This window comes from Panthera onca, chromosome A3 (assembly GCF_046562875.1).
Source record: "Panthera onca isolate mPanOnc1 chromosome A3, mPanOnc1 haplotype 2, whole genome shotgun sequence".
Classification (NCBI taxonomy): Eukaryota; Metazoa; Chordata; class Mammalia; order Carnivora; family Felidae; genus Panthera; species Panthera onca.
Window position 1 is genome coordinate 101656654 of NC_138341.1, and position 231405 is coordinate 101888058.

General features: G+C 39.7%; 1 protein-coding gene and 1 long non-coding RNA gene across 3 annotated transcripts; one reads left to right on the forward strand and one right to left on the reverse strand.

Annotated features, from left to right (window-relative positions):
- Positions 1 to 22090: 22090 nt before the first annotated feature.
- On the forward strand, positions 22091 to 40186 carry LOC132687922 (uncharacterized). 2 transcript variants are annotated; one of them, XR_009614343.3, is made up of 4 exons: positions 22091 to 22304; positions 36945 to 37066; positions 37373 to 37550; positions 39899 to 40186. It is a non-coding gene; the product is annotated as an uncharacterized LOC132687922 (long non-coding RNA). The 2 variants fall into 2 exon arrangements; XR_009614340.3 differs by lacking the exon at positions 39899 to 40186 and adding an exon at positions 38047 to 38235.
- Positions 40187 to 46054: 5868 nt separating this feature from the next.
- Positions 46055 to 176569, reverse strand: SPTLC3 (serine palmitoyltransferase long chain base subunit 3). Its single transcript, XM_060611913.2, has 12 exons — positions 176117 to 176569; positions 146619 to 146804; positions 133899 to 134053; positions 133113 to 133261; positions 115302 to 115426; positions 113020 to 113113; positions 98473 to 98578; positions 89038 to 89257; positions 80333 to 80459; positions 57276 to 57411; positions 51749 to 51878; positions 46055 to 47123 (listed from the first exon to the last, which is right to left on the reverse strand). The coding sequence occupies exons 1-12, from the start codon at positions 176231 to 176233 to the stop codon at positions 47010 to 47012; spliced, it is 1659 nt and encodes a 552-aa protein (XP_060467896.1). The 5' UTR covers positions 176234 to 176569; the 3' UTR covers positions 46055 to 47009.
- Between the last annotated feature and the right edge of the window lie 54836 nt (positions 176570 to 231405).

The window sequence follows — 231405 nt, forward strand, 5'->3', positions numbered from 1 at the left end:
TCCTACCGGGTTTCCTCCCTCCCTCCTTTCTTGTGCCCGCCCAGCCAGTCCCTCCCCGCGTGCGGCGCCCTCAGCCTAGGCGTTCGCACAATTCATTTCGCAAATTTCCAAGCCTACCTAGCCTTTAGGATTCCAGTGCTCCGGGGATGAACCTTCCGTCGTTCCCTTGGTGGTTGAAATTAAATAAATAAGCAAAACTTTTTCGCCTGCCCGTCCCCCCGCCCACCCCCCCCCCCCACCCCGATTCTGCCCTCCTCCTCCCGGTCCTACAAACTGAAGATTCTTAAGTCAACTACCTTCGGAGTTCACATCTTTACGCAAGGCATCTCAGCTGAGTCTAACCCAAATTAAGACAAGAAACACTTCACCATTCCGAAAGTTTCTCAGGTCACCGTGGCATTTTGCAGAATTTAAATAGCAATAGTAGGGTAGGGTGTGATAGTTGCGTTTTAATTTGTGTCAGGGGAAGGAAAGGCTAGGCTAGTTGCTGCTTTAGAGACGCCTTGAGCATCTTTAAAATTCTAACCAGGCTTATCATTTTATTAATGGATTGGCAGCTGTTTATAAAGCACTCGATATCTTTCCCTTTTCAGTAATTTTTTTGGGGGGGTGGGGTAAGGGGGAGGAGTGCAGGGTCTGGGGAAGGGCGATATTTGGAGGGAGTGCTTGCTTTGGATTTTCAGGCGGTCGGTCCTGTCCAGCATCCATTGCAATCTCCAGGCTCTGAAATGCCAAATAATTGTCAACCCGAGGGCTGGGGGAGAATTTGAAACAATAGACCGTCCGCAGTTCAGATTGGAGATCAAAGGAGATCCCAGCAGTTCAGATCCCACAAGGATCCTCCAGTGTGCTTTCTAATTAGAGTCACTTCCAAAGGGGAGCAGGGTGGGACAGTCGGCACGATGATGAAATACATAAATTAAGATGGCAAACTAGAATCTGAAGGCAGAGAGAGTTTAAGACTGGCTCTAAGCCCCAGTTGTGCCAGATTATGATGTGGGCGCACAGGGACAAATGACTTTTCCTATTGCCTGAGGCAGGCTGGTCTAAATTAGAATCCAGGCGCTGCTGTGTCCCGTATTTCCATCACACACAGTCCCCACATGTGAGCCTCAATTGCCTCTCCTCTCATCTAAAATTAACATTTTTGGATCCTAAGGAAAAATAACTTAAAAAAAAAAAAAAACTCTGGAAAGAAATCCTTGCAGTGAGTGTAAATTCTTGTAAATTTGTAAAGGGGGAGTTAGAGATCAAAGTCTTTGTAAAATGTTGTAAAAATTGTAAATTGAATTTTGGGGACAGAAGTCTTTATAAAATGTTGAACAAATGTATGAATGAATCCTATTAAAATCCTTTCACGCTGCGAGATCCAAATTCCAGGTGAGTTTATGTTCTAGTGAGTATACATAGCCGGTATCGATAAACACCCGTAATCTGTGACTGAACTTGCCAAACCAGGCTGCTTTTTAGGGGGTAGGGAAAACCGGACTATAATTTTTGTGGAAAGAGAATTACAAATTTAATAGCCCAAACAAATTAAGTTGCAAGCACATTTATGGAATTGTGAATTGCTGATCAGTTAAAAAAAAAATTCCTACCTCCTCTTTTAGAGTTTTATACAACTTATTCATATCTTTATTATTGCTCTTATTTTGCCCTAATAGAATGTGCCTTCTCACCAGATCCAGATCACCATTTACGTAGAACATTCTAGAATACGTGTCCCCTCCCCTCCTCCAGCATATAGTTTTCTTCTTCCTGGGTTTATAGAGAATATTTTCCAGCAACACTAGATCTAGGTGAGGTGTGAAGAGCTCTGTTACATTCAGGTCTGGTTATGAAATATCACGAGTGAGTGGGGCACCCGGATGGCTCAGTCGGTTTAGTGTCCAATTTTGGCTCATTGGGCTCTGTGCTGACAGCTCAGAGCCTGGAGCCTGCTTCAGATTCTGTGTCTCCCTCTCTCTCTCTGTCCCCCACCCCAGCTCGTATTCTATGTCTCTCAAAAGTAAATAAACAAAAATAAATAAATAAAACTCATGAGTGATCACCTATACACACACTATCTTTCCTTTCTACATAAAGAAGGACTCTGAGGTAAAAGGAGCCCAAATCTCTGAGTTACTGCTCAAAATAGAGCTATTGGACCACGGATATCTGCATTTAACCTTGCGCAGTGAGAAATAAAGCTTGATTGTTCAAAGCCACTGTGATTTAGGGATGTTTGCTATAGCAGCTTATTATTACCTGTCCTGACAAGTACATTCTTCAAGAGAGGAACACCTGTCTCATCATCATTGTATTTCTAGACCTGAGCACAGTGCCTTACATGGAGTAGTTGCTCAATCAGTGGTTGCCCAATGAATGTGGTCTTTATATAGACCTTACTTAATAAATTAAGTGTCCTTAAAGTGTTCCTACTATAGGTGGCTGACCTATAAATATTAACTCTTCTATGTCTGGAATGTACTATCCTCTCATAGATTTTTGTCTTGTGTTATTGGTCTGTTTCTTTTGCAGACAAGCTTGTGTAACTGGAATATTAGGAGAAAGCAAGCAAAATTAATAAATCAGAAAACCTTCTTGGAAAAATTACTAAAGAGAAACTTGCAAGTCTATTATGTCAGGATTTTACTGTTGTTCCTTTTTTAAAAAAACTAAAAATTGTTGCAAGACAGTAAAGAGTAGTTTTAGTACCTTTAAAACACACTTTTTTTTTTATCATGGAAAAATTTAAATATGTACAAAATTCAAGAGACTAATATAAGAAGTCCTTAGACACCCATCACCTAGCTTCAACAAAACTCATGTTTCATCTGTATTCTCATGTACTTTCTCCCTCTCGGATTGTTTTGAAGCAAAATCCATGACATCATATCATTTGATTTATTTATACGTATTTCAGTTTGTAGCTCAAGAAGGCAAGGGGTCAATTAAAAAAATTTTAAACATGCACACTGTATGTGAGGTATAAAACAGATTTGAAAAGCCAAAACCAGAGACTTACAGGGTGCACGAAAAATTAGCATTTAGGGATTGCAGTGGAGGCTGTTATGTGTTACCGTTTCTTTTTATCCCTAGACTACATTTCCCATTATCCTCTGAAATTCTGGCCAATAGAATGTGGGTGGAGGTAATGTGTGTCACTTCCATATCTAACCCATGAAAATCTCCTGTGCATGATCCTTCTCTTTTTCCTTCCTTGCTGGCTAAATGTGTCTGCCCAGACCTTAGAACAATGATCAGCCTGGATCCCTGGAGCAGAGCCCTTACCCCACCTCTAACTGTGCCCAGAACACCCTGGCTGGGCTTTTGTTTCATCTATAAACTTAAAAGAAAAACAAACTTAAAAAAATGTGTTAAACCACTAAAATTTGAGGGTTTGTTATAGGAGTTTCACCACCTTCTCTAATAAAGGGAGTACTATTCTGAGAAGGACGGGTGGCAAATCTTCCTTTTCGAGGGACAGATAGCAATTTTTTTTTTTTTTTTTTTTTTTTTGTCTGTGGGCTACAAGGTTTCTCTTGCAAATACTCAACCCTCCTGTTGCAGTGGTGCAGTGGGAGAGCAGTCAAAGATAATACATGAACAAATGGGTGTGGCTGTGTTTTCATAAAACTGTACATACACAACAGGCAGCTGGACCACATGACTTAGTTTGCGAATCCCTGTTTGGAGAGACTGGCACACCTCCCCACCTCCTCCCAGGTGCCAATATGAAGTGAAGTTAGATGGATTCCACTTGCTAGCCATGCACCTCTTGGGCCAGTTATTGTACCTCTCTGAATCTGTTTCCTCCTCTGTAAATTGGATCTAAGAATGGCTGTTCTAGGGCTGTTGTGAAGTTCAACTATCACTTCCACATCAAGACAAGGTGAGTAGTCCCAGGTCTTTGGCTCTACTAGATGAAGGACACCATGTTGTGTCCATGAGGGCAGAGAGCTTCTTTGTGTCACTCACTTCCAAATTTGCATAGTAGATGCTCCATAAATATTTGTTCGATGGATGCAACTTTTAGAAAACTGCTGGAAATTGTTGCTGAAAGAATCTGAGATAAACTCTAAGCCCTCAAGGAAACAAACAAACAAAAAGCCCAAAGTGTTGTTTCATTAGAGTCCTTTGAACTATGAAGGGGTCACAGCACTCAAAAGTGAGAAAATCACCACCCTCAGAGGCTCAGAGGCTCAGAGGCACTCCCAGGGGCTCCAACCCCTGGAGTAACAGCCAGGCTTATGGGACACCTGGACCTCTGACATTCTGCTTCCTGGGGCTCCAACACACGCAGGCAAAACAAAATGTGTGAAGATTGCAGGGATGCCTGTAGCTCTTTCCACTCCACCCTAAGGGCCTCTAAATGTACAAAGAACCTGAATCCACTGAGTGCATGACCTTTTGAGGAGGCCCAGAAATGGCATTCCAGAGTGAGGGCTGTCCTTCCCAGACATGAGCTGGAGCAGTGGGGAGATTGGATTGGCTTTTTGAAAAGGTTTATGAAGGTTCTTCCTTATGCGGCAGGGTCCTTTACTGCATTTCTAGTGTGATATTAAAATATGAGATCCTGCCTGTCCACTGACATCTTCGGCAAATAGCTGGCCCTTATAGCTCTCCTCTGTATTTTATTTACTTATTTTTTGACATTTTATTTATTTTTGAGAGACAGAAAGAGAGCACGCGTGCAAATGGGGCAGGGGCAGAGAGAGAGGGAGACACAGAATCCAAAGAAGGCTCCAGGCTTTGAGCTGTCAGTACAGACCCCAACATGGGGCTCAAACTCATGAACTGTGAGATCATGAGCTGAGCTGAAGTCAGACGCTTAACCAACTGAGCCACCCAGGTGCCCTTCTAATCTGTATTTTTAAAAAGACCCCTTTATTGCTTTTGCTTTGCTATAATTACTTCTGTGCAAATCCTGGGAAGCAAAATAAAATCTCAGGGGCATGTTATAGCTGGAAGAGAAAAGCAGTTCATAGTTATAAGGTTATATATTATACATGGTATAATTTTTCTTTTAACTTCTGACAATTTCTAGGCAGGAAGTGAGTGAACTATTCACTCAGAGTTGAATCTCAGAGTCTAGATGTTGGAAGGGGCCCACAGAATTCACTATCCAGCTACCTTCTATAGATGAGGAAACTGAGGTCCAGAGAATTAAAGAGACATTTGCAATATTGCAAAGGCACCTGATGGCAGTATTAGGTTTCCCAGCTCCAAGACCAATATTCTGTTATTCAAAGTAAACTTTTAAAAAATGAAAATATGATCTACACATGGAAAAGAATACATATCCTAAGTGTACAGATCAGTGGAATTTTTACTACCCAGATCAAGAAACAATATATTACCAGCACCCCAGAGGCCAATTACCCAAATGTTACCAATGTCCTGACTTCTATCACCATACATTTGAGTTGCCTTTAAAAAATTAATATAAATTGAATTTTACAGTAGATTTTCTTTGGTATCTGGCTTCTTGTGCTATCATCTATCCCTTTACTCAACTTTTTATTCTGAAAAATTTCAAAGCTCGAGAAAAGTTACATGTATAATTGAATGAACACCCGTTCATCCTTGTGGTAGATTGCACAAATGACCAGTTTTTCCTTCATTGTACCCAAGCCCTTCACAACATGACTTTGTGGCTTCTCCCATCACAATGTGGAAGCATCTCCCCTTTGACTATACTGGCCTTGTGATTAACTTTGACTAACAAAATGCAGCACAAGTGGGTTTGTGCCAGTTCTGTGGTTAGGCCTCAAGAAGCCTCACATGCTTCCTCTCTCTTTGTGTCTGACTTGGAGCTTTGTCACTGCCATGTGAATAAGCCAGGACTAGACTACTGGAAGAGAAGAGACAGGGTTCCAGTCACTCTAACCAACACCCACCCTGTCCCCAGAAGTAGAGCCACCTACAGATAGCACACACACATAAGGGGACCCAACGGAGATGACAAGAAGCACCCAGGTGTTGTGTGGGGGTTTGTCATACTGAAAAAGCTTCTCAGTATAACCCTTCACCCCAAATATGTCAGCATATACCTCCTGAAGAGGTTCTGCTATATCATCACAGTCTAATTTTGCTCAGGACACTTACTATGGATACAATAATCTTATCTAATTTAAATCCCTATTCAACATTTTCTTACTGTCCCTACAATATCATTTACAGTTATTTTTTTTCTATCCAGGATGCAGATGAGAATTACTCATTGCATTTAATTCCCATTGTCATGTCTCTTTATGTCTGTCTTGAACAGTCCCTATCTCCTCCCACCACCCTTTTCTTTTGGTCTTTCATGTCATTAACATGTTTAAAGAGCCCAGGCCAACTGATTTTGCAGTATGACCTTCAGTTTATTCTTGTATGATTGATTCTCCAATATTAGTTTTAGATTATGCACTTTGGGCAGGAATGCTACCTGCATGATGTTGTGTTCTTCTTAGTGCATTGCATCACAGGCGCCATGAAGCCCAATTGTCCAGTTGTTTGGGAATCTCTTTCAAGATGCAAAGATCTTGAATCATTTTGTAAGGTTAGGTGAGAATTCTTGACTGAGGATATGTTGGTACTTTTTTTATGTGGAAAGAGAAAAACACAAGTTCATCTAATTTCCCAGCAAACTACGCCACTTTGTTCTAAGTTGTCAACCTTGTCCAGTCCCCAGAGGGCAATGGGCTATGACCATATTAGAGGGTGACTTTTCTATGTGAGTCAGTTATTTTTTCATTTGGTCTAATCAGAAGTCATTATCAATTCATTATTTTTTTAATAATTATTATTTTTAAAGTTTATCTATTTTGAGAGAGAGTGAGAGCACACACAAGTAGGGGAGGGACAGAGAGAGGGAGAGAGAGAATCTTAAGCAGGCTCTGCACTGTCTGCATAGAGCCTGATGTGGGACTCAAACTCACATACCATGAGATCATGACCTGAGTCAAATTCAAGATTTGGGCATATAGCCAACTGAGCCACCCAGGCTCCCTTATCAATTAATTCTTAATCATCTAGCCTCAAACTTCTTCTTCTCCTTCTTCTTCTTCTTCTTTTTCTTCTTCTTCTTCTTCTTCTTCTTCTTCTTCTTCTTCTTCTTCTTCTTCGGAAATAGCAAGCCAGACTTGGTGTAAGACAAAAGAGAAATACATTTGTTATTAATCACAATTGGCTTCAGTGATTTAAAAATAATAAATACACTAACTCTATGTTGCATTAAAAAAAATACAAGGAAGCTAAATATACCTAGAGAAATTACAAAGAGCTCAGTCAGATGAGAAAACGAACAGACAAGAAATGGTCGCTCTTTTTTAACAACTAAGGAGTAGTGGAAATAATCTTTTCAAAAGCTCCTGGTGAGGTTATGTCTGAAAGAAAGCTAAAAGCAGTAACTTTGCATTTAGAAATGGACTTAATGACAGCAGTTCCTCAGCAGAGAAAGAGCAAATGGACACCTCTAAGATGCCACATCAGAGATACATCCACTCACAACAGTTTGCAACTGACTGTTTCTCACATCTTTACTAATAAACACAAGATCTCATCACCAATGCTTGTGGCAAGGATTTCACAATGACTGGGGGTGTTGGGCCTCATTTGTGAGCCAGATGTGTCTAAACTGAAATCTGAAGATTCTCATTTGGTAAACTCTAAACAGGATGATGAAAGTTAAATGAGAAATAGCCCTTTGGAGGAACAAGCATGAAAGAGCTGTTTACACATTTTTGGAGCTCAAATTTGGTATGGTTATTTCACAAAGGTCGAGATTTTCCTTTATTTACCTGGTGTCTTAGTTCTGAAATTGTAGTTGTTTTATCCCCATGTGATGAGTAGGAAGTAGTGTTTTGGAATAAAGATTTTCTTTGTTGGGGATATGAAAGCCAAATAATGCTTTTAAGGGATGTTCTGGTTACTCACACAGACTGAAGGCTAAACTGTTCTCACACTCTTTGTGTATGTGTATATGAGTAAACAATATGCGATGGTGATATCAGGCACAACAATATTGAAAGGCTTTTTATACATGTATTAGTCAGGGCAAGTAGCATCAGCTGCTATAACAAACAACCCCCCCCCCCCCCCCCAAAGCTCAATGACTTAACGAAATAAAAGTTTACTGCTTGCGTATACCATAATACTTTGAACACTTTGGTATTAGAGAGCAGACTTCCTTTGAGTAATGGGGCCAGGCTCTTTTCATTTAGTGGCTATGCATTTTTTAGAACCTTTATCTGGCAGACAAGGGAAGAGAGGAAAAGATAGATGGAGGATTGCTCAGGAAGCCATTGGCCAGAACTCAGTCACATGGCCCTGCACAACAGCAAAACAGCTAAGAAATATAGATTTCCTCTGTGTTTAAAAGGAAAATAAAATGGATGTGTTGAATGTTTAGTGTTTTTTCCACATGGCACTATCTCTGCCAAAATACCACTTGTTTTCACCAGTATGTAAACAAAAGCTTTTAGTGTTGTGGACGGGCTAGGTAGAGCAGGGGTCAACAAATTTTTCTACAAAGGGCTAGATAGTAAATATTTTCAGCCTCGTGGGACAAGAAGAAAAATTAAAGACATTACATATGTACTTTTATAATCATTTAAAGTATACCTGTTAAAGCTCTGGGACCATACAAAAAGAGACAGTGGACTGGCTGTGGCCTATGGGCCATAATTTGCTGACCCCCGGACTAGAGAAGAAATTCTAAACAGAAATACAAGGTGCTGAAGGATTTTATGTTTCTCAGATTCCTTTCTAAGCTGACTTTGACTTTGGTTGAGATTTTTCAGATGACTTCTTATGCCAAATTACATGAGAATGTAGACTAATTGAGGTCATGAAGATTTTGCTCAATAAAATATTTACATTCTTAGGAGACAGCATATAAAATAAAAATATCTACTATAAATTCAATAATAAATAGGAAATATTAGGTTATATTTCAAAACATAGTAAACATATATGTCATTATAGAAGGGTTCATTTCTTCAACATAATGCACAATTACCACATGCTAGTATTTTCTAGGTACTTTGTAAAGATGTATTTATTGAGATTAATCTGGTACACTCATTATCTCAATATAGCAATGAAATGTTGCATTTCTCCTTATTTTTCCTTTTCTTGGTTATTGTACGACTGGATAATAGTATTAATGAGAAACCGGATTTATGGAATAGTCCAGGCAGACACACGAAGGAGGATGCCTGCTTGTCCTCACAATATCAATCCTGACTCATTAGCTGGTGTGTTAAGGGGTAAGATTTTATATATCATTTAGGTTAAGTAAATTTAACAAACTTTTAAAAAGCGAGGTACCTGGGCAGTTAAGTGTCCAACTCTTGATTTTGGCTTAGGTCATGATCCCAGGGTCGTGGGATTGAGCTCTGTGTCAAGCTCCATCCTGAGTGTAGGGCCTGCTTGGGGTTCTCTCTCTCTCTCTCTGCCCCTCTCCCCTGCCCATGCTCTCTCTCTCAAATAAAAAAAATATATAAAATAAAATAAAAAGCATTGCAAAAATGTGGTTTGTAACATAAGATTTTACTAATGAATAGAAGATTTGTTATTTTTTTTTAAGTTTATTTATTTATTTTGAGAGAGAGAAAGAGGTAGAGAGAGAGAGTAAGTGGGGGAGGGGTCAGAGAGGGAGAGAGAGAAAATCTCAAGCAGGCTCCACTCTGTCAATTCAGAGCCCCATGCGGGGCTTAAACTCACAAACGGAGAGATCTTGACCTCAGCCAAAACCAAGAGTCAGATCCTTAACTGACTGAGCCATCCAGGCACCCCTCTTTTAATTTTTTATTAACCATTTTTGTAATTATAAAAGCAATATGTTTTCACTGTTGAAAATATGGAAAATTATAAAAAAGGAAAATCGATTATACATATTTCTATCACCTTCAGATTATCACTATTTGCCTTCTGGTATAGTTCTTTCCTGTTGATATACATACATACACACACCAAACACATACATACATATGCACATGCAAATATACATAGTTTATATACCTATTTAGACATTTTACATAGTTTGGGGACATAACTGAAACAATAGTTCATATGACCATTAAAAATCTTCTAAAAGAAAACTTTTAATGATGGCAGCATAGTATCTTGTATGAATATATCATAATTTACTTAGCTAACCTCTGTTTTTGGATACTTCTGTTACAAAAATATCTTTAAATAAAATACCACTAAGAGAGATACATGCAACAAAATAGTTACATCAATAGAAAAACGTGTGAGAATATTCATAGCAGCTTTATTTCTAATAGTCCACAGCTGGAAAAAATCTGAATGTGCATCAATTTTAGAATGGACAAGTAATTTTTGCTATATCTATACAATGGAACACCAATCATCAGTGGAAATGAACTGATGACTGGCTACTGCATGTAACAATAATGATGATTCTCACAGCCATAATATTTAATGGAAAAAATAGATACCAAAGAACACATTCCCCATAATTCCATTTATATGAAATTCAAGAATAGGGGCAAAGAATCTAAGATGCTGGGAGATCAGAATAGTCCCTTGGGAGGGATGCAGACAGGAATAGGGCATGAGGAAAAGTCCAGAGTGCTAAAGGTGCTGTATATTTTGGTCTGGTAATTACATGCTACATTAATAGATTAAAATTAATTGAGCTGTACACATCAGATTTGCGCAGTTTGTAAATTGTACCTCGATAAACAAAAATAAGAATAAAAATATTCTGTGATGCATATCTGAAGACAAGTTTTGACTACATTTCTTATAATAGTATAATCTCATATGTTCTAAAAAGTGCTGTTTTGAACTAAATAGCATACTATTTTGTAAAAATCTAGGATCTCCTTTTCTGTTACCCTTATAAACTAGATAAAGGACAGCATTTTTCAGATAATGCTAATAGTGTTTAGTTTTGTCAAAGAATAATAAATCAGTTGTCAGAATCAGGACTAGAACCCTTCTTTAGAATTCATAGAAATTTCCATTTAATCCAGTATTGAATATAAGATATCTGAATTCAAGAGCGTCTGGCTGGCTCAGTTGGCAGAGCATATGACTCTTGATCTCAAGGTGGTGAGTTCAAGCCCCATGTTGGGTTTAGAGATTAGAAATAAATAAATAAATAAATAAATAAATAAATAAACAAACAAACTAACTAACCAAAAAAAAAAAAAAGAAATCTGGGCACCTGGGTGGCTCAGTCGGTTTAAGCATCCAACTCTTGATTTCAGCTCAGGTCATGATCTCACAGTTCATGGGTTTGAGCCTCGCATCAGGCTCCATGCTGCAAGTGTGGAGCCTGCTTGAGATTCTCTCTCTTTCCCCCTCTCTTTTTGCCCCTCCCCTGCTCATGCTCTCTCTCTCTCTCAATAAATAAATACATTAATTAAAAAAAATCAGAAATCTAAATTCAAAAGTCAATATAATTAAAGATGTTATTCCACGAACTACACTTTACAAAAAGGATTCATAATAGGATTCTTCGTCTTGTAAGATTTCCTAGTACAATTCAATTATGCTATAATTAATAACAATTGTTTTATATTTTCAAGATACTGCTAGTTTATAGAGTAAAATAATATGCGTCCTAGAGTATACTAGCTTTATATATCAATACTCTGCTATGAGTATTAGTATTAGTATTAGTCTAGTTTCTGCTGTGATAATGCTGCTTAACAAAAACACCAACATTTCAGTGGATGCAGTAACAAATATTTTCGTTTACACTTGCAAATCTGCAGGTCAGCTATGGCTTCACTGATCTTGGCTGGTCCAGGATGGAGTATGGGTTTTAAGTTAGTTTCAAGTCTGCTCCCCATGTCTGCATTTCAGAACTCAAGCCAAAGGAACAACAGAGAGTCCTGGCCCAGCCACATGAGCACATTTAAAGCCTCAGCTTTACGTCACATCCACTTAACATTCCATTAGTCGAAGAACCACAGCCAAGCTCAATATCAAGCATTAGGGAGGTGAAAGCATAGGGTTAGTACACTCTGTCTGTACCAGTAAATACTACCGCATTACAAACAGCACCCAAACTCAGTGTCTTGAAAGAAAAATTTACTATATCTCACAAGTCTGTGAATTAGTTGGGGTGGTTTTGCTAATCTGGGCTGGTCTCATACATCTGTGGTCAGATGCCAGGTGGGCTGGGGACTTGTCCATCCGAGGTCACCTTAGCAGGGGCAACACAGCTCTCTTCCATGTGCTATCTCATTCGCCAGCAGGCTAGCTTGGACTTGTCCTCATAATGACAGCAGGGTCCAAGAAAGAATGGAAGATCGCAAGGCTCTTGAGCTAGGCTTTGGAACTTGTACAGCATCATCACTTCTGCTGCATTCTGCTATCTAAGGCAAGTCACAAGACTGGTCCAAATTCAGAGTATGAGCAAATAGACTCTAATGCCTGATGGGAAGACCTGCAAAGGCACATTGCAGAGTGTGCCTTTCTTACTAATAGAAATGCCACATAAGGAATAAAAACCTGTACTGGGTTGCTAATCTTAAGATCCTACTGTATACTGTCCAAAACCATTAAGACATTGCCAGGTGAAGGATTTTGTTCCCACTTAAGGCTTTAGTCAGGCTCATACTGAGACCCTGAGGAAGTTCTCTACTTGTACCTTATGAGAGGAGAGAAAGGGACACATTATACTATTCTAATTTGACTCTCCATGTTTTCAGTGTTCATCATTCAATTAACTGTAAAGAAACTACATGATCACAGAAACCAATGCCAGAATAAATTTAGGCAATGAATAAAATTGTGTAGATAGGGTGTGAATTTTATTCTCATTCCCTCATACTTTTCTCCCAAAGATCTTTCATTCTTCCTTTGAATGTCTGTACCGGGACCTGTGGTGGATTAGACTATTTTCCCTGTTTCTCCAGTGGAATGTATTTTCATACTCCATTGATACTAGGCTTAGCCCTGTGACTTGCTTTGGCTTATGTCCTGTGGATAGAAGCAATGGTGTGTTAGTTTCAAAACTAGGTCTTACGAGACCTTGTTTCTTCTCATGCTCTGAGTTTCTGTCCAGGGGCAGCTACGGTTCTAAGGAGGATGAGAGACATGTGGAGCAGACCTGCACCCAGCCCCCAGTTTGTGGTCAAGGCCAACTGGGCCAAACTTAGGTCATGCAACCTCACCTTCTCTGCAGACAGGCAAATAAACGATTATTGTTTTAAGCTACTAGTTTTAGGGTAATTGTTGTGCAGCATTATTTTGCAATTAGTTAACTGATTCCTAAAATTCCCAGGGAAATGAGCTGAATTATCTATGACTCAGGTTCACATTTAACCACACAAAACTTGAACAAATTCCCTGTAAAATTGTATAGTTGGGAGACATTCATATCCTACATTTGTAATTTGCCACATGTATATAACTCTTCTACTATTATTAACCTAATTTTGTGGACTTAATTTCAAACCAATCATCTATTTTTTTGTTTTTGTTTTTTAATGTTTGTTTATTTTTGAGAGAGAGAAAGAGAGAGAATGGAGGAGGGACAGAGAGAGAGGGGACAGAGGATCTGAAGCAGGCTTTGTGGTGACAGCAGAGAGCCTGATGCCAGGCTTGAATCCATGAACTGTGAGATCATGACCTGAGCTGATGTTGGAGCTTAACCGACTGAACCACCCAGGCGCCCCTCAAACCAATCATTTAGATCAACATTTCCACCTATCCATATACAGGCAATAATACCCATGAAATCAAATGTTTGGTGCGTTGTTATATTTTTCATATCTGTAACTTTATCTCTATATATCTGTATGTACATATATACAGTAGTAGTGATAATTCTATGTATGCATCATCAAACCCCATTTGCTACTTTCCTGGGCACATAGAAGATAACATTTCCAAGCTAGGTGGGACCATGTGACTGCATTCTGGCCAAGAATGGTTAGATTAAGAATGGTCAGAATCAGTGGTAATGATTTACTCATTTCTAGACCTGGTTCCTAAAGTCTCCTACACTATCTATCCCCCTCTCTTTCTTTCCTTGTCTACTGGCTAGATGAAAATAATATAATTTAGGACTCTAGGTTCCTTGAAAATAGCAGAGTCAGCTAAGGGAAGGAAGCTTAATTTTTAAACTATGTTATAGATCAGAGACTTACTCCACTCACCCCTTCACCCTCTCTTGCCATTCCACCAACCTGCACTACACTGTCCATGAGTGAGAAATTAATGCTTACTGTGTTAGGCTACTGAGAATTCGGAGTATATTTTTTTTTAGTAATTAGAGTTACCTGTCTAATAAAAAATGCACAACCCTTAAAATTAGAACATATCCATCCATTTATTACTGAAGCTTAACCTCTGCACCGCCTACAATCCATATGCCATAGTTTGAAAACACTGCTGTGATTCAAATCCCCATTTTACAGTCAAAGAAATAGTCCCCCAGAGGGAAGGTGCCACCCAAGTGTGCATGGTGAGTTAGAGCAGGAGCTGGGGCTTGAATCCAAGATGCCCCAGTCCCAGACTGGCCATATTCCAGGAATGTCGTCTATATATTTAGTCCCCTCAGAATTATGAAATAGCTTGTAATCCACACTGCCAACATCCCATATTGCCTCGGCACCACGGCAGATGCCAAGGACTTTCCTCTTTGATCACCTGTGACTCTGCTTGAGGGTCTTCTCTGGCCACAGGGGTGCATCCTGCCTGCATGCGGTGATGTCCCAGGGCTGCCCTCCACCAGTATACACACACAAGAATTGGTGGGCCAGTACTCCTGTTCCCTTCCTTCAAAGCCTGTTCTACACAGTCTCTCAGCAGAGCTTCAGAGGGACCAAATCCTCCCTTACCCACCTACACTCCCCTCTCTTGGCTCCTTCCCTTTTCCTCTCACTTTCCCCACCCTACATGACATGGCAGATAGCTTGAGGGGAGTGGCCTCTGAACAGAGACCTGAATTTCAGGAAGGACATGCTAGTACAGAGTTTCGGGCAAAAGATTCACCACTTAAAACATCCCTGGAGGTGGGCATGGGCTAGATTCCTATGGAGAGGTTTGAATGTGTCCCAAGAAAGATGGATGGTCAGCAAATGGTCTTAAGCAGAGGAGCCATTTAACCAGATTTATTTTCGGAATTCAATAACAGACCTTCCCAGAAAATGCGAAGACCAAGGCATTGGTGCTTTTTGGTAAGAAGCAGCATAGGTGACCCAACAAGGTTCACCTGTGAGCTCCCTCTTGGAGGGGAGGCCAGGCCTGGGTCCAGTGTCCTGTGCATGGCGGCCAATGCCTGCCCTCTGCCTTCCATTTTCACCATGATCTGTCTGTTCCTCCCTCCAGTCGAAAAGAGCTGATGGAGGTGGCCCTGGAGGAGTGAAGGTACCCCCACTGCTTTCTAAACGGACACGTTAGTCTATCTTAAAACCCTTAAACTGCAGCTACCTCATGCTAAATCCAGAGTGGAGTTAATTCAACTGGGGAGAAAATATGAGCCATGATTAAACAGGCATTTCCCCCACACTTCGCCCTGCACGGAATAAACATCTTTTTGTACCACACCCCGTTAAAATTGTTAAAGGAGGCTCCAGGAATATTTCCATGCCCAGGGGAGGAATTCTATTACAAAGGTGGGCAACATTGGCCCTTGAAAACTCTAACAAGGGATCCTGGAAATGGCGGGGAAAATTGGGAGCTGTCTATGGAAAATAATTGACTAAAAGTGGCCCAGACAGGCAGAACAACTCAGCCTTCTGAGGGGAGTCTCTGTCACCCCGTTTCCTTCAGAGGTGGGGAATTCTGTTGTGAAAGCAATTAGGTTGTTCAAGACTTGGAACTAAGACGTCTCAAAATTAAAATAAATCTATGGAAATCCAAAACCAATCAGTACTCAAAAGACTGATTAAGTCTGTCTTTAAACATATAGATGCTTGAATAATATTATTTGAGTTATTATATTCATGAGGATTCTGAGAAGTCTTATGGCGTTATTAAGTTTTATGCGAAATGATTTTGCAAAGCTGTTTTTGGTGTGAGCCAATGTGACAGGCACTTGGATAAACAGGTTTTTTTTTTTTCCTCTGGGAGGCACATTTATTGTGGTTTCAAAATAGATTTAAAGAGTTGGGTCAGAAATTGTTTTAAAAGGTGAGCTTACATGCAGGTTTTGCATTTCTTAGTCTGAAGCCCTCACACCCCGGCCCCTAGCCCCACTCCGAAGTTTAAAAAGATGATTTGATAGTACAAATTATTTTCTTTGTTTTCCATTTAACTGAGCTCGTGTTTTTTTTATAGACATATCAACTATTTTTATAACTTAAATCTCTACAAGCTGTGGCATGAAGAGAAATAGCCAATGATTATAAAAAATGTATGCTAAATCACTGCTAATTAAAAATGCAAGTATTGACCATGTTAACAGAGTCAATTAATTGTTTTTTTTTTTACATTATCATTTAACTTTATTCTCTTTTTTATATCCATGAAGACTCATTTTATTAAAAGAGGCCATGATTTCAAGTGCACCGAGGCGGTTAAAAATGCAAAAGACTTCCAGTATTTGAACAACATACTATGGATATTCAGATGAGTATTTTCAGTTGAAAGAAACATATATTCAAATATGTGAAACTTCATGAATGTACTAAAGGAGAGATTTTACTTCATTTTTTTCTTATTTATCTTTAACTTTAGAGAAGGGATTCAAATCATTACATTATCAATCTGCCCAGTCTCTGTGCTCCGATGTTTTTCATAAAACAGGGATAATAGTATGTTAGCTGACTGGAATTTAAATAAAAATTTGAAAAGAGAAAAAAAAAAACAACTAGGGATAATAATAGTAGCTACTTGTAGGACTATCGAAGGTATTAATTCAGTTAATAAAGAATCTAGGACATTGACTGGCACATGGTAACTTTAAATACATGTTACTTGTATCCCCCAACCTCCAACCCCCAGTTATCGAGTGTGTAGCTAATACTTAACAACTGCTTACTAATGAATATTCTGGTCAGGTAGACCTTTTCTAGAATGTGAGTGATAAGACATGTATTTTCATTAGCTCAGGGAGGCCGTTAGCTCAATGACGCTCACATTCATTGGTGCTTATCCTGTGCTACAGCGAACCATTGGTGGCGGTGTGCTGCAGAAAGACCCATTTGTAAGACCGAATGTTAAATTTCCCGGAATTTTGTGCGCCGCTTTTAAAGCGTGACCATTATTAACAACTAAATTACATAAATGTGCAATTAAATAAATTCTATTAAAAGCAAGTTGATATTCAAAATTTAACATTTCCTCATTATTATACATTTTACGATGACCTCTGCTCTTGAATTTATTTATATCTGTTGTAGCTATGCGGTGGCAAAACTGTCTAATGGTGCGCTTTTACACATCTCCTCGAAACTTTGTGTTCAGTGATATTATTTAATGTTGGTAGGTTGAAATCAGCCGTGGAGTGAATATTTATACCATAGAACCCAGCAAAGGCTGCAAATCAGGGGTCACAAGCTACTAAATATTTGTCAGCATACCTGTGACTATGCTCAGCCTGGAGGTGGGGGTGGGGGTGAGGTTGGGGGTGGCAGAGATTAGGATCGATGAATATAGTCAAAAAGTGCATTAAGGGCACCTGGCTCAGTAGGTTGAGCGTCCAACTTCTGCTCCCAGCATGATCTCATAATCTCGGGGTTTCTTGAGAGTTCGAGCCCTACATCTGGCTGTCTGCTGTCAGTACAGAGCCTGCTTAGGATCCTCTGTTCCCCTCTCTCTGCCCCTACCCCACTTGTACTCTCTCAAAAATGAATAAACATTAAAAAAAGTTTATCATTTAACAAAACCTACAATTTTTACTGCTTCATCCCAAAGTTTTCTTCATGTTTAAGTTTTCACGGATCATTACACAGGGAACACTGAACCCCTATTTGTGATATTTCTGATCACTCAGTGTGAAAATCTATGTGTATTTCCTCTTCTCATTTTCTTTCTTTGCACACAAGCATTTAGATGGTTAACTTTCGGTAGCATAGGAGTAGCATTTTATGCTGCTCCTGGCTCTCTGCCCTCAAAATTTTTCTGAAATACACCAACTTCTTACCCCCAGAGCCAGCTGGCTCAGCAAGGCCTCCTTTAGGCCTCATCAAGGCCCTGCAACAGCCTTGACCTTCTCATTTTCATTCTTGTTCTTCGCAAATCGTTTTCTCCATATAACGGTAGGAATGGTGTTTTTTCAGAATACATCAACTTTACTTTTTTCCCACTTAAAATTTTTTTTTAATTTTTAATTATTTTTTTAAATGTTTATTTATTTTTGAGAGAGAGATAGACAGAGCTCAAGCAGGGGAGGAGCAGAGAGAGACGGAGACACAGAATCTGAAGCAGGCTCTAGGCTCCCAGCAGTCAGCACAGAGCCTGACGCAGGGCTCGAAATCACAAATGGTGAGATCATGACCTGAGCTGGAGTCAGAAGCTTAACTGACTGAGCCGCCCAGGGGCCTGGACCATTTTATTTTTTTTTAAATTGCATTACTGAGGTATGATTGACACACAAAAAGCTGTATATGTTTAATGTATACAACTTGATGAGTTTGGAGATAACTATACATTAGCACCATCTGTACGAGAAACACCCATCACCTCCAAAAGTTTCTTCCAGTTTTCTTTCTTTATTATCATTATTATTACTAATCATTTTTGTGGTAAGAACACTCTCGTGATCTACCCTTTTAGCAAATGTTTAACATCTATAATACAATATTAATAACTATAGGCACTATGCTATATAGTAGATCTCTAGGACTTAGTCATAGGAACAAATCTTTGAAACATGCAAATCAGGTCATGTCACTTCCATCTTAAAACCTTTCCAGGGGGGTATGCATTGCACTTAGAGTAAGATGTAAATTGTGTGTCACAACCCCTAAGAATCCACAAGATCTGGTCTTTGCCTATTTGCCTTACTTCATCTTCTCATTGTTCCTCTTATAGTCCCTGGAACACATCCATTTTTTTCTGTGTCAGAGTCTTTTGCACAACAGCTCTGTTGTCTGGACCATCTCCACGCTTCCCATTCCTCAAAGCCTCGCTGCTTTTTGTCCTTCAGATTCGAGCTGATATGTCACCTCCTCAGAGAAGTCTTCTTTGATCATCCTATATAAAATGGGTCTCTCCTCTTATATTCATCTTAATATAGGTCTGTATCTCTTTCATTTATTGCATTTTGCATCATTTTAAAATACGTATTATTGATTTGCTCGTCTTTTGTCTGGTTCCCCAGCTAGACAGTAGGCTTCATGAATTCAGGGACTGGGTCTATCATGTTTCATCAGAGTATGCCCAAAGTCTGGAACAATGACAGATACATAGCAGGCACTCAGTAACATTTCTTGAATGAAACATGCATGAAGATTTCTTTAAGCCCAGGGTTACATTTTGTTATAACTACCATTTTCAAATGAAAATAACATGAATTTTGCTTCTTTAGCTTTTGACAGAATAACAAAAATTTGTTTCCCTTTCATGTATTTCTTCCCACTTTTATGTCTTCACTGGTCTGTTTCTTTTTGCCTGGCCTACCTGCTGCCCCTCTACCACCTGCTGCCCATGAGGTCTCATCTCCAAGGTTACTCCCCCAGGAACTTTCCTCTGGTCTTCCCAGATCGATATGCCTTTATTCAACCTCCCTCTTCCTCTATTGTGCCTTCCTACAGGCTCTTACCTTGCTGAATGTGATTGTAAAGTAGACTATAAACTTTTCCAGAGCCCATACAATTCTATATCCCCAAGGAACCTAACAACATGCTTTATAGATAACCCTGCCCTCAGTAAAAGTTGCTCAATTAGTTTATGATGAAAAATTGAAAAGAAAAATGAGCTAATTACCCAAATGTTTCCAAATGTCCAGATGTTTATCTTCATGTAGGAAAAAAGAAAACTTTGAATGACTGATTAAATGTCTTCCTTTTCATCTTTGTGGTTTAGAGTTGTTTAAACACAATCCCATGGTTTGTTTCTTATCAGCTTAACCGTGTTCTCTCCCTTGCTCAAACAGTGCAAATTTGCCTTCGCCTTGTGCTTCCTCTTAAAAAAAAAAAAACTTAAGCAACTTAGTGTTTTCCTCTTTAAAGAAAGGCTGAGAAACACTAAAAGTACTAATATTGAAGAATAAATATCGTGAGGTGAAATTCTTTTTGTGGATTTTGTAGGAAGAGCCAAGGCAGACCTGCTCAAAGGACTGGCTGTCTCTCTAGGCTGGGATCAAAGGGCAGGTGACCTAGATTCCAGACTGATGTTTGCAGCATAATGTGTTTGCAACTCTGCCTCCAAATTCCAAAGAAGGTCACAGTAAAATGAGTGGGGTTGATGATGACTCCATTTTCTTAACTTAAAAGGCTTAGAAAAGTAATGTGCCACTCATTTTCAAAGTTAATGAAAATCTTGTTTTTATTTTGACTTTGTACAAATATATCTTATAACCCAGCTACACAAAATGGGGGCTATGAACTTTCTGGGATGATGGTGATGATCTCTATTTTGATAGGGTTGTGGATTACCCAGGCGCGTGCATTTCTTAGAATTCATAGAACCAAGCACTTAAGACCTGTGTGTTTCCCCTATAGATATTGGACCACAATTTTTTAAAAGAAAAAAATAAAAGATAACACATGGGTATTGGGAAAAAAAAAACAAGCAGTACTGAATCAGATAAGGGAAAAGATTCATAATTAAAAAATGACATAGACAATTATCAGGCAATGTGGTCCATGGCCAGCAGCATCCTTCGGCATGACCTGGGATCTTGTTTATAAGTGAAGACCCTCTGGCCTTACCAGAGAACTGCTGACTCAGGACCCATGGTTTAGCAAGGTGCCTTGTGTAATGTGTCTGCACGTTAAAGCTTGAGAAGCCTTGCCTTAGAAAAACTGGGTGGGGCACAGGTATCTTCTCCACTCTGAGGTCCCTTTTACCAGCTGTGCTGCCTTGTTTACCTGTTACTTTGGTTTAAAGTTAGCCATTTCCTCACCTTCCCACACTTTGCAGAATCTCCCTTTCCTTTTCTCCCTCACAGCCTTCGGTGCCTGTGCCTGGCATTGGAGGCTGTCACTTGGGCCCAATTTTGTTCACAGCCATACAGTGACTGGCTGAAATGAACCTGGTGGAAACCACTTAACTTCCGTGCACTTCTGTTTACGCTTCTTTCCAAAAGACATAATGGCACTGGACTACCCAGAGCTTAAATTAATTAATGTTTATAGAACACTTCAAGCCTTGGGGATTAAAGCCTCTTGGAAAGTGTGTGTAATTATTATTATGGCTAATGAAGCTGGCCGCTAACCCCTACCCCTCACTGGGGGGTGAGGAGCTGCCCTTAGTAACAAAATCCAGAGAAGGTAGAAATTTAACTCAAAGGTCATTTTCCTTCTTTGGTTACTCTATCGATATTTTCAGGATCTTTTTCTTTCTTTCTCTCTCTCTCTCTGTCTTTCAACTACCAACTGCATGGCACATAGATAAATTAAGTCAAGTGGGTTTATGGTAAAATAAGCAAACCATGTTCTAAATGCAGTGCTCTTCCTCAGTCTCCTACACTGCACCCCTATTGTTCCCTTGTCTGGGAAGGGAGATCTGAAAAGCCTCAGAGAGAGAGAGAAGCTTTTACTAGAAAGTGACTTAGAGTTTATAGCGATGGTTCTCATAATGCTGAAGTTTATTATTTAGTCTTGGGGTTGACCAACTTCCAGGAACGTAAAAGTTAGTGCTAACTGCAGTACGAAGATATTCTCAATAGGTCTCTGCTCTAAGAACATTACATTCTAAAGGAACAGACGCCTCTCCAAGTGGCAAATGCACAACTGACAGCGTTCCAAGGGAGACTCATCTGCTGCACAAATGACACTCAGCATTGACAATCTTAAATTACTCTCTATTCATTTCTATGGTTTCAGTCTCAGGTTGTCTCTGTTAGCTTGATTTCAGGGATCCTGAGGGAAGAAAATGCAAAAAGTCAAGGAAGGTATCCCAGTGCCTTTTGGGACCTTATATGAAAACAATCAATTATTTGAGTTCTGGGACATTAACTCACATTTATACGTACTAAGAGAAACTTGCTACTTTATCTGTTTGGAATCATTTTGAAGACAGAAACTTTAGATGGAAAAGATCTTTTGGGGACGAATTCACACTTTTGTTAACTGGATTTTATCATGCCTAGATAAATCTTCCCAAGGAAGAATTCCTGAATCAGGCCTCAGGACTGCTCTGTGCAGGAAGAGTGAAGTCAACACCTTTGGTTGAAGGAGTTCATCTACAGCACGGACCATGCTTGGAGGAGGAAGAATCAGTGAACTTGAAGTGTAAGCAATGTCTTTTGGCCACTATCTTGGCAGCTTCTTCAGGACAGACTCACACCTTCACTTCCTCTGTATTCCCTAGAAAGGTTGAAGGCCCTGATTGGGGTGAGGGGGCGGATAAGCGCCTGGGTGGTTCAGTCAGTTAAGTGCGGGACTCTAAGTTTCAGCGCAGGTCATGTTCTCATGGTTGGTGAGTTTAAGCCTCTCATCGGGCTCAGTGCTGACAGTGCGGAGCCTGCTTGGGATTCTCTTTCTCCCTGTCTCTCTGCCTCTCCCCTGCTCATGATCTCTCTCTCAAAATAAATAAATAAACTGAAAAAAAAAAAAAGACCCTGACTGGGGGATAGTGAACAACTGTTCACTGAAAACCTGAGTCAGAGTCCTACAGGCAAATACAGCAAGTTAGTTATGAACATAAATATCAAGTTCACCGAGAGGGCAAGGGTCAATTAAGAGGCATTCCTGAGAATCAACTTTGCCCTGCAACATGAAAAGTTGTTCCTGCCCTCAAGGGGCTTGTGAGATACCTACAGAGACAAGATAAACAGATGAATGTCTGTCTCTTCCCCTAGAAGAGTTTTATGAGGGCAGGAGCCAGGCCTGTTTTACTTACTCTTTGGGTCTTGGTGCTTAGCAGAAGCGCAGTATGTGTTCTTCAAATACGGGGAGGGAGAGGGGTGCCTGGGTGGCTCAGTTGGTTAAGCATCTGACTTTGGCTCAGGTCATGATCTCACAGTTCCTGAGTGTGCATCTGGTAGACGTGTGAGTTTGAATCTCATAGTTTGTGAGTTTGAGTCCCACATAGGGCTCTATGCTGAAAGCTCAGAGCCTGGAGCCTGCTTCAGATTCTGTGTCTCCCTCTCTCTCTGCCCCTCCCCTGCTCATGCTCTGTCTCTGTCTCTCTCTCTCTCTCTCTCTCTAAATAAATAAATAAATAAATAAACATTAAAAATATTTAAATGCAAGGAGGGAAAAGAAGGAAGGAAGGAAAGAAGGATGGAAGGAAGGAAAGAAGGATGAAAGGAAGGAAAGGAGTGAAATAAACTATGCATGTTGTTGTTATTCAAATAGAAGTCAATTACTATGCTCAGTCTTCAGGAAGTAGGGAGGCAGTGAACCAGGATCCAATGGCAATAAGGGTTTGGAGAAACAAGTGGGAAAAGGAAGACATTCCAGTGGAGGGGAATAACAAGAACAAGGATGAAAATGAGCAAGTATGTTTGTGGGATGAGCTGGGAATTAAAGGTTAAAAAAAAAAAAAAAGATGAACAGAGAGAATGAGATCAACTTACAGGCATTTAGGTATGAGGTAGGAAGGCAGTGTTGCCCTTTATCAGGTCTTGTCCTCAGAATAATGAAAATTTATTAAAACTGAAAAATTTACTTAATAACCCAGACATTTCCAAATAACTGAACATTTGTGATATCCAGAAAAGAATGTCGAAATATTAATGAAACTGAAATTTTCTAGGCTTTTGACAAAGACCAGTAGAGAGCCCAGAAAGGCTTTGCTATTTATATATTCATGCTGCATGATAAGTTTTTTAAAAAATTTTGTTTTAATGTTTCTTTACTTTTGAGAGACAGACAGAGCACGAGCAGGGTAGGGGCAGAGAGAGAGGAGACACAGAATCCAAAGCAGGCTCCAGGCTCCAAGCTGTCAGAGTCCCATGTGGGGCTCGAACCAGAACTGTGAAATCATGACCTGAGCCGCAATCAGATGGGACAGATGCTTAATCAACTGGGTCACCCAGGCGCCCCTACTGGATGATACGTTTTGAAATTTTTTGAAATAAGTTGTGTCTGAGGAAAGGCATAATTATAATAGTATATGCATAAAAATCAAAGTCTTTTTTTCATGGAAACTAAATTATTTTTGCAGTGGGCATATCTAAAATCAGGAAACAAGAACAGAAAGGGGTTAAAAATTTGTTTAAAACTTTTCTAAGTCATTGACCAGGATACACAACTTGAACCCTAGGTTCTCTGGAAGTGAGTTGAAATGTTCTTTGAACATAGAATTCTATATTATAAAATAATAAGGGGGGGGGTGGAGTACAACTTTTCACATAACTTAGAGAGCACTCTGATCGCTGAAGCCCAGTCTCCTGATGTTCTGTACAGGACTGAGCCAATTCAGTGAGCAAAGTGTAAGTAGGTTTTGACTTGGTCTGGACAAAGTTCTTTGAGTGTTCAGACAGGCAAATCTAAGAATAATAGTAGTGAGTGAAGTGTGATCTTTCCCATTCATCTTAATGGGGTTGTCAACTATGAAGTTTAATTATATCACTGTTAGCCATTTGACAGCAGTTATGAGACTCAGAGGCCAGCAATTAGTGGTGACTTCTAGCCCAACGAAGTACCTCCAGTTTCTTGATTGTTGTAATGATTGTTCGCTAAGCAGAAGGTCAGTTACAGTCTTTTTGATCCCAGTCAATCGCCTTAGTGACTGAGTCATTGGCTGCCTAGTAATTGGCAAATCCTCTGGTCAGTTAGATCTGTCTTAGGTGTGATGGTCATTCTTCCCAGATGAACCAAATAGTCTTTCATTTCTGACTGTGATTTCATAAAGAAAACCACAAAATAGGATTAAGAAATGGCCAGTGAGCAAGTTCTGTTTCTTTTGTGTGACTGCCCCTTTTCTCCCTCTGGGGGGATCTAGTCCAGCTCACTAACCTGGTAAATACTCAGTGAGGTTGAGTTGCAATTGACAGGCAGAGCCCTCAGGGAAACAAAGCTCATGGACCAGTTTTTCCTTTATTCTTCCACTTATTCATTTCATAAAGTGTGTTTTCAGCTCTGCTATGTGTCAGAAACTGGTTTCAAGTAAGTTTGGTTGACAAGTGAACTTACAGTATACAAGTGAGCAATTTAGAATTTACTTGTGTAATTCCAGTACTCTAGTAACTAGTTTAGAATTTACTTATGTAAGAGAGATAAAGTGCTATGATGACAAGAAAGCAGTTGCTGAGGGTGGTATGGGCATTGACTCAGATCATCACTGAACAGGAGAAATACCACGCAAGTCAAAATAGGAGCCACATACGTCATTATAAATTTTCCTGTAGTCACATTAAGAAAAGTCTTAAAAAAGGCATAATTAATTTTAGTAATATATATTTTAACTTGATATATCCAAAATAAAACTTCAACATGTAATGAGTACAAAAATTATTATTTTTAAATGTTTATTTATTTATTTTGAGAGAGAGAGTGTGCACAAGCAGGTGGGGAAGGGGCTGGAAGAGAGGGAGAGACAATCCCAAGCTCAGAGCCCCACTCGAGCTGGATCCCACCAAGCTATGAGATCATCACCTCAGCTGAAATCAAGAGTCAGATGCTTAACCAACTGAGCCCCGCAGGCACCTCATCAATATGAAAATTATTAACGAGATGTTTTACATTCTTTTTTCTTACTAAGTCTTTAAAATCTAGTGTATATTTTACATATATAGTACCTCTGAAGTATTCAACATCCACATATGGCCAGTGGCTACTATATTGGACAGCGCAGTACAGTTTTGAACAGTGGATGAAGAAGGACTTTCCATCACCCAAATAGTGAAAAAGAGCAGCCATGTAGAGATATGTATTCTAGGCAGAGGGATCATGAAGTACAAAGGCACTGAGGCAGGGTTAATTTTTTTTTAATGTTTATTTATTTTTGAAAGAGAGAGAGAGCATGAGCGGGGGAGGAGCAGAGAGAGAGAGGGAGACACAGAATCTGAAGCAGGCTCTAGATTCCGAGCTGTCAGCACAGAGCTTGATGTGGGGCTCGAACTCATGAACCATGAGATCATGACCTGAGCCGAGGTCAGACGCTCAACTGACTGAGCCACCCAGGTGCCCCAAGGCAGGGCTAAGTTTTTAACGAAGTTTGATTTCAATTATAAAATTAGAAAACAAATATAACTTGACATTCAATTTATAATACTTGTATGCAGCTCTGCTAAATGGCAAAACCAAATTATCCTCTCAAAATGCTCACGTAACACAACAGGCCATCATTCCCTAGGAGCTTAAATGAAATGACCTGTTCGGCTCAATTGAATAGCTTGATTATAATAGAAATGAACTCTGTGTAAAACAAAACTTTTTAAATAATGGCTAAGTGAATGCATCTTGAACATATTTTTTTTCTTTTGTCTTCAAACATGTAAATTCATCACAGTCTAGTGTGTATTTTACTGATAAATATACTAATTGTAGATTCTAGGTTCTAATAGTATTATCTGTCTTCAGGACAGGACTTTGTGAAAAATACATCTGTGGACCATTGCTTGTGTTTTATCTTTCTCTGGAGGCAGGCTGTGTTTGACCCCTCCGTTAGCCTAGCCACATAATGAATTAATTGGAAACAAAGGTATGCTATACATAGAAATGAGAGCTCACAGAGAAATCCCCTAAAAAGAATCATTGAATACATTTTAAAATAAAACGTCTGGAACATGCTCTTCATATCAAGTAAACATTCTTATATTTGTATATGAGTTTGATGTATGTCTGCATTTGGATTCTTCCAAAACTGACCTTAAGAGGAGAATGTGAGTATAAGAAGCTTATTCGAGAGGCAATTCCAAGACACAGGGGTAGGCAGGAGGAATGAGACAGGGAGGGAAGGAAGCCGGTACAAGGTGCATTAAGAAGCCAGTCATCCTGGAGGACAACTGGAGCCTATTCAAGCTATGCCACTCTGGGATTCGTATAGAACATGCTCCAGAATGATCTCACTTCAAGGGTAATAAATTTATTCCCCAACTCCATCTGTCACAGGCGACACTGCTCCAGGGCTGGGGGAAAAATGTTGAATCCCTGAACACTTGTGACCTGACTCCCACAGGGCAGAGCGGGCTCCAGTGCCCAGAGAAGAACTTCAGCAAAGAGATGTGGGTGTTGGCAATTGGAAGGTGGGAAAGGCCAAGTGAATCAGGTGGTCACTGAGAGTAGCTGCTCCATGTGTATAATGGAAATTCATCCAGTTTACCTTTAGCACTTAACAAGTGTATCTTGCATCATCAAGCACTTTACAGTTTTCTAAGGGCCTTCATTTATGTTATTTTACTCAGTCCTCCCAGGGACCCTGAAGGTTGGATTGAGCAGGGTTTATTAGTCATATGTGATAGAGGACAAATTCATGGGGACATATGCTCCCAAATGGTAAGGGAGGAATGCAGGGATTTGGTTTTTGTGGAAATTATGGTTGCCTCCCCTGTCCCCTCAATCATTGTCTGTCCCCACTGCACAACTATGCACCTCGCACTTTGCATGGGATTGACCCCACCCCCACCTATAGGGATGGGCCTTGATTGGTCAATCGGATCATTGTATTCTTATTAACATAATGTGATTGGTTCAGTTCATTCAGAGCAGAGCGAAGGACCGTAGCAAACTAAATGACCGGGATAAGAGAAAGATATATTTTTACCTCTTTTTTGATTTTACGCGTGGATGAGACATCTGTAGCCCTGTAGTTGTTGGCAGCCATCATGTGAGCGTGAGGCAATCCAGCCTTGCGAAGCCAATGTCACGGATGGCAGAAAAGAGATTGAAATGCACGCACACAAAGCAAAAAACAAAAACAGGACCCTTGGAGACATTATTGACCCACTGGATAAAACCCTGCTGAAGCTGAGAAACTCCTTATATGGTTTATGAAAACCATCTGGGGTAGGATTTTCAAACACTTGCAGTTGAGAACGTTTCACCTGATTCCAGACTTGGTGCTCTACACCAAATGCCTCATGTCCTCCTCAAATGAAATAACTTGAAGCTCCTATATTGAAAATCTAGAGGAATTTTACATATCATTTGCATGAGATGTTCACATAAATTCTCTCTTTTCATTTGAAGTCTGTGTCATAATCCGTGGAAGCATAAATACAGTCCCCGTTATAGCCTGAAGACCAGCTCTATGTTAGCAATGGAAGAGCAGAAGTGTTAAATAGATGATGAAGACGAAATTGTTTCAGTTTTAAGTGAATTTGTGGCTAACATAGAGAATATACTATAAATTCTTTTTTTTTTTTTTGAGAAATCATAAGTTCAGACAATAAAGGAAGAAAAAGTAAAACTAATGATACCTAGAAAACCAGATTTTCTCTTTTGGGGGGATATGTAACTGTAGCCACTATAAGGGGTTTGTCTACCTTTTTCTCCTTGACCCATCTCACTTATATAGATTAGAAAAGTGAAATACTCATGGTCTTAGCCTATCTTGTTGCAGCTACAGATGGTTACGTGATATAGTTCCAGCCAATAAGATGTAAGCAGGTTGTTTTCTGAGGGAATTTCAGGGAAAGCTTTTGTTTTTCTGATAAAGTGGGGCATGTAATACCTACCATGCCCCTTTCCACTTTTCCCTGTCCTAAATGATGCAAAGTCCAGAACTATTGTGGCCATTTGGAGATAACGAGGAGACAGACATAAAGCCGAGGGAGGTGGAGTGAAAAGATAGAAACAATCTAGCTACCTGGTGGCCCTACCAGTGGAACTCATGCCAAAAACAGTTGTCTCTGACTTTTCCTAACTGGTATATGCAACCACCTCAACAAGTTTTTGAATATCTAAGGTTATTTTAGACTTTTGCTTTATGTGTTTTTTTATGTTTCAATTGTTGTGACTTGACTCAGGAGATATTCGTATGTCAAACATGTCAGTGAGTGAGTCTTTTTTTAAACATGTATTTATTTACTTAATAAAAGAAATGCCCACCTGCTCTGGTAAAGCAGCAAGAGCCTCTATTGTGGATTCAGACAGTTTTAGGAGAATATCTGGGTTCTTCCCATTAACCACCTCTTTGATTTTTCATCCACTGGGCAATTTCTCTCCTAATTGGTATATTTAGACCATTCATATTTAAAGTGATTATTAATATAATTAGAATAATATCTCCCATGTTTGTAATTGATTTTTTTTTTCATTGCATTGTTCTTTGCCTCTCTTCCCCAGGCTTTCTTCTTTTTCTGGTTTTAATCAAGCATTATATACGGTTAATTCCATTTTACCTTTTCTCTTGACATATCAGGCATAATTAAGAAAAATTTTAGTGGTTTCCTTGCAGTGTAAAATATACCTTTTTTTAAAAGCTAATGTAAGTCCATCTTCAAATAACATTATAACATTTTACATGAAATCCAGGTTCCTTTTAGCAAAATATTCCTAATTTATCTGTCTTATTCTCTGTGACATCACTGTCTTTTTTCTTACTTATCCATATCTTATATTCACTGCAATATGTTACTCTATTACTTTTTAAGTTATTATTTAAACTAAGAATAATAAGAATATCTTATCTCTACTTATTCCTTCTCTGATACTTTTTTGTTCTTTATGTAGATGCGAGTTTCTGACCTAAATTATTTTTCTTTTGCCCGAAGAGCTTCTTTTAATATCTTTCTTGCAGAGCGGGTCTACTGGTGACGAATAGCCTTGGTTTTGTTTGTCAGAGAAAGTCTTCATTTCTCTTTCAGTTTTTTCTTTTTTTAAGATTTTACTTTTAAGTAATCTCTGCACCCAAAGTGGGGTTCAAACTCACAACCGTGAGATCAAGAGTCACATGGTCCACCTACTGAGCCAACCAGGCACCCCTTTCTTCCAATTTTGAAGGATTATTTCACTGGATATAGAATTCCAAGTTGATGGTTGTTTCTTCAACACTTCAAATATTTCACTTTGTTCTCCTTTTGCTTGTGGTTTCTAACGGCAAGTGCACTGTCATCCTTATCCTTATTCTTCTCTAAGGAAGGTATTATTTCCCTGTGGCTTCTTTCAAGATTTTCTTTTTGTCTTTTTCTGCAGTTTGACTATGATAGGGTTTTTGGTTTTTGTTTGTTTGTTTGTTTTTGTGTTTATCTTTCTAGGGTTCCCTGAGCTTCCGGATCTGTGATGTCTTAGTACCCATCATTAGTTTTGGAAAGGTCTCAACCATTATTACTTCTAATATTTCTTCTACTCTATCATTTCTTTCTTCTTCTGATATTCCCATTACTTGTATGTTACACCTTTCAAAATGGACCTGCAGTTCTTGAATCTTCTGCTCTGGGAAATTTCTGTAGCTTGAGGATAGTTTAAACCTATCTTTAAGGTCACTAATTCTTAACTCAGTCATGTCAAATCTATTGATGAGCCCACCAAAGGCATGCTTCATTTGAATTACAGTATTTTTTTTTAATTTTTAACATCCCCTTTGCATACTTTCTTAGAGTTTTTTTATCTCTCTGCTTATGTTAACCATCTGTTATTGCATGTTGTCTACTTTTTCCATTAGTGCCGTTAATGTATTACTATAGTTATCTTAAATTCCTTGTCTTATAATTCAAATATTAGTGTCATATCAGAATCTGTTCTGAGGATTGCTTTGGTTTTTTTCAAACTATGATTTTTTTTCTTTTGTATTTTGTATGTTGTATTAGGTAATAAGAACTAAGGTAAATAGACCTTGAGTCTGAGGATTTATGTTTGTCCAATTAGGAGTGTGACTTTGTTTAAGGCTTGCTGTAGCTATGCATGCGAGAACTTTAGAAATATTCTAGTGTCGCTGTTTTTGTCTTGACTTTGAACTTCCCTAAGCATTCCTTACCAGAGAAAGTCTGTCAGCATTTTTAGTGATGGTTCATTATTAATATACTGGAGTTCTATTAATATTATGATAAGATGTTGGGGAAAGGGCATACTTTATAGACTTTAAATTAAATCTCAACATTTTAGTCAGTCTTTGGGCTGTGACCTTCACAAGTATTTTGCAATTGATATAGCTATTTTCCCCTCTGCACCCTACTTCCTTCCCTGGCTGCACTATTCCCAATCTATTTCCTTGGAACCCTGTCGCATGTTGACTATGCTCCCCGATCCCTTCCTCATTAGATGAAACAAGAAAGCTAGAGGGGACTGGAGTGGGAGACATGACCCTTTCCCAGGTGAGAGAAGGCTCTGACAACGTTCGCCGCCCCCCCCCCCCCCCAACCTCCTTGGAGAGTATGAGTTTGTTATGGAAATGTTCTGGACATATTTTTATAAGGATTACTTCCATCCTGGCCAGTGACCTCTTCACTGTGAGAAACTGGTGGATTTCCTGGAGATAAACCGCATAAGTTTGATCCCCCCCTTTCCAAGACCAAGGCCCTATGGATTTTCTTACTCTCATGCTAGTCCACACAGCCTCCAGAAATTCATCAGAATTACCTTTGAGTGTCTCTACTACTTTATGGCTCCAACAACTTCTGTTCCAGGTCAGCAGATCATAATGGTCACTTCTGGATGACTCTGCCTCTCCAGATTTCAGAGCGGCTGTTTACACACCTCAGCTCTCTGATGGGCCCACAAAAAGTCATGGATTTTCAGTTTGTTTAGCCATCATGCTGTAAGAATGGGGGTGACACTTTCAAGCTCCTTACATGTCAGAGCTGAACCCGAAGTCCCCTTCCCTCTCCTTTGGATGTCTCTTTCTTTACCTATTAAAATGAGTACATTTATAGCTACCTTCTGATGCTATTGCCATTATTTTATGAGGCAATAATCGGTGAAAAAAGTAATGCAATACCTGTAACAGGTGGTCAATGCAATGTCATTCTATATTTAAATTTTAGATGGAATTCCACTATAAAAAAGCTAAGTAGATTTGAATTCGATACATTTACCTTGCATGAAATCAAGTGGATGTGCTAAAAACAAAAATTAATAGAGAGAAAATAATTTAAACAATGTGAAGAGTTCTGTCAATCCATAGTAAACTTATGTCAACTAACAGAAAGGAGCAGTAAAAAGCTGGGGAGTGAGGGTGAGGAGGAGAAGGAATGAAAACTTCCAGGCAAGAGAAACAATGGATGGGAGATGCTTGGGGTGGGAAGAAGCTAAGAACATTTAAGAAATATGGGAGTGGAACTGAAGGGGGAGAGAGGTGGCGATAAAGCTGGAGGGGAGGTCTAGTGATCATTGCAGAGTGCTTGGACTCTTTTTTAAGATTAGTGGACTAGTTTCTCCAAAACTCAGTTTGTATCATTCACATATTTCATTGTTTCAATTTTTTTAGAGGTTTTATTGTTTTAATGTTTATTTATTTTCAGAGAGACAGAGAGAAATCATGTGCAAGCTGGGGAGGGGTATAGAGGGGGGTGGAGAAAATTCCAAGCAGGCTCTTCATTGCCAACACAAAGGGCGACATGGGGCTCAAACTCTCGAACTGTGAGACCAAGACCTAAGGCAAAATCAAGAGTCAGAGGCTTAACCAACGGAGCCACCCAGGTGTTCCTCATTCACATATCCAATAAGTAGAAAATTGGCAATGGTGCCTTACTGTTGATTTATTTTGTATTTTTTTTTATTGCTATCTGAAGTCAATATTTTATGTATTTATGTGAAATTATTATCTCATGTCTTTTATTTATTTTTAAATTTATTTTTAATTTATTGGTTCTTATTGGTTATTATTACTGTTGAAAAAACTTATTATGTATTATTTTTTAAATCTTTCATATTTGGGGGGAAGTGATCTTCTCCAATCTTTTGTTTTTCTTTCATTTTAGTTCCTACCATCTTAAAATGTATGGCTCTTCCCATCTGTTGGTGTAATAATTTGGTGGCTTATAATGATAAGCATTCATTTCTCACTCATGTGTCTTTGAGTTAGTTGATATTCACCTGATCTAGACTGGGCACAGTTTACAGAGCTGGTGTTTGTTTTTGTTTTTGCAATATGGTCCTTTAAATACATCCTTGTTTGGTTTCTTGGACTAGGTTATAACAATGCCATAGTTGACTGGGCAAGTTTTTGTGACTCTAATGACCACAGAACTCAAGGTCAGACATTTGTAGGTTAAAGAGAAAGAGGTGTCTTTTTGTTTGGGTTCACCCAACAGAAGACCCAGAGATAAGGATCTGGGTGCCAATAACTAGTTTGGGAGATGATTCGAGAAACATAGTGATAGAGTGGGAAAGGGAGATAAGAAAAAAAAACAGCCAATAAAGTGTCCATTGATGAGCAGTTTACCTCTGTGGGCAGCTGGAGCTTTAACCTGTTGAGGACATTGGGGGAAACTGTACAAGACATACCTTTAAATTATCCCCCAAGATGGCAAAGAGGTTGAAGTGCTTACCTCCCAACTCCCATCATTTACTGGGGAGGGTTGCTCCTGGGATATCAACTTCTGCTTTATGTGGACACGTGGCTACTAAGATAGAAAAAACCCTTAGGAAGAGAGATGCCAGTGCTCTGGTAGGAAGTTGTCAGCAGGAAAATGTCCACCAAGCTGCAGGTAACCTCCAGGGTGGGCAGAGAGGACATAGGCAGAGCATCTGCCACAAGAAGGTACTACAATGCAGAGACTAAAATAAACCCAAGAATGTCATGACTCTTTTTATTAAATACTCTGTGAACTCAGCTGGTCTTCAGTAAACACTTGTTATATTTAATTAGACCTTTGGGTTCATTTAGCAGAACGTGAACACCTTGCAGGTAGGGACAGAATGGTTGTCTTCCTTTCCCAACACCTAGTTCAGAGCCTGACATACCATTACTCAATAAATGATGATGTAGGGAGGTAGTTTAGGAGAGTAGAGAGAGTTTGACTTTTGGGGCTGAACAGACTGCATAGACTCTTGTGGTTTGGTGACTTATGCCATTGTATTCCAATGGTCAAGTTACTTGCTTCTCTTATTCCATTTCCTCATCTTCAACACTGAAATAGTGATGCTGAACTCAAATATTATTGTAAGAAGAAAATGAATTAACAGATGTTTAGTGGCTGCTCTGGAATTTCTATATTGGGACAACTTAGAGGAGACAGCAATCTAGACAGAAGAGGAAACAGGGATAGGTATTTTGCAGAAGACTGAGAATATCATCAATCGGGGAAGAAATCCCTCCAAACACCCACTTGATGTTGCTACAATATTTGTTAGATTCTTAGACTAGGGCTTAGCAGGTTACAGACTTTTAACCAAATGTAGATGTTATTATCAGGCTATTCTGCAAGAGATTGTCCTGGTTTGGAAATGTTGTGTTTATATCTTGTGATACATAATTGGAAATGTTTGGAAATGTTGAGTGTTTATATCTTGTGATACATAATTGTTATTGCAGTATAGTGATGTGACTCCTGAAACAGAAGTTTATAGTCCAAGACAGAAGGTACTCTTGAAATCATTCCTTTCTCCTTTGCTTTTTCTTTCTTGTGAGTATCTGAGTCCTTGTGGGTGACTATCAATCCAGGAATCAAAATTCAGAATAGGGTGAGGAACCCAACCCAAAGCCTGGATGAGTGATGAGAAGGTCAGTGTCCCTACCCTCAACATTAAGAATGGCCAATCCTGTCCCCATAGGGTATGAACTCTGTAGCATAGGGAGACTTGATGGATGGTGGTATTGGGGAAATCAACAAATTCATCCTAGAAAACAGGATGGAGTCCAGCTCTGTCAGTATTCTCACCATGTTGGCTGCTAGGCAGGTTTGCAGGGTGTCTTGAAAAACTTGTAGCAGGCTCCTTAAAGTAGATGACCATGGGGAAAAGGTACTAGATGTTAACCCTCAGTGATGAACATTCCATGTCTGTGATCCGGGTTTCACTCTGAATGGAGCTTAAGGCCTCTCGAGAGGCATCTCCACTCTCCACTCTTTTGTCTCTGAATGCAGAGCCATAAACCTATAAACAGCCTTGACTAGTTATCTTTAGGGGCTGGCATCCAGCCAGCAGGGACTTCAAATCACGACAGGAAACAAAAAAGAATTGTTAACCCAAGAGAGTAATGTTCCGAGCTATTTACGTTGGTATTTTTCTTCCAAATTAAGTTTGTTTTATTTTCTAATTGTGGAAGATCACCCCCCCCCCCACCTCATAATCCTTACCCAGAGAAAATGGGGTGTAGTCTTCCAGATCTTTTCTTATGCACTATATAAATACATGTTTTAAATATGTAATTAGTCTTGTAAAAATATTTATACTTCCAATATCAATAGATACATTTTTTTCAGTATTGTTAAACTTTGAATTCATTAAACTTAAGTAAATCTTAAAATAAATAAAAAGTAGTTTAAAAATGAGGCATCAAAATTAAATAAATCTCCTATTTATGGACAGTTATGTTATTTCCAACATTTAGATTTTATAAACAATACTCTGATCCTTGTTGCTAAATCTTTGTGATACCTTTATTTGTTCTTAGCTTTCTTTCATATGTATATATTTTTAATCTCTTAATCTCCTTGGGCTGCATTCCAAAAAGTTTCTTTCTTTGTCTACTTAAACCTTCTTTTGTTTTTTAATGTTCATTTATTTTTGAGAGCAAGAAAGGCAGAATGCAAGGAAGGGAGGGGCAGAGAGAGAGAGAGAGAGAGGCACAGAATCTGAAGCAAGCTCCAGGCTCTGAGCTGTCAGCACAGAGCCCTACATGGGGCCAGAACTCACGCACCTGAACCATGAGATCATGATCTGAATGGAAGTTGGATGATTAACCGACTGAGCCACCCAGGCAACCCTTGTCTGTTCAACCCTTCTATTGAGATTTTATTTTTAATTATCATAATTTAATATTTCTAAAAATTCCATTTTTCAAGTCTGTCCTCTCTTTCTGATATTTTCTATTCATTTTTTTAAAAATTTCTTTAATCATTTAAACATGATTTTTTTGTGGTGTCTACTATCATGGTTTCTGATAACAACTGCTAGTGCTCTTGTTCACAGTGGATTCTTTCCTCATGAGTTTTGTAATTTTGGTTCATGAGCTCATCTTCTGTGGACCTCATTGGGAATCCTGGTGTAAAAATATGCCCCTTCAGAGACATTTTCTGATAGCTTCTGCCAGGCACACAATGGGTATTATCAGCTCAGAACATGTTTTATATTAACTGATAGACAGGAGAACTCTAGTGAAAATCGGAATGCCAAATCCATGTGGTCAGACCCATGATTATGAATTCTCAGACTAGACCAATTTTGTCTCCATCTAGATCCTAGACAGAAGAATGTCATTGTGATCTCTCTCTGCCTTTGGGTGGATTGTTCTAGTTCAACTTCTCATCTGTCAGTGGCCAGAGTCCTTATCTGTGTTCCCCTACATGGGCATTAAAACCCAAGCCTAAGTTGTGAGACCAGAAAAACATCCATAGAACATCCAGAGTTTCAGCTCAGTTGTTATAGCTTAAGATTCCAGGTTCCTCTTCATTTTTTATCCCAAGAGATTTCCCTAACTTTCTTGCAGGGCTCAGCTCTGCATCTAAAAGAGTCTTAACATTTTCTCTAGTGTTTCCACTTTGTAGTGAGACAGTTTTCAGTTATTTAGACTAAAATGTTGCCAAAACTTAAAAGGTCTTAAGTATATCTGCAGTGTAAATTCTCAAAGGAGGAATTTCACGTTTAAGAGACATGTATATTTTTAATGTATCTCATACATTAACATTTCATAGATAATACACAATGTGGAAAGCAGTTTGTCCTCAGAATATCTTATAACTCAAGAGCACAATGATAACCCAGGACAGCTTTGAAATAAATTCTTAGCTCTTTGGTTAATGAAACCTGCCTTCTTATTTCTCTCTCACTTTAAGCATCTTTTTGTTAAAACTCTATTTTTTCAAAAAGTGAAAAAAGCAAATTGCAGAGAGTGAAGCTCACTCTTAGATTTTTATTTCTGGTACGTTTCTTCTTTAACAGAACATCTGCCTCATCATGAACTTTGGAAGTTTAGATCAAAAGGGCCTAAACAGGAATGCTCATGGAATTCTGATGAACAAGAGTTTTCTAAAAATATGTTCCCAAGTTCTTCCCTCTACAAGGTGAGGACCTACTATATGTACATTCAATGTTCACATCACTCGCATATATACATGTCTAAGGCTGGGTGGTGAAAACAGAGGAAGACACTACCTGGGGATGAGGCAGGAATGAATTAGTGCACATGCTGTGATTTTTTAGTGGCTACCTCTCCTAGTCCTTAAACTGTCACTGAAGAGTAGCTTTGAACAAGTTGCAAAACCCTGAAAGGTCATAACCCAGGAAGGGAGAGACTCCAGGAACATGCACCAGCGAAGATGCATATGGATAAACAAGCCATAAAGTGCACCATATTTTCTCTTTTCCAGCATTCACTGAAGAGTTGACCTCATGCTATTACCCTGTGAAAGTGGAATTTTAAAACAGCCAACCCCAAACAAACCTGTACTAATCCCAGGGTGGCCAGCTTTACCCATCACTAATGAAACCCAGGAGGGTCCCGAAGTGAAGTGTGACAATTTGAGAGGCAGAGTGAAGATCACAGAGGTGAGAAGCCTATCACCTCTCTTTTCCCATCCCAAGGAACATACGGGCCAGACATAGCATGTCCGAAGTTCTTGTGGCCTGGACAGAGGTCCCCTGCCTGAGAGGTACAAGGAGATGAATGCCCACCTCTGTCACACCCTCTCCTCTAGCTGGCCCAGCTCAGCCCTTTCAAAGGTGCCTTAGCTGAGGGCATTCAGCTATGACAGCCATTTGCACATGTTATTTCTGAGGAACTAGGTGAATGCACTCACATGGAAGGAGGTGATGAGAATGAGAAATGGTATAAGTGACTGGTCTGATCTCCTGGCTGGCAGGCTGTAGGGTCATGACTCTGTGCTCCCTCACAGGGGTATGGTTAGAGCTTATAAGTTCTCTTCTGTCTGACTGGAGTAAATGGGGTGGTGTTGGAGCAGTGCTGGCAGAGGAGGGCTGGATCTCCAGGAACTAAGATATAAGGGTATTATCTGCCACAATGCTGCTTCTTATTGATCTCTAGATACTCCCTTGGATGGTAGAATCAGGCTCTGCCATACTCCTCAGAATGGATACAAAGAGTCAGAATTAAGTCAGTCATCAGACAGGGATCAGAGGTGGACCTCCTCCATGCCCACTTTTCCTTTCTGACTGGTTGAAATCAAGAGCCTCAACCACACATGAAATGATGATGTCTTGGAGCTTTGTGAAGCCACAGGTGGGAAAATAGCTTGGGTCCTTGAAACACTGTGTGGAGGAGTGTGCTTTACAACCCCAGATATTAATTTTGAATTCTATACAAGCAAAAAAAAAAAAAAGCCCATCACCTTATATTAGGAAAGTTTAATGTACTTTAACTAATAAATTATCATTCTGAGATTTCTTTTCATTGGATTCCTATATAAATTCTGCTTTTTTTCTTTCTGGATGGCATGTCTTCTTTTAGTTTGGATGTATTTATTTTTGAGGATTAATCAAATAATATTAAAAAAAAATTTTTTTTAACGTTTATTTATTTTTGAGACAGAGAGAGACAGAGCATGAATGGGGGAGGGTCAGAGAGAGGGAGACACAGAATCTGAAACAGGCTCCAGGCTCTGAGCTGTCAGCACAGAGCCCGACGCAGGGCTTGAACTCACGGACCGCGAGATCATGACCTGAGCCGAAGTCGGCGGCTTTAACTGACTGAGCCACCCAGGCGCCCCTAATCAAATAATATTTTAAAGAAAGGGTACTGAGGAAATACATTTCTGGACATTTTATGTCAAAACAAAAAGTCCCTATTTTGCCCTTTCTTGATTAGGTAGATTTTTATAGACAAAGGATTTTATATTTAAAACTATTTTTTCCCTCTGAATTCAAAGGCATTGCTTCACTGCCTTTATGCATCTATGCTAATGAGACATTTATGATAGAAAAAGTGTCAGGAGATAACAGCAACCATGCAAACAGCCAGTACATACACGAACAAGAATCATGTGTAAATGAGAATCAAACATTAATGAGAATCCATTTTCTTCTCTATCAGATTGACAAAGATTATAAAAATGGTAATACTCAGCATTGGTACATATTGGAAAATGAATATTTGTCTACACTGCTGATGAGTGTGAAATTGGAACAAAATTTCTGGAGGACACATTTATAATATCCAAAAATAAGATCTATTACTTTTACTTTGTAGGTGAGATTTTTTTTTCCTAACAGGAAACATTCTAGTTCTCTTTTATCTTTGGTGTAGCAAAGTTTCATTGAGCTACATTTGAGTGAAAAGCTATTTTTATTCATCAGCTCAGCACTTACTGGGCCATTTCTACCTTCTGTTTTGTTCTAGCCTCAAGGAAATAGTTCTATGATTTATTTTTTTCCTGCTTTTAATTGTCCTGATTTTTTTTTTTCTTTCTCAAGCTGTCATTAGATGGATATTGGTCCTTCTGTATGGATCTGTTATACCTTTCAAAGTTTCTCTCATGTTTTTTATCCTTTTTTTTTTTTTTTTTGTCTTTTGCTTTATATTACTTTTTTTTAAAGTAACCTCTAGGCCCAGCCTGGGGCTCGAACTCATGACCCTGAGATCAATAGTTGCATGCTCTGCCAACTGAGTCAGATAGGTGCCTCTAACCTTTGCTTTATATTTTTTAGAGATTTTAAAAACTTCTCTTCTTTGCTTTCTATTGGTTTAGTTTCATCAAATATTTAAATATTTTAAATTTTCATGAACTCTAGTTCCTTTTCATATCAACCTGTTCTTGTTTTGTCGATGTGATATCTTCATATAATTAGTTTGACCAACAAGGGTAATAATTAGAATATGTAAAAAGTTCTCTTTTTCATGTTATCTGTTCCTGTCACTGAATGTTTTTCTCTTTTTTCAGGTTGGCTACTCATTTTGGTGTTGTTGATTTTCCTCAAATATCTGGTAATCCCTGATCTTTCATCCTTCCTCACAATTGAGGTCTGTGCTGATTAATTTGAGTAGCTGGCATGTTTCTTCTTTACTTGGCTATTATAAATAACAAATGCACAATACAAAATGTAATTTTAAAGAGTGCTATCTTGTTAGAAATGGGCTCACTTTAATAAAATATTTTATTTTTCTATATAATATGCTGGTAATATTGACTATCGATAGGACTGCTAGATTTATCCATATAGGAAATCTATAACATTTGTTTGATCTCACCTAAAGCTATCTGATTAATAAAATATCTTACAAATATACAGTTTGAAATTTTGTCTAAGAATTTTTTGAGTTAAAAATCTCTTCATATTTAGTTGAAATGTTTTAGGGGAATCAAATTATATTTTTTTAATATCAACACATTATTTTATATGTAAAGGAAAATCCATTTTGTCATAGATGTCTATACTTTGTGTCCATGATGTATTGATGCCTTATGTGGGCATAGATGTATATGTAAAGTGTATGAAATTGGTATGAACACTATTAAAATAGTCACATGACTTAGCTACAATTATTTACAAAATAAACACATTATGGGGAAATCATGTATTGTTGGCAAAAGAGATTATTTTTCTTTTAAAAAAAAAAACCCTCATGGAATGATTGGCTGCATCAGCCTGGTGAAAAATTTTCATTCAGAAGATGCCAAGATCTTTTTCCATGATCTTACATTGCTACCCATTCATTTTTCACACATAAGGCCTTGTTCATACTGGGGCTCACAGTCAAGTTGTAGGCTAGATTGATCTCATCACAGTGAAGCCATTACACTTTTTTTGGTCTTCCTTACACATTTGTTCCATGCATGCTTAAAATCTGGAAAAAACATACTCATGGGCTGGAGAAACAAAGAAGCAGCAATTTCCTTGCCTTATTCCTTGGCCAGTGGTGACGTAGAGAGCATGATGTGGTGATTGGAGCCAGACCTAACTCTGGCCATGGGCATTGCTGCCGACCCCAACCTAATTAAGAAAGATCTTGAATAAACTTGGGTGAGAGCCAAAATCACTAGCCTCTTCAATCAGTATTTTTGATATAAAAATTAGCATCTGGGCTGAGTAAAAGGGAGCCCTGTTTCTTGCCAAAGCAAAAAACAAAACAAAACAAAACAAAACAAAAAACAAAAAAAACCTCTTTTGCTTCTACTCTGACTTCCTGATGTTGGGTATTTTATCAATTTGTATCTGTGATCATTTTCAGAGCAATTGACTTACAATTGTCAAGTTCTGTCTTAAACCCTGTCACAGGCATCAGCCTTTTCCAAATGGGTAAGCTGGACTGACTTGTTTTCTTATTCCTCCTTGAGTTACCCTTCTAATATATAAAGTTTAGCTGAAGTAACTGTAAGAAATTTGACTGGACAAGGAATACGACATTCAAAGGAAAATAACGCAATGCCCCGTTGGAGCTTTGGAAGTCCTCTTTACACATTGGTAACACCCTGAAAACTTCAACAAAATGGCCTTCCAAGATGAGTCCACTATTAATCTCTCCAAGAGTAGAGGATCATAGTAGAGAGTAGTGGTCTAGAGGATAATGTATGTTGAGGTCTTGGTACAGTATCTGGCACATAAGTGTCCAAAAAATGATTGATTTGCTATCTTTCAAGATATCACATGACTGCTTCAGAAATAATTCCTAGTCTTGAGGTGCCTGGGTGGTTTAGCTGGTTGAGCATCTGACTTTGGCTCTGGTCATGATCTCACAGTTCGTGAGTTTGAGACCCACATTGGGCTCTGTGCTGAGCTCAGTTCAGAGCCTGCAGCCTGTTTCAGACTCTGTGTCTCCCTCTCTCTCTGTTCCTCCCCCACTAGCACTCTGTTTCTCTTTTTCAAAAATAAGTAAACATTAACAAAAAAACTCTTTAAAAAGAAATAATTCCCAGTCTTGATCCAGGAAATGCACACGCAGGGTATGATATAGAGAAAGAAAAGATTAATATTTGATTCATGTTAATGCCTTTGTTATACTAAAGACTACTTTCAATGAAATTGAAACAAATTAAGGGACAAAGACATCGCTACCTTTTAGAGAAACTCAGTGAAATATTCTCTGATGAAATCATATGATTTTTGGGGCTTTCTTCAAAGTAATCTGTGAATGGGGGGAAATAGATGAAAGGCCATGAACTGATAATGTTTGAAGCTAGGTGATAGGTGCATGTGGGTTCTCTATACTATTCTCTATCTCTTATTGTATGTTGAAAATTTTGCATTTTAAAACCTTTTAAAGTAGATGGATTAGAAATAATTTTTAAAAAGTGGATGGACTTCTGCCAGTTCTAATCTGAGTCCCTCCCTAAGAATTCCCTTTGGCTGAGGTCACGATCTCGCGGTCCGTGAGTTCGAGCCCCGCGTCAGGCTCTGGGCTGATGGCTCGGAGCCTGGAGCCTGTTTCTGATTCTGTGTCTCCCTCTCTCTGCCCCTCCCCCGTTCATGCTCTGTCTCTCTCTGTCCCAAAAATAAAATAAAATAAAAAAAAAAAAAAAAAAAAAAAAAACGTTGAAGAATTCCCTTTGGCTGAATAGAATTGTCTTGCCCAAAGTAATGCCCTCTCCCACACCTGTACCTTGGTAACTTGTATCTCATGATTAGTTGATGGCAGAAAGAACATAGAGGCTTGTCTCCTTTGCTTCATTTTGAGATAACTCTAACAGACCATCTCTGTTGCATAGCCCTCCATGGGATTGACTGAGGCCTTTATTACGATGAAATCACAGGCTTCTCCTTTTTCCAATCCTGTTTCCTTGCTCCATCCTAGATATTGTCCCATTGTATGTGGTTTCAGTGGTGTGCTGGTAAAGGTTTAATAGATGGCTCTCCAGGTACCTGATTTGTAGTGTTTGCCAATTTCCATGGTGTAAATACTTTCAACATGGCCAAATTCAAGCTACCAAGGTGATGTCACAGAAGGAGGAGGTGGAAACAGATGGGCACAATTGGTTCTTTTGACACAGTTCAAGTCAGCACTACCACTCTTGCCAATTTTCCTTAATGGAATTCTTAAATGCAAATCTCTATCTGAGTCTTTATTTAGGGTAACCCAAACTAACACAAAACCATCAATTATTTTTTATATTGTCTATTTTGGTGATTTGTCTATTAAAGAAACTAACATTTCATAGGCAGAATGAAATGACATTGGTCACCTCAAGTGTTTCAGTGAAACACACATACACACACACACAGCCCACAATACTGTAAGACAGTGTCCCATAATAATTGCTTCAAAACATTTAAAATACAGACACCTTTTAATTAATTAAAATTACACAGCTACATAAGGTGTTCTGAGAAAACAGACTTCAAATAAGTTGATTATACTGAGACTAGGAAAAATGGCCAAGAGATCACCAGATAAGTTCAAAATATAATTGTTATTATTGCCATAAATCAAAGTACATATTTAAGGAGTTAAAGTTTCCTTATCAAATATTTTAAGTAAGAGTAGGCCATTTATAAAATTTGCTATCTCTGTAGAAAATACAGAGGAGCATTGCATGTTTGAAGAACTATTAAGACTTTTACCCTATTCAAGAGCTGTTGTTGGAATAAATAAATAATCAGAGGCAAATATCCAATTTTGTAGAAAAAGAAAGTACCTGGAAAATGGGAACAAAATGTCCCATTGAGGAGAAAAGGTTGGAATAATTCACTTTACTTTAGTAGTATAAGCACCCTTAATTATCAACAGACAGGACAAAGTTTCTGTTATGTTTAATTAGAGACAACTGATCAGTCAAAACAAGAGCTCCAACAATGGTTCTCAAACTATGACATGGATTAGAATCCCCTGAGGAGACTTGCTAAAATGTAAATTCCTGAGCACCAACAGCTATTCTAATTCAGTTAAGTCTGGCGTGGGGCCCAGGGATCTGCATTTTAACAAGCTTCCTAGTAAATTCTGAAGCCCATGGTGTCTGTCAAACCAAAGCATGCTGAAAGGCAATGTAGCCAAACATCCACAATACAGTTCCATAATAAGATTAGGAATGTGTCTATGCCATTTCCGTTACACAAATTTATTTCCCTTACAAAATCAGTCTGCATCCTTTATCTACTGTTTCACTAAAGGTCATTTTTAGAACATCTTCCATCTATCTATCAGCCAGCCAGATTCTCGTCTCTGTACCTCTATACTCTTGCTTGCTCTGTAAAGGAAGGGGAAAGTATGTGTGTGTGTGTGTGTGTATGCATTTGGGAAGGTTGGGGTGCATAACAGAGTTTTGTTAGAAAATTCTCTTTCTCAACAGAACCGGCCAAAGGGACATTTTGGCTGTGGTATAGTTACTGAGATTCAATAATTCCTATTGATTTGAAATTATGCTTTTATTAACCTAGCAGATATTTTCTTATAAAAATTAAAAATTCTCACAATCACCCTCTTAACCAACTTCACTCTATATGACATGTGCTCTTATATTACCAGCCCTATGGGATCTGGGCCCCTCCTAATGTGCATTGCATTTAGTTGTCCTCATAAGTGTATTCAGTGTAGACCCTCTGACAGAGAGTGTTTTTTTTAATCTTGCACTTGAGAATGTAATAAATTGCCCTAGGATCTTGATGAAACAGAAGTAGGAGTAATGTCAGCCTTGCTCCCCAGGCTGGGTGGGTAAGTAATTATTTTCCTATCATGACTTAGACTCCGGATCTTCCATAAAAGGCACACTGGTCACAAAGATATCCCTTTATAAGCTTAAAACTCAAAGCGTGGGTGTGAAGATGTGTATGAAGGTCATGGACATCCAGAATGGAAGGGGATGTTTACTGCTTACTGTACCTCAGGTGAAGCCCAGATGTTTCACTGGCCTCTTTGTCTATTGTTCCCTCTATAGGACTGAACACACTTATGCATTTTGGGTAATTAACTAGAATCAATTTTGTTTCAATGAACATTTTCTTTCTTTCTTTCTTTCTTTCTTTCTTTCTTTCTTTCTTTCTTTCTAGTTTTACTTATTTATTTTGAGAGAGAGAGAAGGCATGAGTAGGGGAGGAGAAGAGAGAGAGGAGAGAGTGAGAATACCAAGCAGGCTCCACACCGGCAGTGCAGAGCCTGACTCGGGACTCAAACTCATGAACCATAAGGTCATTACCTGAGTCGAAGTCGGCGCTTCACTGAGTGAGCCACCCAGGCACACTTAAGTGCACATTCTAGAGTGAGAAGACCTACATGTCTTCCTTTTTTGGGGACATTTATACTACATATATTTTCTTTGCATAAGTAATCCTATGCCAATTCATTGGGAAGAGTTGGAATTTAGTTATCAATATTAGTCCTGGGATGGGGCAACTGCATTTTCAGAACCACTCCCTCTCCTCTTTTGCTAAGAGTGATCCTAACAAATGTTTATGAGAAACTTTACCATTGTGATCCACTTTTAAACTGATGTACCTAGTAGGGGTTATACTTTCCCCATAAAAAGCTCTCTACACGGATCACCTTTATCCTTTAATAAGTTGTGAGCATCAGGGCATATTGCTGTATCCAACACTGGTGCTTCAGGCTGGGTTTCTTTCTCGGTGCACAGCATGAAAGCTTGGGTCCATCTGTGTCACAAGTCAAACCTCTCTTGAAGTGATTTGTTTATACTGTCATTTGATGGAGTGGAATGTTCTGTAACTCATTCAAACTATTACAGAAGCTTTGCTAAAAGGTCACCATTGCTCTTTGGAGTTTCCAAATCTGGGAGCCATCTGGGAGCTTGTTAAAGATAAGGTTTTCCACTGGCTTTTTCCATACCAACTAGATCCAATTAGCAAAAGGGTACTATTCCAGATAAGTTTGTGTTCACATTTAGAAAGAGAGAAAGACAGACATAACAGAGACAGAGAGAAAGAGACAGAGAGAGAACGGAGGTAAATTACAATTAGTCGCTCAATAGTGTATAAGCCTACTTTACACCAGAATTGGAGTTCGTGTGCCAGCAGACAGTAAGAACTCTTTAATAGGTCTGAATGGGGGTGTCAGTGTTAAAAAAGTTGAAAAGAAGTCGCTTTTAAATGTTGTTTTTGAATCAATACATTCAAGTATAGTCTTGAGAGTCAACTCTAAAGGAAATTGAATCTCACCATTTACTCAAAATTTAATAGGAAAATGACAACTCATTCCTTAAAGTAATAAGGGCTATGTTCGCAAGCTAAACATTCACTCCACATGGCACAGACAACCTTCCAGTTGCTATAACATTACAGTTTTAGTCTAGGCCTAAAATTGGCTTGTGTTTGCTTTCTGCCCCCTTCCTTACGAAACAAAAGTCTTGGATTTTCCAAACCTCAAAAGCTCAGCTGTAAAACTGTAGGAGACCAGCGAGAGGAAAAGAAAAGTTTCCTTCAAAGACGTCTTTAGTCACTGCTGGCCGATTCTGCTCTCTCCCTCCAAACGTTAACTATGGCTTTTGACACTTGTCCTTGGAAAAAGTCCAAATGTGGCAAATGGTAGAAGCAATATTTCTTTACCCTCCTGCCTGGAGCTCCCCATGATACAGATGAGTTCTAGCTGGGGCATTCATGGGTGAAACAAGGAGGTCAGCTACTGCCCACCACCTCTGCTCATGTCTGCAGATGAAATAAGTAAACACGGAGTGAGAATCTACTGAATTAAAAATCAAAACCCTCTCATTTGGTTGGAATGCCTGAAAGAGTCTGGACCAAAGAGGCTGCACAGTAGCAGCTAAAACACAGGCTCATTGCCATTAAAAATGTTCTAGGAAGTGTGTGTGTGTGTGTGTGTGTGTGTACGTGTGAGTGTGTGTATGTGCATGTGTGCGCATGCGTGCGTGTGCATGTGTTTGTAGCAGGATACTTGGATGAGGAGAAAAGTTAAAATCTGGAACCATATTTTTGTCTTTGCAGTTCCGGATTGGAGACATTAAAAACATGACATTTCCTTCAGTTCAATTCAGCTGGCTCAGAAACCAAAATTGTCCTTAGAAAGGGGGAGAAATCCATTTATGTTCCTTTTGAGTCAGGGAGGGAGGTCTTTCTGGCAAAGTCTTTAGGTGCAATTCAGGACCAGGAGACTTAATCGTCCAGTTCAAAGCTTGTCTCATCATAGAGTTCAGGGCGCGCTGACTTCTTGTGCCGGGAATACTTCAGTTGCAAGAGATCACCCATTTCATCCAGGTTTTCCAAAACCTGCAAAGAGATTGCCTTCCATCAGTTATTCTTTAAACTCCTAAATGGCTCTGCAATCCAGAGCCTCAGAGATACAATCTTCTTTTGCCATCTTCTTTGATTTTAAAGAAAAGGAGAAAGATCCAAATCATTAAGGTGTGGTTTACAAACCAGCTGTAGAGGAATCTTAGATGCTAATTCATTTTATTTCATATTCTTTAACAGCCTACCCCATATTATGAATATTTAACTTATTTTGGGGGTGTGAAGAGAGGAATAAAAGTATCTGATGCATGCTTACCCTTTCAGGCCTTATTTTAAAATTTAATGAATTATATATAAGCTTGTGGAAGAAAAAGGTAAGGTTGCAGGTTACAACTGGGTTATGTCTTCATGACATAAATGGCCAAGAGCAAAATGGAACACTGCGGGAGCTGATTAGTGTCTTCTTCTCTCTCCCAAATTTCCCTACCCCCAGCTATTAAACACTCATCTCTGTGTTCCATGGAATCATCAAACTTAAAACCTTAAGGGACCGAGAACTCATCCATTTCAGTTCTCTCCATTCAGGCAGGAAAATGTATCCCCAGTTTTCCTGAGAAACAACCAAGATCCAGGACAGACAAAATCTAATATATCACTAATCTTATGGTACTGGGGATATGCCCTTTTAACATTTTTAGGCCTATCTTTCTTACCCTGTCCGTTGAGACAGACAATATTAGGATCTAATGCTTTGAAAAAGGGAAGATGTTTGTTAACACTGGAACGAATGATTAGTGGAGCATAAGGATTTTCCTCTTTGGGAAGTCTTTCAAACTGGCATCAAGTTAGGTACCCACCAATATGTGAAGACTCATCTATTTCTGGGTGGTAGCATTACGGGTGGTTAAAATGTTCTTTTTACTTCAATGTACTTTCTAAATTTTTCCAGCAAATCTAAGCACTAAGACAAAGTAACAAAAGTTGGATTTAAAAGGACATCAACTAGGATAGTGTCTGTTGCTCTTTGCTGAAGGCGGGGATGGAGTAATACAGGGCATGCATCTGCATACCTGGCGGGGGGGGGGTAGGAAAGACAATTCCTGGAAGGTATGGGAGGAAAACATAGGCTTTTCTATTCAGGTTAATTTCAACCTTTTTAGCTTCCATTTTTGTGTCTGCTACAAAATGTACGTAATATATTGAAAATGCATATATAACTTATAAATGGATTTGTGTTGAAGCCCATTGATCAGACTACCCAGAGCACACCTGTACTCAAATGAAGGTAGGTTTATTCCACTTGCTGCAGCTGGGAGTGTGTATTTCAGAAGAACCATCTTAGGAAGAGGGAGTTGGGAAGGTCTCCTTATCACATTTGGACTTGTGCTCCAGATGACTCTAAGGAAGCAGGGACCAGTTCTGGGTTGGATGTTGTCTGGAGCGGGAGAAATTCAGTGATTGGCTATGTGCCAAATTCTTAGGTGGAGGGCAGGATGCCTAAGGTGGGGTGATTGGTAAAGGAGCAGCAATCATGTTAGAAGAAGGATATTCTGAGGCATTTTGTGTTTGTAAAGTGGCTTCGTCTCTGTCTTGTTCCAAACATGGTCATGGAGGAGACTTGTCTAATATGTTATTTTCTGTGAGTGTTAATGTTCAGTTGTTACCTTAATGCCCTGGCTGTTCATGGGTCATTTTTCACTTTCCCTTATGTGTATATTGAGGAATATGCTCACAATTTTTTATTGATGTAGGTGCCTGATTTCAAAAGTTTAGAGGCATCTGTCTAGATGATGTCTCAGTGCTCCTTCCAAACCAGGTAGTCCAAAGGAATTAAGAACTTGCAAAGAGAATCACAAGGTCTGATGTCTACAGAGTTGGACATTCATGAATGTTTCAATGCTGTTGAGATCACAAAAAATACAAATCCACCCCTGCTGCCCATCTCCTTCTGTCATCTCTGGGTGCTTCTCCCCAGCCATCTCCTTTGCTCTACCATGCCTAATGCCGCTCTCTTTACTCTTTTCCTCCCTTAATGTGTAAACATGCTCAAGTATTTCCCAATTTTCAAGCGCTTTTTCTAAACCTTTTTTTGGTTTTACTGTCAAACTCCTTGAAATATTTGACTACTTTTTGAAAAAAATAAATAATTTATTAAAGTTAATTACTAGAAATAACTCATTTTAGAGAACCTGGGCAATATGGAAAGATACAAAGAACAACAACAAAGTTCACCTATCATCTCAAAGACCTAGAATTTGCTCAGTTATTAGTGTGCCATGCAGAAAGTTGTTATTATGTATGTACTCTGGAGTATACATTGGTTTAAGTCCTAAGAATGTAATGGTGAAGCAGAGAGACATGGAGACTCTGTGTGTATGTGTGTGTGTAATTTATTATTGGAGCTCAAAGTATTCACTTTTTTATTTGTTGTATTCTTATTTCCGTTCCCTATATTCTCCTAAACCTGTCTGCTTGGAGGAACATCGAGCTCCTGCTAATTGCTAATCCAATAGCTTCTTCCCATCTCTTGGGGACACTTTGATCCTCCCCCTCCCTGAAACTTTTTCCTTCTTACTATGTTTAACACTACACTAGTTCGTGTCTTTTCAGACTGCTCTAGCCCCACTGAAGTCTTGTTCCTCACCTGTGGTTCCCGTGTCTACGCTGGGAGACGGGCACTCTGCCGGAGCCTGTCCTTGGCCTGTTCACTTGTGTTTGGACAATTATATCCTCTACCTTTGCTTTCATGATCCCTCAGCTGCCCAAACTACAGAAGCTCCAGCATTGCATATGCTCCTAAGCTTAGAATCTGATTTTCTTTTTCACAGGTGACCCATAGACATATAATCCCAACCTGTCTAAAACTGAACTTGTTTTGTTCCTCCAGTCTCATTGATGATTTGCTGTTCTTTTTTTTTTTAATTTTTTTTTTAACATTTATTTATTTTTAAGACAGAGAGAGACAGAGCATGAACAGGGGAGGGGCAGAGAGAGAGGGAGACACAGAATCTGAAACAGGCTCCAGGCTCTGAGCTGTCAGCACAGAGCCCGACGCGGGGCTAGAACTCACAGACCACGAGATCATGACCTGAGCCGAAGTTGGACGCTTAACCGACTGAGCCACCCAGGCGCCCCGATGATTTGCTGTTCTTTATTGCATACCTTATCTCATATAAATGGTTTAGCTTTACCATCCTTCCATTCACCAGGTCTGGAGACCTTGAATTATCTTTGATTCCCTCTTCCCAAATGTTCCCTGCATGTGATCATTTGCCAAGTCTTGGCAGCTCCGTGCACTTACGATGTCTGTTCATATATACATTTCTTTTGTTTCTACTGCCATTGATCTTGTCATCTCTCTCTTTCTTTTTTTTCTTCAAACAGCTCCATTTTAGGTCCCTTCTTCTTGCCTTTTCCCTCTCCAATCAATTTGTTACATTTATTTTGTAGTAACATGATTATGTCACTCCTTTGGTCAGAAACCTTGGATGATGTTCCATAACTTTTATTAAAAAAGCCTTAGCTCAGCGGTGCCTGGGTGGCTCAGTCAGTTAAGCGTCTGACTTTCACTCAGGTCATGATCTCACAGTTTATGAGTTCCAGCCCCACATCAGGTTCTGTGTTGACAGCGCAGAGCCTGGAGCCTGCTTTGGATTCTGTGTCTCCCTCTCACTCTGCCTCTCCCCTGCTCGTGCTCTGTCTCTCTCCCTCAAAAATAAATAAACATTAAAAAAAAAAAAAAGGCCTAGCTCAAAAGTCACCTCTCCTGTGAAATATATATATAATATCCATATCCATATATATCTTTATATATTATGAGTCATTATATGTGTATGTATATTACACATATACACATAATTAATTCACATCTTTGCACATAACTTATTCATATGTAATGAACGAATTCATATAATCTCATATATCATTTCTACCTTCATGCTTCCACAGTTGTCCATATTTCTTTTCCAAGATGAATTTATTTTGTCCAATATTATCACTAGTTGCTTATTTATTAGTACCACCTCTTAGAGTTTTTGCCCTAGGGTTTTGCACATACTAGACAGTCAGTGTGTTTGCTAAACTGCATTGACATTATGAGACAGTTCCATCAACCCCACACTGATTGAGATGGCTTAGTTTTCTGATATCACTCATTCACATAAAGATCAAAACCAAAGGACAATGAAATGTGGTTTTTAAATCGTTTACACCTCGTGTAGGTCTGGATGATATGATAGATCTGTCTTTGTTATTGTTTTTCCAACATGTTGCTTCATTGGATCATATTTTATTATGATGGGCTTGGTGGCTACGAAAAATGTCAGGTTGTGGGAAGTTAATGCTGAAATAACACGTCAGGTTAGCTTTTGCATTTAAGAACAAGTAAATAGCATAACATGTGGCTACTCAGTCTGTTTTATGAAGCCAAATACTGACTTGAGTTAAGTCTTCACAAACTCATTTTCTTTTCTATCCCCTGAGTTGATCACATTGTTGGACGTTGTTGGCATACCCTAGCTTTTTTAGCAGTGAGTTTATGAGTGTTGTTTTTCTACACCACCAAGAGAAACCCAGGGACACCGAAGCTAGCTCAGTAAATGAATGTGCTCAGAATGCAAGGCACCAGTGCTGGAGATTCTGTTGGCCTGTCATGTACTTACCGTGTCTAGCATCTCCCGGGTATGTGCTGCTGAAACACAAAACCGAGCCCGAGCTTCTGCGAGGGGAGTAGCTGGAAATCCAACGACCACCACCCCGATTTTTCTATTTAATAGATGCCTTGCAAAAGCCCTATGGGAAAGGTAAAAGAGGAGGTTAACTGAGAGATGACAAAGTTACATGGCAGGAGAAAGAATATGGCTAGTTGACATTTCTTATTTTATATCAATAAGTAAAAATGATTAAAGTTACTAAGCTTCTGTCACATATAATTGACAAGGAAATGGGGCAGTTCTTCCATGGCACCCATGGCTGAGTGTGTATATTATCGGGTCCAGCACATTCATTAGAGCATTGTGAGTACTGAGTCTCTGACATAGAGCAGAAAAAGCTGATGTATGTAACCCTGGTTTAACAAGTTGGCATCCTTTGTCTGAAGGGTTTCTAGGAATAAAAACCCCAAAGCTAACACAATGCAATTGCATAAAGAAAGAACATACATGAAGTGCAAAGTTGTATGTTTTAAAAATGTAATACCAATAGCAGAATATGGAAATTTCAAGAAGCCTGTACTTAGTGACAAGAATTTGAGAACCAGGATCTGAGGGTCTGCAGGAGCCAATCCTGAGCTGTATGTATTCTCACTCCAGAGCCAAAGATATATATTTTTTGCCCTCATTAAACCAGACATGGAAAACGCAAGGGTCTCTTCATTTTTTATTGTATGAATGAATACATCCAGGTATGGTCAGGGATAATAAACCCATTGACTGGGTTCAAGGGGAAATGGGGAGGGAGACAGGGAAAATGTGCATACACAGAGTGGCTGGTCCATAGATGCAACCTGTAGGATATAAGTCCTATAACTGCAATGCTTTTTGACACAGGGTAAAACCTTTCTAAGCTCTGATTCCTTTCTCTTATCTTCTTCTAGCCTCCTTCTTTCACAGAGCTAATCTCAGTGACAATTCTAGAATATCAAGCTCTCAAAGTCTACAATTTTTTTGTGCTAAGAGCCAACATCAGACAAAAAGGCATGTGCCCCCAAGTGAATCTTTGCCCACTTTGTGCTCTGTTGCTCTCTGTGGGAAACCTTAATTATGAAATGTCTCTGCCCACAATCAAGGTAAATGCCTCAGATCTGTTCTTAGCATTAAGAGGTTTCTGGTGTCCTATTTTAGGCTGGAAGCTGACAGCACCACACAAACCTTCCAGTCATAACTCAGGAAGGATTCTTGAACCAGACGTGGAGAATGAGCCTGTTCATTTATTCATTCCTCTTGCCATGGAGCTGTCTGCCTTTTTGGTTACCTGATGCAGAATGCATGTTATCAGACAAAGTGATGGAGATTGCATGACCTACTGAGAACACTGCCTCTCTGGCCCTGTGGCCTATGCAAGGCAAGATACGCCTTCTATTTGGACTGGGAAGATTAACAAGGAGACGAAGCTTTCTGAGAAAGCTTGAAAACAGAGGCTGTTCTTTCTCTTTCTTGTTCACCCTATGGAAGGCTGCCCATGGAACTACACAGGATGAGAGCTCATAATTATCTGAGAAACAAGGCAAGGGCTTTTATTGCTAGAATACAAACTACCTGACCCATGATCTCAGGCTACTTTTCGGGACTCCCAAAAGACCATTTTCACTGTCTGCATGTTTCTCTTTGTACCAGAGGAAGTGAGTTTTGCCAAAGAATGCAGAGCAAAATATATGACTGTTGATTCATTAGGCTAATCTGAGGCCTCCCTGGAGCACTTTTGGGCTTAAAATTTACACTACTAAACCTGGCCTTCTCCAGTTAATGTGTCTGATTGCCCTGAACATTTTATATAATGAGCCTCTGGATTTGTACTCCCCAAAGCAAATTAAAGCCAGTGTGGGCTGCAAGAAACCAAACTATGTGGATAATAATAATAAGAATAATAATAATACAAACATTAGCACTGTGTTATGTATAGCATCCCCGCCTCTTGTATCCTCTCATCCTCCAAGTGTATCACAAGGCCCACGTTTATTTGGTAAACTCTGTACCAAATAATAAATACATTCTTGATTATCTGAGTGAATGTTTCATAGGTGAAATCACATTGTACTGAACGTCATAGAAGATTCCAGTGGTAAGAGCTGCAACAAAACTTTGCCCAAAAGGATATGTGGCTAGAGACTTTATTTTCATTCTGCAGTCGGTGGAAATGTGGAGAAATCACAATTCTTTAGTAAAATCAAAGGGTTTAAAATGAGCAAATGAAAGATCAAGTGCTCATACACTGGCTTCTACAATTAACTCCTTGTCTCAAAAGCTTTTCTATGTATAAACTTTCCATTGAAGAAGTATTTGAGAAGGAAACAAGGCCAGGCAGCAGGGAGGCCCTTGCCAGCAACTCCCGCCAACAATACACGATATTACCTTTTGTAACTAACCTGTTCTAAGTTTCCATAGACAACCCAAGCAATTAGATTTTTCTTTCCATTGCAGTGATTGATGCCTTTTGATTCACCAAAGATGACATTAAAGAGAGTTAAACTTACAGTCTGTGTTGCTTTAATGAGACGTGCATGTTTTCCTCCGTGGACTGAAGCTTCAGAGGCTGTGCTATACACTGAAAAGAGCTCTGGTGTAGGAGGCCAATGGAACTGGCTTTAAATTCTGGGCTCGGGGCGCCTGGGTGGCTCAGTCGGTTAAGCGGCCGACTTCGGCTCAGGTCATGATCTAGCGGTCCGTGAGTTCGAGCCCTGTGTCGGGCTCTGTGCTGACAGCTCAGAGCCTGGAGCCTGTTTCAGATTCTGTGTCTCCCTCTCTCTGACCCTCCCCTGTTCATGCTCTGTCTCTCTCTGTCTCAAAAATAAATCAACGTTAACAAAAAAAATTTAAAAAAAATTCTGGGCTCTACTATCTACAATCCGAGTGACTCTTAGCAGTTTAACTTTTGTGGGTCTCTGTCCTCATTTGTAAACTAGGACTAAGCATCCCAGCCTTGGTGAGTGATTGTTGATGTAAGAGTCTTACTCAGCATATAATCAGTGTTCAGCCACATCATCTCCTCCATAATACCATGTGAAACTGGAAGGCATTAGATAGACACATCATCTGGTGTCTAACATAGCATATTTGACACGGACAATAGCAGGATATCTACCTACTATTTTCCTGGAAAGTCTATTTTTTATTAATGCAGCCAAAGATTGCAATAATTATTTTGGAGAGCCATGCAACCATGGTGATTCATTTTTGCACTCAGTTGAAACTAATAACAATAATAATAATAATTGTAGCAGTAGAAGTAGCAGTAATAATAATAACTACCATTGATTAAGTTATTATAGTATACCAAGTACTATATTAAATGCTTTATGTACATCGATAGTTAATACTACTACTAATAACAGTTCCCACCTAGACCATCGTGCACATGGCCAGCTCCTGTATAAGAAACAACATGTTCTGATAGGCCTCATCTTGCTTAATCTTCACAATGGCCTTATGAAATAGGCACAATTACATCCCATTTTAAAAATGAGAAAACTGGGGCTTCAGAAGTTTGCACAACTTGTCCAAGATCCCCCAGGTAGGAAGAGGTAGAGTCAAATCCTTTCTCATTCCAGACTCCTCAATACACCAAGGAGCATACTTTTACAAGTAACACCCTGTTTTTATTTTTCATATTAGCTGTTGTCCAGTTAGGATTCCTGACATATAAAAGAGCAGAGGTACTCCCTCTCTCTTTGTTATCGCAAAGTTGAATTATTGAATTTAAATGCATTTGTTTTTACTATTTGTGAACTCTTCTCATTAGATGGATTCATTTTTCCAGCATGTTGAGATTCTATTTCCAACCTCCACCATCAAAGTCAGAACTATCCGTTACACTCCCTACTGCCTCCCTCCGGTGTTGTGCACTTGAGGCTCTCAAAAATAAAACAAATTTATTTATGGTGTCTTCATTTGAGCTAGTGATAAAATATTAGATAGACATGGGCTAAGTGTGGAATCTTACTTCCAGAACACACCATTTTGCCAACCACTCTGATTAAACATAGGCTTTCTTTTGTGCCTTCTGAAATCAGATGGTAAAGGGTTTGGGATTATCTGCTATTTTGAATCACAGTTACACCTCCTCCCTGCCATAAATACAGAGCAGTATCCTGTGTGATGTTTCTGTAGCACACCGTCTTCTTGCCCACTACATGCATAGCCTGACCCAGATCTGTGAACAAAGGACCCACTGATGGTAATGGTGTGGCACACTAAAGAACTCATATGTGTGTTTTGTTATTTTGCTGTGGTGAAATAATACAAAAGCATACGCTGAAGAATCAATCTTTCAGAAACTAATAATTCATTCCTACCCATCATGAGTTCTCAACTGATAGCCCCAGAGCCCCTTATCTATACTTAAAATACTCTGCCAACCTATTCAGACTGTTAGAGAGTCAAAAATAAAAAATTCCAACAATAGGGTTATGTTGCAGGAGAGTCAGGACCAGTAGAATCTCATAAATATATGTTGACTATTACTTTCCATCGTGCACATGGCCAGACACCCAAATAAATATTTTAAATTTAGAAAGGATTTTAATTAAGTTCCTTTTAATAACAGAGGTAGTGTGTGGCAGGTTGGAGAATGGCTCATGTATAAAATTGTCTATGCCGTATTGAGAAATAGTCATTTTTTTCTCTTTATGCAGCTATTCTCATGCTCAATTTCAGAGCTGTAATCAATGGGAAACAACTCCGCACAGGTTTATAGGGGAGGCTTAAAGTTTGGTGTTCAGAGCATGAGCCCAAGTTTGGGTTTGTCTCTTGGTAGTCTCTTGATTTTATTACTGCTTAACTTGGAGTTTGGGCAAACTACTTAATTGTTATCAGCCTCAGTTTCTCCCACACTTGAAATAAGGGTGCCTTCTTCTGAGGATGGCCATGAAAAATCAGTGGAGAAAGCACAGAGCCTGGTAATGTTGTTTTCACATGTTGGGAGAGATGGTCTTCAGATGTTCTCCTTGAAAAAGATCATGGGGCAGAAGGAGGCACAGGTTCATCCTTAATTTACAGTTGAGACCCAGCGGGTGACACCCAAATTCACAGAGCTCAAATGTGGTGAGCCTTAGCACATGGTTCCTTTCTTTTCTTTTTTTAAATTTGTTTTTTACTTGAGAGAAAGAGAGAGTGAGAGGGAGAGAGACAGAGTCCTGAGCAGGCTCTATGCTCAGTGTGGAGCCTGATGTGGGGCTCAATTACATGACCCTGGGATCATGAGCTGAGCTGAAATCAAGAGAAGAGTTGGATGCTCAACCAGCTGAGCCACCCAAGTGCCCCTTGATTCCCTTCTTAGAAGACCTGTGAAAAGGCCCTGCTGATGGGTTGGCCGGGGGCTTCCGAGAAGCTATACAAATGAATTCTGAACTCAGCACCCCATTCAAAGTGCATAAGCAATGCCAATGCTGAAGGAGCCTCATAGAGTCAGAAGCACTGTCTTTGTCAGATCACCCTGAGGCTCCACTGTTATTCTGAGAGTCTACTGAATACTCACGCTACTTTAGCAGGCATGTAAAGGAGCAGGGGAACGACGGGAGATTCCTCATTGCCATAGATAATGAATCCCATTTCGTTCAGTCTCTGTCTGAAGTATCTTGTATTTTTTGCAAGTTGCCGTACTCTCTGAAGCCCTGAAAGGAGACAGGCATGAAATCCATCAATACCACCAGGAAGAGAGAAGCAAAGGTCAGATTGACTTGGCAAGCATTCCTAAGTCTTTCTGCAGACCTGCATCGTTAGCTGGGAGGGGCTCAAAATAGGGTGGGTAATATCTCTTGGTGAGCAAGTGTGGGCACTGATATCTGAGAACTGTCCTAAGTCTGGAAGACAGGATCCAATGGGCAGGGCGGGGGGGGGGGGGGGGGGGATGGTGTTATTAGGTACTGCTAGCAACTAAAAGTAGGCTAGTCTGTGGGGTGAAGTAGGCTAGTCTGTGGGGTGATGAGGGGACAAAAATGGTGTCTAGTAAGAAGGAAGGAAATGAACCATCATTTACTAGGTACCTACTATGTATGGATTCTGTTCTAAGTGCTTTAAAGACATTAACTCAGGGAAAGGGAATGTGACAAGAAATCACACACACACACACACACACACACACACACACACACACACCAGTTGTTTTAGCCAACTTGAGCTGACCCATTAAGTTGTTTCTCATCTAAGTCTCCAATCAAAGAGCATTTCACCTAACCTGAACTTGAAGGGGTAGCACATCCCTGAACAAAAATAGGTCCAGCTGAGACCACAACTGTTTTCTGAGGCATTTGATAGTAGTAGAGTAATAGAGGGAAGGGAATAGAGGGAAGGGAAGAAGGGGACCTCTGTTTTCCCCAACCACAAAAAATGATGGTGTGGGCTCCAAACAGAAGGTCAAGGAAGGTACCTGTGTCCATTTCCAGGTTATTGGTGCTTCAGCTCAAAAGCCTCTGGCCTCCATGTGTGTCCCAGTGAGGACATCACACATATGAGAGGACAAAGGGAATTAAAGAGTGGAAAGAGTTCTGAAGAAACATGTCTACTCTATGAAGTAAATGAGCAAAACAGCCAAAACCAGAGTGTGTGTGCTCAATACAGAAGATTGAACAGAACTGGATGTTTAAGTCCCCTGTAAATCACTCCAGTGTTTGCATCTGATGCAAGGTGGCTATTGAGCAGGAACAGCTGCTATAGCTGACCTCCATTATGATTGGTCAGGTGTCCATTAAAACTGATCAGAGCCCTTGTTCTACTAATTTTTCAATATTCTGGACATCGATCCTTGGTATCTTTAACTCTCCTGGTGGAAAATGGGTAAAAATGTCAATAAATATGTTAATCAGGTTTCTCCAGTTCCTTCTTGGAGAGTTGGCCCCAGACTGTGTCTTGACAAAAGGATTCACAGTGGGCATTTCCAGCTCAGCATCCTTCCTCCAAAGGTCCATGATGTTCAGTTAGAGTTGGCCCTGACTTTTCTCTTTGCTACAAGGGTAGCCCATGATCAAGACGTGGCCAATTGGGATATTCCATCCCCTTGAATATTGGCTATGGAATACAACCTGGGCTCATCAGTCTTTCAGATCTGCTGAAGAAGAAGTATAAGAATGAGGTCATCCTCAAGCTACATGTTTGTCATCATATGGAGGAACAGAGGAGAGCTTATAGTCTAGTGGGAAGACTGATATTACACCTAAAAATGGATGTAAAATTGCAAATCTAATAAGTGCTGTAGAGAATGCTATATGGTGTTATGAGAACCCATATTAGAAAGATTGGAGCAAATTTGAGAAAGTCAATAAATGATGAGTGAGCTGAGATCAGAAAGGTGGACAAATGTTAACAGGCAAAATATCAGAGGACAGCATTTCAGGTATAGGAAACAGGTGCAATGGTCTAGTGTTTTGTAGAAGAAAAGAGTAGTTGAGAACCAGGTAAGATGTGGTTAAATGTGGGGCAAGATAAGGCTGGAGTGATGGGTAGATTGAGAAAAAAAGGACGGGAATTGAAGAATCCAACATTTCATGGTTGGGAAGAGAATGAACTTAAAAGGATGACAAAAACAGCAATCATAGAGGAAGAAGACAACTCAGGAGATAAATTAGTGTTCACCGAATTTATTAACATGGCAATCATTGGTAACCTTCATTTTGGGGTCCCTGGTTTGGCCTTTGGTTTTAAAGGAACAGGTAGCTTCAAGTATGGTTTACTTTAACTCATATGTTAAATTTTTGCTGCATAGAAAAATCCTCCTTGGTGCTTAAAGATGAATTGCTTTGTAACATGCTGAAGGGTTTCTTGGAAACTTGTATGTTCACAGTTTATTTATTTAAATTTATTTAAATTTGTCTTTATTTTAAAAATTCATCTATACATCAAGACTGCATGTTTAGGGAGGTGATAGCATAACAAGTAGGGAGATATTGTAGAAGAAGAATGAAAAGAAAAAGAGGGGCTGGAGTAAGACTTGTTTTAATGAAGGTGATTCAAATGAAGGCAGAGATATACATCAGCCACCAAAATGTATTCCATATGGCCTGTCGCCTTGTACGTTTAGCTCTTTTGTTGATTGTTAGCTGCACAATGAATAGATGACTTCATCAGGCTGGGTCTGATGATTCCTAAATGATCCCCCTCAAAGACCAGAAGGATTTCCTGGCCTGGAAGTGCATGAATGACTTAAATTGCTTTTCCCAATGGCATTATCTTTGCGCTTGCCCGTAATGACTCATCTATCATTGGGCTGCCCAGCTACTTAATTGGCCCCGTCTGTCCCCTTTGCCTTGATTAACCCAAGTAACTGGATCATCAGCTAATGTCATCACTTTACTGCTTCTAGATTGTTTGGAGAGTTGACTGAATAGATCAGAATATTGATCCCAGGGGTAGCTGACTCTTAAGAATTCAATGTTTTCTTCTTGCCCTGTCTTTTCTATCTTTGAATCATTTAGCACAGCATGGCTGACAAGCCATTATGATACACTTCGTGGTCACCATGTTTTCTCATATAGATCACTTAATGCCTTTGAGGTCCTTTGCATCGGCCAAGATACAGCTCCTTTCAATTACTCTGTTGCTCACTCTTTAAAATTGGAAACATTCTACTCTTGTAGGGCCTGGGGGCAGAAAGGAATTTGTATATATAAAATGCTACTCATCTAGACAGGATGTGGGTGATTTTATTAATTATGCTGTGCTTTGAGATCCTTGCTTTAAGAGTTTGTAAGAGAAGGAGGAAATTTTAGCACTTGTCTTTTTGTACAGAGATGGCCATGCCAGGGTGGCACAGAGATTGGGCATTGCAGCCACATTCCTTTCCTAACACTCAAAGTCTCTAATTCTAGAATTTCTGGTTCTTCTTTCACATATCACACAGAAGACAGGGAAGGTCTCTGCTCAGATAAATAAGTAAATGAGCTGATCTCTTATGTAGGGTTCTGGAGAGTTTATACAAGTGTTTATTTTGCTATATTCTGGGTTCTGAAAAAGGAATAGGCTTTGGAGTGAAATGGACTAAAAAACTAAACTCCACCTGGATAATTTAAGGCCTTAAAACCTTGGTTTTACCTGTAAAATACAGATAAATAAGCTTATCACACAAAAAGATAGGTGGAAATAAAGGGGTTAATGTAGAAACATGCTTAGTACTGTGCCTGGCATGCAGCAGGTGTTTGAAAGGTTAATTACCTTTTTCCATAGGGAAGTAGTTCCAAGTAACCTCAATGGCACCTCAGAATCATCTGGACAGGTTGGCAAAAATCCCATGCCCGGACTGCACTCCAGACCAATTAAATAAGTATCTATGGAAATGCGACCCAGGCATGAATTTTGTTTTTTGACAAGGTATAGCCACGGAGACTCAGACATCTCAGAAATAGCCACCATTGCCAGTCCAAGCCCAAAGCCATGCATTCTGTGGTAAGAGCCGTGCCCTATGTCTTATTTCTCAGTTAGATGTGGAAAATAAAAATGGGTACATGTCGTGGCCTCTTGTTTGGCACGATTACATCTCAGCAGTTAATCAGTGCTTGGGTGCTTGGGTAGTGCATTTTGTGGCGGGTGACCTGCTCCCCTGACAGCTGTCTGCTCCAAAGTGCTCATTCAACTTGAGATCAACCCAAGTGTCCCCCTCACCCCTCTCATGAGGCTGGATAAAATATGGATGAACCCATCCAGGCAGCTGACCTGTACATTGCCGTTCTACCCATTCAGATTTCTAGCTCTGCCAACTTGAGAGATGGGCTAGGTTAACGGAGGCCACAAATACTTTAACCTTCTCTCCAGTGCTGTTAAAACAAAAACAGCTGGGGCAGGGGAAGGAAAACAAATAAAACACAAAGCATCCCACTACAAAGCTTTGCAGTCCCCTAATAAAAACAATCGTCTGTGGTGTTTCCAAAAATATGTTTGGGACAAGTCAATCTCCAGAGGGCCAGAAGGCATCACAGACGGTGGAGACTCCCCGAATGACCCGTCAAAAGCTAAAGAAGGAAAATTTGTTGTCTGCTGAACCACTGGCATGCAAAAAGAGAGAGAGAGAGAGAGAGAGAGAGACTGAGAGAGAGAGAGGCATTTCCCTCTGAAACACTAGGAGGAAGAGGTGGATTTTACAAGCTTGTGAGCCAGCTCCAGTGCCACTCTCGATTTTCTGCAGATTTTGCAAGCTCCCTGGCTATCAGACAAGACATGAATATGCCCAGATGCCACATAGTGACTTATTTTGTTATTTCTCAGGCTTTAAAAATGCACACAAAGAAATGAATGCTGCTCTGCCTCCTTAAATTATTTAGCACACCACCATGACAGTCGCAATAGTCAACGGACTGTCTATGGACAACCTCAAACATGCCCTTAGGCAGCATTGCTTGGAAAATGTTGTCCCTGTTTTTAGAGATGGGAGGAGTGTTTCCATAGAATATTTCTCACAATTTAAGAAGTTGACCTTTCTGAAAAATCAAACTGATGTTAAAGAATGCTTGAATGGCCTGAGAATGACTAATCTCCTTGTCTCTTGCCCCTTCTTTGTCTGTCCATTCACCCATGGCTTCTCCCCCCTGGCATGGGGGGTTGGTACTGGGGAGAGACCTTGGAGTCAAGTGTCAGTGTGACAGCAGGAACCCAGCAGTCTGTTATTTTAAGCTCTGGACACCAGACAGGACATTTTGTTTCCAACACACTTAGGGGCAGAGTGATCTCAGGAAAGATCAAGAGGCTACAGAGCAGCAAGAATCATAAGAATCACATTAGCAGTGACAAGCTTCCCAGTGGGATGGGGAAAACTGTTTGGAGTGGTTTGCTAAGAGGAACACACATTTTTATCAGGCACTGAAGCTCTCCCTTTTGATGTCCAGATTCCAAGGTTACAGCGTGTTTTATAGTCACATACTCATGTTCCAATGACTCTTCGGGCCCCTCAGTCATACCCCCGGGAATGCATGCAGGAGCAGGGAGGACGGACATTAAGGGTGGACAGCAGTCTGCACGGCCTGATTTCAAGGGCCCCAAGAGGACACCATTGCCTCCACTCCCTACCCGCTGCTCAAATATACCATCAGGCATTTAACTCATAAGGAGACGTGACAATGGACATGTCCTGCACACCTATTATGAGCCAGAAATTGTGTTTTGGGGCCCTCTTTGCAGATACAGAAACTGAGGCTGGCAGATCATTAACGCGTTACCCAGCTGACCCAGAAACTAGCCATACTTCCTGGTCTATCAAAGTCTGCTGTATGGGGAAAAGCTGGTAAATTCATGTCCGGTGAGGTGTGAATTCTATGGTTCATGGATTCACACATTTCAGAAATGAAAAGCACTCACTAGGTAAAGGAATCAGGCCAGCTGCTAAGGTGAAGCAGAAGATAAGAATATTGTGAGGCTGTTGGGAAAGAAGTGGTCTAATGGTAGGGCAAATATCAAGTAATAGATAATTGAGAGGAAGAGCCTTAAGACAGATCTAGGCAGAGTTAACAGAGTTTTCACACAACAATGCTTCAGAATAAATGATAAGATTTCATGCTAATTTGCATTTAAATAGAGAGCAGTATCTTAGCAAGTCACAAATTACGGAATTCTACACATTAAAGAGGGTAGTTTGGGAGACTGGGGCCTTCTGGAAACTTTGTAAATCAGTGATTCTTAAGCACAGGAACACACCAGAGTCTTCTGGGAATATTTCTTTCTCTAGAATATGTACAGTAAAGCCCCCCCTGTAGGTATTCTGTTCCAGAAACATTCCCAGGGTAACTGTGTTGTGCATCAGTTAAGAACCATTGTTGAAGTCATAACTTACAGTGTGGGTATTGATTCTGTTGATCTTGTGTGTCTGTTTGGAGGTGGGGGGCACCTGGGAAATGGGTAACTCACTTGCCATAATGCTTACACCACAGTCATGAGAAAGACCCGTGGAGTCAGACCACTGATAGTGGTGAATGCCACCCTAGGATTTGGAAGGTTTTGGTGGGAAATGGGGAGCCATGGCAGCATCATGAGCAGGGCGTGCCATGGTCTGAGGGGGTTGAGCAAGAGGAAGCTCATGGTGTGTGGCATGTGGATTAGGATGAGGGGGAAAACTGGAAGTGGCAGGACAAGTAGGAAGCCAGAGTGGCAGCAAACATCTGAAGTGGGTGAGGAGGTGTGTGTCAGCAACTGTTCTGATCTGTGGCGGGAAGGCAAAGGAGGTGGCAAAGGACAGGTCCTGAGCAACTGGGTTCATGGGATTTCCTGGAAGGGCTCTGAGAAACATTGCAAGTCAAAGTGGCCATCGGGGAGCCCCATCGAGGCAGCTGCCTACATAATCCAAGCCTCTGGCTTTCCAAGTATCTGCTGGGGAAGCCTCAGAGAGCGGGTGTGGGGATCAGGGACATTAACCAGTGTTTAAGACTTAATTAGGTTAGGGGCACCTGGGTGGCTCTGTGGGTTAAGCGACCGGCTTCAGCTCAGATCATTACCGATCACACCGTTTGTGAGTTTGAGCCCTGCATCAGGCTGGCTGCTGTCAGTGCAGAGCCTGCTTCAGATCTTCTGTCTCCCTCTCTCTCTGCACCCTGCCCCTCCCGTCCCCCAACTATTGCATGCTCTCTATCTCTCTCAAGAAAAAAATAAAACATTAAAAAAAAAAAAAAGACCGGGGCGCCTGGGTGGCGCAGTCGGTTAAGCGTCCGACTTCAGCCAGGTCACGATCTCGCGGTCCGCGAGTTCGAGCCCCACGTCAGGCTCTGGGCTGATGGCTCGGAGCCTGGAGCCTGTTTCCGATTCTGTGTCTCCCTCTCTCTGCCCCTCCCCCGTTCATGCTCTGTCTCTCTCTGTCCCAAAAATAAATAAAAAACGTTGAAAAAAAAAATTAAAAAAAAAAAAAAAGACCTAATTAAGTGAGCCCATAGGAGGGACTGGGCTCTCCCCGAAGAAAGAGATTCGAGGAGAAGGGCATCTGATGTGAAGGAGATTCTCCACTGGTGGTTTTGAGATGGAGAGGGCTGCATGGTAAGGAGTTCAAGCAGTCTCTAGGAGTGGAGAGGGTCTGGCTCACAGCTGGCAAGGAAATGGGGACCTCCCTCTCGCAACCCCCCAAACTAGAGTCTGCCACAAACATGTGAGCTTGGGAGAGGAACCTGAGCTCCAGAAAAGAGGCCAGCTGCAGACACCTTGATTTGGCCTTGTGAGAACCTTGAGCAGAGAACAAACTGTGCCCCGACTCCTGACCCAAGGAGACTGAGATAATAAATGATGTTGTTTTAAGCCGCTAAATTTGTGGTCATTTGTTATGCAGAAATAGAAAACTAATACATTCATTCTTTCTAGCCCCGAGCACACGCTGGGCTTCTCCAGGCACAAATCCACCTGCTTAATCCTCCCCAGCTGTGGCTGGTAGCATAGCTGGTTTTCTCTGCAACTTGTCCTGACAAGAGAGGGGCTGGGGCATGGCATTGGCTGCATTTGGGAGTTTTTGCTGCTTGGCTGAAAATGACCCAGTGGAAAAACAAAGATCAATGTGGAACAGCAGCTCCCCTTCACCCTCCAAGATGCTACAGCTGGAATCATGTTCTTTCCTTCTCCTGTTGTGCTGAGCTAACATGGAATTTCATGTGTGCTCCATCACAAACTCCCCCATCTCAGAGTCCAGCCACACAGAGGAGACAAAAGCGAAGAGGAAGCTTCTGTAGGGCTCACGGTGTAAAAGGATATCTTGTTTGTGGGGAGGGTGGAAGGAAGTGGCCACACTAACCTTTTGCCCCAGTGCCATCTAAAAGACACACAGATTCTCTTTACACTCTTGCTAGGGAAATGTTTTAAGGCCTCCAAGCAAGTGCAGAATTTACTGAGCTGCCCTAAGCCTCTACCCTTGCCTAATTCCTAAGGTGAAGTAACGAAGGGCGGGTTTTGCGAGCCACTCCTGCACAACCAGACCAGCTTCCTCTGCTCGCTCAAGTTCAGTTTGCTGGCTCATTCTGTGTTTATTGGATAAATGCACGTTGTCCTACGTACACATAAGCAGCACCAGGGCAGAGAGGCGATGCCTATCACTTCGCTCACTCACCCCAACCTGAGGTCCATGCATACAAAAAGGCCAGGTAGGACTTTTTACCCCCCAGCACAGGTGATTAATCACGATGGAGGCAGCCCCTCAGTTGAAAGCCAGCGGAGCGTAGCGCCTGGCCATCTGTTTTGTATTAGCTGTTGCTGAAATGCCAGTGGCCTGAAACCTTTAGAAAACACAGAAAGCCCCGAGTCTCTTTCTCTGCCCCTGTCTGGTCCCCAGCGGGTAACCAAGCACATATCTTCAGGAAGCAGCAGCTAATTCCTCCCTCAACAATGCCGGGGCCCTCTGATGGCCCCGTTCCAGGTGGGTTCTCTGTGCACTCCTCTGGCATTCACTGAGGGACTTCCAAGAGACAGAGCTAACAGCATGTTGCCAGGTTTGAGGGGGGAAAAGAAATTGTAGGAAAGCTGACTTTTCTGTCTGCTCTCTGCCCCCGGTAGGTGCTAAGAAGTGAGAGACCTTTTAAAACCCCATATCTAATTATTAGAATTTCTTTGCCCCAACCAGAGTTCTTTTTTGGTTTTCCCTGCCTCTTCCTCCTTTGAGGAAGAAACAGAATTCCTGCTGAAGAGTATATTAGTAAGAACAGCCCCAGATGAGCTTGATGATGTGGATGGATTAGGGTAGTTTTCAGCTCCCACACAGCACTGAAGAAAAGCAACAGCATATAAGGGGAGTTTGTGAATGGATCTCATGTCAAATACAAGCAGTAAGAAAGTGAGAAAGTTTGACTGGAGAGCAAACTGCTGTCACCCAGTATAGTCCTCCCGCTCCCCCTCCCCAACGCTAAATCTTCCCAGTTTAGTCACTCCCATTTTTAAACCTATCAAACTCAAGTGTAAAAATATGTGTGCCCTGTTCCAGGACCCAGAGCAAAGGTCCAAGGTCACAGCTGGAAGGCACGGGTACCACTTTCTCCAAGTCCATGTGGGGTTAGAAGCAAGGTCAACACCTCACCTGCCAATCTCATGATAGAAGTTCACAAATGACCAGGATGAAGGAATTAATCCATACAAAATGATTTAAAGATGAGGCATGCTTGTATTTTCCAGTTCAAATGCATGATGTGATAAGCCTCACTTTTTTTCCCTTTATCTTTAGATCCCTTTATCTCTTCAGAGGGTTAAAAAAAAAAAAAAAAGGAAATTAATGAATTTCCTTTTAAGACCTTGCCATTTTATTCCTCTTTTTCCTAATAGTTGAATAAAAAATAGAGTTTAAGCCTTCAGATTTTTTTTTTTTTTTTCAAATTTCAGATATGGGCCAGTATGAATGATCTGGTGTGAACTTACCCATGTAGAGATAATATACGTGAACTAGTGCTTCTCAAAGTAGATGAAATGCCTCAAGAGAAGTTGGGCAGGACCGTATATTCATATGAACTCAATGTTGATATGAATGCTCTAGTTTTATTTCTCTGCCTGCACAGAATTCAGTCACCTCTTGTGATGAGTCACATTGACCAGCCAACTGCTGGGTGCTGGTATGATGAGCATCAGAGGTTCAGTGCTTGTTCAGAACTACTTAGCCCCCTTTGAGTTCATGGTCCCCAAAGAACCCAAGGTGGCTGTGTGACAGGGTTGGGGTGACTCAAAATGAACACATCCATTTTAGATAACTAGCCTAAATCGGTTCATGTGTATAAACTTCATGTTTTAAATTGCAACTTACAATATTCTGTCTCATCACATTTCCCATTCCAAAAAAAAAAAAAAAAAAAAAAAAAAAAAGTCCTACTTGTCTGGGAATATGTTACTATTTCCAAAATATACATTCTTCTCTGTTCTGGCCTGACGTCCAGAGCTGTCCCAATTTCATGCCATTTTAATTTCTCCTGGAGAAGCATTATGCCCAGGGTCCATTTTCTGTCTCCAAAAAGTGCACAGTATTGAGGAATTTAGCAACATAATAATGATAATGATCTTGATAACTGCCATGGCCTGGGACTAGGTTCTGTGCAAAAGAAGCAGAAATGGTTGTACTAAAATCCAGACTCAGAGCTCTGAGAGTCCCTATAAAAGGGAAAGAGGTTCATCTTCGGTTCTTTGGACTTTGTTTTTCTTCTTTTCTTAGCTACTTTTATTCCATTCCTGGTCAAGAGTTTATTTACTAAGTCAATAGAGAAAGACTGGGAAACTGTCTAAAGTATACAGTGTCTTCCTACAGTATACATCCATCAAAAGTCTGGGGAAAGAATGTCCTGGACTGAGGTTAAGTACTGTGGCAAAGACTGGCTAGCTATTCACTGAACCCATTTCCTTCTAGGCAGACAGTTACTTCATTTCCGTGGCTCCTTTGTGGTCAGGCAAGGTCATGTGGCCAATAGAGTTATGGCCAATAGAATGTGGGCAGAAATGAAATGTGCCCATAAAAACGTTATATACACCATGCTCTATTCTCCTTCCTCTTCAGTGGCAAGCTTGGAAGCCATATGTTGAAGCTGGAGAAGCGACAAGATGGAAGGAGGCTGGATTCCTGGAAGAGAACTACCTGTCCAACAGGAACACCCATTTTGGACTTTATATGGCCAAAAAATAAATTTCTATTGTGTTAAGTCACTAATATATTGGGACTTGTCTGTTACAAGAAATGAATTACTTTAACTAACACTAGCCTTATAAGACTGTATATACCATGAAAACTTTCAAGGATTTAAAATCCTAATGCTCTTCTACTTTTCATTGACTCTATGGTGTAAAGGGAAACTGTAATTTTTCTGCGGGAATTTTAGTTTCTCAACCTCTCATTACTAGTCACCAAGTAATGTCATGAAAACATGAAGGTTCTTGATTGAAAAAGATCCTAAGTACAAATCATCATTAAGATGGAGGAGGGGAGAGATGGGGGTCCCTCCAGCATATTCAGTGGAAAATGCCATTTTGGATGCCTAAGAATCAACCTACTCTTCTCTATTTTAGATATGTACTTTGCCTTGGATGGAGAGGATTAGCTGGTGGCCAGGTCTTGCTGATTACTGTGTATAAAAAAGTCACATGCACTTTTGAGCTTTGGATGTCTCCATAGGAAATGTTAAGTAAGGGATTCAGCTAACTGCTTGTATAATTAAAGGAAAAACTCCATTTTTTATTTCTGCTTTTTGGGTATCATTGGCTTGAATTACCCAGCTTACTCACCTCTGTATTCAATGGTGTCTAGACAAAGTCTTAGTATATGTAATAATATAAAAACATTCATTTATCAAAAGAATAGAAAAGGAACTCTAGATTTGGTCCACACATGTACTTGTCAAGGAAGTGATTCTAACTCCAGTATTTGAACCAAAGTAATTCTATAGGTAACCTATAAAGAAACGATATCATAATTGTTGATAGGTGGTGATTAGATTCTAAGCCTTGTCCAGGAAATCTCCATGGCCCCAAATCTATTCATTCACTTACATATTTGATACTTAAGGCACAATTAATTAACCAATCACTAACTACTTGGAGGGCTGGGTTGGGAGTGTGTGACTAACATTGGAGGAGGGTAAAATTGCAGGAGATGGAGGAGGGAAGGAATATTTTCTGACTGCAGTCATTGAGATAGGGCTTAGAAGGCTGAATAGGGGTTAGGAGATAAAGAATGGGTATAAGTGGGTTGTGGGGAGAGATGAACACCTTCCAGAGAGAGGAAACATCATGAACACACATAAAGAAGCTACCAATTCCTGGTGAATAGTTGATGGGATATGGCCAAAGCTTACACTGAATGCAGTCATTCATTCAGTCAACATGTACTGCTTGGGGCCAGGGACAGTGTCCTTGCCCTCACAGCATTTGTGTTCTCCTTAGGGAGATAGATGATAACCAGGGAAGCAAGTATACAATTCCAGGTGGTGCAAGTGCTATGAAGAAACATGGTGCAGAACAGGTGAGTAACGAGAGTAACCCACAAAGAAGAGGGTGATATTTTAGAAAGGGTGGTTAGGGGAGATCCCTCTGGGATGGTGGCAGGAGTTAGAAAGGTCACTCCAGCATGAACCCCCATTTCAAGACCCTGAGTTTGGTTCTGAGACTGTTCTGAGAGATGAGCTGGAATGGCAGAAAGCATAAGGGCATTTGTGTCTGGGGTCCGGAGCAAGGAAGGTCTTATATGGTGGTCGAGGAATCAACATGAGGAAATGTGGCAAGCCTCCGGGGAATCAGAAAAAGTCCCAATTGTTTTCTTTCATTTTGAAGATAGATTTGTTTGCCAGGCTAAGAAAAATTTTATCAGTGACAATTTTTGACTTATCTGTGATTTTGAACATAATCTAAACTTGTTCAACTAACAGAATGTATGCTCCTTTTCCATTAGCTGTTGCTTTTTGCATAGAAACCAGTCATCTTTAGCCCCTCAGATATTCTCAGTGAATAGAACTGGGGGTTTTGCAATGAAGGGACAGACTACCCAATTTTAATTTTAGAATAAACAATGTTACCGTAAAATAGTGACACAATGGTATAATCAAATGTAGTGGTGTCTGGGTGGCTCAATCATTTAAGCATCCAAATTCAGCTCAGGTCATGATCTCACGGTTCATGAGTTTGAACCGTGCATTGGGCTGGGCTCTCTGATGTCAGCACAGAGACCACTTAGGATCCTCTGTCCCCTCCTCCCTCTGTTCCCCCCACCCCACTCTCTCTCTTTCAAAAATAAATAAACATTAAAAAAATATAACCAGGGGCGCCTGGGTGGCTCAGTCGGTTAAGCGTCTGACTTCAGCTCAGGTCACGATCTCACGGTCCGTGAGTTCGAGCCCCGAGTCGGGCTCTGGGCTGATGGCTCAGAGCCTGAAGCCTGCTTCTGATTCTGTGTCTCCCTCTCTCTCTGCCCCTCCCCCGTTCATGCTCTGTCTCTCTCTGTCTCAAAAATAAATAAACGTTAAAAAAAAATTAAAAAAAAATATAACCAAATGTAGATTTAAAAGACATCCCCTCCTCATTTCAGGCACGGAGAGCCTCTCCATCCCAGAGGCTGATACTCAGAGGGAAAAAGGAGAGGGACCCCATTAGCTGAGAGCCTTCATTCCCCAACCCTGCCAAAGGCAGCATGGGATGTGCAGAGTTCTGAGGCCCAGGTAAGGACTTCTTCACAGATGGAACGTTATTTGAATACTTCCCAAGTCATGCAGGAAATAAAAATCTCAGAAAGATTTAGTGTCAGGAGGCCCTCTGTTGGGGAGCGTGTCTATTTAATACTTCCTCCTCAGATCCTGGGCCCATCACTGTTTTGATTTGCCGACGGGCAAAGGAGGCCAGCTTGAGGAAGAATTTCCTGTATTGGCACAATGGCTGGAGGTACTTAGCTTCTATTTGCAGATTCAGTGTCCCCATACTTCCTTAGCCTTATTGCTCAAATTCACCAAAACCTAGGTTTCCATGCTCTGTTAGGCTTGTTAAGCTTTTTATTCATATTGAAAGTGGAGAATTGAGGTAATGATTTTGATAATATCTAAGTTTGATTGGTAGTATCTAATATGATCAAGGAAGGATATGAGTAATATTGTGGCTGTGTTATCTTTTGTAGTAATAATCTCTGTGTACTATATTCAGAAAATATATTAAATTAGGGGTGCTTGGGTGGCTCAGTTGGTTGAGCGTCTAAATCTTGATCTCAGCTCAGGTCACAAACTCATCGTTCATGAGTTTGAGCCCCACAGTGGGATCTGCCTGACAGCGTGGAGCCTACTTGGGATTCTGTCTCTTCCTCTCTCTGCCCCTCCCCCACACATGAGTGTGTGTGTGTGTGTGTGTGTGTGTGTGTGTGTGTTCACTCTCTCTCTCTCTCTCTCAAAATAAACTTTAAAAAATTTAGAAAACATATTAAATTAAAAAGGTAAAACACCCTATTGTTGAGGGGTGCTTTGGTGGCTCAGTTTGTTAAGCATCTGACTTCAGCTGAAGTCATGATCTAATAATGGTTCATGGGTTTGAGCCCCGTGTCAGACTCTGTGCTGACATCTCAGAGCCTGGAGCCTGCTTGGGATTCTGTGTCTCCCTTTATCTCTACCCCTCCCCTGCTCATGCTCTGTCTCTCTCTGTCTCTCAAAAATAAAAATGTTAAAAAAAATTAATAAAAAATAAGAAAAAACAACCAAACAAAAAAAACCCCATCCTGTGAAATTCCCATCTTTTTGAGGACTGGTATGATGAATTGCCTTATTTCCAAGAAGAACGTAAATCATTGTTTCATCTTTTTTTTTTTTTTTAATATTTATTTTTGAGAGAGAGAGAGACTGAGCATGAGCAGGGGAGGGGCAGAGAGAGGGAGACACACAGAATCTGAAGCAGGCTCCAGGCTCTAAGCTGTCAGCACAGAGCCCGACTTGGGGCTAAACTCACAAACCACGAGATCTTCACCTGAGTCAAAGTGGGACACTTAATTGACTGAGCCATCCAGGCACCCCTTATTATTTCATTTTAATTTTACTTTTAGTTTTTCCTCTACCTACACAGTATCCAGACACATCTCTGCTGTTACCCCGAGACTCCCTGTTTAAGGGTAAAAAGGGACAAGTATGACTTTGAAGAAAAAAAGAGAATTTCATTTTTCTTAACTTTATTGTATAAGCATAGGATATTTTATTAACAATAATAAAGGTGTAGTCTACTGAAATTGGGTATTATACATTAGGAATTGGTATTCTGTATTTATTTTTTCTTGTAAGTAAATTTTCACTATTGTTTTCATTTCTAGGGATACTACTGGCCACTCAATTATAAACATCAAATATTTCCACACATATGATAGCAAAAAGACATTTTGTGATTCAAAAAGTTGGTGACCATCTCAACAGCCTAGCCCTGAAGAACCAGAAAGGAGAAGGATGGTTACATCATGGATATTATGATTTTACCACAAGTCATTTTGGTGAAATAAGAACTGAGTTAGCCAATGGAATGATTCAAATTTAAGTACTGACTTGTTAATTATAGCTAGAATTGTTCCAAAACTATTCCTATCTCTGGTTCAGTTTTATATCAAAAAAATTGATTTCCATAAAAAGTAAAAATATTACATGTCTGGATTAAACTTAGATATTTGGATAAATTGGTCTATAGGCTGCGGGTTGGCAAGGAGGCAAGTAAGTGCTTGATAAGAATATAGTTGCTATTTCATCCTGACCTGAAATTGAAAGTATTCCAAAATCTTAGTCTGATATTCAATAGATATATCAGGTTGAGTAGATCATGTTTATTTAGAAGAGTGTCAATATCATTTCCACACCATGTCATTAAAATTGTAACAATCACAGCAGGGAAATGAGTAGCCAATAGGAGGCTGACAATTATAGTGCAAAGTCAAGCAGACCCCATGTATTTAGAGGAAAAGCCATTCTTCCCAAGTTATGAATATGAAATACTTTGTCATAATTTATTTTAACTTATTAAACTTCATTTGTCATAATTTAACTTAAACTTAGCAGTTGCCCATTGGGGATCTCCTTTCTCACCAAATGGATTCCACCTATTGAAGATGCACTAAGACTTGAAGTAATTATTGTACCTTGTCCAACCCAAGAGACACGAATTATTAGAGAAATGGCAGTCTCTCTGTCAGATGTCTACTATCAAATCAAACAACATAATCAGTATTGTGATCATGAACTCTTAATGACTTTATGTACTTCAAAAAGTTATATGGAAGCACAAGTTTAAGGGAGAGGCTATTGTGAGCACAAGTATCTCATGAGGGCACAAAGCCCTTGGCTATCAGGCACTAATGGGTTGTGGATTTCTTATGAATAGAAACCATCATCTTCATATCACTGGTGGTAAGCACAGTGCCTGATACATAGTAGGCTTCCAAAACATATTCTCCAAGTTGAATTAAAAAGAAATGTGCTAAGCCCTAATTGTGCATTGGCCATAATACAGATGATGATAAAATATCTGTTCTGGGCCATCTTTTCATCAAAAGAGTCAAGCAGAAATCTTTGAATATTTAATATCAGCCATCTCAGCATTGAACTTGCCCACCATGGTCAAGCCTCTTTCTTGGGATTCTTGCCCTATGTCTACATCTAGCTTTGCTCATTACGTTTATATTCTAATTATAATGTCACCAATGTCTGAAAAGGTTGTCTACGTGTCACCTGTCATCACTTCATGTTTCATGGAGTGATGGGAGAATCCGATGGGAGGGAGAAAATGACTACAGATCATCATACAGCTGTGATCCTCAAAGTGTGGTCCCTGGGGCCACAGTATCAGCATTGCTTGGAAGCTTGTGAGACGTGCAACAAGCATTTCTGAGTCAGAAACTGTTGGCAATCCATTTCCACTATCTCTCCGGGTGATTATGATACAGGCTCAGATCTGAGACCCATGTTTCTGCATAAGGGAAAGGATAGGGTGTGGTGGGGGTGTGCTTATGCAGAGAGAAATGTAAAGAAAACAGAGGATGAAATCCTGGCAAATGAAGACAGGGAACATGTCTAACAGAGAAGGGAAGTGGGGGGTGCCTGGGCGGCTCAGTCTGTTAAGCATCTGACTCTTGGTTTCGGCTCAGGTCATGATCTTGCAGTTCATGGGATCCAGCCCCGAATTGGGCTCTGGGCTGACACCTCAGAGCCTGCTTCAGATTCTCTCTCCCCCTCTCTTTCTGCACCTATCCTGCTTGTTCTCTCCCTCTCTCTTAAAAATAAATAAAAAAGTACTAAAAGAGAGAGAAAAGGGGGGGGGGGGAAACAGACAGAAAAATAAAAAAGGAACCAGAAAAGAAGAGTGTCTGCACAACTAAGGGTAGACTGCAAAGAGAAGAAGAGGTAGAGAGGTCAGACCAGTCTGGCTGGGGAAGGGCCAGTGGAGTAGGTGAGCAGGGGTGACCTTGGAGGGAGCAGAGTCCATGGAAATGGGCAGAGGATGAGATGAAGTTGCTGAAAACTGAGTGGGGAGGAGGAGGGGAAGCAGGCAGAACCAATCAGTGTTTCAGGAAGGTCTGTAGCAATGGAAGACAGGCAACTTGCTTGCTGTTGGAAGAGGAAGAAGGGATAAGGGAAAAGTTTTTAGGATGAAGGAAATGAACATGCCTGAGAAAAGAGGCAGTGCCTATAGAAGGTGGGGAGGGAGAGAATCAAGCACAGAGATGTGGAGACTAGTCATTTATTTGCTGGGCTAAAAGGGAAAGAGAGGATTCTGTATTTGAACAAGTATTTGTTGAGAAACTGTAACTGCCAGGCACTATTCTCAGTGTAATGAATAAAATGGACAAAATGCTTGTTCACCTGGAGTTTACATTCTAATGAGGGAAAACGAAAAATGAGGAGATGCATATGTAATTTTTCAGGTGCTCATAAATGCCATGGACACTAAAGCAAGGTAAGGAGAGAGTGTAGTTTAGGATAGGGTCGCTCCCCTCACAGCTGATGTTTGGCAAAGATGCCAGAAATGTGAGGGAGTGGGCCACACAGATATTGGTCAGAAATGCTGGTTTGGAGAGACCAACAAGGGCAAAGACCCGCTGCAGGAGCCGTTCCCTGAAGAATGAGGATGCCAGCTGCTTGGAGTGGACTGATGGTGGAAAGATGGTGGGAAAATGGAAGACCTTATCAGGAGAAGCCTTGAAGACCACATTCTGAACTCCACACTCCAGTAAGATGGGAAGCAATGAAAAGTTTTGCACTAGGGGTATTCTGAGTTACATTTCTTTAAAAGATTGCTTTCGTTTCTGTATGGAAAACAAGTCATCAAAAGGCAAGAGCAGAATGGAAAGAATATTCAGGAGGATACTCCAGTAATCCAGGTGGGAGCTGATAGGTAGAGTTGGGGCTGGCAAGAAGGGACCAGATTCTGGACATACATCAAAGGATGTGCTGTGGGATTTGCTGATGGAGTAGGTGGAGGTCTAAGAGAAAGGCAGAATCCTAGAATGAGTAAAAACTATTGAAAATTTGGAGGACAGAAAGCAGATGAGTTAAAATAATAGTAACTGTTAGCTTTAATTGAGTATTTACTATGTGTCAAGCATCGTGCTAAGTCCCTCACATTATTTATGCCTATGTATGACCCCAATTAAAGATAAGGGACCAAGGCTAAGCAAGACTAAGTAGCTTGCCAGTCACAGAACAAGGGTGGCAGGGAGACTGGGCTATATGCAGTCTGGCCGCAGATTGCACACACCCATTTTTTTTTTTTAACTTTTTTTGTTTTTGAGAGACAGCACAAGCAGGGGAGGGACAGAGAGAGAGAGGGAGCACACAATCCGAAGCAGGCTCCAGGCTCTGAGAGGTCAGCACAGAGCCTGACACAGGGCTTGAACTTGTGAACCTCGAGATCATAACCTGAGCTGAAGTCAGAAGCTTAACCGACTGAGCCACCAGCTGCTCCAGAGTGCACACCCTTAATCTTCCATGAGATACACCCTCTATATTCTCTGAGGAGGCAAAGATTACCCAGGGTGGGGAAAGGGAGAGCGCGGAAGGAGGCCAAGATTGGAAGTACAAAAAGAATATTACTGATTAATTAAAAAAATATGAATCAAAGATTTAAATAAATAATAAGACAGTTGTTGCCAGTGCTTTCTTAGGGGGGTTGCTATGGTTTGGGGCTTAGCCTCCCGTGGTGGCTTATGCCACAGCTAGGTGAAGAGAATGATCAAGCTGCAATCTTTCCGGACCCCTTCAAAAGTGGTGTCAGGTACAGAGGGTCCCAAATACTGAGTGATCCCTCCAGCTGCCGCATGGGCGTGGAATGGATTCCAGGCTTCCAGTCCTGTGAGATAAACATCCTCTAGATCTCGTTTAGCATAAACACTGACCTGAAATCGAGGAGCCCAGTGAGATGGAAGGTGAACCATGACGTATTTATTAAGCCGAGCACCGGGTCTGACACTCACAGGAACACCAGATTAATTCAAGACACATTTCTTGCCTTTAAGGGGCTTACAGCATCGACTTGGCTTATGGACCACCCAACCACCATTAGGATGGAGAAACCAAATCTCCACTTTGGGCTTATTGTGCAGCACGATGTGACAGGCCAGGAGATTAAAAGGGCCTTGGTGCATGTGGAATGCATGCATGGCCTGCAGCCCCTCGGCCTGTGTGCATTAACTCCAGGAGCAGCCTGGCTGCAGAGTGAAGGTGGCTGTGCATAAACATTGTCATTTCACTGAGACTGCTATTTCATCTTTGAACTTTGGCTTCAAAGGAACACTGACCTTATTCCTGTAGCTTGCCTCTCTTTGAAGCCTATGGCTTTGCATTGCAGATTAAAGTGAAGATATTCATCAAGGGACAGATCTGGCCAACTGCTCCCCAAACTCAACCTGAAACAAAGCCTTGAAAGGCTCCAATCACAGTTGCAGTGGAGTGGGCCAAAGATGAAGGCTCGGAGCCTGGCTCTCTTTCTCAGATCCTGTAAGGCAGCTCTGGCATGACATAGTGCATCCCTTTGAGCTCCGGGCAACTTTACCCCGAGTGTCCGTATATCTCAGCAGAAAGGGGTGAGTTAATGCGATATTCCCAACCTGTCCTATTCATTTCATTTAAAGCAGGCATTGTTGTAAATGAGGCCAGCATGAATATTCACTGGTGCCTTTGAATTCTTCAAAAGATGTGTCAGGCAGAACCATCTGAAACTTGGCTGATGATTCTGTCAATTTTCTTTTCTACTACTTTCCTTTGTTCATCCCTTTGAAAAGAAATTGTCCTGTCTTTCCCCTTGGGTCCTCCCATCTTGGCTCTTAGAAAACAGACACCACACATTGCCTTCTCTGTTTTTTTTCTTTCTTTTCCCTATTAAGATGGCAGAAGGAGTAAAGTGAGAAAGTTTAACTGGGAGGTAAAAAGAATAATAACCAACTAATTAATTAGAAGGCTAAGAGAGAGAACCAAGGGAAATATCTCCCACCTCAGAGGAAGAAAAATTGATGCTAGAAGACTATCAAAGAACAAATGATCAAATCTTTCAATGTGGTTTTTCTGCAGATCTTCATCTGTGATCAGATAAACAGAGTGAGTTCTGTCTGTGATGAAGAGGTAAATGAATCCAGAGGAGGCAAGGAAATGATTATCAGGTTGGGTACATGTAAATTAACTGACTCTGAGAGCATATACACTAAAAGGTTTAAGAAATTAGTGCTCCTAATTTTTGGATAACTTCCTTCCTTCCTTCCTTCTTTCCTTCCTTCCTTCCTTCCTTCCTTCCTTCCTTCCTTTCTTTTTCTTTCTTTCTTTCTTTCTTTCTTTCTTTCTTTCTTTCTTTCAAGTTTATTCATTACATGAGAGAGAGAACACAAGGAGGGGAGGGGCAGAGAGAGAGGGAGAGAGAGAGAGAATCCCAAGCAGGCTCTGCACTGTCAGTGTGGAGCCTGATGTGGGGCTTGAACTCATGAACCACCAGATCATGACCTGAGCCAAAACCAACACTCAGACACTTAACTGAGGTATCCCCAGGCACCCCTCCTAGTTATTCACCTTTAAAATAATACCATTTTGGTCACTGTAGGACAATTCATTTAACTCGTATTTTAGCTTAAATTTCAAACAACTCTTTTCCATTAAGAAATGCATGAAGTTCAGGAAGATCATCAATATAGCTTCCTGAGAAGCCAGAGGTTCCAGACCAGTTTTTTCATGCAACTAGGACAGCTCACATGGGAGCAACTCTATTTCTAGCTTTGGTTTTAAAAGGTTGAAAGATTATCTGCTTATCTATGCCATATCCTTTAATTTACTAACTCCCTATCCCACAAATTTGGGTGTGGTCATATGCCTAGTTTTGGCCAAAGGACTATAAACAAGGTGGTAAGTGTCTCTTCCAGGCGGATGCTCCTCTGTTCTCTGCCAGGAGACTGCCAAGCCTTAGGCTACAAGTAGCCTGAGTCACTGCCCCCATGGAGGACAGCTGTGCAGAGAGTTGTCTATTTGTATTAGACTTGACATGAGCAAGAACTAAACTTTGGTTCCAGGAAGCCATAGAGATTTTCAGGGTTTATTTGTTATGGTGGCATAACTTTTCTTATCCTGACTAATCCAGGGCCTTGGAGGACATCTAGTCTTACCTCTCTTCCATCATAAGAATCTTTCCTACAGCATCCCTGGATGTGGTCCAAATACTTATCACCTGAGATTTGAACACCTCAATAATAATAGCAAATAACAGTAGTGAGCAATTATAAGATGGTCACTAAATAATTGTTTTCAGACATAATTTTAAGAATTTTATATATCTTAATTTACCTAATTTTCACAGAAACATGAGCTCAATCAATATCATTTTCCTAATTTTACAGTGGGAGGAACGACACGTTGGGAGGTAAACTTGCTCAGAAGTGAACAGATAAGTTAAATCACTTGTTAAAGCATGAGTAAATAGCATCCCAGGAGTCACATCCAGATAGCAGCTTTCAGTTTATGCCTTTAACCATTGCACCACATGGACTCCCTAGATTGGATTTTTATTTCCTTTGCACGCAGACGATTCAACAAGAGACAGAATCATAAAACCCCAAAGACAAGGTTGGAAGAGACTTTGGAGAACAATAAATCACTGCATTTTACATGGAAGAAGAAAATCTTTCTGCAAGCCATTTTCCTGTTTTAGTGAAAAGGAAAGGTCTATCTCGGGGGTTTTCAAACCTGGTCCTAGGACCTCGGGGGCTGCCAGCATGAAGGTAGGTAGAGACACAACTTCAACCAGCTCAGCCCTGTTCTGATCTGTTGTATATAGGAGACTTCTGGGTAAAGTTTGTATGTGAATAAAGTACTCTGCTGTTTTAATAAAATTGGGAAATGGATCTCCCCACGCTTGTACTGAAGCAGGAGGCTTGGAAGGTTGCACTCAACAATGGAGGGCTTCCCACCAGCTGGGAGGTGGGGGGGTGGGAGCACATGGATTTTATGGCTCAGGGACCAGTCCTGGGGCCACGATAATCTGCTACTTCCATAAATGCACTCACTCGATTGCCTGGCAGCAAGACTGCCTTATTCATCATTGTATCCCCACTGTGATATGTAGTAGAAGCTCTGTAAGCTGTATCTAAGAGATAGAAGGAGAGTTCCAAAAGGCTTTGATGAAACAATTTTTCAAAGAGACGATTAAGCTCCTTTGGCTTGAGCAAAGAAACACACTTTGGCTGTGGTGACCCAAATGTCTGCAAAATGACTGGGAAGTTGTCGTGTGTGTTCTGTCCACATATCCTCAAATGGGCAGTGGTAACCAACCCCTGCCCAACCTCTGGCTTGTTTCCAGGGAAACACAAGTGACGGCCCCAAGCAGGCACAGGCAAACACATACCGCTGTTTGCTTCATTTTAATGGAACTGATCACACAAAATTATCCAACTTTGCAGATCATGTTAAGAGGTGAATTAGAAAGTTTTCTTTGCTTAAAAAAAAGCATTTGTTTCTTTTTGTGTGTGTGCTAGTGTATTTTTGTACTATGGGGTATTATATATCATGTACAAATTGGGTTTGTACAAATTGATTTTACAAATTGGGTGAAGACAAAGGTATATATCTGAGAAGGGGGCAGATTGATAAGGCAGAAGGGAGACAGAGAGAAGTTTAAGGAAGGATTTATGGGAGTTGTGCTCCCCTCATACCCTCTTACCTTGTGTGGTTCCATCCAGTCCCATGATAAATTTCATTGATCTGATGATTTGTTCTGCTATCGGTGGGCTCATGGATGTAGCATAAGCAGCACTATGTGAGTGAACTCGTAAATAATCCACAAGGTCCTTTAATAAAAGAGTAAGCCCCAAAAGAAGCCAAATAAGTCTCAGTGTTTGTGGTGAGAATTATATCTCATCCCCTCCCCACCTACCATAGGACAAGACATTTGATTCTCGAATGTGGTCTGATTTTCAAGGGGGAATCACCAAAGCGTTTATTTTGTGTTATCTCTTCTTCTTAGCCTCTCCCTCAAAAACCTACATGGCATACAAAAGTGGGATGCTGAGAATTCGGAGTTAAAGTCTGTAAGGCAAAACCACATGTGTAAAGGAAAAACGATTTCCCAAATGTTTGTTGAATACCTTGCACGTAGGAGCACTGGCTTTGTATGCAGGAATCTCCAAAGAATACAGGATGCGCTTCTTGCCCTTGAGCCTACAACATTAGATTATGCCCAGGGAAAAGTAATGGGAGGAAAAGTAACAGGACATGCAAACCTGTATATGCAATAGGGTGATAAGACTTCGGAAGACAGAGATGGGTATTGTTAGTGGGAGCAGAGTGGGAAGGAGGGCTTCAGTGAAGAGGAGGAATGGTCTTAAAGAATCAAGACAGATAAAGAAAAAGGAGTGGCAGAAGGGAGAGGTGGGAAATTAAACCAGATTATACATGAGGACCAGATAGACTCTGGTTATGCCTTGGTCAGCAGACAGCTATTGCAATTTTTGTGCAACGTTATTTGGAGTGCTGACTCACTGCAGATGCTGGTCTTTAGTGATAGGAATGACTCTTTGCTTGCATGCCTGACTCCTGAGGCCAAATAGAAGGTCGTAGGTAAGCTTGCTGAAAGCCTTAAGAAGCTCTTATGACACAATGCCACAGTGGGGAGGGCCACAAGCTTGCATCTGGCGGTGCTCAGTATTGACTGACCGGACCATCCACTGGTCCACCTGTGCTGGCTCATGGCTTAGGACCCTCAGGATGCTCTGTAGAAGAGCTAGTGGGCTGATGATAGTTCTCAAGTTAGCAATGAGTCAGAAAAGGATCAGCCACCTTCTCTTCAAAGATGAGGAGACAGTTTAGAATCCCACTGAGGGGTCTTTTCTGATCTATTCCCTCATAAGGTGAACTGGGTAAAGCCCTGCTTTGGGCAGACCCATCTTCTCCTAAACACCCATTTCCACCCCTAAGCCTGGGACTGTGCCCACCCTTCACTTTTCCATCTTGCTTGGAGAATGGGTACTATGGTTGTTCACAAGCATTTTAAACATTCTTTTTTTCTAAATTTTTTAATGTTTTATTTAGTTTTGAGAGGAAGAGTGCCAGTGGGGGAGGGACAGAGAGAGAGGGGGGGAACAGAAGATCGGAAGCTGGCTCCGCCCTGACAGCAGCAAGGCTAATGTGGGCTCGAACCCACAAGCTGTGAGATCATGACCCGAGCCAATGTCGAACGCCCAACCAACTGAGCCACTCAGGGGTCCCACCGTTTTAAGCATTCTTAGCTCATCTTCCTCAGTAAAGTGAATGGCCCATCTCACAGGTGGTTGATGATGTGATGCACCTACCTGACCCATGGGGGGGACTAGCAGCTCCATTCTGTCCCTTCCTGCCTCCTTCAATGTGTCCTTCATTCTAAATCTCCTCTTCCATCATCCTTCTTCCCCAACTTTCTTTCTATTGTCCTTCATTTCATACTCATTTCTTTCTTTTGTTTCTTCCTTCTACTCTGATTCCCTTTTTTGTTTCAAATTCTCCATTTAAATCTTTTTCTCCTCTCCATTCCTAAGTATTTCCTTCTTCCCTTCCCTTCCCTATCCTTTCTTATCCTTTCCTGTCCCTTTTCTTTCTTCTCCCTACCCCCGGGGCCTTCTTCTCTGCTTTCATTTTTCCTTCAGCAAATTTGCACAAGGACTTGCTCCAGGCTCTGTTCTAGATATGGGAGCCTAAGAAGAGAAGGAAGATATAAAGACTAGTCCCTGGTAGCCATTATCCACTTACATTAAAATTAAAATTAAGTTTCCATCTATGCTTTTGTTTAGTGAATCTCATACAGGCAGTTGGGTGGGTTTTCACCATAGTCAAAGAGTATGTGCATCATGATGGCCTGACTTAAAGCATTGGCCACACGGTATTTGGAAAGTTCACTCTGGAGGATTGGGGGGCAGGGGTGGGGATGGAGAGTGTGCAGCTCAGAGGGAGAGAGAGAGAGAGAGAGAGGTGGTCATTTTCCAGGGTAGCTGAAGCCAGGCTGTTCTTCACAGCATTATGCTCAGTGCTGCTCCATGAGCAACATCAAAGGTTTTCTTTCTCTGTTGAGAGTTGGTGCCTCCTGACAATGCTGGGGAAGCCAAGTAGGAGAGAGTGGGTAGGGCACAGGTGACAGGATGATGGGGGCTCATGTGGACTAAGGCTGGAAAGGGCTGCTTCAAGGAGGTGATCTGGCCTTGAAGGATGGATGGATTTGGACACATGCAGAGGAAGGGAAAGGCATGGGCATGTGCTAAAATTAGGAATGAGGCCGGCATCTTATCAGCAAAGCATAAAGAGTCAGTCGGGAGTAGAGGGAAAATTTCCCACGACAAAGTTATTCCCTTGAAGGGAAGCATGACCAAGGAGTTACAGGACAAGCTCTGGAACCTGACTGCTTGGGTTCAAATCCTGGCTCTGCCACTTACTGATGTGTGACCATCGGCAAGTTACTAAATCTCTCTGGGTTTTACTTTTCTTCTCTGAAAAATGAGATAATAGTAATGCTAACTTCAGGGTCATTATGAAAATTAAATGAGTTAATATATATGTAGTACCTAGGGGGCACCTGGGTAGCTCAGTCAGTTTAAGTGTCTAACTCTTGATTTCGGCTCAGGTCATGATCTCACGGTCTGTGAGACCGCATAGGGCTCTGGGCTGACAGCACAGAGCCTGTTGGGGTTCTCTCTCTCTCTCTTTCTGCACCCCCCCAAAAATAAATGAAAAAAATTTAAAAAATCCTTAAAGATGTGCTTGGGTGGCTCATTAACCAACCAAAACATGGTTGAATAACAAGGATTTGGACCCAAATGGCCTGGCTCTGGAATCCCCACCCTTAGCACCACACTACAATACTTCTCCAGACCAGAGGGGCTGGCCTGGCATGCAGTGAGGCGGGCAGGGGAGCACAGAGACTACCACCTTCACTTGTACTTCACTGTGGTACTTTCCCTGATCCACAGATTGCTCCTTTTTGGGGGGAGGTGGGAAGAATCCCTAATATACTCAAGTGTCAACAGCACTAAACTACAGACCGAATCACATCAGTCTCAAAATTCTTTGGGGCTATTGCTCTTGTTTCTCCAAGGGGAGTGAGACCCCCTTGAGAGCAGGGATGGATTAAACACTCTTCTAAAGTCCAGAATGGTGGGTACCTAGCAGGGGCCTGGTAAATACTGATGATCTAATGAAAAGAAGAGGGGTTTTAGGGACTGAGGAAGGATGAGGAGGGTCCCTGAAGTATATAGGGTATATAGAGGGTAACTAAGCTGTATGCTTAGGAATAAGAATAGAAACATTCTCTTCGTTTTGGGGCATCACTGACAAAGATCAGACAAAGAAACAAAACAAAGCTTTCTCGCGTCCCTAAAGGGCTCTTCTCAATGTCCTCAGCCCCTAATTTTCCTTTCCAAATTGGGAAATTTCATAAAGCCAAGGTCATGTGCATTCTTAGTTTGAATAAATGCCTCATCAAAGCAGTTATCATTCCCTTTTAACATTAAGACTGTCTTGCCCACCATCTTATTTCTTTTAGACTGGGTCCCCTTTCTCTGAAGGTCTTAGTTTGTGGACAGCGCTAGTTTTCTTGTGTGGTTCAGAAAGTGGGGCTCTTTAAGTAACTTCTGCTGAGCATCAAGGAAGGTCTTGATGCCTGGTTTCTGGTTCCCTCTTCTCATTCCCCCACTGGGCGCCAGGAGCCATGAATTAAGAGTTTGCTTTGGTCTTTTCAAGGAAAGTCTGGGTTATGTCTTCCTTCAGGGTGGGTTAGAGGTCTCCTCCTACCAAGGTTTCCAAGTCTTTTTTGTAAGTTCAAAACCCTGATTATTTTCTCTACCCATAGGCCTGGAGTTCAAGGGCAAGGGTAGTTTGCTGAGGAAGTCAGACAGGAGGCTCTTAGAATAAACATCTCGGTGTTCATACCATGACCCCCATTTACTTCAAAGGGCTGTTAAATATAGCCGGGGCTGAGCAGACAGGGCAGAGCTAGCTTCTGCAAGAGGCCTGCCTTTGTCTGGCACACAGGCTTCTGGGGCTAACGCTCACCCCAAACTTGGCTGCCCTGTCAGACTTCCCTCCTCCAGAATTCTAGTCCTGCCGTCGATCAATCATTAAGGCTACCTTTTCTTCACTTGCTTGCAATCTTCTCAGCCTATGGAGACTATGAAAGCCAGTGGTTAGCAGCAGGCATGCAAGGGGACTCGGGATCCATGCCTGAGACATATTTGGACCCCTCAAAATCAGGGTCTTCAGTGTTGACCACACCTCCTTAGCAACTGGATCGACACACACATTAAAAAACAAAAATAAGAAACCTAGCCCCATCAGCTCAGGCTCTAACAGGTGGAGAGAAGTCATTATCTGATACTTCACCTCAAAGGTCTTGAAAGGACAGAATGTTCCAAGTTGGGTTGCTCATAGATCATCTACAGCAGTTCTAAACTCAAAGTGAACAAAATAGCAAAATCTTGCTGGCTCTGGAGAGACCATTTGGGCGGTCTCCCTAAAGTGGGGAGAGAAGGTCGAGGCCAGGGCAGTAAATTACAACAAGCAGAGATGAATTTGTCGGACGTTCTGTGACAGCAAGCCTGAGGCCAAGACAGAATCTTTACTCTCAGTGATACTATCTTAGCACCAAATCATTTTTTTCTCCCCTTGTTTCCAAACACTTTTCTTTCTGTGACATGTCTGGTGGCTAACAAAGACTGTAGTCCTGACTTTGATCAACTCCACAAAGACTTCTAGAGCCTCCTAGAAACTGCTATTAGGAATGTAGTCTCTCTACTTTTAACCCTAACACTGACATTTAAAAAGAGAGCCAGACAGTTGTACCTTTTTCTAGATATTTTGACCCACGTAATTATTTTCAAATCTCAAGATTCACTAAGAACCCCATGAACATAGTGAAATTGAAATTATTAGGGTTTCAGAAAAATGTAAAGTTCTAGTGTGTGCATTTTAACATTTTTAGGGGTAAATTTTGTTGCTTTTGTACTCAAAGGTTAGAATCCTGGATATTTTGCAGTACACCCCCAAACTGAAGTATACACTGCAAAATATCTGGGAGAAAATATGATTAAACTCTGAAAACTCTTCTAATTATTTAAATAGGTAAGTGGAAAGATTTCTTTCAAATTAAAACTGTTAGCATTTGTCCAATCCTATGACCTATCAATTAAAAATCCTAATTCAAAACCAAAGTGAAAATTTTTTTTTGCAAAAATAATCCAAAATCCAGAGGATTGAAAACCATGAGTTAAATGGAAACCACACGTAATTTAAAATTAATATGACTTGGGGCACCTGGGTGGCTCAGTTGATTAAGCACCGGATTATTATTTTTTTTAAATTTTTTAACGTTTTATTTTATTTTTTTTGAAACACAGAGAGACAGAGCATGAACGGGGGAGGGTCAGAGAGAGGGAGACACAGAATCTGAAACAGGCTCCAGGCTCTGAGCTGTCAGTACAGAGCCCGACACGGGGCTCGAACTCACGGACGGTGAGATCATGACCTCACGGACTGTGAGATCATGACCCGAGCTAAGGTCGGCCACTTAACCAACTGAGCCACCCAGGCGCCCCAAGCATCGGATTATTGATTTCAGTATAGGTCGTGGTCTCACAGTTCCTGGGATCGGTTGGTGGGATCCAGCCCCACATCCTGTCTGAATCCCCTGGTTGAGATTCTCTCTGCCCCTCCCCTGCTCATGCATGTATGCTCTCTCTCAAAAATAAATAAATAAATAAACAAACATTAAAAAAAATAAAATTAACATAACTAAAAAAAAACAAAAACTAAAGGTACAGACAAGCAGATACCAAAATTCCATGAACTCTTAGGCATATCAGGTTGGAAGGAAACCAGTTTATCTGAGTTTATCACAGACTCACCAAAACCATTCCAGACAGGTGTGTATTTGACTGATTTTGAACTCATCAGGGAATGGCATATATAAACACTTTCTCAAGTGGCCTCCACGTCTTGGAAACTGCCCTATGTTTTCTAGGTTTTGCATCTTGCTCATTTAGGGCGGTAAGTCTCTGTAGGGACTAATGGACCTCTGCCAAACACGCTCTAATTCTTGCTGCCATCTAGTGGTAAATTCAGAGACTACAGTGTATAGTGTGGAGCGGGAGAAGACCTGGAGAAGACCTTTCCTCTGGAAAGGAAATGGGTGGGGGAAGGATGATGCCGTTCTCTGGATCCACGCGCGCAGAGAATGAGTATTTTAAAGAGCAAGGAAATGAACATTTTTCTGCATTGCAATTAATACAAATGATAATTTTCCACAATTGCCCAGTGTCTGTCCCAAATGAATACGAGTTACATAGATAAGAACAAATACACTTTTAAAACAGTCCTCCTGACTTTAGGATGGAGAGTAAGAGAGAACCGAGTGAGCTGGACCTGACTTCAGGCCAGTCAGGGGTCTTTGTTTAAAGCAGTTATCAGATGAAGGAACTCCAGGGGGAAAATGTGACATCTACCAAATTTGACAACATTTCAAGGATATGCTTGCTTCAGTTTATTCAGGTGCCCTTGGTTCAGGAAACATAGTTACGCTTGGTTAAAAATTTTGTAGCTCGGAACTGCTGCTAAAGTAATCACAAAACCACAAGCTCACAAAGCAATGTAACCCGGATAAGGGACCTCCTAAATTTGAGACCCTCTGATCCCCTTGCTTCGACAGTTGAGAAGGGAACGTTTAACCTTTCACCAGATTTAGCTAAATTTTGTAGATCCTAGGCATTCCCTATGTTTTTAGCATTACCAAACTAATTCCCAAAGGCCAGTGGAGGGAGGATGGAAAACGATGCTTTGAGCTTAGAAGAAAGTAATGCTTATTGAAGGGTCAAGACCACTGAATACTCTGAACATTTGAAGCATTTGTGCATCTCATGGCAAGGTAAGGGACCACAGTGAAATCTGTTGTTTTAAATCATGGGCTTTCAGTGAATAGACTGTATTCTGCTACAATCCCTAATTTGTCTAACTGGTTTACCAGGAGTCTGAACTCTTGTGTGTAAGTAATGAGTAAGGAATTGGGAATTTTGGAGAAACTGTTGATGCCACCTGCATGCACTGGTTTTGGGCCCAGTGTGCCTCCTCAGTGAAGCCAACATCACTGTCATAAGTCACTTTGGGACAGGTGTAGGCCTGAATGAGACAGCTATCAGGACTTGGATAAAGGGCAGGCAACAGGCTTCTTTATCAATCAAATCCTCTCTTTAATTTCTTTTATTTTTTATTATTTTTTAAAAGTTTATTTATTTTGAGAAAGAGAGAGCAAGTGAACATGAGTTGGGGAGAGGGGCAGATTGTGGGGGACAGGGAGAGAGAGGGAATCTTCAGTAGGCTCCATGCGCAGCACAGAGACTACATGGGGCTCCATCCTACAAACAATGAGATCATGACCTGAGCCCAAACCAAGAATCGGATGCTTAACCTACTGAGCCACCCTGGCACCCCTCTGTTTAATTTCTTTTAAACATTTATTGGTTTATATTGGCAATCCCCTTGATGATATTGGCCCTAAAACAACAGGGATAACACTCAATAGTCCGATTCCATCAGGTGAGAATTTTAAATCATGTAGATAAGATATTAGAGGGGCATCTGGCTGGCTCAGTAGGCATAGCATGTGACTCTTGATCTTAGGGTCATGATTTCGAGCCCAACATTGGGGATAGAGATTACTTAAAATAAATAAATAAATAAATAAATAAATAAATAAATAAATAAATAAAATCTTCACAAAGAAGATATTAGAGGGTGACACAATTTGATGTATGGCTTATCCAAAATGTGGGATAGAATTATTTTGCAGAGAAAATCTCTTGAAAAGGCATTTCTGATCTTACTATGGCTTTGGTTAAAACTCTTAAAACCCAGAACTTGTAGCACAGGGTCAACCTCATTAATAATCTGACCTTTGCCCACTGTTGCTATTACCTGTTTTATGTTTTTCATGCTACAAAAACCAAACTACTTCTTATTCTGTAACATTCCCTTATCAATTTCTGTGGTTTGCTATACATTATTCCCTCTTTTTGAAAGATACCTTCCCTATCATTTGTCTACAAGACTGGTATTTATTCTAAGACTCCTTAGATACTACCTTGCAGAGTGAACCATCCCTCTCCTTGTAGTAAGTCTCTGTCTGTGTATACTTCTGGTGTTGTCATTTTATTACAATGTGATTACTATTCACTATTAGACAGTGAATTCTTTGACATTCTGGGTCTACTTGGCTGTGAAGCCACTGTATCTGGGTTGCCATGATCTATTGAGGTGTGGTGAAGTGAACTGAAGTCCTCACAGAATCCAGAGAAGCCCTGCAGACTGTGTCCCCAGAGTGTTCAGGTTTTAAATAGACACAGGGAGTCCCTCTCTTACCTTCCTTCCAGCTATGTAACCTCCTGAGGCTCCAAAGCTTTTGGTGAATGTGCCCATAAACACATCAACATCTCGAGGGTCCAGTCCAAAGAATTCTACAACACCCCGGCCAGTTGGGCCCACGGACCCAATACTGTGAGCTTCGTCTATGTAGAGGTAAGCCTTGTATTTCTTCTTTAGAGCCACGATCTGGGGCAGATTCACGATGGAACCTTCCATGCTAGGGCATAAGGAGAAATGCTTGTCACTTGCGTACACTTTCTTGGGAAGCTCTGTGATGGTCTCCCTTCCAGTACTTCTCAGACAGCCTGCCCTGACACCAGTCAGCCATGACAGGGATATGCAATTCCTTTCTTCTTAAGGCATATTCTATTTTGCTAAGATAACTCTGTTAATCTTGTAAAGCTAACCTGGTATTATTTTATTGGTATAATTCACATTCTGTAGATTTAAGTGCTTTGAGTTGTTATAGCTAATTCCCAAGTAAACAACTAGCTCGCTGCATTGTTGATCAATTTATTTGTAAAGTCAACTAGTGTAACTAGACTGACCATTTTGGATTCTAGGTATTTTGCTAGTTTTAATTAAATTGCTCTATGGTAATCCATCTTTATCAGGTTGCTGCTCTCTGTTTGACCAGTTCTGTCTGACCTAAACTCAGTGCTTGAATTGCCAAAGATTAAAGGAAAGAATTAAAAACACACAGAAGAACTCTGCTTAAGACACATAGTATTAATAAAAGCACCATAGAAAGTTCTTAGGATCTCTTCTTCAGTGCTTATTGGAAATCAAGGGCTTATTTGAGGTATCTGGTAGTGTCCCATCTTTTTATTCCTTTAGGCCAATGGTTCTCATTCTTGAGTGAGCATCAGAATCCCCTGAATTATTTGTTAAAACACAGATTACTGCCTCCCTCCAACTCCCCACAGAGATCCTGATTTAGCAGATTTGGGGTGGGCTGAGAATTTGTATTTCTACCAAGCTCCCAGGAGATATCCTACCGCTGGTTGGGAACAACACTTTGAGAACCACTGCCATAGATGAACCCTTTTGTTTTAGTCCTAAGTGCTTAATTTTTCATGGTATCGTAAATTGCAAAATCACTTCAAGGTCCTCCAGCAAAGGGAAAAGTATGAAGTAAATAAATAAGTAAAATTCATATTTACATGGCACCTTTGGAACTCAGTGGATTGAAAAGAACTTTTGGCTTTAATCAGTTGTCAGAACACTTGGTGAGCTGTGTCTATACCACACACAGTTTTGACTGCACTGACAGGCGAGTTCTATGAAAACACACAGACTCTCACCCTCACCACACAAAGGAGCTTGTCAAACAACTCAAGCAACCCTTCAATTTAGTTCAAGAACTAATCGATTGATGCAAACAGAAAGTTGAGCTTCTCCCTTCTTCCTAATTAGTTTATTTATTAAATTTAATGCATTACAAAAATAAACTTAAGTGTCAGATCGATTCAGTCAAAACAGTCCAGCTGGTTGTGCAGTTGCCCAGGCCAAGTAGTGTTGGTCTGGAGGGAGTATAATGATCTTCAAGTGCAGGATTTGTACTTTTGGTTTCTTTAAAGGCCTTTCTTATTTAGAGCAGTTTTAAGGTCACATCAAAATCGAGCAGAAAGTACAGAGATTTCCCATGCACTCCCTGCCCCACATCTGCATAACTTTCCCCATTATCAACATCCCTCACCAGAGCAATGCCTTTGTTACAAATGAAACCTATGTTGACACATCATCACCACCCAAAGTCCAGAGTTAACATGAGGGTTGTCTCTTGGTGTTGTGCATTCTGTAAATTTGGACAAACGTATGAGGACATGTACCCATTCTTAGGATCTCTTACAGACTATCTTCACTGCCCCCCAAATCCACTGTGTTCTGCTTATTTGTTCCTCTCCCCACCCAACCCCTGGCAACTACTGATCTTTTCACTCTCTCCAGAGTTTTGCCTTATCCAGAATGCCATATAGTTGAAATCATGCACTGGGTAGACTTTTTAGATTGGCTTCTTTCACTTATTAATATGCATTTAGGTCTCTTCCATATCTTTTTATGGCTTGAGAGCTCATTTCATTTTTAGTGCCAAATAGCATTCCATTGTCTGGATGTAGCACAGTTAACTTATTCATCCTCTGACTTGAAGGACATTTTGGTTGCTTCCCAGTTTTGGCAATTATGAATAAAGATGCTATAAACATCCACTTCCAGGATTTTGTATGGACACATTTTCAACTCCTTTGGGTAAATACCAAGGAGCATGATTGCTGGATTGTATGGTAAGAATATGTTTCATTTTGTAAGAAACCACCAAACTGTCCTCCAAAGTGGCTGTACATATTGCATTCCCAGCACCAGTGTATAATAAGCCTTTCTGTTGTGGCACATACATCCTCGCCAGCATTTTACTGTTGTCATTTTTCCAGATTCTGGCCTCCTACCAGATGTGTAGCGGTATCTTGTTGCTTTAATTTACATTTCCCTGATGACATATGATGTGAAGCATCTTTTCATATGTGAATTTCCATGTATGTATCTTATTTGGTGAGGTGTCAGTTAAGGTCTTTTTAATCAGGTTGTTTGCTTTTTACTGGTGAGTGTTAAGAGTTCTTTGTGTATTTTAGATAACAGTCCTTTATCAGATCTATCTTTTGCAAATATTTTCTCCCAGTCTCTGGCTTGTCTTCCTGTTCTCGTGGCATGGTCTTCTGCAGAGCAGAAGTTGGTAATTTTAATGAAGCCAGTTTACTGCATTTGTATTTTTCACAAGGCCAGTCTGAATGGCTGTTTTCAGATTTTCATGAAATGGAAAACAAATACAGTCATTTTCTCTTATATAAGTTTGTAAGTTAATTCCAGTATTTTCTTAGATTAATTGCTTGTTCACATGGTTTGCATTGAGAGTAGAAGGTAAGGCCATCTGACTAAGCTTAGATTGTAGCCACACCACTTCCCAGCTGAGGACTTGGGCAACATACGTGATGTTCTTTGCTTCACGTAGAACAAGCATGATGATGGAACCCTGCTCATAAGGTCTTTTTAAGGAAGCCTAGAAATAATGCTTGTGAAGTGTCTGACACATAATGAGCGCTCGTTGAGTCATTCTTTTTCTTAGGAGGAGCTTAGGAGAAAATGGTTGCAGTGAGGCCCAACTCGAGAAATTGGGAGCCCTTGACAATACTCTGTGTCGAATCTTCTAGGAGAGAGGCATATGGGTGTCATACATAATAAATGGCTATATGCCCTCAAAATTCTAGAATCTACTTCTCATCTTTAACATGTTATAAGTTGGTAACACAACTATGCTAAAAACCTGCCATGTCACAAAGAGCCATTCTTTGTTCTGGAACCGAATTTGGCAGGAGCCAGAGTTAATGCTGAACAGTTTGCAGACACTCAAGGCAGCTAATTAGCTATCCTTCGCTGGGGCTGGTCTAGCTGATGTTAGGAGTCTGCCCACCTGGTTTATATTTCTTCCTCTAAGATTAATGACTCTACAATACTGCTGATTTCTGGAGTTAATGCAGGGCACACATGGGTCCTAGGGAGAACTCGGCTTTTATAAAGAGTTATATTCACCCGCACTAAGTTTTCATTTTCTCAGTGTGACCAAATTTGAATCGAACCTTTTCCTATAGTGGGATATTGAGATTGTGCATGCATAAAAAGGGCTATCTGTGTGATTCCTATAAATTGCCGTCAAAAAACACTGCCAAAAATGAAGTGTTTTATTTTTTCTTCCTGAATGGAAGGTTGTGTTTCAGAGACTTCAAAAAAAGAAAAACAACTAAAATACAACTGTAGGTAGAGATAATTCTACCCGTTCATTTGAAGCTCTGTGAAAGGACCTGAATTATTCTTAAACTAGCAAGCTAGTGAATAATTTCTTTATATCTTTTCTGTTACATAATGTATTAGCTAAGTGACAAGACTCTTTTTTGAAATCTCCCTCTCACCACCTTCTCCTCCACATATAAAGCATATTATCCATTGGCAGGATTGGGCATTAAACCACTGATTTGCCAACTTACATGGTGGAAAAATCTCCTTGGCGGGCCCAAAGCATAATCCAAGGAAGAAAAGAAGGTAAAGAGAGGAAAAGAAAGGAGCTAAGACTAATTAAAAATAAAGTACTTTCTTTTTCTTTTTTCTTTATTTGTTTAAACCATAGGTTAAAGTTCTTAATCCTTAAACTTACATTAATTTGGGCAGGAGAATGGCTTACGTCCTTAGAGGAAATGATATTCTGAGACTTAAACATTTGTTTACATATGTATTTTCTGGAAGGGCTAGTTATTATTTCTTAATACTTTTTATTTTGGAAGTTTGGGCTCTAGTTATACTAGATTATATCCCAGGTTATTTGGGACCCGCTGCCCTTCTCTAGTGTGTGTGTGTGTGTGTGTGTGTGTGTGTGTGTGTATACACACACACACATAAATATGTGTGTGTGTGTGTGTGTGTGTGTGTGTGTGTGTATATATATATATATATATATATATTCTTTATTTTCTCCTTTTTTTTTAATCTAAAGTAAGCCTCATGCCCAGCATGAAACCCAATGCGGGGCTTGAACTCATGACCCTGAGATCAAGACCTGAGCTAAGATCAAGAGTTGGACACTTAACTGACTGAGCCACTCAGGTGCCCCTTTAGTAGATTTTTTAATAGTTTTGAGATTTCTCAACCACAATGACTTTTCAGAGACACAAAACTAGAAGAGTCTGACTTTCGAACAATACTTAAAAGAAAGCAGATGAGAACACTAAAATACGATTGTACTTTTAAGCCCCAAATCATGAACTCATGGAACTTTATATTTCAAGTTTCAATCTCCCTATTTTACAGATGAAGAAACTGAACCCTAGGTAGGTAAATGGCGAAGGCCACATGGATGACTTCACATTTTCTGTGTTTACTTCGTTGGATGGGGACACGTGAATGGACTCCCTTGTTGATATGGGGACTCTGTCCCAGCAGGGCTGCCTGGTTTGAACCCTGGCTCTTTCTCATCTCAGCCATCTGCCTTGAGTCGAGTGTCTTCATCTTCACAGTGACATCAAAATACTGGGGGGACACCTGGGTGGCTCAGTCAGTTGAGTGTTTGACTTTGGCTCAGGTCATGTTCTCATGGTTCAGTTCATGAGTTCAAGCCCCACCTTGGGCTCTGTGCTGTCAGCACACAGCCCACTTCAGATCCTCTGTCCCCCTCTCTCTGACCCTTCCCCACTCGCGCTCTTTCAAAAATAAATAAACCTTTAAAAATAGATATAAAATGCTTTATAAAAAATGTACAGGGGAGGCTTACTCAAAATCACACATGGGGAGCAAGGAGTAAGCCCACGTGTTTAGTAAGTAGCAGACACATAATAAATGTGAGCTCCTTCCCCTGACATCCATTCTCCAGCTGGGTGAAGAGCAAACAGCTTCACTCTGTAGACACCTTACCGTTTTCCACGTTGCAACTTCCTCGACTGAAAATAAATTTAATGATGGAGACAGCTGCCCTTGTTGTGGGCTTACTGTGGGCTGGGCTTCTGCCAGGAACTGGTCCTATGATCTTATTTAATATTTACAAAAGAACCCTATGAAGGACACAGCGCTGTAGGTGACAACACTAGGATTTGAACCCAGGGCCTGTGCCTTCCTCCAAACCCTGGCTCCTCCATATTCTCTATATAGATAATGAGACTTAGATGGTTTATGGATGGTGGCATTATTATTGTCATTACTGTTAATTACTATAATTATCATTCTCATAACTGCTTTTGTGGAGTTTATGGACTTCTTAGACTTGGTATCTAGCTTTTCCTACCTTGATACCTGCCTGAAACTGTCTGATTTGGCTGAATGCTCTTTTTAGGAATTATGAAAAAAAATGGACTCATGGGAGGCTTTTGTGGTGGGGGGACTTTCCCCATGGTGGCAAACCATAGCAATAGATAAAAAAATATATATCTGGGAGTAAAACTTCAAAGGAAGCTTTGTGTTGATATCAACAAGGTATGTGTCTATAACACAACTCTAAAAAGTAGAAGTGTATTTGTGAACTGTTGATTCCTAACCCTGGCCCTTTGGAAAATCTTGTGGGAAATAATTTCATTTTTTGGTGATAGAAGCAAATGAGAATGCCCACTATGTGCCAGAACTCCAGTCTAGGCTAGCCTTGTTTTAAAAATGAGGAAACTGAGGCCCCAGGAGATATCGAGGCCTAAGAAGTGCCCTGCTTCCTAGCATTGAATGGGCCCTTTTAGCTCACAGCTTCATTTAAAGACAAGATTCTGTGCGGGTGAGATAAAAGAAAGCTCCTGTGAAGGGAGGTCCATGGAAAGTGGAGGTTTCATTGTATAAATAAATGTCAGGATGACTGAGCCACTATGGTAGATTGTCTCCAAAGACTGCCTGCAAGTCTCCCCATCCCTCCACACACAAGCCAATCCTCCCATTAAGAGGTGGGCTCTGGGGCATGTGGGTGGCTCAGTTGGTTAAGCGTCTGACTTCAGCTCAGGTCAGGACCTCGCAGTCTGTGAGTTTGAGCCCTGCGCTGAGCTCCGTGCTGACAGCTTAGAGCCTGGAGCCTGCTTCAGATTCTGTGTCTCCCTCTCTCTCTGCCCCTCCCCTATATACACTCTGTCTGTTTGTCTCTCTCTCTCTCTCAGAAATAAATAAACAAAAATAAATTAAAAAAAAAAAAAGAGGTGCTCTCTCTCTTCCCCTTGAATCTGAGCTGGCCTTTTGCCATACTTTGACCAACAGACCATGGAAGATTTGCTGTACTGGCTCTAGGCCTAGCCATTAAAAGGCAGCAGCTTCTGCTCTCATCCTCTTGGAAGACAGATGTTCCTTCCATGTTGTAAGGAAGTTCCACCTTGATTGCTCAGTGAGAAGAGCCTACATATGGAGAAGGCACTCCAGAGAAGAGAAGGGAACAAGGTACTTCAGTCAACCGCCAGTGCTGAGTGAGGTCATTTTCACATTCCAGATCCCAGTTGAACTCCCAGCTGAATGCAACCCCATGAATGACCCCAACCAGCACCACGTGGAGCAGAAAAACTGCCCAGTTGGTCCAGACAACCCACAGCGATGTGGGGAATACTAACTCATTGCTGTGTGTAAGCCGTTATGCTTCAAATGGCTTGTTACACAGTATGAGATAACAGAGCAGGCACCATTGCTAGTGAATCCCAGGTTGTGGTTTGGTGCCATGCCGGCGTGGAGCCAAAAGTCCACACCTGGCCCTCCTGCCCTCCTGAGACCATGGTGTGACATGGGCCCAGCCATTAACAAGCCTTGCTGCTGGAGTGGTTTCTCTATGTAACTGATGGGAATAGTTGACAGTGAAACGCTGGTGGTCCACTTAATTTCAGCCACGATCAAAGTACTTAAAACACAACTTTCCTTTAGTGGAGCTAAGCTTTGTTTATTTGCAGTTGGATTCGGTTAACTCTGGTTAAAGGAGACGCCTAATCTGCTCTCCCTCAGCTGGATCCATGCTCCTGCAAGCCCAGGCCTGAATGACAGGTGTTTAGATAAGGGCTCCCCTCCTAAGCTGGCAGCTGGCACAGATCACACAAGGGAGCAAGACCTGTGCCTGAGGTTATGACAGCCCAGAGTCCATAGGAGATGACTTCCCAAAAGTAGCAAGTTCAAGGCCAGTGAGTAAATTATTAATTAAATTGAATTTTTTTTAAATTTTTTTAAATGTTTATTTTGGTTTTTTTTGAGAGAGAGAGAGAGAGAGAGAGAGAGCAAGCAGGGGAGGGGCAGAGAGAGAAGGAGACACAGAATCTGAAGCAGGCTCCAGACTCTGAGCTCTCAGCACAGAGCCTGACATGGGGCTCAAACTCACAAACCGTGAGGTGATGACCTGAGCCAAAGTCGGATGCTTAACTGACTGAGCCACCCAGGAGCCCCTAAATTGAATTATTAATTGAATTAATCCATAGCAGGGTATCTCAGCCTCAGCACTGTTGATATTTTGAGCAGGGTAATCCTCTGTTGTAAGGGCCTACCTTGCGCACTGTAGGATGTCTAGCAACATCCCTCGCCTCTGCCCACTAGATGCCAGTAGTACTAAAGTTGCGACAACTGACAATTGCCAAGTGTGTCCAGAGTAGAGGTGGGTTGCGGGGAAGAAATCACCTTGGTTGAGAATGCTGCTCTAGGGTGATTGCAAAGACTTCACAAAGAAGACACAGTCTGGGGGCTGACCTGAGGAGGTACTGCATACATTGGGTTACTGAAAATGTGAAATACCAGCTTTGCAACCCCACAGATGCACTGGGAACACCCAGAACACCAACCCCTGGGGCAGTAAGGACTAGAGAAAAAACAAAATGATATCTGGCTTTTTATTGTTGCTGTTGCTGTTATTATTATTATTATTATTATTATTATTTTACATTTAGTAGAAAGTACTTCTTTTTTTCCAAAAGGGATGAAGACACATTTCTTCTGCTGCTGGTTTATCTATTCATGGAACAGAAATGATGTGCACTCTGGCTGAGTGAAAAGCTCTATCAGATCTCAAGTTTCCTTTGCAAACACACTTCTCCTTGCAGGGAAGTTAAGCTCTCATTCCCTTCTGTTTAATATTGTTCACTTTTCTGTAATTACAAGAAACGTCTCCCTTGATTCTTTCAACATTACGATTGTTTGAGAGCTGATTTAGGAGTGAGCACTCTGGGATAATGTTTCTTTGACTCAGGGACTTGGGCATTCAACAGAAGGGTTGGGAGGCACCCTTCATTTTAGTGTCAGTAACCAGTTCGGACAGAGAATGAAGCAAATCCCACCACCATGTTCCTCATAAAAGTGCAGCTCTCAGTGGCTTAGTGGGTGTTTTGTCCACTTAGCTTCAAAGTGGTGGGAAATGGAGCATACCTTCAGATGCTGAGTCCAGCCGCTCCCAGCTTTGGATCAGGAATTGCCCTTGAGGTTAGTCTTACCTTGTGGAAGATGTGCAGGGTTTTTGTATTCTAATGCCAACAACTGGCCAAGTTCAGCAAGCCACTGGAGTTTGTGTGTACTGTCTAGTTAGAAGCATCTGGGTACGTAGCAGCCATATCTACTATAGCCATAGAAGGCAAGAAGCATTCTGATGTTGAATAACCCAGCCAGCAAAAGCCTTTGAAGTTGTGGGCCAGTGAAAGGTAGTGGAAAGAATTATTGCAATACCCTCTAAGGGCATTTCTGAGGACACCTTCACAAGCATCCAGCCTCCAAGGTATTCTGCCATATGTACAGACATTGAAAAGATAGGTGACCCAAGGCTGACAGCTCACATTGGTAGCTCTGGCTCAGGTCTCTCCATAATACCTAATACCTAACTCATTTTTCCATTTAGCTAGGAGAGGTCAGCCTTTCCTCATTTGTTAGCTTGCTACAGGCCCCACTGTGTGCAAACATCTCAGGTGATTTACATACCTGTAGATGCCCTCAACTAGGATGAGAATCTTCTTCCAAGCTCTGCGGATTCGAGGCTGGCCATAGATTACAGCATCTCTCAGGAGCTTCTCTAGGCTTTGCATGTCTTTAAATAATACCAAAAAAGAAAGTGAGTCATGACAGGGTTTGATTTTTCCTCCCCCATTTTCTTTTTTGAGAAGGCATCAGGTTTCGTTCTTCTTTTTTTTGTTTATTATTTTTGAGATAGAGAGAGATATAGAGCATGCTGGGAAGGGGCAGAGAGAGAGGGAGTCACAGACTCGGAAGCAGGCTCCCGGCTCTGAGCTGTCAGCACAGAGCCTGATGCGGGGCTCGAACTCATAGACCACAAGTTGGACGCTCAACCGACTGAGCCACCCAGGCACCCCAAGAGAAGGCATCAGGCTTCTTAGGCTCAGGCTTAGACCTGAACTTTTTCAGAGAGCCAGATCAGAATCAGAGAACACCTGGGGTGGAGGGAGGGAGAGGCTTATACTTTAGTACAATTTAACTCTGACAAGATGAGTAGTCAGGTTTATATAGTAGGCAGAATCACCTCACCCCCACCCCCTGCTGGAGGCACATGGTTTTATAGGCTCTTTTTCTTTTGAGAGAGAGAGAGAGAGAGAGCACACGAGCAGGGGAGGGGCAGAGGGAGAAGGAGAGAGAAAGAATCCCAAGCAAGCTCTGCACTGCCAGTGCAGAACCCACTGTGGGTCTCGAACCCACGAACTGTGAGATCATGACCCGAGCCAAAGTCAAAAGCCAGACGCTTAACCAGCTAAGCCATCCAGGCACCCTGGTTTCATAAACTCTTAAAGGGCTCTCCTCTCCTGCTTCGGCAGAGATTGGAGATTCTCCATTAAGTGCATCCTGTGGGCTTCAGCTTTGATACCAGGTTAAAATGAACTTGGAGGTATATCATTAACTGATACTCACCAGTTGTGTAGCCATGAGCATATGAGAGTTTAGCTGAGTTAGTACAGAGTGGTGGCATTGCTGGCAGGTGTCTCACTTCCTACACTTTGAGACCTGACTTTCGACATCCCCCACTCCAAACTTTAAGGCATGGGAAAAATTAACCCTCCTTTGAAAATTATTTGGAAGCATCTGGATACATTAATAAGTGCTCACAATTATTAAGCCCTATCTGGATTCCAGCCTTCCTTCTAAGCATATTCTTTGTAATGACTTGTCTAATCCTAAACATGACCCTAAGGGGAGGTACCTTCATTTTATGTTTCAGGAAACCAGGGCACATATAGGTCTGGTAAATTGCCTGAAGTTTATGATCACAACCAGCATAGCCAGGATCTGAACCTATGCAGTCTGGTACCATGACATGCATTCGGAACCACTACCTTAGTTGAGAGCTCTTGTTCCTTCTTCTCAAACTACTCCATGGTCATGTTGAACAAAGAAGGATGGATGTCTGGTGGATTATTCTTGTTAACTTGTGATGTCAAATATAATTCACAGTGACTTTTCATTTATCTGCAACCAGATGTAGATGATTGGACTTAGGCTGAGTGATTATTGGGGAAGGTTGGTCTACCATTCCAGCTGTAGGGGTGTGTGTGTGTGTGTGTGTGTGTGTGTGTGTGTGTGTGTTTAACTTGCAAAGCCCAGAGAGAGAGAAAAGGCAGAGGCTTATGTGCAAGTTTTTTAGATTCATTATATTTTTACCACATTTCTTTGTACCTTCAGAACTCTCCCTTTTTGAGAATCTGAAACCAAAATACGTTAGGTCTATAATCTGATTTCAGTTTGAAAAGTTGGAGATGCTACTGAACAGCTGACCTGACTGTTATGTAATGTTCATCAGGCATTAGAGATTCCACTAAAAAATGCTCACAGGAGGGCTTCCTGGGTGGCTCAGTTGGTTAAGCAACTGATTTTGGCTCAGGTCATGACCTCAATGTTCATGAGTTCGGGCCCCGTGTCGGGCTCTATGCTGACGGCTCAGAGCCTGGAGCCTGCTTCAGATTCTGTGTCTCTGTCTGTCTCTGCCCCTCCCCTGCTCTCTGTCTGTCGCTCTTTCAAAAAATAAATAATAAACATTAATTTTTTAAAAAATGCTCACAGGAAAAACCTAGCAGATCTAAATCTAAGACGGTACAGTCAATATTGGTTTTAGCCACTGCATCAAGAAGCAATATACCAAAGAAGCGACATTCAGTGGATTGTCACTGGTCTAGGCTTAAGTTGGCTGAGGTTCTTCCTTTCAGTGGAGATCCCTGAAACTTTATTTTTAGTCCCAATCTGTGGTGGAATCTGTTTTAGGATTTCCTTACAGCTCTAGTACCAGCACACAATATTAGCACAAAATCAATGTTTGATTATGGAAAGGAATGTAGACCAGGAAAAAGGAAGGAGAATACCACTTTAAGATCTAAATAGAAATTATGAAAAAGGATAATTGCCTCATTTCTTCAATAACATTTCTTTAAAAAATTTTTTTAAATATTTATTTATTTTTGACAGAGTGCAAGCGGGGGAGGGGCAGAGAGAGAGGGAGACACAGAATCCAAAGCAGGCTCCCGGCTCTGAGCTGTCAGCACAGAGCCTGATGCGGGGCTTGAACCCATGAACCATGAGATCATGACCTGAGCTGAAGTCACTTAACCGACTGAGCCACCCAGGCGCCCCTCTGCAGTATTTCTTACATTAACTGTGTTTTGGTTTTGAAGACAGGCAGACATCTTGTGTCTTCACAGATGTAGTGTTTTACTGACACTACATCATTACCCACTAGATGGCAGCCAAGGAAACAGAAAGCAGCTTTCTTATTTTGAGAATTTCTGGGACAGTAAACCTTTGCCTGTATGGACATTTTGCTTTAGGCTGAGTTCCTAAGATGTTGAAGGAACCCGCGTGATTGAGATATACAGCTCCTTTTTCTATAATCTACTGCAGGCCTGTTAGTCTCTGAATGAAATAAAGAAATGACGAATGTAAGATTTCTGTAGAGTGTTTTCCTTCTGGGAAGTGGAATTTATAATTTTTTGGTACAGAAATGACACATGATGAGGGTGGTTCCAATGCCATAATAATAAAAACAAACCCAGTGAACCAAATTAGCAGTCACTTAAAAAGTGAATATTCTAAGATGTTGAAAAACCTGTATATGCAGACATTATTCTACTTTTTATGCAATCAACTAGGTCACATACATATTATAGGTTTAGTCTGGGATTAGGTTTAAAATGGACACCACTAAAGAACATAGAAGATTCTCTCCATTCTTGTATTAACAAGCTGGACAGAGAACAAGACTTTAAATGGCCACGATGTGTTTCATGCATTTTGCAGATGGAAACAAGAGGAATCCCAGTCCCTTCCATGGCAGGGAACTCATCCTGTTCCACTTGAACAGAGAGTTACCTGGGGATTGTCTTTGGTGAAGCTTCAGAAAACCCGTGGGGTCCACACACTGGGATTCTTGAGCAGAGGGGGAATCAATCAGTCTTATTTCCCCTTGTGAAGCAGAAACTCATTGACCTCTTAGAATCACAGAAGCTGCACAGAGAAAGGGATAACTTCACTCAGTGCGGGATTCTGGACTTACATTAGTGTCTGGTAGCTTCTCTTTGGTTCTTAGGGTCTGGCTGTATAATGCTACAGCATGTGGGGTACAGCTCTGTAGGATTCAGGGGTTTGTGGTTTATGTTCTGCAGGCCTTGTGAGAGTCTACTGTTTCAACAAGCCACATGCTAACATTTTTAAATAATGTTGCTTATTAAAGCACTTATATTTGCATGATGTTAATCCTCATGACACCTCTAAGAAGTAGGAAAGAATAGTTAGGTTTTTGTTTTTTGTTTCTTTTTTTTTTTTAAGTTTATTTATTTATTTTGAGAGAGAGAGCAGGGGAGGGACAGAGAGAGGGGGAGAGAGAGAATCCCAAGCAGGCTCTGGACTGTCAGCACGGAACCTGATGTGGGGCTTGAACTGTGAGATCATGACCTGAGCTGAAATTAAGAGTCAGATGCTTTACTGACTGAACCACCAGGTTTATAAAACCAACAACAACCAAAAACCAAATGCAAATAAATCAGTTTGATATATAAAGAAAATACTGAGATATAGATATTAAAATAAAAGAATAAATTTGATGCTATCAAGGGGCACATACATAGCACTACTGTATAATATCTTTCTAATCTTATGACACGCTTTCTAATCTTATCACACTATTTGTGATTGCCACAAATTTCGGTATCAGCAATGCCTTAGACATCATTCACTACCATCTGGCTCAATAAAGTGATTTTCTTTGGTTTGTGAAGGGCTGAGAGGAGCAAGTTGGCATGATGGGTGCTGAACATTTAGCCATTAAAAATGAAAACAGAGGCCTCATCTAGGTGAGTGACGCAAAGGAAGTCCTGGTCTGTCACAGGCATGACTAATCGGTTTACTGAATTACTGAATACCTGGAATAATCCAACAGTGTGCCAAAAACGAATCAGGCTTAGGTGACAAATATACTTTGAGGGCCTGTTCTTGAGCCTGTCCTTAAATTCAAAGCCCTGATAGGATCAACAAGCCTCTGGGGTCTGGGGAAGCTGCAGTTAATGTACTGTGAAAAGTGGGCACGGGGAAACAAGGAAGCCACATTCTTCTCAGAAGAGAGGTTGTGTATAGTTCAAAAAGTGTCTTCCTGATGATAAGAAGTCGATATTGGGCTTTGTTCTGACTTTTGCATACAGTGACAACACTGTTTCTTCTGCCACGGTTTCCTCGTTCCTCTTCTCTTGTGCCACTGACCTTTTGTTGAGACACAAGACCGTTCTTACTGCTCATCCGTCAGTGGCTTTCCCTTCCTCTGGATCCAGGGCCAGCTGTCATGGTCAGGCTGAATACGGCCTGTACCTTCCATATGCTGCTCAGTGTGGTTGATGGTTCACACCTTCTTCCTTCAAAAGTCCACAAAACCCACCTCCAGCTACAGCTACATTTAGATGCGTTCTCTGCTTCCCTGTTCCATGGGCTGCTCACCAAAGATATTTTCATGTCTGCACATGATAGACATCCATCAGATATCTCTTAAGTGAAAAGATGGTTGGATGATGAAGGAATGCTACCTGTTACTCTAAGCCCTTGCTTCCCATCTGTTCCCCCATTCTTCTTGTTCCTTTGGAGATGCCCAATTTCATCCTTCAAATGCTGAGCCCAAATGTGGAATATTAAGCAATGGGTACTTCAGTAACTGTGAATGATGACAAATAAATCATTCTTACTTTTAAGATGGTGATGGGGGAAATGCCTCCTTTTTTAGCCTATGGGGGAAATGCCTCCTTTTTTACCCTATGGGGAAAAGCATAATCATGATGGCTAACTTTGGTAAGCAAAGTAAATGTCTTTCTCAAGTCACATTTATAGTCTCTTCCTCATGAGATCAGTGAGGGAATTTCTGATGCATTGAAAATTTGGTATGTTAAGTTTTACAGTTTGGGTAAATACTTAGGCTCAGATTTTCTTGGTAGCTCTGTCAGTATGTGGGCAGGTGTTGCATGGCCTTTGGACAGGTTTGTAAGAAGCATGGTGATCTTGCAAGAGTGCGAAAGGCAACAGAGAGCAGGGGACCGAGCTGATTTGAGGGTGAGGAAGGTGCTAGGGGCAGGGCCTGGGTACCTGGGGAGGGAAACCAGTAATTCTGACCTCAGGGACATGAGACAAAGGACAGGGAGAGCCTAAAGCATGGGGACAGAGTGTCCTCAGAGTTCTGGGCCGATGCAGCACGTAGGGCTCTGATTCTCCGGGAGGAATTAAACATAGTACTCAACTGGGATCCCTAAGTGCTTGAGGTCAATGCAGGAAGGTAAGATGCGATCCAGGGAACTTGGGGGCTCAGAGGTCAGTTCTGGGATCCTGCATCTCAGATCAAGGGCAACCAGTGTGAACCCTGGCTGCATCTGCCTAACCCAACTGCCTTGCTCTGGGAGGGCTGCATGGAAGAGCAAGTCTCCTGCATTCCACTAGCCAGGGGGAGACAGCCTTGGAAAAGGCTGGGAAAGGAGGTAAAGGCGAATTGTGCTTAAAAGTAGGAACTGGAAGGGCATCAAGGTGGCTCAGTTAGTTGGGCGTCGACTTATGCTTGAGTCATAATCTCACAGTTAGTGGGTTGGAGCACCACATCGGGTTCTGTGCTGACAGCTCAGAGCCCTGAGCATGCTTCAGATTCTGTGTCTCCTTCTCTCTGCTCTTTCCCTGCCTGTTTTGTTCTCTCTCTCTCTCTCTCTCTCTCTCTCTCTCAAATAAATAAATAAACTTAAAAACAAGGGAACTAGAATCAGATCTCCTTGGTGTAAATGCCACCTCTGCCTCTGTGTCTAGCTAGCTCTGTGTCTCCTCACCACTCTGTCCCTCTGTTTCTTCCCCTGTAAAAAGGAGATGATCCTAGCAGGTGTCTCATTGTGTAGTTATGAGGCTCAAATGACTTAGTGCATGTAAAAGGCTCATTGTAGCAAGGGTTCAATACTATTAGTTGTTGTAAAACATATAGAAACAATCACTGTCTTTATTAAAGTGAACAGCTCAGTTCAGGAGTCCAAGGAGGACCTTAAGATCTAAAAAGTTGTGGCTTATAAAAAAAAAATAGTCTCAGTGCTGTTTATAGGTTTGATCTTCCACTCAAACAGCACTCCTGAGCCCTCAGAAGCAAAACTCAGAGTTTTCCCACAAACATTGCACTCATTGTTCTGTCTCCCCTTGCCCTTTAAATGCCTCTAGGTAGAACCTTGGTTCTTCCTCTCCACTTTTTTTCTTTTCCAACTGCTCTAAATTCTTGGTCTGCCCAGCCCTCTGACCTCATTGAAACTCTCCTTTCCAGAGAAAAAAATTGCTTCTCCTCTCCAAGACTAGTTCCAGAAGCCCTTTGTGACGCCCTTTAGGTCGGAGATTGCCTGCCTACCCTACAGCCTTGTAAGTGTGGTCCTGCACCAGCAGTACTGGTGACACTTGGGAGATGGGCAGAAATGCTGAGGCTCAGGCCCCGCCCCAGGTCTACTGAATCAGAGTCTGCATTTAAACAACCACCCCCTAGTGAATTCAGTGTATGTTAAAGTCTGAGAAACACTGTTCCAGAATCTAGATCCTAAGTAATTATCAGCAAAGTGAGCAGGTTCTGAGAAAAAAAAATAACTCAGTCCTGATTTTCCCATATCTCTGCAACAAGATGTCACCCTTTCCAGAGACTTAAAATTTACCCAGGGTTTGAGGTCCTGAAACACCAGGGTGTTAATACTCAGCCCAGAGAATGTGTCTACCAAAGGCATCCGCATGCCCCAAGGAGCTGCGGCCTACTTTCTCAAAATGCACCAGAATCGCAGTGGAGAACAGATTTACTGGTCACTGGTCAGAGCTGACTCCATAGCTTAGACTGTCAAATGTGCTGAAGAGTCTTTTTTGTGGCACTTAATGAGTCACAAAGGCAACCCAAGGACTGGCTATTTCACTGAAGCTGCCCAAAGGAGAAAATGCAGATATTCTTAGCATTTAGCCAGAGGAATTCAGAGGCTAAATTTTAGCATTCTGGGTTAAAATTTAGGCCACTAACAGGACAAGCAATCATATAGATTGATTTTTACACAATAATACACTGATATGGCCTGGAAGTAGCTGGACTTAGCTAGTGGGTAAGAGTGTTAGCTAGCACATGCTGTACAGGCCCTGCCTATATCCCTCAGCCTGGCTCCTTATTGAAAACACAGGCCATTCTTGGTCCAAGAGCTTTCTTCCTGGCTGTGGGGGCATACTGAGCCTAAGCAGGAACAGCCTCCAACCTCCCACACATGGGAATTGGTGTATAAATAATCCAATTCCCGCACCCCACTGAAGTATGTCTACACTGAGTTCCCAGGTAGGATTAAGCTCTGGCTGTCTATTGTGGTAACCTGCTTGACAACATGCCTTTTGTTGGCTGCCTTTCCTTCTCTGTCTCCATTCTCTGCTCATCTGCTGGTGCTTCCTTGGATCATGTCCTAAATAAATGAGTTACACTCAAACCCTTGTCTCTGGGTCGCTCCTGGGAGAAATGAACCATGATAAGAGCAACACACTTGGGTTTGAATTTGGACTCTGGCCGTTTATCATGTGTGATGTTGGACAGGCCATTTAATCATTTTGAGAATCAGTTTTCTCTTAATAAGTAGAGATAATGGATAGAACTATAAATATGGGGTTTTGTTAAAATTAAATAAACTGATTATGCAAAGGGCTTAACATAGTGCCTAGCGATAAATATGGTCTCAGTAATTGTCCGTATTCACTATCCAGGAAGAGTTAATCTATGGTGATAAAGAATTCTAGTACCTGACTTTGAATTTGGTATGGCTAAAAATGCACTCTGAGTCCTTGGAGATTTTCCCCTGGAGGGTAGCCTTTGTGTGTTCTGATTCTGTTCCCTTTCACAATTTTCCTTCTGTTTGGTCCCTTTGTTGCTTGTTCTGATCTTGTGGGAAATAGAGAAATGAGGAATAGCTTGAAGTTATTTAAGCTGTTCAAATAGGATTGAACATCAAGCTTGTCCAAATAGAATTCAAAGCTTACACTGGTCTGAATAGGTGTAACTGCACCTTAGGTATATTTTAGCCATACACAGTTAAAAAATTCAAGGATCCACAATTCTGACTGATATACAGTTGCTCTAAATAACAAAGAGTATCCTTTAGTACTGATTTACATAAAACAGGACCTCTTCTCCTCCAAAAGTCAGGGGAGTATCTCAAGGTGTAAGCAGAGGTCACAGGCAGAGGAAAGCCCAGGAGGGCAGAACAAGTAGACGGTTGTGTGAAATCCCATCATCCCGATGTTTAAGTACATTCTGGTTTAGGCGGCCATTCTTAAGAACCCATCTCACACGTTATTAGCTTCGGTCTCTGTTGTGTTGTATGCTTATCCCCACACAGGAAGGCAACTTAATATCCTCTACATCTTATTTACATTATTATTCCAATCTGCATGGATGCACGTTGAGGATTAAAGCATCATTGTCTATTGAGGAATTTAGTAGTATCCTAGGAACAGCAAAGTGGGAAAGACAGTCAGCAGCTACTGATGCCTTACATACCGTGATCCTACTTAATTCTTTCTCCTCTGTACACCGTCTCATCTCTCTCACGTCTCGAGAAAGAAGTCATTCAAAGGCCCCTGGAGGAACCCCTCTCAGACGTGACTGTTTTCGCGATGTAAACACAATAGCTGGGAAATTGTGCCCATTCCTAAAGGTAGTAAGCACGCTAGTGAGTGGGCACAAAGGCTTTGTGTGTGAGAATGAAAGTGTATTCATTTCCTACCAGGCTGTAAGAAATTAGCACAGACTGAATGGCTCAAAACAACATGTTCTCTTACAGTTCCGGAGACCAGAAATCTGAAATGGGTCTCACGTGATTTTAATCAACGTGTGGGCACGACTGCCTTCCTTTCTGGAAGCTGTACGTGGAGAATCTATTTCCTTGCCTTTTCTAGCTTTCAGAGGCTTCTGGCATTCCATGGTGTGTGACCTTCTTCCCTCTTCAAAGCCAGCAGTGACCATCAGAGTCTTGCTCACATGGCATCACTCTGACACTCCCTCCTCTGCTTCCCTTTTCTGCGTTTAAAGACTCTGTGAATACACTGGACCCATGCAGACAATCTCTTTAAGGTTAGCTGTTTAGCAACTTGAATTCCATCTGCAACTTTAATTCCTCTTTATCACATAATATATTTATAGGTTTTGGGATTAGGACATGGACATTTTTAAAGGCCATTATTCTACCAACCACAGAAAGTTGAAGAGCAACAGCAGTTTAATAATAGAATTTTCACTAGATGATGGAATCGGGACCCGCATTGCACACACTCTCAGCTAGTTGGAAGGGGCAGCATTTATACAGACAGCTCCGGGCTTCAACCACTGAGCAGTTGTATGATCTTGGACAAGTTGTTTAATACCTCAAAGCCTGGATCTCCTCATTTGTAAACTAGCACCTACCTCATGGGGTTGTCCATGAGATTAAATAAGTACATCAGAGAAGGCCACTAGCTCAGCATCTGGCACAAAGTAAATTTGCAGTAAGTGCTGTTTACCGGTATAAAATGACCACAGCTAACATTTATTAGAAAGATGTAAATGAGAAATGTTTTCTGTTTTCTGGGAGCACAAAGGGAAGGCGTGAAGAATAAGTTACTGAATGTTTTAAGAGCTTTGTAAAATTGGTCGATAAAATGAAATTCTTGAATTAAAGTTCCAGCAAAAAAAATTTTACAAGCAAAATTTTATTTGAAGATAATATCAAACTCAACAAAAAATTATAAGAATAAGAGTACTACAAAGAATGCCCACATACTCTTTTTTCCAGATTCATCTATTAACACTATTCCATTTACTTTATCATTCTATCTATCTATCTAATTTTATCTATCTAATTTTTTTTATCTATGTAACTAATTTTACCTAGTATTATCTAACCTACTGGCCATATTCCAATTTTGTGAATTAGTCAGGAATGTCCTTTATAGCATCTCCCTATCTCTTTCAGAATCCAGTCCAGGGTCTGGTACTGTACTTAGTTATCACAGCTCTTTGGTATCCTTTTATCTGGATCATCTCCTCAGCCTTTCTTTGTTTTTTATGATATTAGCATATTTACAGCATACATTCCCTTTTTTTTTGTTTTCTTTCCAACAAAGTGTTTCTACTTTGGGGTTGTCTAACAATAAAACTCAGTGTTCTGATCTGTATACTATGTTAGTTATGTTGAATCTTTCTCAGTGTATCACATCTGGAGACACACAATGTTCACCTGTCCCTCACCAATGATATCAGTTTTTACCAGTTATCCAGATGTTGTCGGATTTCTTCCTGATATAGTTACTGTGCTTTCTGTTGGATGTATTTTCACTGGAATTGCTATCCTGAGATTAGAATCTGAAGTAAGAGATATGGAATAACTGCATAGGGTGGCATGGGCAGGACCAGGAGAAGCTGGCTGAACTTCTCTCTGTCCCTGGAATAATTTCTGAGCAGTTGGAACTAATGGAAAGATTCAATCTGTGGGTGAACTGCATACTTTATTTGAGTATTTAAAATAAAGTTGTTTTGTAGGGGTCTGCTTAGAAGTTTTCCCACTGTATGGTTTCTGTTCAATCATCTGTATATATTTGTGTTTGAACAAAAATGTGGAAATAATCTTCATTGATGTGTTCATGTTGTTGGCATCTACTCTATATACCCATGAATAACAGCAGAATTTTTGATAACTGTGGGATTGGAATGCAGGGGATGATTATCTCTTCTATTCATATTTTAGCCTCAGCCAGCAGGAAAAGAATCAATTCAAGCCATCCCTTGCCCCACTCCCCTCAAAAGGAAGGGTTGCTAACATAGCGGGTCAGGGCCTGACGTTCCTTTGCCATATTGGCCATGGGAAATTGTCTCAAGAAGCATTAGCCGAAACCAGTTTCACTTCCTGGCTTATGTGCTACAAGCTCTCAAGTTTCTTGTCTCTATGTAGACCAAGAATGGCTTGTCCTGCAAGTCATTTTGGCTGCTTTTCCAGTGACCGGGTGTGTAAGTGGCATAAAAAGACTCCGAGTCTGCTGAGTCATTCATTTTAGATTCAAAGGAGGAAGAAGTAGGAAATGACACTTGGGTGTCCAGCTTCTGCCCCAGCAATGGCGGCTAGAGAAGCTGTATTAGTTATCTATTGCTACGTAACAAATTACCCCAACACAATTAACACTTATTATCCACAGATTCTGCAGGTTAGGAGTTTGGGAACCTTAGGTGGGTGTTCTGGCTCAAGAAAGTTGTGAGCTGCAGTCAGGATGTTGGAACTACAGTCATCTGAAAGCCTGAGTGAAGCCAGAAGATCAGTAAAGATATCCTGTTCACATGGTTGTTGGCAAGAGGCCTCAGTTCTTCTGTATAGGCTGCTTAAGTGCCCTCACTAGTGATGCCAGAGAGAAGAACAGGCAGAAGCCATAAGCCTTTAACACCTAGCCTTAAGAATGACATATCATCACTTCTACTGTATTCTTTCGATCACGTAAACCAATCCTGAGACAATCCAGGAAGGGACTATTCAAGGCATAAATACCGGGAGGTGGGTGGGGGGGAATCATTGGAGAATCACTACCATAAAGTCTTAAGCTGGAGAGTAGGAAATTCTTGGTTAGTGTTTAAGAAAACGTTTAGTCTCCCAGTTGAGTATATACACGTCTGTCTGCTTATCTATCTATCTATCTATCTATCCATCTATCATCTATCTTTCTATCATCATCTCTATAGACCGCCAAGGGAAATCTGGAGAATGGTAGAATTTGGGTTAAATTCCAAATAGTAACAAACGCAGGATAGTGAAGGTGTATGAGAACTGTTATGGGGACAGTTGATCTTTACAATCCATAAGCAGATGGGTCTTTTCCTTCTGAGGCTGTTCAAAGCCTATCTCAAATCAAAGCTTATACCTTTGTTTTCACTGCCACTAGACACGAGGGAGGGCTACTAAAGCCATTGAACAAAGCCAATTCATCCAGAGATCAGCATGGAATGAAGCAGAACTGTCCAAACACACCTTTTGTTGCTTCCTGAAGTACATATATCTTAGTTTGTGTATGTGTATATATATATATATATATATATATACACACACATACATATATACCTATACATATATATATATATACACACATATGTATGTATGTGTGTATATATATATGTGTGTGTGTATATATATACATATACATACATATGTATATATATACACACACACATATATATCATATAACATATTGGTTCTTCATTAACTGGCCAAGACCTTATTTTTCAGCTCTTCTCCAGTAGTTCAGCCTCACACTAGAGGTCTTGCTGCTTTTTACACACTCCAGGTTATTCTGTTTAGAAATTTCCTTTCCCATATCCCTGATCAGAATTCTCTTAATCCTTCAAAGTCTATGGCAAATACTATCCATTTCATGCAATCCCCAAAGTGAAATGATCTTTGCATTCCTCTGGGTCATCATAATGTTTTCTACTATCCTTTGGTGGCACTGGCAATGAAAATGATGAGGATAATAATAATCACAATAATACAGCAGGTACAAGTGACTCAGAAGTTTTCACTGCTAGGCATTGTGCTAAGCACTTTATATGCCTTCACTTACATATCAGTGAATCAGGCATTGTAATTATCATTTTTGGAATAAGTAAATTGAGATCCAAGAAGGTTAAATAATTTGACTAGCACCACATGCTAATAAGCTATAGGACAAGGACACAAATGCTTGGGGCAGGGGGGAAGCCTATACTTTTTTCTTTAACACCAAAGATATTGTATGATAACAATTATATTTTTAGGAAAATTTATTTATGAGGAAGTTGGCATATTTTAAATGTAAAATTCAATGATTTTAATAAGAATGTAAATATCACCCCAATCAAAATATCAAATATTTCTATGACCCCAGAAAGTTCCTTTATGCCTCTTCTCACCAATTCCCTCCCCTACAATCAGAGTCAAGCATCTTTGTGATTTCTATGACCATAGATTAGTTTTGTCTGTTTTTTATTTGCTATAAACAAACTCATACACTATATACTATTTTGTGTCTGGTTTATTTCATTAAAAATAATTTTTCTGAAGAGTCATCCATGGTGTGGGTGTCAGTAGTTTATTCCGTTGTTTTTGTTTTTTTTTTTTTAAATCAGAGAGTCATATTCCATTATATGAATGTAACAGATCTTTTCCATTCTCCTATTATAGATATTTGGGTTGTTTCCAGTCTTGGCTATTATGACTAAATCTGCTGTGGACATTCTTGTACAAGCCTTTTTGTGGACATGTGCTGGAAATTCCAAGGTGAAGAATTTATGGATCATGGTATAGGGATATGTTTATAAGACTGCCAAGCTGTTTTTCAAAGAAGTTGTATAATTGTACCCTCCAGCAATGGGTGAGAGTTGCTTCATATCTTTGCTAATATTTGGTGTTGTCATCTTTTTTATTTTAGCCATTTTGGTGAGCATGAAGAGGTCCACTGGCCAAAGCCTGTACTCTTAATCACTGCCTGATATTGCTGTGGCCCTTTTTCTACTTAACCCACAATACAGCTACTTTGATACATATCTGCCTCTCCTAGTAGATTGTAAGCATGCGCTGGGTGGGAATAGTGAAAGGAGTTCTTCTAAGGAAGAACACCACTTTTTACCTGACAATAACATAAAACTTAAGTCTTAAAACTTTCCTAAGGCAGCGTTATAGAAAAGGGAGAGTTATAACACTTCTGATGATTAAATGTCAGTCCTAAGAGATCAGTCATGTTTTCAGAGGCTGCACTGTAAGACCACAAATAACAGTGACACTAATGTGTTTGGGTTACAGTTAGCAATCTAGGTGTTTAAGACACTTCAACCATTTAAGGTCAGCAGAGGTTAACAAGCCAGTAGTGAAAATAAACATAATTGTGTTTCATGAGGCTAAGTTCCCCCATTCAAATGGGGCAAGGACAAAGCCGCATGTTCTAGAAGAAAGCAGTATATGTCAGGAGAGATGCATTGATACTCACTGTTGTGTTTGAAGATCCTTATGGTTGCACCTGAGAGTCGGGCCCCGAGTACGAGAGATGCATGGTTTAACTCATCACTTAAAATGAGGCATCCCTGTTCAGAAAGCAAACACACAAAGCACAGGCCAATAAATAAAATTAAAGAAAAATAGCATGTGGAAATAGAACAACACTTCAAGACCTTTAACAGACATCCCTCAAACCCATTTTCATTTTAAAAGGCCAAGAGTTTTACCTGGTGTCTATATGGGTAAAATCCTGTAGACAATTAGCTGATGAACATGGGGATTATTTTAAGGGATTATATCTTTAATCATTTGCATTTGATTTTCATCAGAGAAGATCATTCAAGATCTTGGTTAAATGCCAGCTAGCATTTTCTAAAGAATTGATGTTTGGCAGGAAAATGGATATACTTTGGGTGGGTTGTGGATTTGCTGGGGTTCCTCAATCATGCGTTGGATTATTTGGGATATGGTGTTCTTGTTCTGGAGGGGAGGGGTCTTTTCTGCAGGGTCTTTCAAGCTCTTGTTTTCCTATTCTCATTCTCCTCTGTATTGACATCATTGTAGACCAAAGTATCAATGCTTTCCAGTTAAAAACTTTGCATTTGGAAAAGTATGGATGGCAATTCAGTCTGAGGCAAGTGAAAAAGATCAATCAAATTTACTTCTTATAAATTACAGTTGTAAATTTATTTTCCTTTTTTAATTTAAAACTTTCAAAACTATAAAATTGTTCCAGCATACAAAAAATGAAGAGACAAACTATGGTGGCCATTTGTTTTTGTGGCCACCCAGAAGCTTTGAGTTCTTGCTCATACTTTAGAAAGTTCACACATGAAGTGTTGTAAGTTTTTTGGGGAAGAGCCAACAATGCTCTAGATGAGTATGTGTGTATTTATAATTTTTTGGTGGACATTTGAGAGTTACTTATAAACCTGATGATACCTCACCCCTAAATTCTTCAGCATGTACTTACTAAGAACAAGGATGTTCTCTGGCTAAATCACAATGCAATGATCACGCCCAAGAAAGCCAACATTTATGTAGTACTATCATCTAAGAGACAGCCCAAGTTCATGTTTCCCCAACTGTCCTAATGATGTCAATGTCTTTTACAGATGTTTTCTTTCCTTCTATTTTTTTCAGTGCAGAATCCAATCAAAGATAATATGTTGCATTCAGTTGTCATGAGTCAGATTTTTTAAGCCTAAATCTGATTATGGCACTTACTTAAACGCAGCCAATCAATGTCCCCATTTTCCTCAGAAAGAATTTCCAACACTCAAGGAGAACTACAAGGCTCTGTGCAATTTGGCACCTGCCTTCATCTCCAGTCTCCTTATCATCCACTACCCTATATTCTAGTTCTTCTAAAGCTCAGTGCTTTATGCATGCTGCTATCTTTTCCTTACCTTAAAGAAAAAAAACTTAACAGACAAGTAACAGATTCAGTTCTCACGTCACACACTTTGCACAAGCATCTCAGCCTTTCTTAAGAAGAGCTTGGAAGCAACTCTTTTGCTTTTCTCCATGTATGTGTATGCCTTTTCTGTGGCATTCATCCTATTTTATTTGGTGTATCGTTTCCCCCACCAGACTGTAAACTACATAAACTTACAAGGCACAGATCTTGTTCATCTTTGTCCTGTATCTTGCCTTATATGAGGGCAAACTAGTTTCTCAACAAGTGATTTGTTAATGAATAAATGAGTGGCATGAGCAAAATGTTTTGTTCAAATAAATGCCCAATAAGTGTTTTCTGCATTGCACCTGGGGACTTGGGAACCTAAAAATTTAACTGTTTTTGCTAAACTATCATCAAAGATGAGATGTGACCCACATCCAGGGCTTTAATTCTATAACTGAAATATCATTATGAACAGATTTGCTGGACTAAGCTGTTATATTTATTTAAAAAGCTGGACATCCAGGGGCAATTGGATGACTCAGTTAGTTAAATGTTTGACTCTTAATTTCAACTCAGGTCATGATCTTGCCGTTTGTGAGATCAAACCCCATATCTGTGCCATCAGCACAGAGAATGCTTGGGATTCTCTCTCTTTCTCTCTCTCTCTCTCTGCCCCTACTGCACTCATTCTCTCACTCTCTCTCTGTCTCAAAATAAACATTAAAAAAAATAAAAAAAATAGAAAGCTGGACATCCAATCAGCTTTTCCTAAAAAAAAGGACCTTCTCAGCCATACTTCTAATAGTACCTGCCCAGAGTTGTAATTCTTAGGCACACGGAAGAAGACAATTATGTTAACAAATTCTCACCTTTCCAACTAGTGCTGGGATATTCATTGAGTTAGTTGCAAATCCCATCCCAAAGACCATAGCTGCTTCTACATTCAGGAACTCAGCCACAAGGTTCTCCAACTCTTTGTGTTTATCCAAACTTCCTGCACAGGAAATGATAGGATGAGTCAGTTTTCCCTTCTCTCAACAAGATCGAAAACTCGAAACCCAGTGCATCACCAAAAGACATGTGTGAGAATGTATGTATATTTGTCACAGCCCCAATCAAGAAACAACCCAAATGTTCATATACTGCAGAATGAAGGAATTAAATGCCTTGTGGAGATATTTACAGAACAGAATTAAACTCAGGAAGGAACAATAGTGCCCCACACAACAAAATGAAAAGAATCTCACAAATACATTGTTGCGTGAAAGAAGTCTGACACTTACACATGCATACAAGCTGAATCCATTTACCTAAAGTTTACAAACTGGGGTGCCTGGGGCACTCAGTCGGTTAAGTGTTCGACTTCGGCCTAGGTCAAGATCTTGCCGTTGCCGAGTTCAAGCCCTGCGTCAGGCTCTGTGCTGACAGACTGTGTTCAGAGATTGGAGCCTGTTTCAGATTCTGGGTCTCCCTCTGTCTCTCTGCCCCTCCCCCACTCACCCTCTCTCATTAGAAGTCAGGATAGTGGTTAATTTTGTTGGGAGCACGAGGAGACCTTTGAGATTCTCTAAATGTTGTGTTTCTAGATTTCGATGCTGGTTACACGGGTATGTTTGCTTTGTGAAAATCTAATACTTAACAACTGGCATGCTTTTATATATAAATATTGATAATGCAATAAAACCTACAAAAAAAATACCACAATTTTTCTCTTCCCTCACCCTACATCCCTCAAGTGATTAATTAAATTGTAACGCTCCCAGAGGGTGCCCCACACTTAAATGCAAACAGATCCCATGACATCTATAGACAGTAGTAAATCTAGTTATAAATTATTGAACCTTTGGAGTGTGCTAGATTTCAAAGGTTACCATTCAAGTTATCTCATTTAATCTTAAAAGCCCAATAATGCAGTTATCATTACTTTATAGATTAGAAAACCAAGGTGTAAAGAGGTCACAGATAAAAACCAGCAGAGATAATCCAGTCTAACTCCAAAGTTCATGTTTTACCATCCTGCTATCTTTTATATGCTTATGCTCTGACTCCTTCTTATCCTGAATCGCTCATGCCTTGCTAAGAGTAAATGTTAATGATCCTCATATTTTTCTGTTTGCCGTTACTGTCCTAGATCTGCAGTGTCCAATATAGTAGTCACGAGCTACATGTGGTTAGTGCAATAGAGTTTTAAATTGTAGTTAATTTTAGTTAACTTTATTTAAACTTAAAAACTGAAGCATTGTAAAGTATTTTCCACTGAACACAACTTTATTATCTGGGTAGGATTATATTCTACTTATTTCACTTTAACCAATGAAAATTTAGTGTCTGAACTGAGATGTCCTGTAAGAGTAAAATACACACTATTTTTTGAATGTTTAGTACAACAAAACAAAAACAATAACAAAAATAATGTAAAATGGTTCATAAATATTTTTATATTGATTACATGTTCAAATGATAATATTTTGGATATATTGGGTCAAACAAAACCCATAATGAAATTAAATTTACTTGTTTTTTTTAACTTTTTTTTAATGTGGCCACTAGAAGTTTTATTTCATTTTATTTCATTTATTTTTTAATTTTTAAAAATTAAAAAAATTCAATGTTTATTTATGTTTCTGAGATAGAGAGACAGAGTGCAAGCAGAGTGAGGGAATGCAAGAGAGAGAGAGGGAGACACAGAATCCGAAGCAGGCTCCAGGCTCTGAGCTATTAGCACAGAGCCCAACACCGGGCTCGAACTCATGGACCATGAGATCATGACCTGAGCTGAAGTCGGACACTTAACTGATGGAGCCACCCAGGTGCTCCTGGAAATTTTAAATTACATATATGTCTTGCATTATATTTTTATTGGACACTGCTGCTGGAGATGATTCATTGGACAAAACACAAAAATGTACAAGTGGAGGTACGTAATTTGCAACCACAGAACACAGAAGCAGATTTAACTCAGCTTTAAGTTAGAGGAATATTGTTAGCACATTCAGGATTACTTATAAACATGCTTTTTTCAACCTAAAGGTCAACATGTTTTACTATACAGAGTGTGATATCAGAATTTTATTTAAATTGGTAAATTAGCTTGCTTCTTGTGCTAAAATGGTGAAGGGTTGAACTTGAGAAGGCATTGACTAGTGAGTTCAAAATTTTATTTTGCATTTAATATGAAAGAGCACATTTCATGTATCATCTTTGCCCTTCCTGAGAGGTCACACTGTCATACAACAGATGGCTGCTGGCCTTTCTTCTCAGTTCAGAATTCATTTATCCTCCCAAATGTCAGAAACCATAGTAAAACAAGTATTCTAGCAGAATTAATTTTACTCAAGCTTGGGGGGAGGGGAGTTAAAACTTAAATTGTTATTTAAAACTTTATTATCAAAGATACAGAGAAAAAAGAAATACTAAAATTTAAAGATGTGACATGGGCACATAATCACTCATTGTATTTGTTTTTACCTAACAGAGACTACATCCAAAGGGAATGACCCCATGATAGATAGTGACCAGGCCATTGGCCTGGGCATGACATCCTTGGGTTCTGGCCCAGCTCTTCTGCTAAATAACGGAACGGACTCTGGCTAACTCTTCTGGAAGTTTCCAGAGAGGTTGGGAGAAGTACTGTTTTAGGCTTCCCTGATGTTGGGACTGTTTTTTTCCTCCACATAGAATGGTCTTCTTGCAGCTCCCACTCACTTTTTGACGTCCACCTAACATGATGTCTTTCCTCAGGTGCTGTTTTCTTTTCTTTTTTTTTTTACATTTGTTTATTTATTTTTGAGACAGAGAGAGACAGAGCATGAGCAGGGGAGGAGCAGAGAGAGAGGGAGACACAGAATCCGAGGCAGGCTCCAGGCTCTGAGCTGTCAGCACAGAGATCAACGCGGGGCTCAAACTCACAGACTGTGAGATCATGATCTGAGCCCAAGTCAGACGCTCAACCGACTGAGCTACCCAGGCGCCCCCTCAGGCGCTGTTTTCAACTTCTCCAGGCACACTTGGTCATTTTCTTCTGAGATCACAAAAGCTTCATTATGTAATGATTATAACACTTATGAAGTTGAACTAAGAACATTCATGGGGCCATCTTCTCTACTACAGAAAGAGCCCTCAGCGTGCCAATACTATGTGCAGGATGTTCATCTTGGCAACCATAGAGACTAGTGCAGAACTAACACACACTAGGTGCTTGTTGAGTAGCATGCAGACTTTTGATGGAGTATAAGGACAGAACTGAGCCCAGAGTAGGGGACTGCACATGGAAGAAGGTCAAGAAGCCACGTGATGCCAGGGCAACAAGGTATCTAAGTAGTGAGCTCCACTTTGAAAGTACCCATACCTGAAGAAGTCCCTGGCAAGGGTGAAAGGTGCCCAAACATTGCCAACTTGGTAAATTTCCCCATGAGCCTTTCCTTCCCAGAGACTTGGGTGACAACTGTGTCCTGGCCCAGTCACCCAGAAGTGATGAGTAGAAGTTCATGGTGACTCTCTGTGATGTCTTTCTCCACCTTCATCTTACCCAAATCTGCCATCCCAGGGCTTTATCTGTAACAGTTGCATCACCAAAAGTCCTTAGGGTTATGTGGAATGTATTGTAAGCAATCAAACAGCCAACCAACTAATAAGAAGTGGGTGTGTCCAAGAACAACCTAAGAAATTGCCCTCTATGAGGTCTTTATCATTAGCCCTGGCTTAAGGAGAGGGAGAAGAGAGGAAATGCAGGTATCCATATTAGGTCTACAGATCCAGCCTTCTTCTGGATTTCCAGTGGTCAGGTGGATAGTAAACTAATTTTCAAATATACTAATTTCTATGACCAGACGTCTCACAGCTGAGGTATGAATTATGAGTGGTTTTGCACGTAGGAGCTTATCTTCATTTATAGAAAACAACAGTTCCCACCCCCAACCCACCTTATCATAGAATTTCTCTGTTTGGTGCTCCTGGCTCAAATTTCATAAACAGGTATGAGAGAGTCTCAGGATTGCTAGACATTTTCTACTTCAGGAAGCCATGCTTCTCAAAGTTAGCAAAGCTGTCTGGGTGGGATGTGGTTCATTAAGGAATATTGAGAATTATGGCTTATTTGTATTAATAGAGTGCTACTTTACTCCTCCTGCTCTTCACACTGAAGAACTAAAAATGTAGGAAGACTTGAGGAAACAAAGCAGTCACAAAAACGTAACAAGCTTGCTTTTTGTAAATATTCAGGCTATACCCCAATTTGGGTGGAGGTGCCTGAGTCATGTCAAGCTGCAGTTGGTGGTCTGAGTGCTTGAGTGGTTCTAGAAATTATAGTCAACATTTTGTCTTCATTATGTAAATATGGGCTTTTTTTTAAACCCCAAGAAAGCATAGCTGTAGTCCTAACCAAAGGTACAAATAAATCCACAGTAATTTTTACTTCTTTTTCTCTCTGACTTTGGTTTCGTTTCTGTTTTTCAGTCTCTGAAGGTCAACAACAGCCGCAAATTGGCTAGTGACAATGGATCTCCAAATTGCTACGTTGTGCATATATTGACATTTATTCTCATCCTGAAGGTTTATTTATTCAATGGGATACTGCAAACCTGCTTTGTGAATAAAAGAACAAATACAAGCAGGATGTATCCTCTTCCTAGCTCTCTCCATGGTATTTTCATGTGCCAAACACTGGGCTTAGCACCATCAGTCAAATCAATAAAAATTAGATGCAGGAGAAAGTATGGATATTATGTTTATAGACTGGATACTTCTGCTGGATTTTTATTGATACTGACTGGTTCATACTCTTTAGTCAGAACATAAAGACTGCTGGCCTTCAAACTGACACTGACTAATAGTAAAGGGTGTGGGTGTTATTAACAAGCCTGTTTCACCACCCCATGTCTTCTGTGTGGCACACGTGAAGACTAGTTTTCAAATTGTGACTGTAGTCACTTTTTGTCCAGAATATCCTGTTTGTAGATTGTTCTTTAGACTTGATCTAGGAGCAGACTGGCATTTGTCATGACAACCTGCCAGTGGGCTCATCTGGCTGTTCCAGTTGTGCCATGGCTATCAGCCCACATCTGAGCCACTTTGCTTGAACTGGGGACCTGAATGTGGGAAGTTAAGAGTAGACATTGACAAGGTCCTTGGTCTTCCTCAAGTTGATATCAGTGACTATAAAGGATACACATAGGTCCTGGTGTCAATGAAAGTTAATCTGTATCCTTAGTGTGTTTAGATGTAACAGGATTTTTTTTTGTGTGTCTAAATGAAATAAAAGAGACAAAACTTTGATATACATTGATGTGCACTAGATTTGGAAATCTGAACAATTGCTAATAAATCTAGAGGACTCCTCTTCCCTACTGCTATGACGGCGAGTGCTCATCTACACAGCAAACATTTTATAGAGGGCCAGAGAGAAAATATTTTGACTTTGTGGGCCAGACAGTCTCTGTTACAACTATTCAGCTCTGCCATTATAAAGTGAAAGTGGTCATAGACAGTACACAAAAGAATGGCTGTGGCTGTGTGCCAATAAAACTTTGATGGATACCGAAATTTGAATTCCATATAATTTCACATGTTGCAAAATATTATTCTTATTTTTATTTTTTTTGACCGCTTAAAATTGTACGAAGTGTTTGTGACCTGCAGGCAGTACGAAAACAGGGGGCAGCTGGAATAGTTGGGTGACCTTTGAGGTAGGTGGTCTCTGATGTCAGCTATGAATAGTATGGGGTAGTGCCAAGAGCTCTTCAGTGGAACCCAGGAGAACCGGTGTCCAGTCTTGACTCCTCAGCCCACTGACTGCAGACACATTGATTGGCAGGTTATTAAAAAGCTCTAGGCTTCATGCATCGCATCGTATCCTATTTGTGTGGGTGGAGAGAGGGTGGAGGAACACGCATATATTCTGAAATTCCGAGTTTCAACTTTGTTCACTCATCCCAGGCATCGCCTTGCTGGAAAGTATTATACTTACATAAAATTATTGGGATATCTTGTTGAATTGTTATGCTCACTTGGCTCTGTTGAACCTACAAGGCGAAATCTGCACTTGCAGAAATATCTCTGCTCGTTGCAATTTGGCTGTGCTGTAATTTCTGTCATTGTCAAGAGAGGGGCAATTACCTTGTCAGAACTATAACAGGTATCTGGAAATTACCAAAAGGCTTTCAGAAACTGAGATACCCTTTCATTTTCCTACTCCCAAACAATTCCCCTGAGAGTCTGTCTCCCGTTAAAAATACTCTTAAAGAAAAATAAAGAGGCTTAAGAGAAACACAATGAAATCTCATTAATCAGAATTTACAATAATTTGGTCGGAGAGGAGCTGGCACTGTTTATGAAGAAGGGTTTTGCTGTGTAAATTAAGAAGGTACAGCTAATTGATGTGGGGATGTTTATAGCTTATTTAATCAAATCCACTGCTTTAAAGCATGTTTATAGCATTGATTTGCATAAAATGATATTAATTAAAATTGCTTTTTTTAAAAAAGAAAACAAGATCTCTACTTAGTAGCAATTTCTTAGAAACTGCTCAATCTCATAGGAACTTTAAGGCCATAAGATGATATTTATTTGAAATTGCTTTAATTCAGACATTTTGCAGATTCAGGCTGGCCCCTATTTCAGTAGTTCAGGCTGGTGAGACTATATGTTTCCTGGATCTAGACACAAATATTTGAGAAAGAAACACAGAAAGAGCCATGATAATTTGAATGAAATGATAGCAAACAATTTTCCAGGAAGATAAAGAGGGAGAAAAATTATCGAATGATTTAGGATCATGTTCTCAAACTGAGAAATAGAAATTTCAGCAAATTGGTACATTACAACTAACATAAATATCACATCCGAAGCTTGAACATGGAAAATAATTTCCTGTTCTATCCAGTCGCATCGTTTCCTAACTTAATATGTCCCTTCTGATGTTTTTAAGATGAAGCTGTTTGAAGGCTACTTCTTAAAATTCCAATTATGACTTGAGTGAATAGTCTGCACTAGGCAGTTTTGAGGTATGTTTACTATTCAGGTTTCCCTGATGAGCTGAATCAAGCACAAGGCTTTCCTTTTCAAAGGAAGAGAAGTCTCTAAGTAGAGATGAGCTTTGCTTGAAGCAGAGTTAGTCTTGCCACAATTCCATGAGTGTGTTTTCTTAGAAGTGAACTTCTGACCAACAGTTGCCAGCAGCACAAAGGGCTTATAGAGGGTATGTATTCAAATCATATACTGTTACTACACATTTGCTCTTACCCAGGAAAAGAAAGAGAGAGAAACGAAATACCCTTATAGGATAAAAGTGGGGGAGGGGGGAAGAAAGGAAACAAAAGTTTCTCTTTCCTTTGCCTGAATTTAACGTTTCCTGGATTTGGACATTTAGACCAGCAATGTGTGGCAGGATGCACTCAGACATCAACTTGCTTCTCTGATTTTCTGGCTTGCCTCTTACCTACTTTACAGTTTTTATTTATACTCCTCCACTCCCAGGCATATGCGGTATTCACTCCACATAAAGTAAAACACCATTGCCTTTTTGGAAAATGTTTGACTAATTTGGTCAAGAAAGGTGGCCATGCAACATAGTTTCCAGTGGTTCCCAAAGTTTAGTCACTAGAGCAGTAGCATCAACATCACCTGGGAAGTCATTAGAAATGTGAGATCTTGGGTTCTATTCCAGCCCAGCTGAACCAGAAACTGTAGGTGGGGCCAACAACCTGTGTTTTTCCAAGCCCTGCAGGTAATTCTGATGTGAGCTGAAGTTTGAGAGCCAGCGGTTTAAGCTCAAGAATCCACATAGCCTGTGGCAGGGTCCTTTCAGTAGACCGGAAAATTTGGTCTGATTTAGTGGGCATGTCTTGGAAGTGTCAGAATTATTTTCATAAGTCTGTGCCTTCATTTTAGACTCTTGTTGACTTTTAAGGAAATAACTGACCTGAGAAATATGAGATCATTGTGGAAGAATCAGAAATTAAATACAAAATACAGTATAACCATCTGTATCATGCAAATATTCAAGTAAAATATATTTTTAAAAATGTACTCATGATATACATACTGTTATAAAACTTGTTTAATTCTCTTAACAATCTATTTTCCATTTTACAGAGGAGAAAACTGAAGGCCAGGAAGGCACAGAGTTTATCTCAAGCCCTAGCAAGTCAAAGGGGAAAACTAGAATTTGAACCGAAGCAAACTAAACCCAGAGCCTCTGCTCTCAATCATGGTGCTAAGAAATTACATTTATAATATTTACATGCTTAAATAACATTATGTTAACCAGACCTACCAAGTATATTTAATCAATTTTCTATTGTTGGAAATTCACTTATTTTTCCCAGTTTTTACTATTATTCAACATATTGCACTGATTATTCTTGATCATACATCTTTGAGCACTCATTCAAAAATTTTAAGGCAAAATTTCTCAAAATGAAATTGCTGAGTTACATGGCTTTCTATTGATACATTTTCAAATTGCCTTCCAATATACTCTGTCAACAGTTTATAAGAGTGCCCTTTACTCCTTTGAAACTATGGGATTTTTTTTTTAACTTTTGCCAATCAGGCAAAAAATGGGAACTCCATGTCTTAAACATTCTTTGATTATTGGGGCAGAGTATTTCCACAGGTTCATTGGCCATTTACCTTTCTTTCTTTCTCTTTCTTGCTTGCTTGCTTGCTTGCTTGCTTGCTTGCTTTTAATGGCCTATTTGTGTACTGGATCTACTTCTTAAAGTAAGATTTTCATTACACTGTACAAACACTAAACATATACATTATACATACACTATAACATACATATGGAAAAGGAAACAAATTGGGGCGCCTGGGTGGTGCAGCCTGTTAAGCAACCAACTCTAGATTTCAGCTCAGGTGATGATCTCATGGTTTGTGAGTTCGAGCCCCACATTGGGCTGGGTGCTGACAGCATGGAGCCTGCTTGGGATTCTCTTTCCCTCTCTCTCTGCCCCTCCCCTGTTCACGCATACACTGTCTCTCTCTCACTCTCAAAAGAAATAAACTTAAAAAAAAGAAAAGGAAACAAATTGTAATTATAGAACCCTATGAAGTTTCAAAAAGTGAACACACGTATTAACTGCATCAAGATAAAAAAAAAAAAAACAATACAGACAGCACCTAAGAAGTCCCTTTGTGCCCCCTTCTAGTCACCATCTATTTCTCTTGAAAGGTAATTACTACCCTATGCATTCTCAGCAGGGATGTTGTTACTCCCGACAGTGGCCACCTGTTCTTGGAGGGAGGGCAGATAACTTACTCTGTGTATAAGGTACAGATATCCATGACCTCATTAAACAGGTGGTTATTATATATGCAATGTTAAAATACCACGGGAAGCAGTGATAAAGAACAAAAGATGGAGAAACATCACGCTATCCTGACTGTAAAGTTTTGCTCTTTTGCACGTTGTCAAAATCTTGGCCCACTTCTTCTAATTTTGTTGTTTGACTTTTAACTTTGTGGACATGACTTTTACGTACAGGAGTTTAAATGCTTCATTTCGTTGGCTCTTCTCTCTTATGATTTCTGGGAGTGCCTTCTCCGGTTCTCCTGAGCATGAGAACACAGTAGACAACTATCTGAATCACGCTTGACAAATCTGAAGGGCAAGTAGTTGTGCCTAGAGGTTGGGCTGGGAACAAGCTTCCTTTCCTCTAACAGGGAAAAGTACCTGTTTTCCATGGACATGGGTGGCCTGTGTTGCATGGTGTCAGTCTGGGAGTCATTTAAAGTGGATCCCTCCCTCTAAGAGGACATTCTTCTGGGTAAGGTGAATTAGGTGAGATGAATTCTGCTGGAGGTTATTATGGGTAGAACTGAAATATGATCAAGTGACAAGCTACGGAAGAGGCTGCTATGGTCTGAATGTTTGTGTCTCCCCCAAATTTATATTGGAAACCTAATGCCCAAAGTGATGGTGATAATAGGTGAGGCCTTTGGGAAGTGATTAGGTCAGAAAGATGAAGCCCTCATAAATAGGATCGGTGTTCTTATAAAAGAGGTCCCAGAAAATTGGCTCATCCCTTCCACTACGTGAGGATATAACCAAAAGTTTGCAACATGGAAGAGTGCCCTCACTTGACCATGCTGGCAGTCTCTAGAATGGTGAGCAATGAACTTTATTGTTTATGAGTCACATAGTCTGTGATATTTTGTTATAGCAGCTTGATTGGACTAAGACAGAGGCATTGCACATATCAGAGGAGCTACAGCCTGATAGTCCTAGCAGGGCCCTTACCAAAGAAAGCAGAAAAGTACATTTTGTATTTGAATTGTTGGAGTCCTTTTCCTGTGTTCATTTGTTCATTTATTCATCACCTCACTTACTCATTCAGTTTTGATTTTATTTATGTAGTTATTTCTGGTGGTGGTGGTCATTCTTATTTTTTATATTTCAATCTCAAATGCATTTGCAATTTACACAAGTGTAATTTACTTAGATATAATACATGAAGTAGGAATCTAACTTATTTCCTTATATGATCAGCCATTTATCATGACACTAATTATGACATAATTGGTCCTTTTCCAACTGATATGAAAAATCATTCTTTTAAATTTTTTTTTTTTTTTGAGATAGAGTATGGGAGCAGGGGAGAGGGGCAAAGGGAGAGAAAAAGAGAGAATTTTTTTTTTTTTTAACGTTTATTTATTTTGGAGATAGAGAGACAGACTGGGGGAGGGGCAGAGAGAGATAGGGAGACACAGAATCCAAAGCAGACTCTAGGCTCTGAGCCTGTCAGCACAGAGCCCGACGTGGGACTCAAACCCACAAAGTGCAGGATCATGACCTGGGCTGAAGTCAGACATTCAACCGACTGAGCCACCCAGGTGCCCCAAAAAAGAGAGAATCTTAAGCAGGCTCCATGCTCAGCACGGAGCCCAATCGATACAGGGCTTGATCCATGACCCTAGGATCATGACCTGAGCCAAAATCAAGAGTTGGATGCTCAAAGGACTGAGCCACCCAGGTGTCCCAAAGTTGTTTTTATTGTCTACAAATAAGTGTGCCAAGTGTGCCTGTCTCTAGACTTCCACTTCCACTTCCCGACCTCCTCACCCTGTCCATTAATGTCATTAGGAATGTGTTCAGTTTACATACTCATTTGGTGAAGAACTGATATAGAAGTATAACACTGAGGGGTTCCTGGGTGGCTCAGTCGGTTGAGCGTCTGACTCTTGGTTTCAGCTCAGGCCATGATCTCACACTTTGTGAGATCAAGGCCCGGGTGGGTCTCTGCGCTGACCGCGTGGAGCATACTTGGGATTCTCTTCCTCTCTCTCTGCCCCTCCCCTGCTCATGTGCTCACACGGACATGCCCTCTCTCTTTCTAAACAAACAAACAAACAAACAAACATTTAAAAACAAATATAACACTGAGTCATTACCTTCTAGGATATGTTATCTCTAATTTTTTCAAGTCTTCTTTTAAGTTTTTTACAAAATTTTTACAGTTTTCTTCAAAGTTTCTAGACATTTTGAACATAAGTTCATTCCCTAGGTGTTTGCTAGTTTTGTTCATACTTATGAATAGTATAATTTCTCTAATATATCTTCTTACTGATTATTGATTATTGGCTTTATGAATTTTATTTTGTTATTAAAATTTTTTTAATTGTTTATTTATTTTTCAGAGAGAGACAGCATGAGCAGGGTAGGGACAGAGAGAGAGGGAGACACAGAATCTGAAGTAGGCTAAAGGCTCTGAGCTGTCAGCACAGAGCCCGACATGGGGCTCGAACTCACAAAGCGCATGATCATGACCTGAGACAAGTTGGATGCTTAACCAACTGTGTCACCCAGCCGTCCCAGATACTTATTATTTCTAATAAATTTTTTGCTATTTAAATACGTAAAATGGAAGAAAGTAGACCAAAACTCTGTCCCTCCTTCTCAGCTCCCTCTTATCTCTGTGGTGGCCCCAAGACAGAGCCCCTCCAGAGGTCCCCTTTGCTCCTCACAGATCACAGCTTGAAAACCAGAGAGGTGAACAATCAAATCATCTAGCAATAATGGTTAATTTACCTCTTATTATACCTATACTTCTTATTCTCTCACATGATGGTCATTCAATAAATATTTATTGACTTAAAGAATGAAAAGTGAATGAATATTATGTTGTCTAGTACTTCCAAATATTAAAGATGGTAAAACACATCTTCATCTTTTTTCTGACTTTAAAGTGAAAGCTTCTAGTGTCTCATCATGAAATGTAGTACAGTTTCTTTGTTTGAAGTATTTTTTTATTGCATTCTAGAATCTCCTATTTTTATTCTATTAAAATTTGTGTAAGGAATATTATAAATGCTTAGTGATATCTATCAAGATAATCGTGTTTTCTTCTTGGATCTTCCTTTTTTAAAACAAATGTTTATTTTATTTATCTTGAGAGAGAGAGAGCAGGAGATAGGAAAAGAGAGGGAGAGAGAGAATCCCAAGCGGGTTCCACGTTGTCAGTGCAGAGTCCAACACAGGGCTCAAACTCACAAACCATAAGATCATGACTTGAGCTGAAATCAAGAGGGACGCTTAACCAACTGAGCCATCCAGGGGCCCCTTTGGATCTTTCAATATCATGAATTGCTTTATTATTGGGCTAATGATCCTCATAGTCCCTGAAGGGGACTTGATCCTAGCATCTTGATCCTAGCATCTTGTTATTTGAATACACTGTTGGATTTGCAATGTCAGTTGCTTACATTTTTTTTTTTTTTTTACTAAGTAATACTGCCTTCAATTTTCCTTTTATTAAATGCTTGTTTGTCAGATTTTGTTCAGTGGTCATCAACTCTGGTTGCTGCTCATCAAAATCACTTCTAGTGACTTATTAAAATACAGATGCCTTAGTCCAATAGAAACTGTCCTTCTCTAATTTGTAAGTTTCTGTTTTTATTTTTAATAATTCAGTACTTCTGTTTTCCTTTTATTCCTTACTGCATGAATAGCTTATTTTACTAGCTTCAATCTTTCTTCTTAAAGAAAAAGCTGGACCCTATGGTGTTCTCATAGTTGTTAGTTGCATGTTTAAAGCAATGTAAATGTAAGTTCATTTCCCTTTTGATTCAAGAACCTTTTAGGAAAGGGCTTTAAAGTCTTCGAGAGGTTTTAAAACAAGGAATTGTTTCTAATTTTGTTATTTACTTTTAGCTTTATTTCACTGTGATCCAAGAATGTGACCCCTGTAGATTCTATGTTTTGGAATTTAAAGAGATTTTCTTTGTTGCATAAAATATAGTAAATTTTTTTGTGAAAATTCAGTAACTATTTAGAAAGATGAATTATGCTGGTAATATGTTTTAGGGCTCATAATTCAATATATAAATATTAAATGAAGCTCAATAGTTAAATTGTTAGTGCCCTTTATGTTTTATATCTTCCTTCCTTTCCCCCTGCCTTCCTTTCTTCTCCCTCCCTCCCTCCCTCCCTCCTTCTCTCTCTCCCTCACTCCCTTCCTTCCTCCTTTACTTTTCAAGGACTGGGAGGTACTTTGTGGTCTCCTATCACTATTTTATTTTTCTTTCTTTTGTTTCTAATAAGCCTGTGGAATGTTAAATTGACCCACATGACTTTCAAAGCCTCCCACAGTTCATTATTTTAATTTCCAGGTGTACAGAAAAATAGTGTTACTTGATTCATAGAGGACTTAGGAGTTGTATGTGTCTTCATTATGGGCTCTCCACATCATTTTTATAAGGTGAGTCTCTTATTGTGTTTAATGGCTAATAACTTTAAGCTAATCTTCTGCTTTCCTTTTTGTTTCCATTTGCGCCACACGTTACGTTGTTTGTCTATTTTTTAAAGTTTAGCTTCTTCTTTACTCTTCAGCTTAATTCATATGAAAGAAGAATGAGCAATTATATAATTACTTTCCCCCAGGGGCTGCTGCATTACATTTTCATTGTCGAACCAATACAGGCAGACAAACATCTTCCACATACAGAAAAATTAAATAGTTCTTTCAGATAAAGAAATTCAAAGATCAAATGCGGGGATACCTTGCATAAGGGAGATATTATTGATCATTGGTTGATGTTAATCCTCAGACATCATGAACAATTTGTACACAATTTTCAATCCCAGTACTGAAAATCTAAATGTAAACAGTTATTCAGGTGACTTTCCAGCTAAAAATCTGGAGGCAAACCACCTTAAAAAAAGGATATTGAGCAGCAGTATCTTCAACTTTTGAGAAGCGGTTCAGTTTAGAGTTTGCAATAACACACCAAAATCAAAAATTTCTAATCTTTCATGACATGTTAACAAAATTCTTGGGAATAACTAGGCTGTAATTACCAAAGATATGGTATCTGGCACACAGTTTGAAGTAGACTGCCCCGATCAAGGAGAATTCCAACCAAAACAAAAAACAAAAAATGAACAACAAACAAACAAAAAAACCCCACCCATGAATATAGAAGAGAAGATTTAAAAATGTGTCTGGCATTTTGAATACTTGATTGTGACTCCAACTTGCCATGTCACTCTGCTTCCTATTTAGGATATTTAAAAAATGCACCCTTCCCCTCATCAGCCTAGATGGAAGGTTAAATTGACCACAAGACAGTCAAAGACTCCCGTAATTCTGCATGCCACGATTGTTTCATTGTACATGACACTAAACAGCAGCACGTCATTTCACCTCTTAAAAACAGCATTTGCAATTGTGTACATATGAGTCTGGAAATGTTTCATTACTTATCGTTACTTGCAGCTCGGTGTATTTTGGGCTCAGTTCTAATATTTGCAGGTGCAGATCGGGCAAACAACCTTACTCCTGGGCTCTCTCTTTGTTGCCCTTTTTACTGACTGGACCTCCCTCTTGGGCTCTGAGTGCATTGGTGGTGGGTGCAGCAGGCAGGTGAGAGGCAAGTGTCTGGCTGAGATCTATCTACTTTTCATCCTTTGGAAGAACTTTTTTATTATTATTTTTTTAACATTTATTTATTATTGAGAACAGAGAGACAGAGCATGAGCATGGGAGGGGCAGAGAGAGGAGGAGACACAGAATCCAAAGCAGGCTCCAGGCTCTGAGCTATCAGCACAGAGCCCGACGTGGGGCCTGAACTCACAAGCCGCAAGATCATGACCTGAGCCGAAGTCAGATGCTTAACCAACTGAGCCACCCAGGTGACCCTGGAAGAACTTTAACTTACGTGTGTTTGTTTTTATTACAGCACATAGTTGAGTTTGGGTTTTTGGCCAAATCTCAGTCGTTTGCTTTCATTGGGCAAATACGGTCTTCTTAACATATTTTTGGCCAAAATACCATGTGTGGTCTTCTATCCTTCCACAATGCTTCAAATACTTCCTCTTGATTTCGTTTTTGTTTAGTTTTCTATTTTGTAATATGATTCTGTGTGCTTTCCCACTTGAACACTGGAAACTATTTTTAAAAGCTCTGGGGAAGTACTCTTAAGTGATTAAATGTTCCTAAACTTTTACTTTGGGTTCCTTAAGAAGTATTTTTGGTTACTAAATTGGTAAGCCTCTTTGGTCCCAAATTTTCATTGATAATCCACTGGTACTGTTGACCATTCTCTTAAGACTAGATAGCCTATGTTGTTCAAAAGTTATTTGCATTTCTTGAAATAAATGGTATTCAACATTACACTACTACATTCTTGTGTGTTATGCTAAGGTTACTGTTTATGTTGCAGAATACTTTCAAAGGTACCCTGTTTATTTATTTATTTTTTGACTGCTCATATCCACCCTCGTTATCAGTTCTTCCTTTTGCCTAAAATTAGTGTGGGTCGCTTCTATTTTGCTCTCTCACTGTTTCCTTGAAAATTGTTAAAATCTTCTTTCCAGAGCTCAAGCTGGAGACTAAGTGAAGCAAGTAAAAGCCCAGTGATTCCGAAGGCTGAGCAAAGAGAGAAAAAACTTAGGCTGCAGGCAGTCCAAACTGGGATCTTCATCTCTGACTGGCTTCTCTGGGCTCGGTGACTCTGCAGAAGCAGGGACTCCTATTCCGTATCTGGCCCCCTACAGGACACAAACCATTGCCCTTGTCAGGCTGCCTCCTGTTAGCTTCTGCTGGCTGTGATTAGAAAGTGTTCTGTCTCAAATGTGTTTTCTGTCTGGTTCTTTAACAGTCCCAGTGCTGGGTGTCACTAGCACCAGAGGAAACATCCCCAAAGCTTACTGACTCCATGCCTCTTAGGACTGGGGGTATTCTTCCAGTCTCTGCCTACCCCCGCCAGATGGGCAACCCAGTTCTGCTAAGTGATTGACGTAGAAACTTCCTCTATACTCTGCTTATGCCTCTTGCCTCAAATGAAGATAAATAAGATGCCTTTCTTAAAAAATCTGGGCAAACACTTATAAACTCTGGATCTTTAGCTAAATGTTTATTGAATGGATGGATTAAAAGGTTACTTTGTTCACTTGAATTGTTCTTTGTTGCATGGGTCTGAATAATTACATGTTTTTAATGCCCTTCTGTCAACTGGTTATCTAAGAGGGGCACATGGCTCATTTTCCATTAATGGTAAATCCCTTTTTAGTAGATTTACCTTGGATTCTTAGGCTGGCCTGAAACTGACCTGGGGAACCTTGCATACATTATTCTGGATGGGAAACTGCTGCTATAGAAGCTGAGCTGGACTGGGAGGTAGTATAGTCAATAAGCCACTAGGGGCACATTATTCAGTCACTATGATCCTGTTTCCTCCTCTAGAAGATGAAATAACATCACCCGTGCCACCTCCTAGAGCACTTTTGTGAAGAATAAATGAGATGATATAGAAGAAAACAATGTGTCAGAAATATGGCAAGACACTCTAGAGGGGCAAGCCTGCATCGCTTTTTCCCCCTGAGGTGGAAAGGGCCACAAGTTTCCTTCTCACAGATTTCACTCCTTTGAATAAGAGAAAAAATGTTTCAGCTAAGAGAGAAACAAATAGGCAGACAACTTGGCCAATTCAATCCCTCCCTTTATAAAGCTTATGTTTTAGCAGCAGCAATGGGCAATATCCAAATACAAAAGCAAGATCAGTGATGGACATCATTAAGAAAAGTGGAAGGAAGAGCAAAATCTAAATGAAAAGTTGTTCAACGGATATACAACTTTAGTCATGAAAGAAGAATAAGTTCTAGAGATCTGCTGTACAACATAGTGCCTGTAATTAACAATACTGCATAGTGCTCTGTAGAAATTTATTGAAAGTGTGGATCTCATGCTAAATGTTCTTACCATAAGAAGTGGGGACACAAAAAACTTTCTGAGGTGATGGATATGTTTATTACCTTGGTTGTGGTGATGGTTTCAGGGTATCTATGTATCCAAACCCATCAGATTGTATACATTAAATAAGTATAGTTTTAAAAAGTATCAATTATACTTCACTAAAGCTGTTTAAAAAAAAAATAAAAGTGGGAGAAAAGACCCAGAAAAGGACCAGATGGAAGGGGCACCATAGTGTTATTTTAGATAATGTGGTCAGGAAAGATCCATTTTTATTTATTCTGGAGAATTAAAACCTATAATTAATAAATTGTCTGGCAAGAGCATAATGCTTGAAATTTCCAAAAAGGCCTTCAGATACTTTTTTCTTTTTGCATTTTATAACAGCTTTTTGAGGTACACAATCTAGGTATGATTCAAGTTCAAGAAGTTACCACAAGGAATCTGAGACCCAACTGGACAAACTTTCAAAACAGTGAACATACATACCCATTTCATGTCTGGTGCTGGCCACACCTAAGCCATATTGCTCTAAAACATCCTTTACTGTCTTCATAGATTCATCATAACTGGCAGCCAGGCCAAGGAAGTTATATGAGCCCATGTTGATCACATCTTTAATGATTCTTCCAGTAAACCTGCAGAGAGAAGAGCACAAAGGGCATTCTCATTTAACATCATCTAGTGTTCCATAAAAGACTTTTACAAGGAGATCTTGGGTCTGGGCCAAATCATATATTTTCTTTTTCCTTTCTGACATGCACTGCTGTCGACACAAAGGGGTCCACCCTTCGAGGACAGTAACCCCATATTGAAGCTGGGCAAAGCATTGGAAAAAGGTATCCCAAGTCATGGAATATTACTCGGCCCTGATTTTCCTTGAGCACTTGCTTCTGTGACACCTGTGCTCTTGTTTACATTCCGGCAAGAACTTTCTAAGTGAGAAAGAGCCGTGGTCATCACTGTCTCCTTCAGCAAGAAGTAGGGGTGGGGTATAATCTGTCAATAAAGCTGAAGAGGCTCTTCCTGGCTGGTTCTGTGTGTCCTGCACCTTCTGACACAGGCTTTACTTTAATTGTAATATAAAACAGCAACCTTGGCAACTGAATTACCATGACTGCCCCAATGGCATTATGAGGGCTTGCAAAGGGCTCCATGATGGAAGACCAGTGGCTTCCATGATTTGGCTTTTATCAGATCTGTAATCTGGGGCCCCCGCCAGGATTTCCTGGAAAATAATTCCTTCAACTAAGCCCCTCCAGAAGGCTGTCTCACCGAAATGTCCAGTTGTAGTCATCTGACACCCTCTCCATCACGTCGAACAGAGCCGATGGGGCGCTGCAGATGGGCCGGTTCCAGTTGTCTCTGATTCTCATGTACAGGTTCCGTGTGTAAAAGTTCTCAAAGTTTTGATAAAGCGGCACAAAATCCTGTTGTAACAGAGGCAGAAGTTTACCTTTGGTCTTCTGCTTTTTGTACTTTATTTGCATTAGAAGGCTGGCAGAGCCATGCAAATCCTCCATCTGCAAATAGTTTTTGAGCAACGGCCTATCAGTAAGGGGACAGACAGGTGGGTCCACAAATAACTCTGTGAGGCCTCTATTCCCAAAGAGCTTACATTTGAGTGGGAAGAAGTAAAAAAAAATGGGACACATAAAGGTAGCAAGGGTGACAGTGCAATACAAGTCCCAAAATGAGTGGTGGAGACAACGAACCCTGCAGCATTCCATCTGAAAAGTAACAATAGATGTTTATGTCAAAGGAGTTTAGCTGGAAAAAAGCAGTCAGAGGATAATTCAGTCTTAACTTTTTTGAACATGAATATCCCACTCATGTTTTCAGAAATGTGGATGAACTTGATCTTGGACCTATCGGCACAACTCTTGGCAGTTGGCTGGCTGTCATATAGCCGAGGGCCTAGAAACCTAGTTGATGAGCGTGTGAGGGCACCTGGCTTCTCCCACAGTCGAAGTAATAGCACTGTTTTATTGTACAAAAGGTTATCCATGCATGAGGGGTTCGCAATCTGGCTGAGGCTTAAAGCAAGACATATCTAACTTTTGGTCATTTAACTCCTAATAGTACAAAGCAGAAAATACAAACTTTGGTCTAAGCCAAGTACTTCGGGCATTTGTAAGATTAGATCAAGACAGAGTCACATCTTGCTGGAGGAATGAAGGTAGCTTTATGTAGGAGAGGTCTTGGAGCTGGGCACTGAAGGTGGAGTGAGATTGCTTGGGCAGGGATGCTAGGAAAGGGCACTCAGGATGAATGGATCTGTGCTGGAAATGTAGTGTGTATTTGAGAAAAATGAGGAAAAATAAAACGAGACAGAACTTGTCATGCTGATTAGAACCTATAATGGCTCCCACCTCATTCAGAGTCAAAGCCAAGGTCCTGAGGGGTCTGCTCCCCGTTGCCTTCCCGATCCCATCTGCTTACTCTTCCCTGTGCTATGTTAAGGCTGCAATATCCCGTTGGGCACAGAAAGTGGGAACTCAAGTGTCTAGATGAAGAACTCACACATTATCCTGGAGGCAATGGGGAAGCGCTGAATAACTGGGAGGAGTTTTCTTATTCTCCCATTCTCTTTGAGTTCTTCGCTCTCCTTCCCTTAATGGAATAGAGCTGATATCCTGAGGGAACAAGAGGGACCAGGGGTAAGGCTTTGTGGAAGACCGTCTTGTGCTACTGGTTTGGTCTACTCATCTCCTGATCTGGTCCATTCCAGAGGAAAATATATAGAATCTGCAGGTTTTGATGGCTGATGGTTGCATCCAAGCCACAGTCTTTTTTGTGACATCATTAGGTTTTCAGTGGCAATGGCATCATTGCTGGGGGGAAATTGTGATTATCTGTAAGAAAGAATGTTTATAACCACATACTGGGGGACTATCTGTTGCATGTAAATTTGGAGGATGAAAAGGCAACTCTACTGGTTACATTTGTAAGTTGAAAATCTCATACCAAATGCATTTGTCCTCAAGTAGCTAAGTATCCTGATAGAGGTTATAATTATACCCTTTTATGGTCTAACAGGGAAATTAACATATTTTTGAGAGAAAAGGAGATTATGCAATTTCAGGAAAATCTTTTCCAAATGATTTCCTCTTTTTTTTTTTTCCAAACGGTTTACTGATTTATGGATATGGATTACTCCATATCCCTAAATGGATTACTCCATATCCCACAAATGTTATTTGTGTCCTCCTCTTTGTAGCTTTTATTTCTTATTTGAAATGACATCATATAAATTCATACTATCATGAGAAAAGAGAGATGTAGGTCTGTAAGTACTATTTTTAGACTCTGGATGGAATTATAGTTTTAGATTTTTTTTGAGAAATCTTAGTCAAAATAAAATAAACAGCTGGTTCAGGAAAACACTTGGTTTTAGGTAGGAAAAAACCCAAATATTATGTCTACAATATTTTTTTAATATATATATATATATATATATTTTTTTTTTTTTTTTTTGAGAGAGAAAGAGTGCAAGTGGGGGAGAGGGGCAGAAGGAGAGAGAGGAAAATCCAAGCAGGCTCCATGCTCAGTGCAGAGTCTGATATAGGGCTCAATTCCATGACCCTGGGGTCATGACCTGAGCTGAAATCTAGAGTCAGACTCTCAACCAACTGAGCCACCCACATACCCCTATGTCTACAATATTAAAACACAATTTCAATGTAGAACCACAAGATGATAGAACCACATGTAGAACCACATGATACCAGGGCAGAGGGGACACGGAAATCATAGAGTTCAAATACCCATTAGACATGGGAGGAAAACAGACCCAGCAAGGTGAGTGACTTGAATTCTGGCCAGCCTCTGGCTTCAGTCACTTTCTCAGGAGTCACTTCAGAGTGACTTCAGGCTGGCATCTGCCCCACTTGGCCAAGCTTCCCTCCAAAACATCAGTGGTAACAAAAACCATAACACACAAAATGGAAAGCTAGAGCCAACAGATTGCCAGACCATGGAGGAATGTCCACTCATCATAAGCAACTTGGCATTAACTTGAGGAAACAACCTAGGGCTTTTCATCATTGATGCCTCATAGATGTATGCCATCATAGCCCCTTGAGGGAAGGTGGGAAAACACTCCATGTTGTCCAAACTTTCTGACTCCTGGCTCGGAGATCCAGATTTTCCACCTATGAGGAAATAGGCAGGCAGCTTTCTATTGAGATAAATGCTCTGAGGGCAACATACAGGGATTCTAACTTATTCTGTGGGATCAGAGAAGACTTTTTATCTAGTAGGAATCATCTTCACATTCAGTAGGATTTTTTTTATAAATTAAGTACTTGAAACTTTTCTGCCAAAGGGATGGGCCAGTTTTTTAACCATGTAGAGCCATTTCGTTGTGAGTAGTGTGAGTGCTAACCCAGATCTGAAACACAAGCTCGGCAGTCTATGTATCCCTGAGAGGGAACTACTTAGAATTCAAGGTCTGGTTCAGGGAAGAATTGCCTTCTTTTGCAGCTTTGTCCTGTTCTTTCTCTGTACCTGTGAGGCTTCCTGCCTCTGCATGGGTGTATTTTCACCCCACCCCATTCCTTTGAGTACCAGTGAGGTTTCTTCAGGAGCAGTCAACACCTTCCTAAGGTCAATGTCCTCTAATCTCAGGTAAGCCTCCCACAGCATTTTCGCTCTACCAGAAAATGAAACTGGACTAGATATTGCAAAAACAGGAGCATTGCAAGATATCTTTATCCATCTGTAGATTCAACTTGTCACTTGGCCTACTCACTACCTTTATTTTTCCTCCTGACACAAATGGCTAGATGTGAGAGTGAAATTTGGGCCATAAGAACACAATTGTTTTGGGGGTGTGGAGTATAGGAGGGTTGAGCAAAATCCAAAAATGCAGGCACAAAAATGTCTTTTGTTTCTACTGCAATATGGCAATCTTTCTTTTTCCACCTTTAAGCTAGTAGGATACTTTATAATTTTCCAAGTGTTATACATATTTCTATCCAACTTTAATAGACGAATCAATGGAAAGTCAGAAAATATGCAAGGAGTCATGAGTTTAATTCCCCAAAACATTTTCTGTAATAATTGAGCATGTACCTCAACAAAACAAACAATGAAATAACTAAGAAGGAAGCCAAATGATGCCAGGAAAAGTAGTAAGAAAGTGATGGAATATAGTTTAGCCCAAGTAGTTTTGTATATGCAGTATAGAGAAACAGAACCTAAAAATTAACAAATAAATGATAACTTGGAAAATGGGTATGTGGGAGAAAGAAACATTATTAAATTCTTCACCTGGTAGGCGGAAGACTCTAGTTAGTGAATAACTATCTAAATTCTAAATATATGTGTTAAAAATTCAAAGAGAACCATTAAAAACTGGTAGGGAGAAATACTATATACAACTCCCTAACAGTGATGAGAAGAAAAAAATGTACAACAAAGAAAATTCAGTCAAATGTATCAAAAGTATGAAAGGAAAAGTATTTAAAATAAAAAAACCCCAGAAAATGTAAATGTTAAATATAGAGATGGCAGGAATAAGTTTAAACACATGAGTAATTAAAGTATTAGGTTTAACCACAAGGAGTTGCCAATGTCTTTTTCACCTACAAAAACAGCAATTTCCTATGGTTCAAGAAAGTAATTGCTCATAGCTTATATTATTATTTTTTTAAACACAGAAGTTTTCACATGTGTTTTAAAATAAAACTATATGCTGCTTATAAGAGACCTACATTTTCTGAAAACGATGAAGACTGAAATAATGAGATGGCTACTGAAGAAAAGGCAGATGTATAAATACTAATATTGGACAGAGCAGAGTACAAGGAAAAGCAAATCTAGGGAACAAATACACCAAGAACTGTGAGAGCCAGGATTATATATCTGACAGTTACACTGAAATACATAAGAAAAAGAAAAACTGACAAATCCATACGCACAGTGGAAAACATTAATACTCATTTCTCAGAAATTATAAGCTTGAGTATACAAAAAAAGAATAAGTCTAGAGGATTCAAATAACATAATTAGCCCATTTGTTCTAATAGACTTGAAAGACAGTATACAGTTTTTCATGGCGCATATGTAAAGTTACTAGAAATTCCAATACAACTAACTGAGAAGCTGTGGAGCTAAGGAGAGATATTCATTAAGGTGGTAGCAGTTGAAATTAAAATATTAAAATATCAACAGCTTTCCCATATGCCATCAATAACTAATTAGAATATGGGATTCAGAAGGGATCCTGGGTGGCTTCAGTCAGTTAAGCATCTGACTCTTGATATCAGCTCATGTCACGATCTCGCCATAATCTTGCAGGATCAAGCCCTAGGTCAGGCTCCACACTAAGTGTGGAAACTGCTTGGGATTCTCTCTCTCTCTCAATCTCTCTCTCTCTCTCTCTCTCTCTCTTTATCCCTTCCCTGCTCATGCTCTCTCCCAAAATAAATAAATCAACATTTAAAAAATATGGGATAGAGAAAAAAGATAGTATTCAAATAATACCACCATCGAAAACTTGTACCCAAATAATGATCATAAGAGGAAATCTAAGACCTTAGAATAAAGAACATTATAAAATTTTATTAAAGAACATAATAAATATCTAAATAAATAGAGAGTCGTATCATGTTTATTAATGGGAAGACTACTATTCAGGTGTCAAATTTTCCAAAGTTCACCTATACCTATAGATTTAATATTACCAATCAAAATGGCAACAGTTATTTTTTTTTTAATTCGATGCCTGAAAAGCTAATTCTAAAGTATACACAGAGAAAAAATCTGTAAGAATTACCTAAAAACTTACAAATTTACATGAAAAAATAGACAAATGGATCAATAATTCAAATCAGTGGGTAAAAAAATGCAATTAATTATATTGAGACAATTTAAAAATCTTTAAAAAGAATGTTCTACCTCACACAATACATAGAAATCAATTCCAAGTGAATTTATGGGTTAATGAATAAAAACCACAAATCATAAAAGTACTAAATGACATTGTAGGAAAATTTGTTTTAACTTTAAGAGTAAAAAAATGTCTTCCTAAACATGATTAACTCTCCCTTCCCAAAGAACAAAACTAGCAACAAAGAAAAGGAAATGTTTGATACATAGGACTTAAAACAATAAAATGGCTGCATATAACATAGAAAACATTAGAAGCCAAGAAACAGAATTAGAAAAATACCTAAAATCATTTAATAGGCAAATTATTGATATAAGGATATATAGAAAGAGAGATCAGTGAGAAAAAACAATTTAATGAAATTAAGAGCAAGGGATATGAATAGGCAATTCTAGAGGAATACGTCTAAAGCACTAATAATCATGTGAAAACAAGCTTAGTCTCACTGTTAATCAGGAAAATGCAAATCAAGACAAGAACAAAAAATGTTAACCTATGAGAATGGCAAAAGAAAAAATATGTTGATAACATCAACGTGTCAAGCTCTGGTGAAGAGACAAGCACTCCTAGGTACTGCTGACTGGAGTCTAGCTAGGCAAGCTTGTTGAAAGGCAATTTGCCAATCTCTCAGAAGTTAAAGTGTACATTCCTTGAACCCAGAAAGCCACCTCTAGGAATTATCCTTGAATAAATACATATGCTATTCATCGAAGAATTGTTTGAAATAATAAAATAATAAAAAAGGAATATAATCATATATCCACATTATGCAATACCATCATGCAAGTATTAAAAGGAATGAGGTAACCTTGTACTGGCATGTAAAGATCTCCAGATAAGAGTTAGGTGAGAAAAAGTAAGTCACACAACAATGTGTATGATATGATCCCATTTATCCCATTTACGAAAGGACAGAGTAAGTGCAAATGAACCTTTGTGTGTAATTACATGCATGAAAAAGACAGGAAGAATGCAAAAAGAGATTGCTTTTGCTCATTATTTCCATAGTAAAAAGGCAAGGAAAAAAAGACACAAGTTTGAGAGGAGACTCTTCATTAGGGCTTGTCATAATTCACCCATGTGACACATTGGCTTAGTATTAATTGGTATAGATAGCAAAGCTCTACCTTATCAAAATCAATTAACTCTGCCTGCCTACTATTTGTAGATTCCTTCTTGCAAAGGGAAGCAGAGAGGCCTATATTGTAAAAGAACTAAACAAATGATTTAACTAACATTTAAATGATATTATGTTGTGTGTGTAATGTGTGTGTGTGTGTGTGTGTGTGTGTGTGTGTACACATAAGTATATATATATGTATTTGTTTGGATAAATGTTGACCTGAGTATTCACTGTATGGGGGCTGTGATCTGATTTTACTGATGGTCTTATTTCACAAAATATTTCTAGAACTATCATTTTGGAGCTGTTACAACCTATGGTACATGCTTCCCTGCTAGGAGAAATTGTGGAAAATATTCATCCCTTGCAGGGCGCATTTGCTTTTTAGAAGCAGTCAGAAGGTATTTGAAACCAAGCCTATTTGGGGATATTGGGGGTTTCACTGGCCAGCAATTTCTGCTGCATTTAAAGCTATTGATTTCTTAGCAATATTTAAATCAAGGAAGTGAGGGAGTGACCATTTGTATGCCCAGGAAAGTCTGAGAAGCATTGTTCTAAAACACTGGTTTCTAACTTTGGCTATACCTGGGAATCATGTGGGAAGCTTTTATGAACCCCACTAAGGGTGCACCACAGGTCAATTCAATCAGAATATTTGCAGGCAAAGCCCAGGTATTAGAGGCTTTTAAAACTTCTCAGGTGATTCCAATGTGCATCCTAGGCCAAGAACCACTGGTCTAATATTACCATCTCACAAGCTGCTGGTTAATATGTTATGTTCCCAGGGAAACCCCAATGAAAGCTCTCTGAGTTTGGACTCACCCAGGTCCAAACAGGAAGACCAGAGCTTGGGCCATCTGTGTGTGTGCTTTGGACAAAACTCATACTCAGTGACCTTAATGGAACCCATCGTTCAAATTATTCAGAAGGAAGTCTCTCTGGGGGAATCCTGCTATCCTATCAGGATGCAAAAGGGAAATTTTTAATTTATGCGAACATTTTGAGATTCGTCTTAAAATTCTTTACAGTTACAACTTGCTGAACACTCTGTTTCATGTGGGAGTAAAAATCTCTGGGGATGGGCCAGAAATGTCTGGGATTTACTTGTAGGGGCACTGGGGACTCTCTGGATCCAGTGTGAACATGAAATTGCACTGAAATGTTTTACAACAGGCTAGTGCCATATGGAGTGGGTCTTGCTGAACCAGTTATTGAAACATAAGGAATGATAAATGGGGCTGTGCTTGAGGTTTTTCAAGTCTCTGATGTTGCTTGACATTCATTTGGGTTTATTTGCTGACATCCTCTTCTAGATTTTGCAAAGTTAAGTTGTTGCATCATTGAGAAAGTGATTTATCCAGAGGTCTTTAATAAATTATAATTCACTGCTGAAGTGGTCTTTGGTTTAAAAAAGTCAATGTGTCCCCAAAATTAAGAGTTAAAAGGAGAACTTATGCAAGAATATTTAAACCTTGTACCTGTCTGTATGGTCCTTTTCCTTGCCACTGTATTCTGATCGTTAGTGGAATCTGTCAGAAGTGCAGGTGCCTTGGGCCTATGATCTTTTTTACTGCTCTTCTGGAGGAAGATTTTTATTTTTGTATTCTTTTCACTTATTTTGTATTAAGTGAATCAGTAATGAAGTGATCTAGATAAGTGAATTATCAGAGCCTCATGTTTTGGAGTGTTAGAGCTAGAAATCAAAAAGAAGAAGAACACAAAAAGATTCTAATTTGGGACATCACTTTAGTTGAAAGGATGGTTTGGTCTGAGAGGAGTCATCCCAGTGAGAGAGAAGATAGGAAAATTGAATTAATGAATTCTTGTATTTGATTAAAAAAAGAAAGAAATGAGGGGATGAACATGTCAATTAGCTTGACTGTGGCAATCATTTTGTTATGTATATTTTAATCAAAATATCATGTTGTACACCTTAAATTTTTACAACTTTTATTAAAGATAAAACAAATAAAAAGAATGCACATAGAGGGGCACCTGGGTGGCTCAGTCCCCTTAAGTGTCTGACTCTCGATTTTAGCTCAGGTCATGATCTCACAATTCATGGTGATCGAGCCTCACATCGGGCTCTGTGCTCACAGTGTGGAGCCTGCTTGGGACTCTCTCTCTCCCTCTCTCTCTCTCTCTGCCCCTCTCTGCTCTCTCTCTCAAAATAAATAAACATTTAAAAAAAAGAACTCACATGGAGTAAAAGAGTGTAATCAGTAATCAGACAGCTGCTTATGATCTTTCTGGAAAACATAATTACTATTCTCTACCACCACCTCACGGATACACTTTTCCTTAGTGTCATTTTGTTCTTGGTTGGTTGTTCTTATGGGACAACTTATTCTGCACTCTCACTGGCCAGAATGGAATATATTGCTCATGTCTGCTAGAAGAACCAGGAGTCACTGGAAAACAGCCTGTTTCCAGCAAGAGACTTTAAGATGTGCCTCAGGTAGCTTATTAACATAAAGCAAGAGTACTGTCAGAAGTACAGGGCTGGGGGAAATATTAAAAGGATAAAGGTCAGCCTGAAGTTAGGGTTTCTAGTGACCAAGTCCCATCAAAAAGAATATAGCTACTGCAGCCATTGTTACTCTGGAAGGCTATAAATGTCTAAACACATAATAAAACACATAATAAAACAACACATAATAAAAAGTGTGCCATGTGAAAGGTATATCCACCAAGATGAGTCAATTGGCTGATGCTCTCTACCTCACAGAGGTCAAACAGGTGGGAAATCATTTATTTTGTAAAGAAATGCAAGGCACTGATTTATGTGATGCACTGTCTCCCTCCTGGGAGGAGGTTGGAGCAGTTCTTGCAGCCATAGTGACTGGTGCTGCAATACAGGCTGCTTGTGCTCAGTGTATCCCATTGTTCAGGACCAGGCACCCCTTCCCCCAATGCCAGAAGTGTTGGAGGCTGGCAGCTTGCTGAAGGAAGCTGCCTGGCTCAGGATCACATCCTTCTATGGTGGTTAGCTCCCATCTATCTTCCTTGGAGACTCCACACCCTTCCCTCAGTGAGGAAGCACCCTCTCATCTCCAGGGCTCCCTGTGGGATCCACTGAGGCCTTGTCTGGGACTGCATCACAATTCACCTGCCTTATCTTGCTCCTGTATCTTGCTCCCTTGCAGGTGTACAGGTGTTACTTCCAAGATCACTCCATAAAAACCATTCTGCCCTCAACTCTCCATCTCAGAGTCTGCTTCCCCAAGAACCAGTTTGCATATATATAAAAATATGTTCTGCTTGAAATGTAAGAAATTCTTTAGAAAAACCAAACTGACTAGCCCTGATGGGTTGATAGAGCAAAAATATTGGCACAGGTCAGAAAATAGATGGCAGAGCTGAAGCCTAAGCCTGCCAAGGGATGCCACACCTGAGAAATTTACATTTGACTCACTCTCTGTCCTAGTAAATATTCTGAAATGTGCTAATTTATTGTGCACCAGTTACCTACACCTAGGGAGCAGGCAGATTGGTGATAAGAGCTTCTAGAACAGACAGCTGGTGTCAGGGAGGGGCTGTGGGGATCCTTGGGAGAATGGCCAAGTGGAATCTGCTTTCTCATTTCAGTCTCCCATTTCATCATCAGCTCCTACTAGATTTTACTGTTTCTATATTCTTTGCCACTTAAGAACCTGTACATCCTCAAAACTGTATCTGTGGACATCTTTTTGCCAACATAAAACCTTTCCATTGTGATGGGTGTGCCACTACTATTCTCGTTTCTGACCAAAGTAGAAATTTGAGATTACCCTAGTTTCTTCCCTTTATCTTATTTTCTATACTTGCAGCCGCCAAGACTTGTTGATTCTACTTCCTAAATATCTCTATAATTCCCTTTTCTTCATTCCATCTACCTCTTCCCCAGTTTAAGCATAAATATCTCTTTCCTAAAATATTATAAGGTTTTTGAAATTGTCACTTTGCTTCTAGTCTTGAATTGGAATTTTATCTCTTACATCTACTAAATTCTCTAAAGTTCTTCATTCTCTTCTCTTCCTTCCTCTTTTTTCTCCATAGACCTTCCTTGGGAGATTTCATCTACTTCTATGGCTTTGATGTTGATATGCTCAAGATATTCTAAAGATCCCACAGTATCCACAATATCCATATGAGACTTTTCTCTGAGGGTCTAGACTTTTATATCTATCTGCCAGTTCTCAACCTCTCAAAAAAAAATTGGCCCCTTTCCCCTCCAATTGGATCTTTCTTCTCTATTCCCCATTTCAATGAATTCCACAGCCTTCTTTCTGCCCAGCTGTCTAAGGCATAAACCTTTCTTTGATTTGTCCATTTCCCTAATTCCCCAGGTCAAGCCAATCATCCCTGACTCCATCTTCTTTAACATCTCTTGGTCTTATCTCTTACTACCACTCCTATTATAACTACTACCCTGGTCTTACCCCAAAGTCTCATCTAGCTTTTTTGTTTGTTTGTTTTTAAGCTGGATTTCTGCATCAGCCTCTTAACTGGTTTTTTTGGTCTGTGCTGTCCTCCTGCAATCCGTTCTTCTTAGGCCAGTGAGCATGGTCTTTCTAATCTGCAAATCTGCATTCCTCTGCCTGAATTCTTTCAATGCCTACCCATTGTTCTTATAATAAATATCTTTGGCTTATAGAAACCCATTATAGTGTGGTCTCTACTTGCCTCTCAAACAATCTTTCTCCCCACATACTCCCACTGTCACTTACAATAGTCCAGTCATTGGAATTCCTCAGTTTCTTGAATGTACAATGCTTTCTCTTACCTCTTTCACACCATGGTTTCTTTCCCTATGTTCTTTACTTGGCTGTGTTTAAGTCTCCATCATGTGGAATGATCTATGCCCATAATCATCATAGTATTTCAAAGCAATTTTTAGAAAAAAGGAATTCAGGGCATCATAAATCACTTGAATCGATTTAGAAAACATGTTAGGAAGATTCAGGCTACAGATAACTGAATATTTTCCATGTTGTCCTGATAGCTCTGTAGACTTTTGTGGGCTAACTATCAAAAGTATCTAGATTGGGTTCTAAATTGGGGTGTTTTTGCACTTCACGATGCATTTGGCAATGTTTGCATGCATGTTGGATTGTCAAAGTGTGTGGTTGGAGCACTGGGTGTTGTATGGAAACCATTTTGACAATAAATTTCATATTAAAAAAAAAGTGTGTGGTAGAATGCTAATTCACTGATATGAATAGAGGCCAGGGATGCTTTTAAAAATCCTACGATGCAAAGGCAGCCTCTCCCACCAAAGAATTATCCAATCCAAAATGTCAGATGGTATTAAAGTTGACAAACTTTGACTATAATGAAATTACAGTTTCATATTTCACTCAGGCACACTTTTCTATTCTAGAACAAAACATAAATAATACTCATCTTGCAACAAGAAGACCAGCATACAGTCCTATCCAAATGCCTTTGCTCTTATATTTTGATTTTTTCATTTCTTTAAAATGGTATTTTAGGAGCACCTGTGTGGCTCAGTCGGTTAAGCATCTGACTTCAGCTCAGGTCATGATCTCCCAGTCTGTGAGTTCAAGCCCTGTGTGGGGCTCTGTGCTGACAGCTCAGAACCTGGACCCTGCTTCGGATTCTGTGTCTCCCTCTCTCTCTGCCCCTCCCCCACTCACACTCTGCTTCTCTCTCCTTCAAAAATAAATAAACTTAAAAAAATTGTCTTATAATACCTATCTCATGGGATTGTTATAAAAATTAAATGCAATAATGTCTGAGAAAACCCTTAGTTCAGTATCTGGTGAATAGTAGTTAGTTGCTCAATAAAATACTTAAAAAAAAAAAAATCCAACACATAGGGTATGGGGTTTATGGGGTGGAGATGAATAGAATTTACCCAAATGGTTTCTGAGAGCATCACTCTTTTTAAGATCTATACACGTATCACCACTTCTGAGAACATTTAATAGAAGAATATGCATTGACAAAGATCCAAGCACGTACACATACATACTTTTTGTTCTTCTCGTTCTACAGCTGCATTGCACTTTTCTATTCCGCAGTTCCTCAGAAAGTCTCTGAAATAGCCAAATAGGGTTCCAAGTCCATATCCCAAGTAAGTGAAAACCATAACATGAAGAGGTGCTTCCTCAAAGGATTCAACAATTGGCTTATCGTAAAAATGTGGTTTCCCATTTTGCTAAAACACAAAAGAAAATAGAAGGTTAGTTCTCTTCTATTGCAATAAAATATAATACTTAAAATTTTGGACTTTCAAACTTTTAAATTTCAAAGGACATGTTTAAGATCATAAAAAGTGCTTAGAGAAAAGTGGAATTGATCATTAAAGAGGGTAATCAGAAAGTTACATTTTATTTTACAACCCCCTAATAAAATAATTGATTCAGGGAAAAATTCTCAACAGATGCTAAATCCATTAGGTGAAAAGTTAATGAGGAATATGGTTTTTGCAAGATGCCAAAGTATCACCCCGTAGGTTACCCCCTAATCACAAATCTGAGGTTACTACCTTGACCAGGTGATCAAATTACATCACCAATGTTGGAACAAGAGCATCTGTGCTCTTATCATAATGTAATACTCAATACTCTAATGATACATTTAACCTGAGTTTAGTCAAATGTTTATATCTAATATTAATTTCACAAGAAATATCAGGATCAGGATAAGGGAATGTGGTATATGACTTCATGAGGAAACAATAAGATAATCCACAATGTGCACAGCAAAGGAAATTATCAACAAAATGAAAAGGCAACCGATGGAATGGGAGAAAAAAATTTGCAAACCATATATATGATAAGGGGTTATATCCAAAATAGATAAGGAACTCATACAACTAAAAAATTCTTATAAACCATGTTTAAAAATGGGGTGCCAAAGGAGGGGTGCCCAGGTGGCTCAGTCGGTTAAGCATCCGACTCTTGATTTCAGCTCAGGTCATGATCTCGCGGTTCATGAGATCGAGGTCTGTGTGGGGCTCCGTGTGCTGACAGCATGGAGACTGCTTAGGATTCTCTTTCTCCCTCTCTCTCTGCCATTCCCCCACTCATGCTGCTCTCTGTCTTTCCAAATAAATAAACTTAAAAGAAATGAGCAAAGGACCTGAATAGACATTTTCCCAAAGAAGATATACAAATGGCCAACAAGTATATGAAAAGTGCTTAACATCACTAATCAGGGGGACGCAAATGAAGACTACAGTAAGACACCTCACACCTATTAGGGTCTGGGTACTCTCAAAAAGATAAAAGATAATAATCGTTTGTGAGGATGTGGAGAAAAGGCAACACTTGTACACTGTTGGTGGGAATGTAAATTGGTACAACCAATATGAAAACATGCAACCCATATGGAGGTTCCTCAAAAAAATTTTAAAAATAGAACTATCACATGATCCAGCAATCCCACTTCTGGGTATATATCCATAGGAAATGAAATCAGTGTCTTGAAGAGGTATCTGCACCTCCAAGTCCATTCCATCATTATTCATGAGAACCAAGACACAGAAACAATCTAAGTGTCTGTAGATAGATGAATGGATAAAGAATATAGAGTACTGTGGAATACTATTTAGCCACAGAAAGGAGGAAATCCTGCCATTTGCAACAATATAGATAAACCTGGATGACATCATGCTAAATGAAATAAGCCAGACATAGAAAGACAAATACCGCACAATCTCATTTATATGTGGAATCTAAAAGAACTGAACTCACAGAGGCAGAGAGTAGAATGGTGGTTGCAAGGGGCAGGAAGTAGGGGAAAGGGTGAGATGTTGGCCAAAGTACACAAATCTTCAGTTACGAGGTGGATAAGTTCTGGGATCTAATGTGCAGCATGGTTACCACAGTTAATACTGTATAGTATATTTGAAATTTAATCAGTGTATCTAAAGTGTTTCACCACACACAAAAAATGGTAACTAGGTGAGGTGATGGATATATTAATAAGCTTGACTGTGGTAATAATTTCACAGTGTCTACATGTATCAAATAACATTGTATATACAGTTTTTATTTGTCAGTTATACCTCAAAAAGCTGGAGAAAAGAAGAAAAAAGGGGAAAAAAAGGGTCTGTGGTGGAGGGGACTTTAAGAGACACAACCCAATGCTGTGTGTGTTCTTTCATTGGATCCTATTTTCTTGTTGTTGTAAAAGCCTGGTTAAAAATACATAATTTGAACAACTGTGTAAGTCCAAATGTGGCCTGGGTATGTATCTTATTAAGGAGTTATTGTTAATTTTGTTAGGAGTGACAGTAGTGTTATAGTTATGTGGGGAAATGTTTTAAACTTTATAGTGTATGCTGAAGTATTAGGGGAATGAAATGTTATGACACCTGTAATTTCTTTCCAAATTAAATACATATGAAGCAATTTGGGGAAAATGTTAATAACTATTGAGTTAGGTAGAGGTTATATGAATGTTTGTTATTTTTTAACTTGTGTGTGTGTTTGAAATTTTTTATAACAGAAAGTTATAGGAAGTATTTCTTTATATTAGGTGTCAACATTCCAGTGGAAAGTCACTTTTAGTACCAAACCATTCTCATTCCTGCTTAGTTGATTCGCATATAGTAGCATAATCAATATTGGCTCATTGGATTAGTGAGTAAATTATTCCTAAGGATAATGTTTAATTAAATTTTAGTCTTTAATAAATATTTATACATTCATTCATTCTTTCATTCAACAAATATAATGCAATGCACAGATTCTGCATTTCTCAATGAGGACTGATTTAACTACTTGGAATATATAACTTTTAGTGACTTACAGGAAATTGTCTAATGCCTACTAATATTTAATGCATTAATTTAATTTACACATATATATTTAAATGATGCATTATATGACATCATGTTAATTGGAAACATTCTTTTTGCTACTCTCATAATCTCTGTTGTTACTACCAGCACTGTTTGATTCCATCAACACAGTTTTCTAGAACATGTCACCTTCCTTTCCTCTATGTTGCTTGAGCTGCAATGTTATAGGATCTCTATGTGACTTAGTCACTGGAAGTTTTATCCCAAGCCACAAAATATATGACAATCAAAAAAATCTACCTGTAGGGGCCCCTGGGTAGCTCAGTTGGTTGAGCATTCGACTCTTGATTTCGGCTCAGGTTGTGGGGCTGGGCCCCATGTCAGGCTCTGTGCTGAGCATGGAACCTGCTTGAGATTCTCTCTCTCTCTCTGTCTGCTCCTCTCCCCCACTCGTGTGTGCTCTCTCTCTCTCTCTCTCCCTCTCTCTCTCTCAAATAGTAATAATAATAATAATCATAATAATAAATGTATCTGTAGATGAATATTTATCTCCACATAACTTGTTTTTAAAGCAATTTAAAAAATCTTTTTATAATGACATTGAACACTTAAATTGTTACATCAAAACTCCATGAGATATTATTCCTTGCCTCCTTATTTATCCATTATATCAGGTTACTTTTCTAGATACCCAAAACTAACATGGATGGATGTTGCTCTTGTCTCACATGTCTTCCCTAAACATTACCTGGTGGTCTCAAATAATGACAGTGAGATAGCATTGCTTAATATGAGGTCTTGAATGAGAGGTTATAATCAATGTCCTATATTTGGGATTATAGAGTATTCAGTGGGTGCCAACTGTGAGCTGACTATATGCTATGTTCTGGGGATACAAAGATGAACAAAACAGACCAGGTCCCTGGCTCCTGATTTCTTGACCTCCTTCTCACTATGTCCTCACAGCAGTCCTGTAGGTCTGGTGGATAGCTGATCTTACTACTGTAGTGCCAGTCTTTGGCTCCTTTCCCTGGCTCTATTCTGTGTTTGACCTTTGGACTGCATCTGTCTCCTGCGTTTCAAATGACCTCCTGACTCAGTTAGGAACCATCTCCTCGTTCCTTCCACATCATTGGGACACACAATTAGCTTCCTTTCTTCCTGGATTTGTCAGAGTCCAGAAAAAGGGACTGAGATCCTCATGAGGAGGAGTTGATAAACTTTTGTGACTTGTTGGTACAAGGTCGAGGAAGAGGAAAATGAAAAGTATCTGCAAGGAGCATTATGGTATTGTTGATAAGAAGACAGAGGGAATTAGAAAGGGGTGCTGCTTATGGGGGAAGACAATGCTGAGTTGGAGGTGGTTATGGTTCTCAGAAGTGGGACTGTTTGACAGGCAGTTAGAGATGCAGGGAAAGAGAGAGGCCCTGGCTGAGACAGAGTCAACTACTATGAGGTACAATTTAAGCCATGATTGAAGGTGAATGTGATAAAGGACTAATTATAAAGAGAGAAGAACAGTAGGTCTGAGACAAAATTGGGGACCATAGGGAAAGAAGGGTGAGTAAAAGGGGCCAAATACAGGTGACTTCCAGAAAACTGATTTAGTCTGCTCACAAATTAACCACTTTGGTTGATTTCAAAGATGGCTAAATTATGTAACCCCATGTAAAGAGATAAACTTCCAGGCCATCCTGTGAAGATCAGCAGAAGATTCTCCCTTTTTACTTTCCTGGCCCTATATCCATTTATGAGCTCCACATGTGGCCAAATCAAGCAACACATTTTCCCTGAAATCCATGGGAACTTTCTGCTTACATTGGCTCTGATGCAAACCTGCAGTGCACACAACGGTCTACCTAGATGCAAATAACACTCTCAGTTGGGTGCACAGCCTGAGCTTGTGTAACTATTATTTTGCCCCTGTGATTTGTTCTGGAAGAAAGTTATAACATAAAGAAGAAATTTTCAACAATGCCCATCAGCTCCAACCAATATCAACTTTATTTTCTCTCATATAACTTGATTTATTTATTTTAATTTAATTTAATGTAATTTTATTTGGCAGGGAGAAAATGAGATATCTTGATGGAGAACAAAGTTACATGGAAATATATAGGTCTAAACAGATGGAAAGCAACTCATTTACTATATCCCTTTATTTAAAATTGAAGTCCATCATAGCTCTTGGGAAAGATTTCTCAATCTGGGGTTGGATAGTTATTCTGAAATATGAGATTTTATCTTTTCAAAGTAAATGAAGCATTAAAATATTGCTTAATAAATTTGCTGGCCAAATACTGACACAGCATGGTAATCTGTAATGTGCTTTACTTCTCTGTTCTAACTTTTCCTTCATAGCCTTGAAAAGAAATAGATCCTGAGCCACCTGGCCCAGAGCACCTGCTCATTTGGGACATTGTGACACCCTGAGGTTTGTTCACCCTGAATTCCTGTCACATCTAGAAATAAACAGGGTGTTGGGGCATGCTGGGAGGATCCACTTTTACAGATGACTAGTCTTCCATTCAAAGTAGCAGGTCTTTTGTTGGCTGCCTATTGTAGACAGTTCTAGGTTAACATCAGAGGGAATATGAACTCAATAAATACAGTCACTTTCTCCCAGAATTGTTAATGTTATGGTGTATGTGGGAGGTGAGGTGAGGACGGGAAGGGGAGTGAACAAAAACGACCACAACATAAAACAAAAAGTAAATGTCATAAAGATGCCACAAATGGAGGGACCATATCATACAGGGGGAATCAGGGATGGCTTCCTGAAAGAGGTGGAATTTGAGCCCAGTCTTGAAGAGCTTAATGGTGGACAGCCCTTGGACAGCCATGAGACTGCCAGGGTTCAAATCCTGGTACTTTCATTTGCTGACTGGATGACCTTGTTCAAGTTCCTTAATTTCTCTTGTCCTCAAATTCCCCAAGTGTACAATGGAGCTAATGAAGTTGTTTTGAAAATTAAATGAGATAATATATGCAAAGTACCTGCCGCAGAGTAAGTACTCATGAAATGTTAACGATTTTCATGAAATCTGAATAGAGAAGAGAGATGAAACTGTTAGACTAAAAAATTTAGGAAAAAAGGGAAAGAATATGCATAGAGCCCTGGCCAGTACTTCTACACAGGGAGAAATGGGCAGAGGAGAATCTTCCAGGAGACAGCAAATGTGGGAGGTTCAAGGGGAGGAGAAGAGGGGAGTTGGGACACTGGAGCTGAGGAAGACCATTGCATATGTGGTGTGCTGGTGAAGGGGTGGGACAGACAGGAAGTGGTGGCATTGAGTACTAATAGTAAGGGGAGCTACTTCTTTGGGAATAAAGAAACAGAATATTTAGGAATTTAAGAAATTACCCAATAGATTAAGGATAACTGGAGATAAAGGGAAGAGATAGTATAATTCTCAGAACAGGGCCCCTGAGGGGGATGGGCAGAAGAGCACATGTGACTATCTTGACCAGAATGACACTGAGGGTCTCAGTAGCATCCCCTATGCAACCTCCTCAGAATTTTGGAAAGAAAGAAAAAAAAAACACGCTGCAGGCTTTTGTTTTGCTCTAGGTCCTTAGAGTGGGATAAAAAGGGATGAGCAAATCTGGAATCAAGTTAATTCTGTAGATTAAGCACCTACTCAGAAGCGAGCTTTTGTTTTCAGACTGAGGCAGTCCATGGAATTTGGCACATTCCATTATACTGCTGTGTTGGTCCATGGAAAGAAAAACCAAGATGAGAATGAAGGAGCTGTCAGGTTTTGGTCACTAGGAGGGTAGGAAGTTTGGGAATAAGACAGTCTGGGATGGCAAAATGCTGAAGGGAACTTCTAGCACCGGAGATAAAGAAGAGGGCCATCTTCTTTTTTAAAACAGGATGTATGCAGAATTTCCCACATTATGAGAGTTGGGTAGATAGTCCTGCGAGGTCTCCTGGGTAGAACACAAACTTCCAAGGATACTGCATTTTTAGGAATGAGTGTCTACCTACATTGTAATAGCTAAGTTTTGAGCAGAGAAACAGAACTGCTGTGAATGATATGGAATAAGAGATAATTCTAGAGATGATGTTGTACTCAAATGTGGGAAATGGTTAAAAATTTATGGAAGGCGAGACTATTTCCACAGTGGTGCTGTGAAGAGCTTCCATAATCTGTTTTAGCAGTAAAACAAGCATAACTCATAAAAATTATAAAAATGCAACCATTTAAAGTACCTGGAAATGGTCTTAAGGACATACAGCAGATGAAGAAATATTTGCTTACTGCTAGTGTGTGTGTGTGTGTGTGTGTGTGTGTGTGTGTGTGTATGTATGTGTGTGTGTGTATATATATATATATATATATATATATATACATATATATATATATATATACATATATATATATATATATATATATATATTCTTTTTTAAAAAAAATTCTCATCTCTAAGGTAGTAAAATTTAAGGCAGTTCCTTCTTCAGTAGAATCCTTTTACTTTTACTTTAAAATATTTGAGTGTCTTATTAATTCCAAAGTTGCCATTTATTTCTCCAAATACTCCAAGTATTTATTTCCAAAATACTTTGGAATGTCAATTATATGAATGATATAGCCCCAAAGCTCATGAAAGCAGAATGATACAGAAATGATGAGAGTACACAATTCTACCTTGTTTGGAAAGTGCTTTATACCTGAAAGTTGTTTGGGTATATCAAGAAATGAGTACATTAACCACAGCCTTATATTATGTGTTTGGTAGATTAAAAATGTTTAGAGATGCTTTATAAAACTCATATGTCCCAGTTTAGTCTATGTCCTAACATCTCATTACAAATAAGTGAGACACTTCTGCTTAGAGTATGCCATTTGATTCTATATGTAGATAGTCATGTTCAATTTGGGAGTAAGCACCTTACTAATAATTTTATTTCTGATTTTTAAGACACCAGGTATAATTAATCATTAACTACTGGCAACCCCTAGATTAAGATGTTCTACATGATAGAGCCAAGTGGAAACCTCTTATCTAGGGTATTCCAGGAGGGTGGCTAGAGTTAAAGAAACTGAGTTGCTCAATCAACAAAAATTATTCAGACCACTGAGATACACTAACATATGACAACTTAGGTTAAAATTATTTTTATACAGTCTTAAAACTCATCAAGCATCCAGTCTACCTAAAAGATTTTGTTATTGTTGTTTTCTCCTATTTCAACACTAAACCAAGCCTTATTAAGTGCCCGTGTTACCAAATACTCTGCCAGGAGACCGGATGTGCCCACAGATAGACTACAGGCTGACAGATGTTAACACAGGGAGATTTTCAGGGTACTGTGGGAACTGAGAGAAAGATGTATCTAACCCTGGCTGGAAGAGGTAGGAGAGGCTTCATGAATGAGAACACAGTTGGCCAAGGGCTTGAAAGATGAATGCAGAAAGGATAAGGGCAGTAAGAATGGATAGAGAGAAAGATCCCCAATATAGAACTGAAAGCATCAGGGGAGATGCTCATCAACCTTTCTCCTGGACCACTGCAATCACCCCCTGGATGGTCTCCTTATTCCATCCTGACTCTTCAAATTTTCACCGGCTTAGGTAACTTAGCTATAAAGTCCATTTATAGCAGTATTTCCAAAGTGCTCCCTAGAGATGGCCATTAACAAAAAGGGTTTTGGAAAGGCTACATACCTCTGTGTCTCTTAGGTATTGATAGTCTATAAAAGTTAGAATATAAGAGCCATCTTTCTCATCCTTCAATGTTCTTCCCTATTGCTAGCACACAGCTTCCCATGGTAGGTGCTGACTAAAACTCGCTGATTGAATCAGCTTATTGAATGATATCAAAATAATGAAGTGAAAAACCATTTAACTTTAGGAAATGCAGCACATATATCAAATGTAATTTTTTGCCTTTCATGCAAATCTACCTAAGCCATGACAAAAACTCTCTCTGGGAAGTGGTGGTTTCTAGCATGAAGCTAAGTGTCTTAGCAGAGAAATGACCTGCCTCAAGTTCTCTGATTTGCTTCAGCAACATTAAACTTTCATTCACAGCTTGATTTTTATCCCCTCCAAATCTTTTCTCATGAGGCCACTTTCCTGTGATTTCTTCAGTTCTTACTCTTTTCCCTACTTGCTCTCTGCTGCCACTCTCCCTTATCTCCACTCCACATACATATATACCCTTTGTCCAAAGTTTGAGTCCCAGCTCTGGCTGCTTCACTTTGTAAAAAGATCCAGCATCGATGTACTCACTGCATAACACTCATTATACTCACTCCATCATATTACAATAATATTTTTAAAAGAGAAGTCATTTAATAAAAGGACAGAAAATAAAGGATCACTTGCAAAAACAATAGCTTTCATTATCTTGCACTCAGGTCTTTCAAATATTTCAAATATTTTAACCCCGTTGTTTGTCCAGTGTGGCAAAGGCTGGCTGTTCACCAAACCCATTTCTCTTTCCTCTTCCTCCCAGCTGGGCTACATTTCTCATATCCCACCCCCATGTGACTGAGTGATGGCCAATGTGAAATGGCCACTTCCATGCTTGGCCCATAAAAAAGTCTATCTCATGGTCCATGGTCTTTCTCTTTCCCCTACTGCCCTCTGAATGGTGATAGCCAAAGTGACCCTGAAGCCACATATTGAAGATTGCAGAACTTTTGTTAGCCTGGTTCTCTGAATAACTACGTGGGCAGAGTCCTCACAACCTCCTCCTCCTCCAGTTTCATATCACTATCAATTAGACTTACTACAAATGAGAAATAAACTTCTATTAGGTTATGTCATTGAGAATTGGTGGCTCATTTATTATGACATCTAGTCTTATACTATAGGAATTCTTTTAAATTTTGTTGTTGTTGTTGTTGTTTCCAACCCTTGCTTAGATGTATTTGAAAGAAGTCTAAGAACTGAGTCACCCCCTGAGGAAACGTGTGTATCAGGACCCATCTGGACTGACTAAAATTCAAATTTAAATCTGGGGAAGCTTATGCCAGAAAATTCACTGAGTCAAAGATTCAATTCTTGATTTATTGAGCATCTCTGTATGTTAGGCAGTACATGATGGGAAAAAGGATGTTACCTGATTTAGGCTTCAGTGACCACAGAAGTCAGAGAGACAAGATTATAAACATGGAACTTTTTCAGGGGATAAGATTTTTATATATTAACTACTCCAATCCTTTTTTCTAGCAATGAACAAGTTCCGTTCTTGTGAGGTTAAGTTTGTTTTCCATTGTCTTGGCTTTTCTCTTTCACCACCTGAGAAGGTAGCCTGTCAGTCAGGGCAGCTCATGAAGACAGCCATAGGCTTCCAGAAGGTACACCCAGATTGGGAAATGAAGGGCTCAAAGAAAAGGGAGGATTGTTTGGAGGGGTGTAAAGAGTCCCTAGCAGAGTGCCCAGTGAATATCTGCTGTAGAGATGAGTGAAATGAGAGAGAGAGCAAAAGAAAGAGAGACCGAGAGCACTAAGACCGAGAGCACTAAGCTGGGAGAGGAGAGGAAGGCCTTCTGGGATAGGAGGACTAGCATGGGCATTTGCTGGTGGGTGGAAATGAGAGGAATAGAATCTTGCACAGACCTCTGGCTGGACCTCATGTGTTACCTACTTAGAGATGAGATATATGGCACCTACTGGAATTGAATGATCCTTCTATGGCAAGGTAACCTAGACTTTCTGTTTCAGATAGCAGTGAAAGAAAGGTGTGCCTTCACTGGGATGCCTGTTTATCAGAACTGCAGGAGGAACACAACACAGAAAAACTTGGAGGATCCCCATATCTAACCTGGGATGACAGCTGGAGAGGAGGCTCTAAAGTCAATTTGACATAATTTAACTAGGAACAAAATGGCTATTCTTCACCAAACTGCAGTGATTGCATTCTTCTGATACTATTTACAACCAGCTGGCTTACTTGAAGAACACAGAGCTTTTATTAAGTTATCCTGATAAACCAAAAAAACAATGTACCAGTGATTTAATATCACTGAGAATCACTACCATCTATTATCTTCTTGATCAGTTATGTGTCATGTAAGAAGAGTGCCTCTTTCTGAGGTGCTCAAAGATTTTGTGGCCATGATCTTATTTATTTACATGATATTCTTAAGAGGGAGGTGGTGGTTAACTGTAGTAGAATTAAAATTATCTTTACTTAATAATAGAGACATACAGCAATTATGGGGAAATTAAGCAATTTCCCCAAGGTTATAAGGCAGGACAGGTCAGGGCAAAGTTGAATTTTTCAACTTTACAATAGCAAGATTGAAGAAGAAAAGCTTGAAGTTAGACCTTTGATACAGGATCTTTGGAACATATTTCAGAAATAAAATAGCTATAGGACTGAATCCTTTATCTTTCCAGGTAAGTACCAGTAGCTGCAAACACTCTGTGGGAAGGCTGCTACCATGTGCATGTACCTGTACTTGGAGTACCATTCAGGGAGTCTCTCTTATAGCCCATCTTCATAGAGTTCACAGGCTAATGGGGAAATAAAATATGCATAGAAAAACATAATATTTCAGGACTAGAAAGAAAGAAGTATTCAGTAGCAGCATCTAATCAAGTGTGTAGCAGTGGGAAAAAGCAAAAAGGGAGTCTGATAAGTCATCCCATACTTATACATTTGTTCATTCATTCATTCAACAAATGCTGCTGTGCTAGGTTCAGGTGACATCGTGGTGATCAAGAGGGTCACAGCCCCCCTGACCTCATGGTCTATATGTGTGCTGTCCAATACAATAATCTCTAGCCACACGTGGCTATTTACATTTAAAATTAAATAATTACAATTAAATAAATTTAGAGATTTAGATCCTCAGTTGCACTAGTCACATTTCAAATGTTCCATGTGGCTAATGGCTACCTTATGGAAGGGAGCAGATATACAACATTTCCATCACCAAAAGAAATTCGGTTGTTCAGAGATTGGCCAGTTGTGGCCTATAGGTCATATCGGGCCCACCAACTACTTTTATAAATAAAGTTTTATTGGAACACAGCTATACCCATTTGTTTATATATTGTCTATGGCTGCTTTCATACCATAACGGCAGACTTAAGTAGTTGTGACAGAGACTGCATGGCCCACAGAGCTGAAAAATATTTACTATCTGGCCCTTTATAGAAAACTTTGGGAACCCCTGGTCTAGATGGAAATATCAATACAGAACAAATACTTACCAAAAGGGAAATGCTGAATAAATGAGTGCTGTGGCATGGACAGACTAGGGATCTGACCTAGTTCAGGGAAAAAAGAAAGGCCTTCCTAAAGAATACAGTGTTTAAAATGAGATCTGAATAATCAGTAGGAGTTTACCAGGCACCATTTTCCCAGCAGAAGAAAGGGCCTGAAGAACTGGGGGGTGGGGTGTGTTTGGCAGGCATAGACAGCACAGTGAGGGGACAGGCATGGGTAACCATCATTTCTGGGAGGGGAACTCTATCCATTGTGTCTGCTGCTAGCACACCAGTGCCTAGAATGACATCTGATATGTAGTAGATATCCAATAAATATTTGATGAATGAATGAATGAATGAACGAATGAATGAATTGCCCAGGGAGGTTATGTAGAGCTCAAAAACAGAGTTTAGCACTGCAGCCTTGATCCTAACAAGGTAGCCACTGAGGAGTTGAAGAAAACCCATGGCTTAAGAACCTGATCAGGGGCACCTGGGTGGCTCAGTCAGTTAAGCATCCGACTTTGGCTCAGGTCATGATCTCATGGTTCGTGGGTTTGAGCCCTGTGTCAGGCTCTGTGCTGACAGCTCAGAGCCTGGAGCCTGCTTCAGATTCTGTGTCTCCCTCTCTGCCTCTCCTCCACTCATGCTCTGTCTGTCTGTCTGTCTCTCTCAAAACTAAAATAAAACATTAAAAAAAAAAAAAGAACCTGATCAGATATGTGTTTTCCAAAGGGCCCTTGGAAGCTGGGTGAAGAATGGATCTTTAGGAGCACCCACATTCAGTGATTCACAGGGATTTGTGGTCATGTGGTTGGTAATTTTAAAGTCTTTCCCACATCCAGCGTGGAAGATTTAATGAAGCAAACTTACTCAGTTGATTTTGAAATTTTGAATTTATCAAAAACCAAAAAGGAAAGAGTCACTTCAACTGCATGGGAATGAACCAACAACACAGGTGTGCTTTGACACCAGGTGAGGTGTACACTGTGGTATTTCTTTACCATGCCAGGCACTCAGTGACTCATAGGTGAGTTATAACAAGGGTGGGGCTTTTGGAAGGGCACAAAGTGTGGTTCTGGGAGTCATTTGGCTGAGCTCAGTGGACTGAACTTGGATTACAAACAATGGTTTTTCTCTTTGAAGCAAACTGAATCTATTTTTTTCTTTTGTACCTCAGTGATGCTGAACTACATATTTGAACTGCACCCAAAACTTCCTGTCCTGTGAAGCTAGACCAAACTGTGCCTGACATTCAGCACCATGAAGAAGCAGAAGGCCCTGTCATCTAGAAAGAAAAAAACTTGCTAAGGATTCAGTTGCTGTTCCTTCTCTATGTGTTTATTAGTATTTGGTTCGTGGTTACACATACTTATTCTCCTTGCTTTTCTCCTCCCTTTCTTTGCCTGTCACCCTATAAAACCACACATTTTATGCATGTCAAGAGCAGTCTGGAACCTATAACACGGTTTACCTTTTGCTTGTCTTTGAAGACAGAATGTGTCCTTAAAGAGATAATGGTTAGTTGAAAGTATATGGATTTCCTGGCTGAAATCTTTTGTTTCCATTGAAGATAGCACATACCATTTTAGTTTCCATGAAAACCTTTTGCTCTGTGGAAAAGTAAGTATCCTGTATCCAAACAATAAATTCACCAAGAATATGGTGTCATAAACAATTTATTTCATTGTTTTAAAAAAATCTGATAATAGCCATGGTCATAGCTATAATTACCTGATTAATTTTTCTTACCATGTGACATATAATGTAGAAAAAAGTAACTTCCCCAAGAGCAAGGCTAATCTTGGCTAGTTTTTATCTGTACTCTTGAATCAACTAATTAAGTAGATTCAGGCATTTTTAGCCATATCATAGTTTCTGAGCCCTAAGTAGTGAATTGGTGTGAGGCCTGAGTCCTTTGGTTGGTATAAAGATCGTTTACACTTAACAACAATAACAACAACAACAACAACAACAATAAAAACCCACTGTGTTCATGACCTGATTTTTTTCAGACTTTAAGTCATTTTCTCAGACCACCATGTGGAGTAGTTCTGTTTTCAGTCTGTAGGCTACTGATTCAGTGATCTTGCTAAGGACTGATCAGTGGTGGGGCACCTGGCTGGCTCAGTCTGGAGAGCATGCAATTAATCTTGGGGTCATGAGTTTGAACCCCATGTTGGGCATAGAGTTTACTTTTTAAAAAAAGAAAGGAAAAGAATTGACCAATGGCAAGCATGGCCCCTTAAAGAAAATGCCAGAACCTCTTGCATAAACTAACAAACCAAATCCTGAGCTACATCAGTTGTGGGATTTTCCCTGGTGCCCCAAATTATTTGCAAGAGTTGGCAAAAGGTGTTAGTGCCAAGAGCTTCTATGGAGTTTGTTTTTGGTTCTATGATGTGAAACGCAGTGTTGTGTAGAGGTGCTAGAAACTGGAAGTGGACAGAGGTGTGTCTTGCTCTGGATTGGCCATTTTGAGGTCTTGGTCAAGTGATGACACTTATTTGAGTGTCAGTAGCCTATTGAGAAATGTGTCAATAAGATCTAGAAAATGAGATAACATGCTTCTCTAAGATCTGAGATCAGTTCTTCTATTATTATTCAAGTGTTTGAGACGATCTGGAGCCTAGTTTCTTTAAGAATAATTATCAAGTAGGTAACTGAGAAACATGCCATGTAAAGAGCCCAAGAGCTCCTACTGTGTCAGTGTCATTGCCTTGGACAAACTCAGAAAAGGAACTAAGACACGACTAGACTAGAAGAAAGTTCTCATGGTATGAAATGCTTGAAAATGAAGTTGAGGTTGATAAAGGGCTCAGAAGGAGGTACTTTTGAAGAATACACATGCTATATAACATAAAGATGTGAAGACAAAGGAAATGATTTTAAAAGAAAGATTTATAGGAAGTTGTGCTGATGTACCATGTAAAATCACTTTGCTGCCCAACTATGGATATCTAAGGTAGAAATTAACATTTTTTCAAGGATTTTAGAATTTCATGGACTTCTTAAAAAAATGTATTAAAAGTGGCTCCCAAAGTTTACAGCACTTTTTTTCTTGTGAATTAAACTACTGAAGGACATATGCCCTGATTTTTTTCATTTCCCACGTGTTCTTGCAAGGAGCAGTTGATGGAGTTGTATGCACTATATTAGGGCTGGATCAGTCCTTTGAGACATTCTTGAACTTTCAGGTCAGAATGTCTGGGACTGTTGTTCAGCTCTGTCCTCATCATCCATGTGGCTTTGGTCTCATTATTTTTCTGAGCCCTTGTGTTTTCATCCCTATAGTGGGCCAGTAACAGTCATTCTGTCTACTTCACAGCATTGATGTGAGGGTCCAATAAGATCTTGGATACAGATGATTGTACAGTGATAAGGATCTGGGTAGCTGAAGGTTAAAAAGACAAAGAATTGGCTAAATTTTTAAGAAATCATTGTCTTAATTTCAGGTTCCCCTGAAGCAGACCCTGAGTAAAGGATTCAAATGTAAGTTGCTTATTTAGAAGGTGACCTCAGGAAGCACTGGTAGAGAGGGGGATGGGACAGTGAAGGGAAGGAAACCAGTGAAGAGTGTGCTGTCAAGCCATTTACTACTGTGGGCAATTGGACCTCATTTCCAGATGGGGAAACTGAGGCACAGAGGGATCATGCCACTTGTCCAAGGTCACAGATCTATGAACATGAAGCTGGAATTCAAGCCTACACAGTGCCAATGGGAAGCCCTACTCCCAATCTCTATGTGATGATTCAGCTTATTAGGGCAGCCAGGCTGTGGGGTGTGGCAACAGGTTATGTGATGTTAGGAATCAGACGATCCTGGTTCCACTACTTACTAGACAAGTGAGTGATTGTCTGATCTCTTCAAACCTTGAATCCTTATATGTGAAATTTGAAAGCCTATTGTGAGGACTCACAATACTATTTCAAAAGTATAAACACATGTAGGGCCGAAAAGCATAAACCTCATGTGTGGTAGCAGTCATTCACTCTAGTTAATATTGATTTCTCTGACATGGTGTTCTCAGATATCTGCAAAAAAGAAGCTTTCTAAGTGTGCTTTTATTTTGGAAAACAGGAAAGGAGACACCTTTACTTCCTACATGAGACAAACGCAATTTTGTAATATCGATTTTAAGATGGAGGCTAGAGAATTTGAAATAGCAGATACCACTCAGAGTCATCAAATACTGTGGTCTGTATTTGTTTAACAGTGTGTGGTGGGCAGGGTCCTCACGTTGGTGTGACTTTGGAGGTAATCACTTAGCTTTGTTGACCTTCATTCCTCCATCTATAAGAAGACAAGGGATGGAGTGGAATTGTAGGAATTTCTAAACTAAATTCTCTTTCTGCCAGACGGATTATACTAAGGTCAAAAACAGAAAATTGCTCTTGATACCTTTGGAATTCTCTGTGTATGTACAACAGGGGAGTTTCTCTAGACAGCCTTCTGTTAGCCTTTCCTTTAATTAATGAGATGCCAATTTACACATTACTCACTTCTTTTTTAAGCCAGCATCCATCTTGGTAGTTCAACTGGAAGAATGAACATAGGGGTGATATTGTGCCCACACATGAATGGACTGGTTAGGGAACATGTAGACCCAGACCCAAGAGACAGGAATGCTTCTTTATCATTCAAAGGAACATATAGAAATACAACCCCACAATAGCTTATGCATGTTCAAGTAGTTAGTTTGAGCACATACAGGCAGCACTATCCTGAACAAAGAGGCATAAGATATACCTAATGGAATATCCAACACAAAGAAGAAAGTTGGTTTTTTGTTTGTTTTTTTGTTTGTTTCAGATTCCACGTCTTTTAAGAGGGAACAGACCTCCATGTGACCAGACAGAGGGGCATCAGAAACAACTAGGTAACATCTGTTACCATGACTTCATAGGCCTTGGGTCAAAGACATCCACCTTCTCAGAAGACCCCTGCCCCAAACTTTGCCCTTAAGAACCCTGACTTGTAAGCCAGCGAGGAGTTTGGGGTTTTTGAGCATTAGCTCCTTGTTATACTGGGTGACACCACACCAATAAATCACCCATCTTCCTTCATGGCCAAAGCACCCTTGCAATTTTCCTTTGTGTGCTGCATACCAGGTGGATGGATTCTCATCTACTTTGGTTATATTTTATCTAGAGATTAAACTCACCAATGTTAAAGGGACAGTTTTATAACATCTTTCCACAGTCAAAACTATATTATGAAACGTTTTCTAATAAAAACAATCAAAAGGCAGTGTAGGTCAAAATTCACTAAGTGGTGTAATTTAGATTTGTGCATTTCATAGTATATAGATTTTATCTCAAAGAAGAGGGGGGAATAGCTATAGACAAATATTGAAGCCACATGGTATGCATGCAAAAGGGTTTGGGATGAAGTGTACTGATTTTACATCTTTCTTTGAAATGCATAAAACTTAAGAATTGATAGATGGATGGATTGATGGATAGTCATGTAATAAACAAATATAGTAAAATGTTAATTATAGAATCTAGGTGGTAGGTATGTGAGTATTTATAGTAGAACTCTTTTAATTTTTATGTGATTTTATAAATATTCACAATAAGACATTTGAGAAAAAGGCAATTATTTTTCTAGTGAAAAAAGCACCTGGGGCCAGTCTGCACTACTAACTAAAAGTTTAATCTTAGGCAAATTCACTTAATTTTTGTATGATCAGTTGACTCATCTAAAAAAATGGGATAGAGTAAGAGTATTAGACTCATAAGGTATTTGTAAGGTTCTTAGCATGTAGTGTGATGGAAAAGTTTGTTAAATGAAATTTAAAAAGTCATCTCATATACAGGGACATTAGTGGGAGAACAGATTATACTGATTGTTTTTGACATTCAACTCTAAGAATGCAGAGTTTTATTAAAACCAGATGACAGGATTATACACCCTGAGGTATTTGTCATTTTCTCTCTAACCCAGGTAAATTTCATCTCCTCCTAAGAGGTAGCAAGAATCATCAGGATGGGTCAATAATACTTAGTTTCTGTTTTCATTTCCTTCAAAAAATTCCACTTGCTTAAAGCATGCTCCCTGACCCCAGGCTCAGTGTATATGTAATATCCAGAAATCAGTATAAAAGCATGTAGCTACCTGGTCATATAAAATAATCTAGTGATTCGGTGATTTTCAAAAAGAGAACAGTAAATGGTAGTCATGTTCTCCATCAAAGGTTAGGAAACCTGTAAATTAACTAGTAAGAGGTTTACACTTTGAAATTTACAAAGAAGCCTGTGTGTCACATAAGTGGGGCTTTCCCCATCTTTTAAAGAACTAGGCATATGAACAGCAAAGGCAATTTAAATAACAAACAAAATAAGCTGAAATGAGAGTTCTTACTAACAGTAGATTAGCACAAATAGGTGGTCTTTACTCATTCCACAAATATCTTTGAGCACCTACAGGCTCTGATCTAGGTGCTGGGGGTTTAGTTACGAATAAGACAGAAATCTCTGCCCACATGGTGTTTACATTCTAGATGTTGAGGCAGACAAGAGACAGGAAATCAGTTAGTATGTATGTCTGTGCGCAGGCCATGCATGCATGTATGTGTGCGTGTGTGTGTGTGTGTGGACAGTGTTAAGGACTAAAGAAAACAATCAGGAAGGGAAGGGAGGAGGTGAGAAGGTTTGCAATTTTATTTATTTTTTATTTTTTTTTAAAGTTTATTTTTATTTTTGAGACAGAGAGAGACAGAGCATGAATGGGGGAGGGGCAGAGAGAGAGGGAGACACAGAATCTGAAACAGGCTCCAGGCTCTGAGCCATCAGCCCAGAGCCCGACGCAGGGCTCGAACTCACGGACCGCGAGATCGTGACCTGAGCTGAAGTCAGACGCTTAACCGACTGAGCCACCCAGGCGCCCCAAGGTTTGCAATTTTTTAGATAGAGTTGTGAGCTTACATCTCACAAAGAAGGTAACATTTGAGTGAGGACTTGAGGGTAGGGAAGGTGCAGGCATGTGGACATCTGGGAAGTGCATATGGGAGAGGAGGTGTGAATGTTCCACATGGGAAGATGCATGGCCTGTTTGCTCCAGTGTGGCTGGAAAAGATTAAGTACAGGGAAAAGAAGCATGAGGTGAGTCAGAGACAACCAAGCCATAGGCTCTTATGGTCATCTTAAGGATTTTGGCTTTTATTTTAGAGTAAAATTTGAGCCATGGAAAGGATTGGGCAGAAGAGTGACATCTCTGGATTTCATTTCAACAAGACCCCTCTGGCTGCTCTATTGAGAACAGTCTTGCTGGTGGTAGTAGAAGAGAAGGGAGAGGCAGAAGCAGACTATGGTAGTTTTAAAATATGTCCATGAATTCTTTGATATTCTTCCCATTGAGAATTGGTTGGGGAGGGGGGTCCCTTGGACCAGGTGGGCTTGCTTGTGACTATTTCAACCTATCGAGTAGGGTGGTAGTGAAACCAAACTCTGAGGTTAGGTTATAAAAGGCCATGAGATTTCTACTCCATTTACTACAAAACACTCTTAAAGCCCTCCCTGCCAGTGAGACCACATTGGCAATTCCTTCTTGTCCTTTTTTTCAGCCATTCCAGCCCAAATGACAAACATGGGAGTGAAGAAGCCATGTTGGAGACAAATCCTTCTGGCCCAGCTATTCCAGATCCAGTCAGTAGAGTCATCCCAACTGAGGGCCCAGACATCATGGAACAGGAAAGAGATGTCCCATTGTATAATTTCTGAATTCTTGACCAGTAGAATCCATGAGTATAATAAATGACTATTGTTTAATGTCACTATGTGTTGGGATGGATGATTATGCAACAATAGATAACTGGGGCACAGAGAGAAGAGATGAGCCTCCTACAACAATCTGGGTAAGAAATAATGGTGGCTGAACTAGGGTAGTTGCTGAGGAGAGGTAAGAAGTAGATTCTGGATATATTGTAGAAGTCGGATCATGTATTTGCTGACTGATTGAATGGCAAGTAAAAGAGAAAAGTCATGAGTGATGCTAGGGTTTTGGGTTTTAACCACTGGAAGGGCAGAGTTACCATTTACTGGGATGGGAAAGACTATAAGGGAACAGGTTTGAAGGTGGAGGGTGGAAGTCTCAGGAACTCAGTTTTGGACATGGTAAGTTGGAGATGCCTTTTGATGATCCAAGTGGAAAGTCGGTGGTTGGAAATGACATAGATATACACACACATACACAATCATAAGACAAGATCAGATCATTGTGAAAGAAATGTAGTCAGAAAAGAGAAGGGGTGGAAGAACTGAGCCTTGGGTCACTCCATTGCTTAAAGGTCAAGGAGATAAAGAGAATCCAGGAATGGAAACTAGAAAGGAATAATTAGTGATATAGGAGTATTGTATTGTAGAAGCCAAGAAGAATGTGCTTTAAGGAGGAGGGGCTGAGTACTTGGGTCAAATGCTGCTGACAGGCCAAGTAAAATGGGTCCTGAGAAGCCACCATTGGATGATGGAATTTGAGGGTTTAAGACTATCATTTATTGAGCATCTATAATATGCCAGGCATTGTATTGAACATTCTTATAATAGCAGTAGAGGAGAAAGAGGTGGCTGCAGGCTAACTTCAATAGATGATAGCTATCATTTATTGAGTATCTATTGTATATCTGATAGTTAAGGGGAGACTTACATATGCTATCTCATTTAATCCTCACCATTGCCTTGTGGGGTATGGATCAGGGACGTGAAGCCGCCCAATGTGGTACAGCTAGTAAGGGTCAGAGCTGGGACTCAAACCCAATTCTATCTGATGTTGAAGCTCTCGGTCTTTCTGCTATCATTCTTCCTGAAGTGGTTTCCTGGGAAATCCTGGTGAAAAGCCACCAGAAAAGAAAGATCTTTCTAACTTCAAGTTAAGTTTTGCTCAAGGTTTTTAGGGAGGATTTAAAAATCCTAGTAAAAAAGTATGAATGCGCTGTAGAGTAACTTGCAAAATTCTAATATAAATTTTCTAAGTAAATAAATAACACGTGTGGGGGCTTGTCACCTGAGTGGCTTTGGATTACATGTGTTTTTCTCTCTTTGGTGAATCAACTTGTGAATTCATTACCCTGTCTTCCCTGGAGAGGTTGATTTGCTGGTTATTCTGGTTGGGTTGTGAGGGCAGATATAGCCTAATTAACAAAGGCACTCCAGGCAGAGGTTCTTAACCTGGAGATTTGAGAAAGTCAGGGAAGGCATGAATTCTCTACCTGGAAAACTTTGGGACTATGGACATATTTGTTTCTCCACAGGAAGTATCTATCAGCTTCTCAAAAGGATCCTTGACTTCCAAAAGGCTAAGCCCCACATGGCAGAGAAAGACCATCAGGTATAACTTGTATTTATGAGGATAATCATGATTTTCACTCAATCCTTTTCTTGGGCAACTTTTGAAGGCCCAGTTATGTCATATCTAGAGAACACTAATGGTGACCAGGCCTTATGATTGCATTGTCTAACAAAAGGTTTGTGGGTCACTTCCTACGAAGCCTGAGGAATGAGATTTGACCAGTAAAATATTGTCAGTTCTCTGACATTTTGACGGACACCTTGGTACATAATATTTGGTCAGGAAAATCAAGTATATGTGGTTGGTCATAATTGTTCCTCAAACTTGCACATCGCAGGACCAAGTGTTAACAACTCAGGAAAATGAAGATGTGAGATTCCTCTATTGCTTTTTAAAAATATATAGTCTAAATTAAGAAAAGCCAAATTCCCTGAGCCATTTTCCTGAATATATATGAGAAAATATCACTCAATTAATGACCTCTTATTTTTATCGTCCTATTTGCTTATAGTTCCGAGGTTATAGATTTGTGGCTGGTAGCAATGTTTCCTTTAAATCCATGCTATTTGAATTTTTAGATTAGATGCCAGTATTTAAAAATCAGCAGATCCCACCAGCCCCCCCCACCCCGCCAGGCACCTCTCCCCAGCCCATTTGGATTTCCAGCTTCTTTTGAAACTCTTGAGGCAGCAGGATTCAGATTGGCTATGTGATGTAGATTGGGAACAATTCTGAATACTTCTCAGAGCTATGCTTATAGTGTTGTTTTTTAAATGGTTAATCTAAATTTCGAATTTGTTTCTAATTTAGTGGCAACAGCTCCTTCTCACATGAATTTATAGGTTGGTATACTTTAGAATTCCAAAAAAACTACATTAGTTCAGGCCTACTGAGACAAATGTGACAATACTTAGTGAAAAGATTAAGTGTATTTAAAAATAAATGTAGTTGATTCTTTGCAAGTAATTAGGTTAATATCAATCTATCGCTAGTAGTATTTCCAAAGGGAGAGTTTTTCTAGGACACCTTAACAAATAGACAAAATTAATTTTATATGGCCGATATTAAATATACTTAATTAAAAACATGTATTATTTTAATTAATAAAAATATCTGCACCTGAGCACACATGCTCCTCTGAGTCAGCTCTTTCTTTGTAGATAATGCAGTAAATTACAGGCCTCCTCAGGTTAAATAATTACACTCCAGATTTGGCAGCATTCAAATGATTGCACTTTTGCATTGGTGATATTTGAGTTTATTGTATTTGGATTTGGCTATGCCAGCGAGACACTGATCTTAAAGCATACAGCCATTATTTCAAAACACAAGCCAAACAAAAGTGTACAGTTTAGGGAAAGTCATCTTTGCCACAGATTAAATGCAATGGATGGCCCAGACAAGCTCTTCCCTCAAAAGGCAATATGCCAGTACTTTTGCAAATGGTTACTAAGTGAGATTGCAGAGTGATTTTTCTGGGCATTTTAAGAAATAGAATATTCACGTGTTCATTTATCTACTGCTGCTTAACAAACCACAGTTAAAACCTTGTATGTTTGCTCAGGAATCTATAATTTGGGCAGGGCTCAGCTCAACACATCACTACTGCATGAGGTATCAATAGGAGTAGATAGACACCAGGGCTAGAGGACCCACTTCCAACATAGGTTACTCACTAGACAAGCCTGTGCCACATCTTAGCCAGGGGCACGACAAGGATACTTGGTTTCTCTCTACTTGGGCTTCTCTTTGGGGCTGCTTGGGCTTCCTCCAAGCATGGTGGCTGGGTTCCAAGAGCAAGTATTCCAAGAAGACTAAGATCAAGCCAGAGGCTTCTTGTAACTTAGTCTCAGAAGTTCCAGATTATCCCCTCTGTCTCATGCTATTGGCCAAGTAAGTCATTAGGTGTAGCCCAGACTCAAACCTCTCAATGAGAAATATCCCAAAGAATTTGTAACTATCCTCCATCTATCACATCACATGTCCAATATGTCACTATTAGCACCTATTCAAGGTGGCCATGTGTCCTGGAAGAAAGCTTCTGAATATCAAATTATTCCAAGGCTCCATCTGGGGTTCAGTCTGAGTCCATATTACTCAGAGTCACATGGATTGATTTTCTTTAAAATCAGAGTTGTTTAAAGTGAAGTATGGGGGTGGGGTGGGTCATTGATGTAGTGTATCCATGAGTGGATTATGTTGCATATTGAAAGCTCTGGTATATGACAGTTTGGTGCCATTTGGTGATAAGCTCATATATTCATTAAGAACAATAAAAGCAAACAAGCAAAACAATCCATAATACCTTTAACTCACATTGATCTTGCCTGTCAAGACTGAGGTAAATTAGCTTTTGCTGTAGAAGGAGGTATGAATCCCATTTCTATTAATGTCTTGCGGTTAGAGAGGCAGTGTGGACTAAGGACTTGGATTCTAAAATTAGACAAACCTAGAGTTTCCAAAGCTAGAGCTGATACTTGTGAGCTGATGACCATGCCATGACATACATCTTTTGTTTTCTCTACTGCCAGCCACAGTAGGAGGTTCTGTTTATGTTGCTTAAGAGCATAATCTAGTCTTTTATGATTAGGCTGAAGATAATCCATAAGCCCTGTTCTAGAAGTCACCAGATATAAAACCTACACAGCTTGAGAAAACCACATCTGATCAAGCCAATTTTCTTCTCAAAACTGCCTCATTACAAATATATATGGCTATACACTTTTGTTGCTCTATCTCTTGCATTCTGATGATTTCTTCCTGCAAGCACCTATACCTCAGTTTGAGGGCTTTCTCTGGTCATATGTACTCAGGCTAGAAGTGCTCTGTGGTTAATGTTCCTCCGAGCATCCCTCAACTGATGATGGACAGGACTTCACTGATATATACCTCTTTTTCTTGTGACTTAGTTGGGGCAACTTCAAGGCATATTCTACATCATCACTGAGTTGTCCCCCCAAATCTGAGCCCTAGTTGCCCACAGTGGTAACCTGTTCATGAATGTATTTTCTTCCTTGTCTTCTGTGTTTCACTTAACCATTCCCCTAATTCCTGGGTTCACCTCTCAAATAAAATAAATTACTTGCACTCAAATCCTTATGCCTGGGTCTGTTTCTTAGAGCATGTAAATTAAGACAAAGATATTTTATGATCTTATTCTGCCTACTTTTACAGGCTTAGTACTGCTTATCTCCATTAAACATCCTAAACTTAGTCCCATTAACCCAGCCTCCCAAGACCAAACACATCTTGATGTTTGTCTTGATGTTTTTTATCTTTTTAAGACCATTTCCCTTTGTTAGAATGCCTTTTCATGACTGTGTTCCTGGCTACTCTGCCTTTAGGAGTCAGTCCAAGAGTGGCTTCTTTGACTTCCTATCCTGGGTCAGATGTCCCCTCCTCTGTACTCCCAAATATGGATCATATACCTCTGCTCTGACACACTGTTTCCAAAGATGGTCACAAAAATTCCTCCAGTATCCACAACCTTTTGCAAGCTCACCCCATTAAGAAGCAGACCCCATTTCCCTTCCCCTTTCATCTGGACTGGCCTTGTGACTAACTTTGACAACAGAATGTGGCAAAAATGAGCCTAAGCCTTACAAGGACTTGCCGTTTCCATTTTCATTCTCTTGGAAGCCAGCCTTCATGTAAAGAAGCTTGAGCCACTCTGTAGATACTGAGAGATCACATGGAGAGATTATCCTTGTGAAGGAGACACAAGATGTCCCAGACAACAGTCAGTATCATGGTCTCAGTGGGTCCATATTGAATGCTCATTAAACACCATATGGAGCCCAGACAGCCATTCCTACCAAGCCTTGCCTGAATTCCTAGCCCACAGAAATCAACATCAGTTGTTTAAAATGATTGAATTTTGGGGTAATTGTTAGACAGCAATGGAAAAACTACAATATCTATTATAGAACTTGTCATTAAATACCATAATTACTTATTTACTTGTCTGTCACATTTGTGAGCTACTATAAATGGAGATAATTTTCATCTTAATAGCTGTGACACCTGACCTATGGGAATGCTTTACAATGGCGAGCCTAGGAAAAAATGAGGCTTCTTAAGGAGACCACAGAGAAACCTTGTCACACTGGAGATTTTTTAAAGGAAATGAGTACCAAAAAAACAAAAGGTTCTAGAGAATGATTGTGGAAGACAAGAGTGGATGAAAATTCAGAGCAATTGCAAGGGACCTCCAAAATGTGTATTAGAATTCTTCTAATAATTGGTGAGATTATTGACCTCTGTTTCAATCCATATGCAGCCTAGATGGGCCCCACAGTCACAAGTATTTATGAGGGCCTGTCAGGCAGTTATCACTCTGTGCAATTAAACTGTACATCATGGTTCTCACTCTCCGGAAGAAGTTTACTGTAACAGAAAAGCAGATGTACCAACACATTGTGGGCTGCAGGAGGATATGAAAAGGTGGGGAGGACAGAAGGCTCAGATTCAATGGTTTTAGACCTAGGCAGGATTTCCATGAATCCGCTTCATCTTTTCCCTTCACGTAGTGTTTACTGAGTACCGCCTGGGCATGGCACTCCCTCTCCCTCTTATGCTGAAGCCTCGCCAAATTGAGAGGAGTTTCTCACATGTTCCACACTCTGTCATGCCTCATAGCCTTTGCTCTTTCCCCCTTCCTTCCTGGAATGATTTATGACCCATGCTTCCATGCCCTTCACCTAGCAATGCTTGTATTCGTCTCTGGAGCTCCTCCCCCTTCTTTTCCTCATCCCGTCCCCAGGAAGAAACCCCCCATTTGCTCTGCCATTTCAAATGTCTCCAGATTCAGTGTGAGTCCTCCCTGCTCTGCAAAGCCATCACTGACCACCCCAACCTGGGGTTTCCTAGAATGTGGCGGAAAGGGAACTGGCTTTGGAGCAACATGAATTTGGGTTCAAATCCTGGCTGTGCCGCTTGTGATTCTGCACAAGCTCTTTAATCTCTCACGTTTCCTCATCTGTAAACTGGGCATGATACTCCCACTTCATAAGGCTGTAATGAGGGTATGGGAGATCGCTACATAAAGTGTTTAGCTGAGTCCTGGTATGTAACACACCAGTGATACATGTTATTTTCTTCCTCCTCTCTGAACTTCTGGCATTTAATATCTGCACCACTCATTTGTCCTCAAATCATAGTTATTTTGTGACAGCTCCTGTCCTGTACCATCATTTAACTTAATGTTATTCCTTGCTCAATTTTAATATATGCTTCCTCCTAATATCTAAAATATAACTTTGTATATCTTTATATGTCCCAAGAACAACAGATTCTTAATAAATATCAGTGCATGAATGAATAGACAGTGGAGTGGTGGCTGCCTCTTAGGGCTTTCTATAGTACACTTTGTTAAGTACAGCATTCCAGGTTAAGAGCTCACTCAATTAGAATAACTCTAATCTCAGGGTGTTTTTTTTTCCAGGAAAGGAATGATTAGGGAAAAGTTCAACACTTTTCCTTATCCTACTGGATCAGTGTAACAGAGGAAAATGAAGACCCCATCCCATGAAAAGATAACTCAGAGGCAATGCAGTATTGAGAACAATGAAGACACCAAGACTACCCCTCCAGCTCAAGGCTTTTTTTTTTTTTTTAATATGCATGTATGACCAGATCAGGGATAATGAGTGAGAATGAAAGAGCAATTATGTGAAGAGTAATCCCCAATTGATTACATGGGAATTAAGTAAGCTGATAGGAAATATCAAGTTTGGATTAAGATATTAAGGGCCCTCCCGTCATTTAGATGGAAACAGTCATGAGGAGGGAGAACAAATCCTCTGTGACTGACTGAGGATCCATCTGTCAGAAGTAAGGGGTAGGATGACATATTATAAGTGAACGAATAAATGGACTTAATCAGGGATGAAAACCAAGGATCAGTGCACCCTCAGGACATACGAGATTTAAAGAGAAGACAACACAAAATAGGGCCAAGCTCCAAAAAACCTCCAGAAAGGAACTCTAGAAGTTTTCTAGACAGGTGTCTGCTCCCTTGCTAGTCTTGAGGTTGCGGTAGTGAGCTGCACTCCATTTTGAGGCTGGCAAAGCCATGCTACACTGGAGCAAAGAGCAGGAGGGTTCTTGAGAGAGTGCCTCACAGTGATTTCAATATGCTTTTTTATGCCAAAGGACCCTTTGTTCAGAGTCTTATAGAGTCCCACGATACATAAAAGAAACAGAGGTATTGCTGTATGATTGCAAAGAAGCAAGAAGAGAAAGGGTGAGGGGATCTTGGAAGATGATAATATCTTGGATCCCACTTCCTAGGACCTTATGCTTGGCAGAACATGTTGGGAAAACCACTGGCCCAGGATATCTATAAACCTTTATGAATTACTCTTGTCAACTGGCAAGGTTTTTGGCTAAGACCCAGTTGGTTAAAGCCTTCCAAAGCAAAATGTACTAAAACTAGAGACTAAAGATCATGTAGTAAAGATGACTTCATCCCCCTCGAGGGGAAAACAGGCCTTTGTCTGCTTTACTACACCAAAATCTCAGCAGGGTTTATTCTTTCTGGAAAATATTCTTCAAGTCATAACTGAGACTCTCAGTGGAAGCCAATTTCAATTTAGTAACACCTAAATATATCTGAACCAACAGGTTCTGGATGGCTCTTCAGAATGAGCTGTTAGAAGAGACAAGAGCAGCCCTCATATTTCCTAAGAGAGGCCTTGATGTCCGAGGATATTTTCAGTCTTACAGGACGGTTTAATAATGAATCCTTGAGATCTTGAGTTTCATCCTAACTTAAGAGTGAATGTAACCATTGAGTTAAGTGTCTAACCTCAGACACTAGAAGGGTAGTTACAAAACCAAGAGAAAGTAAAGAGACAGAAGAATGGCTTTGAAGGCCTTTCTGCCAAATGAGAGCCCTCAGGGTCATACTGGCTGAGAGTGTAAGTAGGTTTGTGGCCAGTGTTCCCGGCATGTCAGGAGTGTAGAGCGTCTTGGGTGGTTAGTAGTCTGAATCAACACTTACTGACAAATAAATGGCGGACACTATCATGACTGTCCTCATGGGAAAGATAGGAGTTGAATGTTTTCTCTTCACATTGCAGTAGGTTTCAGATACTCAGCTGAGAGAGACCAGACCTGAGGTTTTTGGTGGACACTTCAAAGCCAAGGGTAATGCCTATTGTTAAGAGGGGGACACATTTTGGGACCACTGCCTTTTCACACATGCTCCAGGCTCCAGAGTGCCCCTCCCCATCCATTCTTTCAACTGGAAGCATGAATTTAATTCACTGAGAGGTGGACTGGCCCCCAGCCTGCTTTTCCTGTCCTGTGATCTTAGAACAATCTGACCTTTTCCCTGGGTGGATGCTGGTTCCTAGGGGATGGATGTGTAATGCAGGACAGCAGGGGTTCCCCGCCCAGCTCCACATTTCCTAAGAGTGAAGGCACCTGTTTGGCTATGCTAATTTGCTCCTGATGCAGGTGAGCTCACCCCTAGCTGCTTTAGCAGAGAAGGAAGGAAAGATGCCTTTTCACAGGTACCTTATATACCTAGGCTCCCTCTTTGAATGTGCTGACAACATTTTCTTAAGTTCGTCTTCCTCCTCAATAACATCCCCATCAAACATTCTGTCAGAGCAAGAGCCAAAAACAGAAAAAAAAAAAGTATCAAATGGGAAAACAATGAAATGCCTGTTTGGTTCCTGTGTGCAGTGAGCAACAATAAGCCACACTTTCTGAAGTGTCTCAGAAAGGAATGCCTGTGATGTTCTTTCAAAGAAGGACTCTGGCCCCAAACCAAGCTGTAAGCCATGACAATGCTCCACTAAACACCAAAAAGAATTCGCCTTTCAGCCAGAGAGGCATTTCTCATGTACTGGGGGAAAATGCCACCCACACCACGTCACCTCAGCACATTTACTGTCACTCCCCTCTTCCTGCTGAAGCCAGAGGAACGTAGCACACTGTGACTGCTGGGTGGACTGAAACTCAGCTGAGGAGTCTGAGCTCTGGGAACTCTGCCCCCTAAGATGTGCTCCCGGAAAGCAGGAGTCTAGGAGGTGTGTTTGTATTTTAGGGAGTTTACGGCTCTTGGGTCCTCTCTCCTACAGAAAGAGCTTCTCCCCTTCGTCCCCACCTAAACTTTCCCCGTAGCCAGGCATTTGAAGTTAGCTGAAGTGTCAAAACACTTTGTAAAAAGGCCATTGAGTCAGGAGGGCTTCACCGCGCCTGGGCAAGTTCAAGTCCTTCAGAGGAAAAGGGGAGGGATCGCCTCTTACCTGGGCTTCTTTCACTATTCCATTTTTAGTGCAGTTTCCACTTTGCAGGCTGTCGCTCTGTTTCCTGTGATTGTGCAGATTCCCATTGCAGACAGCACCACCTCCAGGATTAGCCATTTGTGTGAAATGATGGAATCCAGCCGGTTTTCGTCCAGAGGTTCTAGGCAAGCTTTAGTTTTGAAGTTGGTGAGGGAATGAGAGAGGAAGCACTTTGGGCTGAGTCCCTGAAGGAATCCTACCGATCAGGCTTTCCAGAAGAAGAGCAACAGCCTATCTTTGGGGCAGATCTTTGAAACAAAAAACAAGTGGTTACCTTTACACTCCTCCTCCGCTCAGAATGTGACCTTCAGAACAACAAACCTGCTTTTGAAACTAGAAAGGAGATTGTCCATGCTGGCTCCTTGGGGGGGGAGCTGAGGAAATCTGGAAACTGCAAAACCCAGAGGCAACTGCGAGGAGGCCGGCTGAGGGGGTGGAGCATCTTTTAAAGACACACACACACACACACACACACACACACACAGCACAGTCAAGGTCTCCTATGTGCAGTCAGTTTCGAATTTACGTCTACCCCCACCCCTCCCTCCTGCATCTAATTACAACTTTTGGTTGTAGACCAAGCTCAAGGTCAACATTTCCCCCTCCCCCCCCCCCACAAAACAACACTCAGCAGTGGTTGCCTGGGCTAGCAAGAAGGAGAGGAGAATGGGAAGTTACTGTTTCACTAGCACTGAGGTTTTTAGCTGGTTCCATGGATGGCGGTGATGGTTGCACAACAGTGTGAATGTACTTAATGCCACTGAACTTTACACTTCAAAACGGTTAAGATGGTAAGTTTTGTGTGATGTGGCACACAATAATACATGATACAAAATGGCAAAAATAATAATAATGTTCAGAACCCGTCTGATGTTAAAGCCAGTGATGACACGAGGGGTATTGGCTCATCCAGAATTCCAGTGACACGAATCTGGGAGACAGAATATTTGGTTTCTGGTTAAGGCTCTGTTACTTTACCATGTGACTTCAGGAGAGCCATTTGCCTTCTTTTTGCCTCATTTCTTCACGTGTACAAAGAGACAAAACATTTTCAGTGGGCCAGTGGCTGAGGGGGCAGCAGGAAAATAAAAGTGTGGCCTGGGTTTGTTACTGACACAGGTGTTGTGGGGCAGATGGTGAATGCAGTGCCACAGTCCTGCTACACCTCTGGTTTACTCATTAACTCTTATTGTCCCGATGCTTTAGTTATTAGAGGGCTGTTTTCTCCTACCATCAAATGGCATTGTAGTTTGGTGGACAGTGTCAATCATTTACAGCCTGTTCAGTCCTCAAGCCCACTGTCATGGTTGCCCTGAATGGAGACTTCTTTAACATCAGGCACTTAGGAAAAAACAAAAAACAAAAATGAGCCATTTATTGGATCAATGGACAAAAACAAAGACACACACAAGCAAAAAACAAAAAACAGAAATGGTCCCTGTTGTTAGAGCCTCATTTCTTGGTTCTCAGCTCTCTAGGACTGGGTTCGTTTCCCAGTCCATTGGCTTATGGAGGAGGTGATGATAATGCTTCCTCTAACCATGGTTTGCATGTGAGGGTTGCCAATTTTCCACCTCAGGGAGAGCTAAAGGAATAAGGTGAGGTCTTAGGCCAAATAATGAGATGGGGCTAATGCCAAGTGTGCCCACCCCTTTGTTTCTCAAACTCAGACTTTCTATTGCATCTCTCCCAACCTTTGTTATCAGAGCAGAGCTAGCTTTTCCCTGGCTAACTGTAACTCCCTGTTACACTGGGAGTTGGGAGTTATTTGTATTGGCTTATTTCCTTCTAGATGTATGCAAAAAGGAGATGAAAAGGTAGGATGGGACACTGATAACTGCTGGCCTGACTGCCCCAGCTTACCTAGGGAGACAGGTTGAAGGGGTGCCTGGATGGCTCAGTTGGTTGGGCATCTGACTCTTGATTTTGGCTCAGGTTCACGGGATCCAGGCCAACATCGGGCTCTGGGTTGACAGCGTGGAGACTGCTTGGGATACTCTCTCTCTCCCTCTCTCTGCCCCTCCCCTGATCTCATGCATGCTCGCTCTCTCTCTCAAACTAAATAAACATTTTTTTTAAAGGAAGACAGGTTGAAGACATGGTGTTATTTTGACTCAGTTCTAATTATCCATACAAAGTTTTTTTTGTTTTTTTTTAATAAAGATTTTGAGATAAAACTAACTAAATTCTGTACATTAGATGTTTCTATCCCTCTTCCTTTTCTTTTCTTCTTCCTTCTCCTTCCCTTTCATCTTTTGAATTTCCTTTTCCTTTCTTCCTACTCTTCCTCCTTTTCCTCTTTTATTTTTTGTTTTTATTTTCTTTTTACAAGGGGACAAAAACCATATATAAAGAATACATCTCAAAACAGAACTGAAATCTGTATCACTTTGCTTTCCCCCTACTGTCAATTGCCAACTTTAGATAATCACACATCAACCTTCTAGAAGTATCTATTACATGTCCTCATTCTTGAAACTTTTCCACTTTGCTTGCCATGTTGGAATATGTGAGTTGCAATGTGCACAAAATCATATAAAGACAGCAACCATTTGTCATCAGGCACCATGGATATGCATAATCATGATGGCTCATTGTGTCTCCAGGAAAAATAAGTGGGGAGGTCTGTTTGCATTGTGTTGTAGCTTTGAGTTTAAAGACATTTATTGCTATGGTCTGAATCTTTGTGTTCTCCTAAGCTCATATGTTGAAATCATGACCCAAGGTTATGTGGTATTAGGGAGTGGGGCAGTTGGGAGGTGATTAGATCATGTTGGGAGAGTCTCCATAAATGAGATTTGTGTCCATACAAAAGAGGTCCCAGAGAGCTCCCTTCCCTCTTTAGCCATGCGAGGTTACAGTGAAAAGACAGCCGTTTAAGAAGCAGATTCTCACCAGACACCACATTTTCCAGTGCCTTGACTTTGGACTTCTAGCCTCCAGAACTGTGAGAAATAAGCTTGTGTTGTTTCTAAGCTACTCAGTTTAGGGTATCTTGGTATAGCAGCCGAAACATACTAAGACCTCAATCAACACTAAATGCCAACTGAATGTTGGGTATGATTTGCTGTCTCTGAATAACTAAGTGAACTTCAGATCAACCAGGAAACTTAGTAAGTATTTCAATAACTGTCAAGTATCAGCTTTCTATGCCTCTCCATACAATAAGGAACAAGACAAACATAGTCTCCACCTTCACAGAACCAAGAGTTAGCAGCACTTACATATCCTTTCAAGAAATCTCATTAGTGAAAGTAAAAGAAACCTGTCCTTTAATGTATTAAAGGCAAAGATGAAATTAGTTTACTGTGGACTTGTGGTGTTTCCTGAAGGGGATTCTTGGCCTAGATGCCCACTTCTAGAAGTAGGGAAGAAAGAGATGTTCAGAGGTCTGATAATATGTTCTGAAAATGTTGGCAGAAAAGGGAATGAATGACAAAAGTAAATGGTCAGAATTTCACGGTGTCTAGAGATCTGTTCTTTCTCTGTGACTCCGTCTTTGCTTCTGTAGTGGAGGGTGACACTAATGCCAAAACTAAAGTCCCACACGCCATGATATCTCTGCTTTAACTGCTGTCTGGAGAACCATCAACTACAACGAAGAGAAGTAACAAAAATTGTTATGGGTTGAGACATTTTATTCAGTTAGCCAAATAATAAATACATTTTTTATTTTGCCTTCCTGATCCATGAAAATCCTATTAAATAGATGCAAAGATCGAATGATATCTCTGTACCTCCTGGGATTTGATAGTCTGGGATTCCTCCTCAGAGAAATATTTAAACGTCCTGAAGTATTCAGACTAGAAAAATTTTAGTGCAAGGATAATTCAGCTCCAAAGCTTTTCTTACCAATAAGTTGTAAACACCATGACACCAGAAGGCCAGATATCAGTGTTACAGATGTCAGGTGTCTGGTTTTTATTTCTTTTGAAACATTGACTAACAGAATGGCAAAGCTATATTAAGTTAGAAAAAAAAAATCTTTTTATTGATGACTACTACCCCATGGTCAGCAACAGTGGAGTAATTCTGCTTTTCTCCTTGACATAATCCTCTGGGAGTAGTGTCTACTTGAGTTCTTGTGGCGGCAGTTACCTTCAGAATGCCTGTAGCAAATAACAGGCAGTGTCTCCCCTCCCTATGGATGCCCCTATGGATGTCTGGACTCTTGGGCTATGAAACAACATCTGTTAAAGAAAACCCTGAGAAAGAGGAACATAAATGCCATATAATTTCACTTGTATGAGGAACCTAAAAAATAAAACAAATGAATAAACAAATAAAAAGCAGAAACAGACCCATAAATACAGAGAACAAACTCTTGGTTGCCAGGGGGGATGGGGAGGTGGGTTGGGAGAAGGGCAACATGTGTGAAGGGGAGTGGGAGGTATAGTCTTCCAGTTATGGAATTAATAAGTCATGGGGATGAAATGTACAGCATAGGGAATATAGTCAATGATATTAGAGCAGCATTGTATGGTGACAGGTGGTAGCTATGCTTGTGGTGAGCAGAGCATAACTTATAAAGTTATTGAATCACTATTTTGTACATCTGAAACTAATGCAGCATTGTGTATCAACTACACTTCAATAACCCTCCCCCCCAAAAAAAAAACTTTCAGAATTGAAATTTTCAAAACAAAGCTAGGTACTTCTCAGAAGTACTCCAGAGCCTCTGCTATAACCCAGCTATTCCAGATGTTTGGAAATGAGCTTCTCACAGGTACTGAATTTGGGTGAAATTTACCTAATTTTATTAATCAAAATTTTTTTTTATTTCTGTCACTAGAGAATTCTTAGTTCCTTTAGAGAATTCTTTGCACAAAGCAATGATGATTTACTTAAATGGGTTTTAAATTAATACTTGGCATATTAAATTAGAAATTGAAAACCTAGTTAAGTTAAATCTTTGTATCTTATTAGGACTTTTGTATAAAATAAGAAAATACTTTTGTGATTATGAATTCATTAATATTTGACTGATATATGTTGAGTAGGCTAAATTCTCCTGAAGCAAAAAGTGCCATTTATAAACTTAGTTAATGCACTGCCTTAAAATATTTAAAACTTAGTTAATTAAATGCCTTTAAAATTTAAAACATAAAAACACTTGACTGTATTTTATTTTTTTTAAGCATCTCAAATGACTACTGGGGAAACTTCTAGCCTTAATAGGCAAAACCCTGCCAAACAAAAAAATGACTTATATAAATTTAATAAATGTAAATAAATTTACATGGCAAATCAAGTTCTCAATATCCAATGGTGTCTGAACTGGTTAGTATGCTGTTACACATCTTAACTTAGAATTACAAGACTTCTATGTTGAAAGCGTCTTAAATATTATAATTTTTAAGCTCATTCACACACATACATTATTCCTAAATTTAACAGGCAAGCATTAACACTGTGAATTTGATTTTCTTTATCACCTCCATACTAATGTCAGTATTCCCAGGATTCAAAATACGATCACCCAACTTTAGGGAACAGATGTACCCTCTTGGTAAGGTTGAGGTTCCTGGCAGTGGTCCTAAGGATAAAGAGAATTGACAGAGGTGTGGAGGCCCCAAAGGCCATGGAATCCAGGAGAGCTGAACCAGAGCCCCAGTGATGGGCTAGTCCTATGTTTTTCCATCTTGTCAACAGAGAGCCCCGAGTCCACATTGCTGGACTTCTGGGGGCTTATTTGAGAAGAATGAATTGTGTAACTCTCTTCACTGTCACATTGTTTCCTGCAGTGTTTTCACATTCTCTTTTTAAAAAAATCAGAAGTCAGGGGTGCCTGGGTGGCACAGTTAGTTAAGTGTTGGGTGGCTCAGTTGGTTAAGTGTCTGACTCTTGGTTTTGGTTCAGGTCATATCTTGCAGTTCGTGGGTTCAAGTCCCTCACTGGGCTCTGTGCTGACGCACGGAGTCTGTTTGGGATTCTCTCCCTCCCTCTCTTTCTGTCCCTCCCCTGCTCGCTCTCTCTCTCTCTCTCTCTCTCTCTCTCTCTCTCAAAATAAATAATAAAACTTAAAACAAATCAGAACTAATTTTACAACGTCTTGATTGAACTTGCTTCTTTTCATAATATATGTTATGATTTGGAAAGTTTATTAAACTGACCAAATAATAAGTTTTTATTTTGCCTTCCTAATCTATCTTGGGCATTCAGGCCCAGATCTTTGGTTATTCTAGTGATGATTTCAACCCTCCTGGTTTCACATATTGCTGTGCTACAGAAATCAAACTCCTTCTTTAGCTCATACAGTGTAAATTCAGAGTATGGAACAAAGTAGAACTATAATAATCAAATCATCTATATGTTCTTAAGGTCATGGACAGCTTCTATTCTCATCGTCAAGTTTCTGTGGACGGAAGTAAATAGACTGAATAGAAACCAAATTTGGGTATAATCTGGATTTAAAAAATTATGTATCTGAGATGTTTATTTTAATTACATTTGCTTTTTTTATTTTAAAAGTAGAATGTTACAAGTTAGTGGAGAGTTCTGTTGACTTGGATTCTTGATTAATCTTTACTTTGTTATGCCTTTAATGGTTGAAATAAGAAGGATGATATAAAGGGTGTTCACCCGTTCATCCCATATTAAAGCAGGTTTCTAGTAATAAACTCTTGAGATGTATCTATTAGATGCAGTTCAATCAAATTTCTCTTAAATTATTCATGACTGCCTAAAATGAGCCAGTCACTGTGCTTAGCTGTCAAGAAACAAGCTCTCAAGAAACAAAGATGAATCGGATACAGTCCCTGCCCTCAAAGAACTGTGGGCAAGGGAAACACGCAGGGAGGTGTAGTCCAATGTGAGGGGAGAATCAAGAGCTAGGGAGCACACGTGAGGGAACAACTAATTTTGCCCAGTGTGGAAAACCACACATCAGAGGCAGGATTTGATCGAGGACTTGGTACATGAATAAGTGAGTATCAGGAGACAAGATGGGGAAAAACTGTTTCAGGCAGAGGGAGTGGCATGAAAGCATGAATTTGAGGCTTGTGTGGGAAAATATATGACAAAAGAGTCACATAACAATGAGGAGAGACAGATCAACTTTTTCTAAATGAGGAAGTGAAATCGGGGGTCCTTTCCAAATTGCAGGTGGGATACGAAGAGCTTGAAGTGCATGTGGAGAGGGTGTAGGCAGGTCACTGCAGGAAACTTCCCAGACCTCTTGATTGACCCTGGCCCCCAAGTGGATGGGAAGGAATGCAGACATTTTAAGTGAGTGCCAAGTAAGGCTGGGAAGCTACTGTGAGGGTGAGACTTTGCAAGGCTGCCAGGACATCACTGAGGCTGTCAGTGGGTGCATGGAGGTGTAGGGAGGGACCCCTGCAATGTTTTGGCGAGACCACTCAGCACCAAGCAGCCTAGGAGTGTGCTGAATTGTGCCACAGAACACCTAGCACACCATTTGGGGAGGCGCCGTGCCTCACTGTTGCAGGGAGCAAGACTGGATGCATTACAGTTTGCTGGACAAACCTGGGAGAGTGGAGATATGGCCGCTCACTTTCTACTCCCTCCATAGTGGCCTTCGGTGTGAGCAACCCCAGAATGAGAAAGAGATGGGCCGAGGGAAAACATACTACATGTGATCGAACATTAAATCTGAATTGACCAAGAAGTGACTGCAATTCTCTGAGAAAACCCAGAAAGTGACCATACCAGTTTGTCTGCTATGGGGTAGAAATTGTGACTCTTAATGAAGTTTAGTGTTCACATCTCTGGGGTTTGTGCACCATTGTGATTGGGAAAGTCGTGAATAATTCATTATTTATCATATTTATCACCACAGGCCTTTGCCTGGAAGTAGATCAAATCCACTGAGGCAGAGGCAGTCCGTGTCTCTTTCATATCCTCTTGGTGTCCCCTGGGAGCCCTGCCAAACAGTTCCCCGTGTGCCAGCTGCCTTCTGTATCTCTCCTCTATGCTGCGCTGCACAGGTTCTCTGACCATGGGGTGTGATGCACTTATGTGGCACGGCTAGCTACCTGTGTTAGGAACTCACATCCCTGGGAGCAATCCCCAACAAATGAAGGACAAGAGCTTGTGCATAGATGCCCATATTCTTTTCTTCTCTATGGGATGATTCTGAGGTGTGTTGATTGTCTCTCAAGACTCTCCAATGAGATTGAGTGCCCCCCTGCCACCTCCCGCGGTAAGCATCTTGTGAAAACACTTGTTACTAGTTTTCCTCCCTTCTTTGTTCTATTTATCTAGTCTTCCCGGAAATGCCCTCCAAATGAAGGCTTGTACCCAAATCCTTGTCTCAGAGTCTGTTTGGGAGAACCTAAACAAAGACAAATGAGTCCCAGTTAGTCCACCAGATCTGTTGATCAGAGATCCAATTGTACCTTTTGAATGATCAATATTGGATTGCCCTGAAGATTGAGAGACAACATATGGAAAGACTCAATGTGGTTCTTGAGTAAAAAACCTCAGTAAACCTGGGAGAGAGACAAGAAACCTGCACTCTTGTGTCTCCCATAGGAAAGGTTTGTGGGGCATATAATAAGAGAGTCTCTACAATCCTAGTTGGGGAAGGAAAGTCATGAAGTTGAGTTATAGTATCAATACAGCACTAAGCATTTGAATGAGGAATGGGCTCAGAAAAGTCTCTGAGAATGTGTTTTTTAATGTTTTATTTATTATTTTTGAGACAGAGAGAGAGAGACAGAGACAGACAGAGTATAAGCAGGGAAGGGGCAAAGAGAAAAGGAGACACAGAATCTGTAGCAGGCTCTAGGCTCTGAGCTGTCAGCACAGAGCCTGACGCGGGGCTCCAAATCACAAACTGAGATCATGACCTGAGCGGAAGTAGGTCGCTTGGCCAACTGAGCCACCCAGGCACCCAAGAGAATGTGTTTTACCTGCATAAAAAGTAAAACTAGCCTAGCTTTTCTTTAAAGCCCTGGTGGAAAAAAAAAAATCCTTTTGTTTCTAGCTAGCCAGGGAAGATAAATGGAAATTGTAGGCTCATTATCTTTCCTAGTTTTCTACTGTTGTAGTAACAAATTTTCATAAACTGTCTGTAACCACACAAATTCATCATCTTACAGTTCTGTAAGTCAAGGGCCTGACGTGGGCCTTACTGGGCTAAAATCAATGCATGAGCAGGATTTCATTCTTTCCTGGAGGCTTTAGGAGAAGCTGTTTCCTTGACTTTTCTACCTTCTCGAGGTCCCTGCCCCGCGCCCTTCCATGGTTTAGAGCTTCCTTCCTCTATCTGCAAAGCCAGCAATTTTGTATCTCTCTCTGCTTTCTTCAGTTGTCCATCTCTGACTGAGCACAGCTGGGAAAGTTTGTCTGCTTTCCAAAAAACACATGATTAGATTGGAACCATCTGGATAATCCAAAATAATCTCAGAATAACCTCAATTACATCTGCAAAATCCCTTTTGCTACATAAGGTACCATATTCACAGTTTCCTGGGATTAGTGTGTGGACATCTTTGGAAAGCCATGATTTTGCCTACTAGAGTACCTATTACAAATAATTTAAAATATATGAAGAGTCACAGAGGGTCCCTTTATTTAGTTTATTCCCGCTTTTTTGTTTTCAGCTGAAGTCTTTTTTTTTTTTTAATTTAAATTCTAGTTAGTTAACATACAGTGCAATATGGGTTTCAGGAGTAGAATTCAGTAATCCATCACTCACATGCAAAACCCAGTGCTCATCACAACAAGTGCCCTCAATACCCATCACCCATGTAGCCCATCTCCCACCCACCTCCTTCCATCAACCCTCAGTTTGTTCTCTATCATTAAAAATCTCTTATGGTTTGGTTTGTTTCCCTGTCTTCTCTTCCCTCATCCCCTGTCCTGGCTTCCCATATGTTCATCTGTTTTGTTTCTTAAATTCTTAAGTTTGTTTCTTAAATTTGTTTCTTAAATGATATCATATGGTATTTGTCTTTCTTTGACTGACTTATTTCACTTAGCATAATACACTCTAGTTCCATATACATGGAATATTACTCAGCCATCAAATAGTTTATTCCTCTTTTTTTAAAAAAAGAATATAGTAAATGTGTATTTGTAAAGGCTTTCATGGGTTTATTCCTCAAGTTAAATATCCCAAACCTTTTCATAGCAATTTTTATTGCAGTCTTATTTATTTAGACAAAAGAATACTACGTGTGCAACTCAATGAATTTTCAAAAAATGAACACATCTAGGAATCACCACCCAGATCAAGAAATACAATGGTCTAGCCTGAAGAGTCTCCTCATGCCCTGTCCCACTCATTACTGTCTTCTCTCCAAAATAACACACTAGGTTGATTTTTGTCACCATAGATCAGTTTTGCCTCTTAATCTTAAACAGAGCTATACAGTGCAAATTCTTTTTTATGTGGTTTCTTTCACTCAATTATTGTGTTTGAGAGAGTTTTCCATGTTGGAGTATGCAGCAGCAACTTGTTCATCCTGACTGGTATGTAGTATTCCACCTTAAAAACCTACCATAATTTATTTATCCATTCTATTGTAGACATTGGATTGTTTCTAGTTTTTAGCTATTAATGTTATTGCTACTGTAAATTTTCTAGTATATATATCTTTTGTTAGCCATATATATATGCACTAATGTTGAGTATGTACCTAGGAATGGAATCATTGGGACATAAGGTATACATGTTTTCAACTTTGGAAGATACTGACAAACAGTTTTCCAAGTGTTTGTACCATGATCATTCTAGCTGGTCTACATCTTCAACAACACTCGGTACAGTTAGTCTTAAAAATTTTAAACATTCTAGTGTGTAGTTGTATCTCATGGTGGTTTGTTTTTTTTTTTAATTTTGTTTAAAGACAGAATTTACACAGTGAAATGTACAAATGCAAAGGGTACAACTGAACAAATTTTATCAAACCTTAAGCTTGTTTGAGCTTTTAGATTCCAAGTTGTTGCACTGTGAATTTTCCTACCCAGACAATTTTGGAAAAACTAAATCTCTTGTGACTGAAGAGGAAAAATTGTATTTATTTCATGTTCCTAACCCATTCCTTCTTGTGTCAGACATAATACTCAGGCAAAAGCAGGCACTCAACTGGGTCTGTGGACTGTTGGATTGACTGAGTATGTGTTAGTCACCTGAGAAGCCATTACCTACTTCCCCAAGGGACACTTGTCCAGGAAAGGGAAAGGCAGAACCTTAGCCTATGAGTCTCAATAACATTACATAGTAGCCTAGCAGCAAGAGAGTTTGCCCGCTTGGCTCCAGGCTCTTGTTGTGGCCGCCAAACCACAAGTATGTGATAAGAATGAAGCCAAGAGCATTCTGACTTCAAAACAGTCTCTTTTCTTCTTCTTCTTCTTCTTCTTCTTCTTCTTCTTCTTCTCCTTCTCCTTCTCCTCCTCCTCCTCCTCCTCCTCCTCCTCCTCCTCCTCCTCTTTCTTCTTCCTCTCTCTCTCTCTTTTGGCTCTTATCACATTCCTGTATGAGCCATGTACAACTAGATATTTATGTCATGGTTAAAGCAGATTCTTCTCCATGCCTCTGGCACACACAAGTCCTGATGCTTCATACTTAGCTTGCTACAGGAGATGTACCGTGTAGTTTTAACTCATCTGCAAGTAAACAAGGTGGAAAAAAGCTGTTGGCTTGTATAAAGATGTTGACCTGGATATTCTCTGTTTAATTAAACAGTCTCAATTTTCATTTCAATAATATATGTCTTATGAAGGCTGGATGGTGTGGATAACTGGCTCTGCTGGGATTAGGCAAATTAATTTCTCTGAAGCTTCTTTATTTCCATCTATAAAAGATAATAACAGCCTTCTAGGGCTGTCATAAGGATTATATGAAAGAACATTGGAAAGCACATTGTACAAAAGTTTAGAGTCTCTCTTCCACCTTTATCCATGAACATGGTTAGTGATGATGTAATGACTTTTATGGAGCTAAGAAGAAATGTTCCAAAACCACAAGCTGTAAGTTTGATTGATGTAAGATCACCCATCAAGAAAGTTTAGTAGGAGGGACTGCAACTTCAAATCATCCGTATCCTCTTAGAATTTCTACCCAAGAAACAAGGAAGGAGGGCAGATATTGGCAGGGATTACATTACCCAGTTCAAGTGTGATGTCCACACTGAAGTGACTCCAGGCTCTATCATCTCAGACCATGTTTTCCAACATGGTCATCACATTTCCTTGGTCAAAGGAGAAAGGTCATTGAGCAGTGCCTGAGGGAGGGTTTTATGGGATATGTGTGGAAGTGGAACATATTGCTTCTTCCTATTTCCATTGTTGCAACTCAGCGACCTGGCCACGCTTACCTGCAAGGGAGGTTAGGAAAGGCCATCTAGCTGTATGTCTGGGAGGAAAAGAAGAATGCAGATTTTGACAATCATTAGCCACTTCAGGCATATATGGCTGATAGCTTGATGCAAGGTAATCTTTCCCACATTCATGAGAATTTAATTGTAGCCACATCACTGTGGCAGCAATGTAGGTAAAAATCAGAGGCTATCAAAAAATATTCATAAATTGCTTTCAGTCCTGTTGTTTAAATAAAACTTATTTCTAGGTTTCTTTTTATGTTTATTTTTTTATTTTGAGAAAGAAATACAGAGAGAGTGGGGGTTGGGTCAGAGAAAGAGAGAATCCCCACAGAATCCACGCTGTCAGTGCAGAGCCCAATATGGGGCTTGAATTCATGAACTGTGAGATCATGACCTGAGCCAAAACCCAGAGTCAGACGCCCACCCAACTGAGCCATCCCAGCGCCCCATATTTCTAGTTTTCTTAAATTCAGAGACTCAGTGGGAGGCATTTATGTAGCCTGTCTCTCAATTTTCTAGGCAGTTTATTTGGATTCCTAAGTGTGACTGGATCATTTTATATCCCTGCTGTGCATGGTCTAGTTAAAACCCACCTCATTCTAGACAGTTGAAGGGTAAACCCATCCTGGGGTGGTCTGACGCTGGACATAAAACCTGAGGTGATTCTAAGCTTCCAAGCTTAATTCTCTAGGCTTCCAAGAGGCTTATGGCTGATATTTCTGATATACTGACAAGAGGTTCAGCGCTATGGATCCTAGCTGATGATGAGCTCTGGAGCTGCTGGAGGGCCAAATCTTTCTAAGCACAGCAATTGTAAATATAGCACACATAAAATCACAGCCCACAACTCAACTGTGCAAAAAAATGTAACTTTTCTTGGAACTTAATCTCAAGGACCCATTCCCCTCCTATCAGATGGTTGAGATAATATCAGTCCATTAGTCTAGTTATGGGGGCATTCATGAACTCAGCTTGTTCCAGAAACAGCAGGCTTGAAGCATGATACTCACTACCTTTGGTCATTGACATGTGCTACAGAGCATCTTCTCATTCTGCCCTTCCGCCCCTTTCAGCTCCAGGGGATTTCTCTGTCCCTTCTCTGTGCCATGTGGGAAGGCAAAGATCCAATCTGCTGTTTCTCTGCCAGGCTGTGTCCCCCAGGACATCCCTCCCTTCTCAGACTTGCAGCTGTCACTCATGTGAGTCTTTTGTGTTCCCCAAGGTCTTCCCTTTTGGAATACAAAAGTCCAGAGCAATTTTAGTCCTCTCCATACTGTTCTGTAACTTCTTCCTCTTGGCTCAATGAGAATAGAGTAGCTGAACAGCTAGGGTGAGAGGTAAGGAAGAGAGTGAATGTCCGTCAATAACTATATTAGAATAATATTCTACAACAATAATTCACCCGCACACTTACATTCCTTAGGACATATAGACGCATACATACAAAGGAAGAAAGCAAACATACCGTCTCCCTATGGACTTTGAAATGGATGTGTGTGAGCTTAGGCATTTCAAATTGTTTCCTTTCAGCTACATATACATACATACATATATACAGACACATACATATATACACAAACATTGTAGATAATTTTGTAAGAAAAATTGTCCACAATTCAGAGATGGCTAAGGGAAATAACAAAATGTCCTTTCAGGTGGAGTGCAGGACAAAGTCCAGTGAATTCTCAGGGGGTCATCTGATTCTGTAAGAGTGTGCACCTTTTGATTGATTTTCTGTTAACTATTTTACAGTTCTGTGGAGTTAAAGGTTAATGTGTAGAAAATTGATAGCAATGCTAATGATTCTTGTGGATAGCAATGCAAGTGAATTTCGACTAGTAAAGATACAATTGATTTCTGCCAATTTGAAAAGATATCCCCACACATTAAATTGCCTTGTCTTATAGAATACTATACAGTTTCATGTTTATTAGAATATTAATGTCTGCATTCTTGTCTTTCTCTATATATTTATCAACATATAAATATATTCATATGTTTTTTCAAATTCTCCTTTGGCCCAGTCTTAATATATTACTGTTGATTAATATATACCCATTTATTATTATCTTTTAATTTTTTTCTAACGTTTATTTTTGAGGAAGCGAGTGAGTAGGGGAGGGGCAGAGAGAGAGGAGAACAGAGGATCTGAAGCAGGCTCTGTGCTGACGGCAGAGAGTCTGATGTGGGGCTCAAACTCACAAGCTGTGAGATCATGACCTGAGCCGAAATCAGATGCTTAACTGACTGAGCTACCCAGGTGTCCTGCATTACTTTGATCCATTTTAAGGTCAAAATATTTCAGGACTATATCCTCCTGTAAAATTAAAAGTATTAGAAGATGTTATGGTCCTCATTTTCGCCCTTTTCAAGAAAAACAAAATGCTAGCTTTGGAGGTTTAAATTCAAAGCAACATTTGGTGAGATATAAAAGTTGACCACATAATAACTTTTGCATCCATACTTTATAGAGGGTGGCCTGTAGGACGTTGGATGATGGACATAAGTTACATCAAGGGATGTATGATTTGAGTATCATATGGCTAACAATCTCCAATCCAGTTGTGAAGTTAAGGCATGGATAGGTAAAATGAAAAGTGCCCATAAGATTAAAATATCTAATCAAAATCAAAATTAATTACTAATTTGAGATAAAATAAATTATACTTCCCCAGCAGTGAAAAGTATGGTCATCATGTTGTACTTTGGGGGAAAGAGAAGAGCATAGGTGATAATGTTTTACAAGGATATGTTGCCATTTGCAACAATACGGATGAACCTGGAAGACACTGTGCTAAGTGAAATAAATCAGACAAAGACAAATATTGTATCATCTTACTTATATGTGGAATCTAAGCAAACAAAAACATTTTTGGAAAAAGAGATCAGATTTGTGGTTATCAGAGATGGTGGGGGAATGGAGTATTAGAGGAAGGTGATTAAAAGGTACAAACTTCCACTATATGCTAACTAACTTAGATGTAAATTAAAAAATAAATCAGTTACTTAATAAAAAAAGGGACAAACTTTATGTTACAAGACAAATAAGTAGTAAGAATGTAATGTACATGATGACCATGGTTTTCACTGCTGTATGATATACAGGAAGGCTGTTAATAGAGTAGATCCTATGACTACTTACCAAAGGAATTTTTTTTTCCTTTTTCTGCTTTTTCTTTTTTATCATATCTATATGAGACAATATATGCTAACTACACTTATTGTGGTGATCATTTCACAATATATGTAATTCAAACCATTCTGCTGTACATCCTAAGCTTATATTGTAATGTATATCAATTATATGTTAATAAAACTGGGGGAAAAGATATTGTTTTATATCAGTTTGGTATATGGGTACAGAATTGATCAATCAGCTCAGCTGTTATTATTTTCCTTTTTGTATCGTCTTCAAAACAAAAGGTGTGATTCAAAGTTGAAGGGTACCATTCCTGGGGTCCTTTTTTATAATGCTTATAAGAATTCTTGCTTTCCTCAGACTGGCTTCTCTTGATTTTTATTTCTGGCCTGAACTCATGATTCACGATATTTTGCAAAGCTGCCATAAACATTTTTTCTTGAATTTCCATACAGAGAAAATATGAGTAGACCTAAGAGCAGGACTAACTACCTACTTTGCAGGCCCAATACAAAATGAAAGTATGGACCCTTTGTTTAAACAAGAAACAGAATATTGCCACCACCCCAGAATCTCCCTCATGCTCCCCCAACTATTACTTTCCAAGGGTAACCATTATCCCCACTTCTAATGGCAGATTAATTTGGCCTCTTTTTGACTTTATATTAGTGGAATTATGAAGAATATATTCCTTTGTGTCTGAATTCTTTTGCTCAACATTGTGATGGTAAGATTTTTCCATATCCTTGCATGTAATTGTAATTTCTTTGCTTTTTTTCCTAGATAACATTCATTTTATAGAATCTTAAAATCGTTACCACTAGTATCATAGTAGGTTTGCTTTTGTCCCAGATCTTTTCTTCACATGGGCACACACACGCACACACACATTTTGATGAATTCAGTCTATTGTGAATGGAGGTGGGGAAGATGGGGTTGTATATTAACTGGGTTTTGACCTCTGCATAGAGTGTTGGTTGCTCAGTAACTGCAATGTGTTAAATATCCTGAAGATATTGGTGGACACATTTAATCACATCATCTTCTTTTCTAAATGGCTACTTTTTTTTCTTCCTGTGAACGAGATAGTGCATGAAACTTTAGCTGGTGGCATACCAAATCTGTATTCAACCTGTTTTTCCAGTTCTGGGAACCTGACAACTTTCCCTCATTCCATTTCCAACTAGTTGGCTTCTAGTTCTTGCCATATTGGTATAATGATAAGCATGAAGAAATCACGCATACCGAATGACAGACGGAAAAATTCACAGAAACGAACCACAACTAAGATGTGCATCAATTACATCTTAACTTGTTTTGAATGCAGGGATAGGTCATCAAATATTTTCTGCCAATGTTTTTGAAGTCTCCAAGACTGAACTTTATTCTTTTTATTTCTTTACTTAGCAATGTTAATGTGTAATTCACATACCCTATAGTTCACTCATGTAAAAGATACAACTAAATGGTTTTTACTACACTTCTAGAGTCATGCAATTCCCACCACAGTCTCAGAACACTTTCATTACCCTAAAAGGAAACCCTATACCATTAGCAGTCACTCCTCATTTTCCTCCAGTCTCCTCCTCCCCTCTGTTTGTCTCCAGGTAGACAACCACTAATCTAGGTTTTGTCCCTATTGTTTTACCTTTACCTGTTATGGACATTTGATATAAATGGAATCACATGATGTATGTTCTTTTTTCAATGGCTTCTTTCACTACATCACTGCTTTTTATGGCTGAATAACATTCCTATATATATATATATATATATATATATATATATAACATTTTGTTTAACCATTCATCAGCTGATGGATATCTGGATTATTTCTGCTTTTTGATTATTATGAATAATATTGCTATGATCACTTGTGTACAAATTTTATGTAAAAACATGTTTTCATTTCACTTGGGTGTATATGTGGTTGTAGAATTACTGGGCCATAGATTAACTCTGTTTAACCATTTTTAACAACTAGCAGACTGTTTTCTAAAAACTATCTTACTTGCAACCAGCGATGGAGAAGTGTTCCAATTTCTGCACATCCTCACCAACACTTGTTATTATCGGTCTTTTTGGTTATATAGCTATTCTAGAATGTATGAGGTGGTATCTCATTATGGATTTGATTTGCATTTCCATGATGGCTGATGATGTTTAACATCTTTTCATGTGTTTATTGACCATGTGTATGTTTTCTTTGGAGAAATACCTATTCATGTCATTTGCCATTTTTAATTGGGTTATTTGTCTTTTTTTATTATTAAGTTGTAGGAGTTCTTTATATATTCTAGATACAAGTCCCTTTTCATATATATGATTTCCAAATATTTTATCCCATTTGTAGATTGTCTTTTTGTATTTTCTTTATGGTATTCTTTGAAGCACAAAAGTTTCTTTTTTAATTGAAGTATATTTGACACACAGTGTCATATTATTTCAGGTATACCACATAATGATTTGACAATTCTGTATATCAGTCAGTGCTCACTACAATAAGTGTAGTCACTATCTGTCATCAAAGTTTTTAATTTTAACGAAGTCTAATTTATCTGTTTTTCTTTCTCATTTATTTTTTTGTGCCATTGAATTTGATTCTTTAATGAGATTTCAAAGCATTATTGGAATTGTTAATGTTTAAAGATTCTTTTTTTTTTCCTGGAACATAGTTCCAGGAAACATAGTAAACTATGTTTATTATCATTTTAGGGAAGAATTTGTAATGTTAAACCACTCAGTAATTTGATTTTATTTTTTTAACTTTATTATTTATTTATTTTGAGAAAGAGTGAGCAGGGAAGGGGCAGAGGGAGAGGGAGAGAGAGAATCCCAAGCAGGCTCCACGCAGTTGGTGCAGAGCCCTATGAGAGGCCCAATCTCACCAACTGTGAGATCATGACCTGAGCCAAAATCCAGAGTCAGATGCTTAACTGACTGAGCCAGCCAGGTGCTCCAAGTCATTCACTGATTTTCTATATGTTTTGGGGAGGTTGGGATTCCCTCTTATTGCCTATAGCTGGTTTGAAAGAAAATCTTTTCTTAAAATAAAATGGGATTTTTTTTTTCCTAACAAGAGAAAACAGAGTGACCAGGAGATGAATGACCTTGGAGTCAGCCACAGGATAAGAATGTTTGGTGGCTGTTTGGCATCTGGTTATCCTGGCAGCCAAGATGCAAAGATCCTAAGGGAATCAGTCTAGTAATATGTACTTAGTGATTCTGGGCCCAGGCCGGGTTAAGAATTATGGAAGGCTGACACACAGGCTGAGTTCTGTTCTGTTTAGGATCTCATAAAGTAGACAGAAGAGACATATCTAACATACAGGAAGCAATTATGAACAATCTCTCTAATTCCCAAGGTATCCAATTTAATGCTTAATTGGTAAGTCTTCAGTAAATATTTATATAATTACCTGAAAGATAATGTAGAATCAGGGATTAAATTGTCTGGTATGGAGTATAATTATGGTGTGACTTTGGGCAAGCCATCTCACCTTTCTGAGCTTTTATTTATTCATCTGTAAATGGGCACGAAAATACCACTTAGTTCAGAAGGTTGTCAGGAAGGGTAAATGAGACACTGCCTATGTAAACATGCATGTAACTATCAAAACTCGAAATTGTTATGAATGCAGGAACAGAGGTAGCAGGGAAGAGTGGTTTAGACATGGGGTTTGGAGTTAGAACCTGGTGAAAGTTCTATATCTGTGTTCTCTTGGACAAGCCCTTGTTTGTAAGACCTACATTGTGAGATTTCTGTGGGGAATATTTTAAATGAGGTCATATATACAAAGGTCTGAAAACTGGAGGATCTTTTAGGTGAAGAAGGCAATAGGTACAAAGCATTAAAGTGCATAGTTTTCCCAGTATGTAAGAAAAAAGTTCTAAACAAGCAGAGTTGGGAACACCTGGGCCGGGGGGGGAAGGACTAAATATAGAATCAGAGAACTTATAGCAAGCTCCATGGAAAATCAGAGAAAGACTATTTAATCAGCAACTATTTTGTTTGATACTTGTCTCAGGCTGGAGAAAAGGCGATCTGCTATATTGGGAAAACTCCTGTTATGGGTAAACTGGAAGCCTGGGTTTGGTTCTAGCTCAACCACTAGTTAACTGTGTGTCTCGGACCAGTCACTTAACCTCCCTGGGCCCTGTCACCAGCTGAGTTCCTCAAAATTTAATGTGAGTGACAGTAAGCTCCAGGCTGACCTAGTTTCCCCCACAGTGCCACTGTCAGACTGCTGCCGAGGTTTAGAAAACAAAGAATGTTGGATCATCTGGGACTTGGAGCGATTTTCTAATGCCCCAGACTTGGTGCTTGGACCATCATTGATGGTTTATAGCAAAATATGTGAACACATTTAGATACCCAATTTCAGTCCAAAGTGGTACTTGGCAAGATGTTCCAGATTGTTCATATGTCTTTCTGCATCACAACAGACACTCCCATGAAATTGCCGCAACACATTTCTTGAACATTTACTATAACATACATAAAGAAATTCCTCAAATCCCAGGTGTACTTGCACTTCTAGTTTTCACAAAACTTAACACAACTGACTAATTAGTTCCCAAATCAAGAAACAGACTATAACCAGGGCCCCAGAACCTTACTTACTTTCTGTTCCAGTCATTACCTCCCCTGAAGATAACCATTATTTCTAGCAGCATAGAGTGGTTCAAAATGTCAAAAAGCTCAATAAAAATAAGAATTACTGGGTCTTTATTTAGAGATCTTAAATGTGCATAAGTGTAATGTGCCTAGATAAATAGGTCCACACTTTTGGAAAATAACTTGGCACTATGTCTCAAAATGTGTTAACATGTTTGTTCTATTCCATTCTCAGAAATTTATCCGAGGAAAATCTGTTTAAAAGGGATTATTTTATATTCATGAATATTCTCACTTAGTTATTGATAATTATTAGACCAGAAATAGCTTTGTGGATGTCAGACACTCAATACCAAATGAATCATTAATTAGTGTAATGAAGCAGTAAGCAGCTGTTAAAAGGGAAGATTCTGTAATAACAGGGAAAGCATTCACCTTGTAATGTCTAGGAAAAGTTGCAAGTGTAAAATTGCAGTATACTAGAATCTTTTCTTCATAAAACGCAAATGCACATGAACTAAAGCTGGAAAATAGTTATGAAGGGATGCTGGTTGCTTTCTATATCTGTTATATTGTAAAACTGTTACTGTGATAAAAATCCAATGGGCAAAATAAGAACATATAAGCTTCTATGTTTAAAATGAACATTTTATAACAGTACAGTCAGGACTTTTAGAGTACAAAAGGAAATCATAAGCCTATTTTTTTAAAATCTAAAAGTCACCCAACAGCTATGAGAATAATAAAAACGTTAAAGTACGGCAGCCTCCAATGTTGGCAATGCTTCAAGGCAATGAGCACTCTCTCCCCTAATTGATGGTGGATATAAAATTGCTACAATCTCTGGAAAACAAGCAAGCATTAACTGGTAAAATAAAAATGCATGTGCCCTTGACCAACATTCTTGCTTATAGGAATCTACCCATGTAAATAAAAGTACCAGGACTAAAAGATACGTGTATCAAATGTATCTGGTGGCCACAGCCTTGTTTGAAGTAGAAAAACAAGCAAGCAAGCAAACAAACACATCTGGGAACAACCTGAATGTTTAATAATTGGGCAAATTTTGCTACATCCATAAATGAAAGGTTTTGCAGCTATGGTAAGGAATAACTTAGATCTCTAAGATTGACTTGGAGGCACACTCATGAATGGTTGCCAAGTGAGATAAAAAGAAGACATCTGTGAAGAATACAAATTTGCTTTGTAAAAATATTATAAAATGTCATACACACTTGTGGGGCATGGAGAAATATGTGAAATTATTCTAGTTACCCGGGCAAAGAGTGAACGGATATTGGCTTTTTCTTTTTTCTTTTCTTTTCTTCTCTTCTTTCTTTTCTTTCTTTTCTTCTCTTTTCTTTTTTAATGTTTACATATTTTTAAAAAAAATTTTAATGTTTTTATGTATTTTTGAGACACAGAGAGACAGAGCATGAGCAGGGGAGCGGCAGAGAGAGAGGGAGACACAGAATCTGAAGCAGGCTCCAGGCTCTGAGCTGTCAGCACAGAGACTGACGCGGGGCTTGAACTCATGGAGTGTGAGATCATGACCTGAGCTGAAGTTGGACGCTTAACCAACTGAGCCACCCAGGCGCCCCAAATGTTTATGTATTTTTGAGAAAGAGAGAGTTAGAGCATGAGCGAGGAGGGGCAGAGAGAGAGGGAGACACAGAATCTGAATCAGGCTCCAAGCTCTGAGCTGTCAGCACAGAGCCCTACACAGGGCTCGCTGACCGTGAGATCATGACCTGAGCCAAAGTTGGACACTTAACCAACTGAGCCCCCCAGGCGCCCCTGGCTTTTTCTAAATGTATCTTTACATCCATGAATTTGAGTACATGTTATTGCATAATCTCTGAAAAGGAATTTAATTTAAGAAGATGTATTTTTTAAGTCAACGATTTTTCCAAAGCACTTATACTTGAATACTGATCAATAAGTCCTCTGACATAACATACTGTTAGGTATAGAATTGTTACTAATGAGGCTATTTCATCTAATACCGAATGGCATATAAGACCCTACATATGATACCTCTTGTGCAGTTCCATGAATACAAAAACCTCTAAAATAAAGGAAAACTGATTATGAATACTCATTTTACAGAATGTTCATTTTTTGTGCTTATGAGGACTATTTTTAGTGTTTCTTTTTTTTAAGTAGAATTATATAGCATCCTTAATGTTTTCACTGAATATGACATTTTCCTAAATGCTGTCCAAGAATAATGGCGTGGGATAAAGTGAGTGAGAAGCATCTCTTGATTTCCTACATCCACAAATATTTGAGCCTCACTTTCATCTGGTAAAATGCTGCAGTTCTTCCTTTCTTCACTTAAAATGGGGTGGAGCAGAAACTTGGGCCAGTATCCAGATGTGACTTCTGGCATTCCCCAATTCTCCAACCCTGTTCACATTGTTCAAACTTGCTTCATTTGAAGGGCAGGGCTCCCATCAGCCTTGTCTCCAGAAACCACCTGCTTAGTGGTGAGAGGTGCCATAAGAGCTCTTAGTCTTCCAGCAATTACAGTATAGGAACCAGTAAGAGCACAGAGAAAACACTTTGGTCCCCAGGGTGTATTGCAAGCAACGGTCCTAAGATTCACACGTTCCTCTTGCCAAAGGATCATCTGACCAAGGATCTTATATAGTCAGCCAAGAGGATTGTTGATACACCAATCAAATTGTTACCTATGGGCACAAATTTGGTTAATTTTTTCTTAACCTACATTTCTTTTTTATTGTTTATCACTCAGGTGACAAAAATTCTGACATGATTTCTGCCTCTCATTTTCCAAACCGTAAGGCATGGACTCATGTTATATATGGCACTGAGTTACAAAGTGCCCAAATCACAGAAAAAGAGGAGTTACTGCCTTGAATCTCAGGGAATATCTGACCTAAACTTCCTCTTCCTGTCCATCCCCCAAGTATCCCTCACAGATTGTTCTTAACTAATGATAAAGCTTAGTTCTCAAAGTTTAGTAAACTGCTTTGGAATTCAGCATTATAATATTTTAGGTTGTGAGAGAGAATTGTCCTACAAGAGCCCATGCTTAATATATTTTCTATTGTGGTGAGAACAGATAGCATGAGATCTACTCTCTTAATAAAAATTTAGATAACAATAGTTAACTATAAGCACAATGTTGTACAGTACATCTCTAGAACTTTCTCATCTTGCTTCACTGAAACTTTTTACCCGTTGAATAGTAACTCTACCCTTCCTACCTCCCTCTAGCCCCTGGCAACCACCATTATACTTTTTTTGTGTTTGACAATCCTAGATTTCTCATATAAGTGGAATCACACAGTATTTGTTCTTCCGCAACCGGCTTATTTCCCTTAACATAGTGTTTTCAAGGTTTATCCAAATTGTTGCCCATAGCAAGAGTTCCATCTTTTTTATGGATGAATGATATTCCATTTATGGATATTTTGCACTTCCTGTATCCATTCATCCATTAATGGGTATTTAGGTTGTTTCCACATCTTGGCTCTTATGAATAATGCTACAATGAACTTAGAGATGCATAAACTTCTTTGAGATCCTGATATTCTTTTGAATAAATATGCAGGAGTGAGATGGGTGGATCATATAATAATTCTATTTTTAATTTTCTGAGGAAGCCGCTTACTGTTTTCTATCACAGTTTCATCACTTTGTGTTCCCACCAATATTGTACAAGGATTCCAATTTCTCCATATCCTTGTCAACACTGGCTATCTTCTTTATTTTTATTTATTATTATTTTTTAAGATAGCCATTCTACAAGGTGTGCTCATCTTGAGTACTCTAACATCTTAATGTAATCTAGACCTCTCAAAAAGGTACTTTGGTTCATATAGTATTCTTTTTTTAAAAATAAAATTTAGTTTATTTATGTATTTTTTGAGAGAGAGAGAGTGAGCAGAGGAGGAGCAGAGAGAGAGGAAGAGAGAGAATCCCCATTGTCAGCGCAGAGCCTGATGCAGGGCTCGAACACACAAACTGCGAGATCATGACCTAAGCCAAAATCAAGAGTCAGATGCTTAAGTGACTGAGCCACCCAGGTGCCCCTCATCTAAGATTGTTATGTCTGTTTCTGTGGGGGATCAAGGACTGGAACTTCTCACTCTGCCATCTTACTTATATGACTCACCAAGATGTTTCCTGGAACCATTTTACTTTTTATTTATTTATTTTTTTAAGACTTTCTTTCTTTCTTTCTTTCTTTCTTTCTTTCTTTCTTTCTTCTTTCTTTTATTTTTTTTAAGATTCCTGGGGACCTACTTCCTGAGATTCAGATTTAATTGATATCAGTAGGTGTCTTTTTAATGTTTTATTTACTTTTTGAGAGACAGCAAGTATAAGTGGGGGAGGGGCAGAGAGAGAGTGGGGGACAGAGGATCCAAAGCAGGCTCTGTGTTGACAGCTGACAGCAGCAATCCTGATGTGGGGCTTGAACTCACAAACCGCAAGATCATGACCGGACACTAAGTGAGCCGCTCAACCGACTGAACCACTCAGGTACCCTGGGACCATTTTACTTTTAAGTGATCCTTTCTTTTTTTTTTTTTTTAATGAGGCTAATTGAAATAAAACAGAAATATATCTATATTATAATTTTCTATTTTATGTGATATTTTATAACAATCCTATGAGGGAAAGACAGGCAGATATTTTATTTTTATTTTATGAATCAGAAAATTGCATCCAAAGAGGTTACACTCATTGTCCACCATCTTACTCTGTGAATGAAGGTATGCACACAGTTTTGTCTGGGAGTGTGAAAAGCAGTTTCCCCCATTCAGTAGCATATGGGGAAAGGGATGATAGTTCTGAACACTGTGAGTTGTTAATTGTAGCTATCTAAAGCCCAGAACCTCCCTAGTTTGGTGACTTTATTGCTGTCCTGAATTGGAGCAAAAAGGTGGGGCATTCCACACCTAAACTCTTCTGTTTTTATCCATATGCATGGGTGCTTGTGGTGTGGTTTGTGTTGGAAACTGCCTGCATAAACACGCTCACCAAAGGAAGAAAATAAGGGAAATATATGTGGCAATATGTACCATATACATATATACCCAAACATATATACATTTATCATCACATAAGGGGCACATGGGTGGCTCAGCTGGTTGAGTGTCTTGACTCGATTTTGGCTCAAGTCATGATCCCAGAGTTGTAGGTTCAAACCTCTCATTGGGCTCTCTCTGTGTTGAGTGTGGAGGCTGCTTAAGATTCTCTCTCTCTCCCTTTGCCCCTCTCCCTCACTCACATGCTCTGTCTCAAATAAACAAAATACATATTGTCACAAAAAAGCTAATCCAGGTTGTTGTAAAGGCAATAGTCATAGATATAATTTTTAAGTAGAATGCTGAAGGGCAGCAGAAAGGTTTTGACAGTAACAGAATAAATTCTGTGGCTTCTTTGGTGATGGATCAATGCAGTAGAAATGTGGCACCTTCTCGTCAGAATGCACTGACATTGCACTACTCAAAGACATTATTGTTCCCATCTCGACTGGCTCTTTTTGTGGGGAGATTCACATGCCTCAGAGAAGAGGCAGGAGGAACCACAATGAGAATAAAAGGATGGAAATAACATTTTATAATTTATCAAGCTAGAGAATTCCACGGTTACACATTTCATTAAAGAAAAAAAAGCACAGATTTTTTTTTTCTTTCTTAACCTGTATTTTAGATGCTGCAGCAGTGTAGGAATAAATGACGCTCATGCCAGTAGTCATTAAACAGTCCTTTTCTGGCTGAACTTCCCATGTTTCTACAAGAATGACAACTTCTTTCAAATTTCTCCCGAGTCTTTTTGGCGTGATTCTGAAGGTTTCTCAAGTGCATTCTGCAGAAACCCTCTTATCTCGAGGAAGAAGATGAGTGAGGACACACACTCCCCATCTCCTCCTGTTATGCCCAGAATTTGTGATCCTCAAATACCGCCAGGGAGCCGAGTCCGATGTAAAAGCAAAAGAGCCTTTATTCGAGCTAGCTCGAGCTCAATCCCCTACCTGCACCAACGCAGCGGTGAGATACCAGAGAGTTTCAAAAGGACAAAGGTTTTATTGGGGCCTAGGGGCAGTTGGTGAGGTAATGGCTATGGCCTCAGCCGATTGGCTGGGGAAGGGTCCGAGTCCTGTTAGGCAGGTGAGGGGGGGGGTTACTCAAGGGGAGGAGGTGTGGTCAAGGTGAAGGACACAGAACAAGATGGAGTCGGCCGGCTAGGCCCGCCCTTTCACTCCCAATGTTTTGAGTCTTTGTGCTAATCTATCCCCATCTGCGCTGGGGCATTACCACTGATCCAGTTCTTGCCAGTGTCCTCACAGAGGCAGCAGATCCATGATGCAAGGGTGCCAACATTGACACTGAGGGTGCCAATTCCTGGTCCTGCTGGCCCTGGTGCTGTTGGCTAATTGTTCTCTCAGTCTTGTGGAGAATATACTTGAAGTGATTTTACTTTTCCACTTTTACGGGAGTCGCTATCTACTATTGGGCCTCCTGTATACTCAGGGGCTACGCTGAAGTGCCTCCACCACCCTGCTACTGTCCTATATTCCTGCTCCATCACTTTTGAGCCAAAGTTACGGCTTGGACCTTGGAAGATGTCCATTAAAATCTATATTAGTGGCCCTACCTTAAAAGCCCTTCAAATATGTCCAGAGACATACATAGTTTAGATTCAAACTGAGCCCCTTCTACACGGACTGGATTCTCAGTCATTTAGAAGCATTCCAGTTCCAAAGGCAAGCTTTTTGAAGCCATGAATAAACCAAAGGAAAAGTTGCCCAGTTAGAGAACTCTCACCTCCTGAGAGTTCATAGTGAGCACACTTTGGAGGGACAAGCAATGGCAGTTTAGTCTCCTTATGATCTCATTCTTCTAGAAGGGTAAATTGGATCTGCCCAGAGGCCAAGCATCCCCTGGAAGAATCAGTGATGTCTTGGGATGTCGGTGACCTGGGATGCCTCTCCTAGCCATTTCTAGAACAAGTGTGGAAGGTTTCCATTCTAACCATTAGCACTCTATGTTCTTATTGTGGGTTTACTGCCTTGTCAGAGAGGTGACAGAGAAGAGGGTTTGCTTTTATTTTTTTTCCATTTAACCTACTGGTTTTCCCAAAGAGGCTGGATTTCATTTGTAATTCCATAACTGTTTAGGCAAGAATGCTCTTAGATTTCACTTGGGGACTAGAGGGGAAAGAGAAAGATGTGAGTCTGGAGCAACTATTTCCACCCAGAAGTTACTTTTTGATGTTTGGAAGCTGGAGAGCCACATGTATTCTATCTTGTACCTCTTGGACACCATACATCCCAAAGCCAGCCTTTTTCTGACAACTACTCTGTCAAATGCTGAACCTTTGCATCAGAGCACATCCCTCCAACTTAAGTGGCATTGCTTTGAAATATTTCTTTGCAGTCCTCAGATATAAATATCTAAAAATTTTCCCCAGATTCCCTTCCCTTGATACTCACTGAGTTTGTGCTAATCCTGCCTCTTACCTTTAGCACCTTTATAAATGACGTGGAATGTGTGCTATCTCATTTAAATCTTAAGTGTTCTGATCACCATTGTTCTAATTATCATTGTCCCAGTTGTGCATGGAGCTGTGAGTGTCCTTGGGCAATTATTTGACTTGTCTGAGCTGATTCATCCTTTTCTCACTCATTGTTCTGAAACCTTTGAAAGGCATAAGATGGGGTTTGACAAAGGTGTGCTGAATAAATGGGCCTCAGTCTATTCATCTGTGAAGTGAGGAGGTTGAAGCAGCCTGTTAGTTCTCATTCAGCCCAAACATTTGAAGACTTCTAAGTGCAGTTCAGCCTAGCTGTTTAGGGTACTGTGCCATGTGTTGTATAGAACTTAGATGAGACACCACCTGCAATTACTTTTCTACTTTAAGCAGAGGACATTGGTATGCACATTTATTTAATGTCATAGAATGAAGACATGTTCATTATACACAGAATGAGGTTCAGGATAAAAAGTTTGTAAAATATACAGATATTTTGAGAAAATTCTTTAAGAAAAATACTGAAAAGATGATGAAATGTTTCCATGTTAAAGTGACCAAGGCTCAGTTAGACTCTTCCATCATGCATTAATAGTGTCTAGACCATTTTACCCAACCTCCTTCAAGGCAGGTTGTTTGGTATCTTGGACTGTTATTTGTAAGCTTTCAATGAGAAAAAATATATACAAATATGTTAGGGAGCTGGTTCTGATTTGAGATGCTTGGGGGACGAGTTGCACACCTTTGGAGACAGACCAATATGGGCTTGACTTTTGCATTTGATCTGGTCCTTACAAACTCTGAGCTCTCTGCAATTCTGAGACTCAGTTTTCCTGTCTATATAATTTATAACAAATATACTATTTCTCCTCTGTTTCCAGACTCTCTGGCCTATTTACTACACTTTTTGCCAACTAACAAACCCATTGTTTTAAATTTAATGCCTATGATTTGAAAATAAAACTGACATACTGTTTTAAAGTAAGGTTATCCTATGGTTTCCACCTTTTCAAATACCCTATAAATACAAAAGGTTTCCATTTATGGATGTGAAATGCATGATAATGGGGTGTAAAATAGTGTACTTAAAGAGAGGACACAAACTCTACAAACTGACCCAGAAACGCTTTCAGGAACTATGAGTGCTTAATCTTCCCTAATTTAGAAAACATCATTGAGGAAAAAGTGCAAAAAAGGTTGGTTTTCTTTCTACTGGGTTGACCTATTCTGAGGATCCAGCAGCATGGAAACAGAGCCCTCAATCTGTCCCATCTTCTACGCGTTTACATGGGTCAGTTCTGGGTAACTCAGCCTTCCTAATTTTACTGTGTATGGGATCTTACTGATGTAGCAGAACCCTCATTTTTTGCAGTTGAATAAACCACGGTTCAGAAAAGTGTGTAACTTGTGCAGGAAAAGTACACGTGGCTAATGGCAGAAAGAGGGTAAGAAGCTCTTTCTCCTGATCAGAAGTCCAGGACTCAGGACCATGCCTATTCTATGCAGAATATAACTCTGTAAAGAGGGATGATTTAAATTCTCATCCATATTCTTAAAAGGAAATAAAAATTCCTTGTGTGCGGTAGCAATAACTTTGGGAAAAGTCCCTTTATGAATGGGTCTAGAGCCGAATGGCTGATTCCCTAAAGTTCCAGGGAGAGGTCTAGTGCCATAAATAACAAAAACAAGAGGCTTCCTGATGAGAGCCCAGCTGTGAGTATGTTCTGGTTTTGATATTAATTCAAGAAGCTAGTCTGAGTCAGAGCAATTGCAGCTGAGATAAGATTTAGCCTAATGAAACCCTTTGGGGAGTGCTTCATGCCATTTCCTGTGCTGTTTATGTTTTTGACTTGTGCAATCCCACAAACTATGTTAAATACTTCTTTTGTGACATAGCCATGTTGATGCCACACATCCAGAAGTCCTTACAGAGAAAAAAAAACAGTCTAGAAGCTTCGTACTTTCAGGAGGAAGACCGGCTCTTTTAAAATTATTATTATTATTTAAAGAATCATTTACTACCATTTACTCGTTTTTTAAAAATGTTTATTTATTTATTTATTTATTTATTTATTTATTTATTTAGAGAGCACCAGAGAGCATGAGTGGGGGAGAGGCAGAAAGAGAGGGAGCAAAAATCCCAAACAGGTTTGGCATTGTCAGCACAAAGCCTAATGCGGCGCTTGACCCCAAGAACCACAAGATCTTGACCTAAGCTGAAATCAAGAGTTGGATGCTTAGCCAACTGAGCCACCTAGGTGCCCCTACCATTTACTCTTGTTATCAAAAATGGTTCAATTCTTTTTGCAAAACAAAAACAAAATGGCACGTACTGGACATGTACATCACATTTTTCTTCCTGTGACTCTAGCTTACCCCCACCCCACTAAAAGAAACAAAAATTAAAAGCCCAACAACAACAAAACAACTCTATCTGACCACATTTACAGAAAATGACACCAGGATACACTTTTTACAAAAACAGAGGGAGGTGTCATCTGCTCTGTGTCCAAAGATTTCTTCTCCATGTCTTGTACCAAGTAACAATCATTGAACAAGCTGTGTGCCAAATCAAAGCGTAACTTCCGCATATGTCAGATCTCATGAGAGACGGTGAATGTAGGAATTTTTCCAGCAGTATGAAAAACTTCAGAAAAAAAAAAAAAAAAGGAAAGGTGTTAATGTGGGTGTGCTCCTCAAAATCCAAGTGTTCCTAACATGCCATGGCCAATGCTGCCCTTGCTACTCAAACTGCAAAGCCTGCTTAGATTATATATGTCATGATGCTAAAACTCCTATATGACCAATGGAGAGAAGAAGCTAGAGGCATTTGCTGTGCCAGAAAAGACCTTGCAGCACACCAAACTCACTTTGGGCATTAATGTGACTAACATTGCTGTGCCCAAAGCTAGTACCAGCACCATGTAATTAATGTGACACGGTCCCCAGTAACAACATTTTTAGTTGCCAATACATGATGATAAGAGTTTGGACGAAGCTATAGACATGAGATTTAACTGTTCAGAGGTCTTTAAATTTATCTCTGGTAGGGAAATAGCTACAGTTTTACTGTAGCTATGTTTTGTTGGTTTAACTTGCCAGCACTGCTGAATATAGACCACTTGTATCAAGTGTTTTCATTGCTGAGTCATATGCACTAGTGTTACGGAAATAGTTTTCAGATAATGGAGGAGTAACTCTACAACTCTGTGTCCTTAGTTTGAAGACTGGCTGTCTTTTAAACTTGATTTTATACTATTTTTCCTTTGGCTATGGCATTCTCGGTCATGCAACCAATAATCCCATCTCCTGGTCTATGTATAATTCTAATAGTTATACCTTGTAAGAGCAGTTACATATGGGTGAATAAAAGTCTGTTTCTCTGCTGTTTGATGGCAGCCACTAGCCACAGGTGGCTACTTAAATCTAAATTTAATACAATTAAAATTAAATGAAAATTCAAATTCACTTCTTTAATCACAAGAATCACATTTCACATGCTCAATAGCCACATGTGGCTAGTGGTTCCGTATTGGCTAGTGAAGACCTGGAACATTCCCATCATCACAGAATGTTCTATTGGGCAGTGCTGGTCTATTTGGTAAAGACTAAGGAAGCAGGGTTATGTAATTGACCAGATTACATTAGATATGCTAATTGACACTTTCTGATTGAAATAATGAAAGTGATGGATGGAATTTTTCTTTTAAAATTTTTTTAATGTTTATTTTATTTTTGAGAGAAAGAGAGAGAGAGAGAGAGAGAGAGAAAGCAGGGAAGGGGCAGAGACAGAGGGAGACACAGAATCTGAAGCTGGCTCCAGGTTCCGAGCTGTCAGAATGGAGCCCGATGCAGGGCTCGAACTCACAAACCGTCAGATCATGATCTAAGCTGAAGTAGGATGCTGAAATGACTGAGCCACCCAGGTGCCCCAAGAATTTTTCTTTTTTAAATTTAAGTGCCTTACTGAGCTGGTATTTAAAAAAAGGCATTTGCAGTTTTCAAACTGAAGTGAAAGCAGAAACGGTATGAGTTAGATTAAATGCCACAGCAGGAACTTCTCCAGGAGTTTCTAAGAAACTTGAGAAACTGAGTTTCTGATTTGGCTTTATGGAACAGAGGGCACAGGAGGCTGATCTTCGGGCCCACCCAAAGTAGAAGTCTATTGGGACATCTCACAAAGCTGGGATTCTTAAGGGCTATTCCTTTGGAGGGAAGGTGAACTAAAAAGAAATTTCACCCTGAAGGAAGGAACATAGATAAAACTTGTTTTTTTTGTTTTTTGTTTTTACCTTGGTATAGGATAGAAAAGAAATCTCTAAAAATATGTGAGCCAAGGTTTTAGTCCATATTCATACTCCCTTTGTGATCTGGAAAATTTCAATCAGATCATTTAATTGAAGTGACCCCATTCTAATAATACTCTTAGGCACCTGGTGATGAAAATGCATATCCTTTCTGTAAAACCTCAAATTCAAACTCACATTAAATAACTCCCACACAAAAATTAGATGAAAATGAGCAGCCCATGGTCAAAACATCACAATGCACAAGAAAGTGAAGTTCACATTCATTTGTGATAATAGAAATACAAATTAAAACCAAAATGAGACAAAGTTGCGCACTACCAGCTTGATAAGATTTAAAACTTGATGATAGTAAGTGATCACAAAGATGTAGAAAGATCAGGACTTTCATCCACTGTTGGTTTGGATGTAACGGTACCGCTTTGGAAACCAGTTTAGTATCAAATATGGTATTGAACCTATGTAATATAATATGGTATTGAACCTCTGTAATATAATAATCCACTTCAAGAGAAAATTGTGCACATGTGTAACAGAATAGGTATATAAGAATGTTCATAGCTCCATGATTCATGATAGCCAAACATCAAAGACCACCTAACTTACATGATAGCAGACTGAATCAATAAATTCCAATATAATCATGCAATGAAATGAAATTCAGCAGTGAAAATGACTAAATGAAGCTACACGCCTCAGTGTGGATGAACTTTGAAACCAATGTTGAGGTGCACCTGGGTGGCTCAGTGGGTTAAGCAGACGACTTCGGCTCAGGTCATGATCTCGCGGTCCATGGGTTCAAGCCCCGCATCAGGCTCTGTGCTGACAGCTCAGAGCCTGGAGCCTGTTTCAGATTCTGTGTCTCCCTCTCTCTGACCCTCCCCCGTTCATGCTCTGTCTCTCTCTGTCTCAAAAATAAATAAACGTTAAAGAAAAATTAAAAAAAAAAAGAAACCAATGTTGAATGCAAGAAGCAATGTTAGAACAAAATTTATCACGTAATTTTATTTATGTAAGTTCAAAACCAAGCAGAACAAAATTATAACCATACATAACTTAAACATAAATATAAAGGATATGTACTATTTGTACATTAAAGATACAAACACAGATGGGGAAAAAAAAGCTGAAAGAAAAGAATGGTTAACACACTGTTCAGAGGTGAGAGAGGAATATCATATGGAAGAGCTACTCAGAGGATCTTCTAAAAGACTCTGTCTTCAGTGTCTTAAACTGGGTGATGGAAACATAGCTATGCCTTAAAGTACATATGGATTGCATATCTTGCCTATTTGGTCTATTAAATAACAGTGAACATTCTGAATGAAGTACAATACAAAGGATCATCTGAGTAGTAAGAGGCAGTGCTGGAATTGTCACCCATATCCGCCAGGTGAATTGGCTGCTCCTTTCACATACATTCCCCAGCGCATATTCAAAGCAGTGACTTTCCTTCTTCACCTCTTTCTCTGCCATCAACATTTCTTAACATATTTTCTTTCTTTTTTTAAAATTATTTTTACAATTTTTTTAATGTTTATTTAATTTTGAGAGAGAGAGACAAAGAGTGTGAGTCGGGGAGGGGCAGAGAGAGGGGGAGACACAGAATCCGAAGCAGGCTCCAGGCTCTGAGCTGTCAGCACAGAGCCCAGTGGGGCCTTCAGACTCACGAACCAGTGAGATCATGACCTGAGCCGAAGTCAGTGCTTAACTGACTGAGCAACCCAGGTGCCCCAACATTTCTTAACATATTTTCTATCTTCCAGAAATCTGTACACATCTCTTGTCCTGTAACTACAGTCTCACTCCCTATTCTCTTCAGTGTTTTAGGATAATACAATCACACACGTACATACAAACTGACCCAATTAGATAGAGATAATTCAGGCCACAGAAGAGAACTTAAAGAAACATACCAATTTAAGAAGATATTGTATCCATAAATCAAGAACGTAATGCTATGAAAAGGAACAAAGTGTAGTAAATGATCCTTTTAAATAAAAAAAGGAGAAAATAAAAAATTCTCAAAATGTAGAACATGAAAAGGATATGGAATGTTTTAGAGAAATCGAAACAGAGATCTATCCAGGAGGTCTAACAGCCAGCAAGTGGTAGCGCCCCAAAGATAGAACAGAGCAGATAAAGGAGTCTAAATTATCTGAAGAGCAATGAGTATTTTTCAGAGCTGAAGGGGAACAGAGTTATTTGAATAGAAAAGCCCCTCATCCACATTCTGATTATGAAATGTCAGAACGCTAAGGATAAAGAGAACAAAAGGAACTTTTGACAACAGAATTATCATTGGAAATATCAGATACCAGAAAAATAATGGAAAATAATCTGCCTTCAGATTTCTCCATCCACTCATCCATCCATCCATGTGTCCATCCACACATGTCAACTCATCTTTCCTGAATTTTCTTTCATGATATCTACATTTCCGAAGCTATTTCCTTACAGTAGTTATCATATACACTTTAAAGAGATCAGTGATGTGTTTTCTTTTAAATATGAACAATATTATTAACTCTTCTAGTATGGCATTTGCTTTTATGTCTTATAGTAGGAGCTGTTTTACCCCAAATTCCTTGCAATTTGTTTTAGCCAAAATGAATACTTACAATACATGTGATTCTGAAACTTACTTTTTTCATTTAACATCTAAATAATATACAATGTCAATACAGATCTAATTAACTCCATCTATCAGCTATCTAATATTTCCTTATAGACATTTACCACAATTTATTCAACTGCTTGCTCATTAAGAGTCATTCCACTTATTCCCAGTAACCCTGTGTTAGTACCTTAGAGTATCAGAATCCAAGAGAATTGACAAGTATCCAGAGTGGGTGGGGAGCTGGTGAGATCCAAATTATCATAGTGTATTTCAAGAGTTTGTACTGTGTGTGTCACCCTCTATCTGTACAGAATTCTGGCATCTCTACACAGAACTATCATCTGCTTATCACTGGAAAATATATCTCCAGGTGACAACTTAGCTTTTCTTCTAGGGAAAAGGTACATGATGTATACATGATGCGAGGCTGTATTTTTCTTCTCAAATGGGATTTCAATTACTCTTAACTCACTTCTGCTTCCCAAGCAAGTCACAAGAATGACAAATTCTACAGATTTCTATCTTGCTTTAGAATAGGAAACATAATTTCTGACTCCCCAAACTGGTAACCTTAAGTATATACCTCTTAGAGCTTATCTGGGTGAGAGATGGTGAATAGTAATTAATTTTGTTTCCTAAGCTAATTACAGAAAGTTATATGCTGCTTTTTTTTACATGAGCTCTACCTCCCAAACAGATAGAAGGACATGCTTCAGCAAGCACTATATTACCTCTCAGTGTGAGAAGTAACTATAGCCAAATTGGTTTTATTTCCAAAGCAAATTTTATGAACCATGAACTTAACTGAAAAAAAAATTCTTTAAATAGTTTACCGTGAATTCTTTTAAATGTATAAATATGTAAAAATGTATACATATTTGAGCATAATACTGGCTTTTTCTGCATCAGGACTTTAGTCCTTTTCATTATAGATTTTTTGAACACATCACTGCTTTATCTTTTTCTTTTGACTTTTCAGAATTTTTGGCCATAATTTAGTCTTTGAGATACAGGCTATTATTAAAGTATTAACCGTCTAATATTCATTATCTCTTACAAAAGTCATTAATTTTTTAATCTAAGCTTATTATTTTATCTTTATGATAGGTTTTTATTGGCATTATTGCTCACCCTTAGACCCTTTGCAACCATTATTTCCGCTATTTTATTTTGATTGATTTCTCAGGTAATGTATTGGTTTTTGACAATTGTGTGAGATGTGTAACCACCACCAAAAATAATATGAAGAACATCTGAACCCCTCAGAAAGTTCACCCACGCACTTTTCCAGTCCATTTCCCATGTCTCCTTTTATTTCCTTCCCCTCAAACCCACTACTTGATTCCTATTTCCACATATTAGCTTTCCCTGAATTTGGATTTCAAATAAATGCGATCACCATGGCACATACTCTTAGCTAGCCTCCTTAACATTATATTTTGGAGATTCAACCATGCCATTGTGTCTATCAGTAGCTTATTTTTAATTGTAAAATAATATTCCATTATGTATATACTACAAATTGTGTATCTAGTTCTTTGCCAGTGGGCATTTGGATTGTTTCAAGCTTTTCAATATATTGAAGAAGTTTTCTGGCAATATTCTTATATAAGCCTTTTTATGGACATATGTTGTCATTTCTCTTGGGTAAGTACCTGGGAGTGAAATTACTGGGTCATAAGGTAAACTTTATAAGAAATTGCCAAACAACTTTGAAAAATGAATGTTCTACTTTTTACTCCAATGAATAATATGCAAAGGTTTCATTTGCTTCACATCTTTGCAAGTATTTACTCTTCCAGTGTATCCCATGATGACTGGTTATTCTATCTTTCATTTTGATTTTTTCAGTTTCTCCCGCTCTAATTGATCCTACACAGTACTCCAAGGTTCACTGTCCTCAGGCTCAATTCTAGTGAAATAATACTCAACTCAAGTTCTTTCAATGACAAAAACATGGAATGTTAGGTTAGTCTGACACGGAAGGTTCTCTGTGATCTGACCCTTGTTTAAATTTTTAATTTTATCTCCTAATCTCTAATATACAAATTCCACACACCTCACATTCCAGCCAAACTAGCTGTAGCTGGCAGTTCCCCAAGCCTGCTAGGTGATTTCTCCCTCTGATTTTCTTCACACTGTTCCCCACCCTCAAACCCTTCCCTGACATTCCTCATCCCCCACGCCTGCCCATTCCCCAGCACTCAGCTCACATTGTAACCTTTTATGACATCCACTACCCCAACCATGAAATTGAACTTGAGAACCCTTTTAGAATTTGATTTTTTTTTGCATTTGTTTTAGGATGTTTCACTTTCACCTTTTATTATAGTTCATTTACTATATATCTTTGGGTTCCTTTCTGGTTGCAAGCTAGTTTGAAGCCAAGGATACATATCCTATTTCTTTTCTGTTTGCCATGGCCCTGAATCACTCTTCACGGAAAGACTGACTAAGCTGAATGAGCTCTAAGTGGAAATATGAGTGCTGTTTATGATCAGTGGTGGCCACTCCTTTTTAACTGAATTTTGTCTTGTCTGCTTATTTAAAACTAGTTATTTGGAGATGCTATCAGACCTACTTACCAGATGCTGTTTGTATAAAAAGTGGCAGAAGTGACAAAAATGTGGGCTTTGGAGTCAGACAGACCTGTGTTTCTGCCTATCAACTGTGAGACTTTGACAAGTCACCAAATACTTTTGGAGTTTAAATTTTCTTTTTCTTTCTTTCTTTTCTTTTCTTTTCTTTTCTTTTCTTTTCTTTTCTTTTTTTTTTTTTTTTTTTTATGAGAATGATTGTACTTCATTGTCTTGTTGTGACAATTAGATAAAGTAAGTTCTCCAAGCATGTTAGAGTTTTCTTCTTTTCTTTAATACAGAATGTTGATCCACAGATAAAACTTTAAAATTCTCCTTAATGATTGTTCTTTATGTAAAATTTAAAAGAGTTAGGAGGACATTCATTATGGCCCCATATTGGCAACAATGAACCAAACCTAAGGATCATGTAAGTTACATACCCACTTTCTAAAAAACCACTGGGACTGAGGTACCTGGCTGGCTCAATCGGTTAACTGTCAGATTCTTGATTTCAAGTCTCACAAAGGGTTCCGTACTGACAGTGTGAAATCTGCTTGGAATTCTCTCTCTCCCTATCTCTCCATCCCTACCCACCGCCCACCCCCACTCTCTCTCTCTCTCAAAATAATTAAATAAACTTAAAAAAAGTTAAAAACAAAACAAAAAACACTGGACCAGGCCCTGCCTCAGGTTGAGCAAGAGGAGACACATAATCCCTACTATCCAAGAGAGTCAGCCAATGCTCCTTCCCATCCTATTAAAGAATTGAGAAAAAAAAAAAAAAAGAATTGAGAGAAGTGTGGATTCATAAGTGTGGGCATCAGCCTGGTGTAGCAAGTGTTCATGATAAAGATGCTTTCTCATGTCTAAAGACAAGTGATGGGATTTCTAAGAGAATCACACATAAAGACCAGGGATGCCTGCAAAAGGGAATGCTGGATCTCTTTCCCAGATAGGCAACTCCCAAGGCAAGTATACTTGCAATCTGGCCCATAGCCTAACTGAAGAGGGAGAGGGAAGACAAAGGGGCAGGATAGACAGCAAGGACGAATGGTGGAGATGCTCACACTTTCACAGTTAGGATGCAGAGTTTCCTATGGCATTACAGAAAAAAAGCCAGTTTTGCATCATCTAGTCAATTATCTACTAAAGACAGTTGCTCAAAGGCAAAGGCTCCTTACTGCAAGGTGTGTTGTTTTCCACCAGGAAAGGATGATAAGGGAATGTGGATGTGAGCCACTACATGAGCAAATTGTGTCGTAGGAAGAACCCCAGTTAAGCCTTCCAAAGATTTTGTGCATGCAAACTGTGGGTCAGTGTCAGAATCTCTTTCACTTGGGGGCATGTTGGTGGCCAGTTTGGGGCAGCTCAGAGTCAGCAACAACCACAGAGAAACAACAAACATATCCAGTAAAAAGGCATTTACCATTCCCCCTGATCCCTTCTTCCTCACCCAACATCCGAGTAGCTGGAGACTAGAAAAAAGAGAACCAAGAGGGATTCCAGAGATGGACTGTGTCTTCCTATTCACCAAGTTCAAGATGCCGGAGCAGCAGGAAAGAGCAGACCACAGTCTCATCCATTCTGAAGATTCAACCTTTAGAGAGGGGGTAAAATGGGATTTAAATAGGCATTTAGATAAAAATATTAAAATGAATAGAATTTGGTAATTGAAGGTAACTAGAAAACCATGGAATCTGCCCAAGAGATACAGAGCTCCAAAGGAGAGGCACAGTGTGGAATCAGAAAAAATTTTCTTGTTTTTGTTCCACTCTGTTGAGATTTAATGAACTGGCCAACAGTGCATTCAAAATAATAAAATTTTCACAAATTACCCTTGTAAGTAGTCAGCAAGTTACACAAAATTTAAGAGGACATTTAGAAAAAAAAGTTTTCATTATGATAAATTACCTGAATAGGACACATTTAAAATAGTGATGTACTGAGGATAAATTTTACTGAGAAGAGATTTCATATGGACTTTTAGCAGGTTTTTTTTTCTTTTAATCAGTTTTCTTCTCTTCTTTTTCTTCTCTTCTCTTCTCTTCTCTTCTCTTTTCTTTTATTTATTTTGTGAAGCAGATTCTGCTAGTTGCCTCCCAACAGCCTTGATAATGGAGTCCATTTTGTTCAAGTCTGGGCAGTGTCATGCCCCCTGGGATGGATCTAACCAATCTAAACCAACCATAAGGTCTCTATTCCCTTTGCTGGTGATTGTTTCAGGAACAGGCTGGCCAGCAAGTTGTGCCTACAACTGCTGGAAGATGTCCAGAAGAGGTTTATTTCAGGCCTCCCAAAAATCCACAAGAAAAGACACCTTCTCCCTTCCTTCCTTCTCTGTTGTGTGGCAAGGAGGTGGTTCTTGGAGCTACCACACGCATCTCATGTTCACAGGGAAAGGTTCTACTGACACTCTGCGGAGGGCAGGCTGCAAGTGGGAAAACATTTTCATCCACAAAGGCACTGAGCTGCAGAGCCAGACTGTGAGTAGCCTTCATGCAGCTGGCTTGGAGACAGGTGGCCTCCCCTTTGTGGATCCAGGACATGGATGTCCTGCCTCTTGCGCAGGAAGCTCCAGCAGACACACTGGGCAAGGGGCCAGCGTCCTCCTGGGCCTAGGGGCCATGGTGGGAAAGAAAGACAGCTCCTCAGAGACTGGACACTGCTCTTAGCAGAGGCCCTTCTGAAGTTGCCAGAGCTCAAGGCAATCAGTTGTGATTTGCTAGTGCCCACAAGCCAAAGATTTTTGGTCCGCTCAGAATGAAGAAGGCCACAGTCTCATCCAGGAAGAGCATCCGGGGCACATGGCCACTGTGGTTTCTGTATCTAAATCTGAGGGTCTTGAGGGCCTCAAAATTTCTTCTGGTTAGAAAAAAGAAAGTTCGATGGGCCAGGAAAGTACTGGCATGACTAAGCTTGGGCTGACATCTTGTGGTTGGGTGTGAAATAGGCGCTTCAGGAAGAAATTCCCACAGACTGGGAAAGAGTGGGAAGATAGGGGCCCTGAGAATAGCAAATATTAAGAAGCAATTAGCTGGGGACTCATGGGTGGCTTAGTTGGTCAAGCCTCCAACTCTTGATTTCAGCTCAGGCCATGATTTCACGGTTCATGGGATCGAGCCCCACATCGGGTTCCACACCCACAGTACTTAGGCTGCTTGGGATTCTCTCTTTCTCTGTCCCTCCTCTGCTCACACACTCTCTCTTTCTCTCTCTCTTTCTCTCTCAAAATAAATAAACATTAAAAATTTAAAAAACCCAATTAACTAAAACACAAAAAATTACCAAATGTTTTCTAATTTTATGATATTCTTTAACTGAATTTTAAAATATATCTATGAAAATGTAATATGCAGTATTATATATATATATTTTTTCTAATCTATATGGAAAATTATATATATATTTGCTAATATATATATTTTTGCTAATCTATATATATACATATATATATATTTGCTAACATATATATATACATATATATATATATGTATATATATATGTCTGCTAATCTATATGGCAAATTAAATATATATAATTTGCCATATAAATGGCACAGGTAGAAATTATCCAAGAAAAGGTTAGTTCTGCATCCAGTTAATTTCTAGTACATGGGAGATCCTCTTTCCTTTACTGTTTGGTGGTCCATAATCTGAGCAGCCCGTAGATGCTGGTAGGTATTCCTGAGAACACTGAAGAATGTTAGGATGTTCCACAAACCCACCTATGCCCTGGTCACTTTATGTTCTAGGCTCAGGCTCAGGCTAAGTCCCTTCCCTCTGTCTCCTCCTGCATGTCTCTTACATCTTTTCCACATTGTAGTTATTCCCTCTGGTCTGTTTTGCCAAAGAATGTGGACAAAGAGTCTCCCTCCTATCATAACTAATAAAAGGGCTGCAGATTAAACAGACTTTCCTGACACTTGAGATAACATAAGGGAACTGCAGTACACAAAAGGAAAACTTGAAAATAATACTCCAGCTTTTATTTTCCTGGAATTCACTACCTGCTTTCCCCCTGTGATTTCTCTATTGGCCGTAGCTCCTAGCTTAATGCCATGTAACCAAGTCCTGCCTTTTGCTCCCAAAAGGATCCAAAGGGTTTTTAATGTCATCTGAGTGAAAGACCCTGAGTCCTGCCTCTGGTTCCTGTCTGAGGATGCAAAGGCTCAATTCACATCATATTAATTTCTGCAGTGGTACACCCAGATCATGAGGATACAAGATGCTTTCTTGTTGAGGGCAGAGGAAAAAGGGGTGATTGATTCAACTCAATTCAACCCCCATTTCAGGTTTGGTATCTGGGAGGTGGCATGGGGGGGGTAGTTCTGGGATACTGGTCATGTTCTAGTTCTTAATCTGTGTGCTGACTCCATGTTCATGTTTATTTTGTGAAAATCCATGCAGCTGTACTTACTACATTTGCACATTTAATTATAAATGTTATTCTTCACCAAAGAAACTTTGCTTGAAAATTCTAATACCTCTGCACATTCGCCAGGACATAAATATACAATGCAGCAGGTGGCACTTATGAAAAGCATAAAAATCAGTTTTAGAGAAATAAAGATGCCACCTTTCCCCATACATTTGAGTGCAGTGTAAGTGTAAGTAAATGTGTAAATCTGCTTTATGTGCTTTTGCTAAAGAAAGTGGGTCAAAAATCTACAAACATGGTAGACTTCTCAAAGACAATGGCAAGTGCCGCCATTAGGAAACACTCAGGCTAGTTCTATACTTACTACTCTCCAGAGTAGGAAGTTAATGTGGAACCAATTTCAGGGGACAGAAATTAAAGAAGAGATCTAGTTGTCATTATATCTGCATACTATCGTTATAGCTGTGTTAATAGTTATTGTTATGTTGATGTATTATCGGAAATACCACATACTTTTTAATATTCTTAAAAGTCATAGAGAACTTTAACTAGTATCTTCTCCAAATTGGCGGTAGCCTCATAATACAGCCAGGTATAGTGGGAAGGAGAAAAAAGAAAGGAGAAAGTGGGTCAAATTCATACCTTTCAGCAGTTGCAACATGTCAGGTGAACCACATTATCTCTCAAGCTGCTTCCTCAACATCTGACCCACCCACCCACCCCAGAGCCTGGCAGTGAGAAGAAAGAAAATGCTGCACACTGAAGTCCTCTGTAAACTTCCTTCACAGGGTAAATCTTGATGATTGCAGATCTGTCTTGAGAATGAAAGACCAAATGAGTCCATGTTCTGTAACCCTAATGGCAGCTTCAGATTTCCAGCACTTTGGTACCTTGCTAGATGGTCTCAAGGAAGCAGTGTTGGCAAAATTCGATTGCTGCACCCCTATGTCCATAGGAGCATTATTCATAATAGCAAGATATGGGAACAACCTAGGTGTTCATCAATGGATGAATGGATAGAGACGTTGTGGTATATGTTTACAGTGGAATTTTATTCAGCCAGAAACCACAAGGAGATCCTACCATTTGTGACAACAGAGAAAGACAAATACTGTATGATCTCATTTATATGTGGAATCTTAAAAAAAATCATAGGAAAAGAGATCAGACTTGTGGTTACCAGAGACAGAGGAGGGTGGGAGGAAGGGAATTGGAGAAAGGTTGTCAAAAGGTACAAAGTCCAGTTATAAGATCAATTAAGTACTAGGTATGCAGCACATATGATGACTGTAGCTAACACTGATATATAGGAGCTATATATAGTTGAGAGAGTAAATCTTGAGAGTTCTCATCACAAGAAGAAAATTTGACTTCCTTCCCCACTTTAAAAGAAGTATCAGATGCCTCCTCCAAAAGCCTTCATAGGATGAACATACTTATTCTTGGATAACAGCATATCTTGCAAGATCTTTTCTCCTCTTTTTACTGTCGCTATATGAGAAGATGAATGTTAGCTGAACTTATTGAGGTAATCATTTCACAGCGTATGTAAATTAAACCATTATGCTCTATGCCTTAAACTTATACAGTGATGTATGTCAATTATTTCTCAATAAAATGGGGAAAATGTAAAAATTCAATGAGCCTTTGATTAATGGTGCTTAATAATCTGCCACATGAAGTGATGTGTGTGTATATATATATATATATATATATATATATATATATATATATATATGTATAAAATAGCTTGTGTTGCCTGGAAGTTAATTGTTCTGTGGGGTATGATACAAAGTGGGAGTAGGATAATTCTATTTTTACATTCAGCTCTGCACCACTGCAGCTGACGTGTCAGTACCCACCCTCCCACTTCTTTCTCTGCCACTGCTTTGGTGCACATACGTGACCTCGAACTACCAGTTCCTGTGACATTGTGCTACGGGGTGTTCTCTGGTGAGTGAGGCTGACTCACTTTTCATGTGTCTCTATACTTTTCTACACTATATTCATTCCCAAAAATATCCAGTATTGTCCAGACTTACAATCTACATGTCACTGGTATCACAATTTAGGTGTTTTTTTGTTTTATTTTGTTTTTGTTGTTGTTATTTTTTTTCAAATAATTTTATTTCAATCAGTGTTATATTTTTGAGTTACATCCATATGGATACATGTAGCTGTATAATATTCCATTGTATGCATATAGTATATGTTTATCAATTCTATTTTTTTATTATTTAGGTTATTTCCAACTTTGTTTTTTTGTTTTGTTTTGTTTTTTGTTGTTACAAACAATATTTTTGTGAACCTCATACACGTGTCTCCTTGTGGATGTGTGCAAGAGTTTCTTTAGAGTGGTATCTAATCATAACAACATTGATAGTAAGACCTGAGGGGGCGCCTGGGCAGCTCAGTAGGTTAAGTGTCCAACTTCAGCTCAGGTCATGATCTCGCGGTTCACGGGTTGGAGCCCCAAGTCTGGTTCTGTGCTAACAGCTCAGAGCCTACTTTGGATTCTGTACCTCCTTCTCTCTCTCTGCTCCTCCCCCCACCTCTCTCTCACATATAAATAAACATTAAAAGAAGAAAAGTAAAAACCTGCAAGTTACTGAGAGCTAAAAATATAACTTCTAAACATTCAGATGTATTAAATCTTTCCATCCTCACTTCAGATAATATTTAGATAATATATTCAGGTAATTATTATCCTCATTGTATGCATACAGAAAATGTAAGCGGGCAGTTGATGGGTCATGTGCTAAATTTTCGATTTTACCAGATATAGCAAATTATCCTTCTAAATGTTATAACAATTTCCATTTCCATTAGAGGTATATGTAAGTTTTTATTGGTCTCTATTGTCGCAGCACTTAAAAACATCAGACTTTCAAAAATCTTGATAGAGTTAAAAATGTATATTTATGTGTTGTTTGTGTCAGTGGCTCCGATGAGAAAGAGAGAGATCAAAGTAAATCCTGTCTTAAGAGTATGGATAGTAAGGAGACCACAGAAGTTAGGAGTTTGAGAACACAGTAAAATGCCCCAAGGAGAGTCAAACGCTACTGATTGCTAGCACATGCTTCTCCAAAAGGTGGAGCATACACTAGTATTGGCTTTGTTTTCCCAACACTCACAGGCGTACAAAGGGGAAAGTCTCAACTGAAAATCAGAGTACAGAAAATCTCATTTCTAACTTTCAATTCTCTCCTGGCTTGAATATTATAACTTTACAGTGAGTGATGTATCCTGAACACCCCACACTCTTTCTTACTTGTGAATGTTTCAAATAGCACCGAAAAAAAATCAGTACCTTTGTTTAAAAAACCTAAAATATTCACTTCTCCCCAGAATTGGTTAATTTTTTTTATATCTCCTGCAAAAGGAAAGAATGTTTATTATGTATGTTTGATTGATGGAAAGATAAACTCAAATTATGAACATGAGATTAAGGATCTTTAAAATTGTGGTCAAAAGCAGATAAAAATAAAACTTTTTGGCTCATGGAGGTTGTGGGAAATGCCATTTTCCATGAACACACTTACATTTACACTTTAAGTGCACCGAGACCTAAAATCCCACCAAATGGAAAATTCCCACCATTGGGAAGTGGGCTTCTTACCACATGGGCCGCTGATTCCCTCCTCATCAAAGGGACCCTCTGTATTTAGCAGATTTCAGAAACTTTAGTATTTTGGTGAGGGGGGCTATGCAAACATACTTGACTGAGTACAAGTGTAAGATATGTTTTGCAAAGAAATAAAAGTTCAGGCCATAAAAAGTTAGGATATGCTCACAGCAGCAAAAAAAAAAACAAAAACAAAAACAAAAGAAACAAAAAAACTACATTTTAGACACACAGTCTATGTTTCTGTGGCAAACGCCTTTCCCCACAGAAACTTAGAAGTACTATCACCTCCAAAAAACGGTAGTCCCTCCTTCTCAAAGGGAGCATTTCAGAACTCTAAAACTTCTGATTCTCTATTGATTTGTACAAAAGAAGCTTTATGAGGCCATGAACCACCCCTCTGATTAGGCATTTCCGGAGAGAATACTAAAGTAACAATACAAGTTTCCTTCTTTTTCTTCTCAGTCCCACCCATCTTTAAAAGGTCTCTACATTCTCCAAAAACCAACCTGGATTATTTAGTAGAAAACATGCGAAAAATAAATATCTCTTCCTAGCATTCCAGTTAGAAAGAGAGAAAAGAGTATAATAGAATATATATATATATATATATTAGAATTATATATAAAACAGTCTTAAACACAAAGAATTATATATATATATAATATATATATATATAATAGAAAGGGTATAATGTCACTATTATACACCAAATTCCCTCCCTCAGGGATGGAATGTCTTCTCTTCCTCTTGCTTAGAACTAAAATAAATATATATGTCATGGTGGAATCTTGGTTATGAGGGATTGGTTTCTAAGTGATTTAGTGATTATAAGCCAGTCCTTATTCTTCTATGAAATTACTTGAAGGTAGATGGAGTCTGCAATGATATTTTTTAAAAAAAGATTCTTGTTTTAAAAAATACTACCCTTTGTGTTTTGATTTAGACACAGTGTGTCTATTCTCCATTAGATCTATTCCTGAGCTGTCCTAAGGTATCTGAGATCTCAAACTATATACAACACATGATTCCCCGAGAGCCCATCCCACTAAAGAACATTCTTATTAGCAAGGTTTCTGGTAATGAAGTACTCAGAAGCCAATGTTTCTACAAGTATTACTAGTGGACATTCATAGGATTAATAATGGCAAGACAGTTTACCTGATGCAATTTATAACACCTGAGCGTAAATAAAAGTGCAGTGAAGCTAGTCATTTTGATTTATTTTGATTTTTTATTGTGCCCCTCTCCCCCCCCCCCATGCCTAACCTCAACCCACAACCATTGTGTACATTTTAAGCATAATTCATTGTCCATTGGTAATTGGTGTCTGGGCTCTTTATGCTATGGACATCCACCATCGAATGCCTGTGGCAATATTTTCTTTAACATTTAAAGTTCCAGAGGGCCAGGATTACATTGAAAGCACTCATCACAGCCACTCATTCATCTAACAGACATTTAGTGAGTGCCTACTCTATACCTAGGACTGTACTATACCATGACTTAACCCTTGTCAACTGAGTCTTTATTAAACTACATCAGTAAGAGATGATGCCTAGACCAGGACTGAAAGACAAAAGAGTAATAATGAATAGAGAAGAGTAATAATGCTCTGAAAGACCTTTGATGCTAAGAGCTTTGGGTCCTCTGTCTACCTGACCTACTTCATTCTGCCTTCTGTATTTTTAAATATTTTTCTCCAAAGCCTGGAGCCTTTGACAATAACCTATAATATGGAGAAAGATATTAAATAATATGACACACTGTTAGCAATAAAGAGTGAGAAACAGTTCTCACTGATATCAGCTTCTTTTTTCAATTGCTCAAGTCCATAAAAATCCAGAAGAGTTAACATGGAGCTTGGAGGAGAATTTCCAATGTGTGACAGGCTCTGCCAGCGCTGAGGCCTCGTCACATAACCACAAGTGGGATTTCTGAAGTGGAAAGTTGCCTTTGGAAAAATTTCTGCAGTCGTGGTAAATATTTGCTTGTTTGCTTTCCTCCATTAGCTCAAATCCCCCTCAGTACGAATGGCAGGAGAAAGGAAGATTTTGGCAAACAAGAATGTGGGGATTGTAATGGATCATTCAGTTCAGGGGTCTGTGAACTTTCTGTATAGACGCAGATAGTAATATCATTGGTTTTGTAGGTCATATGGTTTCTATGGCAACTACTAGACTTGACCATTGTAGCTTGAAAACATTCATAGATGGTACACACACAAATGGGCATGGCTGTGTTCCAATAGAAGTTTATTTCATAAAAAAAGCACAGGGCCAGATCCTGCCTGCCAGCAGTGGTTCTGACTACTAATCTAGTTGGATCCTTCGTTTTTTGTTTTTTGTTTTTTTAATAAAAAGGAGCACTAATGTGCCAGCAAGGCCCATGTTCTTGGCATGGTCTAGAGGGAGTAAAGACCCAAAGAGCAAGAAAAAAGAATGATGGAGAATAATAGCATTTACTAAAATTAAAACATTCTAAAACTATACATTTTATATGAACTCATACAAAATGAAAGACAAAATAAACATATAATGATTTCCTTTGGGCAAGCTTAGGAATAAAGGGAGTGGGAATTTGGAATAAATAAATAAAATGAGGAAAATAGACTTTGAGGGGTGAATGATTATGCTGTGCTTTGAACAGAGCTTCTGGTTGACACAAGCCCTGCAGCTGAGGCCCCACTAAGCTGTGGGGCTGAGGCCCCACTCAAAATAATACAAAAACAATACAAATTTTAATCTTGATTTGAACCCAAAGAAACACAGCCATATAAAAAGACTCCTTGAATGTAGAAGATCATGATTTACCATGAATATAATATGATATAGCCTCATGGTATTGAATAGCAAATATTGAAAACACCATGCAGGATGCCATAGTATAATTTGTACAAGCTATGGAAATGAACTAAACATCACTTCTAGAAGCTCCCAATCTTTTGGGAAAAACCAATGCCTAAATGAGTATTATTGAAAGTGTGGTTTGTGGAACACTGGTGACCAGAAAATTTTTACTGCAGATGTGGGATGCTACATGTACAGCAATTGAGAACAAGTTTTTTTTTTTTTTTTTTAAGTTTTTTTTTTTAATGTTATTTGTTTTTGAGAGAGAGAGAGAGACAGGGTGTGAGCAGGGGAGGGTCAGAGAGACAGAATCTGATGAAGGCTCCAGGCACTGAGCTGTCAGCACAGAGCCTGATGCAGGGCTTGAACTCATGAATCATGAGATCATGACCTGAGCTGAAGTTGGACGCTTAACTGACTGAGCCTCCCAGGCACCTTGAGAACAAATGTTTCAAAACTTTCATAGCAATCTGTACCACAGCATCTAGGTGGACTTGTCTTACTGCACCAGCTATAGATTAGGTCAGGTGTCATCGAACTCATGTGGTGAGACACAATGGCAGGAGTCACATAATCATTGAACTCTGTAGGTCCCCATTCTGGAAAATTGTCCAGATTAAGGAGTTTGTGATGGATTGTAAATAGAGTACTATTTTCTTCATTGAAAGAGTCTTGTGATAAAAAAAAAAAAAATCCAGTTGAACTGAATAATGTGCTAAGAAAAATAGTAAATATAGAAATTTCATAAAGGCTAATAAGTAAAGATATTTTTCTTTTGCAGATAGTAATGTTGAAGCTGGTCATAAGCAACTGAATGTATGTGGGGGCACGTGGTTACCGAGGGGAAAGTTTGGTGGAGAATGTTTGAACTGTGGAATGAACTCTGTTTCTGCAAGGCAAGCAGCCAGTTTGTTAATTTAAGGATGAAATGGGACAGTCTTGCTTATTTGTCTAATACTCTGGGCATTTTAATGATCTTAACACTGCCTTGCAATGGAAAAGTTCAACATGTCTTTCCATTGTGGATAAGACCAAAGGACAAAAGCCCAAATCAGAAACTTGGAAGAATAGGGTTTCTAAAGCAGATTAGTTCCATGATTTAACAGTAATTACAAGACAACTTCAACAACAAGAACCTTGTTGGTTCTTCTCCTATGTTTGTCTTTGGCTGTTACTGGTGCTGGCCCCTGGGGACACAGGAACATTGAGGCTCCTTCAGCCACACTTTATTTGTGTTAGACCCCTACTTCCTGTTCTCTACGTCACTCCTGCTGTGATTCCCAGAACTCAGAGCCTCACCTCCCTTTGTCCAAGTCCCCCAGCTTTCTCCTCAAGACCAGACTGTTCACCTTGAGGCTCTGTTTCTCCCTGTATCTGCACACCTGGGATGTCAACACTTATTTATTTATTTATTTATTTATTTATTTTAATGTTTATTTATTTTGAGAGAGAGAAAAAAAACCTGTGCATGTGCACACATGTGCACGAGCAGGGGAGGGGCAGAGAGAGAGGGAAAGAGAAAATTCCAAGCAGCACTGACAGCACAGAGCCCAATGTGGGGCTCTATCTCACAAACTGTGAGGTCATGACCTGAGCCTAAATCAAGTGTCAGACACCTAACCAACTGAGCCACTCAGGTGTCCCTGGGCTGTCAGCTCTTGATCTGCCAACAGAATTGAAAGTGGAGTGGACTTAGCATGGGCAGCCAAGAAAGCTGAGTCTTGTTTTCGTTATCATGGAAATCCCAGCAGTGTGCACTGGAAGGTGCTTCAAAAGGATGGGGTCAAATGCTTCTGGGCAAAATCAAAGCTGCTGGCCACCCCAAGTCTGCTCCAAGCCAGTGCCCTTCTTGGCTTCTCAGGGCCAGCTCACTCCTGTGTCCTGGGAGGGAGCCCCTACTATTGTCTCCTAAAAACTTGGGGCATATAGCTCCATGATGGACAGATGGAGGTGAGGCAGGTGAGAGGGAAGCAAGGCTGGAAGGAGACAGGAGTGTTGCTGAGTGTGGTTCTCTGGAGCAGGGGCAGCTCTCAGGACTTCCTAGGATGGAAGCATGAGTCAGGTAGAGGAAACATTGGATCACAAAGTCTCATTGCTACCCACTCAGAACAGGGTCCTGGATTGCCCAGCCAGGCAAAGGGGGTGGATATAAGGCAGATTGCCAGGGCCTGAGACTGGCAGAGAGAGGCTGGACATGAAAGGATTGCACTCAGGCTCCTGCTCCTCCTCCTGGCTCCTGTCATTACAAGCTCCTTCACATGGTACTCTCTCCAGGCCCCCCCCATACCTGTGTTCTCTCCTATAGTCTACAGCTTTGCTTACTCTCTCTCTGTCAGCCTCTATTCTTGGTTCCCTGCTTCCACCATCCCACACTTGGAGTTCCCAAAACTTTGATGCTAGCATCTTTGGTTTACTAGCTGATCCTCTTCTGGGCATTCCATCTACTTGGGGTCCTCAAAGCAGCTTTGAAGTCTAGATGACTATGATGACAATTTGAACTTTCTGGATCACTATGCAGATGGGAAATGCATCCTATCAGAGGAGAGAATTAAATCTTCTTGCAAGGTCCTTTTGAAGATGGGGCTAAGGAAGACATAGGTCACCTAGGAGCAGTAGGTATGGGTACCACAAAGACACTACTGTTTGTAAATTCCTACAGAGGCCACAGAGGCTGCTAGGGAGAAGGCCTCAAAATATGGCCTATGTCCTGGATTAGTTTACCCTGGTGAAGCCTCTGGTCCCCAGGATGATAAACAGCATTCAATGGAAGAAGATGTCTTGCTGGCCTCTCTTCAATCACTAGTGCCATGTAACCTTGAAAACTCACAAACTGACGACACAAGAGGAGCCTCTCTGAAGACAGCAGAGCCCAATGTAGATAAGGGACATTACTCAAAGGAGGGAAACAGTGGCCATTGGAACATGCACAGATAGGTCTTTCACTGGAAGAGTTTTAGACTCACATAATTACTATATGACAGATCTGATCTTTAGAAGGAGAAGATAAATCTCTCAAAAACAGACTGATATGATGAACAACTTCTACAGAAAAATCCAAGTAATTTTTTAACAGTACCAGATTATAATATTTTTATAAGAATTCTGCATGATGCCTTAAAAATTATGAGTAAAAAAAAAAAAGAAAAGTTAAATAAGCAAAATGGAAGATGTAAAACAGTACAATAACAAAATTCAAGAATTAGAAAAGAAATTACGCTATAAATTACACATTGGTACTTTTAATTAAAAAGTCTGTGCCATTTTAATTATAGCCTGGACTGCAGAAAGAGCTCCTCATGTAGAGACAATGGAAGTGACCATTTGAGAGAGGTCCTTAGAAAATAAGCCATTAGAGGGGTACCTGTGTGAGTCAGTTGATTGAATGTTCGACTCTTGATTTTAGCTCAGGTCATGATCTCATGGTTCCTGAGTTTCACTGACAGTGCAGAGCCTGCTTGGGATACTCTGTCTCCCTCTCTCTCTCTCTCTGCCCCTCTCTTACTAGAGAATATATGCATGCATGCTCTCTCTCTCTCAAAATAAATAAATAAACATTAAAAAAAACATTAGATGGCTCAGTTTTGACGGTCAATTCCAGAAATATGTTCACCAGATGTTTTCACCAAAAAGGCATGCAAGCCAGGGGGGAGCTCTTTGGCCCTCACATGGATATCAAGGAAGTTCTCTGCCTTGCATCAAAAATGTCCCAACTTTCAAGGACTTCCTGTTCTGAAAAAGGAAGATTTGGGCTTTTACCTGAGGAAAGGCCTACAACTAGTCCTAGTGAGTCATCAAAAGGGACCAGTAAATTAATGACCTGAAGTAAACTGTGATGAATCATATTTTAAACCTTAGAGCAGTCATTTAAAAATAACACAAAACTAGTAAGAAATAATCAACACAGGAATTGTAATGTTAGCTGAAAAGCATTCGACACCAAAGAAAGCAGTCAATAGGTATGAAGAATAAAAATGACAGGAGACATATAGAAAACAAATAAAAAATCACAGACACAAATGCAATCATATCACATTTTATATCACATTAAATATACATGGTCTAAATACCCCAATCATAAGGCAAATATTCTCAAGCTGGATAAGAAAGCATGGTTGGACTATAGATGTTTTCAAAAGACACACCTTAAATTTAAATTCAGAGACTGAAAATGAAAGAAAAAAAGATATGTAAACAGTAACCAAAAGAGAGGTGGAATGACTATATCAATAAAATAGATGTTAAGAAATAGTATTGGAGAGAGAAACATCTGAAGGATAAAAATTGAACACATCAGGAATATATATTATAAATGTATACATATGTAATAACAATTCTGTAATACATTGAAGCAAACACTGCTAGAATTGAAAAGAGCAATAGAAAATTCAACAACTATAGTTGGAGAATTCAAGACCCCATTCTGAATAATTGCTAGAGCAACTGGACAGAAAATTAGCAAAGAAATGGAAGACTTGAACAACACTATCAATTAACTTGAGATATATGGAATACTCCACTCAACGATTACTGAATACAGATTATTTTCCAATACACATGTAACATTCTCTGTGATATACCATATGCTAAGCCATAAAATAACACTAAATTTTAAATGATCTAAATCAAAGCATATTCTCCAACTAAGCCGGATTTGGTATGCTTAAAAACTACTTTCCCATATAAATTGAATGTCAGAACAGTAATTTTGTTTGTTCAAGATCAGGGTGAAATGTCCTATGATTTAAACTTTATAAATTTCCTATATTGGATTTATGAGTTACATAAGTTACCACTGTTTACATAACAGTTTAAAATAAAAAATTATGTGTATAAATTTAAGTTTGTGTATATACATAGTGAAATGAAATGATAATAATGGGTGCCTTTTTAATGTTTTAAATTTAATTAAATTTTATAAAGCCACAGATTTAGTGTGTTAACTAATTTGCAATTTCCCAATCCTTATCTAAAGATCTTAGATAAACGAGTCAAATTAATTAAGTTTTGATGGCCAAGAAAGTTTATTATTATTATTATTATTATTATTATTATTATTATTATTAAAGATAGAGCAAGCAGGGAAGGGGCAGAGAGAGAGTGAGAGAATCTTAAGCATGACCTGGGGATCATGACCTGAGCCAAAATCAAGAATCAGATGCTACCCAGGGACCCTGAAAGCCAGGAAAGTTTCTAAAAGCAGAAAAAAACACTTACTAATAAACATAAATTCTACTCTTACTATTTAAATTGTTATCGATTAACAACAAATATACGATTGTCTTCGGATGACATCTATCTTATCCAAATTATACAGCTAGAAATAAATATGTTTGTTTATACATGTGTGAGAATCCATCCACTTCAATTGTTAAAATGATGTTTTTATAAAGAAAAAATAGTGACATAATGCTTGTTTTTTGTCCTGTAGTTCTTTCTTGTGCTGGTTATTTGATTAAAGATGACTTTAATATAAATGGTTAATTATATAAGATACAAATATAATATGCATAAAATAAAATAAGGGAACTTCTGCTTAAGAAATTTATAATAGTTTATTCTCAGGATAAATTTAATATATCTACATTGTTTAATATAGTGATAAATTAATTATATCTAAAGGCTACAGGTAAAAGCTTAAATAATTACCTCTTTATATATCTGTATATCCCTAAGTATATACATATAGAAATACAGTAATAAATCTTTCACCCTAAATTATTACATAAATAATGTAAAACAGAAATAAAATTCTATGCTTAGATTGTGGAGTTTGCTTTTGTAACTTAATTATTCTGTTAAATATTGGTGCCTTTTTACATTTTAATCAGTTTTTAAAAACTCCTTAGTTTTTCCCCTTAATTTTGTTTTTATAATTGTTATTTATTGTGTTTTTATGATGTTCTAAAATTATTTCTGATTTTAGATAGTTATAATTTATATTGCCTTCAGTGCTATCAGTCTTTATTTTGTCCTTCCAAAATTCACAATAGTAATTTGCTCTTTTACTGTACAAAAAAAGAGGAAATAGGATAAATTAAGTTTGTTAAAATTCTTCAGGCCTTAATGAATTCAGAACTACAATGAGAGACTTTGTCCTCCAACCTTGGTGTTTAAAAACAAAACAAAACAAAACCCCACAAAACCAGAAAAATCCAAAAGAGAGCTGATCTTCCTGGATGAATTGTATATAAGTAGAATCTATCAATAGAAATATCTTTTAATAATTATACACTCTCCAAGTTACAAGAAGTAGGCTTATGTTTAAAGCTAAGTACCAGAACAGTAACTATCTATCACAAATTTCTACTCCAGGATTCTAGATTCACAAATCCCTTTGTGTCCATGAAAATTCGGAACAAGTGGTAGGAGTACTCACTTGATTTATGTGAGAATCACCAGGGACCTCCTGCTTATCTCAGTGTTTTGTGAGAACCAGTGGCCAAGCCATAACTGACTTGTTTAATATGTCCAATAGCAAAACCCGTGAAAACTTCCATTGCAGGGTCTCCACTACATCTAATGAGTTCTCATCCTATACTCTTTTTTTTTTTTTACATTTTAAAAACTTTATCATGCTTTAGAAGATATAAAAATACAAAACATTTGCATTTTTTTTAAAGCTAAAAGGTTTTAAAACTGGCTACATTTTCAACATTTTCCTTTAGATTTCTCTAAGATTTAATAGACTGAAGTCAGACCTCATACTAGCTTTACCAATTTTTCAAAAACAAAGAAGAGTCCATGAGAAAACAGTTACATAGGTTATATATTTACTGCTCCTAACATATCCAATTATGGCAAGCCTTGGAACCAAGCATTCATAGGCAAGCCAAGTCATGCTGTGATTTGATGGCCCCATCACCATTCTTTGCACTAAACTCTGGAAGAAGGCAACATGTCAACCCCTTTAGTGATTTCCCAGTGGTAACTTCTACAGATGCCTACTAGTAGCACCTGGCCCTAGAAACTCTTGCTCCTGGAATCAAGAGGTCATGAGGCAAAAGCCAGTGTGGTAGGGCCCACGCCCACATGGCCTTGGGGCAGTTGCAAGTGAACAGTTCACATAATCATCAGGAGTAACTTGTTTTGGTTCTCAAACATTTTTAGTACTCAAATAGTGATAGTAATATTAGTCCCTTAACTGTAAGCCCCCCAAACAAAACTAATGAAGTTCTCAAAACAGTTTCAAAATTGTTGCTGAACTTGAAATAAGTTACAATATAAAAAAAAATGTCCATGGAATAACTTAAAGACCCACACTTTTTTTACTAGAATGTGTCAATGCTTAGTTGATGAAAAGAGCAACTTTAGGATTTCCAGAAATAACAACATAATCC

Coding starts and splice junctions, on each gene's coding strand:
- SPTLC3 (XM_060611913.2), bottom strand. CDS start 176,233: ATGGCTAATCCTGGAGGTGGTGCTGTCTGCAATGGGAATCTGCACAAT. Junction 133,262..133,898: donor GACTACAACTGGACATTTCG/GTGAGACAGCCT, acceptor TTCTCTCTGCAG/GTTTACTGGAAGAATCATTA. Junction 57,412..80,332: donor ACTGGATGGAACCACACAAG/GTAAGAGGGTAT, acceptor GTCTCCTTTCAG/GGCTTCAGAGAGTACGGCAA.